The sequence below is a fragment of the Patiria miniata genome, unplaced genomic scaffold (assembly GCF_015706575.1).
Source record: "Patiria miniata isolate m_02_andy unplaced genomic scaffold, ASM1570657v1 HiC_scaffold_7, whole genome shotgun sequence".
NCBI lineage: Eukaryota > Metazoa > Echinodermata > Asteroidea > Valvatida > Asterinidae > Patiria > Patiria miniata.
In genome coordinates, this window is record NW_024037074.1 from 35,904,758 (window position 1) to 36,193,115 (window position 288,358).

Sequence of the window (288,358 nt, forward strand, 5' to 3'; positions counted from 1 at the left end):
CCCTAAGATCTCGGCCATCGAGTGACGAAAAATTTTGAAACTCAGCACATGCATAGAGCAACTCTTCCTAAACATGCCCAAGAAATTTCATGACTATATGTCAAAGGGTTTTGGAATTATGGCTAATTAATTATTCATATGTATGAATGGCAATTCTGCTCGGTGTACACGACGTATATGCGAAAATTCAGTTTTCACGGCGCGCAGCGCCGGAATTTTTTTTGCTAAGGGCCAACCCGTTGTCCGATTTTTATGTTTTTGGTATCAAAAGATGCGCAAAGCTCGAAGCTAAAAAGTCATAACAGCTCGGGTCGCGAAAATTTTTTTTTTAGAAGCTATCGCGGAAAATGTTGAGGGGGGGGGCGGATTCCGCCCCCCGGCCCCTTTAGGGTTAAGACTTACAAGCACTGGTATGAATACCTGTGTAGTTATATGACTAAACTGCCTAGAGCGTATTTTTTTTAGGTTTTTTTTCCCTTTTTTGGAAATTCAATACGCATATAGGGAGTAAAATCAGTTCCACTGCTGGGTTGCGGTGATGGGTGGGTTATAACTTGTCAACACATAGCGGGCCCATTAGATTGGTGATAACCGGAGAGCGGGAGTTTCAAAAAAAACTCATCCGGTGTTTAGGCGACGCAGGGACTGGTTTGTGTACATGTGGTTTTTGTTTCTAGTTCACTTAATGTTTTGATTTATACCGGTGATAATATGCCGTCCCACCTGTTTTTCTTTTTTGTGTGTCGGGGGAAACAGTGCATATTTTCTGTGCCCTTTTTACGCACTTCATCAGTCACCCTTTGTTTAATTCTTTTGTACGTATTTACTTTATTGCTAATGATGGTAAAGAATATTTTACGCGTTAGCTTTTCTTGTAATGGTCAGACTAAGTGGATTCCTTATTTTTTTTTTTATTTCGAAATCCATGCCTAAATGACCATTATGTTAGTTCTGTTCTTCAAGAAGTTCCAAAAGGATTTGAACGTTCTCCTCATCCAAGTTTTTTTCTTGGTTGGATGGTGGAGATGGGTTAATCCTTGATCGGACCAGGCCATCTTTTATGTTTTTTTGTCGTTTGTATGCCAGGATGGGTTGGGTTGCAAAGAGTGCACTGAGAAAATCATTATCGCTGATCAGATTCCAGTGTTTCAGAAGGGCCTGCTTAAGAGCTGGGTGTTTAATTTGTGGGTTGTAGGGTAAAACAAAGACCAGCGGGATATTCTTTTCGGTTTTTACACGCTTTTTAGATTCACGCGAGTTTCGCCTTTTTGGGGAAGAAGGGCTAAATCTTCTTGGTTGTATCCGCGTTTTTGTAGTTTGTCTTTGAAGAATTCATCCTTCTCCTCAAATTCTTTTGAGTGTGTGCATATACGGTCATATCTCATTATTTCTCCCTTAATCAAACCGCCAAACACTGACTCAGGGTGGGCTGAATCTCGAGCAAGATACTGAAAGGTATCAGTTTTTTTGGTTGCTACTCGAGTATCCAGTTTCCCTTCTTTTTTGAACCATTCGCCTTTGTAGATGACGAGGTCGAGGAAGGTGACTTGACTGTTTGAAATCTCTGACGTGAACTTGAGCGTGGGATGAATTTGGTTTAGAGTTTGGACGAGGTCACCGGCTTGGTCTTCGTTACCGTTAAATATTATTAAGACGTCGTCCCTGTATCTCATGTAACTCACAATTGAAGGATTGTGTGGGAGAATAATTTCTTGTTCATATTTGAACAGGGTTATATCGCATATTTCTGGACTGCATTCGCTTCCCATAGCCACGCCAATTTTCTGTCTGAAGAACTTTCCATTGAATTCAAATATGTTTCGATGCATGATAAGTTCCAGGAGACAGCGAGCGTGTTCTCTTGTAGGTTTGGGTATTGCGTACAGACTGTTATCGGCAACTTCAAGTGCATCGCAGACTGATTCAATTGCCTCATCTTGTGGGCAATTCGTATACATGGACACAATATCCAATGTTATCAATAGGCTATCCTGCTTCAATGTCACGTTGTTTAGTTTTTCAAGCACATGCCCGGAATCGCGTGTATATGTGCTTTGTTGTTTGAAAATCGGAAGCAGAAAATAGTCTATGTATTTTGAAATTGCCTTGATTGAGTCGGACCTCCGCAACCACTAATAATAGGCCTCCCCACAAACCGCGTTTCTTTGGGTGATTCTTTTAATTTGTGAACTTTCGGTAAGAGGTAGAGGCAAGGAGTTTTGATCTCGTGGTTGTCATGGTTGAGAAACTCAAATGTTTTTTTGGATATATCTACACGGGTGGTGTATAATGTGCAAATGGATCCGAAAGCGGGCAAACAATGCACGCCTACATGCACTGAAGTAAAATGGATGCGTGTACTGTAAAATTATGGCGCTGCAATAGCGCGTTATAACGCGATAAATTACGGCGTTATAACGCGATAATAGCGCGTTATAACGCGATAATAGCGCGTTATAACGCGATAAATTAGGGCGTTATAACGCGATAATAGCGCGTTATAACGCGATAAATTAGGGCGTTATAACGCGGTAAATTAGGGCGTTATAACGCTATATAGCGCGTTATATCGCGATAATAGCGCGTTATAATGCGATAATAGCGCGTTATAACGCGATAATACGGCGTTATAACGCGATAATTTATGGCGTTATAACGCCGTAATAAATAAAAAAATGTATTCTTGGCGGAAATCAGCCACCGTAGCAATCTATAGTAACCAAAAAAGTAATATAGTAACCAAAAAAGTAATATAGATATATAAAAACTACATGCATGCCATGTGCAGCTAATGTAGCTATGACGCGATAATAGCGCGTTATAACGCGATAAATTAGGGCGTTATAACGCGGTAAATTAGGGCGTTATAACGCTATATAGCGCGTTATATCGCGATAATAGCGCGTTATAATGCGATAATAGCGCGTTATATCGCGATAATACGGCGTTATAACGCGATAATTTATGGCGTTATAACGCCGTAATAAATAAAAAAAATGTATTCTTGGCGGAAATCAGCCACCGTACATTTTACTTCAGTGCATGTAGGCATTCATTGTTTGCCCGCTTTCGGATCCATTTCTCAACCATGACAACCACGAGATCAAAACTCCTTGCCTCTACCTCTTACCGAAAGTTCACAAAGAAGCACCCAAAGAAACGCGGTTTGTGGGGAGGCCTATTATTAGCATGTGCTTGAAAAACTAAACAACGTGACATTGAAGCAGGATAGCCTATTGATCACATTGGATATTGTGTCCATGTATACGAATTGCCCACAAGATGAGGCAATTGAATCAGTCTGCGATGCACTTGAAGTTGCCGATAACAGTCTGTACGCAATACCCAAACCTACAAGAGAACACGCTCGCTGTCTCCTGGAACTTATCATGCATCGAAACATATTTGAATTCAATGGAAAGTTCTTCAGACAGAAAATTGGCGTGGCTATGGGAAGCGAATGCAGTCCAGAAATATGCGATATAACCCTGTTCAAATATGAACAAGAAATTATTCTCCCACACAATCCTTCAATTGTGAGTTACATGAGATACAGGGACGACGTCTTAATAATATTTAACGGTAACGAAGACCAAACCGGTGACCTCGTCCAAACTCTAAACCAAATTCATCCCACGCTCAAGTTCACGTCAGAGATTTCAAACAGTCAAGTCACCTTCCTCGACCTCGTCATCTACAAATGCGAACGGTTCAAAAAAGAAGGGAAACTGGATACTCGAGTAGCAACCAAAAAAACTGATACCTTTCAGTATCTTGCTCGAGATTCAGCCCACCCTGAGTCAGTGTTTGGCGGTTTGATTAAGGGAGAAATAATGAGATATGACCGTATATGCACACACTCAAAAGAATTTGAGGAGAAGGTTGAATTCTTCAAAGACAAACTACAAAAACGCGGATACAACCAAGAAGATTTAGCCCTTCTTCCCCAAAAAGGCGAAACTCGCGTGAACTCTAAAAAGCGTGTAAAAACCGAAAAGAATATCCCGCTGGTCTTTGTTTTACCCTACAACCCACAAATTAAACACCCAGCTCTTAAGCAGGCCCTTCTGAAACACTGGAATCTGATCAGCGATAATGATTTTCTCAAAGCACTCTTTGCGACCCAACCCATCCTGGCATACAAACGACAAAAAAAACATAAAAGATGGCCTGGTCCGAGCAAGAAATAACCCATCTCCACCATCCAACCAAGAAAAAAACTTGGATGAGGAGAACGTTCAAATCCTTTTGGAACTTCTTGAAGAACAGAACTAACATAATGGTCATTTAGGCATGGATTTCGAAATAAAAATAAAAAATAAGGAATCCACTTAGTCTGATCATTACAAGAAAAGCTAACGCGTAAAATATTCTTTACCATCATTAGCAATAAAGAAAAACAGGTGGGACGGCATATTATCACCGGTATAAATCAAAACATTAAGTGAACTAGAAACAAAAACCACATGTACACAAACCAGTCACTGCGTCGCCTAAACACCGGATGAGTTTTTTTTTTTAACTCCCGCTCTCCGGTTATCACCAATCTAATGGGCCCGCTATGTGTTGACAAGTTATAACCCACCCATCACCGCAACCCAGCAGTGGAACTGATTTTACTCCCTATATGCGTATTGAATTTCCACAAAAGGGAAAAAAACCTTAACAAATACGCTCTAGGCAGTTTAGTCATATAACTACACAGGTATTCATACCAGTGCTTGTAAGTCTTAAATAAACGAAAATCTTCCCTAGCTGGTTGCAAACACAATGTTTTCAAAAAAAGATTCATCAGCTCGCAGAGCCCCTCGTACTCCAATGTTATCATACATCCCATAAAAAGAAAAGAATGAGGAACGGCCCTGCTGATGCTGATAGCAAATCCCATCCCCCTCCCATGTTTTAAACCCTAATTCACGGCGGCAACTTTCTTGGAATGACCTTGGAACTTTCCAACAAGTTATTAATATCAACAGATTATTCCCTGAATTTTGCTTGCACAAAACCGGTTCTTCCTTGCTATTTTACTAGCCAGAAAACCACTTCTTTTTAAGAAAACACAAGTCTGATAAAAACTTAAATGCATGGTGGCGGCCAAACTCCATTCCATTTAACTTAAAATGTAGTGGCGACATGTATGATTACGCCCCTTCCTACTAAACTCAAAATACGAGGTTCCCGTTTCAAAATCACTTATACAGTACAATGTAAGGACGATAATAGCGCGTTATAACGCGATAAATTAGGGCGTTATAACGCGATAAATTAGGGCGTTATAACGCGATAAATTAGGGCGTTATAACGCGATAAATTAGGGCGTTATAACGCGATAAATTAGGGCGTTATAACGCGATATACTAGGGCGTTATAACGCGATAAATTAGGGCGTTATAACGCGATAAATTAGGGCGTTATAACGCGATAAATTAGCGCGTTATAACGCGATAATAGCGCGTTATAACGCGATAATACGACGTTATAACGCGATAAATTAGGGCGTTATAACGCGATAAATTAGGGCGTTATAACGCGATAAATTAGGGCGTTATAACGCGATAAATTAGCGCGTTATAACGCGATAATAGCGCGTTATAACGCGATAATACGGCGTTGTAACGCGATAAAATTATTTATCGCGTTATAACGCCGTAATAAAAAAAAAATGTATTCTTGGCGGAAATCAGCCACCGTACATTGTCGTTTTTGTTTTTGTTGTATTAATTTTTGTCTTAAACGGTGTTAAACGAATTTCGAATACATGGTCATGTATATCACAGTCAATTATGGGACGCAATCTCAAATCAGTGCAATGTGTTTTCTGGAGTTATCGTCTCCACAAAGAGTGCTTTATTTTTGTTCCATTAAAATTGACTCGGAATTCGGATTGAATTTTTCGCGATTAGTACACTGTATTTCCTTACATTATATTAAATTTATTCTTGAATGGTTCCCGTCGATTTTCAAAAGATTTGTGTCCTATACCCCAAACAATTATTGAACGAAATTTCAATTCAGTGCACTGTGTTGTTCTTGAGTTTTCGTCTCCACAAAGTCCATCACTTGTGCCAACTTCGTTTTGGCAGATCGTATCCACTTTGACAGAAGTCTTTGCGGTGTGTATGTGGTGACCAGTATTTGTGTAGCGCGCCCTCTGTTGAAAGAATTTGATGTTGGTAAAATGATTTTGCATATCCGACGTCCTTGCGATGCGCAGGGTGACCGTTTCAGCCGATTTTCGGCTAACTTTGACAGATTTTTTGTTTAAAAAAATGAGTTTGACAGAATGGATTTTTTGGCAGATTTCTGGCAGAATTCTACAAAAATGGGAACTGGATTTCGTCGCGATGCAACCGCGTTTTGCCTGAAATTTACGCAATAATTTCATAACATATTTATGTGACAGGCCCTATACATGGTTTATCATGTAATTTGAACCTTATTAAGGCAATACTACAACATCAGCATGTGATTTTAAGTGTCTATAGTGTATTTCGAGTAATTATGGGGAGTTTGGCAGATTTTTGATCAATCTGAGAGATATTTGAAGCACATTTAGCAGAATTTAGTCATGACATTACGGTCACCATGCATAGTCATTGCGACGCAACATCTGATACCGGCCGGCAGCCACGCACGTGGGCTGTGTTGTGGGTGAATTTTCCGTAAAGCCAAGGTAGGATAGGACTAATACTATAGTCCCTTAATTGAATTAATTATGAATTTATTAATTACGTTTGACCATGGTTTGACTGTAAGTTCTTTCTGAATGATAAGTAAGCCTATTGTGGGAATGGGGATACGATTTTCGAAGGTGGTTGCTGGATAGTGGATGCAATTTGTGCAGGTGTTGTGCCCATTCTTGAAAATCACGCATTCTCGAGAATGGGCATGCACATTCTTGAGAATGTGCAACTGGATCCTTGCTCAATCTTGGCAAAAAATAACTCTTCCAGATTGAGCGCACATTCTTGAGAATGCGCGACAAGATAACGGTCTTGTCGATGCCGAGCACCGGCTGCGCTTGGCAAGTCTAGCTAAATCCTCGTTCACTGATTCTCAATAATTATACTGTTGCAACGCAAGGCGCTGAAAAGTAGAGTGGATATGATAAGTAAAGGCGTATCTTGATATGGGGGGGGGGGACCGGGAAAATATAAGAGACATAATAATACTAGTGCAAAGAATTCTGATTTTTGGGATAATAAAAGCGGGGGGGGGGGGGGGGGGGGGGGACGTAAGAATGAAGAATGTGAAGAATGAGAATGAATACTGCGACATCCCATAGTGCTAATGCTATTTCCCATTTAAATTGCCACCAATTTATTGTTCACATCCCACCATAACGTCGCAGAGCTGGATTCTATCTAGTCAAAAGAGTAATTTTGGCAGCTTCTGGACATCGGGTTTTTTTCGTGGCACGCATATGATACATGCAGGGACTTGTAACTTGTCTAGCCTAAATAAAGCACTTCCCAGACTAGTTCCCAGTCCTCCGTTATTACAAAACTTCCCATAGTGGACAGAAAAAAGCAATAATAACAGGTTTAATTTGATTCAAATTATCGTAGTTATACGAGTACAGAAGCATAGCACATTTTCTTTCCTCTTTATATGAATTGTTTCCCTTTTAACCGCTATACAATTCATTTAACATAATTATGTCGTGCAATGTTTGTTAAGATTGGGCAAAATTCATAAATTGTGCACGTGATATTCCCACCCAATCTTAAGAATGAGCGCTCATTCTTAAGAACGCGTACTCGTTCTTAAGAATGGGCGCTCATTCTTAAGAATGCGCGCCCATTCTCGAGAATGTGCATGCCCATTCTCGAGAATGCGTGATTTTCAAGAATGGGCACAACACAGGCATGGAGGTAGAGGTAGTTTCCTACCTCCATGGTGCAGGTGAACCCGGTGTCACGGTCTCACTTCTCCGGCGTGCTAGCTTCTCCGGGTTGATTCGGCGGATAATTGAGCACGTTACAGTGCACGTTACATGAGCACGATTCATGCTCATGTGTCCGCTGTGCTTACTTTTCCTCGGGCTGTTTTCTGAAGTCTACCAAGCCCATTAATAACACAGTGAGGGATACCCAAGAATGTATTATGTAACACTTCCTGTGGGTCAAGTCATTCCATGGTCTTGCAAGCATTCTGATTTGTGTTCCCAGCGTCATGCATGTGTGTGTTCATGGAGGAATAATTAAGAACGAACTCCTTGGTCCGTGTTCCTTGCTCGTTCGTGGTCCATTTTGTCCTGATTTTTGCAACCACGGCTTAAAATAAATGTGCATTTTCAACTCTTTAATATTGGGAGTTAATAGTGCGCGCCACGAAAATTCTATGCATACAAATATCTTAAAGGGAAAATACAACATTGGCAAACATCGAAAAATAAAACTACTAAGTTTTTACAATTTACCTTACTAGGATGTTGGTAAATGACAGTCTAAAGCATCCTGTAAAATTATGGCACCTGGTTTGAAGTCATTTTCAAGAAAATGGTATTTTTGTATACATTTCCAACAATGGTCGGCCGACCACCGTTGGAAAAACCTAACTATTTTCAACTAATGCTCCAATTTACCATTGTTTTCAGTCCAAATTTGGTTTGCTATTGGTTATACATGTTCATGAACGGGTGCAGGCCAGCTAGACTGGTTCCCTTACCTTACAATTTTCCGGCATCAATACATTGATCCATTTCATCTTTAGTGGAGTCAGGGAACCAGACTACTTGCACATTTTTGTTTTTCTTGTTTTTTCCAGCATTTTCAAACAAAAAACTTCAAACATGTCAGTGTAACAATATTTGATCTATTATATTAAACCCTCAAAATAGTTCATTTCTGAAAATTACAGCAAAAGCCAATGATGTACATTCCCGTTAAGATCTAACGTACACAAACTTGTACAGCTCCGAAGAACTCCGCACACTAATACAGTGACGAAAATGTACACTACTGCGCAATTTTGTGCATGCGTGTTGAAGCGAAATTTCCCTTTTGGAGAAGCTAGCACATTGGAGAAGTGAGACCGTGACACCGGCATTTGCCCGGTAACACGAGCACTACAGCATGTACAGTCGAGTCTAGTCACTAGTCTAGTCAGTGCTGTTGTTGTGCGCTTTCTTGTGATTTGCGCAATCTTAATATCTGCCATGCTCTCTGTTAATTTGGTGAGTTTAGCCTTCAAGTTGGCTGGCTCTTCCTATGGAGGTCGCTGGTGTTGAAACGGGAAACGAGTCATGGGCCCTCTCACTCAAGGATGTTATTATTATTATTATTTTATTCATGCCAATTCTTTTTCATCGCATACAAGATGGGCATAGGAGAGGCATAGGAGAGGCAAAAGCGATAACAATCACTGTGGCCAAAGACCTGCCACTCCTTATCAAGTTGTGTACAGAGTAAATAAATATAAATAAAAATACTAATATAAAAAGTATTTGAAGCCAAACGTTAGAACTAAAAATATTTAAATATACAAAGAAAAGGAATTACTGGAAATGAATAAAGATAATGTACGCAATTGAATATGAACTTTAAAATAAGTTACATGAATAAGCAATTAATGATAAAGACACATTAAATAAGGACATAATAAACACAAATTAACACATGTGTAAGAGAACAGTAGGTAAGTGTACAATAAATGTAATGCACATCTAAAGGGTGATTGGCAAACAGGAGGCTGAAATAGTACTTAAAATGAGAAGAGACCTGCTGCTCCTCATCGAGGTATGAGTAAAGTAAATAAATAAATAAATAAATATAAATAAGAATATATAAAAATAAAAATATTGGGACATGTGAACATTTCGATATAAAAGAAATAAAAAGAAATGACTCACTAGAAATGAATAAAAGTGGAAATAAAAGTGGAAAGGGGTAAAAATGATGTAGGAAATTGAATGAATTAAGTAAATAAGGAGTTAGCAATAAAGACACAATAAATACAAAAAACACATGTGTAAGAGAAGAGGCGTATATAAATATATACAACAAATCTGATAAAAAGTAATTGATAATTGGCAGAGAGGAGGCTCAATTATTAATCTTACTTAAAAGAACATGTACATGCAACATAAATATGGGGTTGGGATTTATGAAAGAGAACACTGTTTCGAAGAGTGGGAAGAAACGTTGATGTTGTCAAATGACTTGGAGTCGAGTATCATTTGGATGAGTGCTTGAGTATCCGTTCTGTCTGGACATGATGTGGCTGTCTAGGGACTTCTGGTTGAAGTCAAATCCAAATCATCATACGGATTGGACAGTAACTGTCCAGTGCCGATGATCTTGCTGTGCCTATTTATTGTAGCGGACGGACGTAAGCTTCCCACGACTTACATGTACATTTTCTGGAAAAGAACAGGGTACTGGGAGTGGGAGTTATAACATATAAAAATTAAATAGATAAAACATACAAAATACAATATTAAAACATGTAAAATTAGATAGATAAACAACAATATTATTTATTTTATGTCAGTAATGAATGGATAATTAATCCAAATCAAACCACAAACCATTGCCTACCTTTGTAGGTTCTGTTCAGCATCTCCATCTGCATGATCTGGAGGTCCATCGCAATATTCCGGCCAGCGCATCCAGATGGATTGCAGTCCCATTCCAGACCAGTGTTTTCGCAATTCTGTCAGAGAAGGCCCCATTATTTACTCTCATGAGTAATCGGTGAGCCAGTGCCATATTTGTTGTGAGTTGTGAGTTCCCGTGAGGAACGTAACCAGATCTACCTTCCAGTGCACGATCATTCTGTTGCCGTCGTTGTGGCGAATTGCGTCTCTTCGAACGAGGAAGTCAAGGCCTTGGAAAATCACACTCTTATTGTACTCGCACACGTGGTCGACTGTTGCTTGTTTGATTGTCTTTGCCTATGAGATAAATTTTAAAAAACGATATTATCTAGAGATCCATTTTGTTGGCTCTTTAAAAAAATATTAAACATGAATGTCAATATAGATCGCATTTTAGGTTTTATTTACCTCTTTTTACAACTTTTCTTCTTCTTATGTGAAGATGCTCGGCGACAATTGGTGGAACAATACCACTTGCTCTTTGGGACTCTGTCCTCAGGAATTCCTACACACTGTAGATGAAACCAGGATCCTTCCTGGCAATTTGTATTGTCACAGCAGATCATTGCAGTGTCTGTAAAATAATCAGCATGGTTAATTAATTACATAATGAATTGGATTTGTAAAAAAAATAAGAAGTAGGTGTGCTAAAGAATATTTCAATTCTGATTCAATGTACTTTATTGTCAAATGTAATTACATGTATTCCAATGAATCTCAAAGGGGAAACTGAATAATTTATACTAAAACATTTTTTTTGCTTGAAGTTGAGTTTTGAATCTTACCATCTACGTAGTCTTTGCAAACACAGTAGGGGGAGTGGAGGATGTTTGCTGCCTGGCTGGGCAGGAACACATCGTTGACTATTCGACGGGATAGGGACATTACTTACTCGAGTTGGTCTTCTTTTGAGGAAGGGATGTCCAGAGGCTGTTGAATATGTTGCGATCCCAGCAGATGAAGGGCGTACGCTGCAATAAATCCGTGAGTGGCGAATTCCAAAAACTCGGCGTTGAAATTATAACTGTTTTGACCGTTGCAGTTACACTGTGATGACCAAACACATTTCCGAGGTGGAACAATGTCACCTTATCTTTGCCACTGGATGAGCTGTATAGCTGGTTGTAAATGTCCTATGATAAAAAAAAATATCAAAATTACATTGAAATAATTATTTTGAGTTGCAAAATCACAAGTTTAGGAGATTGTTTTTTATAAATACATAGATTTATCAATAAGTTACCTGTAAAATGATGACCTGCTTGTGCCACTCCTGCACACACGGTTCCAAACCCTGAGTTGGCTCCGTTCAGTCGCCCCATTTGATGCGAGCATTTTGTGCATCCTTGACTCTCTCGCAGCTCAGCCCGTCTCCGTGGAGGAATCAGGGTGCCTGGCCCATCACGCTCGTTGTGTGGCACATACTTGTGCAGAGTGTCCAGAATTTCGATCCTCTCGTCATTTTTACTTTCATCCTTCTCGATTACTCCGAGGGGTACCTGAATGATTGAAAGTTGGAAACGAAGAATACCCTTATTTTTATGTATATATTTAGAAGTATATAAACGTTGCTATTCCATTTTATAACCAACCATCAGCAGGTTAAATACGAATTTAAATTGTTGGTATTACCTAAAAGTTTGCACGTGACCATGTGGCTTTGTTTGGATGACTCCTCGCTATATTGATGTGAGATATCCCACTCGTGCTTGAGGTGCTGTAGAGGGGTGAGTTCCTGGCAAATGATTGACCATGTTATGATCACCATTTCATCTCTCAGCATGCTCTCTTCTTGTGAACTCGGTAGGATGAGTGAAACGGGAATACGTCTGATGGTGTCACTGTCGGGGTTGTCATTTCAAAGGTTGGTGGTGGATGTCCTGTCCTTGCTCGCATATATTTGGGTGAGACTGAGCTGCTGGTCTTGGTGCTGTTTGGGTTGGTGGCGAGCTGTGATGAAATGGTTCACATTGTCAAAACATCGCTAGTATCCCAGGGGTTCTATGAAGACAATTGAAAATGAAAAATATTCACAATTATTCATGATCTCTGCTGACTTCCATGCACCTTATTTTTCACAGCCTCATCAAGTTCTTGTCATGCATGCCCTTTTCTGTTCAAAAGTCTCCTCCGTCGAATCTTGACAAGACATCTTTCCAACCTTGGACTTTCTCGTCATGATGCTGTGTAATGCTGTCGATTGCTTTTCTCGCTCTCGTTACACCAATGCACCAGCTCAAGTGGATAAAGCGAGTAAAAACCTGTAAAGATACAGAGTGAAAACCTGTAAATATATATGGTTGAAATTTCATAATTATTCAATTAAGTGACTTTGTCATCGTTCGTCCATCCCTCCGTGTCCGATCGAGCCGTCAGTCAGTCCATATTGATTGATTGATCGATTGATTGTGTTACTTTTAGCAATTCTAATTTATAAAAATAAATCGCGCATATGTTTGACCGTTCTTTTGCAACCCGCCATCCACATTGGATGCCATTTAGGGTCTGCAACTGGCAGCACTTGTGTGGTCTACGGAAGTCGCGGAGTATGCTGGCAATGGTTCCAACCATGGCTGTTCTCTTCTTCTGTGTTTTCTTCTTCGTCTTCATGACAGATCCTTGCAGAGCAGCAAGGAGAGCCGGACATTCTGTTTTTGGGTCATGCGCAATCTCCTCAAAAATTATATTCTTTCAGGTTGGAAAGATTAAGGCTGGTGTCACACAACGCAGAACATTTCATGGTTAATCCCAAAAAATACAACGTCCTAAGACAGTCACTCCAGAAAGCACTTGGCTACTCTAATGCACAAATGACAAACAACTTCTAGGTCAGAAACATTACTGTGACGAAATTCTACGATACATCCACATTTAGGGACTAAGTTATATTATAAATATTTACCCTAAATTAATATCTGGAGTCTGCGTTCTAAACTTGCAGCGGCTTCTTCTGGACTCCTGGTTGTTGTCAAACTTCTCTTGGTTTGGTAGATGATATTTATTTACAGGCGTATATACAAAAACTAGTGTGTCCTTCCACGGGAACAGTCACTGTAAGGAGCAAACCCTACCTAATGGTTCCTATTCCCGTATCCGGACACATATGGCATAAAAACGGCGACTGGAACTGTAGAGTAGACGACTATAATACTGCTAAGTCTCTACACAGCGAAGGAGTGGGTGGTGAAAGCATGTGCTCCTGGTTTATATACCGACGCGTAGAATGGAATGCCCTGCCCTGCCCAGTCCAAAGAACTGAACACAATGGGCAATAGAACACAAAAATGTCTTGGCCACTACGGCAGAACTCAGAACAAAAAAGGACTTAACTGACTTTTTATTTCTTCGGCCAGGACTGCACATAATATATACAGCTGCTGTAGGAATTTCACTACACACATATGCAACATTAACATCTAATTGTTTTGTCACGCCTCCATTATAACTCTAATCTATTCTGCTTAGCCACACCTCCTTGATATTGTAGATATTGCGCATGTGCGGGAGAGGGGAGCGTCGATGGTTGGCTGGACACAGTGTTGCCCTCATCACCTGAAGGCGTTGCGGACCTGCGACGAACCCGGCGGGGCCCGGGCCCTTAAATTGCATGGTGAACGGTCCGGCCTTGCAGGGCACCAGCAACACTGCATGTTCGGCGGATCATTGGCGCTCCCCCCACTCCTGCCTCCATGCTTTACCGAACTGCCACTGCTTAGTTTTTTTTGGCATTTCTTTCCTTTTTGTCTCTCGCAGATCTCACGAAGTGTCTTTGTTTGTCCTTTCGTACGTCATTTTTTTTGCTGATTAGCCTACTGTTCTGTAACGCAGAAGTATTGCTTATGGCACAAAGGGCACTAGGTTGCCGAACGTGCCATTACATCACATCAACAACAACAACGCAGAACCACCTTCATTTAAAACAAACTGGAAAGTGTTGTGGACGTCATCTCTGATTAGTCGCAAAAAATCAGACTTTGCTCTATTTCTGCTGCTGATAAGTTCTCTAAAGCCAGAATAATATCTAGACCTTTGAATAGGCCTCACAGCTTTTGTCTTGGCAGACATTCAACGAGAAGTCTGTAGTGATCTAAATGATAAACACATTGAATAATTAAACACTGCATAATTATTCAATACGAGCCAATAGGATTTCATTAGCTTTTAAACTTCGTGCTTTATTTAAAACATTTGAATTAAATTAAAAACGCATTTAAATTCCACGGTGTCTTAGTCCTCAACATGGCCACCATCTCGTTTAATGCACAGCTGGGCTCGGCGCAGCATTCCTGCAACAGCACGGCGAATCACCTCCCTGTCTTGTCTGAGAATGTCAATTTCACGAGTTATCCTTTCCTGGAGGTCATCCAGATTTGCCTACTGAAACTCTTGCAAGCGAGATCCACAAATCTGAACTGATTATGCATTCCATGACCAGAACCAAGACAATGGTTGTGTTCTTTTAAATTGTCTCATTCTTATCTAGCCCTGACCAGTTGGCGCAAGTCAGATTTCACCCGACCCCTTTAATTGTCTCCTGTGCAGTCATGCATGAAACTAATCCAGTAAAATTGACACCAAAAGAAGCAGGAAGAGTTACTCTAAAAGTACATATGAAAATATCTTATCTATATTGCTACAGAATAAAACTATGGCCAATTTTAAAAGTGTATAGTTGGTTTTTTTTACTCACACTGTATAGTAAATACAGATAAAGTCCAGTATGTCTGAGGCGATTATCATGTACGATACATTCAAGGACCTCATCATGTTCTTACATTGCCAAAACATGGAGCTTTTGGGAAAGACTTGCATATCTGGCCATTACTAATTCCCTTCAGTGACCTATCAGCCATCAGAAAGAATAGGCTATGTCATAAAAGGTCAAATTTGGCAGGGAAATTATTGGAGTATTTACTGAGAAAACACTTACAAATTTTCAGACCAGTCTCAGGGGGTTTGTGCACAGGATGACAAGTGATGGCCAGATATGGGAATCTTTCCAGCTTTCGTTATAGACGTTAAAACTGGAGAACCATCATAAATTTGTTGTGTACTACAAAACCTCTGTCAAGTAGTAACTGTAAATATAAATAATGGAGAAAAATATTATCAAGGTGATTATAATTTATAGTACTAGTTGTATAGAATACATTTATGTTTTCCCAAAGAATATAATTTTTCCCAAAAATTTGAGAGAAAACATTACAGGATATATTTGCCTTACTTCAATCTTGCATATTCTTTAACCCTAACCACCCCAACTCCATCAAAATCCATTTTCCCATTTTGGTGGATTTTGAGGGACTTGGTCCAGGATGCCTGGCGTGACTAAATATTGATGGAGTATGATGGACTTGGGCCTGAAGGCCTGAAGCAGTGCTACGGGTATCCGATTGATTTTGCCTAGCTTCCTGTACTGCTATTGTGATAAAAGCCATGTATAGCAAGTCCATGAATGTCAACCAGTGCGTCAATGGTGGATTCCATTATGTCATATACAGTTCTGTATTGGACGCACAGTGATTGATGGATTTTGATGGACTTAGTCCAGTTCCTAGTAAAAGACGCTAGGAAGTTAGGGTTAAGCAAATATGTTTTGTAATCAAACAGTCTTTTATTTTTTACATGTGAAACATTGCAGCAGCAGATTTTCAAGCATCAGAGGCAGTATGGCACCTCCTCCAACAAAGTCTAGTTCCCCGCCCCTCAAGAGGGCCAAGCTGAGTAAAGGGGCGCTGTACAAACCACCAACAAGTGAGGAACTGAACACACTGAAGGAAACAGACAACGTATACCAGTCCAATCTGTTCCGTATGCAGGTATGTTGGTAGTCATGGTCCAACTCTGGATTTGGATTTAGTCCCCTCATATAGCCTGTTCTTGACCTATCAGCTATCAGAAAGTGATAACATGTCCTAAACAGTCCAGTTTAGCCAGGAAAATATTGAAGCATTTACTGAGAAAACACTTAGAATTTTTCAGACCAGTCTCGTAGGGTTTGTGCACAGGGTGTCGAGATGTCCAGGTATGGAACTCTTTCCGGAATTTCTATTTGATACCTCTCTAAGCAAATTTTCCTGAGGAAAGTATGCCTCAAAAAAAAACTTTCTGAACTATATGTATGTACGGTTATTGTGATGGATGTAGTTAATTTTTTGCCTTTTTCTTGTATATTATGAAACCTTGATGTATATCATTTTGTCAGATGGGAGAGTTGATTGGTGAAGTTCAAGTGAAAGAGACAAGGAAGCAGCTCATCACAAAGACACTGCAGGAGCTGAATGACGTACTGATGAATCTGCCATCCCAGGATGTAGATGAGGTAGCTTTATGTGTGCTGGGCTGTGTTTCACAAAGCATGGCCATCCTTCGTTATTTAAGTTTCAGTGGTTTGATAGTGAAACTTACATCAGCTGCTACAAAACAATTCTGAAATTTTTTGACATGGTAGGGATTGGTAGTTGTATGTGTACTACGACCCGTTGTATTTCAAGTTTGGGTGGATAAACTTGAAAGTTACATCAGCTGCTGCAAAACGATTCCAAGACACTTTGGATGTGGTAGCTGTATGTGCACTTGGACCCACCGTAATTTAAATATCAGTGGATAACATTGAAGCTTACATTGACAAGACACTTCTGATGGGTCAACTATATCATAAATACAGTATGTCCATTTTAGCGTCATTCCATTACCAACCTCATTATTATTTGTAACTCGTAATATAACAGAAGTTCTTCAAAAAGTGAATGTGGGAATAAAAGGTGGTGGTTATAGTAAAAGAAAGAGACATTGTTTTGATCCTGTGAAAAAGGTATTTGTAGCACACATGCTTTGAAGTTGAAAAAAAAAGCCTGAATGTCATTCCATTACCATGGAATTGTCAAAATTCTACTAAAACTCATAGCGTAACTCAGTAAGTAACAATTGTTTTTGTTAAAATTGAACTCTGCACTCAAAATACCTACCAGACAGCTTGACCAAGACAAGACTATACCACACTTGATCTACCTTAAAACTGACAAGATTTAGCAAGATTTTGCTGATTACAAGTTCCATTTTGCCTCATATTTTTGCACAGGTAACAGATTCAGCGTGGTGTCAGGAGGATGTCAAATGCCCAACCAGCTGGGAACGATCACAGGTCAAAGGTCAGATGTCGTTCCACAAGCCGGCCTCGGTGAAGGTGGTCGGGAGTTTCCTGCTGGACATCCTGACCCAGCCTGACCTCGGCATTGACCTGGCAGTGGAAATGCCTCAAGTAAAGAAACATCAATTATTATTTTATTGTTTTTACTAAGTCCATTCACAAGTAAAAACCCTCCAATGCAAACATACATTCTATGTCAGGTTGTCCTTGCAGTCAATATCAATCAAGTGACTGTTTTCAACAGTTAAGAGCTCCCAGTCTACATAAAACAGGATTGACTGGCTGTGACTATTTATGTAACTTGATACAGCTATGGTTTGACTGTAGGTGATTGATAAGCCAGCTGTGCCTACAACTTGCCTTTTTTGTCTGTTGACTGAATTTGACTAGTCACCGTGCATGCTTAAAATATGATATGACTGTTGGTGACTAGTGTGTGTAGAAGGTATGGAAGGAAGACCACGTATATGACCACGAAACAGAACCTGAGATCAAAAGTGTCTTATTGTGCCTTATATTTGTGCATTTGCGAAACTGTACATGTCTTGTTTCATGGTGAGGGGGTGCTATCAGAAGTCACTGACTTGAACATGTACATACTCTGAAGATATGGAGCATTTCCTAAGATCAGTTGAACAGGATGCTTCTTCTTTTTAAATTAGAAAGTATTCATAAACTTGTTTCGCTGTGTATCCCTAACATCCACCCATACAGCTAAAATAATAATTATTCTCTGAAGACGATTACTTATTTTGTTAATTTCATTGTTGACAAATGCCTTTCCCTACCTTAACTGTTGCAGGCTTGCCGACAACCCAAAGACTACCTGAACTTTCGATATCACCACAAGAGGGCGCTGTACTGTGCTTACCTGGCCAATCAGCTGAGAGGCCACAACCTCGTCGAAGAGGTCAAGTACTGCTGGAAGGATGCCAACCACATGAGACCCCTGGTAGTGCTTAAACTCGCTGGTGAGGATACTCACTTTCTTATCAGATGTCTTCTAATTTGTCTTAAATACACACACCCACTCAAGACACGTTTATTTATGGTGTAAATCGAGGATGTTCTATTGTTCCTCTTCCCTTTTCCTTTGTTTATACTCAGCAACACAGCTCATTGGTTTTGTAATCGAGGAGTCCTCGATTTGGTTTCTGTCCTCAATTCATCGATTATGTTGCACGTGTGGGTCCTCGATTTACACCATAAACAAACGCCACATGTGGAGCATCTCTCTTGTCAAGTTTGTGCTTTTGGTCGTGGGTGTCACCCTTTTATATCCATTGACCTTATTTTTTGTCTTCTGTGTTGTGAAGGAAATGAATGTGTACATTCGTTCTGCAGAAATTTGATGATGGGACACATTTGAAATCTAATTACTCTGTAAATTTGCCACTACCATTGCCCTTGGGTAGCAATGTCTGTGCTCCATGATCTCGGGATTTTTCCTGTTTTCAGGAATTCGTTTTGAAATCTGGAGTCCCTGAGTTTTTACCGTAAAAGTGTTTTTACCTATGAAAGACTTTATAGAACAAAAGAAATTGGTATTGTAAATGGTACCTTTAGGCAAACTCAAACGTATACCATACGTGTAGACTCTATTTTACTCTGGCGCCCTCCAACCCGCTGCCGATTATTTCTTGAATTTTTCATTTTCCCCAATATAGTGGTGAATCTGGTTGTTGGGGTTGGGGGAAAATTTCACTAATAAAAAAAATCTTGAACAAATCAATCAAGGGAAGGCAGAAAATGTTAAAGCTACTCCTTATTCAGCTACAGTTATAAGCGCATTCAAACAGGATTTTGCAACAGAAAATTTCTTTCGTTCCTTGACCTCACAACACCCTCAGCTGCTTGTACTTTGTTAATTCATATTATTATGAAGAAAGGGCAATTTCATTAATGATTTTTCCCGATCTACAGGCAAGACTATCAAACACGTTCAAGTGAATCTCTATCCATGCCTGCCGGAGGGCAACTTCAAGAAGTCGAGACTGCTACCCAGTAAAAGCAATATCCGCAGGCAATGGTACACAGGGAATAAGGAAGTGGAAGGTGAGTTCAAACAGTTACTTAATGTATATAATAGCCATGTATCGACTGTTGTATAATTGATATGCCAGCTGTTACGTAGTTGCCTTTTTTCCATGGTGATAGAATTTAAATAGCCACATGCTTACTGCATGTGTGATCTGACTGTTGGTGAGTAGCCTGTGTATTGGGCAAAGTAGGGGAATTTTGACTTTGTTCAGACAGAAGGAGGCTTTTTAGTTTGTAATGCTTATCCGTGTAAGCAGGGGTTAAGATGACTCATTATGTGCCTCAACGTCGGATTTCTATTTTGATGAAAATCTTCTTTTCTTCAGAGACTTTTCCATCAACACCGCATTACAACAGCTCCATTCTAGCCGATATGTCTATGGAGAGTCACCTTCACTGTCTGTACAATGCCGCCATGGATTTCCCTGGCTTCAAAGATGGCATACTGCTGCTTAAAGTCTGGCTACGTCAACGGCAACTGGATAAGGTCTGCTTCCCAGTTACGCTTGATTCTTTGAACATTTTGAAGTGGTGAAATTTAGAATTATAATAATGCAAATAAACTCAGCATTACGGTGGATATATTGTGATAGTTTTTATGGTTGAGTTGAAGGTTCTTGTTGCACAAGCTCCTTGGGTGGTATAATGTCATATTCTGTAAGATGTCCATAGCTGGAAATATTCCTCTTTCGTGGACATCAAACTACAACTTGCTCCTGAATAGCTAACAGCAACTGATGCAGCGATTTGCACTGAAGTACACGGAAGCAAAGATTGGTTTTATAATGATACCTATATTTATTGCTGCTCAACAATGGTGGCATGTTTTGCAAGTAACTGCAAACATACATGGGAACTTCGTACTCGTAGTTCAAATGAAGCAAATTTCAAAATTAGGGAAGAAAACCACAGTCCAGTGTGACTGGCTGCTGTACAGTTTCTGCTGTTGGGTGGTCCTGTTACTGTGCACATGCTATTGTGCATCAGTAGTGAATACATGGCCTTTTATTTGTGGAGTGATGTGGCCTCGAGGTCTTGAGCATTAACTTTGCGGTCTGCAGGTAATTCTGCGGGTTGTGGGTTCGAGTCCAGCCTGCCTCTACGGTGCGTGTGCCCTTGGACATTGCACTTTGTCACGTATTGTTTCTCTCCACCCAGGAGTCAATGGGTACCTGTGAGGGCAGAGATGGTTATTGTGATTGATTCTAGCTTCCTTGCGCCTAACAGGCAGCATCGAGCTGTATACTCCCAGGGAGCTGAGATGGTATTTGAAATTTTTCATTGGTCTGATGAGCAGGGGTAATAATAAGCGCCTTGTATCCTTTGGCAATTTGGCGCTCTATAAGTCCAGTTATTATTATTGTTATTATTTTGTTTTTAGGGAGGGCATGCGTTCAGTGGGTTCATCATGTCCATGCTGGTTGCATACCTTCTGTCCAAGCGAGTACTCAACAAGCTGATGAGTGGCTACCAAGTATTCAGGAATGTCGTCCACTATCTAGGTAAGCTAGAAAGTTTAATAGTTCATTCGACTAGAGCACAGGCCCAAGTCAGCCAGGGTTTATTTCACACAACTGCAATGGATCTCTCTCAAAGGATGCGATCTTCTTGGGAAATTACAACTGCGTATTCAACGCAATCAGGTGCGTGTGTGCGCAGTGTCCAAAATGATATAAACACGTGTGCGTGTTGCTCGAAATTTCAGCCGATGCACGTCATGAAAATTTGACGCCCAAAATTCCGATGCATGTGACAATCTGTAGGAATGACGTCATTTGAGAGAGACCTATGAACAGAAATTTGTTTAGTCCAGACAAGTTGTACTTAACAACATTAGTTTACTGGACAAAAAGCTGTGTGAAGTATTGGATTCATGAGCGGTTCTCAACTGCTTTTTTTCTGAACCAAAAAAAATTATCAAAATTTCTCCCAATCAGTTCTAGAGATAATAATCCTTTTTTGGAGGGGGAGGGGGTTTGATAAGGATTTACTTTCCATGTTATCGTACCAATAATAATTTTTCACGAACTATTTGATTACCAAGGAATATTCTGTTCACAAATTTCTGAAAATGAAGATATCGTCACCTTGCCCAGTTTATACATAGCATAGATCATGCTTTCATGAATAACCCTCCATTGCCCATAGGTCTTGTGATTTACTTGTTACCATGTGACTACAACTCTCCAATGTTGTAGTCGAGGTACTTGTGATGGTTCACAAGTCATAGCAAGTCATCTACAACCGAGTCGAGTCAAGTCACAAGCTGTTAAAATGAGCTTTGACAAAGGCATTCCTTTGTTATTGTTCATCCACTGTTACTTGGGACTGGACTTGTGAATTGACTTGTGACCGGACTTGTGATGCATCACAAGCACCTTGAGTACAACTGTTCTATTCTCTGTCCTCAGCTGGTTGTGACTGGACCACCGATGGCATCACTCTCTGCAGAGACACCTCAGACAAAGACCTCCCAACCATCAAGGAGTTTCATCAATACTTTGATGTTGTCTTCCTGGATTCCTCTGGTTACCTGAATCTCTGCACCAACATGACCAAGGCTACTTTCCAACAGGTAGCATGAACTTTCCGAACCCCAACCCCCAAACAACTCTCATATTAGGAACAGAAATCAAACATAAACTAACCTTCCTCAGTATTTTGGCCAGAGTCTGAGGTCGTCAACTTCAGCAGGATACAACTGTGGCATTGTTCAGTGGTGTTAGCTCCCATTCTCTGGTATCACATTTATAGTGTACTTCTTGTGTTCCTAAAAGCAAGTATCTTTGCAGCAATTGTACCCCTCAACTCAGAGATATAAGCAGATATATTATGGGTGCAGCCCATTTTTGTTTGCCAAGAAGCGGTAATAAATATTCTGTGGACATGTGTCGAATGTGCATTATAAATTTTGTCATAATTGAAATGATTACTATTGTTTTTCCGTCAAGGTTCGTCATGAGGCTAACCTTGCCAAGGTCTACCTCGATGCTCCAACTCTTGATGGATTTGATTGTCTCTTCATGACACCGGTGCCTTTTGCAAGGAAATTCGATCACATCTTTCAGTAAGTTCTTTCTGTAAAGTATGACGCAAAAAAATTACATATTCCACACGGTTTTCTACCAATTTGTAAATGTTGCCTACTGCGCAGTATGCTGCTTTCCATTACCACTTTCTGTTATAGCGATTCCTTGTAAATAGATCCTTACTTATTCCAAATTTCACACAAATCAACAATGCAGCTTGGATGATTTGAGTCAACTGAAGGAGTCCAGCAAACGCTTCAAGCAACTAGAGGACAGTCTGATGGACCATGGAGGGGACCACGTCAGGACATGTCTGCCAAGACTGATAGAATTGCTGCATCGAGGCCTAGGCAGCAGGGTCAGCATGATTGCAGTACATCTCCAGGAAGACAAACAGGTTGGAAGAAAAAATTACCTTCTCATTCAATAAAAACTTCAACTTGCAAGTACATGCCTTTAATCAAAGCAACTGAAACCACTTACAATAGATGAGTAAGTTACTACTGACTGAAAGGGATTTCGACAAAGCTCGAATTGCATGTGTGTTGTAAAATTAGAACAACCATTTCATGTACCATTTTCAAGCTGGCATTATTGTTGACAGTTACAGCTACATGTATTGACTGTGGCAGGGCAATGGCAGAAACAAGCCGTAGCTACCAAAATATCCCATTCAGACGCAGGTTATGGCTTAGTGGGAGCAGAAAGACCAGTCCGTTTCAATAACGTTAGTGTTATGGATTTCTTGTGCCTTCTGGCATAAGGCAACAACAGCATATTGAGGGTCTCAGCACTGTTTTGTACTTTTTAAAGTAGACGGTCGTACATTGTAAGCTTGCATTTCAATGATGTGATTACAATCAATGATTCAGTTTCCATGTTTCAATTTTCTGCCTGCCTGGATAGTGGAGTATTTCAGATACGCCTCCGAAGCCAGAGGACCTGGGACCTCTGACCTTTGGTCTGCTTCTCAACCCAGAGTTTGCCGGCAGCGTGTTGGAGAGAGGACCTGAGGCAAATACACCAGAGGTGAGTGGACTAATCCAATGGAGAGATCAAAGTAGGTTTTGCCCTTCACCGACGTATAAACACTGTATACTCAGTGTGTTACCTCCCGAGTGAAAGTTGGAAAAAATCACTCGGTGGGACTCGAATCCACGACCTCCTGCCTTCTAGTGCAGATGTCTTACCACTCGACCACCGAGCTAACGGGATCGGTTGGCTGGTTCGAATCTGATGTACAAAGCAGCGGGTACCGTATTAACTATTCATAAGATGGAATTTTTACGTTGGGGCAGTGTGATGTAAATAAGACTAGGCTTTGCCCTTCACCGACGTATAAACACTGTATACTCAGTGTGTTACCTCCCGAGTGAAAGTTGGAGAGATGGAGAGTGAAAGTTGGAAAGATGTTATTTCCTTATTGGCTTTAATGACACTGTTTAGATCTTGGAAGAAGTTTGTGAGTTGTGAGTTGACTATTTCTGAAGAGAGGTGGCTTAGGGAAGAACCAGAGAGTGTTAATCCGCCTCTGACAGTCATAAATAATGAAAGACTATGAGAATGGTTCTGAAAAGAACCAGAGGTATAAACTCTGGTATAAACTCTTCAGAACCATTCTCTCTTAGTTGAGAAATTATTCGCACATGGTGTTTCCGCAAACCTTTCATTATTCAGTATCTCCACCATGCAAAGCCTAAAATCTTACTGACAGTCATAAGGAGCATAATTCCTGATGGTGGTCAGAGCATTTAGACTGACTGACGAGCCAACATCTCCAATCCTTCTCACAACCATGTCTTTTTTAAAGTAAATGCCAGTTTATGCAGCATGCAAATTTGTTGGGGTAACAGCATAAGTCACAATGAAACTTTAATTGTTGACGTCATAAAGTAGCAAACTTTTCCTAAGTAGTACTCGCTGTACAACTCATTAACATGCAAAGCCTTAAAATACATTTCAAGAGGTTTTGCAGAAAGCTTGCTTTTAAACAAAAAGACAAAGCGAAATATTAAAGGTGTGGTTTTTCTGCATTTTTCTGTTATTAAATGAAGTAAAAAAATTATTTGTATCAGGATATAGTTTTCATTTTAACTGTCTTGATTTTGCGTAATTACTACTATTTGGTTGCTTTTTTTCTGTCAGGCGGAGGAGTTTCAGAGGTTTTGGGGTGAGCGTTCTGAGCTTCGTCGATTCCAGGACGGTTCCATCTGTGAGGCCGTGGTGTGGCCAGGGCAGACGGCCGCTGAGAAACGTCTCATCTGCAGTCATGTCATCAAACATCTTCTCAAACTGTGAGTGTTCTCCAACCAATGTGACAAGAAAATCTTAACTACTTTTCATTTACAAGCCCTTAAACAAAGCTTGCACAATAGAATAATAAAAAAAAATGTCTTATTTTTACTGACATAATTATGGTCAAAATTCAGATATCCTGCATCTTTTGTGGTGCAGACAATCATATCTCCTGAATTTTCATGTGTTAACACACAAGCTACAATGCAATAGAAACCTAATGAATAGAAACCATTAAATATCAACCAAAACTGTTTTGGTTTAAATTTTAAAACGGGGAAAAAACATCAAAGCCAGTCCTGATACAGAGTTACTGATCTTGTTTTTCAAATTGGCATTTATCCTTTTTTTTGAATTTGTCCATGAGTGGATTTTAGAGCTTCTCCAAATTTGTTCCTTTTTGAACACAATAATTGAAACAACTATTTTTTTTTAAATTTACATTATGTTGTCTTGTTTGGATTTTCCTATAGTCATGCCGGAATCTCACCGGATACACTCACCTACGTTGGCGGACAACTAGACCCTATTCTCTCTTTGTCTGGCATGAGCACACCCCACCCTACACCAGACAGCAAACCCCAGGACACACACCAGGACCCCCACCCTGGCACCGGGGAGGAGGAGAACGTGACCGTGCTGCAGGTCTACAATGAGCTGAGCAAGGATCTGAGAGGGTTGAAGGGCTTCCCGTTGGTCATGACATCTGTGCAGGGAATCTCCCCAACACTCAGATACACTGAGGTTAGTAATAAATATAAACAGCATTTTTAATAAGCCAGTTTGGTGTTCCAACTAAGCGTGGGCAAACCAACATTTCACAATTTTTTTTTTTTGAGGATAAATAATATGCTGTTTGTATGCAAAAGTATAGAGGGTATCAGTGAAATTCCGGGAAAGTTTTTTTCTGCATCAAATGAAAATTTACAAAACCTTTGGACGACATAATATTTTAGAGTATTTAAATATCTCCAACTTTTGTGCAAACAGTATTTCATTCTGGTTTTTGATTGCATGAAAAAGAGTCATTGGCTTGTGTACATTACGTTATCTCCTGCTTTTATCCAAAAGTCAAAATCGGCCAATCTTGATATGCGTATGCGCAGTTTGAATGCCGTAGTGACTTATTTGTCTTAATCATTAGCAAACTGGGCAAAGAGATCATTAAATTGGATATAAAGATAGTGATTGCCTGGGCAGAGAACATTAGAAGTTGAATAGACTTCAGTTGTCAATTTTATTCTCTTAGCATGAATATTCCATCATGAAGATTTTAATTTTTTTTCTCTGGTTTTGTTCTCCCATAAACATTCAGGTATTTCCACCCACCCCAGTTCACGCGCGACGATCTGGAGGCAGAGCCCGTCTCCATGGTTATGTCCAGGTTCCCGTCTCTCACCAGCCGTGCCCAGAATGGGTACCAGCGATAAAAGGTTAGCCGGTAACATGCAGCAGTTGCTTCAACCTTGCCAATAAAACCCTATAGGGGTCCAGCTATCAAAGATTAGCTGGAGAAACACAGAATACACGTTCAAACCTTGTCAATAAAACCAGAGTGGGTGCCAGCTAACAAAGATTAGCTGATAATATGTATAATTCACATTCAAATATTGTGAGTATAACTAGAGCAAGTACAAGTTATAAGATGTTCAGCTGGTAATATGCAAAATTCATATCAAATATGATTTGAGTAAAAGATCTTGACCTGGTCATTTTAACCCCTTATCTTCCTCCACCTAATAATTTTGTTGTTTGTTTCATCTTTCAGTGATCTGCCAACTTGAAGGGAGTGGCAAGTGGCCGGATGACGTACCTGCCATACAGCGGATCAAAGCTGCGTTCCATATCCGACTAGCTGACATGCTGCATAAACAGTGCCGACTGGTCACGTTTGCCACGCCTTCATATGTCGATGTTCTCAAGGTACGAAAAGCTCCATTTTTTGTTTACATTTTCTTAGACTGTTTAGATCATGTCATTGTAAGGATGATTAAACCTCAATTAGGAGAACTGGTTAAAAGATCTCAACTTACCATACACAACCTTTCCACCTGGTTACACTAACCCTGCCAAATCTGCCAATATCTAAGGCCTGGTTTTGTTTGATTTTTATTTATTTATTTTATTTCTTTCTGGTAATGAAACCAAGGATCCCTCAAAAGTGCCCTAGGCACTGTAGCTCGAAAGCCTGAAGAAACCTGTAGAGAGAAGAGAATGAGAAGAAAGTACAGTTTTAGAGGTGGGAGGAAAACCCAGAAGAATATTCTGAGGAAAACCCACGGAATCAGGTAGGGGCTGAAAACCCAATCCACATATTGGCCCAGGCGGGATTCGAACCCGGGTCACAGCGGTGGAAGGCGAGGAAAGTACCACTACGCCAACCTGACTCCCCGACGTTTGATTTTGATGGATTTGGATGGAAATTTTGTTTAAATTATAAGAAATGTGCTGTTGGATTGCTGCAGTGTTGAGCAGACATTTTGTCCAGTTCAGGAAGGTTCTTAGAAAAAAATTGCTGAGGGTTTGAGGGTAAATAATATTTTTGCTAAATTCTTGAAGTTGTTTTTTTCAAAACAGCATCCTAAAATGAATTAAAGCCTCAATCTGACCCGTACAGCATGTTCCAGAGAATCGAAAATAAGTGCTGAATCCCTTAAAAATTTTGGCAGACTTTCACTTGAACATTAACCCACTGCTCATTTTTTTTTCTTGACTTGCTTTTTTTTCTCATCATGGCAGGAGGGTTATGTGTTCCGTGTCGAGGTAGCCCACAGGCGAGAGATTGGCCTTCTGAAAGAGACCTACACACCTGATGGCATGAAGGTTCTGCGTGACAACCAGCAGTCTCTGGAACTGGAGAGAAGAACGGTCATGCTGCCAAGACTTACCAGCACACTGCACGGGTGAGATTCCTTCAAATTACATCCATGGAGAGTTTATGAAACCGAGGCTTGTCTTCAGCTCTTGCTCCATCTATAGCCCAAGATTTGCAAGAATTCTGCCATTCATAAACACATTGAATAAACACCAACCATTGGCCTTGTGTGACAGGTTTTGGTGTCTCTGCAGTGAAAACAAAATATGAACCAATGTTTTACTGGAGTCTGTCAAATAGAGGAGCTAGAAACACAAAACTGGAGCATGAAGCCAGTGGCAGAGGCAAAGCCACGATTTCGTAAACTATCATAATCACTCTCACAAACTTGTACTGTATAAACCATTTCTCTAGGGAAGTCAAATTACAAATTATCGATGGACCAAGATGGAGAGTAATATGACTAGATATAATTCTCATGACATTTACCAGCCATCACCATGTACTATCAAGCAGTCTGATGCTGCCACACAAGCAGTGATGGTCTTTGCATGATTTTGTGTTCGTTTGCACAGCAAATGGCGTGTATTGAAATCAATGATGAAATCATTCATCACAAATCATCAATTGCAGTAATCACTGTTACCAGATGTGATTCTGTGAGCTCTCAGACAGCATGGAGTATACAGTGCTTTGTCATGTTAAGATTAAAACCCAATGTTGAAATTATTGAACTCTAAATTCTGTTTCAGGATTCAGCAGCAGCATGCGTCCTTCTCTGGAACCGTTCGTCTAGCCAAGCGCTGGGTGTGTGCTCAGCTTCTCTCCAATCATGTACCTGAGGAGACCATTGATCTCTTGGTAGCTTACCTGTTCCTCCAGCCTGCTCCGCACATAGTACCTGGGTAAGTACTAAGGTTTCCAAAAGAGTACTATATCCTCACAATAAGTATTAAGTCCTCACATTAAGTACTAAGTGTTTACAAAAGTACTACCATCTTGCAATAAGCACCAACTCCTCAAAATATGCAACAAGTCTGCACAACAAGTACATGTACGAGGACGTCATAAGGAGCTAGAAGGCCACACTATAAACACAACGTTCTCAGTATTCACAATAATTACAATGCTGTCATGAAAATAACTTAGTTCTAACAATAAGTTGTATGTCCAGGAGTTTTCAAACTATGTAATTAGCCATGATATGTGCATGTACCAAGTCCTCAGAGTTAGGGTTTTTTATTACTCTGTTACAAGACTTTTGTTCCACAAAAGCATGATTGTACTAATTCCTTGATTTGATGATTTGGTTTTTCAGCTTGGCATAAGAATGGATGAAATCTTAAAAGTTTCAATTGTTAAATTATCCTTTGTGTAGTCATTTTAATTAATGCAAGTTTTAGAGATTTTTGTATTATTCCAGAAATATTTTCAATAAAACCTTGGTTATACTATTATCATTGATATCATGATTTGTTGTGTACAGTTCTCCGTTGGTTGGTTTCCTACGGTTCCTTCATCTGTTAAGCAGTCATGACTGGCAGTCTGCTCCTGTCATCATCAATCTCAACAACGAATTGCAAGGTTGGTTTGATGTTTTTATTTCAATTTATTTGGATATCAAGAACTCTTTTTTTTTATTGGGGGGAGGGTTATTTAAAGGGTTTTTGTCAACTTTTTTTTTTCATAAATAGATAAATAAGGCCAAACAAAAAAATGGTGTGTTTACAGTAAGCCGACCGACCTGGAATTTTTTCAGCCAAATTGCCGACCTCAAATTTTGATATTGATCATTTTAAATGAACAAATTTCAAAAATTTCAAGTAGGCCCTACTTTTAATTATTTTCTGACAGTATACTTTACCCGTCATCAGGAGACTGAGGGATTCCAACGATGAAGGGTGGTTATGTAAAGGATGTGACACTGGACACCAAGCTGGGGCAGGGGATGCAACCGCAAACTAAATCTTCATCAAGCAAACCTGAAATCTATCAGATTCTTAGCACCAAACCTCAATCCAAACTGATCACTTAACCCGTAGTTATTTTGTTCTTGATTCAATATTCCAGATTCAGACTATGATGAAATCCGCCAGCATTTCAGCGAGCACAGGAGTCAACTCCCACCCATGTTTTTAGCCACGCCCACCGACAAGCTCAACTCAGTATGGTCACAGAAGCAGCCTGCAGCTCAGGTATGTCTATGGGGACAAAATATCAAAATCTATTGGCTCCTTTCATTTTCACATTAAGGCCATGTCAGTATTACGGCTGGAAGTAACACGTGTGTCTATTGTATGTAGCTGCAGCAGTTTGCATACACGTATGTGTAATTGCGAACCCTAGCCAAATACTTTGGAAGCGGTCTAATAGCCTTCCAGGTGATGTGTGGAGCATACTGTTTCATCAAGGGCAAACCAAGAGAAAATAGACTGTGCATATAAGCACCCCTCATCAATGGGCAAGTTTGATCAAGGACCAATGGTTAACCAGTGGTTGGTTGTGCGTACTTCATGCCATACATACATGAACCAGTGCGTGCCCACGGTTGGTTCCAGACCCTAGAGCTGTTACCCTTGTAACACAGTAACATCTGCTGTTCTGGCACAGAATCCATTATTATGTCAATGGATGTGTTTTACAACCTAGGTGCTGTACAGTCTATGAGATAAATGAAGCAAAGTTCATTTTGTAAGAAATTCTCTTTTAGGTTTTCATGCTTTTCAAAGTCGCTGAGCGAATTTGAGCTGAAAATCAGTCCAGAGTTTAGTCAAACTCTGGACTGATTTTTCATCTTGTGTTTGAGCTGATTTCATGTGCGTGACCTGAAATTTGGAATGGAAAGCCTGTAATACTGATTAGCAGAACCTCTCTGCTCCTAGTAAAATCCAAGTGTTTAAAAGCAATTTTGGTGAGTATATCTCTGATTAATATTTGACAATGTTTAAATTTGTGTTGTACCCCTTTGCAGATTCTACGGCGGTTGCTGGAGTTGGCTAAGGAGTCACTGCGAGTCCTGACATCACAGATGATGGGCCTAGATACAAACACAGACTTCAAGGTGAGAACTAGAACCAAGATAAGAATGTCACATTGAATGCTTCAACGAAAGGTTGCAATTCATTCAAACATGGTAACTGTCGAAACTGCTTACGATCATCATTCTGTGCTTACAGCGCTAGTGTAGAAATGCTGTTCTAACCCTGTAAGCTACGAATCCCTCAGTTATGGGATGGGCACGTGCGCACAAGCCAAACTTCTTGGCTAATTCTTGAAATGCACGAACTGTTAGCTCAGGAGAGCTGTGATATTGGGCCCCATTATTTGTGGTTTGTATAAAACAGCACAATATCAGTGAACGACATCTGATTTATTTTCCAGCAAATTTTCCGACCTCCCCTTGACCTGTATGACGTCGTCATCCACTTACGACCCAAGCTGGTTCCCAGGAGAGGGGAGGTGGTGGACGGTAGCGGGGCACCGGTTCAGAGGTCAACCACCGATGGGAGTCTGACAGAGAAGAGTTCCCAGCTTCCCGTTGTTGACTTTGATCCTGTCTCATTGTACCTTCAGGAACTACAGGTGTGCATTATGTTTACTTTTTCAATGAGATTTTTTTTTTAAAGATTTTATCAACTTTGATGGTCCGCTCAAGTTGTTAACAAGCTGTTACACTTCAAAATTGTTCATAATTAGGTGTCAAACACAGATTTGAATAATTCACTTGAAACCATGAAACATGTTGGTGTAATTTTTTTTAAGTGAAGGAAAATGTTACCCTCCAATGACAGTTTCATTATTAGTTGAGGCTTTCATTTCATTGGTTGTCTTTTCTTTTACATTGCACTTTCATCTTTCTGAATTGATAATATTGATTTGGTTACAGAGTTGCTATGGCGACCTAGCCTTGTTCTTCTATGATCGTCATGGAGGTACATTCATCACCTTGTTGTGGAACCCATCGGCCTTTCAATCTCAGCCATTCAAGGTATGCAGAGACTTCCCTTTTCACTGTAATAAAACAGCCGTTTTAAATTTTTATAGGATTTATGTTTCATCTTCGTTGGGTTGGAAAATTTAAAAGTAAATTACAGTTAAGGTACAGTAATTTAGAAACAGGAGCTTTGGATGCATAGTATTAATTATATTCCGTTTGAAAATTCCTCAGGTTCTTCAAGCCAAGAGCATGATGCCACAGCCAGGCACGTCGTCTTCCAAGCAGCCCATGATGACGCCCAATGTGGAGGCCATAGTAGAGGACTTCAAGATACTGGGACAGGGGCTTGTGCAGTCAGTGGAAATACGGACAGAGAAATGGGTTATATGAAGGAGTGAGAAGGACTTGGACTTGTAAACTTTGTGGAATTATGGAAGAGAAATGGGTTTAACTGAGAGGAATTCAACGTAAAATACTTGGACATGTCCCTGTAAAGTTGCTGGCAGATGGATTGACAGTGCCGTGTTAAAGCTACGTAGGAACACTTGCAATTACCCGAAAAGTTAGCGATTTTAAGAACAGAAACCTTGGTCAAAGTGAAGACAGGACTGGTATCAAATAACCTTCGAGATTATTCCGCCTAAAATGGTATCGTTTGGGAGAAAACTAAGATAGAAGGTGGTTTAAAATGAGTGCCCGCAGACACACTTTCTTACATTCATTAGCAACGGAATCCAGTTTTCTTAAAACGTACATGTTTTTGTAAATTATCCACTGAGCTGAAACTTCAAATAGATTAGTTGTTATGCTCCCAATATCCTCCTACCTTCAGCTTTCCTGATAAATATTTCTCTTTTCCTCATATTTTTCTTTTTTGTAGCCCTTTGCCAAGAGTGGCTTTCAAAACCTTGCTTGGGGCGATATTCCATAATTTAAGGCAAACCCTTACATTTTTTAAGTTTTTCACAAAAATCAAATTTTGCCCAATTTTGATCAAAATGAAAGGTTAACCCCTTACAATTTTTAATTTTAGAGAAACATCAAATTTTGCCCAATTTGGTCAAAACGCAAGGCTAACCCCTTACAATTTTTAATTTGAGAGAAACATCAAACTTTGCCCAATTTTGATCATAATCCAAGGTTAACCCCTTACAATTTTTAAGTTTTTCACAAAAACAAATTTTGCCCAATTTTCATCAAAATGCAAGGTTAACCCCTTACAATTTTTAATGTAAGAGATAAATCACATTTTGCCAAAGTTTGATCAAAATACAAGGTTAACCCCTTACAATTTTTAATTTTAGAGCAAAATCAAATTTTGCCCAATTTGGTCAAAATGCAAGGCTAACCCCTTACAATTTTTAATTTGAGAGAAACATCAAACTTTGCCCAATTTTGATCAAAATCCAAGGTTAACCCCTTACAATTTTTACGTTTTTCACAAAAAATCAAATTTTGCCCAATTTTGATCAAAATGCAAGGTTAACCCCATACAATTTTTAATTTAAGAGAAAAATCTAATTTTGCCCTATTTTGATCGAAATACAAGGTTAACCCCTTACAATTTTGAACTTTTTCACAAAATCAAATTTCGCCCAATTTTGATCAAAATACAAGGTTAACCCCTTAAAATGTTTAATTTGAGAGAAAAATCAAATTTGCCCAATTTTGATCAAAGTTTTAGAGCAAAATCAAAATTTTCCCTAATTTGGTACTGTGTATCAAGAAGCACGGAAAAAAACCTACTTCAAGATGTCGAGCAATTTTGTTATTACCAAAAAAAACTGCGCAAAAATAAACCATCCCACGTGCCTTTAAACGTGCCCAAAAAAATTGTGCAGCAGTGACTATAAGCCGTTGATCCTCTTGTTTTTTCCAAACATTTTATTATTCAAGAACATGTATAAATGATCAGCCTTCAATATGAAAATATTTTCAATTTTTAGTATTTTACAATGTTTACATAATTGCACTTAATCTGTCTAAATTACTAAAACAAATTGTATGTACCTGAAGTAAAACTGGCAATAAAGAGTATTTTTGGCCCCACAAATTGTAAGAGTTGCTTTACTGACCTATTATAAATTACAATTTGTCAAAAAAATGGAAATGTTTAACGTTCATTCCCTACTTCCCCAAAAAATATATTTATACAGAGAGCATATGTACAGCTGAATTGTCCTGCAAAAACTTTGAAAGGATCTACAAACGAATGCAAGTTTACAGCACATGTTTATAAACTTCAAGGCTTACCTCTTTGCAACTGCATAAAAATCAGGCTCTTGTCATGTTTTTTTTACAGTGTACATGTATTACTTAAACATTCAATAAGGAATTTATTGATAAAGATTACTCTTTACATCTAATACTGTTTGAAAGCTGAGCGTAATTGGTCCTTAAAGGAATGTTGTCATTTTTCCCAATACAGTCGAATCTCGTTATAACAAACTCGTTCGGACCTAGCCAAATTGTTATATCAGAATTTTGTATTAAGAGGAACATCAGTCCCATTCATTGTGCACATAAATGCACAGTCGGGACCAAGGCTTTATGTTTGTTACAACCAGAATTTTGTATTAACAGAGTTTGTACTAACGAGAGTCGACTGTATATACCTTGACATAATGCCCCGACATAATGCCCCTTGAATCTTTAATAAAATTGCATGCAGCATTAGGTCAATTTCATTCGTATAAATTTGCATAGGAATGTATCTGATTATTTACTCCTCACCTCGACTCCCCATTGTAAAACTGTACTGGCCAATTAGAGATTATACACTATGAAAACCCATATGTGGTCCGAATATTTTGGCAACATTTGAAAGACAGTACATGTGTGTACAAAAATTTCTTGGAGTCTTATCTGAATTATTTTCTAAAAAGTTCCAAATAACGTAGGACCTTTTCCCAGCACTCTTTATATGAACAGTCACAGACAGTAAAAAAATCAATCCTCGCCCTTCGCATAGTCAATGCCTGCTAAAAGTGCACTACTTCTTTCAAGCAGTTCCAAGATTCACTTTCAATGGACTCCATGCAAAAACATTAGATGACGCTCTTTAGACTATTATCATGTTGCAGCCATCTTGATTTTTGTCCCATTCAAATCAACGAAACCAAAGTGAGGCTGAAAGGAAAAATAGTCTGGTTCCTTTTTGCACAAAAAACATTGTCATTCAGTACTGTCATTGGATACAGGGAACATGACTGAAATGGTGGCAGCATGATAAAGGTCTATAGCCACTTTGGAGAGCTCTATGGGGAAGACACATCTCGTGTGTGAACACACTGGTGTACGCACAATAAATGTTATTCTGAATGTACACAAGCCCATACTGTCTGCCTGTGACGCTGTCTGCGTGTGATGCCGGCAGCACAGCGGTGACGTGTTGGAGTCCCACTCAACTCTGACTTTGTAACCAATTTAGGGGATACTTTTGCAGAGAGTCCATAGGCGCAAGGCAACATCTTTGACCCTTTGTTTCCTGCAAAAGCCATGTGATTTATACTGCTTTAAAATGTACTGAGCAATGTTAATTTTCGCTCAGCAGCTTTATGCCTCAAGCAACATCTTTCAGGTAGGCCCCGGCGTCACTCTCCAGCAAGCTCAAGGCAATGTCTTGGAAGCTCAACTCGGTAGCAATCTTGTAAGCTGTGAGCACGTCGTCACAGTAACCCAGCAGTTTCTTCATGTTGGAGGTTGGTTGGTACGTTCTGCTGCCGCCTTGGCGATACCTGACCAATTAAACATGGGGATGAATCTGAAATTATTTCATGGGGCACCCAAAAACAAAAACAAAAAACCTTCCAACATTCAAAATCAAGAAACGTTTACAGGGCTCGACATATACATGTATCATTGAAATATATTGATTTCCCTTGTTTCAGCCATTATTGGGTGATAATCGTGCTGTAATATCTAAAAGCAATCATGACCAAAATTCCATCAAATGGCCTGAAAGGATACATGGCCTTCTGGAAGTCTCAACACGTTGAATTTTTTTACCCGAGTTTCACGACGCTTAGTTTGCAAACTTTCCATATGCAAACAAGCTATTGTAAAATTTAATCATTATTTTTACCCTATAACCTCTCAGCTATAGTCCTTGGAATAATGATCTCTATGCAGTAACCAAAGCCAAGTTTTTATAGACTATACGGTCTCTTACTTGTTGGCAACATCCCTGAACAGCGCGTCATTGAGTGGTATGCATTTACTGTAGTCCTCCAGGTACTTGAAGTCGCCCTGTATGACCACATTGTGATAGATGGCATCCGGCCAATGGGTGTGTGACCCATAAGCATCGGAAACAATCAGGGCCTGGCAAGAAAATAACAAACCAGTAGTCATAATACAAAAACATGACCTAAAAATATCCATTAGCCAGAAAAATAATTTAGAATATAGACCGATCAGCAGTGTTGTAGTCAAGTCAGGACTCCATTCCGAGTCCAGTCTCAAGTCCGAGTCCAGACTCAAGTCCGAGTCCAGACTCAAGTCATGCAACACTGCTTATCACAACTACATGATCAACTACTTGATCAGCTTACAACCAGTAAACATATCTGACTAATCCTACTTAACCCTTTTTCAATTCCACTTTGCGACTTCACACCACAGCCATCTTACTTGATCAGCCCAGCATTCCATTTTAAACCAACTTTGATTAGTTGTCTTAGTTGTCGACCCACTTTACCCACCTAATCAACCCAGTTACTCAGCTAGACACATCCCAGTTTTGCTCACTTGACCGACCACGAGTAGACCACTTGCACACACAGTAAGGCCACTTGATTAACCCAATCAACCCACTACCAGACAAAGTTTGCCTAACTTAAATCCACTTGCAAAGTCAGTTATACCACTCACTAAACCAGTTAACCCACGTTAGGACCTGGGGCCGACTACACGAAACTCATCTTATCTTGCGACTCATCTTAAGACTTAAGAAGAGTCCCTGCTCTAAGATCGATCTTAGCTAAGATGCATCCTAAGACCGATTTTACTAAACCCATCTCAAGCAAGATGCATCAAAACTTTGATGGACGTTTCATGTTTGCTTTTACCGCTTGACGAAACAGTAGTTGAAAAGAAATGTGCATAACCAACTTTACCAACCCTGTTAATTAACCTAGTTAATTAACCTAGCTAATTAACCAAGAAAAGGTATTAATTAACCAAGTTAATAACACTCTTTACCATCTGTTATGCCACTAACTACCCATCAATTTCAAGTTTAGCCAAGTCGCAAATGTGCTAACTGCAGCCACAGCTTCAGCTTTTGGCACTGATGTTTTCCCCTAGCCACAGCCCAAAAAACACGGTCTAAATTTTAATAGCTCAACCCAGCAGCCAAAGTCAAAATTGATTTTAAGCTGCAAAGCCCTTTCACTGACCTCGTGAAATCTTTGATGTTTCATCATGAACGTTCCCAGGGCTTTGGAGTCTAGGTTCATGACCTGAGTCTTGGTTGGCAGAAGGTGGAGCTGCAATGCTACAAGACGCGCTTGCTTGATGCACTGCTCAGCGTGGCGTAGGCAGTTGTCCTGCGTACCAGAAAGAAAAGAGGAAACAAGGTATATCTAATTGGTGTAATCATGATGTCATGGAACTGTAAAATAAAGCAGAGATGTACATGTAATCAAGTCAACTGCAAGTCAAGCACAAGTCAGATCAGACTGAAGTCAGATCAGAGCTGACAGTTGATGAGCAATGAGAGGGGAATGTAATAGCTCACTTGACTTGCAGTCACTCTTGACTTGACTCTGGTGATCAATTTCAATCAAAAAAACCACACAAAAACCCGAGCACCATTATCAATACTGAACAAATAAACTTCAGTCAGTTTACCTTGGCATAGCTCTGTGCAGCCTTTGTGAAGTCCTGCAAGATGACTTGGAGACTATTCTGCAGCTCAATGTTTGCATCTGACATGGTATAACAAGCAAAAAATCACAAATGATGTCAGTGAGCAAATACATGTAGTGTAAGCAGAGATTCTTTCGTTGTTTTTTTTTCTTCACAAGATTCAATAGCCAAGGCTGACTTGTGACAGCACATAGAATTTTCAGCTATATTCTCAAATAAAATAGCAATCTGTAATTTAATTTACTAAACCTGTTTAACTTCAGTCTTTCTCTGGACAAAATGTCAATAAGAAAGAACTTAAAGAGATCATTTCCAAACAATTTTTGTCCTGGCCTTTGGAACATTTCCAAAATGACTTTTGGATTTGCTGTGACAGCAAAATTTTGTTTCAAACACTTTATCTTCAAAACCCTTATTTGACAGAGACATTAAACCTCAGGGGATTCGCAAAAGTGTAGACAATCAAGAATTTGCCTCAACCAGGAAACCTCTCAACTGCACTGAATACTGTTCAGCAATGTCTAGGAAAGGCTGTTGACCTTTTAATCATGAAGCACTCAGGTAAAACAGGATTGACATCACAAACAGCAGCTTTTTCTATATTAAACCATCCTACCCATCGTTTTCTTGCTCATGCCCTTCAGCTGCTCGTGCGCGTCTCTCTCCAACAGCTCAGCAATCTCACGATTCATCTCAAACTTGACTGCCACAAAGTTATAGGCCTCAGTGTCAGGAGGGTCGCAACGCTTCAGGTAGTCCAACAAGGCAACCTTCAGATTATCGTCCTGCGGTGGTTAAAAATATAGAATATTAGCTGGCTTTTGGTTCATATTTCTAACGTTCTTCAAATTTACAGCGGAGTGAAAGAGGAATGCCTTTGTCGGATCGCAGTTCATTTTAAGAGCTCATGACTTGACTCAAGACTGAAGGAATTAAGCTTGGCTTGTGAGGCCTCTGTTTCAAGGGCCAATATCTTACCTTGCCTCCTCTCTTCAAGAGCAACTCAATCTGCTGGTTAGATCTGAGGACATCCAAGATGTAGGACATCTCACAGTACCTGCCTACACCGGTCAGTAAACGCACCTGTTGGTAATAGAAACAATGTGCAAATTTTTTAACATGTTAACCCATTATCACATGTACTACAAAAATGTAATACATTGTATATATTCCCTCATGATGACTTCACAAGACCAGTGCTAAGGAAGTTTGGCATGGTACATGGAGCATGGGGCTAAAAGTTTAAGGCTGAACCCCCAAAAAAATGAATGAAGAACAAAATGCACATAGAAATTGAACCCGCAACCTTTGGAACACAACACCAGCACTCTATGTTATCTGAAACATCATGCCTGTTATATAAGTGTCTTTTTTTCCGTTTTTTTTTCACTGCAATAACAACATTTGTAATAAATGCAGACAAAATAGATCAGTTTACTTTTTTCTGGTGAAGTCAGCAGTAATTGAGCACAACACTAACTTATTAAAAACGATTTTGAGAGTAACGTAGTCTCATCAAATAATCCATGAAAGCACAGTGTACGGTGGTTCAAATGGCATTCAATAAATGTCTTTGTTCAACTTTAGGTTGTGACACAGTCTCTTAATTAAAGTCAGATTGTGTCAAAATTAAAGTAAGCTTCATTCTTCTCACCAGAAGTCCGTACTCCTCAGCAAACGCCAGGGCGTTGCTGCACTCGCGACACTTTCTGAGCACGTTGGATATACCTTCCATGTTACAGCACACGGTGTGGCAGTCATGGGCTCTGATGATTAGCTCCACCTCCATGGTGTACACTGTAACACAAGACAGATCATACAAGATGCTGTCAGTTGATTTTGGGTTTTTTACTTATGGGCTCCATGCACAAGTACCCCCTCAACGGTAAGAAAGGGACAGTTGGGGGAGACCACTGGGAGAGACATTGCACACATTGCTAACAACGCCTGATGCACACGCGAAGATGCTTTGGCTTTGTGCACATTCAAAATAAATTAGTAGTTCATACTTTGTGCTATACGCTCACGAACCATTACATGTATGCGGTATGTCCTATCCACTGGGTTCTAGAAAATGGTCAAACAGCGCCCTCTCTTGTTCCGCAATATGCTTAGCTATTGAGATTTTTACCAATGGCAGCCTCCCATGAAAGCCTTGTCAGCTAATCTTGCTTTGAAACACAGAAGTGTTCAACAATTCATCCTCTTTCAATCAAAACATACACGATTAATTAAATTAACACAGAAAAAGTTGGATATTGACAATTTCTACACATTTCGCACTAACACATAGGGAACGATATCAATCCCTACTGAGTACATGCGTAGCAGGTAGCAAGCCGCACGTGATGTCACAAGACCACAAAAGCTGATGGCATACACAGTGTTCTAATACCGTAATCATTCTCATACCACTATGACCCAGAATGTCTGACACACTTTTGTTCCGGACAAAATGTCTGAAATTTGAACAATGGTGATCACTGTCCAGTTTCAGACATTTTGTCCGGAATTAAAGCATTTCAGACATGTCTGGTTCCTAGTGCACGAAAGCTCTAACTATCCCACTGACCTGATTTGGTGTTGGCAATGTCTGAGCTGACCAATGAGGTAGCCTCTTGTAGCAGTCTGTTGCCCAGGATGGCCGGGTTGCGACACAGCTGGATGACCTGGCTGAACTCCTCTCTATCCCCAAGCTCCTGACCCATGTAGGAGGACAGAGAGGCGGAGGAGAGACGGGAGGACAAACCACCTGAGTTTGGAAAAAACATATGCAAAGCAAATTATTGGGGATTGGTTTTAGGGGAGGGGATACTAGGGTTACTTTTTTCTTTTTTCCCCCCTTTTTGTTCTTTGAGTGATCCCTGTCCCCTATTTCCCAGGTTTGTAAAATTGCTTGTGTTGCTAGCGTCGTGACTTTGGGTGTGATCCCTGGCTGCATGGCATTGATGGGTTTATGGCTTCTGAATAGCACCCCTTGAACAAATTGGGGAACCGCCAACATAGGGCTGGATAGCTCAGTTGGTAGAGCACCCATACAGCAATCCGGAGGTAGCACGTTCAAATCTCGCTCCAGTGAAGGGTTTCTTTTGGTTCAACTTTATAATTATGACAAAATTTAGCATTAACTGCATTAATGCTACTGTGTAATCAACAGTGCTTGACAGTGTTGTCATGAGCTGAAATGACTGGGGTCTTAAAATTGAATAAGTAAATTTATTTTAATAATAATAATTACTTAAAAATTGCTCTGCTTGTAAAAATCATATCTCAAAGTACTGTTCACTTTATGTTAAAGTAAAAAACAAACCTGAGAAGTTAAATATGATAAAGTTAATGAAATGCATGAAACTATGATATTGCAACCTTGGCATGACCACTGTTACTTAAGGCGAGCCATCAGATAACAGACCGTTCGGGTACCGGGTCCGGTATGCTAATTTCTTTCACCCCAATCGGTACGAAGCCAGAAGCCACCCGGTCACTGAAGCGTGACGCCCCAATCGGTCCAAACTGGTGACTCAGGGTTTGACAATAGGCAACATAAATTGAAGTCTGGCCATTGTTGGAGGATTATTCGGCCCACTGGGATTACCAGCGGCAACTTCTATGAAGCTCATCACAGTCATTATTGCCTACTGGAGGATTAGCGCGTCGCAAATTGGTTCCTTTGTGATGAGCCAGAGCCATGGTGCAGAAGCCTGGTGGAGTTAATCCAGGCCGATCGGTTCCATGCAAGGTCCCAATCCCTTCAACATACTGGGCGGGCTCAACCCCGAACGGTCTGGGGAGGGATTCTAATTTGAGGGCTCGCCTAACTCATAAAGTAGATCACAGATAAAAAAACGCCCAAACAAATGACAAACATCTTGCTCTATTTGAAGCTTACCTTCTCTCCTTCGCGGTTGGGGCTGGCGGGTCTTCAGGCTGGTGATCACTGCCTCGCATAGAAAGCCTGCAACCTACAAAAGAAAAAAAAAAAAGAAGCTGTATCTAGCAGTATTTGTTGTCTTCAGGCAAACTGTCTTTATGAAAATGCACCAAAAGACCACAGAAATATGGGCTTATGATCACCATTTTGAGCCTGATCTGCTAGTATGGAAATTCTGCACTGACCATGTAGGCACAGGATCCTTCGTTTGGGGATGAATACATGAGCAAAACCAAAAGTTCTCTCTTACATGTGAACTATGCCAACTATTAGTGCAAAATTGTCTGCCGTTGCTATCAGGGACTTTTTATTACAGAATGCAAACCCTGGTCATGTGCACTGAATATCGTTTCTCAGCTGGTACACCATTTTTGCTTCAATTTTGGTTTTACGCATCCTGCAAAAAGTGTGTGCTTTTAATAGCTTATTGAAACTACCTTCAATCTTGATTCTGGCAAAATTCCAGGGAAAAAAAAGAACATTTGCAAGCACTTGCCTGGGCATCAGTCATTTCGTTGGCAAGAATGAAAGTCTTGGCTAATGCAAAACGCTGTGGGTGACGGCACCGTAGTATGGATCTCAGGCTATCGAACGGTGCTTGGACAACCACAGATCTGTAGGAGCTACTCAGGACCTGAAACAAAGAACAATCACAGGTTATTATGAACTGTTCAGTTGATTGTAAAATCAAACCTAAACAATTACCAATGTATACAGTTGTAAGGCCCGTTCTAGATGCCGAGCTACTGCTGCGCTGAACTTATTTGAAATGAGTGCGGCAATAGCTCGTCTACAGCACACAGGTGCTCTAAATGCTGAACTTAAAAGTCACACCTTAATGCATCTGGAGAAACTGGCCTGGTTAAAGCAGTTCAAGCAGTTCAATGAATTTTCAGCGCGATCAAAATATTTGCGCCGGTTTCAGTCCCCGTGATGCGGACGCGAGAGAGGATATTGTGAGGATGCGCATTCCTAAAATGTTTGCCCCAACTTCGAACTGAATTGAGTTCGGCAAGGCAGTGGCACGGCGTTTAGAACAGTGCCGTGCCACTGCCATTCAGAACGACGAGTACCATCCCCCCCCCCTCGCTACGCCCATGTCTATCTAGGGGTAACCTACCTGAGCTATCCTGTATGCATTGATGATCCTGTCACAGCACTGCCTAGCCTGGGATGAGCAGTTACCACACAGGGCTTCAATAGTTGTAAGGATCTCGTCCAATTCCTCTGGGTCTTCAGTCGGGTCCAGGCTAGCTAAGCTGCTGACACTCACGGCTGAAAGGTGACACATGGTATTAAAATGGTCAAAAGTATGTACAGCTACCAAATATTGCTGGGCCACTGATTTTCTTCACAGAAATGCCTGTTTTCCTTTATATAGGAAATTGTAAATTCCATTTCAACCGCAAAACTGTGCAAGAAAAATCAGTGTCTTGCTTCATCATGCGTGTCATGTTGTGGATGCTAACGGGAAAAAAACGAACATAGTTTTCTATCAAAACAATTTTGCCAGCAGAATTTAAACTGAATGGCACTCAAATGCCATTGTCGACGTGCACTTGGAAACCATGCATGAGTGAGCAGACACTATGTGTTTGGTCACATTGAGATTAAAAGAAGTGTTGGCACTAAGTGTGTAACTGGAGCTCTTGTGGGTAGCCACGCAGCATAATCTACTGCTCCTGTGCCGAGTCCAAAGAGTGCTTATCTACATTCATCCTTATCAGGTGGATATAAACACACCTGGTCACTTAACAATGCGACATAATGGCAGAGCATATACCGGGTACATGTACAGTCCAAATTAACGTTGAAGTTTCTATCGTTTCTTCTGAGAACAAAACTCACAAATGGGACTTCATTTCACATGGTGCAACTGCAAACTCACTCTTATTGCTGCCTTCACCATGCAGACTTTCAATCATATCTGACTTATTTTTGATGAGATTGCAAAACCAGCACCTGTACTACATTGTATTACATTGTGCGTAATCACTGAAGAATCATTGAAACCATAGAGTGCTCGGGCAGTTTCTGGCGCTACAGTGATTGAAGGGTTAAGGTACTTACTACTTGCAGATCTTGTCAGCATGCCCTTGGACATCATTCCCCTCCAAGCTTCACTCGTCTTCCTGGTTCTTCCTCTTCCAACCCCACCACCAATCCCTCCAGCCCCCAGACCTGATCCCGCTGCTGCCACCACCAACCGCCTCATCTCCGGTTCTAGCTCCGATGGCCCCATTGGCGCCGAGGCCAGCTGGATGCTGGTCAGTATGATGGCCAAGTCTTGATGGGGATGGTTGAACTGCTTGGCCAGGCGATGGGCCTGCCGGATGCAGCACTTGTCCAGGAGCTGGCCGAGGATCAGATTTAAGGCACGCACCTCCTGCAAACAAAACAAATAAATGTAAGGTTCACTAACAGCTGCAGTACCCACTGCTATATCAAACCTACCAGCCCACTGTGCCAAGCTCAGTGGATGACTTTTCAGTTGTCTGCATAGTAAGCAGGAGGTCATGAATTTGAGCCATAGAAGAACAAACCTATGACATTTTTTCTCGCTAGCCCTGGGACAGTGCTTATGACACAAGGTTGGTGAAGGGCATAAACCAAGATTGAATTTACAATGTAAGACTGAATAAATAAATTGGCTGTGGTAGCATTTGTGCCCGTGACCCCTGAAACATGGCACTGTTACCCTACCAATGGTGTCCTGGTGGTTGAAGGTTCAAACCCCACTCCTGTCCATGTCTTACTTCAACATGAGCCCAGTACAGAAGAATGCCACAAATAACGAACAATTCTTTCTTGAACACATTGGTGCGATTAACACTATTTTTGGCCTAACCTAAGATGACTTTGATAATGATACCTACTGTAACAACAGCAAAAACTAGGCTTGCAGCCTTCCTCAGACCACACATATGAAAAGTAACTACAGTGAAATCTTGATAAGTCAAACTCTGAAAACTCAAAACAACTGTTAAGTCAAACAAAGAATCCATTGCCTTCAGTAGCATAACAATGATATACAACCCTGCTTAACTCAAAACTCTGCTTAAGTCAAATTTTGAACCTGTTCCCTTGAGGTTTGACTTATAGAGATTTCACTGTAAACTTACGTCCTGCATCAAGCCCAGACCTCAGCTTGGACTCTAGAATACTGGTTTCAGGGCTTAACCCGTTAGTCACTGTAGCCTAAAACTGCCAGACCACTCTATGGTTTTACTATTAAGTTTCAGTGAATAAACACAATGTAATACAATGTAGTACATGTGCTAATGGGTTAATGGGCTTATTCACTCATATTTAGCCCTTGTCTATCCCCTATAATGTTGCGAATTTTAACCTTAACGTCAAGCCCTGTAAGTACACTAAATCTTCCCCTGTTTGTCTCCCACCTTTTCGTCTTTCAGGATCGGAGGAACGTATGCGTCTACTTCCACATTGGCAATGTACAGCAGCTCCTCTGACAAGCGACGCTTGAAGTCCATCTCGTCAAACCACTCGGTGCGGTCTGCGTTGAAAGCGCCCTCTAGCAGTGAAGGTGGGACAGGTGTAGCATCCATCTAAGTATTTGAAACAGGTGTTTAGCAAGCGTTCCCTCTAGTTTATTCTAACGACTACTTTTTATGGTAGGTAACACAGGATGAAGAGACAGAATGGACAAAACTCTTGAAATCTAATCCGGGAAATTCTGTATTATGTATGCAGAATTACCTCCAGACCACGAGGCCACGGCACTTCAAATATTTATGTGCCGATGAGCAATTGATTTGTTTCGCTGGCAGACACGACAGGACCAGCTGTGTTTTCATCAGCTGGCATTACAGGAATGTATACTTTTTATCAATCGATTACTTGAGTCCAAATCAAGATGATACTTATCGTCTCCTATTTAATTTTTAGCATTAATGAGGGAATCATCTGGTATCTAATCTATGATTTTCATGAAATTGATTGTATAACTTTTATCGGACATATATTTTATTTTGTGCTTCGTAAGGCAACCGTTAAAACCCACTTGAACATGTCTTTTACGGAATCTTTGCTATTTTAATCAATCAATTATTTTGTGTGTACTTTGGATACTTCATTTATATCATTTATAAACCATAATAAATAGTAGACTATAAAAGGATTCAAAAGCTCATCATTGGACCTTCTCACCAAGACAGACATACACTTTCTAATGAAATTTTGCATTCAAATGAAATCAAATCGACACAGGTGCCCTACCTTCTCAACTTCAGCTGTTAGTCTCCACCTCCAGGCTTCCTGTTGTAAGCCCTCTACGATAGCCTTATGCTCAGGGGACGTGGTAGTCTCCTTCACCAGCCACCTGTGGGCCAGACTCAGCAGGCTAGCCTTCTCTCTGGCCTGCAAGTCTCTCTGCTCTTTGACTTGGCTCTGCAAAAAAAAGTTGACAAACTTGAAACGTTTCCATTGAAATTGTTAAATAACTGTTTGGGCACAACAAGCTTATAAAATGGCTCCTAGTAAAGACAATGACCCCATATAGAGACTGAAATATAATAACCCATGTTTTTAATGAATGTAATTAATACAATTATAATTCCATTAAAAAAGATTTAAAGAAGATACTTTTTCGAACTTTTTCAAGAATAACTGTAATCAGGCCCTAACCTAAAGGCTTATAATGAATGCAAATGCGAAGCGATTTTGGTGGGAAACATTCGCTGAGAAATTCGCTGCAGTTGAAGTGTGTTCAACTTTTGCAAGTTCGCAGTGCAAAAACTTGTCCTGACAGCACAAGTTCGCGTTCGCTTTCACACCGAATATGAACAGGCCATTACCTTGAAGAACTTTGACACAGCCCTGCCGGACACGCTGTTGGCTTTGAAGGAATTGTGGCAAGATTTCCAGAAGATCATCCGCCCGGCCTCTGTGAACCACACTTTGGATTTCTGGAGTCTGGCAAGTTTGCAAAGCAGCTGGACAAGAAATGAGATAAAACAGACTGTTCACAGATATGCATCTCCACGTTTACTAACTTTTTCCCTTTCTGATATAGACCAAGGAGAGCTCAAACGAGGACATTGGCCACTGTAGTTCACAAGCCTGTTTTTAATCTAATGTTTTAAATCTTTGTTTGCAAATCATCAATTTTCCATCATGGCAAAACAAGTATTTCATTACCCTGTGAATTCATTTTTCCAATCTTGATGTCTGGCCTGTGACCAGCTTAACAACCATCATATTTACTTTGTGATCTTGGATCCTATAATTTCAATATTCTAGAAGGGTAACTTCAAGTTTGTACATACTTCACATCATTTGCATCCTTATGGGCTACCTGCACGAGTATCCCTTCAACGGCCAGAAAGGGAGAGTTGGGGGAGACCTAGACTGGTTCCCGGTCCATCCACTGCGTATTTCGAATGATCCAAAGTTATTGGGGACGGTAATTAGTCTCAGAGACCATCACAAGCTAAATTTGAACGTATTCGCAACGAATGACGCTGTGGCTAATAGCTTTGGCACATTCAGGAAGTCGTGCGTACTTCGCGCGCAAACCAGTAAAGTACAGTACGCACACGCTGTGCGTCCCGTCCACGGGGCTCTCAAAAGTGGTAAAAACGCGCCCTCTTTTGTTGGCGCACGGAGCCCATAGGGCATCTGCATATGTGCAAAAAAACTTTATATCTGACATGAAAGCTAACAAAAATATAAGCTTACTGGACAATGACGTTCACTCCATGCAGAATCAGCTGCAACCTTTATCGTTTCACTTATTCTTGATATAGCAAAACAACTGTTTCCTGATGTGAAATATTTTTGTTTACATCCTCACAATGCACATGTACCCGGTATTTTAACAATACCTGTTCTACAATGACTTGATCTACAGGCAGACCGGCGACACTGGCAAATTCCTTGGCTTTCTGAAGCAGCTTGGCCTCCTTCAGGCTCTCCAGCACCCTGTGGCATTCATCCATGTACTCTGTGCCTTCCAGCAGGCAGGTTATGTTGGCGTGTATGGGGGTGTCTGTCAGGGCTTGTGTCATCTTGTATAGCTTGTTGTAATCCGGCACTGTACAAAAAAAGGACAATTGAATATGAAAACATTGCAGCCCTTTACATCACAGGAACGATTAACACAAAATGTGAATAAAGGGAATTTGCAACATGTGCAAACATCAAAAACAAAAACTACCAAAATATTTTAAAATACCTTACTGTCTAAAGCAACCTGTAAAATCATGGCACCTGGTGTGCTGTCATTTGTGCTGAAATCTTGAGAAAAAAAAAAGTTAATGGTATGAATACCCAAAACACTAGGATCCTTAAATTGAATTTTCTTCTGAGCCAGAAGTACTGACCTTGTCTAGACACAATCCTGGAGAAGTTAGCGTGAGCCAAGACCTCAAGCAGACAGAACGTATCCCAGTAGCTTGAGCAGCCAGCCACCATAGAGTAGACTACAGAGCTGGCTGTGTCCTCATACCAACGCAGATCGCCAATCTTGAAAGCGGGGACGGGCCTCGGGCTGTGGGTCCCTGATCCCACAATGCCTTTTCTCCGACACTGATAATTGAAATGAAGACAAACCGACTCAATTCGGAACATCATCATCATTAGCCTAATTCAATCCACTGCTGGATGAAGGCCTCTCCACTAACTTTCCATGCTTTTCGATCCCTTGCCAGTTGTTTCCATTTCTTCCCTATGAAATCAGAGATTTCATCTCGCCATCTCTTAGGCTGTCTTCCTCTTCGCCTCTTCAGTGATAATGGCGTCCAATCCGTTACTTTCAGGGTCCATCTGTGGTTGTCTCTTCTCATGACATGTCCTGCCCAACTCCACCTTTCTTTTTGATCTCAACTATTATGTCTTGCACCCCTGTCTTTCTTCTAAGATCTTCGTTCCTTATTCTGTCTCTCTTTGTGACCCCAACCATTATTCTTTCCATTGCCCGTTCGGAACACCAACATGCTAAATAAAACCCTGTATCAAAGCTTTGGAAAATAAAAGACTTCCGAAGGACAATTTTCAATGATACTTTCAATAAGAAACCACAGACGTGTACTCTAATGTACATTGAATTTCATGAGCCATACACATTATCTCTTGAACTTGGTTTTGTTCATTTTTTCTTGTCTTCCCAATAAAAAAAACGCTTGGAAAAAAAGATGGGTCATTCCATAAATTTGGGGTCCAACTGTGATTGTGTCCCATATAACCATAGACTGTTCAGGCTATTTCGGGCGCTACAGAGAGTATTAGGCACGGTGGTTTGGGGCGGTACAGTAACTTAAGCGCTAAATGCCCAATTGTGACAATGACTAACTACATTTTCCAACACAAAAAGGAACTCTTGCGTGAAATACAAGCAAAACAAGCACACTTATGTAGTGTGAACCATCCATTCTCACCTTCAAGATGGCCGTGTGGAAATCTTGAAGGCACGTTTTTGCCTGAGACGTGTCGCATTTGACCAGCATCGCTTCACAGAAATTCAGGAACGGATTCATGGCACAGTCCTGCAGAAACAGACGACAATAATCACATAGTAAGTCCTGAGTCCTGACTAAGCAAACATGTGATTATTGACTATGGATGCAATGCTATAAAAGTAATCACAGCAAAATATCTTGCTCAAGGACACGACTATCAAGATAAGTGGTTTCAAACCCAAATGGCGACATAAAACAAGGTCTAAAGCTGAAAACAAGACCAACAAAATTATCATCACATATTCTTCATTTTCCTCATCATGCTGTTTTCTCGATAAACCACAAAATTTACCTTATCAAAAATGTAGAAGCCCTTGGCGAGGAGTGTCACCAGACCAGTTGTCATGGCAACCTCAACGATGGTCGCCAGCTCATCCAGAGTCCAACTATGCCACTGAACAGATGCCATGGACTCAGTGACCTTTTCCACTGAGGTCGGGTCATCAAGTGAGGTCAAGAGCCATGTACAGAGACAGTCTAATGTCACACAATCCTAGCCAAAAAAAGTCAAGGGAAAGGTTAACGTTCAAATGCCAAGTTCTTTGTCAAGAAAACTTTCAAAATGGTGTATCACTCTACTAAACGTACCTTGTAGCAGGCAGCGATGACAGCAAGTATTGGTTCCCTGAGTGCTACAGCGTGCGCTAACAGTGACTTCCAAGGGATCGGCGTGGTGTTACAGTCAAACAAGACACCAAACAGGTCCTTGGGAACTCGGTTGATGTCGAGTTCTGTACAAAACAAAAAACAAAATGACATGAGCAGAAAATTACTTCAAACCATATGGACGAACCAGTGTGCATAAACTCCACAGTGGTCACAATAGACCCCTCTCACAGACAGCCATTTTCGTAGGAAAATTACAACTGCGTATTCAACGCCATCAGGTATGTGCGTGCGCTGTGTGCAAAATGTTCTAAATACACGCGCATGTTGTTCGAAATTTCTTTGAATTACGGCGCTGATGCATGTCACGAAAATTTGTCGCGTGACAATCTGTAGGCAGTGACGTCATTTGAGAGTACTCATCTATAGAGTACCAAAGTCTGACGTCGGCTATCTTTGTTCTGGTTCACGCGCTGCTTCACGCGCTGATGTCTTCACACGCTTTAAATAAGCTATGCATCTGAACCAGAATATGCGGCACACTTCGGTACTCTATTTTGTTCCCTCTTCGTAGTCCATTTATTTTGTGTGTGTTTATGCGTACTGCACTGAACGGGCCTCCACGCATGATAACAAGACACAAAACACATACATCCATGTGCAAAGGTTCTTTTCTGCAAGAAGCTGTGTTAAAAACCAGGTTTGGTTTAGCCTTGTTGCTTTGAAATTTTCAGGTAATTGTTGCCATCTGGAATACCTTCCGGTACAACAATTTGTGGGACGCCTTCATCTGGAGACATAGCATCCTCACTGCCGCATGTAGTGTCATCTTCAGAGCTCATGTCCGTGTCTGTAGGAATAGAAATAGAATGGAATTATTCATCATCCCACATGAAATCCAGGAGTTGAGTATGCTCTCTCTAATGCACATGGACAAGTAACAAATGCAAAAAAAAGGTCCTTAAGATTTTCTTTAAGGGATCTTGTTTCATCTGCACAAAAAAACATAGTTGTCAACTTGACTTACTTTGTCGTCGTAGAAACCCCACTCTCTGGTAGTAATGTGCCTTGATGTCTCGGCTGCGTTGGCCAGACTGTGTGACTGGCCGACTGACCGAGCTCGGCTGGTCATCCCTGAGGATGGCCGGCCCCCGGTGGAGATTGCGGAAGGCGTCCTGAAGATGCTCCCTGATGGTGGTACTCCTAAACCTTGGCAGCAAATCAAGTACCTATTGGGGAATGGAATCCAGAATGCTGTAGAGATTTTGTAGGTCCATGGACAGAAGGATTCACTGAGTTTCCGGGACCCAATCTCAGGGAGAAAAATGCCGGTAAGCACATCATAATTTTTTAAGATTAGCGGAAAATCAGCTGAGATTATCCATGCTTGCACAAATGCTGGGATAGTTGAGGATGTGAAAAAAATGCTAATTATTCAAGGTATCACAGTTTTTTCTGCTTTAGTTGGCATCACTATTTGGTTGTTAACCAGTGCAATGAAATTGGGACTGGGCTTTACTAGTTGAAAATCTTGGGTCATTTTTAACAACAGCTGCAAATCCAAAATTTCAGTTTCTAATCCGTTTTTGCCTAAGGTAGGAAAATCTGACTTTCCATAGTTTTCCTCGGCCCGGAAGTCCAAAGCACACTTTATATTTTATTTTTTCTGTGGTTTCAGTTATCACCGAGTTCATTGCAAGAAGCTTCCATCCTAGGAACTTCCCTATGAAATTCCGTATTCGTCCAAGTTAAGTAGAGGGAAGTCCCTACCTGTTGCTTTGGATACTGGTGCCCCTGCACAAAACAGGTGAAGTGTAACCACTGGTTGTCTGATGCGCACTGCGCGGGGTAGACAGCACTGAGGGGCAGTTTATGACGTCGACAGAAGTGAATAGCCAAGGACCACTCCTCTGATGCTTCCCATGAGGATCTGACACAGCCAAAAGATGAAGACAAGAATAATAAAAAATAACAGCGTTGCTGTTGAAACCCCTCAGCCAGAGTCAAGTTATCATCCGGAAACCATTAACCTTTAACTCAACGTGGTGACCTTGACCTTTGGCCTTTGACCCCAGAACCAGTCCCAACATGCCTGTACCAATGGGAAACCCCCTACCGAAGTTAGACACCAACATTTCATTTCTAACTCAAGGTATCATTCGGAACCATTTACATTGAACTCACCACGGTGACCTTGACCTTTGACCTTTTGACCCCAAAACTAATCCCAACTTGCCTGTACCCAAGGGCAAACCCCTACCTCAGTCAGACACCAAAATCTCATTTCTAACTCAAGTTATCATCCGGAAACCATTTACCTTTAACTCACCATGCTGACCTTGACCTTTGACCTTTTGACCCCAAAACCAATCCCAACTTGCCTTCTCCCAAGGGGAACCCTCTTCCAAAGTTAGACACCAAAATCGCATTTCTAACTCAAGTTATCATCCGGAAACCATTTACCTTTAACTCACAATGGTGACCTTGACCTTTGACCTTTTGACCCCAAAACCAATCCCAACTTGCCTACTCCCAAGGGCAACCCTCTACCAAAGTTAGACACCAAAATCGCATTTCTAACTCAAGTTATCATCCCGAAACCATTTACATTTAACTCACCACAGTGACCTTGACCTTTGACCTTTTGACCCCAAAACCAATCCCAACTTGCCTACTCCCAAGGGCAACCCCCTATCAAAGTTAGACACCAAAATCTCATTTCTAACTCAAGTTATCATCCGGAAACCATTTAACTTTATCTCACCATGCTGACCTTGACCTTTGACCTTTTGACCCCAAAACCAATCCCAACTTGCCTTCTCCCAAGGGGAACCCTCTTCCAAAGTTAGACACCAAAATCGCATTTCTAACTCAAGTTATCATCTGGAAACCATTTACCTTTAACTCACAATGGTGACCTTGACCTTTGACCTTTTGACCCCAAAACCAATCCCAACTTGCCTACTCCCAAGGGCAACCCTCTACCAAAGTTAGACACCAAAATCTCATTTCTAACTCAAGTTATCATCCTGAAACCATTTACATTTAACTCACCACGGTGACCTTGACCTTTGACCTTTTGACCCCAAAACCAATCCCAACTTGCCTTCTCCCAAGGGCAACCCCCTATCAAAGTTAGACACCAAAATCTCATTTCTAACTCAAGTTATCATCCGGAAACTATTTACCTTTATCTCACCATGCTGACCTTGACCTTTGACCTTTTGACCCCAAAACCAATCCCAACTTGCCTACTCCCAAGGGAAACCCTCTACCAAAGTTAGACACCAAAATCTCATTTCTAACTGAAGTTATCATCCGGAAACCATTTACATTTAACTCACCACGGTGACCTTGACCTTTGACCTTTTGACCTCAAAACCAATCCCAACTTGCCTACTCCCAAGGGCAACCCCCTACCGAAGTTACAACCCCAAACAACATTTCTAACTCAAGTTATCATCCGGAAACTAAGCTGCCCGGACGGACGGACAGACACACATACATCCGGACGGACGGACGCCCTAGGCGATGACAATACCCCTCGAGCCTCTCGGCTGAGGGGTAAAAAGAGAAAAATTGTGTTATTTCTCAAACCTCCTCTTCAGATTCAGGCTCCAGCTTTCTGATTACAGGTCCTGATATTCGGAATCCTGGCTCAATAAAACATTTTTTAAAAAGGTCCGAGTCATGTGTGGGACTAGTGTCTGGCTCGCACCACCTAACAGCCCGACGGTAACAACTACTGATGAATGGCATTGATGCTGCTTGAAACGTCAAGGAGAACCAGTAAGTTTGATTGTGTACAAATAACATATCTCCCTTCAATTATACATCATTCACCATCAGATGAACCGAAATCAAGGATTTACTGAAGATTACGGCCAGAGCCACGTGGAAAACTCAGACAAATTGAAAATCCATTGAATCAAGAAAATTGCACAACATCAGGATCACCGAGTGCTCATCAAAAACCTATACCTCATCATAATAGAAACTAAAATTCACATGATTTATTAGGACAACAGCAAAGTCTTAGACGGAAAAACAGTACGATTTACAAGATGGTTGAAAGAAGCAATCTTGATTAAGAAAACTGAGAACATGAACAGGGACGAGGGGGCTAAATGTGCGGGAGCATTATTGGGCTCGCGCCACCTAATGACCAGATGCTAACAACTTCTGATGAATGGCAACGATGTTGCTTGAAATGTCTTCAAAAATTGTCTGAGTTTTTAACTTCAACATGATTATTCGGTGAAAAAAACGAAAGCAGACAACAATCCACAGCGTTTGAATAAATAAAGTAAGTTTGTTCATGCACTGACTCTGGTAGGGAATCTCGTCACGAAAACACAACAACCAGACAAAAAGGCAATGGATTTTGTTAAGAAAATCTCCACTTTCTTCTCTCATCTTTGACACAGAGGATAAAGAGAAAAGTACACACTTACAAGTCTACTTTGATGAGATTGAGCTTGCTTGTGATGGCAACCTCCAACAATCTCAGGACTTCTTCAGCATTGCTCTTTGAGCCTTGAAGACATGCAAGCAGCCTCTTCACTGAGATACACACACAAAAATGTAGGGGAAAAAATCATTTTCAAACTGCAGACAAAACTTTAAATTTTGACTTACCATCGCAAGATGAGGCTTTCTAAGTACATTTTGGGGCAAGTTTGGCAGGATTGGATATTAACTATTCAGGTCAAATGATTTCTTACCATGGGAAGGATTGTGTCAAAAGAAAAAAAACCATTTCAAAACTGGAGGTTGCTGGGAATAGTGTTATCAGTCTCAGGAATTGTAGTTGGAATGCACAAATGTAATAGAAAAAAGTCTAGATACCAGACTTCTCAAATTGCTCATTTACCCAGATTTTGTTCCAGTTGCTCCTTGTCCTTCCTGGTCTTGGCCCCGCCTCCCCCTCTGGATTCCGTGTGCTCCAGTATGGTCAGGGCAGCCTGGAGGTCAATACGTATTGACAAGCTATCCTGGCCCAGCATCTCCACGAATGCAACACAGGCCGCAGCGACGGTACGATTGGAGAAATGCTTGATGGCCGTGCAGTAGGCCTTCAGGTGTGCGGCTAGGAGCCTAGTGGTACAAGAATGGACATTTCTGTCAATGTACTATGGGTGGAAAAAGGACATATCCTCCCAGTCTCCCCAGCCCAACAAAATGATTCCAAAGTCACATTTTAGTAAAACCTAAAAAGTCTTGGACAACATAAATTGGTAGGAAATGCCACAATTTTCTCCCACTTTAACATTTTGTTGCAATATCAATATAAAAAGCTGACAATCCATGGCATTTCAAATTAACAAAAAAAGTGAAAACAAGTCCATGAAATTCATTTTGTAAAATTCTCTCTAAGTGCTCAATTTTTTGTCTTTCCGAGGTTAAAACATTCTAACTTCTAAATGAAATTCTGCTAGGGTCTACCACGCGAAACTCTTAAAATTCCTTACAGCAATATTTACAAGAAATACAACCAATAAAAACAATGTATACATCATTATGTCTGACATATTTTTCTTCCGGAATACAAAACCAACAAGACACCACAGACAATACAAAGATATCACGATGGAAATTCAACAGAAATGAGTACAGCCAATTCTAAAATATGACCATCATCTATATTTTCCATCTCAAACTATCCTTGATAGGACTCCAACAGGATCGCAGACATAACAAGATAGAAAGATTCTAATGAAACCTTTACTTTTTCTTCGTTGGCGTTCCTCCTCCCTGTAGCTGGCTGGCCAGGAATGCTAGGTAGGCAAAGGAGGGTCTGCCTTGGTACAGGTAGTAGGTGAAGCGGAAGGTCTCGGAGTAGGCGTAACGACCTGTGAGATACTGCTGGGAGAAGTGGGGCATCTCGGTACGATCTGAAAGAAAAACCAAGCAGGCAGTGATGAAATTGAAATACTTGTGTTGAACCACAAGTCTGTTACAAGTCACCAGCCCCAAGTTGACTAAAAAGCTATTTTACTGAACTGTAACAAAGACATTCTTTCGTTGCTGCTATACCTGTTACTTGTGACTGAACTTGTGATCCATTACAAGTACCCTCAAATACTACGCTGGTTTGGAGCCATCGTTTTTGTCAGATTTGGATTCAAGCTCGAAACCAAAACATTTACTTAGTAGACTGAAGGTGCACTTGAGCACAAAACTTCCAGAACAAGCTCAGGTCCAGACTTGACTTGAACCCTGGCTGAAACGTACACTTGATTCTGGGCACATCTACTGTCGCTGTTTTGGCCTAGCAGGTGGAAATCAAAGCCTATTTTTTTGTGGCAAAATTGTTGGAGACAAGCTGTTTATGGGTTACAACCAAAATCGCTAAACTCACCTCGTTTGTTCACCATAGGGTTAGTAGTCTGCCATTTGAACAGCCTGGCTGGATCGTAGGGACAGTTGCCCTGCAATGGGCGAATGACAAAAACAATCAATTTTAAATATCAACATAATCATTTGACTTTTCTGAAGTATATCAGAGCTAGATCCAATGTGGTAAAGAACATATAATGACGTGACATCATTAAATGTGACAAACAGAACATCAGATACAACAACTTTCAACAATTGTTTTTTGGGGCATTTTGGGCGAATGCTACATCTGATTTTCATAAATTCGGTGTCCAAACGTCTGCAAGGCATCAGTCTTCAAGCAACTGAAAGCTTGGCACAAAAATCAAAAACATGCTGGCAATTCAGATAAAAATGCACAGGAAAAACACTGATCTAAAGCCCTTACTTGCAGCAGCTGGTAGACGGTAATGTCCTGCTGACTAACTCCATCTACATCAATGGGAGGGAAGACTGCTGTCTGTAGCTTAGGGTAAGCCTTCAGGGCTGTCTCTAGCACCTCAGCATCTACCTTCCACAGTCTCTCCTCGACCGTAGTCGCTGGCGTCATAGCCTGTGAAGACAACACACAAAATTACCTCATGCCGCTGTAAACTATGTACAGGAGGGTATTAGCCTACATACTTCCGGGCTCAATTTAATGGCCCTGCTAACCCAGTATTCTGTAATGGGAGACTTTTGAGACGTTGGTGGCAGCGAACACACCGGTCCTGTTCAATTCTTTACGTCGTGTTAAAGCTAAAGCATGCATGCTCAATATGACCACCAACGTCTGAACAGTCTATTATGATTGAATCAATTGCTGTGATTGCAGTGCTAGCGAAGAAATCCTGTGCTAAACCTGAAAACATTGTTCATCTTTACTTACAGGAAAATGACAAGAAATACGCCAACCGTAAATGCAGAATCTTCTGCAACATTTCACGGGGATTTTTCCTTTACAATAAGCAAGGCCATGAAACTGGGCCCAGATTTGAAGAAAATTGGGTACGATTGGACTTAGATTCAATTCACACTATGTGGACTTATAGGCGCTGACTCAACCGACTGAACAAAAATTTGGACTTCATGTTTGTGCCATGAAATGCATAACAAGCACTGTCTTAAATTACTTCAAAGTTTTAAGAATTATGCTACAAATATTACTTATGTGTTACATATTGACAAAATCAAACATCTTTAAAAACAGTGTTTCAATATTTCAATATCTGAAGAAATATATGAGTATGCGATTTGAAGGCAACAGGGCCATGAAAGGGGGAAGGGCAGCAGTTTGGAGGGGTACATAAATATGTAAAAAAAATATTGTATTGAGAACTACAAAAAGAAGGGGAGGAAACTGAGGCGAAAAAAGTGGTCAGGACGGCACCTTCTTTAAATATAGATTATTTGGTAAATTAGGAAGATGGTCAAGGAAAAATGTATTCACAACTTGGTGGCAATGCAAATGAAATTGAAATACCTCTGAGAAAGTTCCTGGAGCAAAGATGAGGGTTGCCAGGGCAACTAGGGGATAACTGGCTACAAGCTGTGAGACGGTTGGCTGGCTGTTGCCTAGCAACAGTTGGGAGTTGGAGAGGCTGGCTTGGAACATCAGTGAAGGATCTGGGGGGAATTGGTTTAAGATGCAGATTACACATTGACAATCCTTGTTGAACATTTTGGGATCGATCCTTTTGATGACAAAACTCATCATCTGTAAAATACTTACAGGTGAAGATAGAGTAAAGGATTGCTTTTTGGGGGGGTTTTGTGGGGGGGGGGGATCAATTATCTCCTGTATTCTTAGTCCTTTATATTTTCCTTGTTGAAACATCCACAATGACCCACAGACACAACTCGAAAATCCACAATTCTTTCAATAACTACTTGAAAAAGATCACTTGGATGAACAAAAAATAATGACTTCAGTGGGATTCTAACCTGCGAAACTGGATAACAGGGCTTCTGACTAACACCCAAAAGCAAACACATTGACTAAATTAGGTCTGCATGGCTATTTTGCATGGATAATTGTTATGGTCACTGTTTCAAATCTCCCTTCGATTCTTTTCTTCGCTCAACCCAAAATTTAGAATATCTAAATTACCTGTGGTTTGTCTTCCCACCCATCGGAAGTGAAGCAGCATCTCTAGCCAGCTACAGTCACTCAATGGTGGTTGCATTGATATCACCTCATTCTCAGACAAATACAACCTTAGAACAAAAATAAAATAGTTACATGTAAAAACCGTCTACAAAAGTTAGGCCAAAGTTTATGGTGCTGCTGGGAAGAAAATAGTGCCCAGAAAACATAAGTTCTGAACAAAAGTCACAGATCAATACATGTGCCCAATATGTGCACAACAATTGTGTGCAAGCTACTCAAGTTGTTCAAGTTGTAAAGTCTACAAACAAGTAAAAATATACAACTCGATCACAAGAAATCAGTCACGTGTTTGCAAGAACCCAATCAATAATTTGAATAGTGGGGAACGTTAGCAGTCTTTTCCTGCAAACTTGATATCAAAGCGATATTTTGTAGTTAATATGATATTTTTGTATAGGCTTCTAACACTAATTTAAAGGCCTGGCTCACTTTCCTTGTTCAGATTTTGATGTGATAACTTAAAAGACAAGAAAAGAACGAAAGTGTACCCGTAGAAGTCAAAGTAGAGGTACAAGACGTTGGGCAGTTCCTCTTTGAGACACATTTCAATGAACCACTGGTTGAATCTCTCCCTCATGTCTCCATCTCCGTGCAGTGATGATGGGTCAGCATATAGCTGTAAGGTACGACCGAGTCGCGTCAAGAGGAAGTCAAATTTGGAGAGTTCAGTGGATGAGAAGATTCCTCGACTGTTGACAAAAAAAATTGACAATATTTAATTTCACTGCGCAGTCCAATGGTGAAGTTCATGCAACACAAAATTATGTGTGCTTAATCTTTAGTAGCATTAAACCCTGCCCTGCCAGATGCAACACATTGTATCATGTATAAAAGTCTGTGGGACTTTGCTGCATCAAGTCACCAATACAAGTGCATAAATTGCCAATTCTGAGACAAATGAACTCCCATTGAATAATGCCACAATTCTATCCTCCTGCAGTTGGCAACCACAGACTCTGAGGCAGTTTGGCCTAGGGATTTCTGACCAGTTGGATCTTGTTACACTGGGCAGGCTGGTAGCTTTGGCATGTGTTTCATGTTGTTGCATGGGTATCTCTAGAGACAAAATAGCCCATGTAGAACGCCATGGTCCAGTGGCTATGGTGTTTGACTCGTGTACAATGGCGCGTGGGTTCGAACCCTGCCAGGAACATGGTATTTGTGCCCATGGGTAAGACAGTTAACTACAATTGCCTCTCTCCATCCAGGAGTATAAATGGGTACCTGTGCGGGTAGAGAACTGAATATGTGCTGATATTGGCTGCCGCGTGGTGTCATGGCCTGATTAATTCAAACAATCACAACTAATAGAATTTAACAAACCTTGCAAGTTCATCCAGGATCTTTTCTCTCACATAGCCTGGGCGCCCCTCCAAGTCATCAGCCCCGTCTGCAAACAGTGGTTGGGCCAGGACTGGGCTGAGATGCTCAGGCTTAGTGGTACGGCTGCCTGCTCGGGGCAGGCTTGCTGTGATCCAATCAACTAGGTGCTTGCTGTCAGCATGGGCAGTCAGGTAACGCCAGGTGGATTTAGGATTGATGTGTGGCCGAAATGAGGTATCTGGAATAGGAATTTACATTTGCACTGATTTGTAAAACTCACAATACTCGCTGTTATTCAAATTAAACCTTGCAAGTGGCTTCTTTTTATTAAATCCTCACCTTTAGAGTTCAGAAGCACGTCAAGCAAGACTCGCTCTCTCAACTCTTGGTCCCAGGTTCGAACCCACTCCAGTACAATGTGAGCATAGTGGAAGTTCTCACAGTTGGGCGGTTCACAGTTGACGAGCTCTCCCCGCTGCAGTCTGGTTTCCATGAAGTTCTGGGCCCAAAAGTTCAGGGACTGTTTTGGCGGGACTATGCCAGCCCAAGTTCTATGGGAAATACAAGCCAATATGACACACTACGTGTAACTTCCCCCTGCAAAGCCCGCTGCACACTTTTCTGATTTTACCGGTTCGACGGATCACATTTTCACAATATTTCAAAATGCAGTTGATCAGCATAAGTACGTGTCTTCTTTCAACTCTAGCATTTGAAAGAAAGAGGGAGTTTATCTCCCACAAAAAGAGGGAGTTTATCAAGGCACTACCAGCGCCTTGAGTACCTAATTGTTGGTAGATACGTGCGTTAAATAAGACTCCGGTATTATTATTATTATATATCATATGGAAAAGCATCTCTCTTGACCACAAACATCATTGCACTTTTTTCGTTCACAGAAAAAAATCCTAAATATTTGTAAAATTGACAGTGTCCACTGGAATTGAAGCATCCTTTGGTGTTGTCGTGATACCAGTTCTGCACTTAGAGCCTTTGAAGTTATCAATCTGTTCTAGAATTTACGGAATATTCCATTTCACTTACCTTTTCCCACTTTCCAGGGCCAGTGCTTTTGCCCTCTCAAATGACTGGCAGGTGTACAAGTGTTCCAATTGGTGGATGAAGGTAATCATGCCCTCCTCCTCTGGTGTAAACTGCCCTGATTGGCTGAGGTGGTCAATCTGGAATGAATATTCATTATTTTTTTAATATATTAATCATGACCCCACTCTGTGAAAGGCTACAGCCTGAGACTCTATCCACTTTTAAATTCTAATGCACATAAATTGGCATGACTATTATGCTTTAGTTGACTTCAGATTCAAGTCAAGGCTAACATCCTGCCTGATTCTCATGCAAACACGCTACGAGTTGGTGTATATTCCGAAAGAAAATGTCAGGCATTTTTCCATGAATTTTCATGCTCTGTTGATTTTTAATAGGTTTATAATGCATTTTCACAAGCTGGGGAGGACAGCACAACTCACCAAGAAGTTTCTGAGGTTGTGATTTGCCGTGTACAGACACATCTTCTTCAATTGCGCATTCACATCATAACCCTGAGGCAAAAACAAGATTAGTGCACAAGTTTCAGAAACCTGCACAAGCAAGTTTTATAGAGAAAGGTTTTCGCAGGTACCAATACAATTTGTGAACAAAGAAAAAAATGATGAAAGCCACGAAGCAAGCCTTTGCTTTGCATATAATCTGTGCATTTTTCTCAAAATGAACAGCCATGGAAGTGTTTGCAATTTAAGGAAATATTTAGTCTTGCTTTCCAGACACATACCATGTGTTGCAGCATCTTGGTCGCCGTTTTGAGGTCAGCATTGAGCAAAGAATTTAGCATAAGATGAAGCCCCTGCTCAATCAAATCCGACATCTGAACTTTGACCCCTGACCCTCCATGGCAACTACACAGGTATGCCTGCGCCAGTGGCAGACAGCGTTTCAAGATGGCATCTTTGATCACTTCCTGTTACCAGAAGGAAAGGTGTCAACAGTAAAGCAAAAGAAGGCAAACTCCCATTTTAAAAGTTGACTTTTGCAAACGAGTCTACAGAAATCCCAAACAGCACTTATTAGAAGCCCTTGTTTAATTTGACATAAAGCTTCACAGCATTTTTTCTCATGTTATCATAAGGGTGAAAATATGTGACCTGCCACAAAAAAACAGGTATTATGTCGCAAAAAAATTGAGTTACCTACATGGTTGGAAAGGCCCACAACGTAAGCTTTCATTCGGTATATAATAGAGCTCCATAGCCCCTCCCGTTCTGGAGATACAATGTATTACTTCCTTGGAGCTCGAATTACACAACTGAGAAAACAGGCCTTGAAATAGTTGGCTCTGTTGTAGATTTGGGCACGATGCACTCCAAATTGTAGATTTTCCCCCACTTTATACATCGAAATCAACATTTCTGTGAATGAACCCTGAAACTTTAGGTAAAAAAATGTGACTCATGACATGACAACATTTTCACCTTCGGGCCATTACACCATAATGTACAGCGCGACTCGATACCCTTTTTGTGGAGCAGGTCACATATGGGACCTGTTCTGTCAAAAGCAGACGCTTCTGGGCAGAGGTTGAAATTGAGATAGGGCCAAAAAACGCTGTGGGGTGATTTTTATCGATTTTCTAATTTTTGCATATTTGTAATCCTGAACATGTCTAAAATATATTATAAAAGTTTGAAACCCTAATTTGAACTCTACATATACTATTTTTGATGATTTTGATAAGGTATATCACTCCGTTTTCTACTTTTTGACACAATGAACTTCAAAATAGCATAACTCTGCCCAGGAATGACCGGTTTCAAAAATTCAACCACCTATTAAAAGGGAAAATAACATATGTTAACAATATGTAAAAATATCGTTTTCGACCTTATGCCCAGAAAAGTCTGATTTTGACAGAACCGGTCACATATATGCATACGACATAACCCAACCGATCACCGAGGATAAGAAAGGTTGTGACAATGTACTGCAAAGAGTAATTGCTATAAATACTTTGCATTCAAATGATTCAAGCATCACGTAAGCAAGTAACGACCAAGCATCTGAAAAAAACCACCACCATTGCGGCAATCTGTTGTACCACAAAGTGCAGTCAGAAACAATGTTAAGACAACATGCTCCAAAAGAAATGATGAAAATAGTGGGGGGGGTTAATGCATGAAGGACAAAAATAAATACAAACATGATTACAGTTGGGTAATTTAAGACAATATGGGTTAGCTAAAGAAAGGTGTATTGAAGTTCTCCAATACCTCTTGTTTTCTGGCATGTGGAATGTAAATGCATTAATTTTCTATCAAAACTGATTTAGAGGTGGGCACTAAGTACCACAGCTCATGCTTATGAGTGCACAGTGAGATGCCATTCTTTCCAATAACCATACATTTACCGCACATTAATTTGCATTTGTTTTTTCTGACGACTAGAATATTTAAAACCAACTGCAACGTTGATCATTCGACATTTCCTGTTCGATGCTGCTTCTATAATAGTTTATATTTTCAAACTTTCAGTGAAATTAGTTTCAATCTTGAGAGTACTAAGGAATGACTCAGGAATAACAGTCGGAACTGGGAAGGGCTCACCTCTTGTTGCATTTTTCGCCACTTCTTGATTTGTTTCTCAGCTATTTGTCCCTCCAGTAGAAATAAATCTCTCGGCCCAGAGTCAACCTCATCTGCAAATGAAGTCATCAAATGTTTAACCAAGATTTCACTGATTAATACTGAAACTGCAGTGATGAAAAGCTATGCTGGATTTATTACTCAGTCTTCACTTCAAAACCGATGCAAATTCTATTATTGGCTACCAAGGTCAGGAATCGCTGAAATGCTACTAGTTTGTGCACATTCAATCGATAACTATACGCACTGTGCCATTTACACAATATAACCCCCGCATGAAGCGCCATGTTCCAATGGTTATGGTATTTGACTCATTTGCCGTGGTACGTGGGTTCCACCCCTGATAGGGAATATGGTGCTTGTGTTCTTGGGCAAGACACTTTACTGCAATTGCCTCTCTCCACCCAGGAGTATAAATGGGTACCCGTGAAGGTAGAGACCAGAATGCACTGATCTCAAGCTGCTGCAGAAAAACTGGTCTCATTGCCTGATGAACAGGGGTAATAATTGTGAAGCGCTTTGAGACCTTTGGTATAAAGCGCTATATAAGCACCACATTATAATGAACACGTGTGCCTTTCACTGGCTTTCATGAGCTAGCTTTACAGCAAAGTTTTAGTTGAATTCGATCAAAAGTAAATCATAAGTTCATTCACAAGTCTGGTCACAGGCAACGGGGATGAACAATAACAAAGGAATGCCTTTGTCACTCTTCAATTCAATAACTTGTAACTTGACAGGTCTGGAGGACTTGTGATTGTCTTTTGATGGACTTGTGAGGACTTGTAATGGACTCAAATACAACACTATTATTATTATTATTATTATTTATTCGACCATCACAAAACAAAACAAAACAAAATTGAGTAAAACGTGCATAAAACAATGAACAACAAGTACAATAAGACTGCAACACTACCTACACGTACAGTTCCTACATGGAGGAATGACATCCACTAATTAGCCCTAACCCCTAGGCCCTTTTTGCTGGGAACCATCCTCAATCCTCCAAAATCCTCCACCATGTTGCACTTGATGTTCAAATGAAGGATACCCAGCACCTCAATCCTTCAAAAATCGTAAGACAGTCCTGCATCTCAAAATACATTCATCCTCAATCTTCTAAAATCCTCCTCTTCAAACACCTTTCATCCTCAATCCTCCAAAATCCTCATGTGCTTCAACACCATTCATCCCCATTCATCCAAAATCCTCATGTTTCTCAAACACCATTTCTCCTCAATCCTCCAAAATCCACCACAACCGCCAAGAGGATTTTGGAGGATTGAGGTGGGTTAGAGTTAGTTAATATCCACCTATTTATTACCTTTATTCACTGGGACTTCCTTCTCCTGTTTCGCGCCGATCCACTTGGGGCATCCTTTCAGGTACACCCACATGTCCCGGACGTAACCCTGAAGCCTCTGGAGGGCTCCCTCCAGCACCTCCTCTGTCAGGTTCAGTCCCTCCATGATGCCCAGCTCATCCTCCCCCCGGCTTCGCAGCAACGCGGCCGTCTCGCTGGCATTCTGCACCAGCCGGTTGACGTAGGCCAGCGTCAGGTTCAAGAGCTGCAGGGCGTACTGACGGGACTGGTGCTCACGGGCGTGGGCCCTGATGGAGGCCATCAGGAGGTCCAGGGCCGGCCAGAGCTGGGTCTGGTCAGCCGTGGGAGGGGACGGGGTGCGGGGACTGCCCATTCGAGCTGGTGAGCTGGGCGATGGACAGTACCTGAAAACTACACAGGAAAACAATGCTATGTTCACTGGGTGGGAAGTGGTGCCCCGTAGTGTCTCAATTCAGTGTTTTATTAACACTGTTTATTCCCTTACAGCCAACATTGAGAGTATACAGATCGGTGTTGTGCAAGGGCATATTGCAAAGGTGAAACATCCGCACAAAAGTATACTTCTGAAAATTGCTGACATGGGATTTAAATGATCTGTGCACTACAAGCCTCACGGAGCAAAAGAGTTCAACTTCTGCCTCTTTTGAACTTTGTTGAATTTACTTAATTATAAATAAGACCCAAAAAATTGCAGTTGAAACAAGAAGAATAGCAGTTCTCTTACCATTCTCTCTGCTCTTGAGGAAGAAGGCTACTGTATCTAACTGCCGTTGCTTAAGGCCGATCTCCAGGGCATGTATGGGAATGGAGTAATGATCCCAGTGGTTCAAATGACACACCGTCTCAGCCAGACTGGCACTGCTGTAAATCATCAGCTACAAATTCATCACATCAAAAAAACAAGACTTTACAATTTTGGATATTGTAGGAACAACCGTACAAGTGAACTTCAAACACTAGGGGTGAGGTTGGGAGGAGAATGAAACATCCACAAACAATCGGCAGAAGATTGGGAGCAGATGGCCACAAAGCAACGTAGGGTCTACAGTATATGTTTGTATTTGCCTAATTAAAGGCATCCCTTAAATAACCATTTATTTTGTTCTGAATATTTTTTTGTTGTTTTAAAAACACCTTTACAGATAAATCTCAGGGATTCCAGATTTCAGAAGGGATTCTTAACAAATCTTGAAATCAGGGAAAATCCTGACAAAAAAATCCTGAAATCAGGAAAAATCATGACAAATCTCACCTTTGAAACACAGAGAAAACACTGCACATTGTGGATAACATAGGAAAAGCAGTGTGAATGCACGAAAATAATGTATTCTGAAGGAAATTCACACAACCTGTAAAACTGAATGTTGATCCATTGGTTGTTCAGCAGTTAAAAAAAGTCTTGTATTTAAAAAGTCTGTCATCTAAGACCTTTTAGAGACTCTGCAGCCGATTTCATGAACAGTGCATGCGTAGGACTTGCGAAACAAATTTGTTACGCAGCTGCACAAAAAACTTCCAATTATAAACAATATAAAAGGTGAACAAGTACATATTATTGGCAACAGATGACCCCCTTATTTATGGTCATCAAAAAAGTGATGATTTATAAATCAAAAGTTGCTGACGAATAGTGTCAAAGATAAGGGCACGACTTTTGCTGGTACGTGTTTACTGATTATCTTTTGAGGAGGTTCATGTATAAGTAGGCAGACTGATTATATTAGATTGAATTTCAAACTTTTTTTCTCTCTCTTTTTTTTTTTTTTGGGGGGGGGAAATGTGGTTAATGCATTTAAAAGCCCAAAACTGCTTATTCCAATTAATAGGGTTCCTTTAAGTGTAGCATACAAGTACTATCTATACCTTATTGACAAGTGTCTCTTGATCCACTCCATAGGCTAGGGCTTCAATACTACCATTAGACAGGAGGAGATGTGGGTGGCTGGAGTTAGGGGAAAAGCTGACGACAACAGGCTCTGCAAAGCTGTAAAATTAGGAAACAAATAAACCAAACTCAAATCATGAAGCAAGAGTTTTCAGACAGGAACCGGAACCAAGCACCAGTGGAGTAGCGGTGGGGCCTGACAACAAAAAAGAGGGGGGGGGGGTAAAAGAGATCTTACTGCCAGGAAGGGGCCTAACCCTTCTGAATCCAACAGGATCCAACTATGTCACATACCCGATGGAGCCTGTTGGATTGAGCAGTTAACCCCTTGTGTACATTCCTCATGTAAAATGTTGGATTCAGCAGGCAACTGAACCGCATTATAACGCATTGTTGGACTCCGTTGGATTCAGCAGACAACTGAAAATGAGGCACAGTGGATTGAACAGGAAAGTCCGGTTGGACTCTGTTGGATTTTCAGGGTAGTCCTGAGGAAGTACCAGGGGGTTAGGGTTAAAAACAGCTAGGTACACATGAATTAAACATATTTGTATCATAACAAGTCTTTTCCGCACTGCAATCTAAATGTGTCAAACTTAAATGTTCTTCTCTGTACTAGTAATAAGGTTTGTGGGGTAATCAACGTACATGTACCAAGCTTTCACCTTTAAAAACTGATCATATTTTAGCAAAGACCAAAAAAGGTGATTAAAAACAATATAATTTACATTACATAAAATGTGATAAGAGAAATCTGACCTTTTTTTTATAGACTAGCTAACATATTAAATTTCAAAAAAGATTCTTTGGGAATTTTAGTAATGGACTGTTAAACCAATTTAGCAATCCAGAAATTTACATCTCCCTCACTAAAAAAATTACATCAAACGGCTGTTGAGATGATTTTTGCCATGGATAACTAAACCTCACCTGAAGTAATCCATGTCATTTGTTCTGAGGTCCACCAGACACACCCCGCCATACCGCCCCCTGTTCACCTCCAGCTTGGCATTGCCCCGGTACCATATCACAGCTGAGGTCCTGGTCACAAACATGCCGGCTACCTCCAGGTCCCGGAAGGCTTTCGTGGCTCTAATGGCAGCGGAGGGACTTAAGGCTAAGTCGGCTTCATCCTCACGCTTCTTGATGACGAGTTTCGGTCGGTAGGAGCCCACAGATTCATGCCTATGTCTCGGCTTGCCAAAACCAGAGATCTTCTCCTGTTTATTCCCTGAGTCGCCGGGCTCCCGATGAACAGTTCCTGATTTGGAAGACATCAGTTCAGTCAGGCCAACACGCTCAAACCAGTTAGCTGTGGCTCCCGATACTGAATCAGGTGACAACTGAGAGAAATCAGCCTGATGAGGTGGAGTCTTACCACTCCTTGATAACAGCCTCGATGCCGATGCAAGGACATTCAACCAGCTTTGATTACCGCCTTCCCCTTCCCTTTGAACTTTAACCCCACCGTGCATGAAAGCAATCTCATCTTCGTCGCCATCCCTCCGGCTCCCCGCTCCTTGAGACAATGACCTACCCGACCTCTGAACTTTGACATGGTAGGGGTAGACTGCAAAGTACTCATTCAGGCTGATTTTGTAGATGTTGAACTTGGCCTGTCGCTGGGTGAGTATGAGATGCCGCAGGTCGGGGCTGACGTCTAGGCATTCAGGGTGGAGAGGTTTGAGTACTTCCATGCTGGCATTCGGGTACAGGTGATGGAGAAACTTGTGGAAGTGGATGCTGGCTACCGCCATCTTTCTGCTCAGTGAATGCACGGCTGGAGTTAGACTTGAGTTAAGATAATAACTACTGCGACAGAAGATTTTGCACTATAATAACGATGACTTGCACAGAATACCCAAAGTAAATGCGCAATTAACCAAATGCATAGACCTCTCAATGGCACTCCCACATATAAACTGCATGAAAAAGGCCTCAGAGAGTAGACAGAACATTATCATAATAAATTTAACTGCTGAATTTTTTGCAGGTACAGTTTACAATCTTCCTTAATTGACCTGTTCACTTAGATAAAAATGTGCTCCTGCATCAAATTCATATTGAACTGCTTTATCAGAACAAATACATAAATTCTTAAAATTACGACAAAAAAAAGACAGCAAGGACAAAGCAACTCTTTTGTATTTGTTCACTATATGAAGTCAGTTATCTTTGAGATAACTAAAGATTCACAAAGGACGTGTTTAATCTTCTTAATTCAGTGTCAGGATTAAACATATTTGGCTATGACTAAGGCTTTTGTAACTCACATGCATGTATTGCTGTGACTAGCCCTAGCCGTAGACAACAGACGTCTACTTAGGAAATTCTGTCTTCATCACTGACTGCCGTTTAGGCTCCATTTTCATGATTTAAGATCCTTGACATGGGAGACACAGATTCATTATCAAGTCTATTTTTCTGCTAGTGAACTTCAATTCACAATTAGTATGTGCTCACATTTTAGAGTAAGTGGGATACCACTTAGGTCTCTGCTTTTTTTTTCTTGAGCTGAAGCCACGGCCAAAGCTGGAGAAGAAGTTGATACTGATATTGAAAAGGATACTGATATTGCCAGACTGGTGCAGTAGGAACACCAACCCGTGCAGCATCTTGCATTGGACTATGCTGCCCACTTTAGGGTCCCAGACCAAAGCCGAGCACTCTTTGGCTTCTGGCTCTTTGTCCTCCCACAGAGATAACTCCAAGAGGATGCTGCCACAGAGGATGGTTGCCGTTGACAATGATGGCGATGATGAGGACGATGACTCAAATGCAAGAAGATGGATGTGTGACACATCAGGTAGATCTGTTGATAACATGTCAGTGAATTACACAAAGGAAAAAACACAATACGGGAAAGACAATTCCAATTTTTGGTTTAATTTTATGACCAAAACGGAAATACGTGTACATGTAGAAGGATTCACTTGCCTGATTTTGAGTGTTTGTGTAATATCTTTCCCAGCTGTTCTGTGGTACACATTGCCACACGCGACGAAACGACTGACTGTGATCCCGTTTCCAAGGAAACATTGTATACGCTGACAACAGGACCATGCTGGAGAGCAAGGAATGACACCAATGTGTAGGTGGAATCTCTGGTCCTTCTGCCTGAGAGTAACCTGTTATTCGTAAGACAAAACAAAAGTTTGTGGAAAAGCAATTTTTCTACATTTCTTTTTAAAGGGAATGTACAACATTTGCTTTTGCTGCAATGTTCAGAATAAATGGATTTGGAGGATGAGAATGTTATAGCAAATATTGTTAAACTGACTTGTTTCACGTTTTGGTCTTGTAGATGCTGGAAAAAAAACAAGAAAACCATTCATGTTCTTGAAGTCTGGTTCTCTGGCCCCACTTATGATGAAAAAGAGCAATTTGTAGACTTTGGGGAATTGTAAGGTCAGAGAATCAGTCTGGCAGGCTTGTACCTCTTCACAGGTGTGTGATCAATTGCAAAGAAAATGCGGAATACTTAAATATGAATAACTAGGAGCAGTTTTTGAAAATAAGCCAGTTTTCTCCAACGCTGGTCGGCCGACCAGCGCTGGAAAAATACACTTTTTCTTGAAAATGTCAGCACACCACACCAGGAGCCACAATTTTACAGGATGCTTTAGACTGTCATTCTAAACAATTTAGTCAGGTATTTCGTGATAATTTGATCATTTTGTTTTTTGATGTTTGCAAATGTTGTATCTTCCCTTTAAAGATAAGCAATTTAGTTGAGGTGTTTGATTTTTTTTTAAAGGGATCAGACACACTTGTGTCAATCTTGAATTGAGCACTTAAATTTGCCACACGCATGTTCCAGTTCAGGGTGCCAACACAAGTGTGACTGATCAAAAGGAAAAGGGTGATTAAATAGATAGTCCAATATTTGAAGGGGTCAAATGGAAAAGGTTGAATATTAAATTGCAGCAGACACGCATTTCTCTTGATACCTTTTTTTCATTTGGAGGAAACAAATCAGCTTTAAGGGTCTGGTAAACAAATAGAAACACTAAAGCTCATACTCTTCATACAGACTGCACACTACATCTAGTTTGTAAAATTAACACCGCTCCAATGGACCAGCGTGACAGTCAAACTTTTACTAGTTTACTTTTTCATTTTTACTCTTACTTAATATTTTGCTTTATCTTATAACTTTCCTTATTAAGAAACGACACCTTTTGGACATGTTAGAAATGAAATTGCGAAAAAGTCACACTTCTGGAAAATGGGCAGATTCTTGCGCACATTTGAATTTTCAAATTTGCAAATTGACATGCTTAAGTTGAAAAGATGTACTCATGTAGGCCTACATAGTACAGTCGTTTTCCTAGTTCCAGATAGCAAACATCATTCAGGCTGCTTTCAGCTGATCTACTCCACGAATTCAAGTGACATTGGTTCAGTAGTTTACCTCGAGTGATGGAGATACTACATAATAATTTTCCAAAATTAAGCTCTTTTTATTTTGACTTTACGATATCAAAAGTACCGATGTCACTTTTCCTAGTTCCGGATCGGTTCAATCGGTTCCGAATCGATCAAAAACTGCTTCGCGCAAAAAAAGAATCACACGAGAAAATTAAAAAAAATTAGCCAGAACTTTTCTGATAAAGTATTATTTCATTTTCCCAAAATAGTTAATTCAAGAGAATTCCACCAAATTTAAAAAAGAGAAAAACGTAAATGATTTTGAAACGTTTGTCTGCACCGACCGAAAACATTTGACACAGCACACAGAATACGTCACACAAAATCGATTAACGGTCGTGTAGTTGGGTCGTAAGGGACGAATAAGTACATGCGCTATCCGGAACTGGGCAAATACATACGGTCATTCGTTGGTGAGTTTTCAAAAATTAGAGACTCTACAACTAATTTTGATTCAACAAACATTCAATGGAAGAGTTTATATGACTGTAGTGTATAAACAAAATATTCAAAATCACACGGTACGAGTGATACACCGAGGAGAAAATTTCTTGTTGATTGCAGCTCCCACGATTTTCTACAAGCTGTCCCAAACATGTCAAAGTGCGAGTCGGAAATTTGGCCCAAATTCCTCTTCTAAAGATTTTATCGAAAAGATCTTCATGAATCAAGAAGCTTACATTTTCATTTTCAAAATGCACTTCGTCAGAAAAAAAATATATTGGAGACTAATCCAAAAGAGGTTGGTTTTTATTTGAAGCTATCCGGAACTGGGAAAAATCCGGAACTAGGAAAACGACTGTAAATGCATATAATTTATACACAGATATATTTTTACTATTTTAGGCCTAGGCTAATATTTGTATGCTCCATTGTATAAAAAATGATGAACTGTTCATCATGATCTAAGCTGTCAAAGGTATCAATTCATCATCTAGTCAGTTGCATAAAACAGCTACATGCCTGTCTATCAGTCTATGGTTGGTAATGTTTAAAGGAGCCTGGGTACCGCACCAAAGTACCGCTGCCAGCCGCCCACCATGCACCATTTGCCCACCTACCGAAATTGCAGCACGTCTTGAGCAATAATAGTGCTATTTTCCAGATCATCTCCGACATTTATAACAACAACATCACCATTTTTACGATGTACGACAAAAACTCGTTCGGATGACACATAGTGGAAGTTAATAATTTGTTCGGGTTTAATTGAATTTGTAACTTTTTGTAACGAAACACTAAAACTCGGTGTGGACACTGCCATCTTCATGTAAGCGAAACATGCAACAGTCGTAGGTATTTACTTTCCCTCAACGTCACGTGAACTTTTGACTGAAATCCAGACTTCTGTTGTGCTAACTTAAACACGAAGGTAATTAGTCAGTGCCCCGTCAGGTGCACACATTGATCTCCATATCATTGATCTCCATATACACTGTGTATACGGAGATCAATGGGTGCACACATGGTCGACCATACTAAATCTTTCCTATCAAATTACAAGACGAGACCACTGGGCACCATACACAATGTGACAATTACAGTCACGTCAACCTCGTCCCCAGGGTGTCGAACAGTACGCGCCCATCACTACCTGCTCTCTTGGAAACCAGGTTGGAAATAAAGTAAGCACTGGGGACGAGGTTGCAGTCGCGTGGATTTTTCACAACAGCCAGGCTAGGCACGAATGAAATAAAATTGTTATTATTATTATTATTATTTACTCATGCCAATTATTTTTCATCACATACAAGATGCGCATAGGAGAGGCAAAAGCGATAACAATCACTGTGGCCAAAGACCTGCCACTCCTCATCAAGTTGTGTACAGAGTAAATAAATATAAGTAAAAAATACTAATATAAAAAGTATTTGAAGCCAAGTTAGAACTAAAAATATTTAAATATAAAAAGAAAAGGATGTGTTTAGTTTCAGGATTTGTTAACACTTCTTACATAGCTCCCAGTATCCCGCTTATGTGATTTGTTTACAAGTTAAAATCACATACACACAAAGACCAATCATAAGCTGAGATACTTCGTATAAAGAGTGGGAAATTTCTATTTTCTAGGCGAGCTTGAGTGGACATTATTTAAATAAAAAAATGTTGTCTTTACGTAAGTAAGGAAGTCATAAACAAAATGTTCAAATGCTATGGCCATTAACAGACGTCTTACGGTGCAGGTATTAGTGTTGAGCAGGTAGACCGTTTAGCCGATTATCGGGTAACTCTGACAGTTTTTTCTTTTTGTGAAAAAAACGAGTTTGACAGAAAATTTGACCTGATGGATTTTTTTGGCAGATTTCTGGCAAAATTCTTGGGGGAAATGGTTATTTGACAGAAAAACAAAGTAAATTTGAAAAAATGGTACACTTTTTTTTGTTTAAAAAAAATTCAATAGTCTCTTCAAACAAACCTTGCATAATGGACAGGTTAGCTGGTCGTCGAGGTGCTCGGAGTTTCAGAACTTTGTGGTGACGCAACCGCCTTTTGCCTGAAATGTACGCAATCTTATAACAAGGCTTTATGTGGCTATAGATTGTTTATAATGTAATTTAAACCTTAATTAAGGCAATACTACAACATCTGCATGTGATTTTAAGTGTTTATACAAGTGTATTTCGAGTAATTCTGGGGAATTTGGCCGATTTTTGATAAATCTGACATATTTTTGAAGTGAATTCAGCAGAATTTGGCCACAGGACCTTACGGTCACCCTGGTGTTTAGGGCGGGGTGATTTGAATAGAATGAATTGTCACGTGCACGGCTCAGTTCGATGGCGTTGTTTGTTGAGCCATAACAAACATTAGTTTCAGTGGTTACGACCAAAAGATTCTGACTATTCCTGATGAATCTTAGTTCAGGTAGCCTTCGGTAATACATTGTCCGAAGTTTGTTGAATTCGTTTCGTCGACAATCGGATACTGCAGTGCCCGAGTATTTCCGAGTATAAATATAGGTTTTTTTAACTGCTAATTGCTTATCAAAAGCTTTAAAAACTAGTTGATAATTAATATCCATTGCTTTATTTTAGAAAACTTGAAATTCAACGACGATTTTGTACTCGGATCGTATACGAGGGGCGAACTTTTTGCTGCGTCATGTACTAATTTGAATTTGACGACCGTTACCGGCATTTTCCAAAACTGGGCGTGGTCTTCTTCGGCTCCGCCTGCTAACACTAGTAACAGTGCTACTTGGGTGCAGGCGCGTACGCAGGGGGGGTGTTTTGGCTGTTAAACACCCCCCTTTGGTATGTAAAAATATGGAGGGAAAAGAGAGTTATGTGACCGAGCGCGGAACAATTACAAATTATGTGCATGTTCTCAACTTTAAGCTTTGAATACAGAAGACACTTTATAAGAGCAAGAATACATAGTCCTATATGTATTTGAAACAAATGAAACAAAATATCCCCTCAATTTTAAAAACTTCTGCTAAAAAAATCAGGGGAAAAGTGGCCAGGAAACGCCTCAGATTGCACCACAGAGCATCTACGATCCAAAATTTCCCGGGGCCCTTAACCCTAAAGGGGCCGGGGGGGCGGAATCTGCCCGCCCCCCCCCCCCCCTCAACATTTTCCGTGATAGCCTCTAAAAAAAAAATTCGCGACCCGAGCTGTTATGACTTTTTAGCCTCGAGCTTTGCGCATCTTTTGATACCAAATGCATAAAAATCGGACCACGGGTTGCCGCGTAGCGAAAAAAATTTCCGGCGCTACGCGCCGTGAAAACTGAATTTTCGCATAAACGTCGTGTACACAGAGCAGAATTGCCATTCGTACATATGAATAATTAATTAGCCATAATTCCAAAACCCTTTGGCCTATAGTCATGAAATTTCTTGGGTATGTTTAGGAAGAGTTGTTCTATGCATGTGCCGAGTTTCAAAAAATTTCGTCACTCGATGGCCGAGATCTTAGGGGGGCGGAATCCGCGGCGCCCCCCCCCCCCCCCCCCGGCTGAGAAATGGTCAAAATAACCCGGCCCCTTTAGGGTTAAGCGGGCCCCGGACCCCACGCCGTAAGTGCTTCGCGCTCCGCGCTCGCATTAGTCCTCCGGCCAAATTCCCTCTATGCTAATTTCACCCTAGCGGTGCCCCCACCTTATTTGTACCTCATTCAGCGAATGGCTGAGGCTCGGACTACAAGGGGCCTAAATCCCTTTCCAAAATAGAAAATTGTGAAAAAATACGGAGATGGAACATGGTTCTCAACTTTGAGTACATAACAAACTTAATGAAGAACAAAAAAAAATAACAAATTTTAATGGAATTTTCGATGTTTAAAACGTTTTCTAAACGGTGGAAGTGGCCAGGAATCGCCTCAGATTGCACCACAGAGCATCTAAAATCCAATTTTTTCCCGGGGCCCTTAAGCGGGCCCCGGACCCCACGCCGTAGGGGCTTCGCGCTGCGCGCTCGCAGGTCCTGGACCCTTCACTACAATTCTAGCCCACCCCGGCAAATGGCAGTCTGAATCCGCCCCTGTGACCAGAGCGCGTTTGTATCCTGTATCTGGAGTTTGGCCTTAGGGGTGGGGGCGGTTTACACAAAGAATTAGATTCCCAACGGATGAGAATCATGAGATCCAGGGGACGAAGCTGAGTAAATTTAGCCAATTACAAGAACAGATCCTAGCACTTCCGCAGCCTGTGTCACTTTTTTTCTTGAATTTCTTCTTTTTTTTGTTTAAATGCTGTTTGTTGAGGGAGGGGACTGCCCACATTGACCCCTTTACTCATATGTTCATCATAAGACACAGAACATGTTTTGTTTTTTTTCGATTTACTATGTTTGGCGCCAACACAAACTCCAGACTTTTATTTTAGCGTTAAGTTTAGCCCACTGATACTATTTTTATTTCGGGCGCCAACACAATTTACCATCTTCATTTCTAGCGTCATAAATGATGACATCCAATTTTGAAACACCCCCCTTGAAAAAATCCTGCGTACGCCACTGCTTGGGTGCCTAACTTTGAAGATTCCATGTCAACATTAGTCAATGTTTTCTTACAGAAATATCCAACTGTTTTAACATAATAACTGTATGATATTATGAAGCAAGTGATTTATTTAAAAAATTTGATCAGAACATTAAATGCTATAAGTGATAAAGCGAGTTCGGAAACGAAGCCGAGTTTTTAATAAGGCCAGTCGATGTCGTCGTGTTTATTTTTAGCCACGGAGGCTGCCTGACCTACAATTTAGACGTAAGCGTCGGGAATAATTGTCAGGTCTGGGAACCAGACGAAACAAACATTTCCTGGCCCCAACAATTATATCAGAAGTTTCAAGTAGTTAAAAATAAACATAAAAAGGAAAGTTGAAATTCATGCACAAACGACCCCTTTAATTTAATAGATTGGACGCGAGTTTGTTTTGCCAGTTGTCACGTATCAAGGAAGGACCTTTGAAATAAAAACTGTATTAACACTAATATTTGTGGTAAGATATATTTATGATTGAAATATGCCTATGGAAAGACTAACAGCTTTTTCTTTATTTACGTCACTTTCATATGTGGAAGCAGACTGTTTGGGTTTCAAATGGGGGGAATCCCGAAATGGGGGGAATTTTAAAGGGATGTCTGTTTATATCTGTTTATATCACAAATGCGGCTTACTCTGTGAAAGGCTTTTTAAAACTTTGATGTCTGGAAGTACTTGATCTATGCATAGAAATGAGAGCAAGAATGCATCTATTTTGCATATACATGTATATTGGGTCACTCTGGGGGCATATGGATATTTTTTTTCTCGTGAAAAATTGTCTTTGTTTTATTTGTACAACTTGTTAAAGGGAATATACATTTTGCAAACAAAAAACTGAACTGCCAAACTATTATTATGTAATACTTTACTGGCCCGTTAGTGGTCAAAGCATCCTGTAAAATCATGGTACCTGTAGGTGTATAGCCTAGTCATTTTCAGAGTTTCCTTCTTTTGTCTGTTGACTGAATTTGACTATTCAGAGTGCTTACTTGAAAAATGATCTAAAATATATGTTATTGACTAGCCTGTGTAAAAGCCATGGAAGGGGAAGTGGATGGATTTTTTTACTGTCTGTGACTGTTTAAACAGTAGGAGGATTACAGTATAACAAAACACACATTTTCTCAGTACCCCGTCACCACTAATTTATTCCGACCATCCAGAATATAATATAGTCACTAGCTATTACATTTCCAGCTGGTTTTACGTTAAACAGAGACTAAATATTGTAATTGTTCTGCGCCCCTCTGGGTGGCCTATTTATTGATCTGCGGGTCGCAAAATTTATTTCTGGACATTGTCGAGTACGTATTTTGTCAAACGACCAATACATAAACAGTCCACACAATTCTCATGCTGAAGTGACATTGAAATGAAGATAGTGATCGATTCTACAAATAGAAATCAATCAATGTCGTAATAGATTAGTGTTGTTTATATTTGGATGCAATATTCCATTGTAATATCAGATCATGTGACCTTCAGATCGTGTGACAATTTTTATGATTTTGAAACTCTGGCCTTTGTCTCCAGCTTGGGCTACACATATGGCTTCAGAAGCTTTAATGCTGAAACCAGCTGAGACAATGCCGCAGTTTCGAAACTCTCTTTTATTTACTGTTCTTAAAGGTACTTTTGAAAATGTAGGGAAAAAAACAGAAAACAATGATACGTAAGTACAAATTAAAGAAATAGTACTTGAAGGGCCTACTGTTATTTCCCAAATGAAAAAAGAAAAACTAAAATAAGATTAATCACAAGATAAAGGTTTAGTTACTTTTCTTTTAAACTAAAACGTTTCAAAACAAAGAACATGGTTTATATTTCGTATATGCGAGTCAAGCATCACTAATTAAAATTTTCTTTTGGCCTCTGAAGAAGAAATTGTTAGGTTTGCAACGTCAGGCCGCACTAATTTTTTTTAGATTGAATGAATTTTAAATTTAATTAAACAGTTATAACTTAATTCTTACATTATATTACATTTTGAACTAAACTCTTCAATTATATTTGTTTTATATTTTATTTTCACATCACCAATATAGACCATTCAACATTTTATTTAAGCTGCTTTAACATTTAAGTTCAATTACACACTTATTTTTACATCACCCAATAAAACCCAGCATGCCAAAATCATGATTATGCAATTTAAATTCACTTTGAACCTCAAAACAGTACATGCTAACACTATAAGTCTTACATTTTAGGAGTTATATTAGAATGCTAAATCAATCTTCTTCTTTCACAATAGCACTCGGCATTAATGACATCACTTTTGCTCCGCTCCTTTTTTTTTCTAAACATCGCTTTTTTTCCCTAAACAAGTGCCCTTTTTTGTGCCATCGGCCATTCCTGGTGCCTTTTTTTAAATTTCACACATGTATCGCCCTGAAAAGCACCATATTGTCCGTTAGTGTGCATAATCGTCGGTTTTGAACAGCGCCCCCACCGACAGATTGCACCAGCCCCCCCCCCCCCCTCCCCTCCCCAACACTATTTGATTTTACGGAGGCCAAGTGTTTGGAGAAAAAAACGTGTCTACATTTCACCATGGATGTGCAAGTGCCCTCTTCAAAACAAATTTACCCCCTCCAATAAAAATGACCTTGCTACGCCACTGCGTCATTCCCCGGATGTCAGATAAACTTTCGAACAATCATGCACGCGCTTGCATGCACACCTGGCCGCATATTCACATAGAAACTGTGCTGCAAGCGTGTGTGTAATCTTCACACGAGAAGTTCATAAAGGATGTTTACAACAAAAAAGGATGGATCTGCAATTTATTTTCGGTAACCACGTCACAGGCCCACGGACATGCATGATCATTTCTAAACCTGGCGTATGCATAATTCTGGACACAAGGAATAGTGCGGAGTGCTATTGTTCCTATGTATTTGTAAAAATAAAACCCTGTTACCTTGACAATGAAATTTACATGGGTTAAGCTCCTTTAAAGAGTAATATGCTTAGCCATAGATTTCTGCTTAGCGTCCAGCAATGGCAACACACTTGCTGTTTCAATTATGTTTGATGCTGGTTTAGTGATTTGCTTAAAACATTGCCAAGCTGTAAAGCAGTTATTTTAGGACTGAGATGTGTGTTGAGCATTATTGCTCCGACGTTTTGTGCTGATGGTCGGAGGTTGCCTAGGCAACACCGTGGCACTCAAAGTTGTACAGCTGGGATGATGATAAAGCTGTAAAAAAAAAAAAAGGAAAAAAATTAATGCGTTTGAAAATTACAGATATTGAAATCAAAATAAGCAACAAACTCTGCATAATTACAGCCTCTGTGGTACATACTGTTGAACACAATGTTAACAAATTAAAAAACTTTTTTTTCAAAGTTAAACAAAATATTGACTGGAGCGGGGTTTGAACCTGCAACCTCCAGATTGCCATTCCAGTGCTCTACCAACTGAGCCATCCAGCCCTATGTTGGCAGTTCCCCAATTTGTCAATGTACTTGTTCAAGCGGTGCTAGCCACATGCCATAAACCCGTGAACATATTAAAAGCGACACTATTTATAGCACCATTTGCCTATCTCTCGTATCGTGCAAAGATGCTGCAACTATTTTTGTGTTTTTGGAGAAAGGAATGTTTTACAATTCCTCTTACCTTTCTCGTAATAGTCAAAGACGGTGATGACTCCATCACGAGGAGCCTTCACAAAGATGTCTCGTCTGGCGAGAAAGTCCACACAGGTTTCCTCATGACCAAGCTGTAGAAGCAAAATAAGATGGATTATGTCACTGAAGATGGCTAGAAGTTCCTGTAGTATGTCAAATCCATAGAGCTATATTAAATTACTAGAGCGCTAACTTCGTGTACAAAGTAATGCCTGCTGGGTGCATCCATGTTTGTGCACAAACCTATGGAGACCTAGAAATTGTGTACGGCTTTTGTACGGCTATTTGCATATCTGCGTTTTTGTATTCCAAACCGGTGCGTTATCGAAGCCAATACGCCCAAAACCGAAACGCACGATCAGCAAATGAGCGTGTCATTTTGCACTACGCAAACAGCGCAACGTGTACGCGTATTCGATGCAGATGCTTTTTGCCGTCATGTTTTTTTTTTTTAACATTCATGACGCGCTTAAGTTGTTTGCGTATCTTCTACTCGCACGTTGCATGTAGAATACACTTTCATAATTCAATCCATCTAATTTAATTATGTTCCACAAACACGCACATGAATTCAAAATGTCTGCGCCCAGGGCGGCTTCAAAGCGTCTCCGCGCGCAGAATGACGAGTTAGCGCTCTAGTAATTTAATTAAGCTCTATGGTCAAATCAAGCCTTTCATGACGCTACAGAACTACCATCATCATCATCATCATTGAGGAGTCTTCACACCATGACCATGATTGCCACAATCTTATCGTCTTAGCGACAACATATCAGCTCTTCACCAAAACCATCAAAGTTACGGGCTCTTCACCAATACCATCACTACCTCCTTATTATAACAAAAGTCACCACTGTGACCATATCACAGCAACTACCACACTCGCCTTCAACCATAACTAACAATTATCCCTATCACCACTGCGATCAATATAAGCACAGTCACTAAAATCTCACTCTAAAAAACTATGACCACTACCACACCACTACATTATTGCCATCAACCCCACCGTCATCACCCTCACCAGTACATCAAAAATGTAATGTGAGTAACCGTGGAATTGCCCCTCTGGTTTTCCTCCCTCCGGAAAAATCAAACACTTTGGATCTCTGGCTGTGCTCCGTGGTCATATATGGGTCGATGTGGCTGGCTGCTAGGGGAGCCTTTACATGACAGCGGCTCCACCACTTATAGCCGCGTCCTTCGCAATTCAGCGTCTCAGCTGCCAGTAAGGATGATTAGCTTCCCAAACTACCATTTTTATCACCATCTTGAGCTTCTCAATTACCTGATCAAAGTAGAAGAAGACATCTTTTCCCTCTTCCTCGACCCTCTTAAGGTTTGGCGGAGGCAGCGACCTCAGCATACGGATGGCGTTAGCGTCCGCCTCAAAGCCCGACACCATGCGCACCTGCAGGACGGCCATGTTGGAAAACTCGTCCTCGCCGTTGTACCTACATTTGAGAGAGGTTCGGAACAAAAGGTGAGATGGAATTATCGCCTAATTTGGCCATCTGTACTGGTGCAACTGCCATATTGTTTTCTTGAGATTTAACACACAAAAATTTACCAAGAACTGCCAACTTAAGGCTAGATAGATCAGTTGGTTAGAGCACCAGAATGGTAATCCAGTAGTTGCAGGTTCAAACCCCACTCCAGTGAATTTCTTTGTTCAATTTGAAGAAAAAAAATTCAAATACAATTATTTTGTTGTATCTTACCTTTATGCATTATTCAAATTAAATTCTGAGTAGATCCTTTCAAATCAGCTTTCAGGGCAATTTGTTTGAAATGTTGAATAAGTTTACAAATTTTAAAAATATATGGTTTCCCCTATTCCTATGAACAGAGGGAATGAATTGACAATTTCTGTGGAGATGATTTTTTTTTGGGGGGGGGGTTTGACAAAGACAACAGGAGCAATAATTGCCAACTTCAGTTACTTGCTCTAGGCTTAAAGGTATAGTCCATCATTTGCAGCTATCCCAAAAGTAACTGACAAAATTATTGTTGAAAAGCAAACTTGGTTTAAAGATAGTAATGGCACTAAACTCCCTGTAAAATTATTCTTTCTGGCATGCTGTCATTTTGAAGAAAACAAAAAAATAAGGTCATTTCCAAAGATGTGTCTAAGGCCCAAAAAAAAAGTCTCCGGTTTCTGGTATGCGCGCGCGTCGCCGTAGCCATGGGCGTCAGCAAAGTGAAAAAAATTTTTTTATCAATGTAAGATGATGTCTCAAAACCGCCAAACTCACTGGTTTAACTGGAATCCTGCTGCTGCACAATTTAACATGTTTTTAGATGGGGTTACGATCAAGAATAAGCTTTATGTGGCCTCTCTGGACTCCCATATATTTGCACTAAGTTTACTTCGGCACCATTTGCAGTCATCAGCCGACATTTGAAGAAGGAAAAAAACATTTAAAAAAAAAAAGCCGCGTCGCTGCACCACTTTTTGGGCAAGCTCCATACCAGAAACCGGAGACTTTTTATTTTTGGCCTAAAGACACATTTTTGGAAGTTTCTGTTTGCTCGTTATTAACTTGGCGAAGCTGTGAATGGGTACGTGCAAGTACATGACACGACGCACATGTGAGCACAGTTGCTATAATTCGTCGGTTCTGTGTGCGACATCACATAGCTGCAATCGGCTAAATGTGAATGTGTCCCATCACTGATTTTGGGCGCAATTCAAAACATGACTCAACAACTTTTGAATGACATCAAGATCCTAGAACACTGTTTTCTTGGAATGTTGCAGCATTTAGCAGCATTTACTGAGTTAGTTGTTCAGCAGCCTTCTTTAGATTTTGAGCACTTTTGTTGCTTCAAACGCAACAAATGCACAAATGGCAAATGATCTAACGTAACTTTGACAGATTATTATCTCCATACAAAGACACCACAAATGATTACAAAAAGCATTGTCTGCTTGATTCATTGGTTCTATTTGTCAAAGTGGTCAACAGAGCTTCAACTGTTTGAGCAGAAAGTGCAAACCTATTTATTCTTTGAATAGATGATGGATTCTGTTTTCTCCAAAGGACGACATTTGGTTTTGTCCACCCAAAAGATTACATCAAACAGGCATCACCTTGTCATACATCGTTTCGTTGAAAACAACATCCATATATCTATTACGGCTTTGTTAATTTATAGCCGTAATTAGAAGTGGAGGCATTCGGACACCAAAAGGCCATTTTGTTCTTTAAAAATGTATACAAAATTTTAATTTTCACTTAAGCAAGATTAATTGACATTTAAGTGCTTTTGGCACTTACTGTGGCTTTTGCATGAACACTTGTCCATACAATAAGTGAACTATCACAAGTCCTGCGGCATTTGCATCCATCGTGTTGGTCAGTGAATACTTTTGACATAGTACACAGTTAAACAATTACGGCACCTTCTTTGTATTTATTCAATTTTCCTAAATTTGCTGAAAGAGGCACTGTCATCAATTATGAAGCTCATATATTAATTTGTTCTGACCCTGCTTGCCATCAGTATACACAGAGCTGGTACAGCCGACACTAGGCTATTTTAGTGTGTAATTCCACTTGCACAGATGCACATCCCAGCACCCAAACATTTTGAATTTGGCAATCACACACCCTGGGCAGACATTTGGCATCGCTTCACTGCAAACTAAAGATCTGACAATTGAAAGCTTCTAAGCGTTGTCTGTAACATCCTGAACTTGTCCAACATATCTGACAGTCTAGAATCATGCATTGTGTACAAATTCTGCTCTGCGGTTTCTTCGTTTGGGTGTGTGGTTCTCTGCTCTGCAATGGATCAACGGAATCTGATGACTGTAGGTGTTCTAAAGGATGGGCCGAGCATGACAAATCTTGCTACAAAATATTCACCGATGGCCAGTATACCTGGTCCCAGGCGAGAGAGATGTGCTCAGAAGGCGGTGGGTGGCTGGCGGAATGTACCTCTGCGACAGAAACCTGCTTCATCACGAGCATGGCGAGGGATGCCAACGTCTCCGTGTGGTATGCAGTCAGTGAAGACGGGTGCTCGACGGATCATAATCAGAAGGCTTTGAAACTGGGCTCTGACAACTGCACCGTCATGGTTGTCACTGACAGCGGGGTAGGCAGCGAGCTCAAAAGTTGTTCCAGCAACTACTACGCAATCTGCGAGCGCAACGTTAACCAACCCATGGCTTATCTCCACTGCTTTGCTGTGGCGGGCGTCGCGGATACGGGGAACGGTCCGAACGGCACCGACGGTTTCCCCTGCCTGATGAACCACACCATCATGGAAACCGGCGTGGCCCACCCCTTGCAGTGCTGCAAAGCTTGCTCCAAGGAGCCCGCCTGCCGTTCCTTCAACCTCCTGGAGGATCTTGGGATGCTGAAGTGTCATCTTAACAACGCGACCATATCTCAAGCCAGCAGTGAGGACTTCACCGCACGGCCCGACTGCCAGAACTACGAGTACAACTATGAAATAAAATCCTGAATTGGTATGACTTTGGATTTCTTCTCTTTATTCTCAAAAGATTTTGGATGCGTAACAAACGTTTAAATGGATTTGAACCCGGACCTCTCAAATAGGGCTCCAGTGACTTGACCAACTGTACGTCGTCTTTATTGGATAAGGATTCAGAACATGGCCACATGCCAGCAAATAATTGTGAAACTTGTTGCAAATCGGAAACCACAGATATTACAGGATGTGAACCTGAGATTTCAAGATCACAGTACCCATGCTCTATCAACAAGAAACTCTGATAAGGTGCGTAATTAATTTTTACATTACACGCACAAATAATGACTATCCCTCAGTCATGATCGAGAGCCAAATTCTCACTGGTCCAATCGCCATCAGCGTCAGAGGCTAGTTTTGCTGTTTACTAAGAGCGCACGCGCAGATTCACGAACACGGAAATATGCATGCATTTTACTACGCGCGAGTTTTACAAAGCAATCATGGAACTATCACACAAGGGTAGTGCGCACATGCGAACATCGCCTTCCAAAATATACCTCGCGGAGCTAATATCGACTGTCCACCCTCAAACCATGTTATATTTGTATACCAGGACATGATTGAAACTCTTGAATGCTATGCCAGTGCTCTCAAAACAATAGAAGAGCTATTTAGGAGACCCCCAAACTGTCAATATCATAATTTGTTGAGCCGTCTTCAGATATTGTTTAGTCCATACATGCCAATAGTTAGTCCAATAGTTAAGTCAAATAGTCCAATAGTTTATGTTCAAACAGGGGAAAACAGTCAAGCTGCTATTTTACTGGTCTTTTTTTTCCCGTATCTGTACATGCTATGGTATCATGAAAATACCTCCAAGCTAAATTCTCATTCTATTTCCAATGGTTGATTATGAGATATTTTACTCATTTGCTTAGTGATTAATATGTGTCAAGTTATGTACATTTAAATATACATTTGTGAGAAAAGATTGCTCACTGACTTACTGCCATGAACTGACATTACAAGGAATCACCAAAGAAAAGAATTATGCCAACTTTTGGTGCTGCAGTAGCTGTAACATTGAGGTTTCTGCCTGAAATGACATCACACTTTTGCTCATCATGGACATTTTCACTAGCATAAAAACCCAAAAGGCACCAAAGCACCCTTGAAAATGGCAAAACGATAATTCAAAATAAGTTTCAATGGAACACAAAGTTACATGTTCAAGAACTGCATTAAAAATACATCGCATGGGCCCTTTAACAAAAGCTATCAATCATAAGAATTCGGGACTAGTATATCATCAAATAAAAACGTGATGCTAACTACTCATAACTTCTTAGTGATTTATTTCATGCTCACTGCTCCACGAAATTGAGCAAAGGAATTCCATCATTTTTTTTTATAGAAAAAAAAAGGTTTTGCACAGTTTCTTCAATCTATCTGTCACATCAATATCCACTTAACATCAACTACGTGATTTTGTTTAACTTACCGTGCACACACATTAACACTGAAGGTGGAACACGGAGCCGGATTGTTGTCTCTGCTCTCCGAGTACTCGAATCTAATCGCAAACGGCGGTACTTTGGGTTCTTCCGGATACACATTGTAGGTAACTATCACCTATAGGAGGTAAAGAAATAATTAAAAAGAAAAAACATTGGCAATTTCTGAAATCAACTTTTTAAATGCCGGACACTTTTTGGCATGACACCAGGCCCTGGTGCTCGTCGTGCAGGCGCGCATGCGCGGCCCCTGGATATAATTTTTGCGCCGCGCCCTTTTTTTTGTCTATGGAGTAAAAAAGAATGCTACGTTCGTCGTACAAATACGTAACGCTATGTTTTTTCTTTTGAGGAAAATACTTGACTTGAGACACGAGTCACCAAGCTTGAGTTCGAGTCACCGTGGTCGAGTCCAAGTCCAAGTCCGAGTCATTTTTCAGTATTTGAAAAAAAGTTGTTGGAAATCGATACAAAACTTTGGAACTAAAAGTAATTCAATTTTTTGACATTACAGCAACTTTTAATACTGCATTTTTTTTTTTTTTTTTTTTAAGTTGATCACTTTTTGACTTGGTGAATTTTACTACAATTTTTCTTGATGTCAAATTGGCTTTACATAACATATGTGTTAAACAGGCATGCAACTGGGAATTTAGAAAAAAACGAGGAAACTCCAAACCACACAAGACTTTGTACAGTATTTTTCAATTTGTTATGTCATTCATGAGAAGTAAAAAAATAAGGAAATCAGCAGATCCAAGGAAAAGTTGCATGCCTGGTTAAAGGTGCATAGTTTGATTTGCTTTTTGTGCGTTTGTTTTTGTTTAAAATCTTAAGAAGGGTGCATTACAACTAACTTGTAAATTTCATCTCCATGGACTCGATACCATACATTATTTTAGAAAACAGAGAAACCGTATGCACAGTTGTTGGGGTCTCGTGCATAACTGGATTCCATTGCTAACACACGTAACTAAACTATATACTAGGCCCATCTAGTGAAAGGGCAAAATTAAAGCGCACGGATGATTGAATTTACCGTGTTAACAAGTCACTGCATTCATCTTCGTTATTTGGAGGGCTAAGCTCAACGATTGTCCGTCTTCGGTGTGCACAATCCATACAACGTAGCCTTGCTATATAGTGGCGACCACGTGAACGCAATGCATGTGTACGTGTGCAGTTGGGTCATTCTATAAATTTGGGATCCAAAGTGTGACATTTTTCCCGTCCCTGTTACGTTGGTACTTTGTAATTTGCCATTCAAGCATCATTAAGAATGACTTCAAATGATTGTTTATTTGTTGGGTAGGTAGTTTGTTATTCACAATCACTCTTGGAGGATGACTGCATTAAGGAGTGCATCAGAATTATACAATCATAGATGTCAGATGTAACAGGGACGGGAAAAAAGTGGACCCCAAATTTATAGAATGACCCATTTACGAATTAAATGTTACTGGTATTGCTCATGATGTATTGCTCAGTATTGCATGTATTGGTGGAACCACTTTTTGATTGTGCGCGCTGTGGTGGCATGTATTTTGTTACCGCAACCGTAGTGCAAGAAGTCGATGCCAATGAGTGATTTTCTAAACGCCGATTTACACAAAGGATTTAGTTGTGCTTTTTGTAGGGGACTGAGAGTAACACGCCGTCTTGAGCGAAAATGGCGACTTGTAAAAGCCGACTTACAGCGCGATCCGGCCAACGTACATGTATGTACATATGCTTTCCAATGTACATCGCACATGTATTTCCAAATCCGAACCGAACCAATGTTTGAAGAAAAAAATGTTTGAACCGAACCGAGCCTGGAGGAAAAGTTTTAGCACCTATCAGAAAACGAATTGATTAACCGTACCAACCTGCGTCATGGCACATCCAGGACCCGTGGCGTTCATCTTAATCTGGACAGGCACCTGAGGTACCGGCAACGTCTGCAGCAAGAGACGATTGTGATCACGGACGTACTTCCAGTGAGTGTGTGGCTCGCAGGAGAACTTGATTTGCAGTTTGACGTTTTGATGGCTGCCTACGTAAGCCATCATGCCATACTCGGCAAGAGCTTGAAGAGCCATTACTGTGTCCTGAAAATAAAAGCCCCCCAAAAATAACAAACACCTTAATAAAGATAGAGGGAGCTTTGTAAAAAGGACACAGGGTCTTTAAGTTAAGTTGAAATGAAGTTGTTTTGAAGTGAGTCTTTCCATAAATTTAGGGTCCAAAGTGTGACATTTTTCCTGTCCCTGTTAGGCCAACAACAAAAATATTTGGTCTCTGGTCAGACCAAAGTTCCGGAATTGACACGGCGACGCGGCTTTTTTTTTTTTTTTTTTCCTTTTTTTTTTTTTTAAAGCTTGGATTGTACAGACAAGGTGGGGTACTATTTTGCTTTTTTTTTGGTGTCCTCATGTACATTGGTGTCCTCCATAATTTGCCTTGGTGCCCTCGATCATTTGCCTTGGTGCAATTTCCCATTCCTTGGTGCTCTTTGGTAAAACAATTTGAGGAGGTGCGGCAATAGAGGGTGCTGTTGGAGCTACCGCGGAACATTTTGGAAAAAAAAAAGGTTGACGCGCATGATTAACATCGACGCACGCGCTGACCAGAGACCGACTATTTTTTTTTTTTTGCCTTTCCTTGGTACTTTTTAATTTGCCATTCAAAGTGTCGTTAGAATTGAATTCAAACTATTCTCAATTGTTGGGTAGGTAGTTTGCTTTACATGAACACTCTCGGAAGGAAAAAAACATTAAGGACTGCATGGAGAATTTACAAAATCGAACAGGGCAGATGTAACAGGGACAGGAAAAAAATGGGCCCCAAATTTCATTATAAATCATCACAAGCGCATGGATCGCAAGGCCAGTTTAAAATGAAACGACAGGCAATTCAAATGTTTATCCCTTTAATTGTTAATTATTATTTGACTTGTAATTTAAATTGTGATGGACTTGTTGTGATGGACTTGTGATTGACTTGCGATTAGAGGTGTGATTGACTTGTGATAATGACTTGTGATTGACTTGTGACTGGACTTATGATTGGCATGTATTTGACTTGCAACTGTCTTTTGATGGACCTGTGATTTAACTTGTGATTGACTTGTGATCGACTTGTAAATGGCTTGTGGTTGACTTGCGATTGACTTGTGATTGACTTGCAACTGACTTGAGCTTTGACTTGCGATAGACTTGCGACAGACTTGTGATCGACTTGTGATCGACTTGTGAATGGCTTGTGAATGATTTGTAAATGACTAACAGTTGACTTTTGATCGACTTGCGAATGACTTATGAACGGCTTGTGGTCGACTGGTGATTTGACGTTCAAATGTCTTGATAACAATTCCGACAAATTTGATCGCAAAAACTAAAGTCTCAATCTTAAGGAACAAACCTGTGTGGATGCAAATCCTCCATTGGCGTTGCGCTGCCCGACAATCCACCGCGCTACGGGGTTACCATACACCAAAGCCTGTGTCTTGGCATAGGCCCTGATGTAAGTGAGTAAGACGTAGGACGTAATCTCGATGTGTTGGGAGGAGGCTTGATGATGGAGGTATGGGGGACGTTCGCCCTCTGGCACCGGCTCGGGACGACCTTCCCAGTGTCTCACCCCGTCATCTGAATCTGAGACGGCCAAAGAAGAGAGAATGGGGGGCAGAATATGAGTTAAAGAAATAGATTTAGTCACTGCAAGCTTTCCTGCTGGACAGGAGACTGAGTGGTTGCATTCTCAGTCCTGAGACATACAGGGGTAATTTATATGCAATGCAGTGTATATGAGATAATTTATATGCAGAGCAGTGTATCCGTTCACAAGTACCCCCTCACTGGCAAAGAGAGTACAGTTGGGGGTGAGCGACCGATGCCATCTTGCCCAACTGCAATTCATTTGCCGCGAAGCGCAGCCACTGCGTGTACATAGTACAAATCCCCTGGTGTACGTGCGTCACACACAAGGAACGGTGCGCGTCAACCAACGAAATGTCCAACCCATGGGACGTCGTTGCTAGGTAAAAGGGTGCCCTCTTTCGTCGGCGCACAGAGCTCATATACAAATTTGGTACGTTACTTTCGGGGTAAATGCAAATGTTCCTTTAATGCCTTTAAAGGTCATATACACCGAGGCATGGTAACTGAAAACAAACGGAAAAGCACTGTATAGACAAACCAGCGGCAGCCATTTTCTGGGTGGCACCAGGCTCGCGTGAGTCGCGCTCAGGCGGTACACACGCACGCCGGGCTCCTTGGACCAATAGGAAAACCAAAATGCGCATGCGCCTTGTCTTTCACTATGCGTGCAGTACACCACCGCAGTAAAAGCTTCTAATTCTGGTTGCCAGATTCCACTACATTTCATGGCTTTGTACATTGACTTTTTGTCACAGACTCATCCACATAGCTAGCCTAGCCACAACGTCGTCTTTATGGGGATAGCTGGACAGAATGAACGCATAACTGGCTATGGCTAACAAGTACATGACACAAACTCACCCACAGCCAGCATAGCTAGCCTAGCCACAACGTCGTCTTTATGGGGATAGCTGGACAGAATGAACGCATAACTGGCTATGGCTAACAAGTACATGACACAGACTCACCCACAGCCAGCATAGGCCAAGTTCGGGCAAGGACCATAGTCGACTAGTGGTTGATTTGTGACGTACCTTACGCCTGCGCACTGATAGCAAAGTGCGAACGTCTTTAGTCAAATGCTGGTCAAAATGTCATTGCAAAACGTCTGGATCCTGGCTCCCTGCTGTACGTTATGAACGCGCGCGGCTATGGTTACCAGCGAAGCAACCAACCCCAGTAGGTTGGTTCCAAATAGTCGACTAGCGTAGTTAACCATCGTCGACTAGACAGAGTTCGGGCAAGCGTTAGTCGACCAATGGTTAACTATAGTCCTTGCGCGAACTTGCCCATAGCTAGGCGCCACAACGTCATCTTTATGGGGATAGCCGGACAGAATGAACGCATAACTGGCTATGGCTAACAAGTACATGACACAAACTCACCCACAGCCAGCATAGCTAGCCTAGCCAGAATGTCGTCTTTATGAGGATAGCCGGACAGAATGAACGCATAACTGGCTATGGCTAACAAGTACATGACACAAACTCACCCACAGCCAGCATGGCTAGCCTAGCCACAACGTCGTCTTTATGAGGATAGCTGGACAGAATGAACGCATAACTGGCTATGGCTAACAAGTACATGACACAAACTCACCCACAGCCAGCATGGCTAGCCTAGCCACAACGTCGTCTTTATGAGGATAGCTGGACAGAATGAACGCATAACTGGCTATGGCTAACAAGTACATGACACAGACTCACCCACAGCCAGCATAGCTAGCCTAGCCACAACGTCGTCTTTATGAGGATAGCCGGACAGAATGAATGCATAACTGGCTATGGCTAACAAGTACATGACACAGACTCACCCACAGCCAGCATAGCTAGCCTAGCCACAACGTCGTCTTTATGAGGATTGCCGGACAGAATGAATGCATAACTGGCTATGGCTAACAAGTACATGACACAAACTCACCCACAGCCAGCATAGCTAGCCTAGCCAGAATGTCGTCTTTATGAGGATAGCCGGACAGAATGAATGCATAACTGGCTATGGCTAACAAGTACAGGACACAGACTCACCCACAGCCAGCATAGCTAGCCTAGCCACAACGTCGTCTTTATGAGGATAGCCGGACAGAATGAACGCATAACTGGCTATGGCTATTACAAGTACATGACACAGACTCACCCACAGCCAGCATAGCTAGCCTAGCCAGAATGTCGTCTTTATGAGGATAGCCGGACAGAATGAACGCATAACTGGCTATGGCTAACAAGTACATGACACAGACTCACCCACAGCCAGCATAGCTAGCCTAGCCAGAATGTCGTCTTTATGAGGATAGCCGGACAGAATGAACGCATAACTGGCTATGGCTAACAAGTACATGACACAGACTCACCCACAGCCAGCATAGCTAGCCTAGCCAGAATGTCGTCTTTATGAGGATGGCCGGACAGAATGAACGCATAACTGGCTATGGCTAACGTGTACATGTCGGCAGAATTGATGTCAATCTTTGACTCCAGGCAGCCAATAGCTTTTTTAATCTGTGCGTCCTGCAAAAGAGTGGAAAATGAAAAACAAATTCCAATCTAAATTTAACTGAAAAAAAAAGCCTTTCTAAATATTGGTCTTTTGAATATTCCAGTCTAAGTGAAGCAGCTGTTTCCTGAAAAACAAATTCTGTTCTTTTTGATTTGAAGGATTACTTGGAATTACAAAAATAATAATAAAACAAGTACATATACTTAGAAACACAAAACCATTGGCTTCAGCTAAAAGCAAATTTTTTTTTTTAAAGTTCCTCTTTTCAAGCACACTAGGAAAGACCAATGATGACGGTTATAAAATGTGGCTTATTTGGTCTACGGGAATGCACTTACATTGTAAGCCACTTCTGCCTCTATAAGGGAGATCACTACATATGCGGTCAGTGTTACCTCGTCATTCACACTCCCCTGGAAAACAAAAATGACAACTCTTCTTAAAAAATCTTTGTACAAAATTAACAACGCCAATCCCTTTATGATTTTAAAATACACTTAATACCACAAATACCAACACAGAAATATCACAACTTGGTAAAGCGCTTGGGAGAATTGGTATGGACTAAAGTTATCAGCTTTGGTATTAAAATTTCAAACTAAGAAAGAAGTCCGTAAAGTATCTTTTCAACAACTAATAAGCCTCTTACAGTTAGGCCAAAAAAAAGTAAAATATACGGTAAATCTTCAAAACTTATTTCTGTAGTTGATATTTCATTTTCAGTTTAACTTATGTGTATTCACCTTTCTGATACCATTGAAATTAATCCATTAAAAGTAAAAAGTCAGAGAATTCACAAAGAGCATGGTATGATGACATTTAACAACTTTTAACTGGAAGAGCACCAACGGGTTTTTAATGATGGATTTTCAGTTTCACAAATGCAAAGGAACAAACAGCAAATCCAAAAAAGGCCACAAGAGTGTAAAAGACTTGAAGGAGCCGTGAAACCCACCATCATATCTTTGTGAATGACTTGGCCGTGCGACTCAAAGCACCCGTCCGCCCTCTGCTGTCGCCGTAGCCAACCCATGCTCTTATCCAAATCGCGCTGATCCACGTAGATGTAATGCTTGGCCTGCAAGAAAGAGCGCACAACAAACGCTGTCAGCCAGGTGCTGCCTGAGGGGTCCCTGTCGCCGAAGGCCGAGTAGGACCCGTCGGAGTGTTGATAGTTCAGCTCACGCTGGTAGCCGATCTCCATGTTCTCCTTGGCTTTTGCTTCGACGTCTTTGGGTAGCTTGTTGATGCCTGGAAACAGAGACAATGAAAATCTTTATAATAATGTTAATATAATAATATGGTGCTTATATGGCATTTTACTTTTGTAGGGGCTTTGATGTATTTTTATATAAAGCGCCATATAAATACCTGTATTATTATGGGGGGGGGGCCTGGTACTATCTTCCAACATAGGGGGCGCTCTTCACAACCAAGCATTATAATATAATGCTTGGTTGTGAAGAGCGCCCCATATTATGGTCATTACGGGAAGCGTGGCATCCCGCCAGTACATTTTCAAAAAAGTCTCTTTTTTCTTTTTCACTCTGGACTTAGCTATGATACATCAAAAGAAACTTGAAATCAGCTTCAGCCTCTAAAAAATATGAGTTCACTGCATCTTCTTTACAGATCCAAGTTCCAAATTTTAAGATCGTACCTTTGAGATAGTGTAAGACGAAGATATTGGGCACAAAACCTATCATGTTCTGTTCGCCACAACCGGTCGGGATTCGCAGGAGATGGTCCAAGTTATCGATAGTAGGCCCCAGCATGTCTCCTGAAACCAGAAAGGACGACAATCAACATTTTTTTTTTTACCGCCGAGAGCATAGTTATGATAAAGGTAGTCCATAGTGAAATATCTTACCTGTGACTGTTACTATACCCCTCTCTGAGGTAGTCAATAGTGAAATATCTTACCTGTGACTGTTACTATTCCCCTCTCTGAGGTAGTCAATAGTGAAATATCTTACCTGTGACTGTTACTATACCCCTCTCTGAGGTAGTCAATAGTGAAATATCTTACCTGTGACTGTTACTATACCCCTCTCTGAGCCACTCACGTAGTTGTCTGGTAGATCTTGGAGGGAAATAACTTCTTCATATCTGCCTCCCTCATAATCTGAATCAAGGAACAAATATAGAAAAAACTTCAAGGAATAAACATTGAAGGACAAACCATTGAAAAACATTACGTAGTTTTAGTCTTTCTCGATTACATTTCAGTTGCAGATTTTTTGTTGTTGGTGTTTCCTAACATTTCTAAATACCTAAGACAGTTTACCCATTCCTATTGGTCGAGAGCCCGTAACGTTGGTGGTTATTTAAACGATTGATAAGTGGCTTTTCCATTTAGTTTTCCATTATTTTATCCTTGTGGTTGTTGCATTTGTTTGGTCATTTTCTGAGCGCTTTGTAACCCCAGGAAAACGCGCTTTACAATTGTTGTTGTTGTTCTTATTCTTATTATTATTTCCTGAAAAAACTTTTAAAATATCTATCAAAGAGTACAAACTTACCATCTGGACAGAAGTAGGCACTGAAAACCTGTTCAGTCTCAACCCCTTCCGGCTAAAAAAATGATAAAAGTATTAGAATAAACTACCGATTTTCTAGAATCCCAAATGACATCGTCACATAACTAGCCTGAAGAAATCCTTAGATTGAAAACAATTCACAGAATATTACAAACACACACATTTAGTATTAAGTTGGAAAAAATGCAGATTTCTCACATTTTCAAATGTTTCTAATGAAACAGGTTAACTTCAAAATAAATGTTGCAAATTTGAAAAAAAACGAAACAAAATTTTGGGTTGTCTAAAGCATAAGTTGCATTTGAGTAAGCTGTACTGTGATGTGTTTCTTCAATTATAAAAAAAATTTAACTTTTTTCCCCAGACTGTTGCAGCAAAAAATAGAATGAGCTATATATTTGGCGACATTCTTTCTCTTGTTTCATTCTAAAACAGTTGACAAGACTTGATTTCTTATGATTTTAAACTTAGATTTTTTTCAAAAGTCTATCCAGCCCTTCTCTAGCTCTTTTTCTGCATATCCGCTCCGTTCACAAGTACTCCCTCACCGGCAAAGAGAGTACAGTTGGGGGTGAAGCGTGGCCACTGCGTGTACATAGTACAAATCCCCTGGTGTACGTGCGTCACACACAAGGAACGGTGCGCGTTTACCAGTGACATGTCCCGCCCATGGGACGTCGTTGCTAGGTAAAAGGGCGCCCTCTTTTGTCGGCGCAAGGAGCCCATAGCGATTGTGGGAATCTAGTACACACCTTGACCAGCAGGGGTTTTCGGATGGCGTCAGAGAACCCGTCTTCACTGGTGTCCATCTCCTGTCCTTGGCACCAGTCGTCGCTATCAACCACCGATACCGCACGGACTGCATTGAAACAGTTGGTTAGTTAGTTCGTTTACATTGTTTAAAATCATTTTAGCTAAAAATACATCCGAAAATTATCGGTTACCACGTGTTAGTTATGAACTTAACCAATGCCAGTGTGAATGCATCATTACAGGTAGATCATCAGCTGTACCCTACTTTCATGGACAATAGACCACCACTGACCCAATGAAAATAACAATTAATAATAATAATTTTGAGAAGGCTAATCATCCTTACTTGCAGCTGGTATGCTGAATTGCGAAGGACCGCGGCTAATAACGTGGTCGGGCCGCTGGCACGTAAAGGCGCCTATGGCTGCCGGCCACATCGACCCATATCAGACCATGGAGCACAGCCTGAGATCGAAAGTGTTTGATTTTTCCGGAGGGAGGAAAACCAGAGGGCCCGGAGAAAAACCCTTGTGGCACAGGAGAGAACCAACGCACAACTGTACTCACATGTGATCCGCGGCTGGGATTCGAACCGTGATTTGAAGACAAAAATATAACTGCACTTTTTTTGTCAGAATAGCAAAACACAGTCGAAGCTTAATACAGGGCGAGTCAAAAAACAGCGGAACCCAAAACCCAAAAATTATATTTCATATTTAAAAAATATGTAGCACCAAAAATAATGACTGGAAAGCCAATTTTATCAGCTACTTTTAGATGGAAAAATTACTGAAATTGCTCAATCCGTTCAAAGAATATCACCATCTAAACATAATGACCCTAAAACCTCTTTCGTCCAAAAATGGGATTTTATGAATCGTCGTCACAGTTGTCTTCAAACTTCACCAGCGATAAAACCTCAGTTTGAAAGTTAAAAGTCCTTTTGAAGGCCCATCTTTTCAAAAAAGGGGATAACACAAATTATATTGTTTGCCTAACTAGGGTTGTTAATAAAGATATTGTGTACTACAGTTGTTGACAGTTGTTGAAACAAGTATTCTTTGTCATTTTCTTTGTTTTTCCAAACAGTCAGAATACACAATAAATTGGGGGGTTTTTGGACGAAATAGGTTTTAGGGTCATTGCGTTTAAATGGTGATATTCTTTGAACGGATCGCGCAATTTCAGTATTTTTTTATTTAAAAGTAGCATTTGAAATTGGTTTTTCAGTCATTATTTTTTTGGTGCTACTTATTTTTGTATAATATATTTTTGGGGGTTTGGGTTCCACTTGTTTTTACTCACCCTGTATAATGTTCATGCACAGAATCATGTTGGCTTATCTACCTTCAATTGGAACGGTGCCTATGGTGACAGCTTTGATGTAGAAAGAGGATGGCCCAGACTGGCCGCCACAGACACAGATGTGGGCCTTGCGATTCTGCTCATCAATTTCAAAATGGCTGGACGGTTGTAGAGTCAGCTCCACCTGTACGATGGACAAGTGATGTGTTCAAATATAGTAGAGTCCAGTTTCTTCCCATACAGGGTGCGTCAAGTAAAACAAAACCCAAATGTCGGTACTGTTGTTTTAGTCAAGTTCTGCATGTAGCACTTTCAAAATCTAGGATATACAAAAGCCCAATTCATAAGCTTTCTTTTAGTACAAGAATCAGTCAAATCACTCACGTACCTTTCAAGTTACGTAATTTTAAACACAAACCATTAAAGTTCTGGCCACGGATCACAAAAAAAGGTGTGCGTTCTTTCAGCAAATCAAACACAATTCACACACATCCCTGTGTGATTTGTGTTCATTTTGCTGAAAGAACACTTTACCATTTTATGATCCGTGGACAGAAAAACCATGTTTGCGTTTAAAATTCTGTAACTTGAAAATTACACAAGTGATTTGATTGATTCTTGTACTAAGAGAAAGCTTATGAATTGGGCTTTCATATCCTAGATTTTGAAAGTGCTACATGCAGAACTGTACTAAAACATGGGACAAAACATTTGGGTTTTTTTTTTCTCACCCTGTAGAATAACTCCATAGTTATTCTATGGGCACACAGTAAAAGTTGCCATTTAAAAGAAAAGTATGGAAATCGAATTTGAATTTCAATATAGGGAACACAAAATAACTAAATCTTTCTGGGATTAGACAAATGACATTTTTCTGGCGGTTCTCTATATGTCAGAAAATTTCTAATTTCTAAAATCGTAAAAAAAAGAATTCAACACTCAAATATGTAACAACTCTAAATCGATATGGTATTTTGTTCTAGATGAGCAGTTTTGTACCTAAATTTGCCCTCTGTTGTTTCTTTTACGTCTTGAAATTTTTAATTACATCTCTGAGCATGAATTCAATTTCTAACTTGAAGAAAACTATGAAAATAAAATTTGAATGCTGACATTGGGGACACAAAAACATACGTCTTAGGTCAAATTTATGGCCGTCAATTTATGATATTGTGTATGGCAAATTTATAGCGTGCGTATATTTTCTACAAATAAATCAATCCCCTCCACTTCCTCACGAGATAATAACTGAAAAAAAAAAAATTCCTCGACGATGAGTTTTTCAGTCTTACCACTAAGCATTTGGCGACATAGTTGAAGACCAACACCGTCACGGGCACGTACTCGTTGCGGATGACAGAGTACGGCAGCGTCATGTCCACGAAGAACGGCTGGAATGCCGTGAGCCTGGTCAGGTCCGAGACCCCGGCGCCGAATCGCGTCGAGGTGCAGAAACCGTGGCCGACCCACTCAGTGATGGTGTGGGGGAGTTGGATGGATATTTGGGCCTCACCGTCCGAGCTGTGACAGAAGGAAAATGTGTAAGAGGAACAGTTTTGTTCCTTGCCCAAATTCATGGTTCTGCCTACGGTGAGCAAAGAATGCTTGGTTATTTTGTCCGGTCAGTTCATGTACTGCCAATGGATGGGCTAGAGATTCATTAGAGAATAACTTTGTTGGAATAAAATGCTATACAAGTTCTAATGAGTTGCCAGGGAACCGGAAAGGAAGACATATCCATGTTATATGTGGTGAAAGCAGTGGCTGCAGGGTACTTGCCGTACATGGATCCTTAACTCTGCAATGCCACAGTTGAAACAATTAATGAAAATGATGCAAGGGCTAAAACAAGAAATTCCCTTACTTGACTCGTTTAATGTTGTACAACCAAGTCTCTGGGAAGTAGGAACGGACGTCTGGTGCCCCGCCCCCCTCCACGGCAGTAACTGCCATTGCAGCCTCTGCAATCATGGGTGATCCCTCAGCCATCGCTAACATTGGCATTGCCACGGGAACCGGCATCCCATCCTCCAGCATCGGTCCACGATAAACTGGAAATATTCACAAAATATAACACGTTTCATGCAGAATTTATTGATCGTGGTACACACTGATACAGATAAACAATTCTTTCAACTTTCAAATCAACCACAAAGGGAAACTGAGAAGGCCCATTATAATCATTTGTACAGCTTGAACAAAGAAATTGACTACAGTGGGATTTGAACCTGCCACCTCCAGATTGCCGTTTCGGTGCTCTACCAACTGAGCTATCCAGCCCCATGTTGTAGGTTCAAGTTCCACCCGAGCAAACTTGTGCATCGTTCGAGCCCTCAGACAGCAAATAGTTTAACGTGCTGATAAAAATAACGCAAAACGAGTTTCAAAATTACTTACAGACGGGAACTACTTCTGGGCAAGGTGCTGTTTCCACTTGAAGATTGGTAAGGTAAACCACACCAAGATCCTGATATTGGGATTTAATAAGAAAAGGTGAGCACGAAATATAGTGGTAAACTGAAATTGTGTGATCAGTTCAACAACACAAAATGCACAACCCGTCAATAATGGCATGCAACATTTAGGGATACTGAGTTCAGAAACAGAAAAAACAGACCACCAGCTAAATTGAAGTTCTAAAAGTACTTTTTGACAAAAGTTACTTTTCAAAATCCCGCTTTTAAGAGTGAATGAACAGTCAACTCTTAAAACTGGATGAAAAGTAGGTTTAACAATTTTTTTGGACGGAACAAAAACAACTGGGCAAGGTAGAACAGGACTTACAGATTAAAGTTCACTTGAAAACAAAACAAAAATCGACCACCTCTTCAAATTTTGGCTTTGCCGGCTGTACTGCACAGAAGCATTTTCGGACTTGAGGCACATTTTGTGGGGACAGATCACATATCATTGGAAAGTCTTTAGCTAGCTAGTCATTTAGAAATTTAATTGTAAAAATCAGCTTTTGCAGAGGAAAAGATTGTCAGAAAAATCAGACTTTTCGAAATAAAAAAATTTGAAAAATTTGGAAAGTTTGTTGTTTGTGCACGGAGCCCATAGTAAAATGAGTCCCTACCACCTAGTACTCACAAGAGGTCATGATCGAAGCGCCATCTATTGTTCTGCACGGAGTCAATAGGAAGATGACCTTGTTATTTACCTTGAATGACTGTGAGGCATCCATGAGGCTAGGACTTGGACCGGGAAAGCCTCCACCGCCTCCGAACATCGGCATGGCCCGGCCGTAGCCACCTCCACCGCTGCACCTCTTGCTGTGAGTCTCGGCGAAACCCCCCTCGGCCGACAACTGCAGGTCCTCAAGGGCCTTGAAAACCTGGGTGAATGGCAGGAGAGATACAATGAGCAATTGTGATCCGCTCTGTAAAAATGAGTCACAGGGCACCAGAGTCACTTTTTGAGTTTTACTCTGTACTAAATTGAGGAATTTGAGCTCTTTGTTTTGATGTGCCACTTAGTTTGGTTTGATGAAAATGGACATTGTGTAGAATTTAAAATGTTGAGGATTCCAATTGCTTAAACACTGTGCAACATTCTTTCAAAGACAATTAGCTCAAAAGTGGCTTTGGAGACATGTGACTCATTTTTGCAGAGCGGGTCACAATTATCAGTAAAGAATCAGCGGAACATCCAGAATTTGTTTAGGGTTGGAGGAGGCTAATGGACCAAACAAAAAACAACGACCCAGAAAAAGACCTTTTCTTTTGTGATCCGGTTGTCCCCTCCTAGCAGATGCACACTCTTGTCCACGACCCCGTAGGCGCAGAGAGAAGAGGGCTTGGCCAGGATGTTGAGGGTGGTGTTCTCGCCCGGCTGCTTCACATACTCGGCAAAGTTGATGTCAACCTGAGAGTTTGAAAGGAAATGAGGTCATTTTACAAAACACACATGTCCAGTCCTTCTGATTTGAGGCGTGCGATCAAATTGCCATGTTGCACCTATGACCCAAGTTTGGTGCAATTGGACTTCAACTTTTTGAGATCAATTTTTAACATGTTCAGCCTATTTTACAACTTGACCTCAGATGACCCTCGACCTTGGTAAGTAACCTTTGACTTCATTATCATATGAAGGTTGCCGTGTTCCATCTATGACCCAAGTTTGGTTCCAACTGGACTTGAACTTTTCAAATGAGACAAATTTTACATGTTCATCCTATTTTACAACTTGACCCCAGATGACCTTTGACCTCAGTATGTGACCTTTGACTTCATTATAATATAAAGGTTCCCGTGTTGCATCTATGATTCAAGTTAGGTTCCAATTGGACTTCAACTTTGGAAATTAAGCCAATTTTACGAAATTTTCACCAAAATACCACATGCATACATACATACACATAATACTTTACGTACTAAATACAGCTAGACAACTAAGTTCAGGCGCGACAATAAAAGGAAACATTTCTACCCACCTGATTTTGGAAGACCTCCTCGACGGGTATGGTCACAGTATCAGCCACGACTTCCCCGTTGTTCCTGACGTAATACGCCATGACGGTGACGGAGGGCGACATGTCGTAGGAAACCTTGAAGCGGCGGCGCGTGGTCTTCACCTTGTCCTTCTGCAGGATGTGGATGGGAACGTCGCTGGCAATCATGTGCATGCTGTAGACGTATTCTGATCAAAGGGAGTGATCGAAGTGAACACTTGTCCAACTTCATTCTACTAACATCTTAGATTTAGATTTTTTTTAGATTTTTTTATTTTCACACCAATCGTGGCCCTGAGGCCAAATTAAAAGTGTGGTACATGCAATAAAAGAAAATACAATTAACACTGGTGGTAAATAAAAATACGAGTATATGAAATGAAACAGTGGATATTAAAACATTTAAGACAAAAACGATAAGAACGATAAACGCCTTTATACACACAATGAAGAAGTAACAAAAACTATTGATACATTTAGTGGAGGCCAAAAAAAAAAATATTCGGTCTCTGGTCAGACCAAAGTTCCGGAATTGACGCGGCGATGCGGCTTTTTTTTTTTTTTTTGCTTTTTTTTTTCTTCTTCAAGCTTGGATTGTACAGACAAGGTGGGGTACTATTTGGCTTTTTTGGTGTCCTCATGTACATTGGTGTCCTCCATAATTTGCCTTGGTGCTTTCGATCATTTTCCTTGGTGCAATTTCCCTCTCCTTGGTGCTCTTTGGTAAAACAAATTGAGGAGGTGCGGAAATAGAGGGCGCTGTTGGAGCTACCGCGGAACATTTTGGATAAAAAAAGATCGACGCGCATGATTAAAATCGACGCGCGCGCTGACCAAAGACCGACTCATTTTTTTTTTTTGGCCTAACCTAATTATTTCAATTGTTGATAAAATGGGAACTGGGCTTTTTTGAAACCTATAAGTTCTTGCTGGTAACAGCGAAATGTTTTTGTTTGACCTTAGACATCGGCCATGACTCTCTAACCGTGTTGGGGGAACTAGGGAGCTAGTGCGGGGATTGATTTTTAGCCCTAAAGAGAAATTATAGCAATGCTGCAACCTCCTATCGGATAGGGAATCCAGATTACAACGTTGCAAGTCATCTTCATAATTCTCAGACATATCATCCGGTACGATTCTACAAGCCCGTCTTGCATACTTTTTATTAGTGGAATATATAGACTTTTTGGCCAATTCGTGGTTGGCACTTTTTGCCGACCACGGGATGGCAAACTATGGAAGGTCTATGTCACACCCAAAAAAAACAATTGTTATAAATGTTTCCAAACATATCATTTGGTTGTTAGAGAGGAAAGTTTTTTGACCAAGATTGCAAAAGTTGTAGTCAACTCTATCACAAATGTGAATTATGAGTCCTTTCACAAGTCCAGTGATAAGCAACAGTGGATGAACAATTACAAAGAACTGCTTTTGTTGCAGTTCATTTGAACATATAGCTTGTGACTTGACTTGTGATGGACTTGTGAGGAGTAGTTATTGACTCAAGTCTCTTTACCTTTCATGCCCATATCGTCTGTGTTAACGGGATAGATCCCGTACTGTCCAGGCCGGCGGAAAGCGTCAATCTCCTCAGGCGGAATAATGGACTCCACGTCTAGGAGAATATTGCCTCGGGCCATCATCTGGTCGGGGAAGGAAAAAGAAAACATGATGCATCATTCTGAACATTTCTGCTTGGCCTCTCATCTTTAACAAAAAAAATAGAAATAGATAATGCCCAACCGTACGCTTATCCACGCCACAAAATCATGCTTAAGGTTGGCACAATTTTCTGCTATGTTTTTTTTTTGCTTACTGTTAAGCAGTGCTAGAAATTGGCCTGTGAAGTTGTGGAGGGCCGTGGCCTCGTGGTCTGGGGCATTGAATTCATGGTCCGCAGGTAATTCTGCGGGTTGTGGGTTCGAGTCCAGCCGGCAGCTATGGTGCGTGTGACCTTGGGCAAGGTACTTTGTCACTCATTGCTTCTCTCCACCCAGGAGTAAATGGGTACCTGTGAGGGCAGAGATGGTTATTGTGATTGATTATAGCTTCCCTGCGCCTAACAGGCAGCATCGAGCTGTATATACCCCAGGGAGCTGAGACTGTATTTGGAATGTTTCATTGGCCCAAAGATTAAGGGGTAACAATAAGTAAAGCGCTTTGATCATACTTAAAAAGCGCTACATAAAAATCTGTTGTTATTATTATTATTATTAGTTTTGAAATAAGCAGGCAAGTGGATACAGGGTTCCAGACTGACCACAGTGTGGAGGTAGACCCCGTTGTATTCAGGCTCCTGGCTGGTCATGTGGATGGTCAGTGTCTGGTAGGAATTGACCTCTGCCCTCTCGTTGACCGGGTCAATGTGGAGGAAGCTCTTGGAGGGGGAGTACTGGGGCTTGACATGACTGTTGGCCCTGGATTTCTTATCGGGGGTCAAGCCGTCTGACACAGCCTAGGGTCAAGAATTTAAAAGGGAATATACAACATTTGCAAACATCAAAAAACAAAACTACCAAATTATTATGAAATGCCTTACCGGACTGTTAGTGAATGATAGTCTAAAGCATCCAGTAAAATGAAGGCACCTAGTGTGCTGTCATTTTCAAGAAAAGTCGTATTTTTGTTTCAATTTCCAACGCTGGTCGGCCAACCAGCGTTAGGATCGTTACCGTGAGAGAGATGTATTCGACATCAAGTGGCACATCCTCGATGGTGAAGAAAGCTATTCCTCTGTCGTTACTAATGACAATCTCATTCAGCAGATCCTCGGGCTTGCCTGCCGTGGCCACAATCAGGCTGGTTTCTCCGGCCAACGGATTACCAACTGGATCATTAAACAGAAGCTGGGGAACAACAGAAAAAGAATCGACCAGTAAGAAAAAGACCAACAGCAAAACACAAATCTGCTGAAATATTGCATTGACACTATTCACCGTGAAATTTTTCAAAATCTGCACAGAAATACAAAAGTGCGGAGAAATTTTAGATTGGATAGGGTGGATTTTTTGGATGGGAGACAACAATTTTAAAAATTGGTTTTTCTCCTAGTTTCCATGACAATTTTTTTTTTTTTCAAAAATTTAAACTTTAAACTAGGTGCTATCCAAGATCTTGTGAGAAAAAAATCCACAAGCTTGCTCTGGTAGGACTCGAACCCACAACCTCTTGCTTACTAGTGCAGACATTTTAACCACTTTACAACTATAAACCTTGCTGAATTACTGATTTAAGGTCAGTTTTCTTGCAGACTATATGGACATTTTAACATTTTTTTTACCAACGATCACAGGCAATTAAAAATGGAACCCAAAAATAAATTAAAAAACAGGTGTTGTGAAATGTACATAATAAAGACAAACAAGTTGAAGAAAAGTAGTCCTCTAATGTTCTTTAGGTCAGAATAAAATTGTCTTGGTCAAAATAATCAAACTAAATAAAGTGTACTTGAAGAGTTATAGGTGCAATTGTTTTTTTTTTATATTTTAGATTTAAAATCTTATTTATTTTCCGTGTGAGATATCTCAATTGTGTACTGACCATTCCTGAGAATGGAAGACCAGGTTTGAAGGTCGACGGAACGGAGAACTTCAGTTCAAGTGGAATCTCTGTAATCATGATATCGTCAACAGTTTTCTCAATCACAGTACCTGTTGACAACCAAAACAAAAACAATTCTTCGTTTTGCTGAAATTTCCATTTTAAGACAACAATTTCAACTGTTAAGCACAAAGCACCAAAAAAAGTAAACCTCATTTTGGCTATCAATGCTCTGTGTCCTCAGTTCTACAAATTTCCTTTCAACAACTTAAAGGGAATACACAACATTTGCTTTTGCTGTCATTTTCAGAAATGGGTGGTAGATCTGAGGGGTTAGCATTTTATAGCAAATATTGTTACACTGACTTGTTTGAAGTTTTGTGTTCGTACATGCTGGAAAAACCAAGAAAAACAATCATATTCCTGTAGTTGAGTTCCCTGGCTCCACGTAAGATAAAACAGAGCAATTTACAGATGTCTGGGAATTGTAAGGTCAGGAACCAGTCTGGCTTGTACCCGTTCATTGGTGTGAAATCGATTACAAATAAAATGCGGACTAACTACATATTGGGGGTAGTATTTGAAAAAAAGTCAGTTTTTTCCAATGCTGGTCAGCCGACCAGCGTTGGAAATTGACAGCACACCCGGTGCTATGATTTTACAGAATGCTTTAGACTGTCATTCACCAACAGTCAAGTAAGGTATTACATAATAACTTGGTATTTTTTTTTTTGATGTTTGCGAATGTTGTACATTCCCTTGAAACTTCAGAATAAAAAGTAAAGTCTAGAAAGTTATCATCAACTAAACCCCATTTTTATAAATATATTTTGTTTTTTTTTGTTTTTTAATTTACACTAAAACGAGAGAGTTATTGGGGATTTTGGGCTCTTTTTGGGGCTACTTTTTCTTACGTGTTGCAGCTTCTTCAAATTCGGCTTTGATGACCAGTTTGGTATAGCTGGGGTTGATGTAGCCAACTATGTCCCAAGGAATATCTCTCAAGTTGACCTCAAAGATGTGACAGCCATACATATCAGTGTCCTGAATGAAAGGCAAAAGAACGCAATAATTTGTTAAATAGTATAGACCATTCCAGGCACGCTCTCAATTCTATCAAAGGCCCCCATCAATGGAGAGAGCATTGTGCTAGCTATTGTTCAGATAATCTGTCACGGGGTATTTGCTTTGTACAATAGCATGCACAATGGTTTCTCCATTGAAGGGGGCCTCGTGAGTGTACAAGTGATTGCATGCCCGGATTCTTAGAACAGTAGAATGTCGTTATAACGAACATCGCTATGCTGAACATTTGGTCTTAGCAAACATACCCTTTGACTCCCAAATGTTACTTACTATTGGTCATTGGTAAGTTAAAGTCGGGGAGTCAGTCAGTCATTTTGTCAGTTGGGGAGTCAGTCAGGCATTTCGTCAGCTACTCAGTCAGCCAGGGGGTCAAGCTAAAAAGATATCAGCTTGAAAATGAATATAAACTCATTTGAAAAAATAAGGCGTCATTCATAACCGTTAGTGTTGGGTCTTAGAATTTGCATTTTCTTTCGTAATTTAACTCATGTTCAGAGAATAACAAATAACATGGTGCATCTTACCGCAGACTGTTCAAGTTTTGCATTCTGATTGGACGACACAGAGACATGCAATTTGATGGAGCCACGCACAGGCTGGCCATGAGTGTATCTAGCAAAAGAAATATCAAGATACAAACAAGTAGATTTTTTTAGAGCAACAACTGAGGTACCAAATCAACTGGCACTTCTTGGACTAGGTAACTTCCAACTTTTTTGTTGTGGTGTTTCTCGATTTTTATCTGATAAAATGTATCTGACAATCTTGTCTTCCCCTCACATACAGTAAAAAAAAAATTGAAAATATGAAATTCCAATCAATCCTTTACCCAAAGTTGTGTGGGATTTTAGAACATTTGTTGGTGATATACAAGATTTTGTTAATGACTTGGCCTTACTTGCCACAAACCATGATGTCTTCCTCTCCACCAGGGGCAAGCACATAGTCTGGTCCCTTGATCATGACTTCAAACTTGGGTAGTACTGAATGTAGTAACACAAAGGGAAAGAAACAGAAACAAGACCAATTTTTTTTTTTTTTAAGTTACACTGCTACAATTATGTTAAAGTTCGGGTTTGTGCTAAAAATAATAACATGGTGACAGTTAAGAAAACAATTTAAGCAAAGCCATTCAAACTACATGTATTTCAAGATGTTCGGATAATGACAACAATTTTTTTTTCTGTCTAACTTAATGAAAAGTGCTCTATAAAAGGCATCTTATCTATTTTAAACCAATGCAAGATGTAAAAAGCCAATCCGAAACAAAAAATCCACACGGGCAATTTCAAGAAAAAGTTGACACGGCTGAAAAAGTGGGAAATCCGTGACAATTTTCAGAACTGCAAGCATCACAACCTTTCATTTGAGTGGTGTGCCAGTGAGATGGAATATGGTCAAATGTATTATTTTTGTCCAAAAAAAAAAAATGTTATGGGGCTAAAATTATGGACTTTAGTTAGTCATTTCGGCATCTTGTTTTCACATGCAAAATTCAAATTTTATTTTGACTTTTTGTTTCAAATGCATAGAGAAAGGTTCATAATTTATGCTTTCTTTTTAATTTTGTTTTAACTTGTATCAAAGATGGGCAAACAAAACGTAACGTGAGTTACCATAACATGAGTTCCCAAAATATATCCCTCGAGAGATTTCCCGATTGATTATATTTTTTAATATTTTGACATGGTAGCATATGACCTACACCCTAATGATGTAAGGGCACTTAAAAAGATTTTTCCAACACAGCACAGTATGAGGACATTTTAAAATGCAAGGTTTTTTAATTTTTGGCCGTGTCCTTTTTTGTAATGTCAGTTACCAATAATAATTGTATTGCCAAACCTACCGAAAAATGTGTTTTGTTGGTTTCTTTTGTATTGTAGTTTAGTCATTTAAAGCCAGAGTCCATCATTTGCAGCTATCCAAAAAGTAACTGGCGTGATTATTGTTGAAAAACATACTTAGTTGAAAGATAGTAAGGGGACTAAACTCCCTGTGAAATTATTCTTTTTGGCAAGCTGTCATTTTGAAGAAATCAACGAAAGAAAGCCTTTCCAATGGTGCGTCTTAAGAAGCGCCGTTGGAAATTTCCGATAGTAGTTCGTTTTTTAATTGGCGAAGCACGCGCAAACGTTCACACAACGCACACGCGCGCGCGGTTGCTATAATTCATCGGATCGGTGCGCGACATCGCATAGCTGCAATCGGCTAGTGAGAACGTGTCTCGGACGCTGAATTCAGGCCAAATTCAAAACAAGATTCAGCAACTTTTGATATAAAATCGAGATCCTAGAATGTTGTTTTTCTCGAAATATACAGCTGAAGCTGAGCTGAAACTTCATCAGGTTAGTTATTCAGCACCCTACTTTAGATTTTGAGCACTTTTGTTGCTTCAAACGAACAAAATGCACAAATAACAAATGATGGACTATACCTTTTACTTCAAATTTTGACCTTGAAACAAATTTGATAACTACAATAGCGATGTATTCTATATTGAAAGTTAGATTGAAAGCATACCAAAACAATACTTGGAACAGCACTTTTTATACTTTTATACGCGAACTCATTTTCAGAGATAAAATACAAAAGACAAATAAGAAGTTGTGGAATTGTTTCTTGTAAAATTCCAACACTCCACTTAACACTCCTGAGAATAAGTGGAATAAGGGAAATCACATTGTACCCTGGTCAAGCAGCCAAACGTGTGTTCACCGTCACTCGTGGACGTCCTATTGCCCCTCTTTTGTTTGTACATTAACTTTTTAGGAAGACTCCCATAGGTTTTGTACACGACCCCAATCGCGGACGTATGCTGGGAATCGTGGACGATATTGTTCTCTTTTGTTCTCTGGTGTTTTTCGTCCATGGTTTGAAAAGATGAACACGTACTTCCCAACAGCCAGGATATCGACCCCCGAGTGCAACCAGAGTGTGAAATGTTTAAATACATAATGTATTATTTTGTTAAAGGTTATGTCAGTTGTGTTTTCCTATTCCGGCGGAATGTACGTGTCTCTTTATGAAGATTTATTTAAAGGTCTTATTTATTATAGAATAATACAGGTGTTGATTACCGCAAAGAATGTAAATTGTTTTCAAATGAACTTAAATTTATATATTTACACATTGTTTTGTTAAAATCCATATTAATTGTGTTTTGATGGAATGTAAGTGCCACTTTCTTAAAGTTATTAGGTCATATTTAATATAGAATAACACAGCTGTGTATTTTGTTGCAATCTAAAGTGGAATTAAAACAAAAACTATTTCAAAAAAAAAAAAAAAAATTCCAAGGGATATTCTGTGAGAAAAATCTGCCCTAAATGCTTTGAATTTATCGAATAACAGCACAGAGTTTGACAGAGGACGCCCACCCATTCAAATGTAATGCAAGTTACCATAGTGATTGCCCATACCATATTCTCCGACCGTGAAGGTCTGCGTGAATTCTCGGTCGTGATGGCGGACTTTGATCTTCCATTCCCCCATTGGTGGATCCGTAGACATCGGCATGGATAGGTCAATCAGACCGTCCACAGTCTTGACCGATAGCCACTGAGCCATGTGGATACCCGCAGGAGCCTCGATCCAAATCTTGGACACCTTTAAGGGTAAAGAAATATTCAAACTCTCTTAAGTTCTGTGTAGCCATTTCTGTTAAAGGTAGGGTAGATCATTTATCGTTTGTCATTTTTTTTTTCGTTTGAAGCAACAAAAGTGCTCAAAATCTAAAGACATGTGCCTAAAAACTATCCTGATGACATTTAGCTCTATGAATGCTGCATATTCCGAGAAAACAATATTCTAGGATCTCGGTTTCAATTCAAAAGTTGCCGAGTTGTTTTGAATTGCATCTGAAATCAGCGTCCGGGACACGTTCTCATTCAGCCAACTGCAGCTACGCGAAGTCTTGCACTGAACTGACCGATAGCAGCCACCAAACGTATGCGTCATGTCAACGCTTGCACGCACCCATTTATGGATTCGCTGAATTGCAAACCAACTACCAACGGAAAATTCCAAAAATGCGACTGCATTTATTGTTTTCTTCAAAAGGACAGCATGCCAGAAAGAATAATTTCACAGGGAGTTTAGTGCCATTACTATCTTCAAACCAAGTAAGATTTTCAACCATAATTTTGTCACTTACTTTTTGGAAAGCTGCAAATGATAAACTCTACCTTTAAAAGCACAATGTTTAGTTGTATACAAATTCATAATTTACTTTTTCATATTTCTAACCATTATTTTTTCCAAGTTAAATGCATTTAAAGCTACAGTCAATCATTTGCAGCTATCCAAAAAGTAACTGACATAATTTTGTTGAAAAACATACTTGGTTGAGAGATAGTAAGGGGACTAAACTCCCTGTGAAATTATTCTTTCTGGCAAGCTGTCATTTTGAAGAAATCAGCGAAAGAAGGCCTTTCCATTTAGACGCACCATTGGAAATTTCCTCTACACCACCTGATCACATCACATGACTTACCTCAGTCAGGTCAGGCCTCAGGTCAGACAGCAACGTCAGGACTCGGAATTGTACTGAAATATATCAGGATAAATTAAAAACAGTAAAAAAAAGGTATCAAGCTGTGAATTGAGGATTCGAACCTTGACCCTACATCTTACTATGAAACTTGTTTCCATGTCAGACCTGGGACCAATCACATGGTGCTGCTAAGCACATGATTTTCTGCTAACAGAGCCTCCGTCGATTTCATGGAGACCGTAAGCAGTAAGCAGTAAGCACACAAAAGGCATGCTGACTTCAGAGGAAAACAGTGCTCAACCCTTTAGTCACTATAGCGCCCCAAACTGCCCGAGCACTTTATGGTTTTACTGATTCTTCAATGAATAAATACAATTGTAATACAATGTAGTACAAGTGCTAATGGGCTAAATTAGTGACGTAACAATGTACATCTACATGCGTGGGAAACCGTCAGCACAGCCACGCCATGAAATAGTGCTTAAGGTTAGCACAACTAACTTTTCTGCTAACTGTTAAGCAGCGCCATGAAACTGGCCCGTGTGCTGTTACATATGCTGCGCTAAGCAAAAAATCTGCCACATACCAGTCACAAGCAATACACATTGCATGACATTTTGGCTGGTTACCTGTTTCTGCTAAGCAAATATTTTCTGTGCTTAGCATATGTCTGTACTGTTGTTTTTTTGTCTGTTTGTTTTTGTTTTGTTTTTTTTGTTACCCTTTTGTCCCGGTTTGTACATAGGCTTGTCTGTCTCGATGAAGGTCTCCGAGTTGCAGGCGTCCAGGTAGACCTTGATGCTGTCCACGATCTCAAACTCCTCGCACTGCATCATGGTCCGCTTGGCGTACATGATGAGTGAGACGACCATCCTGGGCTTGTCAATGACTGGGAGCTGTGAGGTGGAAAAAGAGGCAAAAACATGATAGTGAGAGACAAAATGATGGAATTACGAGAAGACCAGATCCTACTGACGGATTTTATAAATTCAGCTTCGTCAGTTTTGTTTTGAGCATCATAAGCCTTTTTGGTGTTTTGCACATCAGATTCATTGATTTATTTTCGAGAGATCAACAAAGAAGATGAATGTTCACAAGTCTTTGGGGGACATTATAACCGGATTCACATTTTCCAATATTCATCTAATCAAAAAGAAGATGGAAACTTCTGTTTACACAAAAGTAGGAGCATACAAAACAACTTAAACCATGGTGCCATAAAAAATTTTAAAAATAAAAATTTCGCATTTACTTCAAAACAAGAACTTCTGTTAGATTTCGTTGGTATCCACTATGATTCTGCACGTGTGACAAACTGTTTCTTCCGAAACAAAATCGTTGAATCTGATGTTCGCACGCACAGTCGAAATAGTGGAAATAAGGCTTATTGAAACCTTCTGTATATTAATATATTCCCCACTTCTCAGAAACGAAATAGGCAGCTTTACTATCAAACTATAAAGAACAATTTTCTTACATTTCATCACATTGGAACACAAACTTGCACACACAAAAACTGACAATATATAGTCTATAGGAAAGTCCTCTTCTCAAACTTGGAGAAAATAACATTAACCTTTAAACAACAAAAGGATGTTTTGTTAAGCTTTTAAAATAAAAAAAAAGGGGTTTACACAATTACAGCGTGCTAAAAGATACGAAGTTGCGCGATGGACTTGTGATCGACTTGTGATTTGCTTGTGATTGCCTTGTGATCACCTTGAGACTGATTTTAGACTGACTTGTAATTAATTTGTGGTTGGCTTGTGATTGAATTGTGATTGGCTTGTGATTGGTTGTGATTGGCTTGTGATTGGTTGTGATTGGCTTGTGATCGGTTGTGATTGGCTTGTGATTGGTTGTGATTGGCTTGTGATTGGTTGTGATTGGTTGTGATTGGCTGTGATTGGTTGTGATTAGCGCTTGTGATTGATAGTGATTGGTTTATATTTTTGGTGTGATTGGTTGTGATTGGCTTGTAATTGATTTCTGATCCGCTTGTGATTGTTGTGAATTGTGATTAGTTGTGAGATTGGTTGTGATTGGCTTGTTGTAGACATGTCATGGAATTGTGATGGACTTGACTTCAACAAATGCAGAGAACTTACATCGATCTCCACACATCCGCAGGGCGTTTTGAAGACCTTCAGCGGAGTGACAACCAGGGATGTCTCCTCATTCTCCATGACGGCAAACATGACGTCCACCGGCTGTGAGAAGTTGACGAATGTGATGAAGACTTTCTCCTGGCTGCCAGCGCACAAGATCTTGGGCGCCATGGCAAGGTATCCCGCACCAAAGGCACTGATGGGAAAGAGGCAAGATGAAATAAAAGTGTGACTTTAAATAAGTACAAGTTTGTTACAATTTGTAAAAAAAAAAAAGGAATACAATGACCAATGTCAAGAAAATTTGTTGAGTATTGTTGATATGCTAACGTGGCGCACTTTAATTTTTCGCCTGTAGCGCCTAGCTAGAGCAAAAGTTTTAGCATCACGTTCCTAAATCCGAGTTTATCTACCTATTTCAAAGTTAGAAGAACACTTTATTTTGGCGTGATTTTCCAATTTTATTTCGGAGTGCACAGTGAACCCTTTGCAAATGTCCCCCCAAAATAAGAAATAATTTTCTGCCACACTTCTATTTGGGTATGCAAGTATCGAGATAATCATGGTTTATCAGCATTTATCAACTTTACAGAAAGTCTTAAATGTTTATTTTGGAAATTTCCGAGATTTGTTCAAGATTTATCCAAGTTAGGGAACGCTCTGCTGATTTTGTGCTCAATTTTCGGACTCCACCATTTTTTAATTTCGGATTAAATTTAATGACACCGAAATGCAAGCTTTAATAAGGTAAAAGTACCAGTATTTCACTGCATGAATTTGAAGTTTCTCAACAAAGAAGTTTGGCAACACTACATGACGAAAGTCGGGGTAAATGTTGAAAGTGTGCCACGTTAGGGAACACCACTTTATAAAAGTTAATTTCCTAAAGTAACAAAATTGGAAATATCAGTCTCAGATTCATATCTTATCATCATTTTTGCAATGACTGACCTTCTTTGAGATGATATATGAGAAGAAAATATGGCGTCAGGCATTGTCAGGTGGCAAATTCTTTCCGTTAAATCATTCGAGGGTTGAAACATGGGCCTCCACCAAACCCAACTCCCAGAGTTAAAGACCCCCCCCCCCCCCCCCCCCCGAACATGCCGAATAGCTTACGGCCAGCTGACACTGGCAAAGGCCTAACAAGATTAAAACTAAAACAATTTCACAATCATTGATATGTTCAGAAAAGGTTTACCATTTTTACAGTAAGACTTTGTCCTCATCCTTTGTCTCCAACCGTTTAATCAATTGAAAGAGACTCAACAAGTTATTGAAGCTCGTTTTGCTCGCAATCGCAAGAACATCAAAAATCCCGCACCATCTTTTGTGTACTGAGTATATTTTAAAACAAAAGAGGGCGCTATGAAGCTTTTGTGGTGATGATCACACTATCATGCATCAATGCTCGCACATGACACACGATCAAAATTGCGGCGGCTCCTGCTATTTTCGAAAAACAACCCTAAAATGTACACAGATATTTGTATATTTTGCCGTTTTTCAAGCGCTACATGAGACATCGAACGAAAAATATCCCCCTGCGATTACCTATTGAGTAAAAAGGGCAAGGGAAAAACAAACGATTTTGCAGACGTCCCTGGAATTTAAAAAAAAATGTTTTCTTGTCAAAGTAAAGCATTTAAATTGAATGTTTGTTAGGAATATTGAAAAATAATAAGTAAATAAATGTGTTGAAGAGAATGGGAGCAACTTTCATTTAAATGTAGAATTGGTGCGTGACCCTGAAGTGTTGACAAATCCTATACAATCGATGTAATCAGAGTCTGGGAAGAACAGGGTAATAAGTCAAAAAGAAAGTGATCTGCATTAATGATTTCTTTCATTAATTGTTTACTTGATACACCAATGAAACATGTAGGCCTATCAAACGAGCATCTTCCACTTATGTGGGTGGGGGGGGGGGGAGAGAATTACCGAATTTGATCCGTGCTATCAGAAGTTATGCATGTTTTATTTTAAAAAAAAATAAATAAATAAAATATTTGCTTGTAACTGGATGCTAAAATGCTATATTTCAGCTGAGTGAGAACATAACACACCTCCTCTAAGCATCCAAATACAAATGAGATTTTAATAATGGAGTTCAGACTGAAACACTATTTTTAATATCAGATTGTGTGTTTTGTATATGAGGAACAAATCCAATCTTTTTCTGAAATGATTTTTGTCCGTTTTCCTTTGCAAGTTTTCGTGTATTCATGATGGCCCCCATGGTTCATCAGAGTGCATCAAAGAATGATCAGTGGTGGACAGCTGAATTTTGTAGTAGGCCTGATTTCTATTAAATAACTTGTGAATAGAGTACGCAAATTAAGTGAAATTTTAACAGCAACTAGTCAATAACATATACTTTATTCCTGTGCTAATTTTATTAAATGGAGCGAGCCACATATAGTTTAAATATTTGTTTTCTAACTCGTCCCTGTCTTTTCTGACTCACCCTGTATTATAATCTTCCATATTTTTTTTTTGGGGGGGGGCCTAGATATCTAGTCTGTACTCAAAGGGATTTGTCAACACCGAGTATATTATGTTAATTTACAAAACAAAATTAACTAAAACAATTATGTTTTCGGTAAGTTCGTCAGTAAGATGGGCGTCGCCAGTTTTTTTTCGGGGGGGGGGGAAGCACATTTTCCCCAAAAAATCTTTGTACTTTCGCTGACATATTCTCAATTGATAATTTTTCGAAGGTGGGCGGGGGACATTTGCCCAGCCCACCCCCATTGACACCCCTGCAGACGCCCATTTTCTTAAATGTGTATTAAATTAATAGCAAATATGACTTCACACCTCTTTTTCCTTTTTTTTCTATTTCCCTCCCCCCCTTTTTTTTGAGGGGGGATCGCCCCCCCCCCCCCCCCCTTGCCATGCTCATGGTCTGTAGGTAACTAATGAAAACTATCGCTCACAACGATTAATCTTGAAATCGGACACAAACATCTACCGGTTGCCTCTGAAGATGCCCGTGCCATCGCTTCGAATCTCCCATAAAATGAATTAATGAAGAAACAAACATCACAAACGAAAAGTAAGGATAGACGAATAAAAATAACTGACCGATTTCGGATTTCCTTCAGTTTTTCCTGCGCCACTTCCTCGTCCACTAGCTGATCTTCGACTTTCTGGATTTCTGGTGGTGGCTTGCGAGCAGCAAACGGTTCGTCCACCACAGGTGGCGGTGGTGCCACACTTAGTGGCAAAACTCCGAGAATCACGGCAAGCGCCGCCACGGCGACGCGAAAACGCACCGGGACCACGCCCGGGCCCTTCCTCATGGCGTCTCGGTGAGATGGACTTGCGGCCCGATGGGGAAAATATCTCAAAAAATTACTTTATTTCCGTCAAAATTTGGCTCTTTGGCGAACTAAGGGCGCAACTCGCAGAAAAATGTACAATCTGACGTTCCACGTCAGATGACACAATTTCGTTGTATTGTTCTGTGCGGACGGTGTTTTGCATGATAAAAAAATGTTTTGATGGGATTTGAAAAAGCATCGATTTTTTTTCGTTGGCATTGGAATCATTGTTCATATTACAATAGCTTGGATCCAATCAATTGTTTCCCCATTTGCGAACTTAACACCTTTTATGAGAAGACCCTAATTATGCATAATGTAGCCTCTAACATTTCCAGCATAAAAATCAAAGTTTTAAGGAGAATGTCGTTGGTTTTGGATAGTAAATTGAGGCCTACAAAGAACGTTGGGTATAACAAAAAAATGATCATTTCCCATTTTTTTTCCATTTCCGTTCCCAAATATTCGACATCTATCATTTGTCCCACGATAAAATGACGTGTCTATTGTTCCGCTTGGGCATGAATAAACAGGTGTTCGAGGGCCTGCGAACCTCAAAACAAAATCGATCACGGACATAACGCAATATTGATTATGCTCGGCATGATATAGGCGCATTGCATGGAGACTCCATCACACATAATTGTTTGCGCATGTTTTTGGATTACCCTCAATACTTATAACGTGGGTCGTCGTTTCAAGGCGACACGTAGGGTCTATGCATAATTATTTTGGGGCTTCGTGATTGGTTGAGAGTTTCTGAAAACGTGACTGAGCCATCCAATCCTGTACCTTCGTCATTCATTCTTCCTTTAACTTAACCATATATACCTTATCCCTCATTGTTAGTTGGCACTTTCATTTCTCATTTTAAACAGTCTACTTAGCCGGCCACTCAAATTGGCGTTCTTAATCCCACTTTTCAGGGCTGATAATATATGGAGGAACCACAACACATAAACAACACAAAAATGAACATGTTTCCTTGTGTTCTGTTGTATTGATGCCCATGTGAACAAAAGACAAAAATAAACGATAGTTTAATTGTGTAGTATTCTTAAGAAATATTATTTTGTTCTTTAAATCATACTATACGATGAAAATATACAAGTGAATATTATCAACTGAGAGTTTGACAAGTTTTAAATGCAACAATATCTTTTCCAAGTCGTATCGTTTTTTTAAACCAAACTTCTTAATTTCTTTTCTTTTTTAGTACTCCTGAACTGTTTTGATGATCTTTTTGTACCCACTACCCACCAAACCTTTATTTGAAACATCAAAGGAACGAAAACAATTCTAAACAAATGTATACTGATATCAATAGACCTGTATATATTCCTGACAGGGATGCCGAAGTGGGTGGGCGGGTCTTCCTCCCCCATAAAGTAAAAGTATCCCATCAATTTTAACAACTCAAACTTTTGATTTGTCTTTATAATTCTTTATAATTAGAATTCTCAGTTCAACTTTCTCCTCTCCCAACCAAGGTAAATAAATAAAATACACTATATGGTTAAAATAAAATAACACTTTGTGGATATTTTTAAAGGATACTTTTTTATATGTTTTAATATTAATTTTGTATGTACTTCTGAAACCCTCCTCTCAATGCACACACTTTTTAAATTTTAAGCCAAAAGCATCATCGTCCGTTTATCGAAATATCCACTTATTTTCATTACCAAAAGTAAACCTTACTCATGGTAAAAGCCACACTGTTGCTGTTAAAGGAAAGATACAACAGTTGTAAACATCAAACAAAATGATCAAATTGTAACGAAATGCACTACTGGACTGTTAGGGAATGACAGTCTAAAGCATTCTGTAAAATCATGGCTCCTGGTGTGCTGATATTTTCAAGTAAAGTGGTATTTTGTTATCAATTTCCAACGCTGGTTGGCCAACCAGCGTTGGAGAAAACTGGCTTTAAAAAAAACAAACCTCCTAATGGTTCATATTTAGATATTCCGCATTTTCTTTGCAATTGATTACACACCTGTGAAGAGGTACAAGCCAGCTAGACTGATTCTCTGACCTCACAATTCCCCTAGGTTTTTAAGTGGCTCCATTTTATATGAAGTGGGGTCAGGGAACCAGACTACAAGAACATGATTGGTTTTCTTCTTTTTTCCCCCAGCATCTACGAACCCAAAACGTGAAAAAGTCAGTGTAACAATATTTGCTATAACATAATAATCCTGCAAATCCACTATTACGATTATTTATCTGTTCAGTGTGTGACATCAGGTAACTACAATTGACTGAATGAGAATCACATCCAGAATGCTGATATCGGGATTGTGTCGCGAGAGGGCGCAATTCGAAAATGACTTGGGAACTTTTGAAGGGAAGTCGAGATCCAGAATTTGTTTTCTTACAATATACAGCATTCACAGAGCTATAACTTAATCAGGTTATTTATTAAACACCCGCCTTTAGATTTTGAGCACTTTTGTTGCTTCAAATTTAAAAGAAAAAAATGCACAAATGACAAAATGGTCCATTCTAACTTTAACCATAGTTTATTTCACAGATAGCAAGGAAATGTGGCTTACGTGCTTCTAAACATCCAAATACTAAGGCGTTCCCGGTTTTATAAGAGGCTTTTTGCGTTCGGAAGCAGTAGGCACAGTGAGGTAAACATAAATGCAAATTTTTGGTGGTTGACAGAAGCATGAAATTGGGTACCATTCATTCATTCACTCACATACTGCATACATTTTGTCTCAGTTATCCTTGATTGTTTTTGTGTGTGCACCAAATTTGCAGGAGTACGGTTTGATCACCTTGATCAAAGGAATGGTATAACCCATATGTGCGCTGTTCTGCGTGGCAAGATACTCCTAGCACCTGTTCTATTGCACATCAGAGGGGTGAGATTAGTGGCGAGGGGAGGGGGGGATTGGTGTTAGTGGTCCTTGGGTTTCCGGAGACCCTTCTTTGCTGCCTTTAGAATTTGCCCGTCCATTTTCCCTGTAAAATGCAAACAAAATGAACACAAAATGTAATCATATGCTTTGGTTAATGAATTATGAATTACAAAACTATTTGATTGAATGGAGCACAATGGGTTACAGCGTCTGACTCGTGTAGGTTACATGAGTTTGAATCTTGATGGGGACATGGTGGTTGTGTTCTTGGGCAAGAGAGTTTACAACAATTGCCTGTTTCTGCCCAGGAGTACAAATGGGTACCGGTGATGGTAGCGACCAGAATGCGCTGATCTCGAGCTGCTGCAGAAAACTGGTCTCATGGGTGGCCATGGAGTGCAGTATTTAGTGTGTGTTTTGTTTTAACAATAAATAAATAAATATATTTCACATATACTTACAGATTTTATGTTTGCCTTTTATTGGAAATCTGACCACAAGTTCTTGTGGGTTCTCACATATAAATACATAGGGTGATGAGCTGTCGCCACGGGGATACTGGAAACAAGATCAAAATATAAGATTTGTTGTCGAGGCAAATCTCTTGAAAACTTGAGAAAATGTTTAAAATCTGCTCTTGAGTAGACCAACCCCAGCACAATATTGCGTACACTCCCCAAGTCACCTGTCGTGGAGAAAGCATTTTGTTAAACAAAGCATTTGCTTCATGATGGTTAATCTAAAGAATAGCTGGTACAATGCTTCAGCCATTACTGGGGCCTATGGAAGAGTATGCTGTGGTTTGTGCACATTTAGATGAGAACCAGTCATTTGTACTCTGTGCAAAACAGGGCGAGTCAAAAAATACGAAACCCAAATGTCGGGACCATTGTTTCAGTGAAGTTCTGCATGTAGTACTTTCAAAATCTAGGATATGAAAGCCCAATTCATAAGCTTTCTTTTAGTACAAAAATCATTCAAATCACTCATGTAATGTTCAAATTACAGAATTTTAATTACAGTTTTAAAGTTCTGTCCACGTATCACCAAAAGGTAAGTGTTCTTTCGGCAAAAACGAAAACAACTCACATTGGGATGTGTGTGATTTCTTTTCGTTTTGCTGAAAGGATGCACACCATTTTTGTGATCTGTGGACAGAGCTTTAAAACGGTGGTTGTGTTTAAAATTCCATAACTTGAAAAGTACATTTGTGATTTGAATGATTCTTGTACTAAAAGAAAGCTTATCAATTGGGCTTTCATATCCTAGATTTTCAAAGTGCTACATGCAGAACTTCAGGAAAACAATTGTCCCGACATTTGGGTTTCATTTTATTTGACTCACCCTGTACTTGTGGAAACCAGTTCATGTATGCAGTGTGCCCCGCACAACGGAGTTCTTATGAGTGATCATGAAGTGCCATTTACTTTTCCAGCTCAGAGTCAATAGACTCTGGGCACAAGCACATTCCCAAGGTTTATAAAGTGAGAGTCAGGCAGGACTCTGCATTGCTGACGTATGCCTGGTGCTCACGCCATGGAGCAAGGAACAGAAGGAGGCAGAACTCCCCTACTTCAAAGTGATTACGATCGTCACCTCCCTCGAAAGCAACAATAGAAAGCACCTGGCGGCCAACTTGCTCATTGCTCACTACCCTATTGAGATCCGTGCTCACTAATGCTAGAAGAAAGAGTTTGCATTGCTTTGTGGATAGCACCATGGTAATACATGCACACAGGTGCAGCTGTCATACATCGCCAAAAATTAATGATTTTGAAAGCGTTTGTTCGGAGTTGGCTAATAATGGCTCACAATGTGGTCAACATCACTGAAACAATCATTTCATGACAAACAAATATGCTCCATACCTTCCGTAGGAAACCTTAGGAAATGTCCCAAAATGTCATATTTCATAAATGACGTATTGCCAATAAAACATTTCGAAAAGACATGATAACTTATCGGAAAACAAATTAATTGATCTTCAAATGACAGGAACAGATAGCGCTTTCAAGGACCAACCACTGCACATCGATAACTTGATTTCATAACTCACATCTAACAACTGCGCAGTTGTTAAAACCTAAAATATTTTTTCGAAAAAGAGCAACGACGTGACATGACTATAGGGAGATTGTTGGTTACCAACTCAAAAGGCAGTGACGATCATCGTGTTCAAATGCCACTTGCATGCACGCTTTCAATGGCAAGGCTTGCGGTCACAGTGCTTTACCTATAGACATGCCCGAGGGATTGGAATGTTAATGGTTAATGTAAATCGCCAAAGAGTTCTGACTCCTTCTGTTCCTTGCTCCATGCTCACGCAAAGGCGCGGTTGTGAAGATTCAGATGAAATGAAATTGTTCATGCTTTGCACCACGTGTGGCAATGTTTGCATTCATCTCACAGTTAGTCATGAAGTGCTATCTACTGTCTTTTGTACACATGTACATCAACTAACAACTACGGATTCTGCAGCTGGTTCTCACCTGTTCCTGGTACTGGTCCTGTGAAAGGCAGTCCACCATGTCCACACAGCCTAGCAGGCAGGACGTGGGATACTCCCTGGGGAAAAATATCTCCTCCTCTGCGTCATCCGCTGTGAGGAAGCATTGTACAAGAAGTAGGGTCAAAACTTGAGAAGACGCATTACACATAAGGATATCATAAGGATATAATCACAAGTCAATCACAAGTCAGTCACAAGTCAATCACAAGTCAGTCACAAGTCAATCACAAGTCAGTCACAAGTCAATCACAAGTTCAATTACAAGTTAAATCACGAGTTAAAAACGAGTCAATCACGAGTGCAATCACAAGCTAATCGCAAGTCTATCACAAGTCTAATCACAAACCAATCACATTCCTATCATAAGTCCAATCACAAGCCAATCACAAGCCAAAAAGTACTGAGGGATGAGCAATGGAAATGAATGCCGTTCGACAAAGTTCAGCCAAAAGTTCAGTTGAATAGCATGTCACGCGACTTGTAACAGGAGAACTTTTGATTGACTCAGTGCTTCTGATTTGAGGCGTGCGATCACACCCCCACACCATCGCACGCCTAAAAGCTTCCTGAGAAGTGTGAATAATTGCACGCCTGAATTTCCCTGGACCACAGATCACACACCTAGAAAACCACACACCTAGAAAAAACACACGCCTAGAAAAAGTCCAGGTGTGCCTTTTTCCACCCGCCTGTGATTTTCAAATCAGAAGGACTGTTGACTTTCAAGGACTTGTAAGGAGTTGCTGACATCTCCTGAGGAATTTTTGTTTAATTTATAAATTCTTAATTTATTGGGTTTTTTTTTTTGCGGGGACAGAGCTTGACTGACCTTGATGCGTTGCTAGATGAGCGTTCTCTACTTGTGCTATTTCTTCAGCAGTTGCTTGATGTGAGGCAGCGGCAATCCATAGCCTGCCTCTATGTGATGAATACCACGTTCTGCCTTCATGTCTAAAAAAAATAACACACACAAAAAATAAAAAACACCCAAAATATCACACAAGTTAGGCCATGTCCAAATGACTTTGATAAGGCCGACAGTGATGCTCAGGTGTAATAGCAAGCTGTAGCTAAGAGTAACTCAGATCAGATACGTGGGTAATTCTGTAGGTTGTGGGTTCAGGTCCAGCCCGAGGGGATGAGTTGCCTGTGCCCTTGGGCAAGGCACTTTGTCACTCATTGCTTCTCTCCACCCAGGAGTAAAAATGTCCCTCTCATAGACCACAGAATAATTACTAAAATCAAGTTTTATACTCAATTAAGTTTACATATTTAGAAAGCCCACTTTATTTTGTAGTTCCTGTGAAAATTTCAAAGGTCTCGCTTCATTGGTTTTGAATACACAGGCTTTTATTTAACAGCAGTGCTTTCTGGCCCATTCCAAGTTTGATAAAAAGAAATGCACACTAGAGACATACCATACCTTATTCCATGCTACACTTTTAATTCAACAACTGTGTTGTTGTTCTTGTTATTGAGTAACTAAAGTCAAGTTCATTTACTTTTTTAAATGAAAACTAATCAAAGTTCAGTTCCACTGGTCATGTTTGCTTTCACAGGGTGTGTTCCACTTATGGTTTGTTCTTCAATGTCCAGCTTGTAAACCTTTTTTCCCCCCTGCATGTCCTTCCACCTGCAAACTTGGAATGGGCAGAAAAGCACTGCTGTTACATAATAGACTGTGTATTCAAAACCAATGAAGCGAGACCAATGAAATTTTCACAAAAGTTACAAAATTAAATGGGCTTTCTAAATCTGAACACTAAATTGAGAATAATACTTGATTTTGGAATTAATTAAGCAGTCTATCAGAGGGACATTTTTTTGGGGACACGCTGTATATTCATTATAGGCAATGTGCACAAGTACTCCTTCAACGGTAGCAAAAGGAGAGTTGGGGGAGACCACTGGGAGGGATATTCAAAGGCATTGACGCTATTGGTTAGTGCACAATCTGAATAAAATCTCGTACTGCGCGGGAGTCCCTCTCACTGAGAATCTCGTTATAGTGGTTCACACAGCGCCCCCTACTGCCCACGCATTATTACCGACTCACTTCTTCACGCCGGTAACCAGCAGTGAGGCCCACGGCTGATGCATACTCAGGCAGTATCCCTCATCAGACATCTCCATCAGCTCTCGGTCCTGGATGCGCAGGGCACCGGTCTTGCTGCTCAGTGACAGCTTCTCCGACTTGTGCATTGTGGCTGGGTCGGATAGCCGATACCGGTCCTCTTTGCTTTGGACAAACTGTCTCACACACAAACATTGAAATTAATAAAATACGAGAGAAACGTTGAGCCTTCTCCATACATTGGGTTGCTTTGCTTTGGACAAACTGTCTCACACACAAACATTGAAATTAATGAAATACGAGAGAAACGTTAAACCTTCTCCATATGTCGGGTTGCTTTCATTCGTATTCTCAGTTGTCTACGAAGAGACATTCCTGGACATGTGGGTCTCTATAAAAAATGCAACTTGAAATTGTCATCACGTGGCACATGATGCCGTCCTCATGACGTAACTTGTCTGTGCACATCTTTGCTATGTGGTTTTTGTCTCTGCCAAGTTTGGAGCGATCTCATTACAAATAATGTCAAATTTTGTAATTACGATTTTTTTTTTTTAAATTTTAAAAATTCTTAAAAATTCAACCGATGACATAAGATGTCACTTCATAATTTGCATCTTATTAACTTAATATAAGTATCCACCAAGTTTCAACACAATCGGAAATTCCCTTATATGCGTTAAAAAAAATTTCACATTTTTGAAGATGCCAAGAGGACGTCACACATTAAAAAAATGTGTGTGTAAAACAATTTGTGTTTACCAACTTAAAGGGAATGTACATCATTGGTTTTTGATGTAATTTTCAGAAATGAACTATTTGAGGGGTTAGTATATATAGATCAAATATTGTTACACTGACATTTTTGAAGTTTTGTGTTCGAAAAGGTTGGAAAAACCAAGAAAAACAAAAATGTTTAGTCTGGTTCCCTGACTCCACAAAAGATAAAATGGATCAATTTATAGATGATGGAAAATTGTAAGGCACGGGAACCAGTCTAGCTGGCCTGCACCCGTTCATGAAACTTGTAACCAATAGCAAACAAAATTTGGACTGAAAAAATGGTTAATTTGGAGCAGTAGTTGAAAAATAGTTAGGTTTTTCCAACGCTGGTCGGCCGACCACCGTTGGAAATGTATACAAAAATACCATTTTCTTGAAAACGACTTCACACCAGGTGCCATAATTTTACAAAATGTTTGAGACTATCATTTACCAACATCCTAGTAAGGTATTTCGTAAAAACTTGGTAGTTTTATTTTTCGATGTTTGCAAATGTTGTATATTCCCTTTAACCTATTAGAAAAAGAATTTTGATTTTATCATGTTCTGTTCGTGAGATATTTCAATAATCTTCAAAAATCCATATAAAATCCCACGGTGACATCATCATGAAGTCACCTCAATTTGTATCTATAACACATCCCGGTATACCTACATACCAGGTTTCAAGCCAATCAGACTTACAGCTCTCTAGATATAGGACCTCAAAAATATGCACCATTAAGATGATATCACGTGACCCGTGATGACATCATGATGATGTGTATCTTCTATGACCCTCTTTGCTATGTGGTCTATGCCTATGTTAAGTTTGAAAGCCATATGACTATATTTTATGCCAAAAGTGCCGCAGAGAATAACACATGTACAAAGTCTATGGGATTTGGGATAGAAAAACAAGATTAAGAAGTAAAAAAAAATCTTCACAAAAACAAAGGAAAAGCCAAAAACATCAAGGTCACTGGCATTTCTCAGAGCCACAGGCAACTCACAGAGCTGTCGTCAAACCGCTTTGCTTACATTTTACTCATTATGACTATACACTCATATAATTATCTTACATGGGGTGCGTCCTGAGTTATATTTGGATTGATGATGTCGCTGTCCCCGACCGGTCCTCTGTGACCTTTGACCTGACCCGACTTGCCAAAGTTCACGGCCTGGACGACCTCATCCTGCCCATCGTACATGTTGACTTGGTCCGTGTCTTCGACAACTTTGCGGCCGGCAAAGTCTAGAGTGAAGGTTTTCTTGAGGCGGGAGCCGTGTTTCAGTTCCCGGAGTTCTTGTTTTCTCTTTTCGAGTTTGGCTCGGTCGTCCTTGGTCAGCCATTGGTTGGAGTCCGTGGAGAAATAGTCGGACTCGTCATCGATGACTTTGGTGCGACGGACACTAAGTAGAGAAGTGAAGGAGTCTCAATGAGACAAATTTAACCGGCTGATATAAATGTTCTACAATCCACTGAAATCTTAAAATGAATTTCCACGACTTTTCCAGGACAAAATAAGGGCTTTTCAAGACCAATGCCTGGATGCTGTTTTGGCATATTCGGAAAAGATGCTCAGAGTTTTCTTTTTCAAAGACTTACACAAACAAACATCTGGGTCCAATTTCATGTAGCGGTTAAGCAGAAAATACTGCTTGGCAAATTTATGCGCTAAGCAAAAACCAGCCCAGTACCAACCACAAGCAATATACATTGCATGACATTTTGGCTGGTAATCTTTTCTTTTTTTCTTAGGAAGCAGCTATTTTCTGGGCTTAGCAAATGTCTGTGCTTAAAAGGTTCATGAAGTTAGCACCTGATCTATGGCCTACATTAAAAAAAAATGTAAACCTCTTTACTCATTTTTAACCCGAGTCCATCAACGTTTTTGTTGAGAAACTTTATTAATCCTCGAAAACCCTCCACAATGACGGAAATCAATGAGACACTCCTTCAACTTTCTAAGTTCCTTAATCCTGCAAAATCTCCCAAAACATTTCCGTGGTCTGAAGGATCTGCGAAAAAGTTAGGATTAACAGTGAGTTGGCTTCTCGAAGATGCTCATAAAATTGAAAGAGCAATTTTAAATTTGTCAGGAGAACAAAAAAATTTGAACAAAGAAATTGACTGGAGCAGGTGTTTGAACCTGCGACCTTCGGTTTGCCTTTCTGGTGCTCTACCATCTAAGCTATCCAGCCCTATGTTGGCGGTTCCCCAATTCGTCAATGTCTTTGTTCAAGGGGTGCTAATCAGAAGTCATGCCATGTACCGGTAGATTGGATCACACCCAAAGTCACAATGATAGCAACATTTATAGCAATCCTGCAAATCTGCGAAATAGCCACCAAAACAATTGTCGAAGAGCTTGGGAAGCGCACCTAAAAGACTTGACCCACTCTCACCTGGTTTTGTCGTACTCAATCAGCCTGTCCTTGTGCTGGAGTGCCTTGTCCAGACCAGACTGCAGCCTGGCTGCGACGTGAGGTAACGATATGTCCCCGTTATTGGCCACCTTTGCCCCCGGTTCCTCCTTCTTCCCTTCACCCATCAACTTTCGGCGGAGTTTCTCGCTGGTCTTGGAGTTCCTCGCCAGAATTTCTTGCTCTTCCCTTGTGCACACCTAAAACAGAGAGGTCACATTTTTTTTAATTATAATTTTATGATTCCCAACAACTAAATTTATTGACTGATGTAAAGCTCTTCAACCCATTATCTCCTGAACTGCCCGAACCTTTCTTGTCTATTACTCCCTACACAGCCCAAAACTTCCCCAACACCGCATGGTTTTCGGGACTTATCACGAAATAAATACAATGTAATGCACTATAACACAAGTGCTAATTGGTTAACATGACGGGGAAACTCCATTTACCCTAACCCTTGACCCTCTGATCATAAGTCATGAACCGTAACCACTACGCCACACTCCTCGAATAGCAACAGCAGTGTAAATTACAGTAGCAGTGTGAAGGTTTAAGGCTTCAAAATGAATCAGAGATGAACTGACACCAGAGACAAGCTGGGGTTCAAAAAAAAAATTAGATTCTGTAGCAACAGTGACTTACGCTTCAAATTTAATACTGACTGACTATTGACAAGATCTTGGGCAAATAATTAAAAAGCAAATTACCAGTGTTCCGCAGAATAGGCAGGGACCAGACCCTTCCTGATGGCACACCACTCGGCCACACTTGAGGCAGTTGGCTACCAGACTGTGCTTCTGGGCCTGACATTCGCACCAGTGCCTCCCCGCTAGGTGCACCACGCTCCGCGCCTCTCCTTCCTTGCTGTACAGCGCGACGTACTTCTGCTTGCGTTTGGCTCCTTGCCTGTTGGCCTGGGCCTCTGCGATGGGTTGATGAGGGGCAGCGGTGGGTGGGACTGTTGCTGGAGGGGGTGGCTGTCATAAAAAAGGCTTTCTGTGTGATTATTTTGTTGCTGCAAATAGTTTCAGTGCTGTAGTACATGTAATTGCACTCAACCCAAAACCATAGAGTGCTGACACAGTTAAGGATAGTATAGGAAGTATTACAGGTACATGTAAGGTGGTTTGGGGCAGTCTTGGGGCATATGGGTTAAAGGCAAAAGGATGTTGCTTTTCACGCATTTTGTTCGTTTCCAATAATAACACCACTCAAAATCCAAAGAAGAATGCTCAAAACATAAACCTGTTGAAGTTTCAGCTCAGTGGATATTACAACCTTTTGATCACGAAACACGATTTTTGTCATTATTACACTTTATTTCCAAACATCAGTCAATTGACTGATTGTTGGCAATCACTTACATTTTTGTTATTTCTTCTAAATGACAGCAATCCAAGTACGCTTTTTGATAATAGCTTGGTAGGTTACTTTTGGGATAAATGCAGATGATCCTATACATGTATGCCATTAAGCCAGAGTTGTAATGACTCCAGTCAATGACTCGACTTGAGTCTGACATGAGTCACAATTTTTGGTGACTCGACTGGACTCGAGTCCCTCATTAGAATGACTCTACTCTACTTGAGGAAGGCTAATAAGACTCGAGAGACCCCCGAAAAAAAGTAGAACTTTACGAAAAATATTTGCAATGACTTACACCGGTGCTGGTTTTTATTCATGTCACGTTAGAATGTTTGCGAATAATGTATACATATACATACATTTGTACGTGGTTTGATTTAATAGTGTCCCCATTAGTTGAATGGCGATCAGCTGGCACCCCCTTTTTATTTTCATTAAGAGTCAAATGTGGTGTCGCCACATGTAGTAGCCCGAATGTAAAATTAAGAAAGGCAAAAAATGACTTTCTCTCTTGTGTTTATTTATTGTATAGTGTTCAAATATTTGTCACTCGAATTGACTCGAGCTAAAATACTTGACTCAACTCGACTCGACTACACACTGTGACTCGACTCGACTCAACCTTCTTGACCTAATGACTCGACTCGACTCGAGTCACTTCTTTAAAATGACTCGACTCGACTCAAGTCACAAAAATCAGTGACTCTTACAACTCTGCATCAAGGTAAAGTAATAGTGGCTGGACTATTAGGGTTAATAACAACTGTGATAAATGTAAAATATGATGTTGATTACTAATTATATTACTTACATCTCCAGGCATTCGAATTTCACTCTTCAAAGCCGACAAGTCGACCTTGATGAAGCCTCCCGGCTTCTTTTCCTTGACTTTGGACTTGGCTTGTGTCTTGGTGGTCTTTGGAGCATAGTCGTTGTCTTCAACTGGCTTCTTATACACCTGCAAATCAATAGATGAATGTCAAAATGAGTGCCACTCATTTTCAGCTTCTCCGAAAATGAAATAAGAACTGAATTCATTTTTGAAATGGTATTGTGTGTGCACACACACAAAACAGATACAAAACATTGAAAAACCCTCCCTCTCTGGCTGACAAATTCAGCTACGCCATCACAGTAGTGACTGTTTTTAACAGTTCAGAATTCCCTTGTTAATTTGATATAGCCAAGCTTTGACTGGAGGTGATTGATATGCCAGCTGTACCTACCAGTTACCTCTTTTGTCTGCTGATGGAATTCGACTAGTCACAGCCTAAACACAAATGTGATCTGTCTGGTTTTTTTATATTAGTCTGTATACAAACGCATGGCAGGGGAAGTGGAAGAAACGTTTGACTGTCTGTGACTGATCAAACAATAAGAGGGTTTAAAATACCTTCTGTGACTATTTTCAATACAAACAGACACTTTTGAAATTGAACATAAGTGGCACCAAAATGGATGAATATCTGACTTCAAAGTGTGAAAGTGTAAAAAAAAGTTGGATTGATAATTCAAAGAGCATTTACTAAAACAGACCTACCATGAAAGTTTTGAGAAGCTGACCAACAGTATAGTAGGGATATCTTGGTTCGAGAATGAACAGTCACAGACAGTCAAAAACTTCCATCCACTTCCCCTGCCATGCCTTTTATACAGGCTAGTCACCAACAGTCAGATCATATTTCAAGCAAGCACTGTGAATAGTCAAATTCAGTCAACAGACAAAAGCAGGCAAGTGGTAGGCACAGCTGTCTTATCAATCACCTACAGTCAACGCACAGCTGCATCAAGCTACATAAACAGTCACAGCCAGTCAATCCTGCTTTAGGTAGGCTGGGAGCTCTTAATTGTTAAAAACAGTCACTTGATTGATTTTGACTGAAAGGACAACTTGGCACAGAATGTATGTTTGCATAGGAGGGTTAATGAAAGGAAACAATCTACAGAACTCACAGTCATATTGTCTGGTGGGGCGGAACAGTGCTTCTTACGCAGCAGTTCCTGAATGAATGCCTGGGCCTTTGGGTCAGCGATGTCCAGCAACTCCTGCAGATAGTCCTCCAGGTCTTTCACATTGTCTATTTCTAAGAGGTACCTGTGAAAGACAAAAACCCAGAAACATTAATCATCATTGGTTTTAAAGCACTGAGTTATCTTTTTTAGGTTTATATTCTTCAGCGGAAAAATCACTGACTTACTGTATACCCAAACTTTGATTAATTTGGCACTTTTACAGACAACATCAATATTTTTTTTTTCTCAGAAAAACAATATGTGTCAGATAGATTTGGTATAGTTCTTTGGTAAAAACTTCTTCAAACAAATATTTAATTTAACTTACCAAAAAGAAAAAAGAAGGGAAAAAAAGAAGATATTTCTGAAAGAAATTAAACTATATACACATGTATAGATTAGATATAATTACCAAAGATGTTTGCAGACTCGAATTGTACTACTGAAGTTTGACAATCTTCCCTCAAAGTTCTCATATTAAGAAATTCTAGTCAGCTCTAATTGCCCTATCCATAAATCCTGTCATGCCTGTGTTTATCAACCAGCTTTTACAAGGATATGAGAAATATGCAATCGTTCACTTTTTTATTTTGGAGTGTGTAGTGAACCCTTCTGAAATTTTATAAAATTGTTCCTAAAAATTAAGAAAATAATTTTCTCACAAAAGTAACAAGCATATAGGCCTAGACCCAATCGGAAATGTATACTGACTTTGGGGGTAATTATGGCTTGTCATAATTTATCAACAAGTTAATTGTTGATCGTGGCATTTCTGAGACTTCATGTTATGTACACGTACATGATGTATTAACCCCCCCCCCCCCAATTTTGGGGAAAAAACGTTGCAACCTGGCACCACTTCAGCGGTTGTCTAAGTTTTAAGTATTCTCTAAATTGAAAATGTTTCTCAGTCTCAGATTCACGTCTTATCATTTTTACAATGACTGACCTTCATTGAGATGATAATGAACAGGGTTCGAAATTAGCAGAAGCCCGCAAGCCAAATGCTAGTCAAAACAAGCGGCGGGCTAGTCAAACTATTCCTTAAGTAGCCCGGCTGGTGAGTCAAAATTATTGGGCTACGGCTAGCCCCATAAATGTGGCCAATTTACTGGACTCCCTCTGTAAATAAAGGCCACACTTTGACATGTACAAAACATGTACAACTTTGTCAAATTTTGATTTTCACATTTAGGCTTAGTTTGTAGTTTATTTTTGCTTTAGAAGCATAGCCTACTCACCCTCTTTATACATGTAGGCTAATCAGAAAGTGCTGCCTTTTTCAGATGTCTATTTTTCGTGAAATTTCCAGATTCGTTGCACACGTTTTCGTATCAAAATTTCAACATGAAATTTCACAAAAAATAGACATCTGAAAAAGGCAGCACTTTCTGATTAGCCTATAAAGAGGGTGAGTATGCTTTTAAAGCAAAAATAATCTACAAACTAAGCCTAAATGTGAAAATCAAAATTTGACAAAGTTCTACATTTTGTACATGTCAAAGTAAGGCCTTTATTTACGGAGGTAGTCCAGTAAATTGGCCACATTTATGGAGCTAGGCTACGGCAAAGATGAACATGATGAAAGAAGAAATAAATAATTTAATTCAGAAAGCAAACCTGTATCAATTTGTATCTAATTTTATCAACTGTTTTAAAGGGTTAATCTGTTTATTAAAAACACAGACAAAAATGCCTCAGAATTGAGCCTGAAAATGAAATTACGGCCTTTTGTATTTGAGCTAAAAAAAAAACACACCCACCAATAGTCCGAGTAACTTGGACCCAACTTATCGCCTTTTTTTAACATTTGGACATGGTCTGGCGATCGCCAGACCATGTCCAAATGTTAAAAAAGGCGATAAGTTGGGTCCAAGTTACTCGGACTAACCCACCAACATGACCAACAACATGCGGGAAAATGCCCGCCGCAGGCTAGTTTAGAGTCAGTAGCCCGGCTGGCTAGTGAAAAAAAAGTCAAGGTCGAATCCTGTATATGAAGAAAAAAAGTGGCGTCAGGTTGCAACATTTTTCCGAACCGGGGAAAAGTTGAACACGACAAAGTGCGCCACCACACATGACCGTGGCCACGCCCACGTCACTACCACTGGGAATCACAAGGGTGCATACCTGCAAATAAACTCCCATAGACACTAGTGCTAAATGCCCGTACTTCAAAATTCTTTTAAAAATACTCAAAACTCTCACAGGTATTCAAGCTGCACAGAAAAATGATGATCAATGTGTCATCTTTCATTTTCTTTTCAATTTATGGTGGGTTGACCATTGACTTTTCGAGATATTTTCACGCAAAGAAGACGACCCCTGTTTTCCCCAAAGCGGAAAAGTAGCCATCTTGAAAAACGATCCCTCCACAACATGGCAAAATAGCGCCACTTTCGAGCCCAATAGCATCCAAAATGCTCAGAATTGGAAGCCCCAAATCCGGGCCAGAGGTTCACTACCATATCTCTTCAATTCCCCAATTTTACGGCGCTCAGAACTCTCTAATATAGAATATTTTGAGGGTATAACTTTTATTCATGAGCTTGGCGGATCGATTTACCGGTGTGTACCCACAATGCCTATCGCGTTTGCGTCTTTCATTTTCTTACTTGGCAAAGTCCTCCGACGCATCTCCTCCTAGCAGAGCTGAGAGTTCACTACTACACCACTGAATCAATGGTCCGATTGAGGTTGCCATCTTGAGCCTTTAATTTACAGTAAAACACCAAAGAGTCAACACAAGCGCTGCGGTGCTCGCATTGCACAACGTGGGGAAATCCAAACACATGGGAGCTGCCATATTGTTTCCGATATGAAACGAAGTCTTCCGAAATATTCCGGACTGATATGACTGGTATGCCATATCTATTCGTAACAGTTAATGTGGTTACCAGCTAATGACCAGCTAATGACCTTTGGCGCGCCAATTCTAAATTTGGCGCGATCATCACAAGCCGTGTAGCGAGTGGTGTGTGCACGCATATCGTAAACTTCCCGAATTGAACAGTTTTGCTGATCGACTGTCCCTTAATTAAGAGCTCAAAAATGGTTAGAACAAAGGCAGATAACTGTGCAAGAAAGGGTAAGTCCCACAGCAATTGTCTTAACTATAATTTCGAAAGGTGTTTCAGTTCAGGTGATTTTTTTTGCGTAACAAATCCTGTGCCTCATTGCCTGGCTGTTCATTTTTGTGAATGTTTTTGCGACTCACTGAATTAAAAAACTTACGTTATTTGGGCCCTTTAATTTAAATTTCCCTACCTACATCTACCTAACCTATTTTCAAATGCCATGTAATCGGAAGCAGAACTATTTTTGTTGGCCTAGGGCTAGGCCTACTAGTTTTAATAACTTTTGTGTCGTGAGTAATTGACATGAATGAGCCTGGTTACTTTCTTTTGTCTTCAAAAAATAGCTGTCGCAGCCAAGGCACCACGAAAAAATCTGGGTGCGAGTAGCACGGCGATGAAAGCTGGAAACTCCATGAAATCTCCTGGTAAGCACCAAGCACTTCATATTCAATAACTTTACAAATAGCATTAATTAATACACTGTTAACTACGGCCTAATTACCTCATCAAAATCAACATTCCTATTGGAAAGAATGTAGTAATATGCCACTTGTTTTGTTGTTTACAAAGTCTGTGGAGAGTCGAGTACATTTCAAAGTATTTTCCAACAAAGTTGGAAACGTTTCTCACTCTCAGTCCCAGATTCATCTCTTTTCAACATTTTTGCAATGACTGACCTTCATGGAGATAATATGTGACAAAAAAAAGTGACGTCAGGATGCAACGTTCTTACCCGTTTATTTACCGTCATGGTTTTTGTGTGCAAATTCTGGCCAAAAAGAAGAGGTCATTATGAAGTTGTTTTTGTTTTATAATCAGCCGGCAAGAAGGGCAAGTACGGAGGAGGTAATCCCGTCTGTCCGAGACCGACGCCAGAGTGGCAGAAAGAAATCACCAATTTCATGATCCGATCTCCAAGAAGCACAACGAAGCAAAAGGAAAACGTGAACCCTGATGATGAGGAAACCACAGGAGCAGGATGCAGCAAGGAAGACAGGTGAGGCCGAGAAAACAATTGTGTGTTTACCTTAACGCCCTAAAAATTATCAGGGTAGGAAGGTAGGACAATTTTATTTATACTTACCTATAAGAACCTATATAATTACCTAATAATTACCAATAAGAAAGTTACATGAAAGGAAAATAAATCAGCATGTTAATCTAGGGTAAGAATGCAGAAGCCAGATTTTATTTTTTATTTTTTATTTTTTTTGCACTTGGTTGGATTTATCTCATGCGCATGATGTTGTAGCTTTATATTAGACATGGTTACGTGCAAACCATTGTGAAGTCGTAATGTGCTCTTGCTGTTTGAAGTTGTGCACACAACACCATGATGTACAGTATGTGTACGTGACCGCATTGGAAATGCGCGCCTGGCTTTTGAGTTAGCCTGATCGCTACCGCTGGCCCAGCTAGCTGAAGCTTGCATGATAGCGCCCCCTCTGTCAATCAAACAGGACCCGTCATGTGATCGCACATCTGAAAACCCGAGCCTGGTGATGCGTCACGCGATCTCACTAGACTAGACTAGACATCGACAAATCAAAAAGAAGGAAAGTTAGCCAAATAACGTGTTCATTTCATAGCCAGACGTCATAGCGAGTTATGGTGAAAGCCATCCATGTACATTCATATGTATGCGATTGTAAAAAATATGGATCTTTTCCTAACTCGAACTTCGGATATTGCCAATTTTATATCCATTCCTTGAGATTTGACGTATCAAGATTTCACTGTAGTCCAAGCCTACTACAGAGACAGTTAATTGAGAAAATTGTTCCAATCCAAACAGGACTGAGGAAGCCCAAAGCAGCAGCTCCAGCAGAACAGAAGAAATATCTCAAGGAATGGAGGAAGAGAACGAGGATGAAGACGTCAACGAGGAAGAGGAGGAAACGGAAGAATCCTCATCAGCCACGTCCTCCAAAAGGAAATTTAAAAAGAACAATTGCATCAGCGACAGCGAAGATGATGATTAAGATTCATATCAAATATGTTTATTACTGTATATAAATTTGTCATAATGTCAAATATTTTTTCCTCTTTGTAGTGCTCAAATATTCCAATTTGAATTTGTGTTTTACACAAAGACAACTTAATTATTTTGTTTTTCTTTGAGTGTCAGAGCCATACCTCAACCGAGCCGCTTTGTTACAATATTCATGTACATTTTTGTGCTTTTAATAGAAAAAAAACAGGGCCCGCCACCCAATTTTTGGACCAAAGCGCTTAGACAATTGGCATTGCCTGCAATGTTTCCTCAGATTATTTCGGAACTTTGCCACTACTATACATGAATGAAACACCGTAATAATGGTTGATTCAAAGGCGCACGTGAAGAGTTCAATTTAAACTATTAGCCCTTCAACATAATTTGTCAAAACCTAACTAGATTGATTAATTCTTCATGTGGTCAGCAGCAGTGTTTTACATGGGAAAGATTTCCATATACGAAGTTCACTAATTTTCCTCTGTATTGACTATTAACAAGCCCCCAGATAGCAATTTCATGTCATCAAAGTCAATTTGAGCAGTGAGAAAATACAAGCATTTTCTTAGAAAACACTTAGAATTTTTCAATCCAATCTCATAGGGTTTGTACACAGGGTGTTGAGTGAACTTCGTATATGGAAATCTTTCCTTTACATGTAGGTGAATCCACAGCAAGTCCATCACTAGTCCTTTCATTAATAAATCACAAGTCTAGTCACCAGTAACAGGGGCTGAACAATAACAAAGGAATGGCTTTGTTATAATTCATTTGAATAGCTTGCGACTTAAGTAGAGACTGAAGGTCTTAAGATGGACTTGTGATGGACTCGACTTGTAGTTGTAACACTAGTCTGCAGAGAGCAAGGACCATTAGCTAAACCCTCCAACTATTTAAGAGGTCACAAACGGTCAATCTTCCTCTCCCCCTGGCATACTGTGTACAAACCAATGGGAGTCTTGACCAATATTGACCCAAGTAATAACAAGTCTCACAATGCATGTTTCCATAGGAGGGTTAGCTAAATTAGTCGACTAGTGGTTGATTTGTGACTTAATGCCTGCACACTGACAACATGCGAACGGCTCTTGTCAAATGGTCAAATGTCCTAGCTCGCTGTTGTAGCCAGCAATGCAACTGTGCCCCATGCTCCGGTTCCAAGGAGTCGACTACAGAGTAGCCCAACCATCCTTCGTTCAAGCAAAGTTAGTCAAAGTATGGTTGACTATAGTTGGCGCCCGAACGTGCTCAGATATATGGGCTTGCAATGGAGCCCTCTAGAAATGAGCTGATGTTACCGACTTGACGTTACTTGTGGATTGCTTTGAGCCCATCTTAAGGCAATCAATTCTATTAACCAAGTTAAAGACAGAAATGAAATATTTATTTGACAATGGCATGGTTTTCAGATATCCCCGTTTTGAAATACCTGTTGGTCTTCGCTAAAAATACAGCTTTTTTCCAACATGGAAGGCTAAATGACAGGCTTATGTTGCAAACCTTGACTTGTGTCTTTCAAGAAATGATGGGGATATTTAAATTGTCTCTGTACTTATCAGGTTCAAGTTACGTTTATCAAGAAACTGATTAAATTAATATTGTAAGGAAAACATTTCATTAATTATAGCAAAAAGAGGGGCAACTGAACTTTTTTCACAGAGTAAGTCTTATTCAATAGTTCTCGTCGGTTGAGATATTTACAAATTATTAAAAAGAAGTTCCATTGGACTAGTTTTAGGATGACGTAGGAATAGATTTGTAGTTTTTGTTCCTTTGTAAGTCTGCTTGTTCTAAGACTCAGGATAAGTGTATCTTTTGTTGTTTATTATTATTTTTTTACGATTGATTATTTCATATTAAAATAAATCTCAAAGTTGTAAATCAATTGATCTTTATTGGCTTTGGCAATATTCAGGCTGGATAAAAATGGTGTCGGAAACATGAAATTCAATGCACTTAATTGGCATATTGGGTATAGGGATTTTAGATTTGTAGTGTACATAGTTTCAGTTGTGTTTACTTGTGTTCAATAAAAAAATTGGTACACCACATTTGTCTTTCTGTGGCCGAGTTTACTGGTTGTCAAGATCGGAACAATTTTAATAAATTATTTAGAATGAGATTGGAAGAAACTTGAGGATTCACATAAAGTGGCGAACTTTAAACCACAAGTTTGATTCTGTAATCCAAGTATTGTTTACAAACTCCACCACGACACACTTGCCATATTCAATTCACTTGCATCATTTTTATTAAAACATCCACAAAGTTTCAATAATTAATCATTGTTACTTTTTAAATAAACCACAGATTGTTGTCATTAATTTGTCAGGTTTTTTTTTTATCGCTATAAACAGGATTTTAATCATGAGACAATTTGTGGAAATATAAGACATCATTTCTCTATACACCAGGTTAAAAATATAGCATTGATTAAGAAAAAAACGGATAGTTTGCAATTTGGGGGAAAAATACAAAGCGCTATGCTAATTAATGCAAATTTGACCGCAGAAATAAAGACTGGGATCAATTAAATCAATCAGAATTAAAGAGGTTGTGGAATGCTCGAAGACATTTCCGTCATTTTTCGGGTATATGTAGCCTAAGGTGTGATGAAATAAAAACGATTATTGTGTCTGTCCTGAAATGAGTACAAAAGGTACTTTTGAGAGCTGTTTTTCAGGTCCTGTTTCGACCCGAATGTGCAATTTGTGTAAAAGTCGTCCTTGGGGGCAGCAAACAAAACATAGTAAATTGTGACGTAATAAACAGGACTCCCGATGCAGCGTATTATAAACGAGTCCTGTTTATTACGTCACTATTTACTATGTTTTGTTTGCTGCCCCCAACGACGCCTTTTACACAAATTGCACGTTCGGGTCGAAACAGGACCTGAAAAACAGCTCTCAAAAGTACCTTTTGTACTTATTTCATGACAGACACAATAGTCGTTTTTATTTCATCACACCTTAGGCTACATATACCCGAAAAATGACGGAAATGTCTTCAAGCATTCCACAACCTCTTTAATGATATTCTTCATCAAAGCAATAAGACAATCTGAATAACTGAACGAGAAGTTCATAAAATCAACTGACAGGAAAAGAGTATTAGATGCTATATTTTTAACCTTGTATTCGACAACTAACCTGCAAAATCTACGTTTTGTAAGATGGAATCTTTACGTTATTTTCTGTGTCCAATTTTTAAAAATGTATTTATTGATGATTTTCAACTTCAGGGCACTGTCACTGCACACTATAGTACGAATCTCCGCACCAACTCGTAGTCATCATTTCATGCGCCAGGATTACGAAGTAATCCAGAACATTATTTGGATCAACACGTTCTCTGAGCCACATGTTTACCTCAAGAAGTACAAAATATCAACCCCCCCCCCATTAAATTTACAGATTTTTAATACCGCAAATGAACTTGGAAAATAACGTGTTTTAATTACAGCCGAACTTAAAAAAAAAAAAGATTTGAAATTCTCAGGAAGCTTAAAAATTCAACTGTAATACAGGAACATCCAAGCAACTTGTTATCTTAGGAACCCTGAAAATTTACCACAAATTATCAAACATGACTTATTTTTATCGAAAACTCCGATGCCGATGCCCCATTTTCACAATTTCCCACCCCCCTTTAGATATCCCTGGATCTGCCTCGGGTTTTGACCATTTGCGAGAACAAATAAAAATCTATTAAATTACAGCAGTGTACAGCAATTTTTGCCGACTATTATGCCCAGAAACTACAAAAAAAACCTTCAAACCTGTTGTCATTTTTAATCTATCAGTAAAACTTATTTCCCTTTAAGAGGTACCAATGTGGCAATGTTATCATATTACAATCTGTTTTTGTAACCAGGTTCTTACACCTTTGGAAGTAATATTTACAAGTAGAAAGATTTTTTTTATTTATTTATCAACAAAGTGAGCAATTTGCAGAGAAATTTGCCCCCGCTATGTTTTTAACTTACAGCTATTTATACAGTCAACAACGAACCAAAAAATCATGACTTAATCTCTTGCTTTTTTCTTAAACAAAAATTCGCTTTTCTTTACAGATTTTTTTTTCTTACCAAATTAATCATCATGGACACAATTATTTTTTCGTAAAGCACAGATAGGGTGCAATTATGAATATTTTTTTTTTCAGTAAAAATACTCTCTAAAGCCGATGTGAAATGGAGAAGTGAGTGATGAATAGGTGCAACAAGTCGGCAAAACACATGACATGTATAACACTAAAAAAACAATAACCTAGAATGCACTACAGAAATGTGTTTTTTTTCATCAACAACAAAAAATGTACATGGGTAATTGCTGTCAACATTTCAACTATTTCATACTGGACATTTCTTCAAGTTCAAGTAAACTGTGCTACAACAAACAAAAGTAAAACAAAGATGAGGATATTCTTGGTCAATGGACAATGCAAAAAAAACCACCCCACCATTTTTAAGCAAAGCTGCCACATTTTCAAGACTGTGGTGTGCCCTGTGTATATTACTTTCATGTATATTCATTTATGCATGATATGATATTCACACCGGATAGAAAATCAACCAAACATATGCACATCATGTGAATATCCGACCAGAATATATTACAAAGTGTTTGCCCACATTTATCATTACTTTTTCATCGTTATGTTTCACTGAAAGCCATTAAAATGTTCCTACACTTACTTTGCCCCTTTATAAATTGACACCACTTTCTACTGCTGCAATATTGTGGGTTCCCATATACAGTAGAAAACAACGTCCAGATTTGATCTTATTTACTACTATGAAGTACAACATTACATGTAAAACATCCTTTTTCTTTCTTTTCTTCTACAGTGTATAAAAAACATTCTTCATTCCATTCCACCAGTTTCAGTAGAAAAATTCATGCAAATTAGACAAGGTCAAGGGTCAGGTGGGTGGGGCTTAGGTGAGGTAGATCATTGTAATGTGCTTTTTTCAAATGAATAGAATCTGATGCATATTCAAGTATTTTAGGGGAGGGGGAGGAGTGTGCTGCAATTTAGATTTTGCATACATGTATTTATTCAGACTTCATTTGATTTCTGAATGCGACCTCTGATAAATTAAACACTTAAATAATAAAATTTAACACAAAATAATATTGAACCATACTTGCCGTGTGCAAATGCAATTTACATAAGCTATAAAGGGGCAGGCCAATATTAATTGCATTTAGGTAATTGTGTTGGGGTTGTGGTTTTAGATTTTTTTTGGGGGGGGGGGTGGGGGATGGGGTAGGTGTTTGAGTCTGAGGGTTGGAGTTTTAGGTTTAGGGGTTGGGTTTTTGGTGGTTGGGGCATTAGGTTTTTTTTTTGGGGGGGGGTTAGGTTTAGGGGTTGGGCTTTAGGTTTTTTGGGGGTTGGGCTTTAGGTTTTTTGGGGGTTGGGCTTTAGGTTTTTTGGGGTTGGGCTTTAGGTTTTTTGGGGTTGGGCTTTAGGTTTTTTGGGGGTTGGGCTTTAGGTGTTTTGGGGTTGGGCTTTAGGTTTTTTGGGGGTTGGGCTTTAGGTTTGTTTGGGTTGGGTGTTAGGTTTTGGAGGTAGAGGTTTGGGTGTTGGGGTTTAGAGGTGTTGGGTTTTAGGTTTTGGGGTAGGGGTTTCAGGTTTTTGGGGTTGGGTTGTAAGGGTTAGGAGCGGGCGTAACGGGTGTCAAGGGAGTAGCACTATCACCAATTCTAGTCTTTCTGTGATCTTATTGAATCAATGCATGTGACTTTTAAAAATTGCTGGGAGTTACAAGTGATATGTCTATTAAGGGAACCTTTGACCCAATTCATTTATATCTATCAAAAATCTTTCTGGAGCAATGCTTATCTTCTATTACATCCAAACAAGTTCATGTCAAATTAACAGTGATTTGTCAAAACAGAAAATAGCAATAACTTTAATACGGGCTGCGAGCAGCGCAACCATCCAGAAAAAAAGAAGAAATAATCAATGTGTCTGCACAGAATGATAAACAAACACATGTCTGACCTGTGCCTAAAGTGCATTGTGGTAATGTTATTTTGTTTGCAGTGATGACACACAGATTGCCATTATACATGTACTCTTGCAAATAGTGCAGTATGTACAGGTTTGTTGAGGACAAAAATCGATTATGTGCGTTTGTTTTGTAATGCCAACCAGGTGCATATGACATAAATGGAAAACAATGATGTCATATATTACAGGGGTAAGTACATTGTAAAATTAACAACAAGAAAGTGGAAAAATAAAAGGTTTTTATTCAGGGAACGAAACTAACTAACCTAAATCGAGAATGCCAACATCTTTAATTGACATTTTTGGGAAAACAATACAGTCACTGTGAATTTGTGACTCCCCCCCCCCCCTCCCCCCCCCCCCAAAAAAAAATTTGGTCAAACTTTCACTGTCCAACTTCAAAGCAGGCGTGCTCAGTGTCCATGCACACTTAGTGCAAGCTACCGGTTACCAGTCACAATTACCCCACAGTGCCAGTACAACATTTGGCTGGTACCCGATCCAGTGCAGCTGGGCAATGTGAAACTCAAAGCAGCAGTGCATTCTGGACACAGTAAGCAGCAATAAAAAGAAATCATCAACAGAACACAGAACTAGGGATACGCCGACTGGAGAAGTGAACAGAAAAAAAAAACCAGGGGAAAATGTTTCTAGTAGATATTGAAGAAAGAGATCCGACGATGAACAAGTATGCAGGCTTCTGCTGGGCGGTCCAGGAGCACCATTGATGACACCACACGTGAGACAGTGAAGCTAAAGATACGAAGTAGATAGAGAAACTGGGTGGGGTCACGGGCGTGGCAGCAGGGCGGGGCGCTATTTGCGACACGTTGGCCTCTTCTTCTTTTTCCTCCTGAAGAAACAGCAACACCTGCGGGAAGAAACAAAAAAAAATTGAAGTTCTGAACAGGGCTGAGTTTCCATGACCTTTATTGATTCAGCTCAGCGGATACTTTTTGAGAAAAGCAAGAAAACGCTTGCACACTTTTTGGCGTCTCACCACGGGCATACTTTCTCAAACCAATATTCAATGATTGTTTTCTTCCGAATGACAACATTTCAGGCGGAACAATTTCACAGGGTATTTGGTACCAGGCCTATCTTTGCTTTGACAAAAGATTTTCTTGTTAAATCGGTAGGCATATTTCCGGGTTATTACAAACGTTCGTACGTAAAGTCAAGTCTGTCACGAGCCCATGTGGCCCATCAGGCCGGTGTTTATCTCCCTTTCAGTAGCACGAAACGACTGAGAATATTTCTACTCCCCCTGGATGGGATGCTAGTCCATCGCAGGTTACTCCCCAGCTAATGCTGGTACCCATTTACACTCCTGGGTGGACAGAGGCAAGTGGGAGTGAAGTAGCTTGCCCATGGACGCAACAAATGACCAGCAGCTGGATTCGAACCCCTGACCCTCTGATCATGAGTCACAGTCACGAACCCTAACCACTAGGCCACACTCCCCACACACTACATGTTCACACACGCCTTTAAAATTGACATTCTAAAAACTGATCGTATTCACTTTGTCTGGGCCAATTTTGTGTCTAAATTTCTACCCCTCATTTACATTGAAGGTTGGACTTACTTTGTGTCGTCTGGCGAGTCGATTTCAGGCTGCGGTGCGATGGGCACCTCCGACCGACGATCCTCGGGCCCCAGCTCCCCATTGGTGGAGCTCATGACCTGAACAGACCCCCGCTGGTCAGCCAGCATGGGCGGGGCTAGCTTGGCGGTTGCTTCGGGCCAGGCACGTGCGGTTGGTGGTTGCTGCTCAAAAACAGACGGGAAAAAACAAATGATTTTCATTATATTCTTGCTAATGAGGACATTATGTCGTTCCCCAACCTAGTACAGCATGAAGACTGGGTCGGCATTCTGTTTTTGCAGGCGAAAGGTTTTGGTTTTCTTTCCCACTTCAACACTGACAGCTCCTACATTGACTTCTTGGTTGGTTCTCCTCCTAAATACTCCGGGAGGTGTTTTAACAGGAGGCCAGAAACACTGGGGCAAACCCCTTTTCTTGGCGATTAGTGTCACTTGCTTCTTTTACGTGTATTGGATTACACAACACACGGGACCTATGGCTTTATGTCCCATCCGAAGGACGAAGCAATAATGGTTAAGTGCCTTGCTTACGGGCACCAGTGTCTACCCAGGCTCGAACCCATGCCACTGTTGCCTCTGAAGCACCAGAGCATGAGTCTAGTGCTCTTAATCGTTAGGCCAAGACACCCAAACAATTTCCAGCCGACAAGTGTAGCTCACCAGTGTAGAGACTGACAAAGTATAAACAAAAAATGCTCAAAACTATATTTGAATGTCTTGTACCTTTTGAGCGTAGCGTGCTTTGTCTCGATCCCTCCCCTGAGGATTGGCATCTTTAGACTGTGACACTTCACTTGACGTTGTGGTGACATGGGATGTCTGAAAGCGAAGAGGGAAGAAAAACATATTTGAATAAAGCTGTAAGAACGAGAAGAAATTGTCCCCCAGTGTGATTAGAAAGGGTTCCGACTATGGTTTTGTTTGGCATACCGGAGATTGGCACATTTGAATTATTTCTGCTCTCGCTGCTAACTTGACAAATCTGACTGGAAAATACTTAAACAACCTCAGAAGAGGGCGCTGCCAAAAAGATTGGTCAACTCCAGTCTTCGGAACTTTGGCGCATTGAACCGAAAAAAATCCACGCATACCTCACGTGCACAATATTCAAGCTAATGTATGCACACGTGTGTGATACCCTCGGAATTCCATCAATATCACCAGTGTGGTTTATCCACTGTCTCGGACAGACTTGAGCAGCTTTTTACTAACTTTGAACCAAGACTACCCACGGGGTCAAGCCTCTTGGAGGACAACCTAAAGCGTCGCTCACTCACCAGCTGTTTGCCTGTCCAGTCAAACTCGGTCTCCTGGCCGAAGCCTTTCCTGTCGTACAGGTCCTGGAAGAGCTTCCTTAAGTAGTTGTAGTCGGGCGTCTCGAAGAAGTCCAGTCGACGGACATAGCGTAAGTATGTCGCCATCTCGTCTGAACCAAGAGCAGAGAAAGGATTTGCAGTTGACTTTATGAGTGAATTTGCAATGAGGGAGATTTGAACTTACAAAGGTGCAATTTTGTCTGGAGATGGCCGTAACTTCTTTCTTCAATAATGTGTAACAGCCATATTTCAAAAGAGTAGGTCATAGAAAATCCACATTACATCTTACGATGTACATTTACAGACAGTAGCGTTGCTAGACCACTTTGGATTCGGGGGGGGGGGGGGGGGGGGGTTGACAATAAGTTTGACGACTGTCCATCCACGCTAAAAGTAGACAGAATTGTTTTCCAGGTCAACACAATTTTGCCGACACGAGGATGATTTTGCTGACAAAAACGATTAAAAAAAGGGGGGGGGGGGGGAAGAGGGCATCTCACACCCCCAAATTCCATTGTGAAGCCCATGTTTACAGAGAAAATGTTGAAAACCCCAATTGGTTTATAATTGCCTTGCCTATAGAACCATTGAATTTCAAACCGAACTGGCAACGTAACACTGGCCCCACATAACATGCATATCACATTTAAGTGACAATTTACTGTGTGATTTGAAGGTCCGATGCTATCTTCAAACACACATGGTGCAGCGATCCTAGTGCGCATTGCTTTGAGGCTTTCATGCTCAAAGAAGTGCCCAGCCAGAAAAAAAAGCAGCAGCAGAAGCAGTAGAGTATTGAAGCACAGAATAGCAATCATCAGCATGAAATGCCATTCTTGGCAGAGCTAAATGACCTCTGCATAGCCAAGACCTTGAAAATTCAACCTCGTCATATCACTGTCAGTTCTAAAAAGTACATGCAAGCCCAACATGCATTCCACTTGACATCAAAGACGATAATGCTGAAATCGGACAAGATTGCCATGTGCGGATGACAATGACCTACCGACATAGTCTTCACATAGCACTTCGATGGGCGTTGCCCGCTTTGTGTCCCCAATCTTCTGGTATCTCTCCTTGAGTGTGTCGGCCTGTAACCAAAGAAACGAGAAAGAACAAAAAATAAATACTCCAGGCTGATTAGCTTTTCACTGTCACTGATATCTGTCACATTTGGACTTTGTGACAGGAAAAGTGCAACCTTGGAAAAAAGAATCTCAAATTATCAGTGATCCTGCGTAATAGTGGAAAATCATGCTCAGATTTTTTTGTTTTTACTTAACAAAAAGATATCGGTCACTTTTGAATTTCGTGGGAAAAGTACAGCCCTGGAAATTAAAGAGACAATGTGGCAAATTCTCCTTGGGTTAAACGGAATGTACATCATTGGCTTTTGCTGTTATTTTCAGAAATGAAATATTTGAGGGGTTAGTATAATAAATCACATATTGTTACACTGACATGTTTGAATTTTTTTGTTCGAAAATGCTGTAAAAACCAAGAACAACAAAAATGTTCAAGTAGTCTGGTTCCCTGACTCCTCTAAATATAAAATGGGTCAATTTACAGATGCCGGAAATTGTAAGGTAAGGGAACCAGTCTAACTGGCCTGCACCCGTTCATGAACATGTAACCAATAGCAAACAAAATTTGGACTGAAAAAAAATAGTAAATTTAGAGCAGTAGTTGAAAAACAGTTTTTTTTCCAACGGTGATCGGCCGACCACCGTTGGAAATTTTTACAAAAATAACATTTTCTTGAAAATGACTTCACACCAGGTGCCACATTTTTACAAGATGCTTTAGACTGTCATTTACCAACATCCTAGTAAGGTATTTCGTAAAAACTTGGTAGTTTTATTTTTCGATGTTTGCAAATGTTGTATATTCCCTTTAAGGACATTTTTTTTTTATCAAAAAAAATATTGTTTAACAAATTTGCCGACAGTATCCAAAAAATAGCAGGGAGCCAGTCCCAATTTATATGCATCATATAATTATCATTTAGCTGGTGATCATTATCATTTTTTTCTGCAGACCAGTTGTCCCTTTTGTTGACTTTGGGTCTTTGCCTGCGGTGCCCCTTTAAAATGTTTCTATAAACACAGTGACTGTCCTCAGTTAAATATCCACCTTTTTTTCTACAGCCACTAATATGCATCTTGAAAGATGAACATCTGCCCTCATAATACAAACTGCAGCATGTGCTGAATGCACACTGATCCAGCTCATTAAACGGCAAAGCCAGTTCGAGTTCGCACGTCTGTATACAGTGGTTTGGTAATGATAGGGTTATCACATTCAGCTCCTTAGGGTAAAGCACTTTCTTTCTTTCTTCAAATCCGGGCTAATTTAAAGAGGTACTCATCCTCACGAGTTTCAACACTTGAGAAGACAAATCACAGAGCCTCTTCTCAGAAAGTCCTTTTAAAAAAAAAATGTCTACACGAACACCTTCCTCATGCTGTTTAAATTTAAGTGTTTAGAAATCTCATTAGGGCTGCGCCGAAGATACCGAATATTTGAAAATTCAATCATCAACAGAACACCAAACCAAAATTGTTTTGATTCAAAATATTAAAAAAATGTTAGCCGTCTCAAATCTCAAATGCCACACTTTTTGTTGGAAGCCGCTTTGGTGCATGATTTTAGAGCTTCCAGGAAGAAAATTAGCTCAAAATTTTCTTAAATCAATCAAATATGAGCAATTCCTGTTCTTTATTATTATTATTATTATTTATTCGGCCAACAAATGAACAAAAGTACAATGACAAAGCAAATACATATCATAAAGTAAACGAAAATTGGAAATTGAAAAAGTATGACCAGACAAGACTGAAGGATGCGAGAAGGAATGGGTCGAGGGGGAGGGAAGGGAGGGTGGACAGTTTGACAGGGGAGAGGAGATAGAGGGACAGAAAACAAAAACAATATAACATTCCAAACCGGCCAGGGTAAACAAAAGTGTACTTAAACACTGTAGCCCTAAGGCCTGCCTACCCATAATATATTATATTATTTTATCAAGCTTTTCATCCATTTTTGACAAGCCCAGGTGCATGCAAATCCCCATCGGCGCCAACTTTAAGGCTGCTGCATGTTTAACTTCATCAGAGCATTTTGAAATCAAACTTTGAATATTTGATCGTGTCCAAGTTGGAATAATCGAAGACTAAATTATTACAAACTGCACATCCCTAAAACTCTGCCAGGAACCAGCAATAACAATTTTACATGACCTTTTAGCTGGTAACCTGTTTTTGTGCTAAGCTGATATCTTCTGTGCTTAGTAAAATGCTGTACCTGGCTCTAAGAAATCAGTCCAAAAGTCAGAAATTCAGCTTCCACATACTCTGGGATGATACAACTCTTAACCATAACTCCCTACGCATTTTTGCTACCTAGATGCAACCTCAATCCTGCAATATCCTCCAACTGCCTCCATGTAAAAATTGCATACAGCCGCAACCTTCCAAAATCATTCGTAATTTCTTGAATGTTGTCCTTGGAGGGGTGACCACTGCCTCAATCCTGCAAAATCCTCCGGCAATCACTGTCAATATGTTGAGGCAGAGCCAGTGACATCCTGGAGCAGTGTGGAGGATATCGAGTATAATATAGGCCTAAATTTATGCACGGCTGAGCATACATGTACATGTACATGAATAAACAACACAAGGTCCGGCCTAAGACAGTGACACAATGCATCCTCGAAAATGTTTGTCATATATAGCCTCAATCCTGCAAAATCCTCCATTTTGCAAAGAGGATTTTGGAGGATTTGGGAAGGTTAGGGTTAACGATAGTACCTGTCACATTGAGAATGCTTGGCTACACGGTATCAGATTTAACAGCTTCAGATTTTCATAACTGTATACTTTTTGGAATGAAAATGGTTCAGTCAAATTTCTGTTCAGGAAAGTTGTCATGTAATGAAGGTCGCAGGTTCAAACCCAGTCCAGTCAATTCTTTGTTCAGTTTAAAAATTTAAATGAAATATGTATATTTCAGGACAGTTACAAATCTCCATGAATTGAAATCCTACACTCTATACTCTGCCCCTGGAGCAGAATGGCCCCCCTCCAAAAAAGAAAAAAAAAGTTTCTTTAAATTAAATAAAATCAGTTAAAAAAACAAGGAATTGCAATCTAACATCGACAGCACAGACTTTATGTCTGGCTTTCAAGAGCATCACACACATCAAAAATAAACCATTCATTTTCAATACAAAATAGTCTCATCATGGGTTCAAGGTACATTGTATATACGGGTACGTACATGTGCATGCAGAAATGTATTATTAGTCATACATGTTCATACAATTGAAACGAATAATTTGTTTTCATGTGTTAGTTCCGGTTAAGTTAAGTACCGGTACATGTATGTACTTTGCTACAGATTAAATTAATGCAGATATTTAATGTACATGACTTATGTCTCGACACCAATATAAACATTTTACATGCAATTTATCATAACTTTTTATGCACGTACATGTACATGTACATGAATGGGATGAAGCATTACTGTTTTTGTATGAAGTACTGTGCGGTATGCTGCTCATTAATGCATACAAATAATACATGCACATACATGGATGTGTCAAATGCCGTAGGCTTGGTTTTTAATGCAAACATCTGGTAATAGACTTTTTAGCAAGTACTGTCTGTGTTGTTCAATATGTTCAAGTTTTTTACCTATCCAATTTTCAATTTGTATGATTTGTTTCAACTCTTCCCCCCCCCCCTATTTTTGGCATCTGCAACCATGTTTGGATGTTTTGCGCAACAAACAGACCCATTCTGCGGGTAGACTGGTTCCCGGTCCATACATTATTGATCCTGATAGGGGGCAGGCACCAGTCCACTATGTGAAAATTCAATCATTGTCAGGTTTGATTTGAAGATTGTGAGGTAATCATTCCGTTACTAAACGTGAGCGCACATTTTTCGTTCAATGTCTCATTCAAAGTGAATCACGTATTGCTAATGCAACAGCAACAGAAAAAAAAGGTATAATTTGGGATGAAACTTAAAAAATAATATCATAGACAGCACATCTTTAAACAAAATGGTTACGTGGGAATTGTATAATATTGGATGGCTTTGACGGGGATACAAGAATATATTGCATGAGCTATATTAATATTGCATTCAGTCGAAGACAAGTTCAATATTGTTATAGCGCCAAGTGCAATATATTCTTGTATCCCTCGAAAAAAAAAGCCATCCAATATAATTATTATTTAAATCAGGCTGACTGGATCCGCAAGATATAACTTTCAGGAATCAGGACGCTGTCTTTATTTCTCTAATTTCGTTGAATATTCCTCCCTTACTGAAGCAAATTTCGCACCACTGAAGCTGCTATTGTGGTTGTTGAGAACAGTACTTGCTGCACGCTGCATCCGCATGCGATGGTACCGCGCGCTATGCTCTGTTGATTGGTTGACTCCCAGCTTCTACGCTCTTGAAGTTTGTTAAAATCCCTGGATGAGGACGATATTAAAAACCAACTAATATTGTCCTCATCTGGGTACTTTCACCATAGAGCAAGGACCTACTTCAGTCGTCCGGGTCCTTTTTATGAAAAAAAAAAAGGCGCTGATTTATTTTTACCACTGGAGCCTGATGTAAATAATAACACTTATTAACTTGGCGAAAACATCATATTTGTCCAGTATCGGCCAAGCTATTGATAGTTCACTCATTAAAATATGCAATTCGCTGGGGCTTTGTCCAATCTGGGCGCAAAATACGCCGAATTTGGGTCAAAACACTCAGGTCTTGTGAGCACAACCTAGATTGTCAAAAAAAGAAGAAGAAGAGGATTGTACTTTGGCATAGATGTTTGACTTGGCTCCGCTGCAAAACACTTGTTAGTAAAGCGATGCAAAGTGCAAAACTGCCACAGGAAAAAGGGTGTCCGTTCTCCAAGTGAACGTGATAAAAATCCCCCCCAAAAAAAGGTTAAAACCAATGGAAAATGCATTGTTTGCATAACATGAACATGCACAACATGTAAAGGTGTACGTACATTTACATGTCCACAACATGTACTTGTACATGTACATGCACACAGTCAACATGTTTGACGCTCTGTACTTCGGAAAGCCAAACAAACACTCGAGATGCAATATGGCTCCCGCCGGATGTAAGCTGATACAATAATCAATGGATGTTGATTCCTTGCGGGAAGAAGAAGGATTCGTATGCGCGAGGGGCGGTGTGCGTAGCACGGAAAACGATAGGATACAAATACCCCGTAGACGTGAACATCGGTTGAGTGTTTTATTAGGACAATATGGCTCCATCCGTCAATTGATGTATTTGATCTATCAGCGGATGATATTTACGTCATTGGAAAAAAAGGGGGGGGGGGGAGAAACAGGTAAAATGGTTACGAACCTATTTAAATGGAAATGAAAAGTAGATCACCAAGTGAAAGTATGTGCATGCATGTGTACGTTATAGGCCCAAGTGGGTCTATCAGATAAATACATTTTGAATGGCAAAAAGAAATTGTGTACGTGCGCATACATGTTGCCTACTTATTAAGTTGGAAGTGTTCCATTAAAACGTCCCTTCTATGGTTCTCATGTTTTTTGCCTCTGAAGTACGGTTGGTCGGTCGAAAAAATAATAAAACTCTGACGAGTTTTGTTTATTTTGGCAGTTGCAACTGTATACATGTTAGATGGCTAAACGAAATGATGCCAAGTGCGTGTTGTCTCTAGTTTTGTTTATTGCAATGAGTTTATCATGAGTTGATATCACTGAATAAAATAATAAAACTATGGAGCACGATGTGACTATATCTGCACCAAGCAGCTCACTTACGTGAAATGTTTTGGCTGTAGTGACAGCCAGTAAACCATGGGCACCTAATATAATGAGAGGCAATGCCCTCTCATCGTCTGGGATTCCACTGACTATACGCCGTTCACGAAAAAAAAAAATCTGGTATTTATTTTCAATAGCTTTTCAAATAACAAGGATCCTGATTGCCCAAATTTTGCATTTAAAATTTTTTTTAATTTGTTTTTTTTTTCTTTATAAGTGGCGTTCCAGACACGATCAGTTGCAATAAACTGTTGTTTTTTTAGTTTTTTTTTTTTAGTCGGGAGCTCAAAATAGGGTCGGTCGGAAATGAGAACCAAACAAATTAAAATGGACGCCCTTATAAAAATTAAACAAAAATTCCCTTGAAACAACTTTTTATAAATAAACAGCAATACAGGTTGAAAGTACATCCACATGTCTGTAGACAACTCCCTCTTGTGTCAAAGAAAACACACAGACAGTGATGAATAATAAAAATTATACATGTAACAACAATTCTCGCAAATATGACAGACGAGCGGAGTCTTCTTTCTTATTAGCTTCGTGTATGCAGTATCCCCCAAAGCCCCTCACTCGTTACAAAAACATCAAACACGGGTGACCCTCTTAGACTATGTACTGACCCTAAGTTCCTTGCAAAAACACCGGTGCGCGGACTACTGGGAACTGGCAGATTGAACAAATGTTTTAAGAGGGGGTGACCGGGGAGACAGGGCGGCGACGACTGACTGACTGTTTCAACACATCGCCGGTTTGTGAGTGATAGATCTCTTCGGTGCCTTGCAATGTTGATCATGGTGACAGATGGGGTGATAATGACACACCTGATTTCACTGAGGGGGGAGGGGGAGGGGGGGGGGGCCTCATTTATTATCCAGAGATACATTTTCATCTAGATACCATCAGACATCATCCTCGACAAGATCAGGTGTTAAGCATTTAGATCATTATTTTCGCTGTCAGGTTTGATAAACGAGTCCACAGTGGAAATATGCTAACGTTGCCACCAATGTTAAAAGGAATGTACATCATTGGCTTTTGCTGTAATTTTCAGAAATGAACTATTTGAGGGGTTAGTATAATAGATCAAATATTGTTACACTGACGTGTTTGAAGTTTTGTGTTCGAAAATGCTGGAAAAACCAAGAAAAACAAAAATGTTCAAGTAGTCTGGTTCCTTGACTCCACTAAAGATAAAATGGATCAATTTATAATTGCCGGAAAATTGTAAGGTAAGGGAACCAGTCTAGCTGGCCTGCACCCGTTCATGAACATGTAACCAATAGCAAACAAAATTTGGACTGAAAATAGTGTAAAGTTGGAGCAGTAGTTGAAAAATAGTTAGGTTTTTCCAACGGTGGTCGGCCGACACCGTTGGAAATGTATACAAAAATACAATTTTCTTGAAAATGACTTCACACCAGGTGCCATAATTTTACAGGATGCTTTAGACTGTCATTTACCAACATCCTAGTAAGGTATTTCGTAAAAACTTGGTAGTTTTATTTTTCGATGTTTGCAAATGTTGTATATTTCCTTTAAAACGTCTTGCGATTCCAGAAACTCTGATTTCAAAATCAAATCCTTCCATCACATAGACATGGTGGATACAATTGAACAAGAAATTTTACAAGAAAACCTTATCAGTGAGAGTGTATCAAAACGTATGCCAACAGTCTTCAAACTTCTTGTTCTGAGCTTGTTGGTTGCTAATAACAAAAAGACAAATTCAACCTTCTATTCATTTATACAATTTAAGTTCCTTGGTCCAAAAAAGGCTTTGCTGAATTCTTCCATCACAACTGCATTGGCATTATCCTCCAATTTTTGGCTAATCGACTGCCTCAATTAAGAAAATGTTTTTGCAGACAATTTTTGAACTTTCAAGTTGTGTTTAGGGTAGGTTAAGTCCCAGGAAACGTCCCCATTTTGTCCCATACGTAACGCCATGTTTTCTGTATTACATAATCATTGCAAAGACTAAAAACAGAAAACGTTATTGTGGGTATTCTCCTTGCAGGTGCTCAACGGTAGAATAAAACCCCCCACTAAATCCATGAATATCTTAGAGGGTTAAACTTTTGTTACGTATGGGACATATTGTGCGCGAATTCTTGGACTAGCCCTTTAATCATAACAAGATAGATTCAATGCATAGAATGCATTAACCACATAAATGCCTCACAAATTGCATGTCTCATATACATGTATTTGGCTAAGGTTGTAAATTAAACCCCCATCCCCAACCCTGCAAAAAAGGGAAAACAACAACAAAACAGCACATGCCTGCCAAACTCCCCTCTTGACAACTACCCCTCCCCCCCACCCCTGAGCTGAACCTAGATCCGCCCCTGTCATGCCTATGACCGCCCCACACATTACTGTCAATCAGACCGTAATGAAACACCAAATCGCAGACAGTACCCTGCAATCATATGGTCATACCCCTATTGCCCTTTATCAGAGCGAGAGGTGTTTATTTCCCGACCCAATTGCCCGAGGCCGAGTAATGTTCACCGTGCGTGCTTGGCACTCCATTCGATACGGGTTCTGGCAATCCGCTTAACATCCATGTGTTCTAATGTCTACATTTTCCCCTGAGGCTCGGGGAAACAGCACCTGCCGCAGAGCATACTGTGTAACATTTCGACGCACATGTCAATAACTTGGGGGGGGGGGGGGTTGTGTACACCCTTGCGCCCCATCCCCGTTTGAAATTTGGAGGGAAAAAAAAAAGCTTTTTATAATTTGAACAACATGCCCAACCAAACCTATCGACAAACATGACGCACTACTTAGGCCATTATTTCCAATTTAGTCCCTGGTCTGCTCCAAATGTCATACATTGTACTCATGTCACATGCAAACAACTAACAAATGTTCACAAGACCTTTCTTCAGTAGTGGTTTTAAGATTTGAGTTTCTAGCAACCTGCTAGTCCATACTGCTTAAAGGGAATGTACATCATTGGCTTTTGCTGTAATTTTCAGAAATGAACTATTTGAGAGGTTTGTATAATAGATCAAATACTGTTACACTGACATTTTTGAAGTTTTGTGTTCGAAAAGGTTGGAAAAACCAATAAAAACAAAAATGTTCAAGTAGTCTGGTTCCCTGACTCCACAAAAGATAAAATGGATCAATTTATAGATGATGGAAAATTGTAAGGCAAGGGAATCAGTCTAGCTGGCCTGCACCCGTTCATGAACATGTAACCAATAGCAAATAAAATTTGGACTGAAAAAATGGTAAATTTGGAGCAGTAGTTGAAAAATAGTTAGGTTTTCCAACGCTGGTCGGCCGACCACCGTTGGAAATGTTCACAAAAATACCATTTTCTTGAAAATGACTTCACACCAGGTGCCATAATTTTACAAGATGCTTGAGACTAACATTTACCAACATCCTAGTAAGGTATTTCGTAAAAAAATGGTAGTTTTATTTTTCGATGTTTGCAAATGTTGTATATTCCCTTTAAGACGCGAAATGGTGACGTCACGTCAAGTTTTGGCACATGTTCCATGGATGGAAAATGAAGTAGCTCCGAATAAACATGCATAGGGTACAATAAAGGCCGGTGGGTGGGGGTTGAGTTTACACCCCAGATAATTCTGAGCTCAAATAAATGCAAAGTAGGCCTGTGCTTTTTAAAAATAATTTAGAATTTAAATATTCTAACACGGATCTGTTCAAATATTCAAAACAGTCCGATCAAGTTTTACATCCCCCACATAAATTGCATAGGCCAGGACATTCATTGAGATTTGCATCCACCTGTGCCTGTCGAAAATCGACAATGAGCTTCGTAGAATATTAAGAACATCATGCATAGTATCAATGCATTTTAAGAAGTAGCTGACCAGCTGATACATATATTTGAGGGATTTTAAAGTTGCAAATTATAATTGATATCCCTCACAGACGCTCTCAAATCATGCTTAAAACATGGCTGTCGACACAAATGTGGCATTTGACAAACAATAAAAGCACGCAACTTACATGTACACGATTAAAATGACATCACAGACGTTTTCTCTTCAATTTCTTGCCACCACTCAGATTTTTTTAATATTGTAATTGGACAATATCGGATATTCGAATATTTGGATATTTTGATATTCGGATATTTGAATATTCAGTATATTTGGCACAGCCCTAATGCAAAACAGTCCTTCCAGTGGAGAACCAATTCGTATCCCTGCCCACGGCATTCTACATGTAATGTAATGAGAAAAATCACAAATATTTGAGAGTCTTACCTTGAGGCCTTGCCAAGGTAAACTGCCTCTGAGGAAGTACATGAACATGTGACCCATGGCCTCCAGATCATCTCGCCGACTTTGCTCTGAAATAATAATTAAAAAAAAAAGCAACATTTCAAGTTTAAAATGGCTGCCATCATTGTAACATAAGCAGTCCACAGGAACCAATGAAAAAAGGCCAAGTGCCAAGCTGATGAAAGCCCAGCCTGATTAAATTAGCCACAAGAGCCCTCTATTGACAATGAAGAAATATGATCTTTAGGTCCCCTTCTTCAGTTGGACCTTAAACAGAAGTACTAAATAGAATCTAATTGACCTTTATCATGCTGCCACCATTTCAGTCATGTTCCCTGTATCTAATAACAGTACTGAATGACAATTGTGTTTTGTGCAAACAGGAACCAGACTATTTTTCCTTCCAGCCTCGCTGTGGGTACGTTGATTTGAATGGGAAACAATCAAGATGGCCGCAACATGATAAAGGTCTATTCTGAGATAGAAATTATATTTTGGCAGTAGCTTCAAATTAATATTCAGCTTTACCACCCTGTTTGATACACCGTTTGGACTTTCTTTGGAAAAAGCCATCACAATAACGTTAAATATAAAATTTATACCAAAACATTGCCATTTCCCAGTTACACGTACATGTACCGGTACGACAGGTCACTACAAAGATTTGACAATAGGCAAGGAGAGCAAAACATAAGAGCCCCCCCCCAAAAAAACCTGTCCAAGTCTCCTCCCATAACAAACTTCACATTCCTGAAATTCCTCACAGCTAAAAAAAAATTCCTGATAGCACATGCAGCGTAAAAACAGGTGTTATAAAAATCATAACTCTTCCTATCTGTTGAAACATTTCATTGCCCCATGCCTCTGGGTGGCGTGTTGTTTGTCAAATTGTCGCCCGTGCATGCAACATCTCTGCCCGTCCTAAATTGTTTTTCCCAAACACGCGTACAAGATACGCATGCCAGCACATCCTTCGGACTCTAAGTGAAATTGCAGCGACACAATGGCACGACAGAAACCCGATCCAAAAAGCTGCATTTGTGGTGCGGATCTCCACCTATACGACAAAAACCTCGCGGCAGCACTGAGTGCTCCACGTACTGTAATACCCAACGGACTGACAATGGCATTTCATTCCTCCCCCCCCCCCCCCGACGCATCTGATCAAATTATACCGACAGGAACTTGGAGCTATATGATCAGATAATCTTCCCCTTGGTGATCTCAAAACCCGGCCAAATAAAAGAGAGAGAGAGAGAAAACAGAGGCATTACGTCTCGGGCCTCAAATTGTTCTTATCGTCATTGAAATTGAGACAGCTAGTCTTTTTACGTTGATTGGAATGCTCTCGAGGGTTTCTCCAGATGATTGAAAAAAAAAGAATAGAAACAAATTGACATAGATACAATACGGGTTACATGTTCAGGGACATACTCTTTCGAGCTGCTTACAGGGAGTATGTGAAATTCGCTTAGCGCAGAAAACATTTGCTTAGCAAAAAGAGTTCCCAAAATGTCATGGTGTGTACATATCCTTAAGGCTAGTCCTTGACTTGGCAGAGATATTAGCTATTGGCTAATATTTGCTAAGCACTATTTTTTTGGCTGCTTAGCAGGTCAATAAAATTGGAACCTGTTCATCAAGCACATTTGTATCCTCAGAAATTTACATGTACAATGAGAATTACAACATTTGTGGCAATAAACTCAAGTTATCTCTCTTCAATTTCTATACCTAACATTTAAGGAACGAAGTTCAATTTTTCAACATTTTTTTTTGATAGCCATCTTGAGAAACTGGCTATAGAACATGTGTAGCAGATGTTTCATTAAAGATATCTACTTGAGAACATAAAAACTGACAGTGGCATCTGCACAGCTGACATAAAATCCGATTACCTTGGTCAAACCCCCAAGATAACGCGACCTCAAAAAATTTAAGCCAATTGACACAGCTGCGTGGATAAATTTGCAAACGGCATCTTCGAAGAAATAGGCGTGCACGGTTGCAAGGAAAAATGAGGTCAACCTCCCTAATACATGTACAGGCTCTTTTACACTATCGTCTTGCCTGCCCGTGTTGAAGTCAACACGGGTACGCTGTGTAAGTGGAACAGAGTCTCATCAAACAAGGGCAGGCAAGGTATACTGTTCACCATTTCATCGGTGTGTACACGGGTCAGCTGTGGATTTTGGATGCTCTATCCATTTTGGATGCTCTATCCAGGCCTAGGACCAGGGTTGGATTTTACCCGTGAAAACGTGTCAGATTCTTGCTAGAGTGAAAGGGGCTCACGTTCACGAAATCTCCTAGTTGAACCCAGCTCTAACATGGAGATTTTGGATAGTGAGGAAAAAACTCTGTCTTAGTACTTGTAACAATGTACAACTCCTCCTGTTTTCCTTAAAGGTTGACTGGCTGTTGTCATGACAATACCGCATCCTTCCATCCTCAGTGCTTCATATCTCGAAGCCCTTATCCATCACAGTTCATATTTTGTTTTTGTAAAACACAGGTTGAACAGAACCTGCAGATACAGTAATCTGGGGCATGTGTCAACACCGACTCAAAACAAAAAACCTGTTTTTTTTTTCCAAAATGGCCTTAAAGGTCCTTGTTATTTCTTCTTCAAGGCTCAGACATACAAAACAAACTTGACTTAGTTTCTCCTTGGGTGCCATTTACTCCCCTTCGGCATACAAATTGATTGTGAATGTTTACTCTCATGCTTGTCATGGAAGGGGTGTAGGGGACGGTGAGGGGTAAGGGAGGGGTGGAGGAGGGGTGGAGGAACTAACACCCATTTAAGACTTGTTTCGTAGAGTCGCACTGATTCAAAAGTATTTGAAGGAACTCAGGTCGCTCAGGTACGACAAATGTACCACAAATTTTGGTTTCAAAAAGTTTTTTATGTAATCGTTTTCCATCGACTAGACACTGCAGTCATTCAGTCTGACTGCAATTTATAGTTGATCTTTTATAGTTGACTTTGTCACTCATCACGGTTTCAAAAATCATACCTTTAAAATGAACTTTATTTTCAAATGTTTTGAATTATAATTTGGTTCAGCCAGACTATGGGATGCCCTTTGGGATGCCTGTTTTATGCGGTTGTGCACCGAGGTTTTAACCAATTCGTCCTGTTCCAGCCCAAAGCACCCTGCCAGTTACCCCATATTCACCAATCCCGGCATGCTGAAATTCTATCACAAAGGCCCCCTCCAATGGCCATAATCCTTCACGTGCAGTTGCTTTATACAGTAGCATGCATAATGGCTTCTCCATTGAAGGGGGCCTCGTGAAAGTACATTGATAACGTGATCACAGACTCAGCTATACTGTCCCAAACTGCCTCTGCACTCTTTGATTTTATTGATTCACCAAGGGGTATATACAAAGTAATACAATGTAATACAATGAGCCAATGGGGTTTGATCATATCTGACCTTTTCCCAGGTGGGTGTTGATGCTCATGTAGCGCGCCGTGCCGGTCAGGCTCTTGTGCTCCCGGTAGGGAATGTGTTTGTTGGTCTCCGGGTCGATGTACTCCTTGGCCAGACCGAAATCGATGATGTGGATGACGTTCTGGTTCTTGCTGGACTGCCGGCCGATCAGAAAGTTCTCCGGTTTGATGTCGCGGTAGATCAAGTGCTTACTATGTACATATTCTATTCTGTGAAGCTGGGAAAGTGAAATGAGGAGGGGGAATAAGTTTTAATTAATTGACTTTCAAAGACTTCTCAATTAAAAAAAGTGAACAAGTTTTCAGGTTCCTTTTTTTCTACAACATGTACATGTACTTAGGCAGGTTCATACTCCACACAGAGTTCAGCGCAAAGCAAATTCATTAACCCTAACATCCCCAACTCCATCAAAATCCACCCCCCCCCCCTTTTTGGTGGATTTTGGGGGACTTGGTCCTGCAGGCCTGGTTTGAATTCACATTGATGGAGTATGATGGACTTGGACCTGGAGGCCTAAAGCAATGCAAGCATTGGAGGCAGTGCGATTGATGGATTTTGGTGGACTTGGTCCAGTACTTAAGACAGTAGGGTGTCAGGGTCAAGATAACGGTAGACACAATGAAACAGTTTAATTGTTGTGGTCAGGAAATTTGTTTTGCTTACCCTTTTGAGTGAAGTACAAACCAACCCAAACACTTCTACTACACAAGTTTATCTTGTTTTTGGCATTAATTAAACAATAATGGTTGGAAACTGAGAGAAAAAACCCGAAGAGTTTGAGGGGGGAGGTCAATGGTTACATCAACCATGATAAGACATCCTTTTTGAACTGTCCCTCACAAGTGTACTACCCTTCCAATCGCTTTGTGCACATTTATGTAGATGGAACATAGTTGTACAAGGTCTGATCCAAGGGGGGTGGGAGGGGTGGTTTGGGATGGCTAACCCCCCCCCCCCACCCCCAATGATTTACCAATGTTTATTATTTACATTTTACATAATGGAAACGAATCCTAAATTTCCTTAAGTTCCATAAAAGTCGTCATCAATCAATATTGCTAATCTGGAGGCATTGCTTCATGCCCTTTCTCTTTTTATGCATCGACTACAACATGAACACCTCCCCCCCCCCTTGAAAAATGTTGGACTTGATCATCTCAGCCACTCCTTTGGAAAATACTGGATCCGCCCCCTGATACAATGTACACACCTGAACCAGCTAAGAATTGGATTGTATTATCTCTGTTTATTTAATGTCACAGATCAATTCCAGTAAACGTGTTTCATTTTTCAGACAACCTGGTTACAGACATCAAGGCCAGTATTTGATTGGGTTTAAATGCTGTCTGTGTGTATTTGCACTGAGTCACAGGTGTGTGATGGCTGTTGACCATTCCATAGAATAATTTGCTCAGGTTTGTCTGGTCAGGTAGCACATTACACCTATTTCTGCTGAATAGGGCTCGTTCAAAGACGGCCATTTCTGTAGGAGAAGTGCAACTGCGCATTTTACGCAATCTAGCACGCATTGCGCAGTGTTGAAAATGTTCCAAACACGCGCGTTTGTTCCTCGAAATGTGTTCTAAATACGAGGCAGCTGATGCGCATTATGCAAGTTGATGCTCAAAATGCCGATGCACGTGGATGGTCTGTAGGAAATGACGTCATTTGAACGAGACCTATTAGTAACCTAAAACTGATAAACTGATATACATGGATGTGCTAAACTAAGTTCAGAACATAGAGCTATATTAAATTACTAGAGCGCTAACTCTTCATTCTTGCGCGCGGAGACGCTTTGAAGCTGCTCTGGGCGCAGACATTTTGAATTTATGTGCGTGTTTGTAGAACACAATCAAAATAGATGGATTGAATTTTAAAAGTGTACTCTACATGCAACGCGCAAGTAGAACATACGCAGACAACTTCAGCGCGTCATGACGGTTAAAAAAAAACGTCACTGCGAAAAGCATCTGCAGCGGAGGGCCCAGGGACGCGCACACGTTGCGCTGTTTGCGTAGAGCAAAATGAAATGCTCATTTGCTGATTGTGCGTTTCGGTTTTGGGCGTATCGGCTTCGATGACGCACCGGTATGGAATACAAACGCAGATATGCAAATACAAAAGCCGTACAAAATTTCGAGTTTTCCAAAGGTTTGTGCACACACATGGATGCGCCCATCAGGCATTACTTTGTACATGTACATCGAGTTAGCGCTCTAGTAATTTAATATAGCTCTATGGTTCAGAATCAAAGTTTGCATGTGGCAATTACTGGTACTTGATTCAGTGAGTGGGCACATTGAGGACATTTGGTTATAATGTATTTCTGTTTTTAAATGAAAATTTAAAGGAAGTGCACTATTTGCACTTTTCTATTCAAAAAGATATAAACAAATGTACCGGTACATGTACCGGTATGTATGTATGTAAATATGCACACATGTAAACCACACGTACACATTCAGCAAATGTGCGGATTGGCAACCACGTTACCATGGGTACAATCGTCCTTGCCATGTTGGTTCCCATCATACCTTGCGCAATCTTAACCCCTGGAATGGTATAATTCAAATGTGCCACTATTTGGGACATTTAAGTTAGGACTGCAGTTGATGTGCTTAACGCGGTGCAATACTTAAAAGTTTAATTGTTTTTTTTTGGTGGAATCGATCCTTTAAAACATGAGATTTTGACATTGCGTTATAGAGCAAGGATTTATGTAAAATGTACGTACATGTACGTGTACCGGGTACCTTAGTCGTCCCTTCACAACACAAGATACATGGGCTTTTTGGGGGGCGAAAAACGAGGCTTCCAGAATCCATCGTACAGGCATCGCACAGTCTTGAAAAAAAAATGTGTACATGACGTGACGCACAGGTGATAAGGCGTGTGCATAAAGGGCGTGACGTGTACTCAAAATACATGCGCAGTATGCTCTGAATAGTCAACCAGGGTCGTTTGCGTATTCCTCACTGCCAGGGGTTAGTGAAGGATCGCGCACGCACCCATGCAGCTGAGGCTGGCGGATCAGTACTATGCATGCTTAAAAAACATTCTCCATGAGAGATTTAGCCATGTAGAGTCGAAAGCTGACCAATATAGAGGTACATGCTTGGACGATCAGAACATACCGACCGGAACGTCGAGTTTATACCTCTGGTTCTTTTCAGAACCATTCTCTTAGTTGAGAAATTATTCGCACATGGTGTTTCCGCAAACCTTTCATTATTTAGTATCTCCACCATGCAAAGCCTCAAAGGTACATGGTTGTTGTGCAATGATATGGAAATGAAACATGTCTAATGTACATGAACATGTATATGGGTACACATATGTATGGGGATGAAAGAACAGAAAATATTTGATCAGACAAAAAAAAATTACCAGCCAATACATGTACATCATCCGAATTACACATGTACACTGCTTGTTCCTGGATCTCTGCTGATTTTAACTTAGCGCTAATATTTTCTGCTTATAGCATCCTCCATCAAATTTGAACCCAGATTTGATAGTTTTTGTTCCACTACATAAAGCAAAGCATGTAGCAAAGCAAGCAAAATACATGTAGTCTGCACATCAAGAGTTATTCTCTTCCATCCCTGTAGTACTATTATGATTGCAGATGCAGCCTCGCGGATATGATTTGTGCCACTTCAATAGTCACACCATCCATCATGTCATTTCTCTTTCCCTTGAACGAGCTGCCCGCAGATCGGATTTGCCCAGAACAAAAAAATCAAAAACAAAACAGAGAACCGTCCTGTGTCCAGCAGACACGCTCAATTTAGTAAATGGAATAGGAATATTGCTTAAAATGTCAGCGAGGGGAATACTGTTTTTTTCCTATTCACAGGACATTTTGGTTTTTTTCATTTTGTATTGAAAGTGTAATTCACGTTAACTGTTGAATGATTCGAAACAGGAAACTTGTGTCATTTCTGTTTGATAGATGGGGTATTGTCACAAATTACAGACCTGACTGGATGAAAATTTATGTTTTTCAAATGTACATGTACAGCCTTACATTTTCTGAGAGTGAGACCTTATCACAAATTCAGAGCTTTTCTACAAGCTACATGTGTACATGTAAATGTGCATGTATACTTCTTAGCTGAATAAAAACTCTGTTGACATTGTAAGTACACGTGTAAATTTTAAGTGCAAAATGGATTGTCCGATTACCAGTCACAAGCAATATACATGTAAATCAAGTGACATTTTGGTTGGTAACCCATTTTCACTTAGCAATGTCATTCTACATACAACGTACCGGTAGCACTGAAGAAAATTGCGGTGCTCGCAGATTTTTGTGAAATTTTTGAAAAATGCCCAAAAAAATATATTAATAGTCGATTTTGGCAAATTTAGAACGGACAGATTTGTGTGTTCGAAAAAAAAAAGAAACTATTTGGAGCCGGGCTGGATTGCGGTTTATTTATAGAGGGATGAAAATTGCATCTTAGAATGATGCACGAACACCTTTTTCCACAATAATGGAACCCCAAAACTATCTAAATGTAAAGATGGTCCCTCATACATTTTTTTATAAATGGGTCATTATATAAATTTAGTGTCCCCTTTTTTTCCTGTCTGTTACATCTGACATCTAAAATTGTGTATTTCCAGTTGCACACCTTAATGCAGTTGTCCTCTAAGAGTGATTACGAATAGCAAACTATGAGTACCTAGATGTACCCAACAAATAAAAAAATCTTTTGAAGTAATTTCTAACGATACTCGAATGGCAAATTACAAAGTTCAGAGGTAACACGGACAGGAAAATGTCACACTTTGGACCCTACTTTGTAGAGAATGACCCTATGTGTGTGAGCACAGATAACTTTCCAGTTGATTAAAACAAAATTTAAAAAAAAAAAACCAAAAAAAAACCCCTGATAACTTTAAAAGAACAACTGAAGGGAACAAAGAGGTGGGGCACAGTTCTACAGCTGAGTACCAACCGTTTTGCCTGGTAACCAATTTGTTGGTTTCCTTCTTTGTCTTATATAAGATTTGAGGCTTTGCATGGTGGGGTATCGGTATCATTTCAGTTTGCGGTAACACCATGTGGTAATAACTACTGCTTAGAAGATATTTAGTTCTGAAAAGAACTTGTCCTGCTTATTATCAACTTTCGCTAAGTACTTTTTTCCTGATAAGAACAGTCCTGCTTTAAGTTCTGCTTTAAGTTCTAGAGACCAAAGACAAGTTTTTTTACTGCAAACCGAAACGATACTTCTTTGTCTTGATATTATTTGTTATGTCTGCAGATCTCCAAAGTTCTCAGGCAACATTCATACTCACCAACTGGATTGCTATAAGAAGGACTGTCTTTAATGAGAATTGCCTATCACAGATATCAAACAGGTCCTCCAGACTCGGCCCCATCAACTCCATGACCATTGCATTGTATTTACCGCAGGGACCAAAGTAGTAAACCTGCGGTACGCCCTCTATAAAAAAAAGAGAAAAGAAATACAAAAAAAGCGAAAGGTGAATAACTTTACATCACTTTAAAATTGGAGTCTTGTATGGGGTGCTAAAGATGCGTACCCTTGCTCTTAAACAAATTCTCCTGATGAATTTTAATTAGTAGGCTACGCTTTGTTTTAACAAAAAAAATTACTTTTGCTCCAATTTCGGGCGTCTGCAACAGGAATTTTGTTGTGCACACTTGTACAGGTTTTCGGATGCTGTCATGGTTTATTCTATTTTGTAAACCTGTGATACTCAATCTGTGTAATTATGAATCAATTCTAAATGCAAATGAACATATGTTCAACTTTTCAAGTCGGCATATTATTAAAAATGCAAACAAATGTACATGTATACATACATGCATTCATGTGTAATAACACAGAATTTTGTAAACAAAATAACAGAACCCAAATCAACACCCTTTTTAAAATTACGAAAAATGAAAACTGGAAAGTAATGTTTGTACAAAATGTGTATCTGTCAAAAAAATTCACATAGTGCACATACTTGAGCAGTACACGTAATATTTCTGTTGGGAAATATTCAAAAATTCATGGCTACGGTGAAGAGGAGAGAGAAACTCGAGCCGACTTAGTGATGTACATATTTCGAGTGCCGACAGCGTCTCGCTCATAGATATGCTAATTGGATGCCAGATGAGAATGGGTATTCAAAATATTCTGTCATTTGTCAAACCAACGAGGTTAGATCGAATTTACGGGTCAAAGAGGGGATAATATGAAAGACATCAAAATAAAGTCAGGGTAAAATTGTCATGAACATTCGTAAGTATTCACACACAGTGCCAATTTTGGCAAAGGATTAAGAGACAAATAAAATGACCCAAAAAAACCCAATTGGTGACGAAAGAAATCTCCCGATCATTACATGTGCATAAACATTTGTTGTTCGCCCCCACAAAATGTACCCCACAAAAAAAAAAAACCGAAAACATACACGCACTTGCATGTAAAATATTAAGAATTTTGTGAACATGAAGTACGGTACTTTAACTGCATAAAATGGTTCAAAATCAAATGTTGTCTGACAAAATAACAATTATTTTTCTTGATAAGACTGGGCAAGTCTAGTAAAGCTGGTCCCAGTCTTTTCATGCCTCTGGTCTCCACAATACCGGTAGGCCGTATTTAGAGTAATCCTAGACTCCCTTCACCAGTCTGGAATCGGTCTTAGTCACAAGTGACAGTCAGTCAGTCAGTCAGCTAAATAGTAATTCAGCCTGTCAGTGAGATATGTACAAAAAACACACTAGACTAGGCAGAAAAAACCTTAAAAAAACACAACAAGAAAATTGACAATGGGAAAAAAAACTCACTTAATCTTATGCATAAATACGTTGGTCTTGAGTGCCCAGATTTTCTTGCATTCACGACTCATTACTACCTAGCATCGCACAGGGAGTCCTGTGAGCTGATTCAGTAAGGGATGGCAATAACAGACGTTGGCTGCCACATCAACAACGTTCAATGCCCTTCTCCATTTGGCAAATTAACTGGGAATCTTTCTCCTGTGTAATTCATGCACTGCCAATCCACCAGAAACAAAATCCCAAGATCAAACAAGCGTGGTGTATACTGATTTACACAGAGCCGGTAAAGCGCTGAAACTTGCTAAGCGCCAAAAAAAGCTGCTAAGGAAAATAAGGTTACCAGTTAAAATTCTACATGATTTAATATCTATTGGACTGGTGCTCTGCTCAGCATTTTTTTTTCTAATAAACCGCAAAGAGAAACTGAGGTGCATTATCAGTTTTTAATTTTTTATAGTGAACAAAGAAATTGACTGGAGCGGGGTTTGAACCTGCAACCTCCGGACTACCTTTCCGGTGCTCTACCAACTGAGCTATCCAGCCAAATGTATGGAATTGGGCCAAGGTACGGTACAAAAGCACATGTATCAATGTAAAAGTACGGCATACGATTTACAGATGTGATGACGTAAAGGTTCTCCTCAAATTTCCGTAGCTCAGAGAAAACGCATCCAAGCTCATCTGATGTAATGCACATGTGCTGAGAGAACAGATAAAATCCTGCTCTCAGTGCACTTCAAGAACCATTTCAAGCTACGGTACAAGTATGTTTGCAAGAACCTTTATCTGTACAGTTTGTACATAACTCCTGTTCATAGTCAGCGCGAAAGTGAATTTGCAAAAGGGCAATTCCACGGTTACTCACGTTACATTTTTGATGTACTTCTGAGTTTCCTTGGGCTGTAATTACCTTACTGAAAAGGTTTAATAACTGTTATCCCCATGGTAGATAGAGTAGACCTAGACCTACCTAAGCACCAAAGATGACATCCAGAAAAATGTGTTATGTATGATAAACAAGACGCACAAAATCGGTTACTCACCGTCACGTTACATTTTCGTAACGTGAGTAACCGTGGAATTGCCCAAAAGTTTAACACAATTCGCTTCACATTCGCATGAAGTACGAACCTGCATGCTAAGCTTTGTATAAATTATATATACATGTACATGTTATGAAAACTGAATACTACATGTAAACATACATGTATGACCATCCAAAAAACTAATTACCCCTTTTCTTACAAGGAAACCAAATTAAGATGAGAATTAGCCAAAACCTAAAATCGTGAAAAACCAAAGTGCTTTAGATTTTGATCCTAGCCAAAGCTTTCTAAAAGGCATATCAAAATTTTGATGAACCGAAATGGTTCAAATCAATTAAAGGGAACATACAACATTTGCAAATATCGAAAAACAAAACTACCAAGTTTTTACGAAATACCTTACTAGGATGTTGGTAAATGACAGTCTAAAGCATCCTGTAAAATTATGGCACCATGTGTGAAGTCCTTTTCAAGAAAAGTGGTATTTTGTATAAATTTCCAACGGTGGTCGGCCGACCACCATTGGAAAAACCTAACTATTTTCAACTACTGCTCCAAATTTCCCTTTTTTTCAGTCCAAATTTTGTTTGCTATTGGTTACATGTTCTTGAACGGGTGCAGGCCAGTTAGACTGATTCCATTACCTTACAATTTTCCGGCATCTATAAATTGATCCATTTCATCTTTAGTGGAGTCAGGGAACCAGACTACTTGAACATTTTTGGTTTTCTTGGTTTTTTAAAGTATTTTTAAACAAAAAACTTCAAACATGTCAGTGTAACAATATTTGATCTGTTATACTAACCCATCAAAATAGTTCATTTCCGAAAATTACAGCAAAAGCCAATGATGTACATTCCCTTTAAACACTAAAGGTAGTCTTGGAAATGCTTCTAAATTCAAGGAAGAATTTAAAGGAATTGTTCACAAAGAGATTCATAAAATGTACTGCAAATTTAGAAATTTATAGGCTTTGGTTAACTAGTATACATGTCCATGCAAGAAACATGAAAAACAACATGCATATCAGCTCTTTAATCCCAACAAGCGGCGAAGCCGGTTTGAACCAGATGTTTTGCCCAGGGGACTCAGAACGGTGGCACCGAATATCAAAACAAAAACAACACCACCGACATTCACATCGTCATTTTGTTCGCACAAAATGGAAACACACAATTTCAGACCCACAAGATTTACTGCGAAAATTCTCAGAGATGTTTTTTTTTGCACGACAATGCGATTTATTGCATTCACATTATTTACGGTTGCCAAGTTTTGGGTGGTTCATTTTCACCGAGCTATCGACACTGACTGACCTCTTTTACACATGAACCTGTTCTGTTCGCTGGGTTTTAATAGACGGCAGGCTTAACACAAAACAAAATGGCTACATGCTGGGCCTACCTCCATGCTGAAAACCACTGCTGGAGTTGCTACACTGTATGACATACATGGATTGCACATATCGACTGTATGCATTTTCATCCAACTGCCAATTCGAGGATTTAGATAACCACCTACATACATGTACATCTACCCGGCATGTTTAAATTTTATCACCAAGAGTTAAAATGTTATTAATCCTTCTGCCATCTGAACAGTCACAGACAGTAAAAAAATCCATCCACTTCTCCTGCTATGCCTTAATACACAGGCTAGTCACCAACAGTCAGATAATATACAAGCAAGCACTGTGACTAGTCAAATTCAGTCAACAGACAAAAAAACACAGGCAACTAGCAGAGCTGGCTTATCAATCACCTACAGACAAAGCGTAGCTGTATCAAGTTACATAAACAGTCACAGCCAGTCAATCCTGCTTTGCGTAGGCTGGGAGCTCTTAACTGTTAAAACAGTCACTTGATTGATTTTGACTGAAAGGACACCAATTAGCACAGAATATACATACATGTACATATATGTTTTGGGGGGGGGGGATTCTGCCCCCTAAGATCTCGGCCATCGAGTGACGAAAAATTTTGAAACTCGGTTCATGCATAGAGCAACTCATCATGAACATACCCAAGAAATTTCATGACTATAGGTCAAAGGGTTTTGGAATTATGGCTAATTAATTATTCATATGTACTAATGGTAATTGTGCTCTGTGTACACGACGTACATGGGAAAGTTCAGTTTTCACGGCGCGTTGCTAGAGGGTCGGATGATTTGCCATTTTCAGAATTCATTTTGATTTGTCATTCCTGAGTTGTGTTTTCAACTATTTTGGAAAAAAGGTTTATACTTTGATGCTACTGAGGAAAAAAAACCCATAACTATTCACTCATTCAGCTACAAATAATGAACTTTTTTTCATTCAAATACTTTTTGTGGAAAAACAAAACCAGTTAAACTGATAGGCATACATGTACATTTCCAACAGGAAATTTTAATAAGATGTTGTGTGATGGTTTTCAATGACACTTTCATCAGGAAAATTATTCCTGAGAGAAAATTCACCTGTGACTTCAAGTACACTATTTTTGGACTAGATTCCCCAAAATGGCTTCATATTTTAAGGACGTTTTGCAAATTATCCTTCCATAGAGCACGGAAAAGACTAATAGGATGAATGACCTTAAAGGTACACATGTACATTGCAAATATCAGCAGGACTATTTTTTTGATTATTAATGCCCCTTCTACCCACTATGCTAACAATCCATTATGGTTGAGTACGATGTTGTTGAATACGGAACAGTAGAGCCTAATCATTATATTTCGTATTAGAACTCTCCAAATCAGGGTGTTTTTTTTTGCGGTCAGATTTTTTATTTTTATTTTGGAAGGTTCCCAGAAAAAAAAAATCAGCAACTGATGAAGAATGATTTTCTTGTCCATTTATTTACTGCATTTGGCACTTTAACCGGTACATGTCTCTGGACAAAAAGGAACTTTGTTTTTAAAGTTTTGAATAGTATCGGAACACTCTTGTATTTACAGGCAAATCTGTCTTCATTTTAAATATTTTTGTTTTGTTTTGGCGGGGCTGTATTGGTTTGTTTGTTTTTAATTCTTCTTTTTTAGTTCAGTCAATATCAAATTTTCTGTTGACCAAGTTTTAAATCCAGTTTAAAACTTAATTGGTCTCTTCCATACAGTTACACACAAGTGTCCGACCTAGACTAAATGTTTAAAGAATTTTTTTTTTCAAGTTTTTGAAAGGGATGTTTGCAATTTCATGCTTCAGTATATCATGATATAGCCAGATGTTTCCATCCTTCTACACTTGCTTAAGTTTCATGCGCATTTCAATGTTATGCCCATTGTATCGGACAGTGAAACCGACACGCGCATTTCACCCGCTCGAACCCTCTGCGCCGAAATCCGAGACAGACTTCGGTACAGATTAATTTGTCCCGTATGATTGGTCTTCCAAGACACGGATACCCAAAGGCTTTCTTAGATTGTATACATGAACTGGGGAAAAAACAATACAAAAAAGAGCGAGCGAAATGTCTGGAAAGCCAAAAAAAACCACATGCTAACAGCAAGACGTCTTTGGAGATTGTCTGAGCCAGGGAATTGAAAAAAAAAAAATAATTTCACCAATGAAAGATCAAGCTTTCCGGCGGGATAATACGGTATCATATGATCCCCCGGGAGGGGGTATTCCTCCTGATCGGATAACTGCATCAGGTTACTAAGGCAACATGTTTAGCCAACATGACCACACGACTCGGTTGTTGATGTTCACAACATTGTTTCACACGTTGGATCAACTTCCGTTGCAATCCAAAACTATTCAAGGAATCTGTGTTTTGCTATGCTGAATGCATTGTTGCTATCAAAACAGCAGTAGCTACTCTTTTTTATTAAATATGCGCATAAATGTTTTACCCTCTAGAATTGAGGCACATGTACGCAGTTAAAACAGATATGAGGAAATTCTTTCAGAATTGTATTTCAGAGTTGCACTTAACAAAATAGTACAGTCGCCCGAACAAGTTCTGGTTGAAAAAAGGCCACTTTCAATCAACTAGACCATGGAATCATTTTGAAATACATGTACTTCAACAGTCAATCTTTTTACAACAACAAACATTTGACAAACTGTAAGAAAATGAAATGTGCACAAAGGTGCTTTCGTCTGAAACAACACTGCCAAACATCTAATGTATAGAGTACCGTAGTATGACTTCAGCTGTCTGAGTCACGTGCTGGTCTGCGTGCTGATGTCTTCACACACTTAAGCCATAGCGATGCGTGTGAACCAAAAGACGCGGCACACTAGTACTCTATAGTAGTTGTTATTTTTGTGCAAAGGATGAATTTAACTAGTCAGGTCATTTGATATTACTAATCTTACGCCAAGCAATTCCGTTTAGATAACTCAATCAAGATTGTTTTTATTTTCAGGTAATTATGACCCAGTGTAAACTCCCTTTAATTATGCGTGGCTGGAGGTTGGATTACACTGATGACATCATCAAGACCCACTCAAGCGTGCAGCTGAAGTTGACGATGAGAGACGCAGAGGGAACTTGGGCCAACGTCCATTTCCTTGGCTACGGCTAGTACCACCGGTAGTAGCAATAACACACACATATCAATGGGAAGTGGGTTTAGCTGCTCCCTTATAACTGATGTGTAATGCAAGCCGTAGCCAATTAATAACGATGCAGTCATAGCCATTCATGTTAGATTAAATTAATGAGTGCAGCAGGTACATTGTACTCAGTTAGACTGGAGTCTTTGGCATACATGTACAGCTTTGGTATTTGAACTTATAATTGTCCATGATGATTTTACCTTCCCTAGAATGATTGGCCTACCGTACATGTAGTATTTATCGAGTTGTGGCACATATTTGTACATATGTACATGTAATGCCGTTTTTTGCATACATTTGTGTGTGAATATTACTAAGGGAATAAATGTGTGCTCCGGAGGTTTTTATCACTCTTTTTAAGACCGCTTAGAGTCTGGGTGCTGATAATTACCCGAGCCGAAGCGAGGGTAATTATCAGCACCCAGACTCTAAGCGGTCTTAAACAGAGTGATAAATACCGACCGAGCACATATTTATTCCCATTCATAAATACCTTTTCGGTAAAAAAAATCAAATAATTCGTTCAAAAAATCCCGATTTTGTTCAACAAGTTCACTTCATGCTTTTTGAAACATCCTTCTAGCAAAATAATGGAGTGTTCAGCTGGCGAGTAAGATGTAAACAACCCTTTTATGGAGATTGACGCGCGCGTAGCATGTTCTGCGCGATGTCGCGCAGAACGCACCTGGGGTGTTGCGTTTTGAATTTAGAACTATAAAATTCTGACTCGCTGGTAGTGTTGCGCACGCCTATGTGAGGATTGTGAACGTTCAACCAATAAAACGGTAAGAGGCACTGGATTTTTAGGAGTCCACATTTTATTGTGACACTGGAAAAGTGTTTAAGACCAGCTAGCCATGTCTTTATCATCCGTTTAAGACCGGCCACGTGATGGGCTCTCGACCAATAGGAATAGCTAAACTGTCTGAGGTATTTATGAATGCAAATTAACATCAGAGGTCATAAGGATAATTATGCTCAGGTTGTTTTCAGACTCTATATATCCGAATGTTTGAACAAAAACTCAATAATGTGAAATTTGAACTGTGTAACTTGATCTTCCAATTAAGTTCAGGAAACAAGCAAGCAACCTTGGCCTGGTTTCAGTGTGTTTCTAGTCATCAGCAAAGGCAAAGTGTGAACTCTCTATACTAACTACCTCCTCAACAGTCAAAAAGCCATCAAAGACACTAGAGTGCTTTTGCCGCTGGGCACTCACCTTTTTGTGTCAGGCATGTACATGTATTTCACACTATGACACCACGAATTTGTTCACATTTAGATGAAATTGTAGTTATTATACATTCCTCAAATGCACCATATGCGAGTGAACCAATGCATACATGCATGCATGCAACATGTCTTGAATCACTAGTTCGGATGAGTATTATTGTTTGTTTATTGATTAAAATTCAGGCTACAGGACTCGAGACTCGGATCCCGGTTTGGACTGGGAAGACTTGGACTCTTCAAGAGTCCTCAAGAGTCTTCAAGACTTATGCCTAGAATAGGACTACAATGACCTGGACTCATAGTCAGGTTCCCGGACCAACAGATTCTGACTGTTTTGACAAATCTTAGGTCAGATAGCCGTCACATTTACAAATAGAACATGACGCAGCAAAGCCCGCCACTTGTACAAATGCATACGTGAAGCATAGCGTCACTGAAATTTAAAATGCGAACAATGAATTGAAATGCAAGAACTCACAATTTTCAAAAGTGGTAACAAGCACGACAGGTACTTTGTTGGTACATGTACATACATGTAAATAAAATCAGTCTCGAATGTATCCGAGTGTCAACGCAATGTTTTCTGACAGGATCCTGTCAGTTTTAATCATGTTTATTTTTAGCTGTCTTGACTACCTGACCTGAGATTTGTCAAAATAGTCAGAATATTTTGGTCTGGGACCAAGACTACTCGACTCAGGCTTGTGTGATTGAACAATACATTGTCAACTGGTACTGAGATTGGCCCTTTAATACCAAAAATATTATAATGTCCCTTAAATGTTAATAACAAAAACGTGTCCGTTCAATGACATCTGTGACCACTACAAGAGAAGGCATCTCCACTGAAGACAAAGCTGTCACCGAGTGACAAATGTACGCTCCTCGTTATCGTGAATGATTACTGAGCACTCGCGCTGCGGCTTTATTTGTCAACTGATGGGACGTTGATTTTTTTAAAAATATTTTGTTCTCCCTGCTCTGTAAATCATAACGCAGGGCTGGGGCGATTTGTGGCTAATGCGGCGGGACTGAATTCAGCGCACGTTCCATGTCACATTTTTTTTGCTCCCTTCGCGACGGGCCTTCCAGCCAAACGGGGGGAAGGGATGACGTGCGTGATGGATGTCAAGCTGGACAATAAATTGTCAACGGAGGTGATGGTTTGACAAAAATGCGACAGTTACGGAAACATGCCGTTTTATATTAGGGTGGAGGGAACTGTAGATCATGGGGAGATTATAGCGCCCGAAAACTGCCCTGCCTTTTACTCACTGTAAATGCCCCAAACCACCCGAGCTCTCTGCGGTTTTACTGATTCTTCAGTGATTAGATACAATGTAAAACAATGTACATGTACGGAAGTGCAGGTGCTAAAATGTTTAACCCGAACCCATTTTTGCATGGACATTTCTAGAATCCTCCAAATATACCACTGTGTGGAAAAGCAGCGGCAGATTCTTTGTATTGACTTGAATGAGTCTGTGTAAATAACACCTTGCCTCTACCTTCCTCAATCCTACAAATTCTTCAAAAACCACTTTGGTCAATGGATTTTGAGGGATTTAGAAGGATTAGGGTTGAGAATGAAGTATCGATGTGTCAATCTGTGACCACATGACAATTTATTCATGTCACACATGTACATGTACATAAATAAATAAAAATTACACTAAAATTCAGCAAAAAAAACCCAATAAAATAAGGGGGAAAAATACAACACAAAAAAAACAAGCACACACACAATTTTAAGAAAAATAATCTGAAATAAAAGTGTGCTTCCTTTGTGACATTTTACCTGTCCCTGTTACCTTAGTATTTTGTAATTTGCCATTCAAGTACATGTATCATTAAGAATGACTTCAAACAATTTCTTATTTGTTGGGTAGGTAGTTTGCTAACATTCGTAATCACTCTTGGATGACGACTACATCTAGGAGTGCATCAGAATTACAACATCATACATATGTATAACAGGGACAGGCAAAAAAGTGGACCCCAAATTTATAGAATGACCCATATATGGTACTACATACATGTACATACAGGTACATGTACATGTACATGACATGTACTTGTACAACTTGGGTACAGTATCCTTTAACACACGCTGAGGCCATAACGAGTAATCCCTATACAAGCACAATTAACACTTGAAAAGTCCAGTCTGTTGTTTTTATCATCATCTCCCTTGTTTTACTTTGAACCTGAGTTTGTTTAGGCTCCGTGTGGGCAACAGGAAATAATACAGGGCTAAGTGGAAGTCTCGCTTCCCAGGGTGATCAGTAAATGTCAAAGAGCCACACTAATAAACACCTGTGATAAATAAACACTTGCACACGTGATTAAAGGTTTCGTCATTCAATTTCGATTTGATGTACATGTTCATGAACATGTCCCAGTACATTTGACCGATCTACAATGTAGTTAGGTTGCAGTACAAACATGTAGGCCTAAATATGTGCTTGGCCAGTACAAATTACGTTATAACTAGCTAGCGGCCCGGACGCGGATGAAGGCTCTCGCCTTCGGCCCGGGCCATTATCGCTGGCAACCAGGACCCAGCCATACTTTTGGTCACAAAGTCAAAGCAAGTCAAAAATTAGAAATTTCCAACAATTCTGTTCAACAATTTTACTTCATGTTTTGTGAAACACCCCTCTACCAGTAGCTATGTTCACGGTGCCTTGCGTGAGTAGTACTAAAATCTCCTTTTAAAACAGAGATTGGCGCGCATGTGGCACGTACCGGTACTTTACGATGTGGTGCAGAATGCAGCGGTGCCAGTGTAGTGTGCATTTAGGACTATGAAATACAGACACATGGGTAGTATTGTGCATGCATGCCTACCGGTAAGTGAAGATAGTGTGGAGAGTGAACGGTCACGTGTGAGGTTTCAACCAATGAAAGAGTAATAGGGACCAAATTCATAGGAGTCCAAATTTCATGCGACACCCGAAAAAAGTGTTTAAAACCAGTCCGTGTTTTTTCAACCGCTGAAAACCACCCACGTGACATTTCTTGACCAATAGGAATGGGTAAGCTGTCTTAGATACAACTGTATTGATGAGTTGCCCTCCAAGGTTATAATCTTTTCGACATGTGACTAATTTAATTTTGGGGTATGTTAGGAATCAATTCATGTGTTTTATTTTAAAGGCACGTACATGTACAAATGTAGGAACATGTGTAAGTAACCAGAAATGGATCTTCCTACCGTATTTCATGACTAAAACCTTGCTTAAAGTAACGACGGGTACAAGGTCTGAAATTATTCTGCCTGAAACGGTATAATTCCAAAGAAAACAATCATTGAACAATCATTGCTGCTGCATGTATGTACATCAGATTCGAACCAGCCAACCGATCCCGTTAGCTCAGTGGTCAAGTGGTAAGACATCTGTACTGGAAAGCAGGAGGTTGTGGGTTCGAGTGATTTTTTTCCAACTTTCACTTGGGAGGTAACACACTGAGTACAGTGTTTATACGTCGGTGAAGGGCAAAACCTAATTTGAATATTGAAGGTGTGTTTTTTTTTTAAGTGTGCCTGCGTTTTCTGTGCGTTAGCAACAGAATCCAGTTACGAGACCAACAACTTCTCAATGACCTTTCTGAAAATTTGATTAGGACTCGGAGAATTTTTTTTTAACAAAGGGCCACATAATAATGTATTCTCTGCCTTGTTTAATTCAGAAAGGGCCCGAGAAAAAAAAGATAATTGATGGGGCGATCTTGAAATACTAATAAACTTACAATAATAAAAATCATTTGATAAATAAATATACTCATGCACGTGATGTTTATCTCTTCATACACAGTGAAACTGTATACATTGTTTTTTGTGAAATCACATGATGCATGAAATCACATGATGAAATCACCCGATGCATTGTACATGTACAAACAGATACATGTACTATTTCCATTAAAAGTACACTGACAATGATGTGTTTCATTCCCAATCATCAATTTTAAATACGGTACTTTCAGTTTCAAGGAGGTTTTATGTTTTTTGAAAAAGAAATTTCAAAACAACGCACAATTAAATATAAACGTACATGTACAGGTACATACACATGTACACTGAATGTATCCTCATGCTATTATGCATTATGTCCACAAGCTACTTACGTGTAAGGTAAAAAAAAAAGTTCTGCTTCAGGTTTCCCTACTACATTTATGTACCCTATTCTGACAGCCCCTACCCTATTTTTTTAATGGGAAAAATGAGGGGAAAACACCCAAAACAATCAATTGCTACCTTTTACCCTTGACTACACACAGACGCCACCACATGATCGTACACACACAAAAATTGCACCCCCCCCCCCAAAAAAAATCCCTACCTACCTACCCTATTTTGGAATGGCATGTAATCAGAAGCGGAACTATTTCTTTTGGCCTAAATTTCACCAACATTTTTAAGTTCCGACATGTACATGTACCGGTACATTACATTGTATCACGCGGATTATAGTTTGAAATACATACACAAGTCAAGTCATTGTTATGTATTTTCTCCCTCGCACTTCCGGAAATGACAATGTTTGTTTCTTTTCTTGTCAGCTTTTTTTCTAATATGATGTACATGTACTTATAAAAATTTTACACAGTGTGTCACGACCAAACAAGTTTCAAGTAGAAAAAATCCTACACGTGTAAAAATGTGGGCACAATTTTACTTTTTCATATCACTGTCAGGACTTATTGTGTCCCGGCGATGAAATGAATTAATCAAAATTCCATCCACACAAATTGCTGATTTATTTGCAGCCTGCGCCCTGCAATATTTATGATTTCCGCCGAGAGACTTGTAATACTCGGGGCACTGTCTGACACTTGGCATGTCTTGCCACGCACTAAATAAGATATGTGCACTGAGAAAGTGACATGGGCACATGGCGTCGTCACCAGGGCACACAGCGTCACCGCACAGTGTTTAACGATCGAAACCTACGTGTATAGGCAAGGCCAAAAGGGAAAACTGCCCATTACAGGAGCTTTGGCAAATACTGCACAATGACTGAATAACTCAAAAAGGGAATTACTCAGAAAAAAGTATGCTTAATTTTAACGCTAGCCCCCCAAGGCCCTTATGGCTAGGAAGCATCCTCAATCCTGCAGAATCCTCCAATTGCCAGCATGTAAAAATTGGATTCAGCCTCAATCGCCCAAAATCATCCGTTATTTCTTGAATTTGTTCAGTGGAGGTGACCATTGCCTCAATCCTCCAACAATCACTGTTATTTGGGTTGAGGCAGTGCCGGGTGACATTCAGAAGCAGTGCGGATGATGTCGAGCATAATGAAGGCCTCATTTATGCAAGACTGTTCAAACATAAACAATGTCAGGTACAGCCTACCGGTGCACACCGGTAAATAGGCCTAAATCCGTCCGCCGAGCTCATGAATAAAAGTTATACCCTCAAAATATTCTATATTAGAGAGTTCTGAGCGCCGTAAACTTGGGGAATTGAAGAGATATGGTAATGAACCTCTGGCCCGGACTTGGGGCTTCCAATTCTGAGCATTTTGGATGCTATTGGGCTCAAAAGTGGCGCTATTTTGCCATGTTGTGGAGGGATCGTTTTTCAAGATGGCTACTTTTCCACTTTGGGGAAAATAGAGGTCGTCTTCTTTGGGTGAGAATATCTCGAAAAGTCAATGGTCAACCCACCAAAAAATGAAAAGAAAACGAAAGATGAAATGTTGATCATCATTTTTCTGTGCAGCTTGAATACCTGTGAGAGTTCTGAGTATTTTTAAAAGAATTTTGAAGTATGGGTATTTAGCACTAGTGTCTATGGGAATTTATTTGCAAGGTTGCATCCCTACGAACTTGACATAATGCATCCTCCAAAATCAACCGACGTTTTTTGCCATTCAGCCTCAATCCTCCAAAATCCTCCACAATCCGCCTTGAGGATTTTGGAGGATTAAGGAGGGTTAGGGTTAAAGTTGCATTTCCCTGCGCTCTTCAACAAATATGATTTGATTTGGTAAATTTGTGTTTGTGCCCAGCATGATGTGCCAGCCAGCCATACCAGGGTAACTGATATGATGGCATGAGTCTGGGGGTTTGAAACTGGGCCATCAATATGTAGCTTAATGTTTTCACTTGGGGGTGAATATTCAATGAAGAACTGACAACCTGCCGAGAGCAACCTTGTGTAGGACAATGGACTTGCAGAACCATGGAATTTCTTTTGTTTCCCCCAACAAATAGAACTCCCATTTTTCAACACCAACCCACATTAAAAACTTAAGCATTATCCTTCATGTAACAAAAGATACAAACAACAGGTCCTCAGAAATTCATCATTTAACTTTCTTTTGGGGAAAAAATTGAGTCATAATAAGACAAGACGAAATACAAAATGTATAAAAGGCCCTTCAGAAAAAAAAAAGATTATTTTTGAAATGAAGAAAGTAGACATGCACCAACCTGCTTGTCCCAGCATCTTGTAAAATCTGTATTCTAGATGAAGCTGGGGTGCTCTGGATTTCATGGGTTCCTGCAGTCAAAAGAAAAATACCAAGAGTTAAGAAAAAAAGCTGAAAATATTAATGAAAAAAAAAATTGAAATTTGACTTAATTAATGGTGTGCATGTATGTATTGGGTAAAACGCCTTGATGTCCAAATGTACATTACACTGTCCAAATGTTGTACAGTGGTATGTACATGTACAATTGCCAACATTAAAAAATGAAACTACCAAATAAGTATCAAATACCTTACTGGAATGTACGTACATGTAACTAATAGTCTATAGTGTGAAATCACTGCGCCTGGTATGCGGTCATTTAAAAAAAAAGTGGACTTTTGCATCATCTTCCAACAATGGTTCAGTCAAACATCGTTGGAAAAAAACGGCCTTTTTTTCAACTACTACCCCAATTGACCAAATTTAGTAAGTCCACATTTTGTTTGCATAACATACCTATAAATGGGCATTTTAATAGCCAACTACCGGTAGTCTGGTTCCCTGACCCCACAATTCCCTGACGTCTATAAATTGTCCCGTTTCGTCTGCAGCATAGGGTCAGGAAACCAGACAACAAGAACATCATGACAAATCTGGATACACATGTTAAAAGAGAACATCTGTACAATTGTGTGACATGTTTTGAAAATTGTACCAGAACAGCATTGAGCCAATCAATTTCATATTTTGACATAGCCTAAGCTGTACTGCCCTCTTCTGGCAGCGAAGTGTGCTCAGCATCAGAACGAAGGCAAATGAAACGATGCCTGCTATTCCTGGCAAGTCCCTATGGGTCCCTGCATTATTATCATTATTCCTGGATGCATGACATCGTTGGGATGTGATGCATTACGCATAACCTTGGGCTGACTTCATTTTTTAAAGAAGCGTTGTATTCAATGTGCACAGGCGATGTGGAGCCCTAACAGCTTTCTAAAATGCATTGTAAAAATATAATCAGATTTATTTTTGACAAAGTGTTTTTTATTCATTTTTCTTATTCACATGTAAAGCCTTTTACAATACTTAAGAGAGGAATCCTCTGTAAAACTGTCAGCAAAAAAAAGCACATGACAAAGCAGCAAAAATATAATATCATCCAACATATTGTGCAATTTATCCAATGTACATGCATTGTGGATTGAACAAAAACAGGCTACACTTATGTACGTGTCTAGTAGTCCCAAATCGGTGCTTAATGCTACTAAAAAAGTCCATCTTTTTTTTTCGTTTGAAGCAACAAAATTGCTCAAAATCTTAAGAAAGATGCATCAAATAATATACTGGATATTCGATCATCAACGGAATATTCGAATAGTTTTTTGCCAGTTTGAATATTTGAAAAGCAAAAACCATGTATGCGTACATGACTGTGGTGTCATTTTAATCGTAAATTTGCGTTTGTATTGTCGGATGCTACTTTTTTGTCGACGGCAACTTTTTTGTCAATGCTTGTTTATCGGTCCCATTCTCATAGATGGTAAACTCCCTTGACAGTTAAATGGAGTCTTTACTGCAAAACACTCCAGGGGCCAATAATATCCGTCCCCGCATGCAAATTTTAACTGGCGCGCTTTGTATGCAATGTTTGACCAACAAGAAAGGCAGCTGCGGCTGGCGTGTGTTAAACTTGATCGGCGAGTTTCGAATATTCAAATATTTGGTCAGTTTCAAACAATCAAATACTAAATTATTCGAAAATAAACAGCCCTAGAAAATAGAGAAAACACAATTTAGTAACTGGATTCCATTGCTAAAGCATGCAAAAAACTATATATAAAAAAAAATCCAGGGTATTTGGTACTAGTCTTATATTCACTTTGAGCAAGAATTTTCTCATAAAACTTAAAATAGGAAGGTATGTTTTCAAGTATTCCAGCACTGATCCTATTTTGTCTTATTTAAGCGACCTTGAGTGACCTTTCAGATCAGTCGCGACCCATCATTAAAAAGAGTTATCAGACAACGAAACGCACAATTAACTGGTCCTAATGATCAATTGATGTTACATATGTTAGGCCCTTGATGAACAGAAGACCGGCTAGTACCGTCGCATCATTTAATTGACGACAGCTGCAGATTTCTGACGTTGCGTGACGAACACGCTGTACAGATGTACAACTTCTTGCATGGTCGAGCATTAGATTATTAGTTCATGTCTGGGGTAGAACAAAAGAGGGTGTGTGGTTGAAGATTTTACAATGTACATGTACATGTACAACCATTTTCTCCATGGTACAACACACATGAACAAAACTTGTACCAGTATGGATTCTACATGTACGTGTATATATATGTGTACGTGTACATTCCTGTTTTTTTTTTACCCAAAGCATTTCAGACAGATAAAATGTGCAGGCAAATTTCAAATTAAAACATCAAAACCAATTAAAGGGCTGCTAATTTGAAATTTGTGTTAACTGTAAGCATGTAATGAAGTATGAAATATTAAATTGAAAAAAAAACTCTACATTGTATAAACTGCAGAGTTTTAAAAAATGTAGCAAGTGTATACATGTACATACATTTACGTGTATAGTGTGATAACATGTACATGTACATTTTTACATGTACATGTATGTGACTATTCCTGCAAATTACTTTGTACACATTATATAAATGAATGTACAATGTACATTGAAAAGAGTCTGAGAAACTTACAAACTCTACAAATAAGTTTTTGACCAAGTTTACTGTGAATGTTGCATTATATATCTTAAGAATCAAATTTAAGGGGACATTACGGATTCATATAATTTTTTACATGCATGTACATGTATTGTTTTTGGCATGGTAACGTGATGTTGTGACCGACATGTAAACATGCATAACATGTCCAGTAACCATACCAAGCACACGTGAATGTAAAACCACTTGTGCTTGTGTACACTGCATCACTCAAGAGCCAGACTAGAAATTAAGACCCATTGAAATCAGTGACCTTATGAAAATCAATAACATAATTGGAGAGCTCTTCAAGAACGTACATGTGCACTGTACATGTAATTGTAAACCAGTACCTGTAGTCACTTACAAGTTACATGTACCGTAAGTGCCAAAGATCTATTTTCAACATGGCCTGTTTACATGTACATTAGTACTGTAAATGTTGGATAAAATTGACACGGTTTTTGTGTCTACAGCAACTTGCACGTCAGTTATGAGTTGATGATTTTAACACACCTCATTTTGACACCTGAGGGGCTAGAACGTACTACACAGTAAAATTTGAATTTAAGTACATGTGGAGAAAAACAATCAAATCACCCATTACACAATCCATACAAGAGCTATTTAGTATTTTTGTAATACTTAACTTATATGCACACTTACATACAACAGTACATCATTGCTTATTTTTTTTTAATTAAAAGATGACCGACTGGAATTTTTTTCTGAAATTTTTCATATTGTCGGCTTTTTTTTAAAAGGCTCTCTGAATAAGGGTGAATATTTTCCACTGCAGAAATAAATAACTAAAATGCAAAAAATATGTAGACAATTTTTTCATTATATTTTTTTGGCCTCAAAACTATAATATAAACTTCAACAAACTTGCTTGCATCACATGCAATTCACAAACAGAAGTAATTTTATGAGTTCATATACATGTATACTGGTAAATATAGACCACTAAAAGTTTAGTTCTAAATTCAAAGATCTATACAATAAATGATTGTACACACACTATCTATATGATATAAATCAATCTTTGTATGTCAATACAAAGCAGACAGACTTGAAATACAGTACACAAAAGCCTTATTCCACTCAAATAGAAACCCCAAATCAATAGTAAGATCATTGGCCATACAAGCACCGAATGTAAACTGGTGACAATGAATGGGGAGATTTCTATTATGGAAACCAGTCGGCCTACAGGTTCCCCGCCTGCCTTAGATACACACTGTCAACACATCCAGGAAAAGAGCAGCATATATACATAGACTGGATTTAGTCCTTCCAACATTATTGATACTCTCACTTTGAGGCACATGTGCAGACCATAGACTAACGTGAATACACTCAACACTACATGTAGTACCTGTTCATGTAATTTCAGAAGTTTCAAGTTTAGAGAGAGAGGGAGAGAGAGAGAGAGGGGGGGGGGGGGGGGACAAAAATGAACCAAAGATGATCATTATTATGGTATCAATTCTAGGCTAAAACTTGGTCATCACTATAGGGTGTGCATCGGAACCGGGTACCCAAGCACCCAAACGCTGATGTCAGGAATCGGTTCCAGATTATGGGATCAGGCACCTGTAACCAACTTTACCAATTACTAAGTAACTTATCAGACAATGAATAAGAAAGGTTTTGAACTCCACTTACAGGAAATGATTGAAATGAAAAATGGGCATTTTAAAGCGAGACAGATGATGCCTCGCAAATATAGGTTTACACAGTACAAGGTAAAGGCGTTAAAGCCCTTCAGACAACTTCCCGGATTTGAATTTTGGGGAGCTGTGGGTGTTTTTTTTATGGGTACCAGGTACTCGTGTTTTAGTTTAGTAGGGTACCCAGTTCCAGTTCTAACCATAAATACATACCACTAGTCATCACCTCACCAAATACAAAATAAATGTTGGCAAAACCCAACCTCTAAATGTGTGTATTTCAGCCATGATTTCAGTTAAACTCTGTCTAAAAATTTCAAGAAAAGGAACCAAAAGAAACCTTCTTACACCAAAGACCACAAGAATCTTATAAATTAATCCATTACCCCCTGTACCACCAAAAAGTGTCCCAAAAAAACCACCCTGCCTATATCCTGCCCCAAACTAGCCACTACATTCTTTTGTTTTAGGTAGTACATTGTACTAAAAGTGCTCGTGGGGTAATTCACCGATTTGACATTGTTGACTTGTGTGAAGTCTAGGCAGCCACAATTACTACACTTCCTTTCCCTTTACTTTCGGTAATGTGGTTCTTTGGAAAGGACCACATGCTAATGACTATGGATACCTGGCGACTCACAACAACCACAGTCATCCAACACAACACAGAAACCCAAAACCACACATTATGAATACAATATCTAGATCAGGGGGATTCCTTTGTCTGGCTACTGTATGTTTGGGTAGTCTGGAGAACTGCAGGAGATCTTACATTTCTTCAAGATAGGTGAAAGTCTAGCTCTATTTATAATGGAGCAAACACACACAAAAGCCTTGGCTGTGGTTAAAAAAAAAAAGTGGAGGCCACTTTGGCACTAAATTGTTTGGAGGCCTTTTACGCCTTGTCTGATATCACAGATTCCCTTTCATTAAGGTTACTGCAGCATAAACAAAACAGTAACATTGGCAATGCTTTTGGATTGGGCAAATCTGAATAATATGTTTTCATTAATTAACCCTCCTTTGTTTGATCAGTCACAGACAGTCAAAAATTCAATCCTGTTCCCCTGCCATGCCTTTTATACAGGCTATAGTCACCAACAGTCAGATCATATTTCTTGTAGGCACTGCAACAGTCAAATTCCATCAACAGACAAAAGCAGGTAACTGGTAGGTACCGGTACAGCTGGCTTATCACAATCTTCTAAATTGTCAAAGCCTAGTTACCGGTACATGTCATATCAGGTTTCATAACAATCACAGCCAGTCAATTCAGGTATAACCGTTATTCAGTTTGAAAAAAAAAATAGGATGATAAAGCCAAAAAAAAAAAATAATCGGTCTCTGGTCAAACCAAAGTTCCGGAATTGACGCGGCCACGCGGCTTTTTTTTTTTTTTTTCGCTTTTTTTTTTTTCTTCAAGCTTGGATTGTACAGACAAGGTGGGGTACTATTTTGCTTTTTTGGTGTCCTCATGTACATTGGTGTCCTCCATAATTTGCCTTGGTGCTTTCGATCATTTGCCTTGGAGCAATTTCACATTCCTTGGTGCTCTTTGGTAAAAAAAAATTGAGGAGGTGCGGAAATAGAGGGCGCTGTTGGAGCTACCGCGGAACATTTTGAGAAAAAAAAAAGATCGACGCGCATGATTAAAATCGACGCGCGCGCTGACCAGAGACCAACTTATTTTTTTTTTTGGCCTAACCAGATTTTGAAATCTCCTATTTCTCCCACCATTAAGCCCACATGCTCATTACAAAGTGCATGTACAGTGTACATGTACATGTACATTAAAAAAATCACAACCACTGTACTACATGAACACATCGTTGTGAAAGTGATTAGATTAATTTCCCACGGGAAACACGGCAATCCGGATAATTGGGGCTGGGAGCAAATTCCTGGTAGTACTGCAGTGTAAGTACGCAAACGTATGACAGTGAAAAAGAGTCACGACATAAGAAAGGCGACACAACAATTTGTCCAGAAAACTGCATGCGCGCTTCTTGTCCTATCGATTACAATTTTGCGTTGGCCTCTTGCCTGTTAACATGGAGGTTTCCTGAGGGGACAAATTGTGCAGCCTGACTCTCTGGCTGAGCAAGAACAGGAATAAAATGACCCGATAAACTCATAAATTGGGCCAGTTAATATCCCTGTCAGCTGTATAATCGCAGCACTGAATAATGTCCCTCTTAATTTAGGTGATTGATGTTTTAATGATACTGGCTTGTGTGTGTGTGTGTGTGTGTATTAAACCAAGGCACTGTCTATTCATGACCTGTCACTCCTGAACTCTCACGATTTATCAAATAAACAAGGAAACTCGGCTGATAAACTGAATGTGAAAAATGTGCCAGTGAAAGGGAAAATAAATGGAACGTGTTGATTCTGCGGAAAAAGGGGGAAATGAGATTAGGGAAATTGGGGAAGCACGAGTATAAATCCAAGGAAACAAAAGTACAAAAACATACCGGTATGTATAATAATAATTTCTTATTTTTTAGATTAACAAATAAGTATTTTTTTTATATAAGTGAAGTAGCTTAAATCAAAATGGATACTATGCCTGCAAGTACATTTGAGTACTAATATTAAAATTTTCACACCAAAAAAAAAAACTAAATGAAATGTTCAATGAAATGTTTTAATATTAAACTTCAATATTATCTCTACGACACAATGTTTGATCTCACAATCTTGAAAGTTGGCAAAATACCGGTAGATAAAGAAATTTTAAAGAAAATCAGATTTTGAGTGGAGCATAATAAAATTGATAAAAAAGGAATTTGAAATTTGAAACTATTTAGAATTTTTTCCCCATCTGTATTGGAAGACCATAGTCAGCAACATCCCACAGTTTTCCCAGACAGATTTCCCAGAATTGTGCATTCCTATATTAGTTTTTTGACACACTTGATGGCGTTAATTGTAATAATTTATGAGTGAAATAGACCAGGAACCTCGAGGTCACATACTAGGCTATTACAGTCTACACGTACCGGTACCCGGTACAGTGATCATCCTTTAACACTACAGTCATTCCCTGCAGCACACAATGCCAAGCAAATCCCTCAAGTTTATAAATAAAATGTCAAGGCTTTCTTAATCCCATTCAGCAGGGGGTGATAATGACCAGCATTGTAACCCCTTGCGGCAGGGAGCCTTGACTTCTCTCATGGGGTTTGCCATGTACACTTCACCGCCTTTAATGGGCGACCGACCTCAATGAGCACACTGCGGGGTATCCTTGGAGACATTTATTTTTTCTTTTTCTTTTCAAGGCTGTTCATGAGAAGATCAATAGATGTGACCCTTAACATTTATGACTAATTCAAATTAAAAGAAGAAATCAACTCGTAAGGGACAATAAACCTCACTGCATACGAATACTGTATAAATGTAAGACTTTAAATAGACATGTACATGAATATTTTTTTTACTCTTTCAAAATACACTCTTAGGTTAATACTTTGAGGAAAAGCAACCAAGAATACAAGATAAAAGTATTTTGTTATTTAAAAAATAGTTTAACAAAATTGCGTCCCAAACAGCAACTCTGAATAAAATAATACACACTGTAGGTAACCATTCAAAATGCCATGCAATTTATTTTGCATTTCACTGGTTCTCCTCATGTACATGTATTTGGGCGTAGCAGAAAAAAAATATTGGCTAAATATTGGGACTTTAGGCTTACGTGTTCTCTTTTGATTGAGTCTTTAAGAGTGTTTTTATCATTCCAAAATGACTGCGACTGCAACCTCTAAAAATCAGTCTTTTTTTCATTCATTCTATATTTGATCCAATATTTTTTATAATTTTAAACTTTATATCTTAGTAGAAAGTGCAATTTTCTTACGCATTTTCTTGTTGATGCTCTACAAATCACATGGTTTTGTGCATTCACAGTACACCGCGGTGAAGGCCATCTTTATTTTCATTTTGTGTTTTTTAATCTTTGTCATTGGTGAACTCCAAAATTTCCCTAAAAATGTCAAAACCTTGCCCTCTTTCCATGACAGTCCTGTTGGTTTTAAACATTGCTAACTAGTTAGGTGATTCCAATAACCTAAAAGTGGATATTCATTCTCTCAAGTCTTAGGAACACTGAAACAGGGCCCATAACTTCACAATCACCCACTTAAAGTTACGTTCCCTGTGCTATTTTCGAGTTTCATCACAAAAACTGGATTTCTTTTCCTAAAAATTGCTATTTTTCCAGCAAAACAAATGTAATTCACTTTTGAATGGAACATCGACCGTAAAAAAAAAATCAGCCCAAGTTTAATTACTGAGTTATTACTTTACAATTTCGAATTATCAGATGCCAGACAATAACTTTGTTCTCACTGGCCCCACAATCAGTATCAATAGTGTACGGACTGGGAACCAGTCTGCTCGCAAAGCAGATCTGTTTTGTACCTATATCAAAAGCCTTTTCTTCAGAAGGTTGCAAATGTCCAAAAAAGAAGGGAAAAAAGAAGGGAAAAAAGGTTGGGGTTTTTTTTGGTTGGAATAAATGTTATTAATAGAAACAAAAATTGAATTTAGAGCACGGTGAATGACATTTTAATGTGCTATGCCTGGATTCTAATTACATTTGCAAGAGTTCATTATGGCCTACAATCTCAGCAACAAAAGACACAGCTGTACACTGTACGCAGCAAGAACGCGTACAAATGTACATGTTGTGCAGCTTCAATACTGCAGATTTCAATCCCAGCTAGTAATCTGACCTTCACGTGACCTTCGATAGAAAAATCCATGGTGCTGAGACACAACGGCTGTAATCAATACTCACTCTTATTATTGTGAAAGCGTGTGTGTGCCACTGTGGTTGTTACAGCTTGAGTATGACACAGATATTTGTTATTGTTCAAATTATTAAGATTATTGCAATATTTTTATAGCTTAAACGTTAACTTCGAGTATATTTTTTCTTTAATGCTGAAATTTAAACAATACCGGTAAGGCCAAAAAAAAAAGTCTCTGGTTTCTGGTATGGAGCTTGCCCAAAAAGTGGTGCGGCGACGCGGCTTCTTTTTTTTTTTACCTGTTTTTTTTGCTTCAAATGTCGGCTGATGAATGCTAATGGTGCCCGACTAAACTTAATGCAAATATATGGGAGTCCAGAGACGCCACATAAAGCTTATTCTCGATCATAACCCCATCTAAAAACATGTTAAAATTGTGCAGCAGCAGGATTCCAGTCAAACCAGTGAGTTTGGCAGTTTTGAGACATCATCTTTCATTGAAAAAAAAAAGTTTTCATTTTGCCGACGCGCATGGCTACGGCGACGCGCGCGCATACCAGAAACCGGAGACTTTTTTTTTTGGCCTAAGCTAATCCACAAATGTGTATGCACTGTACATGTTTATTTGTTCAAATCATTCAGTATAATTTGTATTGGGTTCGAAAACTGGAAATTTCTAAACTTTAAACAGGCTTCCCCACCCCAATTTTTTTTTGTGTAATAATTTACAAATGTCATTGTATTTGCAAATATTTTCATTTATCCAGTACTCTCCTTTTTCCATGTTTATCGTAATTGTATAGAGAAATGACTTAGGGGAGACAATGAACCAGTTATTATGACTTATTACCTATAAAAAAAATTAAATCAAAGAAACAAGACAGAAATTGCTTTCCTTTGGAATCCTTTCTTAAATCTCAAGTCTGCAGTTATGGCGTGAATATTATCAAATGATAATACGTTCAAGATTTGGCCCCCTTACTTTTATGGTTGGTATTTCAGGTCAACCCAGTCAGTATAAAGCAGATGCAGCAGTTTTATTCTTTCTTTTTTTTATTATTCAACAATTATTAACAATGCCCATTTGAGATCTAAGTGTTCAATGTGTAGATACAGACAAGAAAAACCGAGGGAGAACGGGCATGGGGGGAAAAAAAGGGAGAAAAGGAGCATGTTTTTCAAGTTGAACGCTTCGGGCGAACGTTGGCCTTTCCCAGGCAAGATAATACGCCTCTGGCTGGCAACTTCACAACACTGTTAAAATGTCATTGCGAGTTTATTCTTGGTGAAAAGTACCCATCATTGATCATGAGTTGCGCTGTGAATATAAACTACAGGTAACGGGCCACCTGATAGGGATGTGAAAAGGTGAAGCAAAGGCCCACTTACACTCCATGCATGCATGATGGAGTACGTCATTATTTGAGGAACGGTCCCGAACGATGTGCGATAACGTTTACTGCAACGTGCTCAGTGCTTCAGGTCGTAACTACATCTACATGTACAGTGTACATGTATGCATAAATGGGCTATTAATTTTGCATAGTATGTAATTGGGGTTTCAAATACATACATGTAGACAAGTTGAAGTAGGCCTGTGCGACTAGTCGACTAGTCACCAATACTAAAAAGTATTGGTAGTCGCGACTATCAATTTCTAAATAGTCAACTAGTCGTTTTGCCGTGATTAGTCGCAAGTGACCGGTATTGACATTTAGTCGTAACTATTGACATTAGTCCTGACTAGTATTGAAATTCGTTAGTCATCCACGCCTGAAAATTCGTAGTCCAAGTAATTAAAAATGGCCCTAAAAAGATGTTTTAAGGATTTAATAATAACAATGACGGAATATGAATGCCAATTTCTGAGGCAAAAGTGTATTTTCTAATACAATGGGGTTATACAATGAACGATATGTAGACACATACCGTTATGATTCGTCATTACTTTGAAGCACACCAAAGGCTTAATGCTTTGTAGTACCCAGACATTATTCATGTGCAGGGCCCTGTTCCAATTGAACCTGGAAAGTACATGCATGGGGAATGCTTCTGAATCTCACGGGAAAGTATGCATGTACGGGTATGTGAAATGAAAGATGATATTTGCTTATATACTAACTCCATAATATACTCATTGATCAAGTCATGTTTATTCATTACAATCTGCCTACTTTACATTACACAATATAATTATAATCAATTCTGTCAAATTACCGCTAAATAATATGGAAATTTGATCATGGCAACTTGACCTGCCAGTTGTTTTGGGGTTTTTTTTCTGCACCAAATGCTTATTACACATGCGTGGTATTACTGGATAAATAATGTGTTACTTAGTCGCGACTTGTCAACTAATCGCAAATACTGTATTTATCCCAACGCGACTATTGAAATTCACTAGTCGCCCAGGCCTAGCCTACACAAGTGGATTTTGCAGGTCCCAGAGGGCCAGCGTAGCGTCTGCTTTATACGTACATAAATCTCACTGACTGATTCACTGACTGCCCGACTGTCACAGTGACTTTAAACTGGTTACCTATCTCACTGACTGACTGTTACTTGTGACTTATAAGCCCGTCACACACCTTTCCCATTTCACCGGTTCACCGTATCACCGGTACGGTTTTTCAACGTTGCGGAGACTGTAACGTTAACTCGCACACATACATGTACCCGATTCTGTTCTGTAATCGGTCACACAATGATCAGTCACATGATGAGAAAGGAAACATCATAAACGATTTTGCCCCAAAATGAATTGTAAATCAATAGAGCAATTTTACAATTGGCAATATAGGTATTTGACACAAGCAACACACGTGTTTGCCTGAAATGTGAAATTAGCTACCGGTATTCCGGGGCGGTGTGCGGTCTGTCTTCCCCGGCCCCACGCGTGGGATAGTTTTCCCTGCGCGTGGAGCCACGCGTGGGACAAAGCGCCAAATCTGTTCCCGCATATTTTTCCCGCGCGTGATTATCGCGTGGAGCCGGTCTCCGTCTTTCTGTCACAGTGTCAGTGCCCATGTGAAAAACACTGCGGCGTACACGCGATAACCACGCGTGATTAGCGCGATAAACACGCGCTAAACCTAGCTAGTGATAAAATGTAAATAGCTTGGTATGCGTGTTATCGCGTGAGTCTAAATTCTTTCGCTCCCAGCCGTACATGTATGTATGTAGCTGACATTTGTAAATGTGCATACTGTATGTTACATGTAAAAATGAAAAACTACCTGTGCCGGTATCTGTGCCCATGTACACTAATGATAATGTGCGTACATACCGGTACTTCAAGGGCCATGGTAACTACATGTACATGTACATGTATAATTCACCACTGTAAAAATAACCCTCCAAAGAAAATAACCCCCCAAAACAAATAATATTCACAGATATAGCACCTGTGGTCTAATTGGCAGGAAACAGCACATCATACAGTCTTCCCTTCATTTACATGGCAAAGTACAGGGCACTGTTACGCCACAGGAAACCACAGAGAATGTATCGCAACTCTAAACGCGGTCTTCCTCCTCCTAACCCTGCCAATTCACATGGCAATTATTGGTCACACCAGACAGTGTTTTGAACCTAGTCATATGTTGATTGTCACCCCGGTTTTTATAATGGTATTCCTTCTGTACTTGGAGGTATGGGGTACTTGGGGGGAAAAATCCAGCCCTGTCCCAACACAACATGTACATACACTCAACCAAAAAAGAAAGTCCCCCTCTTCCAATACTTTGTCTAACTCAAAAACTACTGAGCACCTCTCGCTCAAATAACGACTAATCAGTACAAACAATTCCTTAGCAATCCAGCCATACTCTTTATTTGGCCCAAAACAGTGATAATGTGTAGGGGCCTACGAATGTATGCAATTGATGACAAATGGTACCAAGAACAGTTGCACTTCTGTATACGTGCAAGTTGTGGTTCACACTCACCTTGCACGTATACAAAAGTGCAACTTTTTGTCGGTACCATTTGTCATAAATTGCATAATTTTGTACACATTATCACTGTTTTGGGCCAAACAAAGAGTATGCTGGATTGCTAAGGAATTTCTGTACTGAACAGTCGTAATTTGACCAAGATGTGCCCAGTAGTTTTAGACAAAAAAGTAATGGAAGAGGGGGACTTTCTTTTTTTGGTTGAGTGTAGTACATGGTTCATTCTACACATTTAGGGTCCGAAATGTGATACTTTTTCCTTCCCTGTTACCTTGGTACTTTGTAATTTGCCATTCAAGTACCATTAAGAATGACTTCAAACGATTTCTTTTCATCTGTCGGGTAGGTAGTTTGCTATTCATAATCACTCTTGGATGACAACTGCATTAAAGGAGTGCATCACAATCATAAAACCACAGATGTAGGCTAGACAGGGGAAAAAGTGGACCACAAATTCATTGAATGACCCACATACATACAGTGTACATTTATTTATAGCCACAATGTGATCTGATAATATACCGGTACATGTGAATGGTGAAAAGAACTTGGTAAAAGTTTGTGAATACTCTTCCTGAAGTGAGTTTTAGAGGAATAGTTAATGAGAAAAATAAAATGTCTCTATCTTCATTCCTAACTGGTCAGCAAATTACTGGCTTTGGGCCTCTTTTTAACCCTAACTCCCTAGGCTTTTCTGCTCTAGAGGATGCAGCCTCAATCCTGCAAAATCCTCCAATTGGCCTCATGGAAAAAATAGCCTCAATCCTGCAAATTCCTCCATTATTTCTTGAATATTGTCAATGGAGGAGTGACCACTGCCTGAATCCTGCAAAATCCTGCGGCAGTGACTGTCATTACGTTGAGGCTTGGCCAGTGACATCCTGGAGCAGTACGGAGGATTTCAAGCATAATCCAGGAAAAAAATGTATGCATGACTGAGCAAAAACAGCACAAGGTCCGGCCCAAAACCTCAACAAAGTGCATCCCACGAAAACAGTAACACACTTTTGCCATGGAACCTCAATCCTCCAAATTCCTCCACTTTGGCAAAGAGGATTTTGAAGGATTCAGGGCGGTTAGGGTTAAATTAATGAATTTTGGGAGGCTGGGGTGAAATATAGGAAAAGGGAAACAAACAAAGTGGGGATAATTGTTTGTTTCTCCCCACATACCAAAAGCAAATGAGGATTCTGATATGCTTGTGTACCTGTATGTTTGTATAATGTGTAAGAATGTTTGGGTACGTTTTGTTCTGAGCAATTCACTTCAACTTGTAGGAAGCTGTCCGCAAACATTTAGGCACCGGTACAATACAACAAAATTAAAATATAACTTGAAATACTCACCAATTTGATGGCCACATGTTCATTGTTGTATAAATTTTTACCTGTTGAAAAAAATATATATTCAAAAGTTAATTTTAGTTTCAATTTTAAATCTTCAAAGCCATCTTTTTGCTTTTTAAAAATTTTTTTTTTTTTTTATTTACTTTTTTTAACCATCATAAACTACATTTTGACTGTACACATGGTACAAACTACATGTACAGGTATATGTACGGTAACATAATTTGGAAACTGTTTTCAAATTAGGTGTCACCGTTATACCGGTAAGGTTAGCAATTTCCAAAGATTATAATAAAAAAAACTTTCATTGGTATCAATAAAATTGTTATTCTGTGTTATTCTGGCAGCGTCATGGGTGTGTACCTTTTTTTTGTGAGTGCCTGGTGTGCCCATTGTTAATGCCAGACAGTGATAAAGCACATGTAGCCATTGTTAGCCACATGAGGTGATTCATGGTACTGGTTACAATAAGAAAAACCACACCATGTTGATGTATACAAGTACAGTACATGTGGATATAGCTACATGTACCACATAGGTAAATGTACACTATGGACACTTGTTTACCTTACATGTAAATTCTAATAGAAATCGTATACATACTGTACATGTATGAGTTTTTGTCATGTACGGTACTCTGTACGTATTTATGCTTTTAAAAAAATGGAAGTTTTGCATGTTTAGTAACTTATTCAGCTATCACTCTTTTTTTTATCAAACATAAGGATGTGAATTTGTGTTTTAATTTTGGAAACGTTTAGCAAATATTTTTAGAATCATTTAAACGTTTAGCCATTCACAACGACTGATGCATGCTCATTATGTCTGCAGACCAGTGTGATTGACATGATAAATCATTGGCAGTCATTGAAAATGTGAAAACTTAACTACATGTGCTCTGAATTTTACTCAAGTATTGAAGAGCTTCAAAGGTTTTGTAAATTAAAGGTATAGTCCATCATTTGTAATTTGTGCATTTTGTTCGTTTGAAGCAACAAAAGTGCTTAATATCTGAAGGATGCTGAACAACCAATCTGATGAACTTTCAGCTCAGCTTCAGCTGCATTTTTTGAGAAAACCAACATTCTAGGATCTCGATTTCAAATCAAAAGTTGCTGAATCATGTTTTGAATTGGGCCTGAATCCAGCGTCCGAGACACGTTCTCACTAGCCGATTGCAGCTATGCGATGTCGCGCACTGATCCAATGAATTATAGCAACAGCTCGCGCGTGTGCGTCGTGCCAATGCTTGCGCGTGCTTTGCCGAATAACAAAACAAACTACTAATTTGAATTTCCTACGGTGCTACTTAAGAAGCACCGTTGGAAAGGCCTTCTTTCGTTGATTTCTTCAAAATGACAACTTGCCAGAAAGAATAATTTCACAGGGAGTTTAGTCCCCTTACTATCTTCCAACCAAGTATGTTTTTCAACAATAATTACGCCAGTTACTTTTTGGATAGCTGCAAATGATGGACTCTGGCTTTAAATAGGTTTGAAAACATTGTTAATTATTTGTGCTGTGTAGATTTAACTCAAAGGAAGACTGTATGAACGGTGAACGTAGGTCCCTTTTTCGTAATTCGGGTTTTGTTTAAACATTTGTGGAAAATTTGTGAATGGAAATTTAGAATTGTTTTTTGCTTTAACGTGTAAACGTTTAAACGTGCAAACATCACATCCTTAATCAAATATTCAAATATATCTCTGTACAGCACCTGGTAGTTGCGCAACTGCTGGCTTCATGATTAGATGAAGTTTTGAAGGAATCACATGTACATGTTTGCTCTAGACCACATAAAATATATTACAAATAAAATAAACCATTTTACAATTAATTCTGAAAACATCTGTCTTCCTTGGTTGAAAAAGAATTGTGTGTTTACTGTAACCCAACCTACATGTACCTCGATATTTATGCGGCCAAATTGCCGACTTCAAACTTTTTATTGCCACATATGGCTAACAGTAACAGTTTAATGTATACAATTTTAAAAATAATTAAAAGTCTTCCCAAAAGGAGTTTTTGGTATGTTATTGGTTAAATAATAAAACAGGATAATGCAACACAATATCATTAAATGTATCCTAAAATAAACAAAGTAAGTATAAAGGCATAAAAAGGTTACAAAATAAACTTAAATTTTCTTACCCATATACCTCTCTGAATAATTTTTAGGGCATTACCATAAGCGCACATTTCTTTTTTCGCCTCAAAATACTTTGTATAACGTACCCAATGCACGAATATTGAACTTTTAAAACACCATTTTGTGCTCATGGTTTCTACACATAAAAGTGGGTATACTGTACAAAAAAAATTCAGACAAACACTCCTAATTAAAGTTCATGGTTTCCGGGTTTTTTTGGTTTTTTTTTGGTCAACGCCTTCAATGTTTATTGTCTTTCGATTCTCTTTTCCAATGAACATGACCTGTACTTGCATAACGGGTCAGCTGTTGTGGTTTTGAATAGCAAATTACAAATTCACATAATGAATAGGCTTGCAGACACACGGCCCGCCTGCCCCATCAAAGGGTTTCGATGTGAATAGCGAGCCAGGTGCTTTAGAAATCTGAGTGCGCTACATGCGAGGGAGAACATGTACAATACGTCGAAACCCAGTTACAAAACAGCAATATTAATCATCAAGATAAATGTCTACATTTAACGACCATTGTTGTCCGTGTACAATCAAGGTATGACTGTATGCGGAATAAAAGGCCCATTCAGATTTCGATACGGACGAGCCCAGCCAACCAGACGAGGATTTCTTATCTGATTATCAACCTGGCAACACCCAGACAAAGTTCACCGAGAACGATGATACTAGCAACGCAAAACACACACACCGGGACTGATTAGATGAATGGGTCAATTTGATTCCTTGACAATAAAAAAATATATATAAAAATGGTGGGAAAAAACAATGAAACTAGTAAAATAAAAATAGAGCTTTGAGGTTTTTATTGATGGAGTGTACATTTACTTAATAATATATTTGGTGGGATTTATAAATGTCATGGAATTCAAAATCATGGCTTCCCTGTCGCCGTTTTGAAGAATCACACGAGATACATATCGAGCACGTACATGTACTTAACCATGTACATGTACATGGATGTACAAATGTAGATAAAACATGTACATGTTCATGTATCTCCATTGTATTGAACCAAATGTTGTCAAAGGCTTTAACATATATTAAATTATCAAACTGACATAAATAGCGTATAATATTTTTAATCTTTTGCAAACTGTCTAACTTCCGAGAACTCATTAATTATGCACTTCCAGATGAACCCTGTGTTTCACATGATCTTTACTATTCATCATCATCCGTAATGACACCTGACATTTAGATAAAACTTTTATAATATATTGGGTAAATATTCATAGACTTTTACACATGTACATGTACATGCATGGTTGTAATGTACATGCAGGCTGTAATGTACCGGTACATGTACATGTACATGTATACAAACAAACCTTCTTAAATTTGAGAATTAACTTCTGCTTGATTTTTTTATCAGAACAGGGGGAATAAAGCTGTCCTCCCAAATGTTTGATTCTGTTGGTTTCAGTAGGTTTCATATTTGTTGCTGTTAGATTTTGTTAGACTCAGCAAAGTTCCAATGGAAAACAGAACACTGAGGGGCCAGGCTTGGGGTAATTCCTCAAGCTGGTTGGGCAATTTCAAGAAGAACATTTGCACAGGTACGATTATCCAAAACCCTTGTGTCCTAAATCCTTCAAAATCCACCAGGGGCAATCCGAAAGTTTGGGACTCTCAATACTGTGCATGAGAGTCCCAAACTGCATCAATCAATTGTGTCAAAAGAAACATCTGGTACCTAATCTCCATTCCTACACATTCTCTCCATAGTCATGCCACCAGATTAGTAGCATCAGAATAGGCTTCAAATTTTAATTACTTTGTATCACTCTCTGGTGCAAATTGTTGAAGAAACGTCTCCTTTAAAAATTGAATTGAGACCTCAAACGTGGCTGGTAAAATACTTAGGTCCTCGTCTTTGCCTCATGCAAATTTTGGAGAATTTTGTCGGCTGAAAGGTGAGTAAAATAGGCCAGATTTTGTTTTGCATGTTGTTCTCAACTTAAAGTCTCAGTCTGGAAATGGATGGGCACTGAGAATTTCTATTGTTACGTCAATAAATGTAGTAAGTATTTTCGTCAGAGGTTCGTAGAAAATCTCGTCATGAAAATCTGGCCTAGCTTTTGAAAGATTTGGAAAGATTTTAGAAGGTACCAGTAGAGGCCCACATAATAATGTTTTACATGGAGCTTGATGCTCCTTGGAATTTGAAGGATTCAAAAGGGTTCCTGTAAACATGTCAGGGGAGTTAATGTTAAATTATTTCAGAAAAATGACCCAAACAATTCTCACTCACCTAGTCTCAGCTCACCAAAGTTGCCACACCCAATCTTCTTTCCGACTCTAAAATTGGGCCCGACCATGAGCACGCCAGTGTTGGCGGGGTTACCAGACCGGGTCTGGTGGGACCCCCGACTACTCGTCTTGGACTTGCGCTTGGGGTCATTGTCCATTTTATCTCCCCTGTTAGGCTGCATATTGGGGTAGGTCCGTTCGCTTCCAGTCTAACTCGAAAATCACAAGAACAAAATCGTTCCAGCTACAGCTGGCTTGAGGACTGGGAAAGGATTAACAGAAACGTGTCCAACCGTCCGTCCTGTGTTGATGAGTTCCAATGCAGACCATTTTCCAGGGTGTTCGTCAAAATAATCCAAGCGATGATTTATCTTCACTTATAGTATCCTATCGTTCACTACATAGCTGTAAAAAGGTATATCCGAGTTTGAGAGACCTCATATGTACTCCCGAGGTGAAACGCTATAATATATCCATGGGTAGAAACACGCAGCTACATCAGACGGAGGGACCTAAACATTTAAAAGAAAAGACAAAACAATTTAATGAGGTCACATCAATCAATTTTTTTTTTACTTAGCTCACTAAGGTGTTTTTCATCAACAAAAAAATCAAGTGCTTCTGTAGGGGTTCCCGTTTCTTGATATTTTGCACAGCGGGCGTCTTCAACGGCACTTGTGGTTTTACAGATTTAAGCATGATGTATGCGCGGACCAACAGTGCTTAAAGGGAATATACATCATTTGCTTTTGCTGTAATTTTCAGAAATGGATGGAATTGGGGGGTTGGAAATATAAAGCAAATATAGTTACACTGACTTTTTGGAGGTTTTGGGTTCGAAAATGCTATAAAAACCTAGAAAAACGATCATTTTCCTGTAGTCTGGTTCCCTGACTCCATATAAGAAGAAACAGAGCAGTTTAGTTACATTGGGGAATTGTAAGGTCAGGGAACCAGTCTAGCTGGCTCGTACCCGTTCATAGGTTTGTAATCGATTGCAAACAAGTGCAATGGTCAATTGGGTCCAGTATTTGAAAAAAAAGCCAGTTGTTTCCAACGCTGATTGGCCGATCAGCGTTGGAAATTGATACAAAAATACCACTTTTCTTGAAAATGACAGTATACCAGGTGCCATAATTTTACAGGATGCTTTAGACTGTCATTTACCAACATCCTATTAAGGTATTTCGCAAAAACTTGGTAGTTTTATTTTTCGATGTTTGCAAATGTTGTATATTCCCTTTAAAGAACGTCTCTTAACTGTTCGCTCCAATTTGTCTTCAAGCTTTCTGATGCTTACTTTTTCTGTGTGCTGCTGTAAAGTCGAAGCAAAGTCATACGGTTCATTTTAGTATTTTCATTCTCATGATTATAATAACATCGTCTGATGATTTTTTAAATCAGATACCAGGTTGTGCAACGTTTGTGCACATTCAATGAATTCATATCATATTTTATTGTATTGTTTGATTGTTTTGTTAATTTCAACTTAAACAAAGTCATCCCAACTGTTAGTTGTGTGTTATTGACAAGCATTATTTAGCACAGCCACGGAAGAAAACTTTTTATGACTCTTTATGATGTCTTAGTCATTCATCACCAATAAACATGTCATCATGATTCTATTTTTACAGAGTTTGAAGTGAGTTGACGAAAACACACTAATGCCAATGTGTCACTGACGAATACTGACGCTGGCTACATGAGTTTAAAGCCAATAATGCCAGCTTCGAGTCAAGTTGGCTCAGGCCGAGTAAAAAAAAAATTGTTTCTGGTCCGGGCGTTTTTCAAATGAAGGAGGCGGCCCCCCTTTTTCCCCCAATATGGCGGATTTTCCGAAGATGGCGGATGGATTCTTCTATTTTCTTGACTCCTTTGCTGATACAAATATGTGTTTGAAGGAGTCGTCACCATTTCTAAAATAGCTACAATTTTGGTGGAAACAAATAAAAAGATCGTGATATATTGAAAATATGTTTGCAAAATTACAAATCTATGTATGAATAATAAAAATTTTAAAAATTAAAAGAGGCAGGTGGGGAAAAGGAAGCGGGCGAGAATGAGAAACAGATTAATTTTTTTAACTGGCCTAATGCTGACACCATGACTACATGCACATGCTCAGTTGGACTTGCTTGCTTAATTGGTCACATGTATATTTTAGTCTTATTTTAGCCGACACATAAGTAAGAACCATTTACAGCAGAAAACATGGTGGGCTTACCTTAAACAACTGTACGTATACATGTAATTCAAACGCACTTCGACATTTATGTGTCCCCATACGTGTGTTTCACTCGTAAAATAAGGTTGCATGATTACAAAATGTACCACATGCAGAGAGAAACAATGATATGGAAGGTTCAAATAGCCACAATGTCCGGTACCTCATTATAATGGTCTCAGTTGCGTGTTTTCTGAAACATGTCAATACCTTGTTAGTCATAAGTAGAGGACAATTTTAGTAGAGTTGTCATTAACAGACAAGCATTGACTCACTATAATCGAGAATGTCTGAGAAATACTTGAGTGAAAAATGCAAGATGTTTTTTCTGTTTATCAAAGTTTACTCTAAAAATTAATAGTTAGTCTTTTACCTTGTTGCAAGGCCTAAACTTGCTGTTGTTTTTTTTTCAAGAATGCAGAGTGATCAAAATTATTTTCATAGCGACTGCCAATCTGCCATGCCAAAAGATTTCCGGGGGAACGGACGAACGATCAGATTAATGTGTGATTGGCCCACTGAATTTTCCGTGTTATTATTGTGCTTGTTAAAAATTTAATTGGTAGAATATTAATTTTGATCATATTGAAAGCTGAAGATCCTACATAATTCTTTTACTTGTTTTTACGTTTTTTTATTTAGTGTTCAGAGTAACTTAAGTCTAAGCTAAGGTCTCCCAATAGTGTGATTCAAAGTCTGAATCGTGAGCGCAAAATATGCTATAGGAATCACTTCCGTATGGCACATTTTGCAGGTGGAAGGTATTGTGAAATTGTTGAATGACGTTGTTGAACTGACTGAGTCTTCGTGTGGAACTTGACTGTCACACATATAATCTGACAAGGCATAATGGCCAAGTCCTTTTTGGAAACACGAAAATGAATAAAACTGCTGCAAACTGCTTGCTGACTGGATTGACCTGAAATGTAAAAATTTTAAAAAGTCAAAGAGGGCTTTACGCTTTGGTCCTAGCACTAGTATTGGTCAAAGGCAAAAACAATTTTGTCTTGCAACAATTTCGTCTTGAGTTGAAACTCGATGACACTCTATACACCAATACATCCTGAAATAAACATTAGCACTGATTAGAGAGAAGAAAAATAAAACATGTGAAATGAGCAAATTAACATTCATAATTTAAGTTTACCTTTCTGGCCCCAGAAAAAAACCCCAAATACAATAAACAATGCGAAACATCACACTGACTGATTTAAACAATTATAAACTGTTGAAAAGGGATAAAAAAAAATTAAAAAAAACCCCCATATTTCTGGCAATATTAAAAATTACAAAAAGATGAATTCACTTCAATTCAGTGACAAAAGACACTGTATGTTTTATGAAGTTAATACAGAAGTTACTACTTGCGTGATAAAGAACAGCTAGCGAAGGATTTTGTCACAACAAATGATGCTCAACTCAATTCTCAAGCGTCATGAACATGATGAATGTTGATTGGCACTGACCGCTGCACTGTGCATGCACAGCAAACGGTCAATACAAATCAAGCATGACGGCACTTCCTGTTGCCATGGGCGGACATCCTCTGTAACGAACCCAGATCTTCTTAATTTCACAACCAAATGTGCACTCGATATCTCCATTATCACTCACCCCAATTGGAATAATTTGTTTGTTTATTAATGTGTAAAAATCACCAATTCTCGAGCCTACCTTTTCCGTTTCCTTGCGTTAGTTAAAAATTGCACTCCCAAATCGGGCGAGATGACGTCATGTCCCATCGCGGGTCACAAACAAAGGTCATCGAGCATGCGCCAACCACCGATCAAACATGGCGGCTGTTTTCAAATTTACCGGAAACTTGTTTCAGCGCATATATCGCGGCATTTAAGACCGATAAAAGTATCTTATGGTATTACAGTATGGTGACGAGGGAAAAGTTTCTCATTGTCGTCTCGATTCTGGAAGGTAAAAAATAGAATAACGTCGCCTTCATTGTTAAAATGGAAACAAATATAGAAATGAAAGTGCTGGCCGGTTTTGGTTTTGCAGTGTCAACATTGAGGGCGCTATTTCTTGGGAATTTGCTGTATACTTTACTTGTTTTAACTTTGAAGTACTGAGTAGGCCTAAGTTGTTGTTTTTTCTTTTTGGGGGAAAGAATGTATCCCTGACACATGTTTTTTCATCATATATTATCTCAGTGAAGGTCAGTCATTGAAAAATGTTGAAAAGACATGAATTTGGTAGGGGGCAAACATTTTCAATTTTGTTAAAAAAAAGTTTGAAAATGCACTCAGCTCTTGATCCATAGATTTTGTACACAACCACACATGTGGCGTCAGGATACTACATCTGTTTCTTTTTTCTTTTGAGTAACAGCTCATTAAACAACACTTAAACTTTGTTTAAGCATGACTTTAATTTGAAAAAAAAATCCTGCAAAATTAGGGTTTCTATTTTTTTTTCTTTTCATTTTTTTTTATCATGCGTAGGCCGCCTATGAGGCATTCATTCATCATTGAAATTGCCTTGACCACAAATGGAATGTTGTAGTAACTTACCAAATGACCAATGACAATCTGCCGGGCTGATATTTCCAATTGTTAAGTTACGGGCCCTACTTTCATTTGAAGCTCGCGAGTGTTTTTATCATTCCTAAATGATGTTTGCATTTAAACTTTAAATCGTCTTCTTTTAATTTTTAACAATCCTGTTTTTAATCATTCTGAATAGTATTTTTTTGCTAAAAAATGAAAATTTCTTTTCAATTTTGCAATTAATGCCATGTGAATCAACACAGTTTTGTGCATTCACGGTGCATCGCAGTGATCACCATTTCTATTTTCGCGTTGCTTGTTGGTTGTGGTCTTTGTCAAGGTTTTTACCACAGAATTTCCCTAAAAGAAATCAAAATACTGCAAAAATTTCCACAAAATTCCTGAATTTCCTGTTGGTTTTGCTCAATAGTAATTAGTAGGAGAGTCCAATAACCTAATGATGTATAATGTTCGTTCTATAGGAACAGTGCTGTAACTTCATAATTACCCTGATTTAATGACATGAAATGTAGCATAACTTACTTTTCCTTCATTCTTCACCCACACACTAGGGAGAAAGTTCCCCAAACGGTCTCGCCACCAGCTACTGATAGAGACACGCTTTGATGGGGAGCACCTGGCCACTGACCCTGTGGCGCACACTGAAACACCTGAACTATGTACTGAGTTAGCTTGGGAGGTAAATTACGATAAGTAATATACCAGACGATATCAAATGAAAAAGGATTTTTCACACTAGAGCCTCTCAACCCAGGTTGAACTCAACCCTGGGCAAACCCACTGCAACCCCGGGTTGAATTTTTTTATTTATCAACCCTGTGTTCAACCCCGCATCGTTTCACACATGTTTCATGCAAACTGAGCGTATTTCACTCGGCTACTACTGTTTTGAACCCTGGCGAGAGTTGCAGCCCGGATTGAAAATCTCAACCCTGGTCTGGAGCAGCCAAGAAATGTCATATTTGTTCAACCCGGGGCGAAGTCAATCGCAGGGTTGACACAGGGTTGGCTCAGGGTTGGAAATTGTCAATTGTCAAGTGTGAAACACTGCATGTTTTCAACCCTGTGTCAACCCAGCGTCAACCCTTAGATTTGGAGGACTAATAAAAGGTTACTAGGTTTTGCAAAGTTGTGGGTTTAGCAGCTCTTAAATTTGAGATCTACTTTTACGAGTTACTCAATTTGTGACTGGATTTGTTTTTTGTAACAAGAGTAACATAATTAGATTTAACAATTGTTTTATTTATTTGTGAAGTGTCCATGAGTATTTGAGATAACGATCTCCGAACCATGCACAATGGGTAAAAAAAAAAGCTAATTATTTGACTTTTACAATTTGCCATAGTTTCTGCATAGGTCTGTCAAACAGTTGTCAAATAGATTTCTTGGATCTTTAATCTTTTTATTTTTCATTTGTGGTGACACCATCTTTGTGGTGTTTCTGTTCCCCGAGCAGGTTAGCAAGAAGGCCTTACACCAGCATCGCTTGCAGCGCACCCCCATCAAGCTGGTGTGCTTTGCCCTGGACCCGGCCACTAACGCCAAGGAGAATGTGGGCTACGTTATGCTGGACCTCAGGACGGCCATAATGCAGGAAGCCTCACCGGCTAAAGTCCCTGTGGTATGTCATCGTAAAGGTTGCCATGTAACCCATCACCGCTTTCACCAACATTATCTTATAACTTAAAGCCGGAGTCCATCATTTGCAGCTATCCAAAAAGTAACTGACGTAATTATTGTTGAAAAACACACTTGTTTAAGGGGACTAAACTCCCTGTGAAATTATTCTTTCTGGCAAGCTGTCATTTTGAAGAAATCAGCAAAAGAAGGCCTTTCCAACGGTGCATCTTAAGAAGTACCGTTGGAAATTTCCGTTATAATAAAGGTGTTTTTTTTAATTTGGCGAAGTGCGCGCAAGCGTAAGATGCACACGAGCTCGTGGTTGCTATAATTCGTCGGATCGATGCGCGACATCGCGTAGCTGCAATCAGCTCAATAAGAATGTGTCTCGGACGCTGAATTCAGGCCCAATTCAAAACATGATTCAGCAACTTTTGATTTGAAATCGAGATCCTAGAATGTTGTTTTTCTCCAAATATACAGCTTAAGCTGAGCTGAAACTTCATCAGGTTCGTTGTGCAGCACCCTTTTTTTAGATTTTGAGCACTTTTGTTGCTTCAAACGAACAAAATGCACAAATTACAAATGATGGACTATACCTTTAAGCACTGAATATATATATGTCTGACAGGATGTGAGAAAAGATGCAAATGCTTGCACATGTGGGACTCGAACCCATGACCTCCTGCTAAACACTGTCTTCTCAGTGCCATCTTAGAGCTTGTGAGCAAAAAAAAAACCAACTAATTGTCGTGTTGGGCTAGATTCGAACCCAGAACTTCTGGCTTACGAAGACGTGGAGATGTCTTAACCACTCAACCAACAAGCTTTTTAAGAGTAGGCATTCTGTGTGAAATTTGATTTGGACCAGCCACAGTGAGAGCCTTATCTCCTGCACTGACAAGTTATGGCTGTTCAAATTTCACATTAATCGACATCAACAAAGTAAATACTGAGAAAAATGCCTTCAAAGTACCAATTTTTTTTATTCGTGAAAATGAAAGATGCCAGTTGTTTTTCCTTCAACAAAATTTGTCCACGATTTTTATACTATTTCTTTAAAATATGTCTAGTAGACATGTCAAAGATTACAAATATCAATAAATCCTAAAATCAAAAACAAATCACCTGAATTTGGTTTTTGCATTTTTCTCCACTAAGACCTGTCCCCAGTTCTGTCTCATTTTTGCCAGAATGCCAGAACGCCATTTTTGCCAGAATTAACAATGAGTTTGTTTCCCTTCCTCCAGACAAGCAAGTGGTATCCCTTGTTGAACACCAAGTACAACCGGCACAAGCCCCAGCTGAAGGTGGGCGTGTCCCTAGAGGCGGACACACAGGCCAAAGAGGACAGTTTCAGGGCAAAGGCTGCCCCTCCGAGGAGGGCCCCAGGTATGGCATAATTATTGTCAAATTTTATTTTCAATCACCTCACGGCTAACAGTAACACCCGTGTCTATGACAAGTGGATTCAGTCGCTTCCATAGGTGCTTGTGTAAATGCCAGCCATAGCCAAGTTATTTGGACACAGCCGTAGATTCTTGTGAGCTTGAAAGCCATTTGGATCGCATGTTTTTGGTAAATCCACAGTTCAGCAGTTTCAAGTCCAGCATAGACAGGTATGGCTTTTTTTCCTATGGAAAGTATAACTAATTCCTCAGCCCGTCTAGACGTATGCAGTTTTCCCTTCTGGACTTCCCTGTCACACATCTGTTTCTTGGGTTTTGTTCAATAGGGCTCTCTTTCTGACCCATGTGACACGGCCTAATAGGGTACCAGAAAGTCAGTTTCGACATTGTAGTAGGCAAAGATCATGTAGCGCCGCGCACAGTAGGTAGTAGGCAGGCCTTCAAAGCTGTGATGGAGGGCAAAAATTGTGAAAAACATGTGGAGCCAACACCCAGCGCTGGGTTGGCACAATTATGACAACTGTATACTGCACAGGTAGTGACCATATAATTTTATGCCATTGATAAAGAATTCATTTTTTTAAATGTGAAAGTCAGCCCTTTCGTCCTGTTTACAAAGCACGGTAGTGGCAGACCACGGGGAAACCAGATGGTCACGTGGTACTTGGACGTCATACGATCGGAACCTATATCATTTTTAACCCTTCAGCAATTTTGACTCGGTACCTGTTTTCGTTTGGTCACTCAGTAGCAATGTAGCAAAAAAGCAAACACTCAAGTAGCAGTGTTCTAGTCAAGTCTGTCACAAGTCAGTCACAAGTCCCCCAGTCCCAAGTCAACTCACAAGCTGTTCAAATGAACTTTGACAAAATTAGCCTTTTGTAGTTATTCATCCCCTGTTGCTTGTGACTGAACTTGTGATATACTTGTGATGTTCATGTACCCGAGTACAACACTCCAGTACAGTCCAGAAGTTTTCAGATTCTTTCCTTACCTCATTCAAGGAATTTCAAACTTTCTTCATCAACAGGCATGCCGGATGAAGACTCCTCCGATGTGGAGATAGACCCAAGTTTTCTCAAGCCCATTCTGAATGACACGGATGGCTTTTACCAGATCGGGCCTACTGACCAATGCACCGAAAGTTTCGTGTTGTCTGTCACCATTGCCTATGCTGCAAATCTAGCACAGGTACCCACTTCAATTTCCAAATCTAGCGCAGGTACCCACTTCAAAGTTCCCATTACTTTAATATTCTCAACTGTGTATGCAGTATATGTTATTTTATCTTCAAGCAAACTTGAATCGTGAAGCCTGATTGGTTGATCTATGGCAACAACAGTGTGATATGATCCCATATACAGCGGCGTAGCCAAAGGGAGGGGGGGGATGGGGGGCGCACGCCACCCTTTAAAAAACATTTTTCGCCGCCCAGTAGCGCCCCCCCCCTGGAAATTTGTTAGTCTTATAAGTGACCATGGTTGGGTTAATAACAGAAATTGGGCATCCTCCCCTAACATCCAGCCCCCCCCCCCCTCGCCCCTCTGTGGTGAAAACCATGGCTATGCCGCTGCCCATATACCACCATCCATACTGCACTCCATGTATCGAGCTATTCCTACTGCACGCGCTTGTGATAGGATAACCGCTGAAAAGTCCCTACAGCGTGCACATTCTGTCTTTAATGTGCATCAAGTTTGATTGAAGATAAAAGTTGTTATCCCAAAATGTAGTGTGTCTGTGTTCCATATGCCACTTTTCTTCCGGCCTCGTGGCATGTGGGACACAAATGGACTACATTACTCCCGTGTTCCACTCGCACTCCTGGGATAACTAATATCACAGTGTTCAATATCATCTGTGCTGGAAATCATTTTATTGAAGCTAGTCCAATAAATATCTTTTATTACTTTTTTGTTTCAATTACCTTTGCATGCATAAACTTGTCATAAGCAAAGCTTTGAGTATTATTTTTGTTGCATCAACAAAACGTGTCGCACGATCCTAGCACGAAGTATGAAGGGTTTTCTATCTAAATTCTATCCAACACTGTTTTGTTCACCCAAGGCTGTGATATAAATATAAAATTGATGAAGGGGCTTTAATAAAAAGCACATTGAAAACACTGACACGGGCATAAAAAAAAGTAAAACAAAAAAATCATTACAAACAAGTGGACAAAACTAATAATGTAAACTCTGCCAGACTCAAATAACAAATGTCGCCACTTTCAAGCTTTTTACTACATTTATTTCAGCTTGTACCTTCCAACATCCCCCTTCCGTCGAGAGACAAAGGTTTCTTCTTCTACTACTCCCTCTTTGGTAACGATGTCACCAACGAGCCGTTCCACGACCTGCTGAATGCCAGCTTCCCAGCCGAGAGGGCATCGGTCCGACTCCGCAGCAGCGTGGCAGTGCTCAGGATGATGCTTGCACGGGAACCGGCACTCACGGTGGGTACCGCTCAAGAGACATCTTCATTTGCATCGTTCAGCACATATGTTGGGCACGATCGGTCGATCTGCACGATCGGTCGATCTCGCTGCGCTTTTGGTCAAATGTGCCACCATCGGTCAATCTCACCGCCATCAGTCGATCATCTTTCTTATTCATGGCTCTGGAGGATTGTTTTGAAAACGGAAAGTAAAGTCTGAGATTTCCTACAGGATCGACTGATCGCACAAGTGCATTTCTTCTTGATCAAGTGATAGCTCAGATCCACTGATCATGCCCAACACGTAAATGTCATCCATTTAAGTTGTTTTTTTTGTAACCACAGTCCAAACCACACTCGGACTTTGGTCATTGGTCATTGGTTGAATGTTGCAGTTGTACTTAGTTGCTAAGGTTGCCTTCAACTATTTTTAAAGGATGTTACCGTCATAGAAGTCACCAGCAACTTTTGATGATTTCAGGTTTTGTAAATTGTTCACACCCGTGTTATTTTTTGTAAGGATTCATCAAATTAAGACAAATAACGGGATGAAATGTTTGCAGTAGGCGCAAACAAAAACTCACAATACCAACATTGTCCTCTGATATGCTCATAGAATGATGTTTTACCAAATTAAAGGAAAACTGTGTGACGTGAAATCAATTTCCAGTTCAGCGCTTGGACTGAGACGGGTATGGTCCAGCCACTACAGGTATATAGGCCTGTCGACCTTTGAAAGTTTTGACCATGATGTTAGATACCTGCATATTGAATTTTGGAGAATCCAGAAGGGCAATTCCACGGTTACTCACGTTACATTTTTGATGTACTTTTGAGTTTCCTTGGGCTGTAATTACCTTACTGAAAACGTTTAATAACTGTTATCCCCATGGTAGATGGAGTAGACCTAGACCTACCTAAGCACCAAAGATGACATCCAGAAAAATGTGTTATGTATGATAAATAAGACGCACAAAATCAGTTACTCACGTTACGAAAATGTAATGTGAGTAACCGATTTTGTGCATCTTGTTTATCATACATACATACGTTTTTCTGGATGTCATCTTTGGTGCTTAGGTAGGTCTAGGTCTACTCTATCTACCATGGGGATAACAGTTATTAAACCTTTTCAGTAAGGTAATTACAGCCCAAGGAAACTCAAAAGTACTTCAAAAATGTAACGTGAGTAACCGTGGAATTGCCCAGAAGGTCTTTTTAAAAAATGCTTCAGCAGCTGCAGCAGCTGAATGTGTTATTTCAAGTCATAGCCAAGTAATTCAGAGTTTCGGACGCATCCTATATTCTGTACTTGAGGAGTTAACGATAATCCCATCTCTCACAGTTGCATCTGTGCTGCGGCGAGCAATCCCTGGGCAGTGCCGAGATCCCCTTGAATTCTCTCCTGCGGCCCCACAGCGACGCCATCAACAAACAGCCCCTCATCCTAGAAGGGTCCTTCCGTCTTGCCCCTCCCCCACTCTCCCAGCCGGCGATACCCCGGGGGATGGTAGCAGCACTGCGTGCGTCGGGGTGTCTGTCGCTCTACGGAGGGAGGAGATACCACTACAGCCCGTCCTACCAAAGGTAAGAACTTGTCAGCAAGTTCAAAATTTGAAAACTGTGATGTGAGGAAAAAAATTGAAATTGGTTTTGAAAATGTTTGGTTAAGCATTTTACTGATGTGATCTCTTTATAAGCACTAAATGCTGCACGCTGTCTGAGAGGGCGTAAAAATAAATTTATAAGTTTGCGTAGGTGGGGCTCGAACCCACAACCCTTTATTGAGTAGTGCAGATTTAATGTTGAACTCAAGCAGAGAGCTTGTCAAGATAAATGGCCATTTTAAATCTGATACTGTTTCTTTTCTGTTGTTAAATTTCTGCTCGGAGATTTGCTCATTTGAAACCTCAAAAATAACACAGTGAATTGGAGAATGGCATTATAAATAATATTTGAACAATGATATTCAACATTACTCATAATTTGTATGATGACTGTTGACGGCTTATTATTTGTTTATTTGCTGATCATGAACTTTTCTTGGATTGAATTCGAGAAAATAAGTCAGTTAGGTATTCCTAAATAGTCTGGTGCACAACAATTCCATGATTTTTTTCCAGGATAAACGCGGCAGATAAATAAATGCACACAAGGCTATGGGGGATGTGGTAACCAAATCTGCATTGTGTAATTTTTCTTGCAATCGAAAAGAGATGTAAACTTTTGTTCGCACAAAAGTTTGGACACACCAGACATCTAAAAACATTTCGTTGTCCAAACATTTTTGTGTGGGCAAAATGTTACTTGAGAACACAACGATCTCTTCAATTTTGCTGGTACCCCACTATGCTTTTACTATGAAAGAAAAATCGTCAAATCTTGATGTGCACATGCGCAGTTGGAATACCGAACTGGCTTATTGTACGATAAAAAGCAGTCTGTGGAATATTACAGTTCATCTTTTTATCATACTGTTCATTCTAATGGTAAGTAATTTACCTCTCTACCTCAGGTGCCCTCCTCTCAACCCACCTCAGCCCCATCTAGGATTCCTCCACCTACTCCCCCTCACCTCACCCCTCCAAAGCCCCCCGGCGATGGGCAGGGTAGACCCCCACAGCAGCCCGCCAAAGAAGGGCCCAAGTGTCTGAACTCACCAGCCGGTGGGAGTCAGGATAGTTACACAGAGCCTACGGATACCAGCAGGACGGATGCCGATGCAGGCAGTATTCCTGAGGAGGAGGTCAAGAGAGGTGACAGGAAAGGTGAGTTGATGAGATGACGATGAGGATGATGACAAATGGTGAAGGTGGTGATAATGGTTGGTGATCTTAATAGTGATGATGGTGAAGATGATGATGGTGATAATGATGATTAGGCCCCCCAAAAAAATATATTCGGTCTCTGGTCAGACCAAAGTTCCGGAATTGATGCGGGGACGCGGCCTTTTTTGTTTTGTTTTGTTTTTTTCTTTTTTTCTTCAAGCTTGGATTGTACAGACAAGGTGGGGTACTATTTTGCGTTTTTGGTGTCCTCATGTACATTGGTGTCCTCCATAATTTGCCTTGGTGCTCTCGATCACTTGCCTTGGTGCAATTTCCCATTCCTTGGTGCTCTTTGGTAAAAAAAAATTGAGGAGGTGCGGCAATGGGAGACTTTCCAATCTCCGCGAGTCACCGAGAGAGGGCGCTCATTACCGGGTAAACTACACGAAAAAAATCGTCTGAAGTTTACTTGCATAACTTGTGTACATTGCGTATCGACGTCGGCGCGGTTTTCGACTTAGCTTGCTGTAGAAAATCACCCGCTTCTCATACATAATTATGCCAAATACTCCATGTGCTGTGCCGACGTGTTCAGGAAGAGGTGGACATGAATTTCCAAAGGAAAGAAAGAGGTGTAATGCTTGGCGAGTGGCCATACGACGGGTGAAAGATGACACAGGCCGGTCATGGTGGCCGTCTCTAAGTGATGTTGTCTGCTCGGAACACTTCATAACATCTGACTATCAACAGTTCGGAAAGTCTGGTAAGTTACTTTTTGTCGAGATTTAGGCCTTAACGGGCCTCCCATACTCTAAATCAACCATTTATGATTATTAAACCCATGGACTTTGGCAACGTTAAAGTTTACTAAACGTTGACGTTTAACTTTGACCTGATTTACGTACATGTATGATGTAGAGTAGTAGTTAGTAGTAATAGTGGGGTTTCAATCCAACTCTGGGAAAGATTCCCATATCTGGCCACCTCTCATTTTAACCTTCAGTGACCTATTAGCCATCAGAAAGTGATAATATGTCCTAAAGAGTCAAATTTAGCAGAGAAAATATTGAAGTATTTATTGAGAAAACACTTAAAAATGTCCAGACCAGTCTCATAGGGTTTGTGCACAGGGTGTTCAGTGATGGCCAGATATGGGAATCTTTCCCTGACGGATTACCAACTCCGACCCAACCATGACCAACTCGGGACCAACTCGGAACCAACCATGACCAACTCGGACGCATTGTGAGGACATGTTTTCAGTCATTCGATTGGAAAATGTTTGACCAAAATCATTGACAATGACAATGATCCTGCATAAAGACGCACTCAAGATACAACCTGAATCACCTAGATTGGGAGACCAGACAGTTTAATAGCTCAATGGATGAGCCAGTTGCACATTATCAAAGTATGAGCAACTTAGTATTCTTGGATGGGAAACAGTTTCATGTATAGTCCTTGGTTGGATGGCCGACTGAGATCAATGTGGCATTAATCTGAGGCATATAGAAGGCTTCCTGTGTGTCATCTGTAGGGTCGCGTCCTGTGGATGGGACGTTAAGCTTGAGGTCCCATGTACTAAGCCTTATGCATGTAAAAGAACCCAGGATACTTATCGTGAATTAGCAGGGGGGATGGCAGCCCCAATTAACGTGAGTGTATCATCCGCTTCCCTTCATCAGCGCCTTATTTTGGCTATACCAGACATTGCTGCACTATATAAATACTGTGTGATTAGTATTGGAGTAAAACTAAAAGGCAGCAGAACGATTTTCAAAGTGGGGGGGGGGGGGGGGAGTTGTGAGACCATCTACCATTTTAGTGATGCTCACTGTGTAGGACCTGTCAAAAGTGAGGGGCATGTCCCCCAGTCGAAAAAGTGGAGGGGGGGATGCCCCCTGGCCCCGCTGCCGTTGATTAGAGTTGGGTCTCCCAAGCTGTGAAACACCCATCGTGAGACTACATTTTGCATATTTACCCCTCAAAAAGTCTACCAAACATACATACATAAAATGTTCATCATTACATATTTCTTTTTTTATTTTTGCAGGTGTCAAACTGCAACGAAGAAAGTTGAAACCAGATGCTGTTCCAAGCCAGTTCTCATGGACAAAGCAACCAACTTCTGCAGTTGTCTCAAGGACGAACCGCTATACAGAACGCTGTGCAAAGAGAGAGGGTACCTGTGATAGGAATTCTGATGAGCTGTCTCTGGATGTTGATGTTGACCTTGATCTGGACATTGCAATGGTGGTAAATGTGAACAGCGAAGAACAAGAAGTACATGACCAGGCCATCCAAACGGACCTGCCAGAAACCCTACCAGCATCAGTATCTGCACATACACAGACAGACTCTGGGACTAAGGTACAGGGATTTACAATTCATGATTTCAAGAACGACCCCAAAGGAGTACACTACTACACAGGGCTTCAAGACTATCTCAACTTCATGGATGTACTTGCTTCGCTAGGACCATGTGCCTTTGAGTTAACATATGTTAATGGAAAAAGGCCATCCTTATCTGTACCAGATCAACTATTTTTGACTATAATTAAATGCAGGAGATATACAGTCAATTTTGAATTGAGTCGAATGTTTAAGATCAGTAAATCGGAGGTATACAGTATCTTTGCAACCTGGATTAGATTCATGCATCTTCAGTGGAGAGAGATAGATATTTGGCCAGATAGTGACTTGGTCAGCTTTTATGCTCCGTCTGATTTCAAGGCCAAGTTTCCAAGCACTCGAACTATCCTAGATGGCTTTGAATTCCCAGTCAAGAAGCCTAAGGCACCTGCTGCCCAGCAGGTAACATTTTCAACTTACAAAAACCGTAACACTGCTAAAGCACTGGTTGGTATAACACCAGGAGGTTTGATGTCCCACATGTCCGGTGCATATGGTGGTTCGACCAGTGACAGACAGATGATCGAGAGGAGTGGATTAATTAATAAAGTCAACAAAGGTGATTCAATAATGGCTGATAAAGGTTTTGATGTACAGGACTTGTTTGCACCAGTGGATGTGACAGTGAACATTCCTACTTTCTTCAAGAACAAGAACAGAATGACAGGTGAATCTGTTGCAAGAGATAGAAAAATATCTAGCAAAAGAGTTCATGTTGAAAGGATTATTGGACTTGGGAAAACATATAAAATATTGACACAGCCACTGAATCACACAGAGACAATTCTGTCTTCAGACATTGCATTTATTTGTTTTATGCTTGTTAACTTCAGGAAATGTATCATTTCAAGATAGTCACATACCATGGGCCTTATTCATGAGGAAGCCATTTTGGTCGTGTTCCCTGAATGTATTTTATAAATTGTGGACTGTTGAATGGGATGGTGCTAGACTATTTGTTTACTATAGCCTCACTTTCATTTTTTTTTTAATTTGGCTTCAAACGTTAGGGCATGGTTCATCACAAATTCTAAATTATTCATCAGAGCTGACTGGTATAAATTTTTTATTAACTTTATGTCATTGCTTTCATTTCTCTTGGCAAGTTCCAAAAATGAAGATTTAACCTCACTTTCAATTTAATATGGCCGATTCATGAATGAAGCCCATAACTCATAGGGTGAGGACAAAACAAATTTAATACATTTTTATTAAGGATCAAAATAAATCTGAAATAGCTTTTCACTACAAATTTGTGAGGCTTAACTTTTTTATTGCTGGCAAGAAGTAAATGCAGTATTTAAATAAGGCCAAACAAAATATTTCTGTTTCCGATTTCATGGCATTTGAAATAGGCTAGGTAGGTAGGGAATTATTTTTTTGCAATTAGTTTGTTTTGATCACATATAGGTGTCTGCCTGTAGCCGACTGAGGGTAAAAGGTAGTAATGGATGGTTTTGGAGTTTTTTTCGTTTTTTTTCCAAAACAAAATTAGGGTCGGACTGTCAAAATAGGGTAGGTAGGGTAACTGGACGCAGAATTATTATTTTTGTTTGGCCTATATATATGTCATACACGAGGTCACACTTCTCACAAAGAAAACAGAGTATACTTGTATAACATGGTGTGAGGGTTGGAAGGCGATATTAGTTCCCCTCGGTATTGGAAATTGAGAAAATATATTGGAGGCTATTTCCACATATATGTACAATACTTGGTCACTAAAGTGTGCCGTGCATCTAAAAAAAAGTACAACAAATAGTAATATTTCTCTGTTTATATAACTTTAAAGTGTGGAGATAGTTTCTCATCCCCAAGGACAGTTTTCATAGTTATTTATTTTCAAAAATAAATGAAATAAATAAAGGTTTATCAGGAAATGGAAGAGTTGTAACTCCTTATGTTGGTGTCCTTATTTTTTTTACTCAAATTAATTTATAAAAATTAATTCCTGTGTCCAGTGGTCATAAATTATCTCTGTTGTCTCTTACCATGTAAATACACATGAGAAACAATGAAAACATCAAAGGTATTAAATAAGAAGCTTATTCAATCATCCAATTTTCTCAGGAATCATGGTTGATTCAGGAAGGTTTCAAAGATAAATGCTTAGGGAGTTGGGTTTAGAGACAAAATATGAAGCAATACTAATACTAGCAATAATAGCTCTACAAAAGTATGGTTTGAACTTAAGTGTACATGAGATCTACATTGTACACGTACATGTATATTTGTGATGTATATTTACATGTACATGTAGATATCAGGAATAAAAGATGATTTTCAGTAATATCAGTGTTATTTATTCCTCCATCTGTGTAGAGCAAAATGTGTACTTGTCAGTTTCCCTGTAAAAATACTTGTCTAATACTGCTTTCCTAAAGTGATGATCAAAGAAGTACTGTAATTTTGTTGTTGCTTCTTCGATGAATTTATTATTGCGTTGAATTCGCATTATTCTCACATCTTTAAATGTCCACACTATAAAATCACACCATTGTCTGTCGGTACAGAGCATGTTCCCCTGAACTTGATAATAGTAGTTATGATTCTCCTTCAGAGCCAATTCACCCAAAACATCATATTTCAAGTAAGGAACATCTGCTGGAGATATTTCAAGATCTTTACAAGTGTATGGACATTTGACCTCAATAATGCCCTCCCTGCCTACAAGACCATCTGGGGAACAACCCAAGAATGGGTGCTCTGCACATACGTGTATGCCACAACTGTCAACCTTGTTACCTGTTTCAGTGCAATAGTCTTTTACTGCAATAGACTCATATTTTTTCCCATGTTCGGTGTATTTACTAGTGAAAGTCTCAGTTTTGGTGAGTGACTGTGCCATTTTAGTCAAATCTGTTCTGGGTCCTGCCTTACAAATTCTGCCGAAGTTGGAGGCATGTAGACGCTTTGTTCTCTCTTCTGTCCACACTTTATTTGCACTCTGCCCTCGTGTAGCCTCTTCGGTCATTGCACAGGTTTCCTCACTGATGGTAATCACATCCAATTCATCAAGAAAGTACTCTTCAAGAGTTTTCTCTAGATAATCATGGTCATTATTGATGGCCATGATGTTTGCTGGTGCATATACTTGCCGGATTGGTAGATCTTCTGTTTGAGAGTTGAGCCAGACGCTTCTGAATGAATCTGGATATCCAGGCCTATTTCTGAATTCAACCGGCCTGGGATCAAAGTCCTTAAGATCATGTAGGTTGTTTTTTTTGCGTAGCTTCAAATCCTTCATCAAAACTGGTGTGCCAGTATATTTCTTTTGATGATGAAATGTTTGCAGCTTTGCAGTACATGTGTCCTTGGTTATGATGCCCTCCTTTCTTTTAGAAAGAGCAAAGAGTACTACAGCTACATGCTTGCAGTGGGCCTCCGGTCCCAAGCCAACAGCACATTCACATTGGGACTCTTCAACCACTCCATGTTTGTTTATCTTTATATCGACCTTATATATCACCTTTGTTTTCATTTCCGCGGAAACTCTGCCAATGAAGTACACAGTTTCATCTTGGTTGCAGTAGCGTACTGACTGCAGAAATTTCCCGTAGTAGAGTGCCTCTGTCTTCTCTTTCAAATTTTGCCCATGAAGCTCGTGAAAGGTTGTGATGCTATCTGCTGTTACCACTGGAATCTGAAATTTGACAAGATGACAGTTGTGTAAAAACCAAAACAATTCAGCAGAACTCAAAGGAAATTAAAAAACAAATATGATAAGCCATTGTTTTGCAATCCATACGAGGAAAGAACCACAGCGCAAACCCGAGTGCGACCAGTAGACCTGAATCTTACCACGTCAAGGCAATGAACACATGCCAAGCCACTCTTTTGTCAGATATCCATGCCAGCAGATAACAAAATGGAGAGGCTGTTTTGATTTAAATGATGACAATGTTTACTTTTTGACTATTTACAATTTGCATGCTTTATCACAACACACGAGGGCGCTGCTATGATTGCATTAATAAAACACCTCCAGATTTGCATTTAAGAACTGATGGTATCAGTAGAATTTAAAAATCCTATTTCCAGGTGTAATATACACACATACCTTACTGTCGGTGTTGATGTCCTTGTAATCTGTTGGTTTAGGTGTGGTCATCTGAAAACCCCTCTCATCTTCACACTGGATACACGTATGGCCGAAGTTGAAATTCCTGTCATAACTTTCCAGTCTGAAATCAAAGCATTTGGAAATTTAGATAACTTGAAAAATTTTGATTTTCGTATGATTCGATCCCAACACATCAATTTTCAATTGAGATGTCTAAAGAAAAAAAAAATACATCAACAAACATATTTGAGGAGTAGGCCTTTCGGTCAAGGTCTGAGGTTAAACTTAGGGCCTGGGATTAAGCCTAATTTTATGTCACAAATATTTTTGTTGTGCTCCACACAAAAATTCCTTTTTAAAATTAGGCCTAGCCAACAGACCAGTTTAGATCTGTCACTATAAATTGAAATAGCTGCTGCTAGGCTACTAAAACTTTAAGTAGCAGCAACTATTTAATGTGCTAGACATCACTTGACACCCTGCATGCCCTGTGGCTGTGCACAAACATGACAAACCTTGAGCCTGAGGCTAGGCTACATGATCATGCATGTACAACAGTACATGTGCATGAATGATGATCATGATGAGACTGGTCTGAAAATTTGTGTTTTCTCAGTAAATGCTTCAATATTTTCCCTGCTTTTCCCTAAATTTTTAGGACATTTCTGATGGCTGCTATTAAAGTCATTGAAGGGACAAATTAGTGATGGCCAGATATGGGAATCTTTCCGATTGAGTTTATAAAATACAGATGATCGGCCATCAGTCATGTCAGTGGCCATGCTCCCATGCAGTATTGTTGATGTATGCCCCTAGGCGCGGCCCCTACCATGGCGCGGCCCCTACCATGGCGCGGCCCCTACCATGGCGCGGCCCCTACCATGGCGCGGCCCCTACCATGGCGCGGCCCCTGCCATGGCGCGGCCCCTGCCATGGCGCGGCCCCTGCCATGGCGCGGCCCCTGCCATGGCGCGGCCCCTGCCATGGCGCGGCCCCTACCATGGCGCGGCCCCTACCATGGCGCGGCCCCTACCATGGCGCGGCCCCTACCATGGCGCGGCCCCTACCATGGCGCGGCCCCTACCATGGCGCGGCCCCTAACATGGCGCACTTTGATTTTTCGCCTCTAGCGCCTTGGTAACGTTAGAGCAAAAGTATTAACTGAAATTTCACAGAAAGTGAAATTTTATCAAGTTCTAAACACTCCCATCTACCTGTTACAAAGTTAGAAGAAAAATGTATTTCGGCGTGATTTTTCCGATTTTATATCGAAGTGCACAGTGAGTGAACCATTTGAAAATGTCCCCCAAAAATGAGAAAATAATTTTCTGACAAACTTCTAGTTGGGCACGTGGAGCCTCATAATTCTGAGGAGAGAAAATAATGGTTTAGCCTATTAGTATTACAATTTATCAACTTTACCGAAATTCTTAAATATTATTTTGGAAATTTTCCGAGAGTTATTGAAGTGCACCACGTAGCCTACGTTCGGGAACACTCAGCCGATTTGTGCCCAATTTCCGGCCCAATTCAGATTTTGAATTTCGGATTGAAAATTTCATGACACCGAAATTGTTCACAGACGTTCAATAGAAAGCATTGTGCCAGTAAAAACAGTACCAGTATTTCAGTTATTGAATTTGAAGTTGTCAACAAAGAAGTTTGGCAACAGTGATGTGGAAAGTCGGGGTAAACGTCGAGAGAGAACATGACGAGTCTATATCACAACTTGTACAGTTGTAGGCCTAGGCCTACTCGTACTACTATTACTAGTGTTGAGGAACCAAATAAACCCACCTTGTGACAAGTTCATGTTTTCTTCCTGACTGTTTCGCGTTTCGTTTTCTCAGCTCTGCCCTCAGATCTTTCAAGGTCATTGAACCATAATCAGGATTAGGCCTAGCAGACATCATGATGATGATAGTCGATACGAGCAGATGGCAGATGTCGATGCGATGGCAGACGATCCGACGCACTCACGCAGCGACGTACAAATTTGCCAAAACTTATACTAGTAATAGTTCCCGCGCGAAAAATTTACCCGGTAGGTCTGCTGCCCTCTATTGACGGAGATCTCAGAAAGTCTCCCATAGAGGGTGCTGTTGGAGCTACCGCGGAACATTTTGGGAAAAAAAAAAGATTGACGCGCATGATTAAAATCGACGCGCGCGCTGACCAGAGACCGACTTATTATTTTTTTTGGCCTTACATCAGTGGAGTTGGTGGCGATAGTGTGGAGTGCTGTGGTCCAATGGTTACGGTGTTCGACTGAGATGCAGGAGTACGTGGGTTCGAACCCTGACGGGGAGCATGGTGCTTGTGCTCTTGGGCAAGACACTTTAGTTCAATTGCCTCTCTCCACCCAGGAGCATAAATAGGTACCTGTGAGGGTAGAGACCAGAATGCGCTGATTCGAGCTGCTGCAAACTCTGGTCTCACGACCTGACGAACAGGGGTAATTATTGTAAAGTGCTTGGAGACCTTTGATATAAAGCGCTATATAAGCACCACATTATTATTATTATCATTGTGACAATAACGATGGCAGTGGCTATGAAAGTGACAGCTACAGTTATAGTGATGATGGGAGTTACAGTAGCGGTGACAGTACCAGTGACTACAGAAGCGACAGTGACATTGACAATGGTGCAGAAAGTGACCGTTCCTGTGACTACAGTGACAGTCACAGTGACAATTGGGGTGACAATAACAATGATGGTGACTGTGACAATGGAAGTGACAATGACACTGAGAGTGACAAGGGTGATGAAAGTGACCGTGACATATTGATGACAACAATAATGGTGACTAAGATAATAACAGTGACAATGTCAGTGGTGATTACAGTGATAATCAAGATGATGATGATCATTTTTAGTGCTGGTGGTGTTGACAGTGGTATTGGTCATAATGACAATCACATGGACAATAATAACCAAAGTTATGTCGATGGGAGTGACATCAGTTATAGAGTACCAAAGTCTGACATCAGCTGTCTTTGTTCTGGTTCACACGCTGGTTCAGGCGATGAAGTCTTCTCACACTTAAGCTATGCGTGTGAAACAGAATACGTGGCACACTTCAGCACTCTGTAAGTGATTGGGATGATGGTGATAAAAAGGACAAAGACAACAACAGTGAACAATTTTTTCAAACTTTGTTTTATCTAAAAGATTTACCTGTTTCAGCGAATTACAGGGATTTAAAGGGAATATACAACATTTGCAAACATCGAAAAATAAAACTACCAAGTTTTTACAAAATACCTTACTAGGATGTTGGTTAATGACAGTCTCAAGCATCTTGTAAAATTATGGCACCTGGTGTGAAGTAATTTTCAAGAAAATGGTATTTTTGTATACATTTCCAACGGTGGTCGGCCGATCAGCGTTGGACAAACCTAACTATTTTTCAACTACTGCTCCAAATTGACAATTTTTTCAGTCCAAATTTTGTTTGCTATTGGTTACATGTTCATGAACGGGTGCAGGCCAGCTAGACTGGTTCCATTGCCTTACAATTTTCCATCATCTATAAATTGATCCATTTTATCTTTTGTGGTGTCAGGGAACCAGACTACTTGAACATTTTTGTTTTTCTTGGTTTTTCCAACCTTTTCGAACACAAAACTTCAAAAATGTCAGTGTAACAATATTTGATCTATTATACTAACCCCTCAAATAGTTCATTTCTGAAAATTACAGCAAAAGCCAATGATGTACATTCCCTTTAACAACTTCTTTTTGTTGTTTCCTTTCACCCAGTTGATTCCAGGCAACCAACAGCAACGACGAATATGCACCCAGTGCCAGAGCCCACAGCACAACCCCCGACACAACCAGTGAGAGACGACGCCTCTATCTCCACCAGCCAACCACATGTCATGATAGATGCCCCAGCGCATCACTTCTCAATCTCTATCGATCTCCGCAGCATTAAAAATGTTGAAACCACCACAAATTTGAATATTTATTTAAGGTGAGATTAAATTCATTTACTCTGTTCTAGTCATGTGAGCTTGGGATTGGCTTTGCAGTAAAGCTATTCACCCAATAAAGATTCACTTAGGCCTAAAACGAATTCTATTTATTTTCACAAAACTCTTTCCTCCTGTTTATTCTGTCTGTTGTAGTTGGTGTGTATTGTTTTTATTGTCTATGTATTTAAAAAAAATTAATTTATACTTATTTTTCTGGGTTCCTGGCAGTTAAATTGCTTTACATGCCTATTTGTTTCTCTTTTCTGTTTCTGTTTTTCACTTTTCCGGTAATGTTCTTCGTGCAACAGGTTGTCGATTGTCATGTCTATCTGCCTTTGTCATTTTTTGTTCTGCTATAAAACTCTCATTAACTTGAAACTCTGTATATTTCGAAGTAATACTCCATTCCCCTCATGTGAATAGGATATTTTGTACATGAATACCCCGGTTACTCAAAATGCCCTCACGGTTGATCTTGAACTGTTGTTCGGCCAGTCTATAGAAAACACTACCAAAACAGTCGCAAAGAAGCGTAAAAAAGATTGCGATACTTTTTTCATGAGTCATTACTGCTCAACGCACTTTGTCTTTTCGTGTGGGGATACAGCGTGCATGCTGCATTGTGATTGGACTCCAGCCCATTACTGCAACAAATCTTGGCTTTGACTTGACAAGAGTTTACTGTATTTGTTTTGGGTCTTTGTCTAAATCACTTTATATATTTGTATTTCCTTGCAGGTACCTGTATCCCTTTTTCGGGAGTGTGTCTCCCATCCTGACCCACCCACCCATCGAGGTGCGACGTCACACCGAGGTCCTCCTACCCCACTCCTACTGCTCCTTCAACCTGGCTGCCACCGTGCAGCAGCTCCAGGAAACGCTGCTCAGGTTAGTGGCCGGAAAACAAACAAATTGTTTTACTTCCTTTGAAAAATGAAATCCTTTTGGCACCCATTCAAAGCAATGTTAAAAAAAAAGCAATTGGCAGAGGTACTTGTTCACATAGTAACACAATGACAGTGTACCATAGTTTGTTCTGTGCTACTACCAAACTCTACATTTTTTTTACAAATTTATATATACAGTTACTGCTAGATCCTTTTTCCCATGAACTCTGCATTACCAGGTGCAGTGACCAAGATTATTTTAGGCCAAGTAAAAAAAATAAACAAGTTTTTTGTCCCGGCCCACTTCCTTTTTTCTCGCCCGCCGCCTCTTTTTTTTTAATATTGTTTTTTTCAATTCATACATTTGCTATATTTTGTAATATATTGTCAATATATTGTCTTTTTAGTTGTTTCCAACAGAATTGTAGCAATGTAGAAAGGGTTATGGCTCCATTAGAAACAATTTTGTATCAGCAAAAGAGTTGAGAAAATGGAAGAATGTATCCGCCATCTTGGAAAATCCTCCATTTTTGAAAAAAAAAAAAAAAAATACCCTCCTCCTTTATTTGTTCAAAAAGCCCAGACGACAAACTATCTTATTTTTGTTCAGCCTTAGAAATTTGCCCTTCACATACATAGTTTTGTATCCTCAGAGTGGATGGGGAGCGTGTGGGGAAAATATCCATTCATATTGAACCCAGCAATATATACTTAAAAATTGACATTTCTTTGTGCGAAGTATAATCCCTAATCCCTAACTTAGATTATATGTTTAGCTAGGCACAGACGAGGGCCTGCAACTACATGTAGCTACAAAACAAATACTGCTTGGCATGTATATTTGCTGTGCACAAAAATCTGCAACCTAAATCCAATGACAAATCAGCTGGTAACACTTTCTTGCTCCAAAAATATTTTGTTTGCTCTACAAATTCCTGTGTTTGGCAGATCCATAAAATTGGCCGCCAGCCCCTAAGGACTCTCTTGTGTGAAAGATATGTCAGCAGCGTATTGATTTCTATGGACTGATATTTGTCCAGGGTTCCTTTGCTGGTGGAAGTATGGCACAGAGACAGGATGACCAAGGACCAACTACTGGGAGTGGCCAGGGTGCCTCTAGCTGGCGTACTGAGGGCTGAGAAGGCTAGAATAGCCGTGAGTATTACTGACATATCGAGTAAGAATCTGGCTAGTTTGGTCATTGTCCCTTTTACCTTTTGCCGTGTAAAGTAAGTAATGTAAAGTCTGTCAAGAACCAATTATGATGACATTCATAGTAAGTTGACTAGAGACGCTCACGTGTTTACAATTAGGTATGCAAGCATACATTCTGTGCCAAGTAGTCATTTCAGTCGCAATCAATCAAGTGACTGTTTTCAACAGTTAAAAATTCCCAGCCCACATAAAGCAGGATTGACTGGCTGGGACTGTTTATGTACCTCAATGCAGCTTTGCTTTGGCTGTGGGTAATTGATAAGCCAGCTGTGCCCACAACTTGCCTGCTTTGTCTGTTTATGGTCTGTTGACTGGGTTTGACTAGTCACAGTGCTTGCCTAACATGTGATCTGGCTGCTGGTGACTAGCCTGTGTTAAAAGTGTAGCAGGGGAAGTGGATGGACATTTTGACTGTCTGTGACTGTTTAAATAGCAGGAGGGTTAGTGGCGCAAATAGGCCTGTTGCAACCCTAAGTTTGTTTCACAGATGTGTTCGTGGTCATTATTCCCCTAGTCTATCCAACCTGTGTCCTGTCTTTCCGTCTGCTTTCATACATATGCTGTTGCTAATTACCTAGATGTAGAACAAAAGGCTATTCCCATCACTTTTTCCCACGTGCTGCATCTGTTTGGAATTTCTTGCCTGGTGCTTGTTTCCCTCCAACATGTGATCTGTTCTGTTTCAACAGGAACTTCAGTTTTCCTGAATACATAATCTTTCTATTTCTCTACCTTGATTGGCTTCTAGCCTCGTTAAGGGAAAATAAACATACAACAGTTGTTATGTCACAAATTAACCACTAGTCAACAATTTATTTTATTTTATTTCTTTCTGGTAATGAAACCAAGGATTCCTCAAAAGTACCCTAAGCACTGTAGCTCGAAAGCCTGAAGAAACCTGTAGAGAGAAGACAATGAGAAGAAGTTACAGTTTTAGAGGTGGGAGGAAAAGCCCAGAGGACTAATCTGAGGAAAGCCCACGGAATCAGGTAGGGACTGAAAACCCAATCCACATATTGGCCCAGGTGGGATTCGAACCCGGGTCACAGTGGTGGAAGGCAGGGAAAGAACCGCTACGCCAACAATGATCCTCAGTCCAACTGGTTCCATATTTGCGGGTCAGGTCTTCAGTCAAATACATATCCGTCAAGTTTTAGGATGAGAGTGTGTGTTGATTATCAGAGTTGGGCAGATTCCAAGGTAGTTAGCACAACACAAAATTAAGTACTTTGTGTTCTCTGTTATTTTTTTTATTTGATATTTATTTAAAACCAGACTCCAAGTTCCGGTGGGGCAGAGGGCACGAGACAAATCCACAGTGAGAGAGTGACAGTCGAGACTGCATCAGACGGACAGCCAACCAGACTGGCTGAGATGCACGTTGTGTTGGGATTGGAAGATTATGGACCAATCAGAGCTCAGCAGGTCCTCATGGGGTCAGAGGTCAGAGATTGAAATAATTCCTCAGCTGCACCAAATTTGATCTGTTTTTGTTATTTGCTGGTTTTTTTTGGTTTCAATTTCTATATCCATTATTAAACAATCCAACAGCGATATCATTGCCAATTACAGCATAGGTATTTATTCGCTCTTTTCACACTCTCGCCATGGGCATGCAGAGCCTCGATCTGGCAACTTGTCACAATAAATACAGCCGGTTCAGTGATTCCCGTGTCGGGGTTCAGATCACTGAACTGGCTATTTTTATTGTGTAAAGTTGCCAGATCGAGGCTGTGCATGCCCATGGCGGAGCGTGAAAAGAGCGAAACGAGAAACATATTGACACAAAACAAAAACTCACAAACGAACAATTACGTTTCAAAGAGAAAATTGAATAAAGAGACTTAAGGTGCCAGGTTCAGAAATTGAGAAAGCTGACATCCTTATCACTGAGTGCCAGGTGACGGGATCTCCATCTGAGATAGGGACTGTTTAGGCATTCTTGAAATAGTTCACTGTTCCAAGTATACACTTTCGATTTTCGTGCAAAAAAAGCTTTGCCATCAAACTGTAGGTCAGCCATATTATGGCAACTGTAATTCCTCATTCATTTGGATTGGAATTCCTCTCCGTGTCATCTCTTGCAGATGACATCGAGTAGTTCCATGGCCCCACCTCCCCAGCATCGTCGGGCTCCTCCCCCTGGCCCGCCCCCAGCCCAGCAGGCCCCGCCCCCAGACCCAAGGGAGACGGCCGAATACAAGGCAGCCTTGGAGCTGGAGATGTGGAAAGAACAGCATGTACGAGACTTTGAGAACCAGGTAAATAAAAGTCACAGAGATTCTCAACGCTGCAACCAAAACAAAACAATTTTCAGATCTCTAATCCTTAACTCCTCGGGCACATTCCCGCTGGAAATTCTCCTGAATCCACTCAGATTTGGTGCTGGGATGGGGGCTTTCAGCCAGTTTAGTAGTTCAGTGCATCGAAAGATCTTCAGAAGTCCAGACACAAGTATGTCACAAGTCACTTAACAACTTTGGTCAAAGGTAACAAGGCCATGAACAATAACAAAGAAATGCCAGGTCGGTTGAATATTTTGTGACTGGATTTGGAACTGGGAGGACTCGTGATGGACTTGTGAAGACTTGTGATGGACTGGACTTCTACGCTACTTTAAAGGAAATGTACATCATTGGCTTTTGCTGTAATTTTCAGAAATGAACTATTTGAGGGGTTACTATGATAGATCAAATATTGTTACACTGACATGTTTGAAGTTTTGTGTTCGGAAATGCTGGAAAAACCAAGGAAAACACAAATGGTGGAGTAGTTTGGTTCCCTGACTCCACTAAAGATAAAATGGATCAATTTATAGATGCCAGAAAATTGTAAGGTAAGGGAACCAGTCTAGCTGGCCTGCACCCGCTCATGAACATGTAACCAATAGCAAACAAAATTTGGAATGAAAAAAAAGGTGAATTTGGAGCAATAGTTGAAAAATAGTTAGGTTTTTCCAACGGTAGTCGGCCGACCACCGTTGGAAATTTATACAAAAATACCATTTTCTTGATAATGACTGCACACCAGGTGCCATAATTTTACAAGATGCTTTAGACTGTCATTTACCAACATCCTAGTAGGGTATTTCGTAAAAACTTGGTAGTTTTATTTTTCGATGTTTGCAAATGTTGTATATTTCCTTTAAGTACCAACTAAGGTATCCTGACATTTTCCATTGCGCTTGGCAGTATCAGAAGGAAGAGTTAAGATTATTTTGCATTTTTCCGTTCTGATACATTATCTTAGAATCTTTCTCTCAGGAGAACGCCACTGTTCCACATCCTTAATTTTGTGGCCATTTTGTCATGAGATTTTATTGGAGTTTGGATTGGAATTTTGACGGAATGATATCTTTCTGTGTCTTAGCTCAAAGAGAAGGAACTGCAGCACCTGAAATCCCTGACAGAGGAGTGGAAGCGGAAAGACAGGGAGAGGGAAGCACTCATTGAGAAAAAGGTAACTTTCTCTTGAAACTGGATCGTTTCAAGTGCCATCGTGTTTCTGATATCTTTTTACACCATAAAGCAGGTTGCGTTAACTGGACTAGGACAGACACGTCGCTAAAAAAAACGTGTAGTGGTGGTTTTACAGCACAGTTTACAAAAGTCATTCGCTGCTTCACAATTCCATCAGCTGTTGGAAATCTGAGCAATTTTTTCTCTAATCCCGCAAAGGTACCTACTTATACACCTTGGTAGTGAGAGGCACTTGTGGTAAAGTGTCTTGCCCAAGAACACAAGTAGTATGAAGTTTGTTGTGGTTTGAACTTACATACTACTGCATGTTAGTCGTACGGCATGACTGTTGAACCATGGTGTATTGGACCAAAGTACTCGTCCATGAAAAAAGGAGCCTCATGCATGAAGTTAATAGTGTCAGCAAAAAAGTCTGTGAAATGAGACCTTAATCTTTCTCCTTTTTTCCCCCTCAAAGCTGAAGGAGCACACACACTTGGAGACCCAGCTGCGCAGCGCCTTCGCTGACATTGAGAAACGTGAACGCCAGCTGGCTGCCAACGAGGCGGAGGTGATGCGTCTCCGTGGCGACATGCAACGAGAGCAAGAGAGGCAGATGACGGAGATGAGGGAGGTGTCTCGGAGGATAAAGGAGGACCACATCGCTCAGATGGAGATTGAAAAGTGGGTGATGTTTTCTTGGGTTTTTTTTTTCACTGTACTTTTAAGCCATCAGCACCTGTACTACATTGTGTTACATTGTATTACGTTGTATTACATTGTCCATAAAACCATAGAATGCTGCGGTTTGGGTTAGAAATGAGGAGTAACAGGCAGTGCAGTTTGGGATGATGCATGAAGTTTATTTGGTTATTAAGCACTAGCATTGGCCAGGGTTGTGAAATTTAGCTCATGTCATGGTTGGCAGATGGGGAAGTTTGAGATTTCTCTTGTTCATCACTTTCTTTAGTAAACTCTTCATCTGATGTTGGAATGCTCTTTGCTGTGCTAACGGTCTCTGTGAAATTGACAAAGGCTCTTTTTGCAGAAAATTGTGTGCTGAGCAGCACCACGAAATCGGCCCGATGTTGCGTTACAATCAGAATCATAGTCAAGTTCATTACAAGCCAAATCACAAATCCTCAAAGTCACATTTACAAGTCCAATTATTTTCTTGAGATTGACTTTTGAGCATCGTTAGGCCTAGACCACAGCTTGGTACATAAGACACACCAACACCCTTCCTTCATGAAATGGTTCAATTAAAGAATGCCCTCCTGTCCGTCGTTTCTCAGGTCCAAGGTTCGATTGCTGGAGGAGGAGAAGCATCACCTGTCTCAGCTGCTGAGCCAGGCCCAGGCTCAGCTACAGGAGAAGGACAGGGAGTTCCAGGCCTACAAAGACCAGATAGCCACCAAGCCGGAGGTCAGACTGCAATCCGATCTCAGTCTGCTCAAACTGGAGAAGGTAACTTGCAATTTTTGTATTTATTATTTTTGTTTGTCTGTGGAATTTATTTCTGAGTTTAGGTATCTTTTTGGGATCATCTATTTTATGTTCACAATGGGTTCAAAAAGAGAGTGCCGTGCTATTGAATGGTTTTAAAGGGCTCGTGGCGTTAGTTCCCCTCCTGTAGTCAATGGGCAAATAGTTACAATGTCTCATGGTGCTTGTGTTCTTGGGCAAGACACTTTACTACAATTGCCTCTCTTCACAGGTGTAAGAATAATATTGTTGAACTGCTGCATAAAGTCGATATGGCCTGATCAGTACGGACAGTGAATCTGAAGTTTATTTGGGCGTAATGTCTGTCTGAAGCCAATATTTAGTATTCATCATCGCCAGGCATGTGTTTATGACCAGTTTTTGTAGGACAAAAAGACAGAACATATGTGATGCAATCAAGCTACATGCGTCGTTGGTCGACCCTGGTCAAAAAATTTTTTTATTACAGATTTGAAAAGAGCACAATCTCAGCATTACTGCTATCAAACCGCATGCGGATACCATCCTTAGTTAAAAAATTATGAGAGTTGGAACACCCAGAGATGCAATGAAGTGATGTGATGAAGTGACCCTATTTTGGCCTGTATCTCTAAATAAGAATTCCCGACAAACGACTCATTTAGCTTGATCGCATCACATATTTCGTTTCCCATCAGATGAGATACCAGTCCATTCCAGATTACTCCCCAGCTAATGCCAGTACCCATGTATACTCCTGGATGGAGAGAAGCAAGTTGGGTCAAGTGCCCTGCCCAAGGACACAACAGATTACCAGCAGCCGGATTCGAACCCCCGACCCTCTGATCTTAACTCAAAAACCCTTACAACTAAGGTCACTCAACCCGATAAATAAAGTCACAATTTGTTTTCCAACAGGTCGAGCTGGAGCGAAAACTGGAATCAGTGACCAAATCCAAGCTGCACTACAAGCAGCAGTGGGGGCGGGCCCTGAAGGAACTGGCCCGCCTCAAGCAGCGAGAGCAGACGGAGGCCAAGGCGCGGCTGAAGAGAGAACAGCAGGAGCTGGAGCACATGAGGCTGAGATATCTGGCTGCCGAGGAGAAGGAAGTGGTGAAATCGGAGAGGCAGCAACTGGACGAGATCAAGGGAGAGCTCAATAGGTACAATTGGAAGAAAACATATTCACCCCACAGATTGTTTTTATTTTCAAATCAAACCACAAAGTGAAACTGACAAGGTGCGTTTTGTTTTAAAGTCGAAAAAAGGAATTGACTTGAGTGGGGTTTGAACCTGCAACCTCCGGATTACCGTTCCGGCGCTCTACCAACTGAACTATCCCCACTTTGTCAATGTCTTTGTTCAAGCGGCGCTTGTTAGAAGCCAAACCCATATATGCCATGTAGCCAGGGATCACGCCCAAAGTCATGATGCTGCTGGCAACTTTTTTTTTCATTCTTGGCATTGATTTGAGTCAGAAATTATTATCTTAAAACTTCCACCCTTCTCTTTGCAGATTGACAAATGAAATCCTACTCTTGACTTTTGAAATATTTCTCTAATTGTCAGATTGAAGCAGCAAGAACTTGACAAGGAGCAAAAAGCACAGCATCGACAGACCTCACCAGCTCAACCACCAGCCCCTCAACCCCAAGATCACAAGGAGAATGTGCAACCCCCAGGGGTGGGGACGATGGACCCAGGGGTAGAGGCCCATGTGGCTAGGCTCATCGAGGAGCGAGATACCTTGCTAAGGACCGGGGTGTACACCCACCAGGACCGGATCATCAGTGAACTGGACAGGCAGATCAGAGAGTCCATAGCGAGGGGCCAGGCTGTTTAGGGTCCCTTGATTGCCGATAGTGGAGAATGGTGGCGGAGTGATTAGGGTACCAGAACCAGTTGTGTTCTTGGGCAAGGTACTTGACTCTAACTGTGTCTGTCCACCCAGAGGCAAATGGGAGTAAATGCAGATCAGAGAGTCAAGAAACAGGGGCCAGGCTGTACGGTCCACTGCTTGCTGAATGCAGAGGAGCAGTGTGGAATGGATAGGGTACCAGACTTACATCTGTGTCCCCAAGCAAGGTACTTGACTGTAACTTTGAAGCAAGTGTTTGCAAATGCAGATCAGAGAGTCCAGAGCCAGGGGGCAGGCTGTGATTTGTCCCCTGCTTGCTGAATGCAGTGAAGCATTTTGGTGGAGTGCTCTTGGTACCAGACTTGCATCAGTGTCCCCTAGCAAGATACTTGACTGTAACAAATTCCATCCACCATTGAGGGGGTTAGGAATCAGACCCCCTTGTTTTCCATGAGCAAGATACTTGACTGTAACTGCATCTGTCTACTGATTTAGTGGATAGGGTACCGGACCAGCTTGTGTCCTTGAGCAACGTACTTGACTGTAATTGCCCTCTCTTTCCATTTAAAGAGAATGGAAACAAGCTAGTTTTGCCTTTTTAAATCTGGTTTTCACATATTAAACAAACTGAAATAGCTTGTTTTCTTTTTGCAACATGCAAATTTGACCTGTTACTTTCACAAAAGTTTGAACCGTTTGCAGATTTGTTTTCAACTTCTCAGACTTCACTTCTCATGTCCTCAATTTTTGAGCAAGGGTTGAAGAGACTGAGACTTCACTTTAGGAAATGTTGGCTTTTGTTAAGCTGACCAGGGGTGTAAAAGCCCCCAAACGGGGAAAACATTGTACAGTTTTACTATTTATCATATAATTTGCAGTAGAATGCAGACTATGTGGGTGAATTTCGTGCATCTAAAATATTGATTATTATTATTATTAAAAATAATCATTTTTGTAGAGAGGAGACAATGAGAAGAAAGTACAGTTTTAGAGGTGGGAGAAAAACACCAGAAGAATATTCTGGGGGAAAACCCACGGAATCAGGCAGGGACTAAATAGCCAATCCACATATTGGCCCAGGCAGGATTCGAACCCAGGTCACAGCGGTGGAAAACGAGGAAAGTACCACTATGCCAACCTGACTCCCCCAGTGAACGTGTAACGTTGGAAGTGAAAGTGTATGAAACATTGAATGAATTATTACACATTCTGGCCAGTTCATACAAAATATATATATATGCAGATTGTTATGAGGACAACATTTTCCATTTGTGATGTGCTCTTCACGTTTTGATTTTTTCTTGAAGTATGAATGCAACATTTCAAACTTTGAATGTTTATAACAAATGTATCAACAGATGAATTCAAGGTTCGTTGCCCATAAAAGCATTTATGTGTCAACAAACATTTTGAATAGCTATTTTTGTAGTTTTAACTGCATTTTTCTGCAGAAGGTCTGAAAATAAAATGTTTAACTAAAATGTTGCAGGAATGTAAATAAAGCTAATGGCTAGAATTGAGAACCTTCATTGCTGTGTGATGTAGTTTTGTGTGGTTTTGGTCTTTACTCATGGGGCAAGAAATTACCCTTTTTAAGTATTTTGAAGATTTCTTTTTCCCATTTCCAGATTCAACCAAAAGCCTTAAAAGCAATTTAAAGATATATGAATTATTATTACGCTCTGGCCAGTTCACACAAAATATATGCAGATTGTTATGATGACAACATATTCCACTTGTGATGTGCTCTTAACTATTTGATTTTTCTTGAAGTATGAATGCAATATTTCAAACTTTGAATGTTATAACAAATATATCAACGGATGAATCCAATTTTTGCTTGTCCAGTGCCAGTGGGATTGCTGTAACATGATTCCCCTCCCCCCCCCCCCCCAAAAAAAAAGACAAAGATTATGTGGGCAAATTGAAATAGCAGTCCTGATCTTTCATTCACTAAAATTGCTCCGTTATCAAAATAAACAAGTAGAACAGTAAAAAAAGTCGCTAAATTTAAGTGTCCTTGAAAATGCCAGAAGTACGTGATGCACCCCCCCCCCGCCCATTTCCAAACAGCCGAGTGGCGTTCGAATTGAGCCCTCTATCGTCAGCTCAGAGCAATGGATGGGATCGTGTGAGCCGAGTGAGAATGATCAAACTTCGAAGGATTTTAGCTTTTGTCTGATGGCAATTCGGTAAGATTTCATAAGTTTCGTGCTGTTTATTTTGCAGATTTAGGACAAGGCTTTCCATCAATCTATATGGTTTCAAAAGTCAGGTTTTGAAACGGCGGGAAAGGATGTAAAATGAACTTGTTTTGATTGGAAAAAGGTCGCAAACCGGACCACGGACATAATTTTTTAGTGAGGGCGCTATTCAGATTGCCTGTAATTTTTTGTGAAAAATGCAGCGTGCATTTAAAATTTTAAAAGGAAAAACTTGTTATTGTTTGCTCCCGCCTTTGTTTACCCAGAAAAAATTCCGTACTCGGACGTCACTTTTTCAATTAATTTTCTAGCGCCAAAAGTTACATCTTTTACGGTTATTCCTCCACTTTCCCTCCTCTACTCTCACCCTCTCCTTTCCTTAATTTAATCAGTCAGTTACTTCATCGGGATTCGAACCTCTGACGCTTGCTTGATACACGAGACTCTTAACCGCTAGGCCGCGCACGATCGCTGTTGCAATAATCAATATTTGGACGTATTTGAAGGATCCATTGAAATAAACTAAATATTCATGAGAAAATAAATATTCATAATGACGTATTGCACTATCATTGGCAGGCTCATGCGACGTCATGGTTGTTGATGTCACGTGTATCCGTACCGCTGTCTTTCAGCCACTACAATCAGTTTTGACCGGCTGCTTCAAGTTAGTTCTGCACGACGTATGCATCCAAAATGTGCTCTAAAAACACATTTTGAGTAAATTTTTTCCACCTTAACACAGCTTCCTGGATTTCTCTTGGTTCAAATGACAAGGTGAGGTGACAATTAATATGTTTGGCAGCAGATAAATTGACGTCCGAGTATGGAACTTTTCCCGTTTACCCACTTCTCTGCTAGGAAAGATATCCATTCACCCTGTGCACAAACCATGAGGCTGGGCTGAAAATGTCTGATCCACCTTAATCCTGCAGTGCAGGCCTGGCAAGAGCATAGCTTTTAAAAACTTGTAAAATAATGATAGTGGATGTATTGCATGCCTGCAGTGCCGGCGGCAACCCCCATCAACAGAGGGTGCTGTATTCTCTAAGATAGGGCTGAATTATAAGATATAGGCCTAGGCCTATTAAATTACCGCCAACAATTGTGTAGCACCTGTGGCCTAGTTAGTAGTAGTAGTGGATAAGCAACGGATCTCATGAGTGGGAAGATCTGGGTTTGATCCCCGCTGGCGAAATTTTTAAGGTTTTTTTTACCCCATCCCCAAAAATAAGAATATTCTTCTTTTATTATTTTAACAAGTCTCAAACATTTTATTGCAGAGTATTACATTTTCTTTTTCAGATTTGTGGCTCTGGAGGATTTGTTTAAAAGGGAAATAAAGTCCGAAATTGTAAAATGGTCTGATTCCCATCTTGTGAATCTTGTGAAGTTACCACGATAATGTTGGCATGGAGCCAGACTAAATTTGTCACCGGAAAATGTCTAAGTACAAAAAACAGTAGGCCTAACTAACATGTTCAGTGCATACCTGGCAAGCTAGCGTTTACTAAAGGTTTGCCGTCTCCGGCTAAATATCTACTGCCTAAAATAATAGTATCTCCCGCACTCAAGGTGAATATTAAACCGATTTCACTTGAATTCGTGAATTAGTTGAGCTGAAAGCAGCCTGAATGATGTTCGCTATCAGGAACTAGGAAAATGACTGTATGTGTACCGTACCTTCACTACACAATGGGCTCCATGCGTGAACAAGAGAGGGTGTTTTTTTGCCTCTTTTGAGGTCCCATTTTGAGAGTTTTGGCCTATTGGTTCGTGCGTGTATAGCGCAAAGTACTAGGCCTACAAAGTAGGCACGCCTAATATTCTGAATGTGCACAAAGCCATATCGTCAGGTGTCGTCAGCAATGTCAATTTGAATGTTTCTTCGACTCGCTCGGTGGTCTTCCCCAAATCTCCCTTTCTTACCATTGAGGGGGCTACTTATGCATGGAAACCATTCTGATCTGGTAGATATCTGTAAAGGGATCCAGTAGATATTAATTAATGAAATAATTTCTGACTATACAGGTTGAGTCAAAAAAACCGAAACCCAAATGTCGGAACTATTGTTTTAGTGAAGTTCTGCATGTAGCACTTTCAAAATTAAGGATATGAAAGCCCAATTCATAAACTTTGTTGTAGTACAAGAATCATTCAAATCACTCATGTACTTTTTAAGTTACGGAATTTTAAACACAACCACCGTTTTAAGGTTCTGTCCACGTATCTCAAAATAAGTTCAGTGTTCTTTCAGCAAAACGAAAACAAATCACATAGGGATGTGTGTGAATTGTTTTCGTTTTGCTGATAGAATGCACACCTTTTTGTGATCCGTGGACAGAGCTTTAAAATTGTGGTTGTGTTTAAAATTCCATAACTTGAAAAGTACTTGAGTGATTTGAATGATTCTTGTACTAAAAGAAAGTTTATGAATTGGGCTTTCATATCCTAGATTTTCAAAGTGCTACATGAAGAACTTCACTAATACAATAGTCCCGACATTTGGGTTTCGTTTTCTTTTACTCACCCTGTATAGACGCGTCATCTATAGGTCTTTCATCCGAGCTTTGTGACTCAGTATTCGCTAGTCATTGATGAAAATTTTCAATTTTAGTTGTTTGTTTTGTCAGGACAATTGCCTCATGAAATTCACTCCATTTTATTAAATACCTTCTTTCCTGCTGATCTGCATAATGAACAAATTTTCTGTGATTATGTGAGATATTTTATCAATAATGATAATTGTTTTCAACTTCTTGTTTTGTTCATTTAGCTTTTAGTCCAATCCAAAGGATTTTTTTCAAAATTAAATCAAGTATTCAAAGAAAATTATGTTTGTGTTGTAAATGTAACCTCATAACATCGTCATAAGCATGTGAAAACATTTATCCTGATTTTGGAAAATAATTAAAGCCACAATATTTTCCAAAAGTTTGATGAGTAAGTCTTTGGGTTTTTTTAGTAGGCTTGTAAAAAAATAAGACAAGTTGCTCTTGCATTGAATTCATACCTTGTACCAAGGTTTTATCACGGGATTTGCTCCATTGTTTCATGAAAGTGAGACATAATTAAGAAATGGTTTCATTAAAAAAATGATATCACTTAATAATTATGGTGGAAAAGATTCATTGTAAAAAACTGAGATTAATAAATAATTATGTTAGAAAAATCATTGACAAAGGAAAATAAAAAAAGTTCCTCGAGTGATATATGATGTCCAATTTTCAACAGATATTCTCTGCCGTTATTATTCATTCAAGTGCGACTGCCAGCTGCTGTGTAAGATTTTGGTCAACGGAAACAATCTGTGTGAAGGTCTGCATATATATGCATACAATACACTACACACATAGTTTTTTCTTTACGCCGTATGCTCCACATGCGGTATTTCATTCAGATGAGTCAGCGCAACGCCTCCCGGTTCCCAACCCTCCCCCCCCCCTCCCCTTTTAATTATAATGATATCTGCCCTTGCCGGGGTCTCCACACACAGAGTGAGATGAGTTCACTAATTAAATGGGTGATGATCTCACAGACGCAGGAGCCGGGATTTATAAATTGCCAAAGCAGGCACGGTGTCTGTTTAGCTGCCAGATCTTATTATCCGGGCTCGTCCAGCCATGTACGTTTATCTGGCGCTCACACCAGTTCGTAGGAAGAATCGTGTGGGATTTGCATGATCAGACGAGTGTGCTGATGATTGTGTTGGGGAGGGGGGGGGGGGGGGAGGGATTGGACTGATAATCTTACAAGTTACAGCATGTGTGTTCATTCTTTGTCAAGATTTACTGCTTGCCAGGAAATGCGAGATAAGCAGATCGTCATGTCATAATTGAAGGCTCTCGCCAGGCCTGCAGGTTTTAATGGTGGCCAGTTATTAAGGCATAACTTCACTGTCCAGCAGAAGCGATACTTGCATATTGTTCATAAGATTTTATTTATGAGAAGGGTCCTGGGCCCAATATCATGGCTCTGCTAACCACAAAACTCTGTGCTAATGCTCACCATTCTGTGCTAACTGCTAACAGAAAATTCCAACCCTGTAGGCACAGAATAAAAAGGTAAAGGGGACGAGCCTGTGTTCACAGGAACAGAGTGCCCATCTCTCTTCGTTAACGATTGGGCCAGACTCATATGCTGCTGTTGGGGGATCACCACACCTCCTCCACAGCGAGTCTTTCCTTCCCAGCATTGAATAATGCCGGTACCCATTTATTACCTGGGTTGAGAGGAGTAATTGAGGTAAAGCGCCTTACTCAAGGGCACAACACGCATGGCCACGGCGGGGCTCGAACCCACAACCTCGCGATCATGAATCCTGTGCTCCACCGCTAGACCACACGTGCACAGAATCCAGTTTATGAAATGTACGATATACATGTTTATGCGCAAAAGCCAAAATGCTTCGCTAAACTGTGAAAAATGCTAACCGTAAGCAAGTCGTGTTCTGCTTTTTTAAGCAGGAACATTTTTTTGCCTTAAAGCTATAGTCCATCATTTGTAATCAGTGCATTTTGTTCGTTTGAAGCAACAAAAGTGTTCAAAATCTAATGAAGGATACTGAACAACTTACTTGATGAAGTTTCAGCTCAGCTTCAGCTTCATATTCCGAGAAAAACAGCATTCTAGGATCTCAATTTAAAATCAAAAGTTGCTAAATCTTGTTTTGAATTGCAGCTTTGCGCGATGTCGCGCACTGATCCGACGAATTATAGCAACCGCGCGCGCCTGTGCGTCGTTCCAATGCTTATGCGCGCTGCGCCGAATAACAAAACAACAACTAATTTAAATTTTCCTACGGTGCTTCTTAAGAAGCACCGTTGGAAATATGCCTTCTTTCGTTGATTTCTTCAAAATGAGAGCTTGCCAGAAAGTATTATTTCACAGGGAGTTTAGTCCCCTTACTATCTTTCAACCAGTATGTTTTTCAACAATAATTACGCCAGTTACTTTTTTTGGATAGCTGCAAATGATGGACTCTGGCTTTAAGGTAAGCAGAGACATGAAATTGGGCCCTGCTTAAAAATAGAGTTCCTCACTCAAACTCCTTTCAAAAATGTTCAATTTTTCCAGCTTCACTCTGATCCCACATCACAGTTTATTATTTTTTTATCAGAAACCACAAAAATGCTGCTGAAAGTGCTGTCATCCCAACATTTTGTTACACCCCAAGTATAGCAATGGTCCCATTACAGTTGGAACAGTCCCAGCTATAGTTGGGACAGTCCAAACTTTAGTTGGGGTGTAGCAAGTTCGTTCGGAATTTGCCATAGCCTTACTTAACTCTCAGTTAACTCTTTGTTCTAAAAAAAAAAGGTTTTGCTACTGATGTCAGATAATGTGCATGGTAGGCCTAACCCCTTGAAACTAGACATGTACTTTATTACGTATCAGAAGGTACATGTACATGTACTTGTACTGCTAAGGAAAAAATGAGTAATTTCTTTGCAAATTTCCACTTTTTCCTCTCGGAAATTGGTCTTACAGCCTTGTTATGGGATAGGTTTCCTCCCAGGGGCTTTTTGTAGTACCCAGATTAAAAAATATATAGGCCTACATGTACGTGTACAAAACTGCATGGTACAGATTTCTGAATTCAAATGCACACGGAGAAAGAAATTGGGGCAACGACGGTGTGTCCAAAGAAGTTTAGACAAGAGGCCCTGATGTTCCTGGTTGAAGTCTCAACTCGTGCCTGCCTGCTTCTGATTTCCTGTTTGAAAACTGGCCTTTCCTGTCCTGATATTCCCCCAATCCTAACTTCTTTTTCCCTCCCCCAGTCCTTCACATACCCCCCCCCCTCCAGCACGCTTGTGTTGTACACATGGGAAATGGATGGCTAACGCTAATTGGGCTCCAGACACCTGGCTACAGGAACTCTATGAGTTGAGGGCACATGTTGACATTTAGTCCGTCCCTCCAGGCTTTCTGTTTTCCCCCTCGAGGTCCCCCCAGGCAACCAGATACCTAGCCACCTCTTTCCCTCCTTTTTTTACCCCCTTCCTTTTAGTTACAATTTCAAAATAAATGTAACTGTGCATAATAACTCCAGTTTATTCAATTTAATTGAATGATTGATGGTGATTGAGTCAATATGTCAACTTGTAAAAATTGACGCCTAGGTTGGTGATTTTCTTTTTGAAGGAGCCGATTTCCCTTTTCCAATTGCTGATTACAAAAAAAATTGGTCAAATTTGTTCATTCTAATAGCAATAGTGGAAGCATTTTCAGTGGGATTTTTTCCCTCTGTCATTCAACATGCATCTGATGGAGTCTGTTTCTTTGTATAGAATGTGTGCGAGGAGCACAACTCACAAAAGAAACTTTATAGTGATGCCTTGTTACCTCAGAAAAAAAATGAACCAAGGGCTTTGCAATGAAGTGAAGCCATAATATAAAGCCAGTGCTCATTAACAGGTATACGATGACATACATGTACTGTATAAGGTTTTTGAGTTTTCACAAAAGAAACTTTACAGTAAGGCCAAAAAAAAAAATATTCGGTCTCTGGTCAGACCAAAGTTCCAGAATTGACGCGGCGATGCGGCTTTTTTTTTTTTTTTTTTTTTCCTTCAAGCTTGGATTGTACAGACAAGGTGGGGTACTATTTTGCTTTTTTGGTGTCCTCATGTACATTGGTGTCCTCCATAATTTGCCTTGGTGCTTTCGATCATTTGCCTTGGTGCAATTTCCCATTCCTTGGTGCTCTTTGGTAAAGACAACAAAAGAAACTTTACAGTAAGGCCAAAAAAAAAAATATTCGGTCTCTGGTCAGACCAAAGTTCCAGAATTGACGCGGCGATGCGGCTTTTTTTTTTTTTTTTTTTTTCCTTCAAGCTTGGATTGTACAGACAAGGTGGGGTACTATTTTGCTTTTTTGGTGTCCTCATGTACATTGGTGTCCTCCATAATTTGCCTTGGTGCTTTCGATCATTTGCCTTGGTGCAATTTCCCATTCCTTGGTGCTCTTTGGTAAAAAAAAATTGAGGAGGTGCGGCAATAGAGGGCGCTGTTGGAGCTACCGTGGAACATTTTGGAAAAAAAAAAAGATTGACGCGCATGATTAAAATCGACGCGCGCGCTGACCAGAGACCGACTTATTTTTTTTTTGGCCTAATGCCTTGTTACCTCAGAAAAATGAACCAAGGGCTTTGCATTAAAGCATTGTAAAGTGAAGCCATAATATAAAGCCAGTGCTCATTAACAGGTGGAAGATGACATACATGTACTATAAGTTTTTTGAGTTTTCACAAAAGAAACTTTATAGTAATGCCTTGTTACCTCTGAAAAAAATGAATCAAGGGCTTTGCATTGAAGTGAAGCCATAATATAAAGCCAGTGCTCATTAGCGGGTGGATGATGACGTACATGTACTTACATTGTACACGTAAAGGTTTTCAAAGTTGTGTGGACTCCGTTTATCTTTCTGACTTATCCCCTTGCAAGCTGCACAGTGCATATATCCGCAGCGTCAGTCACAAACAACCATCACACACACGACTTTGAGCTTTTTTGTACTCTTTCATTCATGGGTGAAATTAAAATGTTAGCTTTTGAAAAGGGGTGTTTGACTGGAAAATATCAAAAGAAAACTGTGAACAAGACGGAAGAACTTTAATACTCATTCAGCCATTGTAAAGAGGAGACTTTGACAAAAGAAATATATGCCCCTACAATTTTCAGAGAAACGAGAAGTATTTGCCTTGTGAAGATGTAAGAGATTGCTTTTCTGTGAACTTTGTTCTTGGTTTAATAAATATGTGTTTGTATACTGTTAATTACATAGTAGACACAAGACACTTATACCTCCTTTTGTTTGATCAGTCACAGACAGTCATAAATGCACTTCCCCTGCCATGCATTGGTATACAGACTAGTAAAAAACAGTCCGATCACATTCGTGTAAACACTGTGACTAGTCAAATTCCATCAGCAGACAAAAGAGGTAACTAGTAGGTACAGCTGGCATATCAATCACCTCCAGTCAAAGCATTGCTGTATCAAATTAACAAGGGAATTCTTAACTGTTGAAAACCGTCACTTGGTTGATTTTGACTGCTGTGATAGTCATGGGCGTCGCCAGGATTGGGCATGGGGGGCACTTGCCCCCCTCCTCCCAATGGGGTTGGGGTGGGCAACTGTCCCCCTGCCCACCCTCGAAAAAAATGATAAATTGAGAATATGCTAGAGTGCCCGGGAGAATTTTATTTAAATGGATTTTGCGCTATATGTATTTTATTATTATTATTAGAGAAAGTACAAGGATTTTCTGGGAAAATGTGCTTCATCCCCCCCCCCCCTCCCCCAGACATAATCCTGGCGACGCCCATGGTGATAGCGTAGCTGAGTTTGTCAGCCAGAGAGGGCGGGTTTTTAAATTAATTAATTTTAATTATGGTAATGTAGCTTCCCCTTTCAGCATTACTGTAACAACAAATACCATCGCTTACAAGAGATGTGTTCAAGTTATTGTTTAGGCTAGCATGGATACATTCCAGCCCGAGCTCACGAAGTGCGCCCTCTCTAGTCTTGAGTGGTACTTTAATTGCTATGCCGTCTAGTAGGAACTTGCGGATGTGGATCACTCATTGCCCCAGACTGTGATGGCCAAAACAGATGGCTTGAAAGTTATCACACAGTGTCTCTGCAGTGTGCGTGATACATTTGACAAGTTTATTAAATTTTTATGTTTTATGAAAACATGTCCTTAACATAAAGGGATAAAATAATTAGTATCTAGTATAAGAAATGCCATCCTCACAAATAATAAAATGAGAATCTTTTAAGGCCGTGATCATTCTGAGGCTTTTTACTTTGTACATTCGTAACCTGTCTTTTAATGGTCATGCCCTTAAATAAATTTGGGGGGCTAATCATCCTTACTTGCAGCCAAAGCAGAAGTGCAATGGACGCAGCTACGGTTGTGCCGCAGTCATGTTAGACCCTAGTCTTATGGCAAAAGAACACATGGTATATTTGTTTTCCCAGTTGAAACTCAGTGCATAAATCGCAGTTTCATGCCCAGTGTCTTTTGTTTCAAACCTACAGGAATGAACTGACTTTAGTATGTTGGTCTATCAAGTACCGTTATCATTGATGAAAAGAAGCCAGAACTGAAGCCTTACAAAACAAGGAACTCCGAGGTAAGTTAGTCATAGTGGTTTAACTTTAAAGGAGGATGGTGTTGTGGCTTGTCCATGATGGGATGGACATTTTCCATTTCACCAGTAAATATGCCAAAGAATGAATTGTCCAGTTTTCTCTTCACCCTAATCCTCCTCAATCTTCCAACATCCTCCAGGTATTTTGGGGGATTTAGCTAAATGGCAAAAAGTTGTCGGTTGATTTTGGAGGATGCTTTGTGGCGAGTTCGTAGGCTGTACCCTGCATTGTTTATGTTCACCCATGCATAATTGAGCCCAGACTAATGCTCGGTGTCATCTGCACTGCTTCTGAATGTCATTGGCACTGCCTCAACCCATTAACAGTGATTGTTGGAGGAGTTGGAAGGATTGAGGCAATGGTCACCCCTCCACTGAACAAATTCAAGAAGTAACGGATGATTTTGGAGGATTGAGGCTGAATCCAATTTTTACACAGTGGCAATTGGAGCATTTTGTAGGACTGAGGATGGTTCCTAGCAAAAAGGGCCTAGGGGTTAGGGTAAATAGAGAGTTTTTGTAGCCCCTGTACTTCAAGTTTTAAAAGGGTCCCAACTCTGAACTAGCCTATAGATGTATCTGAGAAATTTGGGATAAAATGGGACCTGAAAATTGCCCTCTTTTTTGGCAATGGAGGGATCATAATTCAAACTGGTGATGGGCTTCAAGACTGCTTTTAGGTTATCATCTTTGGAGTGCAAGAATCACCCAAACATTAACCTCCCCCCAAAAAATTTGAACAGAAAGTGAAAGAGGTTGAATCATGCTTTAATTTGATGTATGGCATGAACACCTGTGAGAGACTTTTCCTATTTTGTTTGTTAAGTGGGGGCATTTATCATTGGCGTCTGTGGGAATTTATTGACTGGTCTGCACCCACAAGTGTATCTATGTACATGCCCTAGAGGTGTCAGAAACCCATAACAGATGGCATTTTGTGCTTGTAAGAAAGGTGTCAGTATTGTCAAGTGAGTGTTGTTAAAAAATACATGAACAATGAGTTGTGAGTTACATTTTTCAGGCCTGCAACTTTTCCTCGGATGTGCTGATTTCCTCATTGACTTCTCATGAATGCCATTACAAATTGGAAAACACTGTACAAAGTCTTGTGTGGTTTGGAGTTTCCTCGTTTTTTCTAAATTCCCAGTTGCATACTCTCTCTTGCCCAGGGGATCAGCCAAATATTTTTCGTGGATTTGTTATTTATTCTCCCCAAATCTCACCCATGCATTGTACACATAAAATTGTACATCACGATGCAAATGGACAATACACAACATTTCAAAACACACTTAATAAAGACATCAATTAAGAAGATGGAACCCAATTTGGCATTCAAGTCGCACCCAATGAAACAATTTTCAATTAATTAGGATTAAAGATACATTGTCAATAAAAATATGCGGGGTCAAGGAGATGAAATGACCATGTCGACGATTCAATTTGGTCAAGCTCCATGTAATTGGGTTTGTCAGCTTTTGCCACAAAGGGACGAACAAGCAGAGTTTTATAGCGCACAAAATTGAGTTGCAGCTGTGTGGGACACCCACAAATTAGTCTGATCAGCCCCGTCATCTTCACACACGGCTGTTTTTGCGGTCGACTGCCCCTAATCTGCCCTTTCCTGTTTTTTTTTTTTTTGGAGGGGGGGTGTTTTGGTTTTGGGTTTTTTTTTTATAGCCTTGGCCATCACAAATGAGGTTGCTTTTATGAACCAATCACAGACTCTGAACATTGAGATGTCAAGTGTGACAGCTAAAGCACCATTTCCTGAAAATTAGTGCCAGACTGACTTGAACATAAGGGGTATTGTTTACAAAATGTCTACATTGTATTTTGTATTGGTCTTTGCTGTGTCAGTTGCCTAGGCTTATTCCCCATTGTAGTTACAGTCAAGTGAAAATGTTATACCCTTCCAGAGCAACTTGTTGAGAAGTGAGAACCAATGTCTATACCTCTGGTTCTTTTCAGAACCATTCTCTTAGTTGAGAAATTATTCGCACATGGTGTTTCTGCAAACCTTTCATTATTTAGTATCTCCACCATGCAAAGCCTCAAATCTTACTCAATGTTAATATCTCAGGTACATTACACGATCTGTCCTATGTATAGTTTACACATTGTATCCAATATACAACATATCTTCTGGCTGACAACTTCAGTTACGCCATCACAGCAGTCAAAATCAATCAAGATGACTGTTTTTAACAGTTACGAATTCCCTTGCTTATCATGTAGCCATGCTTTGACTGCTTTAGCCATGCTTTGACTGCTTTAGCCATGCTTTGACTGGAGGTCTGGAGGTGATTGATATGCCAGCTATACATGTACCTACCAGTTACCTCTTTTGTCTGTTGGTTGATGGAACTTGACCAGTCACAGTGTTGACATGAATGAGATCTGACTGTTTTTTGCTGGTGTGTATACAAATGCATGGCAGAGGAAGTGGAAGAAATTGTTTTGACTGTCTGTGACTGATCAAACAATAGGAGGGTTTCAATTATTAATGTACACATGGCATTTCCTGTTAAGTCAATATTGGCCAGTTTCCATTTTTCTTGTTTACAGTAAACCTAAAGTTGTACGACAAACACTAAACATGCAGTAGAAGTTATTCTTGTGTCCCTTACATGTACTTCTCAATTGCTTCAGTCTCACAGTGCAGTCGTTTCCCCTCGCGTTCCAGTCTTATTTGTTCATTCCGTTTGCCTGCATTAATCACAGGAATTTAAGCAAACCTTGTCTTGCCCGCGCACCTTGCCGTCGAAATGAAACCCATTTCCTGAGGCGTTCTTTCTTGTTCTCATCAACACTCCTCACATGCTCCATTTGCTTGCAGCCGCAAAGATCACCGTGACGATAAATATCAAGAACTGAGCTTGGGAAGAGCGCACTCAGGGCAGGCGACACTGCTTGTTTGCGTTGGATCGATAAATAAGTCATTTTAATGAATGAATGCTTGAAACTTCAGCCATAGGGGAAAAAAAACATAATTAATGTGCATTTAAATTGAGTACAATGTACATGTAAATTCCAATGTTTAACAATTTATGTAGAGGCTTTGAACAGATAAACATACTGAACAAATTGTGAAAGTTTGTAATTTGTTGTTCCTTCAAGAATTGTTTATGATCGTGTGGCGGGAAATCTGTTCTGTACAGTTCTTCAAGGAATACTTTCGATAGGAATGCACCTTTCGGGCATCTAAAGCATGTTTCTAACAAATGTTGGAAGGGTCATTAAAATGTACAAAATAAATGTTCACCAGAACGATCGACAAGGATACCTTGAAAATGAACATTTGGGTCCCTGAAAATCGTGCTGTTAGAGCGCTATTCTTTTTGAAAAGTTGCTTCAATGTATGTGTTTGAAGGGTTCATGAAATGAGTTTTACATTGGTGCATATTTGTAAAAAAATTTCCAGCCCTCTGAAATGTACAAAAAACTGTGAGACATCCCTTTATTTAGGGGTAAAAAATCACAATTTAAGCATTAAAAATGTTTCATGCTTTTCCTGACAACTGAGGGCGCTGTTGCTGTGATGTCACTTTAGCAAAAGAATCTTTGGATTAGGGTTGTAAACCCGAGATTTGCTTATTGAAAACATTTGGGCATGAAGTTTTCTCATATAATCTTACTGAAACAGCAATGAGTCACCACAAGCAGGGAGGTAGCCACATCAAACCCCCAATGTTGACTAGTGAAGCAGATGTGAAACTGAAGTTTCTGCCTTGAATGACATCACAGTTTTGCTCATAAATATGGAAATTTGCATTAGCATAAAAATAAAAAAGGCACTAGCCCTTGAAATGCCAATATGATTATAAATAAAGTAAAATATAGGACAGGTATATTTCAGGGATCGCATTTTTATAAAGTCCATAACATGGGCCCTTTGATAAGCTTGTGGCAGTTAAATCTGTGCAGTTCCTATTTGTTATCAGCGCATAGCAGCAATTTTCTAATGAGTATTTTTCTTCCATTTTAAGGATCTGCCTCTCTATAAGTAACACATGTACCGTATATGTTGTAAATCCACAAATTCAAATTCACCAGACGAGTTGGTTCAGTAAAAAAAAAAAAACTGCTTGCGGCAATTCATGAATATTCATTCCATGGAATCTAGGGCCTCTTTCACGCATCAGTTTCACTACAAGGCGCCTTTCGCTCTTTTTTAGTGGTTTTTTTTTTTTTTATCCAGAAACTGGAATGATCCCCAGGAGGCATTGAAGCAGCGCACACATGCACAAGTAACATCATTTCCATATTGGTCGGAAAAGCTTCGCCGTCAATACACGCACATGTCCAATCTCTTTTTTTTTTTTTTTTTCTCCCACTCTCTTCAGTCTCTTCCCTCTCCATTTCTAGATCCTACTCTCGATTTTAACCCCCCCCCCCCCCTTTCAATAATCGTGTATTTTGATAAGAGGAAACAAGATCAGCTCCCGCTGATAAAATATTATTAAAAGCATATCTGGGTGCCAGGGCTGTATCTCGCCCGGAACACACTCGGCGGAGGAACGAACGAACGTGACATGATTGCATGCAAATTGATTGCAGGGCCCTTAACTCTGGCTTGCCGAGTCGGTGCCATGCGCGCGGTGTTTACTCAATGTAATATTGATTGCTATTTTAATAGGCTAGTTTGCCGTACAGCTGCTAGTTGGTCATACAGCATCGCGGAGATACACCCGGATATGGGCAACAACCAAAATAAAAGAAAAACGGCGGGAAGGCGGGGGATAGGGTGGGGAGATGTATAATTGATACAAACAGCTTCATTTCTGTTACTCTGCCCAACCCATTGTTTATTCATATGAGGGAAACCCATTGTGAGAAAGCGCCTTTGTTTATAAAACAATACTCTTGTCAGGAGGGGGGAGGGTGTTCTGCTAATGATGTGAACACGAACATCGGTTACACTAACTATAATGTCATTTTGCTTTGTAGTCGAGGATTGAAATACGTGTGACTAATTCCACACGTTGTCTGTAATTACTCTCTCGGCTTCCTTTCTACTTATGAACAGTGTAAATCATTCTGTCTGTCTGTCTGTCTGTGGGTGTTTGCTTTAGCGTCTATATTATTGTGCACTCATGCACACATTGAATTGTGCGATAACTCTGTTTATTAAAGGGAAAATACAACGTTTGCAAACATCAAAAAATAAAACTACCAAATCATTTTGAAATACCTTGCTGGACTGTTAGTGAATGACAGTGTAAAGCATCCTGTAAAATCATGGCACCTGGTATACTGTCATTTTCAAGAAAAGTGGTATTTTTGTATCAATTTCCAACGCTGATCGGCCGATCAGCGTTGGAAAAAACTGGCTTTTTTTCAAATACTGGCCCCAATTGACCATCGCACTTGTTTGCGATCGATTACAATCCTATGAACGGGTACGAGCCAGCTAGACTGGTTCCCTGACCTTACAATTCCCCAATGTAAGTAAACTGCTCTGTTTCTTTTTATATGGAGTCAGGGAACCAGACTACAGGAAAATGATTGTTTTTATAGCATTTTCAAACCCAAAACCTCAAAAAAGTCAGTGTAACTATATTTGCTATATATTTCCAACCCCCCAATTCCATCCATTTCTGAAAATTACAGCAAAAGCAAATGATATATATTCCCTTTAAGAAAGTAAATGCACATTAGTTATAGCATAACCGTGTCTTGCTTTGACGGCCTGTGTACTTATACAGTATACATATGTAAGCCCTTCCAGCCAATTTGTGAATATTCCTAGCAATCAGAATTTATGTTTGCTGAGAAATCCTTTTTTTTTCAATCTTAAATAAAAAAAAATAAACTGTGTGTCAAAAACAACCAAAACCAAAAACAGTGTCATTAAGTCCTAATAAAAATATGTTTGCGTGCACATGTTTGAACACGTGCGGGTATTTGCGGCCATACCAATTAATTTCGCTTTTAGCCTCGCAGCAATTGTTTACTGTGTGCAATTACTCAAAGTACATGTACATGTACTTTTGAGATGATTTTTGTAGTCCCAAGGTCCATTCTTTTAAAAAAAAATCATCTTTCAATATATAATTGATTACTGGATGTTATTTTTTAGCTGTGGATAGCAACTTACTCATGTCTCTCTGTTAGTCCGTAGGTTACAGTGTAGTTAGTTAGTTAGTAACAAACGTTCACATTGTCTATTGCTCCTACATATTTTGACCGATTTCAACCAAAATTTGTCAAAGGTAGCAGAAGCCCAGCCCCAACATTTTACATGACCAAATTAGGATCAAAGGTCATCGTGGGGTCAAGGTCAAAATAATGTCAAATTTCAAGTAAGGCTCAAATAAGCTCAAATAAGCTCAAATGACAAAAGTAGCCCTTGGTTGAACGTTCACAATCCTTAGACATGTGCAATACTACCAGTGAATCAGTACTTCATAGTCCTAAATTCACAATACACTGCCACTGCTGCGTTCTACGCCACATTGTGCAGTTTGCGCGATGTGCGGGCCAATCTCCATATGAGGAGTTGTTTACGAATTCACGCGAGAAGGACATAATATCACTAGAGGGGTGTTTCGAAAAACAAGTAAAATTGTTGAACACGAGCATTGGAAATTTATGATTTTTGACTTGTTTTGACTTTTGGATTTTAATTTTTTTTTTAACCTAAAAGGTCTTTATGAATGGGAATAAATATGTTGCACTCCTTATGCAGTCGTCCTCCAAGTGAAATTAGCAAACTACCTACCCAACAACTAAAGAAAATACTGTGAAGTTTATTCATTCTTACCGATACTTGAATGCTAAGGAAACAGAGACAGAAAAATGATCACCCTAAATTTCAGCCCCTAAATTAATAGAATTACTCATATGTGCAACCACTTACCAGCACAGAATTCACCCTGCGTAACCATCTCATTAATAACACCATTGTTCCCAATTCACGCCCTTTAATCACATCCTAAAGGACGCAGATTTCCCCCTTTTTTTTTTACCCTGAGAGTAGGTAAGGAAGCCCTACCCCTCCCCTTCCATCTCCCCGGAGCTGTAACGTGCTTCCTACCCTCCGTCAAGACAATATTAATTATTTCCCTAGCCGTGGGGGCCTTGATTCAAGAGGTTTGGCAAACGCCCTTTTGCTGGCAACCTGCCCAAATCAATTTGGGGGTTTCTTATTTTCAGTTTTGTCCTTCTGAAGTCGGCTTTTTATTGGCGAAACTCTTTTGTTATGTGACATCCTGTGGAGTCTTGGTGAACCACCAAGGAAGTATGAGTATACTATATTTGTAACAGTCAGAAATCAAAGTTATAAATAGAGGGAAGAGGGTTGACGTACGGTAAAAACTTGGTTAGTTTTCATGTTTTGTAACACAGATTTATGCTGGATACAAAAATACGGACTGAAATTGAAAGTCCTCGCAAAGTATTATTTGTTTTTTGCTTTGGCATGAATTTACCAGCTTGTACAGTGAATGGTTGAATGATTCAAAAATACTGTTTGGTTTTTGGGGGTCTTTTTTGAAAGAGAAGTTTGAGCAAACTCATTTTTTTAAACAATATTTCTATTCTTGTTTTTCTTATATGTTTTATCTTGTACCAAAGATGGGTGGACAAACTGTAACGTGAGGTTACCGTAACATGAGTTTCCGAAATATATCCCTCTAGAGATTTTATTATTAGTTTTTGTTAAATAATTGTTATGGTAGCATATGACTTAATGTGCACCCTAATAATGTAACGGAACTAAACAGATTTTTCCAACAGTTCTCATTATGAGGAAACTTTTATGCAAGGTGCTTATTATTTTTTATTTCATGTGTCATTTTTTTATAATATGAGTTACCAGTAAAAAAATTATTGCCAAACCAACAGAACTTTATTTGTTTGAAACATTTTTTTATAGGTTAGTCACTTAATTTCAAGGGATTTTCTGTGAACAAAAATGAATTCTAAATACTTTGACTATAGAATAACAGTATAAAATTGATGGAATACCCATCTACATGTAAATGTAACCTTAGCGATTTACCATGGAATTACCCATAGAACAAACAACTGACTGCTGTTATACACCTACTTCAATTTGATGACAATGTTAAAAAAAAAATGTCCCTAGTCACATTATTGATGTTATTGATGTCCGTTCTGCATGACCGCTCGTCGAGCATGTCTAGCGCCCAGACGGACCGTTATCCTTCCTGAATGAGTCTGAGAAAATGATGGCTTTTGAAAGCCTGTTGATGTTTTGTCAATCGATTAGTTCCACGTTAATAATTCCGGGAAGGCGATTCGATTTTACACAAGTTCCCAAAGCTTTCTAGATTTTTGAGTGGATGTGAAAAAAATCTAATCAAAATGATTTGTGATTGATTTTTTTGTTAACCAGGCTGCTTGATATGCATGCAGAATATCATTTCCAAGGGAGTTTTTGAAGCTCCTATCTGCGTTGTCAGTATAAAAGTAATATACAACATTTGCTTTTGCTGTAATTTTCAGAAATGGATGGATTTGGGGGTTAGTATTTTATAGTAAATATTGTTACACTGACCTTTTTTTAAGTTTTGTGTTCATAGATGCTGGACAAACCAAGGACAAAAGTTCTGTTCCTGTAGTCTGGTTCCCTGAATTTACTTCAGACGAAACGGACAAACATATAGACCTCGGGAATTGTCAGGTCAAGGAATTAGACCAGCCGGCTTGCACCCGTTCACAGTATGTACCCGTTTGCAACTAAAATGTGGTCTAACTAAATTTGGTAAATTGGGGGCAGTACTGGTATTTCAAAAAAGGCAGTTTTATTCCGATGGTCGGCCGAACATCTTTTGAAATTGATACAAAAATTCCACTTTTCCTGAAAATGACAGCACACCAGGGGCCATTGTTTCACAGGATGTTTGAGAGTATTATTCACTTACAGTCAAGTAAGGTATTTCATAATAATTTGATAGTTTTGTTTTCTGATGTTTGCAAATATTGTATATTACCTTTAACTTGAGTTTGAAAACACAGGCCAACAAATAGTGCACGATAAGACTTGCAACCCAGATTGCTGTATAATTTATCAAATCTTGTACCCGGACTCGAAATCTTGCCGTCTCTGTGTAAGTACATGTAGCTTGAGGGCGAGCCTGTGCAATCTGCACTTTAGCCTGACAGGTGAGCGGTTCGGGTTCGCCTAGCCTCGGTAATCAGGCATCGTGTGAGCTTTTCAGAAGGGGAATCAAGTACATGCCAAAGTGAACAATCTCCCGTGAACCTAGCCTGGACGCCCAAACCTTAAGCCATGGGTTTTTGATAATGTGTAGTGTCTACAGTGTGCTATGCGGGAGGGCTTCCTTCAATAGGTGACTGGCATACCAGGCTTGCTCTGGGTCTTATAATACAGTATTTGGGACAACAGATAACATCATCATCAGCGAGGGAGCTGCACAGTGCAAAGCCAATCTCCCGGTGAAAATATTTGACTTGCTTAAAGTGGCAGCCGCTCTTGTTTGGTTAAAGATGCTCTCAGTATGATAAAAACATAATGCGGGTATCTCGCATAGATTCTTTCTCCAAATAAACAAAAAAATAGGTTTCATCTTTAATTTAGTGGGTTTTTTTCTGCAACAAACTCTCACAGGCACTTTTGCCAGGATCCTTCCTGCATACTCTGAAAATCCATTGTGAAGGTACCAAATCAATGTTTATGAAACTCGAGGTTCATCAAGATCTACATTACTTTCCTAAATCCTGCAATACCCTTTAAGGTACGGTAATATAAAACATTTGCACACATCAAAAAAAAATACCTTACTATCATGACTATGTAAGTGAATAATAGTCTCAAGCATCCTGTGAAATCATGGCACTTGGTGGGCTGTCATTTTTAAGAAAATTTGAATTTTTGTATCAATTTCCAACGATGGTCAGCTGACCATCGTTGGAAAAAAAACTGATTTTTTTTTTCCCTTCAAATATTGCCCTCAATGTACCAAATTTAAGTCCACATTTTGTTTGCAATCGCTTACACATCCGTGAACGAGTGCAAGCCAGCTATTCTGGTTTCCTGACCTGACCATTCCCTGACTCTATAAATTGCTCCGTTTTGTCTAAAGTAGGGTTAAGGGAACCAGACTACAAGAACAGCCTTTTTTTCTTGGTTTTTCCAGCATCTATGAACACAAAATTTTAAACAGGTCAGTGTAACACTATAAACCTATTAAATACTAACCCCCAAATCCATCCCTGAAAATTACAGCAAAAGCAAATGTTGTATATTACCTTTAAAGTATTAATCTGGAAAAAAGTAAACAACTCTTATATTCCCTTTAAAAACTTTTGGGTGACTTGGAAAGCTGTGGGAGGGTCAGAGTATGTGATCATACATACGAAAAGGGTCCTACATTATCAATGTACATGTACGTGTTACGTGTGTACTGGTATGGATTTTGAAGATTTTACAGTAAGGCCGAATTAAAAAAACCATGTTTCTAGTCCAGGTTTTTGAAAAAAAGGAGGAAGAGGGGCTTTTTATTTTTTATTTTTGCTAGCAGGGGTATAGACGCTCACGAAGACTTGTTTAGCGATCGCGCGTCGATTTATGTGGTGTACAAATTGACCAACAGAGTCTACTGAAAACTTTTACTCACATATTTCGCAAGTATTTATTTTCCAATGAATTTGTGGACTCTTTCGATGTTTTTTACTGCATTTTTCAAAAATAAAAAATAATAAAAAAAATCCAGGCAGCCTTCAAAAAGGAAGCTGGCGGGGACGAGAAACATGTGTTTTTTTACTTCGCCTAATTCCAACTTGTGATTATACACGTAGTGTGCTCATATTCATAACACATATGTACATGTATGAAGGTTGGTCCCTATTGAATTTTTCATTTGCCCTTTCAAACAAGACAAATAACCCTCCCATAATTGGCCATCCTTTTCACATTTTAACTTCTCCGACCATGAATAATACGATGGAAATGAGAACCAAATGGTAGCCGGGGCCACACTTGGTGCCACGGGCAGTGATATTTGCCGCAGTATGTACACGAAGCGTACGTCATTATAGACTGTTTCGTGGAGGTACTCGCTTTGAGTCAACAATCTCTGCCGATGACAAATACACTGTAGACGTCTACTACATCTTGAGTGGTTAATTAAAATGCACATTCTTTGTTTCTAATGGGAAGGCGTACAACAAGCGCACAGACAGGCTTTGCACACATAGCAGTGCAGGCATGTGCTACATAGTTAGCCAGGGGTTGTTTTCTTAAAGCATTTTTTTTTTTTTTTTTCAATGACACTGTAGAGGTTTACGTAAAACTGTCACCCACCAAAAACTTAAGCTGCATGTAGTTCACACATTTGAGGCAGAATACCTGAAACATGCAGTTAAAATAACTTTCAGGTGGGGGGAGCTGGGTAGGGCTGTTCATTTCGTGTTTGTTTATTCAAAACTGCATTTGATCGAATATTCAAAATTTGCTGATCGAGTTTTACATTTACAGCTGCAACAGCATGCTACGCCGTTCAAATTCGCTTACCAGTTATAATTGTGGACTGTGTTTTGCAGTAGGCATAAGTATGTTATAACTGTCAAGGGCTTTAACCTGCTAGTAAAAGGAACCGGCATTGACAACAACAAAAAGCCACAAAAGTGGCATCTGACAATAAAGCGTCGCAAATTTATGATTAAAATAACATAACATTCGTGTGTTTCTACGTGCATAGTTGTTTTTTTTCTCCCCAAATATTCAAACCAGCAAAATCCTATTCGAATGTTCAGTTGATGATCAAATATTTCAATATTCGGGGAAAGCCCTAAAACTGTGGAATATTTGCATAGTGTACATGTAATTATTAGTAGACTGAAAATTGTGGAAAATTCTTTAAAAAATAAATCTAGTACAATTTAGATCAAACAAATAGCTGAGATTTGGCTTGGATATTTTTCTTTTGACCTGCTAAAGTTTATATCGGTAACCACAGACAGTCTATTGTAGACTCAGCCAAGGCCAAGTTCGGGCAAGGACCATTAGTCGACTAGTGGTTGATTTGTGACGTACCTTACGCCTGCACACTAATAGCAAAGTGCGAACGTCTCTAGTCAAACGCTGGTCAAAAAGTCATTGCAAAACGTCTGGATCCTGGCTCCCTGCTGTATTTTATGAACGCGTGCGGCTATGGTTACCAGCCAAGCAACCAACCCCAGTAGGTTGGTTCCAAATAGTCGACTAGCGTAGTTAACCATCGTCGACTAGACAGAGTTCGGGCAATCGTTAGTCGACCAATGGTTAACTATAGTCCTTGCGCGAACTTGCCCCCAGTCACCCGTTCTTTGTCTAGCCTTTGTTATTCTTAGACTTTTTTATTACATCCCTTGATAAGTAAAACATTAAGCCATACTAAATTAAATCCATATGAATCAATTGATTTAAAAGCACTTGAAGGAAATGCAATATATGTACGACATTTGCTTTTGTGGTTATTTTCAGAAATGGATGGATTTGGGGGTTAGTATTTTATAGCAAATATTGTTACACTGACCTGTTTAAAGTTTTGTGTTCAAAGGTGCTGGAAAAAAAACAAGAAAACAATGCTGCTCTTTCAGTCTTGTACCCTGATCCCACGTCAGACGAAATGGAGCTATTTACAGGTGTATGGGAATTATCAGGTCAGGGAACCAGACTACATGTAGTTGGCTTGACATGTGGATCCAATTGCAAACAAGATATGGACTAACCAAATTTGGTGAATTGGGGGCAGTATTTGAAAAAAAGTCAGTTTTTTCCTACGATGGTTGGCCAACCATTGTTGGAAATGGAAAGTCCTTTTTTCTTGAAAATACTAACCAAATTTGGTAAATTGGGGGCAGTATTTGAAAAAAAGTCAGTTTTTTTCCTACGATGGTTGGCCAACCATTGTTGGAAATGGAAATTCCTTTTTTCTTGAAAATGACGGCACACCAGGTGCCATGATTCCACAGGAGGCTTGAGACTATTATTCACTTACAATCAAGTAAGGTATTTAATAATAATTTGGAAGTTTTGTTTAGATGTTTCCAAATGTTGTACATGTATATTACCTTTAACGAAATGAAAAACATAAACAGAGAAAACAATGTTGAGTTTGCAATGGAATAAATTACACGTATACCGGTAAATATTAATTATTACAAATGAACCAAAATTTTCAATTCCATGGCTGTCGATCTGCACATGCCAAACAACACGCTTTTAAACAATGTATCCACGGTGAATTTAAGCAACAGAGCATAAAAGCCAATCGCCCCAAAAAAGACACACAAAAAAACCCCGGAGTACTACAAACGCTGGCCGGCGTAGTCCAGAGCATTTACTTGCCGCAGCTGTTCCCCCACTCCATTATTCCTCTCACTATTAGCCTTTTCCCCCCGCGCTGTTGACACAGCATGCACAGAGCTAGCTGGGGAGATACGGGAAACCGGTTAGATATCTCCAGCACGGATGCTGCCTGGGTATTGTGTGTGGGTAATTGAGCCGGTTCCCAGCATCTTCACACTGTGTGCAACTGTTTTTTGCTTGGCGCAAAATTGTGTTCATGCACAAGGGGTGTATCTATTTTATCTTAAAAATTTTGTTTGAAGGATGCTAGAAGAAGTACATGTACTTAAGATAAAATACGACTAGAAATAAATGTTTAAACTATGCAACACTGTTGTCATTTTTGCTTTAAATGAATGTATTTTTTTTTAATTACACATCATCTGACTGAAATATTAAAACATAATATTAAAGTGAAACAACCTATACAGATATTTGTCTGTTTTTACTTATTTTGTGTAAATACTAGATTCTAAATTCAAGCATAATTATGAAAGTACCTCAAGATATATTTTATTGAACAATGGAGCTAATGAACTAAACAGAATATTTGTCCAACCTAAAATCAACAGAGGCATTCTTAAAGTTGGCAAATTAGTTTTCCAAAAAAAATATATTATGGAGAGATTCCAAGAAACCAGTTTCTTTTACATTCATTTACGATGCGCATGTAATACAGTACATGTTTATTTATGGTTTTATTAATTGTTTTTGCGCTATACGTATGCATCATACAAATGGACATATATGCATCGTGCCTCGCAGAAGTATCATTAGGTAATTATCAAGTCATTATCTAATGGTGTCCAATCATTTCTTTTTGACAAAGAGAAGGAAAAAAATCCCTCTGTGTAAATTGTATCATAAGCCTAGCGCTAAGACCTCATCACGGTGTGCCCAGCAGTAGTGCAGTTGCACTAGGAAGCATCCATCAGGCTTGGATTTAATCAAAGCAGGAGGCCCTATTGTGAAGTTAATGGCAGCTCGACGGCTTAAAGCAGTCCGCGAGGGTTTTATTATTATTTTTTTCTGTCTCCCGTCTCTCTCTCTTGGAGTAGCACGCTGATCACAGTAAACAGTAATTGCTTTATTTATGACAGAGCGCGGAGCTCGCCGGATAATGCATTATGTACGGGCTGGTGGGCTGAATTAGTTGGGGTCCTGTTGATCCGCGATGGCTCGTACCGCTAATGCAACTGTGTCAGTGTGTTTGGATAGCAAGGGCCGGGAATTGATCAGTCGGGGGGGGGGGGGGGGGGGGCAGAAACGGGACCGTCTGGAAGAAACAATGATGTGAATGTGTTAGTAGATGGAAACATTTGAGTTTTGTATCAGTTTCTTCAAAGTTTTGAGGCAAGGCCTAAAAAAAATATTGTGTTTCCTACTGCATTGGAAAGCAGGGTGGTTGGGGGGATGGTAAAATGTTGTTTGTTTGTTTTTTTGGCTTTTAATTTTATGGCCAGAACAAAAATAGGTTGGGATGATGAGAGATTAATATTTCATTTATTTATTAATTTTTTACATGCATTTCTAGCAGTTAACTTGTGAATCAGTGTTTATTGTGCGAAATAAAAAAAAATCAAACAAATGCAGGATGATGTCTGCAAGAACTAGGTTAGGGGCGACGCCATAACTTTTTTTTTTTCGAATGAAAAGATGGGATCTGCATGACGCTTTGGGTTGTATCGGTAACCGGAAACACTAGCATTTTTTGTCTTCGCCTAAAAGGAATAACGCTGTTCAGTGGTGCTATATGAAACCAGACATGTACAAATGTACGTAATTAACTTGCATGTTTTTGCATGTGTGAAACATTTTCTTGCCAGCCTTCTTGAACAATGTTTTCTAGTTTTAGGGGGGGGGGGACTCCAAGACACTTTTTGCTGCATGTGATTAAACATACTGAAATAGAAATAATTTCTCAAAATACTGACTAAAGTAAGTAAATGACAAAGTCATAGTGAAAAGTGAATTTTTAGTTTTAAATAAAAATTGAACATTCGATTCTTGCAGTATTCCTTGGTATTCCCCAAGTAAAAAAAAATGAACTAGTTTGTAGTACCTGCCTGCTATCTTTATCCATGCCACCTTCTTTAAAAAAATTTTTTATTCATACATTTGTGGTATAATTTGTACATTGTCACTTTATTGTCTTTTTATTGTTTCCAACAAATTTGTAGCTATAGGCTGCTTTAGACACAATTTTTTTATCAGCAAAATAGTTGAGGAAACTGAAGAATTCATCCACTATCTGGGAAAATCCGCCATCTTGGAACAAACAGATGAGGGAAAAAAGCACTCGCCTCCTTCATTTTTTGAAAACGGCCCAAGTATGGTAAATAGTAAAATTGTTAAAGAAATCTAAACAATAAAATAAATTGGTGTTAGAAACAAGTAAAAATGTAAGTACTTAGTGTGATTGCATTGAATCCTAATTAAACCGTCAAAGCATCGTCTGTTGCTAATTTCTCTTTAAAGGGAATATACATCATTTGCTTTTGCTGTGATTTTCAGAAATGGATGGAATTGGGGGGTTGGAAATATAAAGCAAATATAGTTACACTGACTTTTTGGAGGTTTTGGGTTCGAAAATGCTATAAAAACCAAGAAAAACGATCATTTTCCTGTAGTCTGGTTCCCTGACTCCATATAAGAAGAAACAGAGCAGTTTACATACATTGGGGAATTGTAAGGTCAGGGAACCAGTCTAGCTGGCTCGTACCCGTTCATAGATTTGTAATCGATTGCAAACAAGTGCAATGGTCAATTGGGGCCAGTATTTGAAAAAAAGCCAGTTGTTTCCAACGCTGATCGGCCGATCAGCATTGGAAATTGATACAAAAATACCACTTTTCTTGAAAATGACAGTATACCAGGTGCCATAATTTTACAGGATGCTTTAGACTGTCATTTACCAACATCCTATTAAGGTATTTCGTAAAAACTTGGTAATTTTATTTTTCGATGTTTGCAAATGTTGTATATTCCCTTTAAACAGGAGAAATATGTACTGGTAATTCCAAATTATCTCCTGCGAGGACCAGCATGTGTTCAGATACTATATTTTGTCATTAAGCTGTCCTTCCTCATTAATCTTCCCACTATGCTTTGTCCCTGGGGAACACAGCCTGGTTCTGCCATGTAGAATGCTTCTGCCGTTATCAGTAATTGTATAGACTGATCGGGTGACAACAATTAGTTAGTCATGACTGAGGTGGTATTGTCAATGCTTGTGTGTAGGGCATTTTAGTGCTCGCCGAGTGCTCATTGGCCATGGACCCCGTGCTTTAAAGGGAATATACATCATTTGCTTTTGCTGTAATTTCCAGAAATGGATGGAATTGGGGGGTTGGAAATATAAAGCAAATATAGTTACACTGACTTTTTGGAGGTTTTGGGTTCGAAAATGCTATAAAAACCAAGAAAAACGATCATTTTCCTGTAGTCTGGTTCCCTGACTCCATATAAGAAGAAACAGAGCAGTTTGCATACATTGGGGAATTGTAAGGTCAGGGAACCAGTCTAGCTGGCTCGTACCCGTTCATAGGTTTGTAATCGATTGCAAACAAGTGCAATGGTCAATTGGGGCCAGTGTTTGAAAAAAAAGCCAGTTGTTTCCAACGCTGATCGGCCGATCAGCGTTGGAAATTGATACAAAAATACAACTTTTCTTGAAAATGACAGTACACCAGGTGCCATAATTTTACAGGATGCTTTAGACTGTCATTTACCAACATCCTATTAAGGTATTTCGCAAAAACTTGGTAGTTTTATTTTTCGATGTTTGCAAATGTTGTATATTCCCTTTAACAGTAGATGTTTTGTGACCACTTTCGAGAGTCTAGTGGACAGGACTCGCTGTGCACGCGGATTGGTTCGCACGACTGCAAGTTATTTTATTTATGGGTGCAGAAACCAGTGGCATCTTTTTGTGTGAATTGGGTGCCTATGGTAATGCGTTTTCGAACGTCCATCCCAGTTGTCTTCTCCCATTCCCAACTCTCCCTTTGTAATCATTCGGGGGAGGGGGGGGGGGGGGGAGAGGGGATGGGAGGGGAGGGGGAGGGGGGGTTGCTTCTGTGCATTGCAGGTATACTTGTACATATACGTATATATATCTCATATGGTGGGCTTTGTTATTTCAAATTTAGTTACAATGAGTGCACGAAAGGTTCTCCCATGCCTCTCCCCGGTGATGCAAAACCACTGTGCTCTGACTCTGCCTGAACGCATTGAAGGTCTATGGGCTCCGTGCGCGAACAAGAGGGGGCCTTTATTGACTGCCTTCCAGAGCCCCATGGATGGAACACTCACGTGCATGTTCTCGTTTTATTCCGAATGTGCATAAGCATCAGGCATCGTCGGCGATGCATTCAAATGTCACTCCAAGTGGTCTCCCCCTACTCTCCCTTCATTACCATTGAGGGGTACTTGTGCACGGAACAAGGGCTGCCAAAATGCACCTTGAACTTTTAAAATGTATTTAAGATGGCCTCAAGTGAGGTGCCACCTCTCTTTTGTCCTCAAATTCTGATTAATTACTTAATTAAATTTTTTTGTGGCAGTTCACAGCTTTTTACTATTTTTTTTAATGCACTTTTATTTAAATGTTACTTTGGTTGTGAGGCTTATGTACTTGGATAGAAATTTTTTTAAATACAAAATCAGATATTTTTGTACATGATTGAGAAATCAGTGTAATTGACAAATAACTGATGAATTTGTTTCATTGGGTTGATCATAACTCCGCTGAATTTAACAAAATCCCACAGTTATTTCTGCTGAATTCTGCTATCCAGAGAACAAAAGACTGTTTATTCCAACCATTGGAGTCTTATTGATGGATGTGGTTTATTTTTGAAAATTTTGGAAAATTCTCTAGCAGTGGACCGACCATGAAGTGAATTTTCTTAGGAACATATTTTGTGTAACTTTCTACTCCTCTTAAATGTATGAACAATATTTGACATCCTTTTTTTGGTAAATTTTATTGAAAATTGCACTTCTTTAAACATTAAAAATTTTCCGTGCTTTTCCGGATAACTGACGGTGCTGCTGCTGTAATGTCATTTCAGTTACACTGTTCAGTTTAGGGGTTTTCTGTTCCAATTGTGAACCCAAATTTGCTAATTAAAAATATTTGTGAGAAATGATTTGCTCATTAGCTTACTGCCGTGTGCCGACACAACGAACCGCCAAAGAAAGAAAATTAGACAGCGAAATATCCAAAATTCTTGCAACTTTAGGTGTTGAAATAGCTGTATCATTGAGGTTTCTGCCTGAAATTACACCGCACTTTTCTCATAATATGGACATTTTCATTAGCATAAAAACTAATAAGACACCAAAATACCCTTGAAAGTGGCAAAGCGAAAATTTAAAATAGGGTTAAATGGAACACAAAGAAAATTAGAAAGCGAAATATCCAAAATTCTTGCAACTTTAGGTGTTGAAATAGCTGTATGATTGAGGTTTCTGCCTGAAATAACCCCACACTTTTGCTCATGAATATGGAAATTTTCATTAGCATAAAAACTAATAAGACACCAAAGTACCCTTGAAAGTGGCAACAGGAAAATTGAAAAAAAGGGTTAAATGAGACACAAAGGTGTATTTCCAGGGATTGCATTTAAAGAGGTTGTGGAATGCTCGAAGATATTTCCGTCATTTTTCGGGTATATTTAGCCTAAGGTGTGATGAAATAAAAACGACTATTGTGTCTGTCATGAAATGAGTACAAAAGGTACTTTTGAGAGCAACTTAGGCTACATAAACCCGAAAAATGACGGAAATGTCTTCGAGCATTCCACAACCTCTTTAAAAAATTACATTGCATGGGCCCTGTAATATATCTCGTGAATCAGTAGCCTTTAGCTTTAGTGTACATGTACATGTATATTCTACTGAAAACATTGTGAGAGATTCCATGAGCTCCGTAGATGCATGTACCATTTTTGTTGGCCAAACGTTTTGGACTGTTTCTAATTATCACACAGAAAGTACATGTAGGATCACCGGCCATCATGCATGAAACTGAATTGGATATTGAAGAGATATTTCCTTGCAGAGACAAAGCTTTCACTGTCTGTTTGTCCACTTATGCCATACATCATTTCCATGCCGACTTGCAATTAATTCCATAAATTGGCTTACTCCAGGGACAATGATCCATGGAGCTCTGTAACAGACGGACAGCTTGATTAGCAAAGTCATCAGGACTTAGGCTTTTTAATAGGAAATGTAGCTGAATTGTTAAATACGTAATCTAACCAGCACCCCCCCCCTCAAAAAAAATTGAAACAAAACAAAAATGAAATGAAGCAAAAACCAAAAAAAAAACACAAACAAAAACAAAACTCACACCCCCCCCCCTGAAAAACCCCAAAACAAAACAAAATTCCAGCAGCAAAGAGTCAGGATTTTCTCACCTTCAACATCTATTGCCCAGGTTTGATTCCTGCCCTGGTGCCCTGGTCCACATGCGGATTTGGGTTTTCAGTCCCTACCTGATTCCGTGGGTTTTCCCCAGAACATTCTTCTGGGGTTTTCCTCCCACCTCTAAAACTGTAATTTCTTCTCATTGTCTCCTCTCTACAGGTTTGTTCAGGCTTGCGGGCTACAGTGCCTAGGGCGCTTTTGAGGAATCCTTGGTTCATTACCAGAAATACTTTGTACTTATCACTAATTATAATAACATGTATACCAGCACTTTTGGTTAACATCCATATTTAATCCAAAGTGCCTTTTTTTTCAGTTCGGTTGGATGTAAATGGTGGTCCTATACCAGTAGATGTATTTATTAATTCAATCCATGGATGGAGAGCTGTCAAGCGACAGCATCAATAATGATTTATCACCTGTGTGTGCGACCCGACCGAAACCAGCCCTCCCGATTGGCTGGCCGAGGGGCCTACTGGACCCCGCGATTGGCCGATTGTAATCCTAGAAGCTTCTAATGGCACAATAGTCTCAAGTGTCTGCAAAGAGCAGAGCCCGGCTGCCGCGCTGTGCGCTGCACCGTGCCTCACCGCACGCTGCACACTCCTATTTTTTTTTTAATGAATAATGCAATCCCAAATAGCAGGGTGACGAACACAGTGGGTAGTTATGGACGGCTGTTAACGGAAGCCGGCCAGGAGCCTACAGGGCATTTTCCAGGTTTTTTTTTTTTTTTTTTCTTTCTCTTTCTGGGAGAGTGAGCGAGGACTTTGTTGGTTTATTAGGCACTGCCGGGGATGATTTCATTGTTAATCAGCGTGTAGGTTAGTAATTGAACCGAAGGGTTTTTAGCATTTAAACGGCTGCATGGCGTCACGGCTGATAAGGTCAAAAGAAGAAGAAAATAAATGGAAAGGTTGGGCATTATTATTAGTAACTGCTCATTGGTTTCATGTGGCCTGTGAAGGCAAGTGATTACATTCGTTCAAGTGCCTTTGTGGAAAATTCAACTTCTCATGCTTGCTGTCTGCTACGAATGTTTGTGTTTGATGAATGCTGGCTAGCATTAACATGGTACAATGTACAAGTACTTAAACATGACATTTACAGTGTATTAGTAATACATTTTGAGAAATTTCCGTGTCTGTTGCAAAATGATTGTTTAGACTGTACCAAAATAAATTTTTCAGTTCAAATTTATTTTAGACAGTATTTTTTTTTATCCTAATTACCACTGTGCATGTACGTGAATGTTTGGTTTAAAAAAAAAAAAAACTTCGGAATTGACATGTTGAATTGAAATGCTAAGAAATTATATAAAAATTAAAAACAAAAACATAAAGTAAAAAAAAATAATAATAATCATCGTTTGGAAATGATCACTGTCAGCACAGTGAAACATCTGGCAAAGTATTTTATATTTTATTTATTTTTTACATGATCTCACATCGTGCACCAGAAAACTGTTCTTCATTTGTACTCTTTTCTGACAGGGATACCCCTAAAATATAACCGGTACACAGAGCCGAAGGCCTTGGGCATGCACACTGAAACGGTCCAGAACAAAAATTAAATATGGAATAACTCATGGAATGGCCCTCATAAAATGGACAGGATATCCAGAGATAATGACCCAGTTGATATGGGTTTGATTGCAAACAAATCATCCCCTCAACCCAGCTGTTTTTTTTTTTTTTATTTCAGCCACCATCATTCCTAATTGCATTAGCTATTTAGCCAGCCAAGGAGTTACCCATCTATTATGTTATGATGTGTGTGTATAAATCATCTTGCCAGAGATAACCTACTTTCAAGGCTGTCTCTAATTTTTTTTTGATCTCACTGCCCACAGAGTGGATCTAGTCTTGATCCAAGACTGAATTTGTTTTTGTTTCGCCTAATGCAGCCAGCCCAATAAGCTTTATTCACGAGTCGGCCATATTAAATTCAAAGCGAGGTAAAATGTTCATTTTTTTTACTTGCGAATAGAAATGAATGTGATGATATAAAGTTAATTGGAAATTAATACCAGTCTGCTCTGGTTAATAATTTAACATTTGTGATTAATTATACGCTAATGTTTCAGGCAACATTTTTGAAAACAAATTGAAAGTGAGGCTGGGAACGCATAAATAGTCTGGCACCATCCCATTCAACTGTTTACAAGCCTTTTTCATCATCATCATCATCATTGGGCGGCCGCAGCCGAGATGGATGCAACCACACTCTTCCAGACTCTCTTGTCCGCCATGGCCGTGGTGACGTCATCAATGTGCTGGCTTACATCATTGCACATACCGGTACGTGATCTACCAAGCCTATTTACACCTACATGATTTTGTCACAACGACTATGTCGCGCAGCAGTGTTTCACACGCGCGTGTGTGAACGAATAAATATACGATATGTTGCCCATTTTTTTTAAATAGGTACTCAAGGATATCAAAACGTGCCAAATTCCTCCATATGTCATCTATTCTTTTGATGTCTTTGTAGTGTTATTAGATGTGTCGTACAATTCCAATATTTCTGCACCTCGGTAATTATTTTTTTCGTCCAATTTATACAACCAATCAGTTCAGGCACTTGTGACATACGTATGCGACATTTTTTGTCGAGCGATAAAATCAAATCGAATTTGATTTTACAAAAATCACACTAAAAGTCGCACGACTTTGTCGCGTAAACATAAAACACGCTCATTGATTTGTGCGTAAAAACGTGAGACATTATCACGCGGCAAAATCACGTACATGCTTAAATAAAATTCAGGGAACACGATCAGAAATGGCTTCCTCTTGAATAAGGTCTATCCCTGGCAAGGAAAGTGCGTTCAGGGCGCTGTCAACACGATGAATTGAATCCGATGTTGGGAACTTTGGCAACAAGACCCAAGAAATTGTGATTGATTCATCCTGTCAAATTGCAGCTCTTCTACTGCCATGGTGGCGTGTCCATGCTTGCCAAAGATCCAGACCGGCTGCATATTAGGGGAAACAAAATTCCAAACCCAGCCTGGAGCAAAGACTAGCATGGATCCCACGGTCCGTCAGCCCCATAACATGAATCACATGTTTAGTGATTCATTTTTTTTTTATTACATGTATGACTTCACACAAGATTTGCCCCGTTAGGTTTTATTCTCCAAGGCATAGACAAATTTGTGAAATTTATCCCGATCATGTCCCCCTGCCCCTCCCGTGCCCTCAAGAAAATGTGATCTGTTGTCTCAGAATGAGTCAGTTGGGCGTTTTGATAGTTAAGAAGATTTTTTCCTTCAACAACATGCACCACTCACACACGTATTGAACATGATGTTTGTCCAATACAATACAATTCTTTCATTTTAAGATTTCCACACACAATTCCTTGTTTTGGAGTTCTGTGTTTTATTTGACTCCCACAACAAATTATTAGAATCATGTTTTTTTTTCATTAGTTGTAAGAAACGTACTTTATTATTCTACTGCTAGGCACTGAAAACTGTGTGTTGTTCTGTAATACGCACAGCAAGGAACTTTCATGTTACAAACTAAATTGGAAATGTTCTATTTGGGCCTGCACCATTTAAACATTGTTTTGATAATTCACGTACATACATTTATGGCTTCAGGGCACGAGGGACACACCAAGAATTAACATTTATGTTGTCAGTATTTGCCGAATTTGGCAAACATTCAGCTTGTTTCATCATGAAAACGAGAGGAAAAAAAGTCAACATATGGATGCTTTTAAATCATCGTCCGAGCCTCTAATTTGTGCCGGGTCCATTTGCCTCCCGAATGAGCCCGAGAAATGTTGATGCAAATTTACGCTCGTTGAGACAGCTTGTTTGAGGACCGTCTTACGGCTATACAGACACGCTGGCAGACGGTTGAGGTGAGTGTGTGTTTTATCGTTCATGCATTATTGCCTGCTGGAGTGCAACTGCCAGATTTGCTGGGTGATAATTCTTTCTTTTTTTTGGGCCAGGTTGTCATGTTTTGAAGCACCGTCTGTATCTGTCATGCTTGAATTTGCTGGCAGTTAGTCGGTACAATCTGAGTTTATATGACTGAGCATTCAGGGAGGATTATTTTGTGAGGTGTTTAACCGCCTTTTGTGTTTTGTACTGTATGCATGTTTTGCGGTCGAAAGAATGTTGCAACCTGACGCCACATTTTTCATTTCAATAAAGGTCAGTCATTGCAAAAATGTTGAAAAGACATGAATCTGGGACTGAGAAACATTTCCAATTTTGTAAGGAAATACTTAAAAAATGTTCTTGACTCTCCATAGACTTTTGCTGAAGTGGCGTCTGGATACTACATTCTTTCCTTTTTCGACTTTGTTGCCTAGTTCAGCCCACAGTTTAGAAAAGGCGCAAAATACGTAACGGACACAAAATGAACTTAAAACGTGAAAATGAAGAGGCAGTTTTAAGTGAGACTTTGTTTTTAATCTGTGATTTTTTTTTTTTTGAAGATGAAAAATTCTTTGTGCAATGCCAGTTGCATTGATGCAATGAAAGGAAACATTGAAGAACACGGCATGAAATACAAATTTGATAAAAACTCATTTTGATGTTTGATATGTAATTTGGGTGACTCTCTGGGTGATAAAACTTTGTGTAATTTTTGAGAATAAAAACTGCAGTGGAAAAAAAATCAGCAGAAAAATTATTTCATTATACGTACCGGTACTTATGGGAGTTTGTCGTTAATCTGTGGGTCCCCTTTTTAGGTGATGAAATTTTATGTTAGACAATTTGTTTGGTACTGATATGTAGTTACTCAGACTTTGTTTTCAGTCCATAGACAACTGAATAATAACATTAATGGACTTTTTTAGTCCATAAAACTATATTTTTGACCAGATACATAAATAAACTTCTATTGGGGTGTGCATTTACTGGTAGTACAAGGTATGCGATTGAAAAAAACATAAGTACTCGGATAACCGTTCAAGAAACCCAACCCAACATTTCAATCTCGGGAGTTGCTGTCCAGATTGTTCATAAAGGTCCACACGATAACACTACCGCATCGGTGCGTAAAGTGAGCTTTAAAGTATAAAGTGAGCTTTTCATAGCTTTACAGTGTAAATGCCAACTTCCGCTAGCGTCTTAAACGTTAAAATATGTTTTGTTTACCCATGTAGCCTGGCTTTCATTTTGAAACTTCCCCACACAAAAAAATGACATTCAAAACCTTTCTTTTTCTGTGTCTTAAGAAGTTGCTAAGTAATTTGTAAAGTTGGTTACGGGTACCCGATCCCATAATCTGGAACCGGTTCCTGACATCAACGGTCGAGTACTCGGGCACCTGGTTCCGATGCACAGCCCTTTAAGCTTCGCATGTGTACATCTTGTGTTCCGCACATAAACACGTACATTGCACTTAAAATTTCAATACAAATGTGCATCATGTGTTGTATTCCAACACATCAACAGACCCCACAGAAAATGATGCCTAAATTGACAGTGGGAATTACAGGGCATGGATACAAGTGATAAAAGCTGTTTCTTTTAGAATGTGACCTTTGGAGTTGGATCATAGCGACATCAATCAGTGTGCACTTACATAGACACATACAGGATGGGAGCAGATGTGGGGAAGAAGTGTGCGTGATGTGTAGGTAGATTTCAGGATTACTTGCTTTCGAGAATTCAGGGTCTCTCTTTCTTTAAACGTGTACTTATTTTCATTCAGAGTTGCATGTGTTATTCTTTTTCCCTCCAGACCTAATTTTTTTAGGTAGATTGTTTCCTCCTGGAATGTGAAAACTGAAAAGTCAATTTTTAATAATAACAATAATAATGTGGTGTTTGTATAGCGCTTTAGGCCAAAAAAAAAGTCTCCGGTTTCTGGTATGGAGCTTGCCCAAAAAGTGTTGCGGCGACGCGGCTTTTTTTTTTTTTTACCTGTTTTTTTTTCTTCAAATGTCGGCTGATGACTGTAAATGGTGCCCGACTAAACTTAGTGCAAATATTATGGGAGACCAGAGAGGCCACATAAAGCTTATTCTCGATCATAACCCCATCTAAAAACACGTTAAAATTAAAAGGATTCTAGTCAAACCAGTGAGTTTGGCGGTTTTGAGACATCATCTTTCATTGAAAAAAAACCTTTTTCATTTTGCCGACGTGCATGGCTACGGCGACGCGCGCGCATACCAGAAACCGGAGACTTTTTTTTTTCGGCCTTATACCAAAGGTCTCAGAGTGCTTCACAATTATTACCCCTGTTCATCAGGTCATGAGACCAGTTTTTGCAGCATCTCGAGATCAGCGCATTCTGGTCTCTACCTTCACTTCCATTTATACTTGTGGGTGGAGAGAGGCAATTGTGGTAAAGTGTCTTGCCCAAGAACACAAGTACCATGTTTCCCATCAAGGTTCAAACCCACATACCACAGCACTTGAGTGTTTCACTTATTTTTTTCAAATACGAAATTGTCTACCCAAAGAAACAGGTATCTTTTAGTGACCCAAAGTACATGTGGATATGTACATGTTGGTGCTAATAATAAGTTGGTACATTTTTCAAAATCAACCATTAAGAGATTTAGTTGAAAAGCAAACGAGTAGCAAAGCGCAATCCATTAAAAGCAATTAAAAAAAAAATTAAAAACAAAAAAAGGTTGATGTAAAACATTTCTGACTCTTCCATTGACACATTGAAAAACTTACTTTCAGAATAATTTTTTACAAAATAGAAATAACGTACATTTATTAAAGAAGTCAAGCAAAAAAAGCCGGATAACAAACTGCAGCTTTAGATAATCTCACAAAGAGATCTGAATTTCTTAAGATTTGAAAAAAGACTTCAATTACAATTGTAAAAAGGCACCTGGATCATTCTATAAAAATTGAGGGTCCAAAGTGTGACATTTACCTGTCCCTTTAATTTGCCATACAAGTATCATTAAGAATAACTTCAAACAATTTTTTTATTTATTGGGTAGATACATGTACATGTAGTTAAGTATTCGTAATCGCTCTTGGAGGACTACTGCATTAAGGAGTACATCAGAATTATAAAATCATAGATGTCAGATGTAACAGGGACAGGACAAAAAAGTGGACCCCAAATTTATAAAAATGACCCACCTGGAGATGATAAAAAAAGAACTTGGGTTATAGTACACCTACATGAATTCATTTTGAGACATTGGAAGACAATGGAACAAAGTCATGTCTTAAGGGTTTCATATCCCAACCCGGTCATGACGTGGCTTATGCCGACCCGTCTCAATGGTCTTTCGTAGGGTTGACATAACAGGAAGGATCCACGGTCCCCTGCTCACTGGCCCCTAACTCTGTCGGGATGTGGGATCATCCTCAGCATTATTATCATCAGATGTTTTGTTTCATTGTCTCGGCGATCTGTGCTTGGTGAAACGTGCCCCCTAGTGGTCGTCGGGTACAGCAGCTGTACAGGAAACCGGTCGTTGCCTGTTTGTAACGGTGCTGGCCTCTTCAACTCACCACACCCTTGTCTCTGTTTGCAGGCTTTGTTCTCGATAAACCGATTACTGAAATCTGAACTTGTTTTACAAAAGGTTCAGGCCATAAATAAAGGGTCCAAAAATTTGAACTTTTTGCGTCCCTGTTAATACACCTGACCTGTGTAACTTGCCATGCAAGTATCATTAACATTGACTTCAAACAGTGTTTTATTGTTTGAAAGGTACTTTGCTTTACACTTATAATCACTCTTGGAGATAGGAGGCATTGAAGAATATGTCCCGAAGCTACAAAATCTTATCAGATGTGACAGGGACATGCACAAAAATTAGACCCCAAATTTACAGACTTACCCAAAAGAGAATTATTCAAATCGAATGTTACGGTAAAGGCCTGTTTGCTTGCGAGCTGATACTATTAAGGTATTTACATATCACCCATTTTATTGGTATTTGAGTCACGCCGAACCGACTACAACTTAGAGGGACTCTAGTCGATTCAAATAGACGACAGACAGAGTATACTGTCTGAAACGTTGAGTTTCCCCGGTTCTTTTCAGAACCCCACTTTCTCACAAAAAAGATTTGTTACATGGTGCTACCGTAAACGTAATCTTATTCCTATCTGCACCAAGCAAACCTTCAAATCTTATCAAATAGATGGACTGTGTACATGTATGTATCGGTAAATTCACTTGACTCTGGAGTCATTCCGAATGACTGCAACAATTGATCTCTCTAAAAGCAGTCACTCTTATTCATTTCACATGCCAAACAGTTCAGGGTAATTTGGTTCCTTGCAATTCTGGAATGCCATTCTCAAATGGATGTACTTGCAAGTATAGGCCAGCATACCAATATAAATATACAATGTAGTTCAAGTTTGCTGCACTTTCTGAAGGCAGTGGATATTTATGTGGCCGGCGCCAGTTTTCTTTTTATAGTAAAACCATATTTTCTAGGAAGCTTTTCTCTGATTGGTTCATATACAGGGCAACCCCCCACCCCCCAACAAATGCAACACTAAAACATTTGCTTTTTTCAAAAACATGATCTGTGAATTTTCATGTTTTGGATATCAGATTGGAGCTGAGAGTTTTTTCTTTCAAATACTGAAAAAAACATCATGAGCACAGCACATTGGGTTGCTGAAAAAAATGCCGATTATGCCTTTTATCTGCCTTGAATGACGTCACAGTTTTGCTCATGAATATGGAAATTTTCATCAGCATCAAAACCAAAGAGGCACCGAAATGCCCTTAAAATGGCAATTTGAATGTTACAAAAAAAGACACAGGGAAGATACAACATTTGCAAACATCAAAAAACGAAATGCTCAGATTATCACAAAATTTACTGGGTTGTTAGGGAATGACAGTCTGAAGCATCCTGTAAAATCCTGGCTGCTGGTACGCTGACATTTTCAAGAAACGTATTTTTCCAAGGCTGATCGGCTGACCTGAGCGTTGGAGAAACTGGCTTTTTTCCAAAAACCGCTCCTCAATTTTCATATTGAGTTGTTCCGCATTTTCTTTGCAATTGATCACACACCTGTGAAGAGGTACAAGCCTGCTAGACCATGGAGCTGTGTTCCTAGCTTCATGGCTAGACTGATTCTTTGACCTTACAATTTCCCCAAAGTCTATAAATTTGATCCGTTTCATCTTAAGAGGGGTCAGGGAACCAGACTACAAGAACATGATTGGTTTTCTTGGTTTTTCCAGGATCTACAAGCCAAAACGTGAAACAAGTTACTTGCCATAACATACTAATCCTTCAAATCAAGTTATTTCTGAAAATTGTAGCAAAAGCAAATGTTGTACATTCCCTTTAAATGGAACACAAAGGTATATACTAAGAGAAAGAACAGAGTTTTGGAGGAAATGCATACATGTAGTCCATTGTTTGTATTTGGGAAGCTGTTTTTGCCAAAGGTACATTTCTTGTTCAGTGCACACTAAACCGGAAAAGCAAAACAAACAAAAAAAGGAAGAAAAAAAAGAAAGAAAGGTGCAAAGTCATAGTGGTGTAAATTTAATGGGGGGGGGGCAAAATGTCCCTGCCCCCTCTAAAACTGATAAATCGAAAATATGTTGAGAAATACAGGAATTTTTTTGGGAAAATATGTTTTGCCCCCCTCTAGAAAAAATCGCCCATAAAAACATGTTTTCTGCACATCTTATATTCCCCCAAGTTTTCTCTTTTGTTAAAAAAACAAGAAACTTTAATTACAACTATATGACTGTATAGATTTCATTGAAGGCATATGGCATTATGAATCAGATTTCCTTACTTCAGGTGCATTAAGAAGAAGGGGAAAAAAATCAAACCTGTCAGTTACTTTTGTTAGAGCCTCCGTCACAGAAGATGGATGACAGGAAACATTCATGTACTCATTGCCCCTCGTATAATAGACCCTTCCGGAAACTCTCTTCACATTTTTTTTTCCATCTTAATGATGAGTGAGCGCAACATCTGTGAGACATTTCCTTTTAACATGAGCGGGAGGTGGAGTTTCCCCTACTCACGGAACTTGTCAAAACATAATCACTGTTGTGCAAAGACTATGAAAACTCTCTGTTTGTAGGGTTCTCTTGGGGTTCGTGGGAGGGGGGAGATTTTTCTTGACTAGCCGGTTTCTTCTTTTTTTTTTCTTTTTTTTTTCTTACTTTTCTTCTGTTTTTTTTTTTAGAAATTGAAGTTTGAAACGTACTGGACATCCTTCATTATAGGTGTTTTTTTATTTTATTTTTTTGTTTTTGCGGAAAAGCCTTTGTTTTTGTTCTGATTTTTTTCTTCTTCTTTTTTCTTTTCTTTTTGTTCTATTCCGATTCCCATAGACTTTGTACACGATTTTTATAGCCTGGACTTTTGCCACTAGCTTTTTATAGGCCTTTACACACAGGTCCACCCTCAGCGGAACAGGGTCCCAATAAAAACGGGTCTGCAAGGTACACTGTTCACACTTATACTGGATTGTACCATTGAGCTGGGTCCTAGCTCTGTGGTTGCACATGGGTCAGCTGTAGATTTTAGATTTTCTAGCTGGGAGCCTTGCAACCCTGGTCCCGACCAGGGTTGGAATTTGCCCGTGTAAAGCACTTGACCCCTGTAGAAGGAAGCCATGTTGGATTTTTGCTAGTGTAAAAGGGGTTCCTGAAATCTCCTTATTGGAGAGGTCCAACTCAAAGATTTTGGATAGCGTGAAAGGCCCTAACAGATAGTGAACTTGGCTCAGGTACATGAACCATGTTCTGTGATGTTTTTGTGAAGATTTGTCAATCCTTCCTGTCACATTGAGCATGCTTATCCTGTCATGATTTCTGCTTCCGAAACCATTATACGTGTATTGTCAGCACACTCAGTTCTCTGTTAGTAAATGAATCTCTCGGAGGAAACACATTGTTAAAAGTTCAAAGCTGCGGTTTCCATGAAAAGAGGGATGTTATGTACACAACCGTGGTCGTACCAAATTTATATTTTGGGTGAAAAAAGGTGATGTACATGTATGTGAACATTTGTAAAAATGTGGGGACAACATTTTTTTTGATTTTCAAGTTGAACACAGAAACTGACTGTATTGGGGTTTGAACCTGTGACCTCCGGATTACCGTTCGCGCTACCAGAAACGGTAATCTGGAGGTCGCAGGTTCAAATCCTGCTCCAGTAAATTCTTCATTCAACTTTTTAAACTAACTATTATGCACACAGTCAGTTTCCCTGTGTGGTTTATTTAAAAACTTTGGTAGATTTTTCGTGACTGTGCTGATGCAAAATGTCATCTTATACCGAAGTTGTTGGTTCTGTTTCAAGAGGTTTTTTTTTTAGGTCAGAAATGTGGTCCTTGTCACAAACAGCCGAATCCATCCCTCTCACTAGGTTCCTGAGGTTGAGGGAAAAATATCCTGGCAAAATTTAATTGAATTTCCATGACCTGGGAGTGATTGTTGGCGCAGGAAAGATAATGCAGAATCAGAGCAGAGGAGATAATTGGATGGTAGAAATTTGAACAGAAAACGTAATTGCGCATGAGTTATTTACATGCACTTTGATGAAGTTTTCTGGTAATTTTAGATTTCTTTACAGGTGAATCATTGATTGAAGTAAATAGAAAGTGACTAGCATTAGTTGATACATGTATCTCAATATTGATAAATTTAGGAGGGATGATGGATTTGTCCTGAAATTCAAGATTGTTTTGTGAGAATTTTTCCTAATCTCAGGATTTTTAAAGAATCCGTTTTTAAAGGTGGAGCATATCATTTGTCAACCAACAAAAGTGCTCAAAATCTAAGGAAGGGTGCTTTAACAACTAACCTGAAGAAGTTTTAGCTCAGTGAATGCTGTATATTCCAAGAAAACAGTATTCTAAGATCTCGATTTCAATTCAAAAGTTGCCGAGTCGTGTGTTGAATTGCCCCCAAAGTCAGCGTCGAGTGCACATGCTCATTCAGTCGATTGCAGCTATGCAATGTCGCCTGCTGAACCGACGAATTATAGGAACCGAGCACGTGTGCGTCCTGTCAACGCTTGCGCGCACCCATTCACGGCTTCACCGAATCGAAAACGAACTACATGTACTAACGGAAATTTCCAAAAATGCGTCTATCTTTGGAAATCACCTTTTTTAGTTGTTTTCTTCAAAATGACAGTTTGCCAGAAAGAATAATTTCACAGGGAGTTTAGTGCCATTATTACCTTTAAACCAAGTATGTAAAAGCAGGGGAGTCAGGTTGGCATAGTGGTACTTTCCTCGCCTTCCACCACTGTGACCCGGGTTCGAATCCCACCTGGGCCAATATGTGGATTGGGTTTTCAGTCCCTGCCTGATTCCGTGGGTTTTCCTCAGAATACTCTTCTGGGCTTTTCCTCCCACCTCTTAAACTGTAATTTCTTCACATTGTCTTCTCTTTACTGGGCCCCATGGGAGATCAGTGGATTCTACTGAATGGGCTACCCAGTTAAAATAAGAAATAAATTAAAATGTATTTCAACAATAATTGGTTCGTTACTTTTGGGATAGCTGCAACTGATATACTCTACCTTTAAATCTGTGCTTCCTGAGTTTTTACCATAAACTTACAGGTGTTTTTAACTATGTATTTATATTGAACAAAAGCAGTGGGGTACCTTTAGGCAAATACAAACATATCGCAGACCCTGCATTGCTTTGGGTATCTTTACGACCCTCAGAACCCCAGTCTCACCCGTAATTTAACCTGAGTGCTATTTCTTCAATAAATCATACATTCAAGCTCGAGCACTTTGGGCAAACATTGTTTCACCCTCTACTCTCTGAACAGTAGTTCATTGTACGGCAGCGAATACATTTCTCAAATAAATTGATACCCATATATGTAAATTATAGTAACATGCAGAGATACATTGTGTAACTGATTTATTGACACTGCGATTTTGGTAAAATCCATAGTGATTTACTGACACTGCGATTTTGGTATGTAAAGCGCTGCATGTACATATGTAGATGTATGTGAGTGAAACATTTTTATCAGTTGCTCAAGTGCACAGCATAAAAAAACCTGTATCGGTTTGGATTATGTTCTCTCTTGCAAAAAAGAAAATAATAATATCCTTTCTATCCAATCTTTCCGCCCGATCTGACTGCAGGGTGCACGTGTCTGATAACGTTACCATTAACGATAAGCCGACTAAGAAAGCAAAGCAGCACAGGACGTAATCTCGCCACCCGTATTGCATTTCAGACCCGCGCTGCTGGCCGGATCGCGGGAGAACACACTGACGGCCAATCTTTTGTTCTCATCACCGGGACTTGGAGAGCCGGGTTTTTTTTTTATCTTCACACGGAGTGACATCTTGGAAGGTAAGGGGGCGATGTACATGTACAGATCGTTTTTTGATTTCTCTTGAGAGTTGTTGGTTAATGGGAATATGTCATATCATCACACATGGGGCACCTGAGCAAAAGAAAGAGAGAGAGAGAAAAGGGACCTTGTATTATCCACCTGTCACCTTTATATTGTGGCAATTAGGCACCCGTCTATTGAAGAGGAGACACCGGTTCCATTGAAATGCGCAATAATTAAGTTTGCGCAACTGCGGCCAGTCAATTTTTGAGTGATACTAGTAGACTGGTTAAAATTATGTTCTTGGGAAAACAGACCGTAAAGCATGCACATTAGATTATTATCAAATTGTTCTGACGGTATTAGTTTACGTTTGTTTGGTTTTTACTCTGCAGTCGAATTCTAATGACATGACAGTTTGTCCCAAAAGGAGGGTCACATTATGAGAAGCTTTTGGTTCAGTTACATGTAGATCTTTGTTTAATTTGTAAGGGTAAAATATCAAATTGAAGTCAAAACCATAAGGTCACATCAAAACTGAAAAATAAAAAAGCTTGACAATTTGTATTACTTTGAAAGCCTTGTGACTACTGATAGTGGCTTGGTCGTGTTATCAAATTTCTTCGGAATTTTTTGTCCTTGACTGCGAATCAGTGGTCATCCGTTTGGAGTCATGTTTCATCAGGAGGCCTAATCAACTTACATGGACATGTTGTTTAGTTCGGGCAGTAATTTGTAGTGATCCATTTTGACGTTAGACTTGGCCCAAGTAGGGTGTTTCGCTTGGTCTGTGCAGTATGCGTACACGTATCACACCGCACGGGCCAGATACAGTGTCTTTATAAAGCATCCCCTTAAACCGGTATTTTCATTCTGCACCAAAATTTTCAAAATGTACTTGTATGTTACTTTCATGTTAGTTCAGAAACCCCGACTTGGTCAATTTGCCAAGCGTTTTGTAAACGTTCAGTGACCTCATCTACCGATTTGGGTAGCAGCCAATCACAACATAGTATTTAAGAGAGATTCATTCTAAGGGGCCAATCACAACACAGTATTGGAGAGGATCGGCATATTCATTCAATATTCATTCAAAGGGGTCAATCACAACACAGTATTTGAGAGAATCAGCTTAAACTCAAAATTTGTTCAAAGAGCCAATCACAACGCAGTATTTGAGAGAATCAGCATATTCACTCAAAATTCATTCAAAGGGGCCAATCACAACACAGTATTTGAGAGAATCAGCATATTCATTCAAAATACATTCAAAGGGGCCAATCACAACACAGTATTTGAGAGAATCGGCATATTCACTCAAAATTTATTCAAAGGGGCCAATCACAACACAGTATTTGAGAGAATCAGCATATTCAAAAGTCATTCAAAGGGGCCAATCACAACACAGTATTCGAGAGAGTCAGCATATTCATTCATAATTCATTCAAAGGGGCCAATCACAACACAGTATTTGAGAGAATTCGCAGTTTCATTTGAAATGCATGTAATTGTGGAGATTACTTTGAGCCAAATGCATACATTCATTTTTAACACCCAATCAGCATTGTTTGCGTCTTCGAATATTCGTACAGCCAGAGTTTCGTGAAGGAATTAATGCTCATGCAACTGATGGTGAGGGTACGATGAGAAACACACGTGCATTGTATTTTACAGTCGCGACTTCTCAGGAGTGACTCTCAACGCAGTCAGTTTTGCTTCCTTCCTAATTGTAATTCAAATATTGCTGGGTAAGCGGAGCTTAGCCCGAAGAATAACCCGAGAGGAAAATCCTGTTTGGCAACTTGAGGAAGCTGTGATGATGGACTTGGGTTTTGGCTCATTGGACACAACGTGTATCAGATAGACCAGACCATACACCTGAAAATATGTCGGGATGGGGGTTAATTGTGACCGCTCCCTTGCCTACTTCCTCAACTCAAGTCTGGCTAGTGTGTAATACATGTACATGGATTATGCATACATCATGATCTTGGCAGATCCTTGAACATCCACCTGGTGGTTTTGAAGGATTTGCAGGGTTGAAGAAGGTAGAGTCTAATGCCAGTAATCCTGTACGTGAGCTTGATGCCCTTAATACTCGATCCATCGAAATCCACAAAAAGGTTTTGAAGTATTTTGTAAGATTTAGGATGGTAGAGTCCAGTGTTGTCCAGAAGCGCCGGCTGCCGCACGACGATGTCACCAGCCACTCTGTAACTTGCCGCCGGCTACTTTTTAATTAATTAAAAGATTTGGTTTTGGTTGTATCCTGTTGTCTTTTTGTCTTCACAAAACGCCTCTCATCAACTTTTTTACTTCAAAAACGCTTGTATTTATGTGTTCGCCTACCTACATTTGCTATTTTCGAAAAGAAACTACGGTTGTTTTGAAAAGTTCCCTTCGCTAGTATCGCAGTGACAAAAACATTTGATGCTCAATGCAACAATGCTGTTCTGGTTCCTGCTGCACCGCACACTAAAAGGGCCAAAGAAGGCATGATGGAAAGGCGGCGACCAGTCTATGAATATGGCAGATTTACAGAGCGCACTACAGTCGCAGGTTTTAAAAAGTGCCAAGTAAACATCGAATGTGAATGTATTTTCTGTAAGGAGTTATCCCTTGCTCAGTGCTACAACCATAAAAAGCAGAACCATAAAACTTGGAGGTGGTAAAAAATCCTCACTGATATTTGCAAAGTGTAATCACAGAGGCCAGTGTTGTCTTCATAATTGCGCTGGGATCATTATACCGAATTATAAATAGCGCCGAGCCACTAAATCAAAATGGTACAACCCTCTGGTTTATAATTGCCCCAACATCAGTCAGAGTAACTAACCCTAATTCAATTGCCGTGGCCCACCGCGATTGATGAGGCAGCGTGATCCTAGCAATGCTGAACCAATCTTTGGCTACTGGATGAAGGCTAGTCAAGCCGGGAGGGCCGAGCTACATAAAGCAGGGGGGGGATGAAGGGGGGGGGGGCTGTAAGTCAAAGGAGAAGCAGGTGGCACCCTGGGGGCTGTTTTCATCAAGAGGAGCAGCCGGTGTATTGAGACGCTATAAGTAGCAGAGCTTCATCATCTGTAATATTGGACAGCACCACATTTATAATTACACTGTGTAGGCGAAGTACATAATAGTAATCGACATTTGAAGACGTTGAGGCCCCAAAATAAAAATGTCGTGTTTACGGTAATCCGAGCTACCTTGATTTTCTGTTGGCGAAAGAGTCGACCTCAAACCTTTTATTGACACATTTGGCCAAACATTTTAAAATAAAGTATATTTTGAAGAAAAATTTTTTTTAAACAGAATACCGTTGAAGGTAACCTAAAGCAAACCATTTAAGTTTTTTTTTAAAACACGATGGACAAACATTTTTAAAAAAATTTAATAAAAATATTTTCCGACCTACCTACCTGGATATTTTTTTTTCTCTGCCTAATATATTTGTAAAACTAGAATCTCACAACTTACAAAGACTTGTACATGAACATTATTCGATTGGTTTAAATATATTTAAAATATTACATTACTAAATAACTCAATAATTGAAATATTAAAATGAACAAATAAAGGGAAATGATTATATTTACAAAAGAATGGTTTTGGTGAATTTTTGTTTAATTGCTCACATATGTTTGTAATTGTAATGGAAAAATAGGTAGATCATGCGACTACATTGCTGCCATGACTGTGGGCATTCGGTTACCATGTTTTATAGCTCCATGGTTTGTCTAATGGTTCAATGGGCTGTTTGTGTTGTAGTCTGTATTTTTGAAAACCCCAGCCTTCCTGTAGTCTATGGAATATCCCTTGCACACAAGAGTCTATGATATGTGAGCAGATTCGGCAATTAATTGACATAATGACAAGACTGTGTCTTGACCTCCAGATTCTGACCATTCAGCGGGCGCCTTCTATCGGGTCCTCCGTAACCCGTTGTTGTATCACAAAAGCATGGCAGCTAAATTGACCAATCAACAGCTTAGTCCACAAATCTGATCAAAATGACGTTGCAATTTCTAAAGTCGACTCTGATTGGCTGATTTTTTTTCGCAGTCGATGTCTTACTCAAAAGTGAATAACTTTTTACATGAAAAAGCTCAGTTTAGAAAAAAAAATTTTTTTTGGATGAAACTTGAAAAAAGTACAAAGAACACAACTTAAAAAAAATTATTTCCATTCTCAGGACATATCTCACTTGCTGTATCACACAAACACAAAAGCTAATGAAATAAATAAAACCAACACTGAACTATCCAATCTCTATTTTGTCTTAAAACCTTGAATTGGATGCATATCAGGAGTAATTCCCTTGTGTGCAGATTGTATGGTCGATCCACCGAAGTGGACGATGATGACGATGAATTCCTCCCCCCTCCCCCCCTTAGTCTGGTTCCGTGAGTCAACCATGACAGTCAGTCATGCTTGCCCTACCATGGCCAGACTCCGCCCTGGATCACCGACACGAAATGAACGTGCACTGTGAAGTGTGAGATTAATTTGTCAGACCGCTTCCTCCAAATTTCTCTTCTTTTTTTTACAATTCTTTCCCAAAGCATGTCCAATTGAAAAAAAAAAAAATCAGTCTTGTTTGGGGAAAATAGACTCCTTAAATATCTCTTCTTCTTTTTTTCCCATTGTAATTTATTTTAAGTCGTGTTCTGAGCAAGGAATCGTAAATCAACTCTGAAAAATGATAAATGTATGTTGCTACGAAGACTCAGTAACTATCTGTTCTATATTATCTGGCTAACTACCCAGCTGCCCACAATTGTGTTGAAATTTAACGTTTTTTAAATGTATGGCTTCATATTTTGCAAAAGAACTATCTATTGTAACCATAGAGCTGGATATAATAAAGATTGTAACCAACTCTATGATTGTAACAGAAAATATTGAATAAAAAGATGTAAGATTTAAATGACTTGAAAACATGTTTTATTGTTACTTTATAATTTATTTTCACTAAAAAGGCTTTGCTCAGTATGGAGCCTCACGTGTTTTATGTAAACTTCAACCTTTAAACATTCACATCGCCAATACCAAGTGTATCCATTTAAGGCCAAAGACATGAATAAATCACGCTCTTCTCTATCAAGTGTGATCAACGCTACAATTGGTGACATCTGACTCGCAGAACGAGTTGCATTCGTCCAAAAAAACGCAGTATGATCAGCTACTCTGAGCAATGTCAGTTGTAAATGTCACATCCCTCAGTTGAAGTCAGTGGAAATTTACATGTGCATCGGCGCACGTGTGGGCACGATTTTTGTCCTTTAGAAATTTTGCAGACTAACCCCACGTACTTATCGGCGCGTAAACCTTTTCTGAGTCGCCACTTCCCCACTGGGAGAAACAACATCATCGAGAGAGTTTAAGATTGACACCGAATAGTGCATTGCCGATTTCCCCGGCGGAAAGCCCACAGATCAAACCAAATAATCCCCCCTCTGTCAACCCGTAACCGTACTCCTAATAACAGACAGAGCAGGTCGTCCATACCCGTGGCTTAACTAAAGGGGGGGAAGGGGGGGGGTTGAAAAACATCTAACGCTCCATTCCACTAACCAACGGAAACAGGCTCAATGTGGCGCCATCCGAAATCCAACCATTTGGATTTCGGGGTTATGACGTTTGTTGTTGGCCCGTCTCAAGCTTTAAAAGTCAACACGAATCAGCAGCCCACGTTGTAAATTCCCATACTTGTTTTTTCCCCGGTTATGTGTTTATTTCTTCGCGGGTCTGCCTGTCGTCTCTATTTCCCCCGCATGCAGGGCTGTGCGGCTTCTTTTTTTCCCCACCCGGAGTTGCGCTGAGCGTAAGTGACAGCTTGAAGTGACGCGATATGAGGTGAATGCTGTGCTGTAAGATGAATAAACGAGATAAATTTGCACTTAACTGGCATGTAGGCACTGCTGGCAGGGTAGCTGGAAGTAAAGATTGGGTTTTTTATTGATGACGCTTTTCCAGTGAATGGCCTTTTATGTAGGGAACTGGACACAGATAAGGGATGCTGGCTGGAAAAGTGAACTACAAGACAAAATGAATGTGAGAGGAGCAAAGATAACCAAGAACAAAAATGCTAGTGCAATGCCCTCCAGAGAGATTGTCAGAGATTTCTTTTGAGCAGAAGCATGTTGCTCAAAATTATTTAATCACAGTAACATTGCCATTTGGTTATTCTTGAGTGATCATCATCATTCATTATACTAGTCTGAGGATCAAACATTCACGTGTGCAGAGCCACAAGAACAAACGTCTGATAAATCCTAGCGTGCAAATTTCATGGGATCCCGTGTGCCAGCTAATCGGATTTAACTTTAGAAGCTGTGACGTCATGTCGATCACAAATGTGGACTAAGCTGTTGATTGGTAAATTTGGCTGCCGTATTTTTGTAAAACAACAATAGGGCTCGTTCAATGATGGCCATTTCTGTAGGAGAACTGCAACTGCGTATTTTACGCAATCCAGCACGCATTGCGCAGTGTTGGAAATGTTCCAAACACGCGCGCTTGTTGCTCGAAATGTGTTCGAAATACTACGCAGCTAATGCGCGTTATGCAAGTTGACGCTCAAAATGCCGATGCACGTGGATGGTCTGTAGGAAATGACGTCATTTGAACGAGACCTATGGGTTACGGAAGACCCAATAGAAGGTGCCCCCCGAATGGTCAGAATCTGGAGGTCAAGATGCAGTCTTGTTTTGCATAATTAATCGCCGAATCCACTCGCATATATCATAGACCCTTAGACTGGGTTTGAACCTGCGAGCTCCAGATTGCTGTTATGGTGCTCTACCAACTGACCTATCCAGCCCTGTGTTGGCGGTTCCCCAAAATTATTACAACGCTTGTAGTCAGTTTGTCTTTGTGGTTTATTTGAAATTATGAGATTATTTTTCTTAATAATTTTACAAACTCTTTACATGTTCTGTGAAATCAAAGCTTTTTTACACATAGTCTTGATTTTAATCGAGCAACTCAACAATTCCATTCAAAGCCACAAAAAAAAATACACATAATTCTGTCGAATTTTTTTCCCTTTTTCCACTTATTTCCCAAACCCATAATTGACCAGAGTTTCTCAATTTGAATTCACTTCCTCTCTTCTCACAAACCTACCCATTGTACCAGTCAGGCTCCGTGTCGCTAGGGGCCCCATGTCCACCTGTTATTAATGAACACACTAACGAGACGTGGCAGGAAGGAACCCGACTATTACGAAGGCTCAGGCTCGATCATAAAGCCAGATCATCACAATCATGCCCAAACGGAAGTCCGTACTAAAGACGTCCTTTCCTCCTTTGAAATTCTCCCCAGATCCTTGTCATTTTTTTGTCCTTCTATCCCCGGCCTTTTATATTATAATGAGACACCTGTCGTTTGTTTCCCTTCTTAATGTCAATTCTCAGTGTCTTAGGAGAAAAGGGGGGGGGGAGTAATACCCCCCCCCCCTTTCAAGACGGTGATATAAACCAACTGCTGTAGTTATGAAATAGACACCATAAATCCATGCTCCAACTTGACTCAGTTACAATGGCTGCCTTGTACTGTGAATAACCTCAGGCCAGCGTATGATGACTGAGTGATTTTTTATTTTTTTTTTAAGTTCAAGGTGTGTTGCTTTTGCCCCACTTGAAAAATATGTGGCAGATTTTGAAAGCGGAGAGGTCTGAAAGGTTTCAAGTTCATGTTGGATATGATCTCAGTGACAGGTGTGCATTGGCAGGAAATTCTAGTCTGAGGTTGGCATGGCGAAAGAATATTATTTTAGATGTAATGTAATGGCTCTGTCGATTGTTGATACATTTTAAGATCATATGATCTTAACTATGACAGGAATGGCCTGCACGTTTAAAGCTACAGTCCATCATTTTCAGCTATCCAAAAAGTAACTGGCGTAATTATTGTAGAAAAACATACTTGGTTGAAAGATAGTACGGGGACTAAATTCCCTGTGAAATTATTCTTTCTGGCAAGCTGTCATTTTGAAGAAATCAACGAAAGAAGGCCTTTCCAACGTTGCGTCTTAACAAGACGCACTGTTGGAAATTTCCGTTAGTATAGTTCGATTTTGTTTATTCGGCGAAGTGCGCACAAGCGTTGACACGACGCACACATGCATAATTCGTCGGATCAGTGCGCGACATCGCGTAGCTGCAATCGGCTCAGTGAGAACGTGTCTCGGACGCTGAATTCAGGCCCAATTCAAAACATGATTCAGCAACTTTTGATTTGAAATCGAGATCCTAGAATGCTGTTTTTCTCGGAATATACAGCTGAAGCTGAGATGAAACTTCATTAGGTTAGTTGTTCAGCACCCTTCTTTAGATTTTGAGCACTTTTGTTGCTTCAAACGAACAAAATGCACAAATTACAAATGATGGACTATACCTTTAACCTTCCTTTTTATTATGCGAAGAGAATGTGCATTTGTGTTACTGTTACTGTACATCTACATGTACGTAGGCCTAAATACATAGCCATTTTGAAAAGCTTGAATAGTGCATGAAGTCTACTTACTGTCAAACTTGAACATGAGCATTATTTGTGTAATCATCCTGTAGTTTTGATTCCATTTTTTGGGATGTATGTGTGTTGCCATGGCATATTATTACTTTCACATAAAATTTGTTTTACCTTCTGAGGTCTGTTATCTTAGGCCAAAAAAAAAAACACTTCTGCTTCCAATTACATGGCATTCGAAAATAGGGTAGGTAGGTAGGGAAAAAATTTTTTTTTGCCAATTTTGTTTGTGTACAATCATATGGAGGCGTCTGCGTGTAGTCAAGGGCAAAAAGTAAAAATTGATGGTTTTGGGTAATTTTTCCTCATTTTTCCAATAAAAAAAATTAGGGTAGGGGCTGTCATAATAGGTAGGGAAACCGGAAGCAGAACTATTATTTTTTTTGGCCTTATCTAAATTACAGCTGTCTTTGTTGGCTGATTGCTCTATATTGATTTGTTTTTTCCCCCCATGGAAAATTCTCACTTAATCGCCTTTTTCTAACAGTGAGTCACTACCTGTTCAAATTTTACTCAGCAACTTTTTTTGATAAATAGTACTGGTACAACAATGACAGATAGCAGTGCGTAGGAATCTGTTGCTATTTAAAGGGAAGATAGAACATTTGCAAACATCAAGAAACGAAATGATCAAATTATCACAAAATACCTTACTGGATTGTAAGGGAATGACAGTCTAAAGCATCCTGTAAAATTGTGGCTCCTGGTGTGCTGACATTTTCAAGAAAATTTGTATCTTTCCAACGCTGGTCGGCCTACCAGCGTTGGAGAAAACTGGTTTTTTTTATTCAAAAACCGCTCCGAGTTTTTCATTACAGTTGTTCTGCATTTTCTTTGCAATTGATTACCCACCTCTGAAGGGGTACAAGCCTGCCAGACTGATTCTCTGACTTTACAATTCCCCAAAGTCTATGTCTATACATTTCTCTGTTTCATCTTAAGTGGGTAAGGGAACCAGACTACAAGAACATGATTGGTTTTCTTGGTTTTTCCAGCATCTACAAGCCCAAAACGTGAAACAAGTCAGTTTAACAATATTTGCTATAACATACTAATCCTCCAAATCCATCCATTTCTGAAAATTGCAGCAAAAGCAAATGTTGTACATTCCCTTTAATACTACCTCCAAAAATGGTTTATTCATCATATCCTACATTATTAAGATGACAAGAAAAACAAGGGGGTGGGAATCCAACAGAAAAAAAACATTCCAGTTTTCACTTAAACATTCCAGAAAAGATTGCTTATCACATCACCTACACAGATTAATATCAATAGTGAATGTCTAGTGTTTAGTTTCAAGAAGATTGACCCCAAAACTGATCCAAACAAAGACAAATTTCAGATGTGATTTTAAAAAAATAAGGTCCTCATCGTTGTACTAAGCTGGGTGGGTGGGGGGATAAGGAAAGTGACTCAATCCAGGATTAGGTATACATGACCAGCATGGAGTACTCCCCCCCCCCCCCCCCACTCTCCTCCCCCCCCCCCCCCCCCCCCTTCACTGATCACAACGAGCTCTATACAAATACAGCCTGGGCTTGGTTACATGGGGTTCCTCGGCTAGTGTTGGAGACGGGAAATGAACGCGATCCAGTAGGTTTGTTGGATGGTGCCGTGGCTGGGCGATGTTGTCAAGCTATTATCGATTAAGAATCAACATAATGATAACACATAATGTTTGAAGTATCAGGTTATTATTAACATTTTGGGGCAGGCAGTTTCAGAAGGAAATGTGAGGACAAAAGAAAAAATGTCCTTGACAAGTAGTTAACATAAAAACAATTGTTTCATAATTTTACACAACTCTGAAACAGAAATTGAAAGTTATATATTTTTGAACAAAGATCTTTCCTTTTGAAAATCCATTGTTTTTGAATAATAGGGCCTAAGCTCTCATTAAACACAGAATGCCTAACCTGTGGTATGTAGATATCATGACAAATAACCCCATGCTGCCAACTTTGAGTAAGAGCTGAGAGTGAGAATTTGGCGATGGAGCTTGATCAGAATTAATCATACTAATGTGAGCGTGCATGGGTTGACAAATTTTGGATTCTAGGTGCTCTTTGGTGCGATCTGAGGCAATTTCTGACCACTTTCACCATTTTTTTTTTTTGCTAAAGATCATTTAAACATAATTTTCTAGTTTTATATGTTTGATTTTTTTTGCGTGTGAAATCCCATGTGCGCTTGAGAGTGTGAGAACAACTTGAAATGCGCAAGTGTCACGCTCAACGCGTAAGAGCTGGCAGCCCTGCAAAACACGAAGAAGAAAGGAGCAGAGACTTCTGATCAAAGGTATCCATTTGGCCTGAAACAGGCGAAATGTTTTCATTTTAGCAAATTTTTGTGCTAGTAACTCCTAATAGTGCTTTTAGAATAAACTTTGTCATGATTGTCTTATCAGTGCTTATTGCAACAAACATCATTTTAGACTTTGAAATCTGTAACACAATATCACAGTGAAAGAGTTTACATGCACACAATACGAATCATCCAAATCATACAATAACAATCAAATAGAAACCCAAAAGCGGCTGAAGTCCAAATGTTGTCCCGAATCCTGTTACATTCAAAAATGCAACACAATCCCTTGGTCTGATACAAAACCTTTGAATGTACTCAAGATCACACATTATACTAACTCAAAAACACCTTTATCATGTACACGTACATGAAGGTATCCTGTAATTCAGACTCGGAGTACTAACGTCACTTCACTTCACATCAAAACCCTTTGCATGGCGCCGCAGTGATTTCCATCATTACCGCTGATGCGCCAACCCAAGCTACAGTCACACTCATCCTCATGTAACCATAGAACCCTGCCAATATAATCGCCAGGATAGGGAATCCGTATCAAATTTTCTTTTTTTTTTCAGGTCGCTCATATTTTTTTTGTTCCCGATTCAGGATATGAATAGTGCTTTCACGGTCGGGCATACGTGCATATTGTGTGGCAAACAGGATACTGGCGGATGGTTTTGTGAATGCAATCGTTTTAAATGGGATAGGGTTGGACAGTAATACAAGTATTAAAAAAAACTTAAAAAGGACAATGTTGGTACTTGCATAGGCTCCTTGCGCGTACGACAGAGGGAGCTCTTTTCACCATTTTCAAGAGTGCTGTGGACACTGCATCTAATAATAATAATAATAATACTGAACATTTATATAATTTTAATGTTGCTAGTGAGCTAGAGTGGCGGATGATGTAGGGTAAATTGTTCCAGAGTTTTGGGGCAGCAGCGTGGAAGCTTTTCTCTCCAGTGGAAGTGCGAGTTTTTGGTACATGGAGTAATCTGGTGTCAGTAGATGATCGGAGGCTTCTGGTTGGCTTGTAAAGCTGAATGAGTTCGGTTAAGTATGATGGTGCAGAGTCAGTGTTAAGACATTGGTAAACGAGGGTCAGAAGTTTGAAGTTGATTCGGTTGGGGATTGTCAGCCAGTGAAGATCGTGGAGGATAGGAGTGACGTTGTCATATTTTCCAGCCTGATAAATCTGGTACTGGTTCGTGCATGTATGGCACGCATGTTGCACGAAATACACACAACTATTTTTTTCTGAATGTTGGCGTACATATGGCGTTAAGTATGCACGACTCATTTTATTAAGAATGTGCACAAAGCAATAAATAGCTCTGTTTTTTACGTCGTCGGCAATGCGATCGAATGTCTCTCCCAGTGGTCTCCCCCAACTCTCCCCTTCTTACCGTTGAGGGGGTACTTGAGCATGGAGCCCGTCTTAGAAACTGCCTCAGTGTTTTTTTTCTTTCTCCATGTTCCATTTTAAAAAAAATAATTACATGTGTATAAGTCACATGGACTTGTTTGTGTATCTGATGGTTAAGTTGACACTTCTTTAAATTTTGTTGAAGAATATGATTGTGGCAAAAAACAAACAAACATATGGGTACTGTGTGACAATGTCTTTATGTTTTTGCCATCTTTTGCCATCTAATTACATCTTTTTGCCATTGTTTGTGTAAATTCGTACATATCCGAACAGAGATTCTTGTTTTTGTTTAACTTCTAAAATGAGAAACTGTTGTATTTGTAAATGAGAAACGTTGTCGTCTTGTAAAGGATTCTTGGCTGAACAGATTAAAAAAAACCTGAAATTTAACATTCAGCATTTAAAGTAAGAGTATGCATTTGCAAATTAAAAAATGAAACATGGAACACACTCCTTTTGCCTTCAATTTCCAACTGTTTTATCAAAATCTTGCAGATACTTTAGCATATAAAGCACAATGATATTTTTTTCTAATGGCAGCACAAACAAAAGCGGAAAAAAAAGTACTCTTTATTTCAGCGCCAGAAAAGCAGGAAGGGCCAGTTCTTGTAATGCAAGTCTCTGATTAATGGAAAAGCCCGCTAGTCATCTATTGGCTATGAGGTTTAGCAGTGCCACCTTATTTATCACTCCACTATTTGGAGACTGGAATGAAGACCAATCTCGGGTTACGCGGCGCTTGATGCCAGAGAAGATCTTACCGTCCGCAAGATCTGCCAAATCGAAATGACTCTCTCTCTGTCTTCCTGAGTCTCTAGCGCGCTCGCGCTGGCCGGCGCTGGCTTGAAATACGAAGATTGAGCTTTATTCCCCCGGACTGGAATTTCTTTGTAAGGAAATACAGACATGATGTATTGGAGGAGATATAAATATAAGGGATGGTTTTTTTTAAAGCTGCGTGGATGATTTGAAGACTGCTGAAAACACACGTGTTTCATCATGGCATTATGAACTGTTTCAAATAGCTCTCCCATGTCAAAGAGGTAGACCCGTTAACCGTAAAATCTTGTGGGAAGAAGATGTTTTGGTCATATTGAAAGAGTTGTTTTTATGTTTATAACAAATTTGTCTTTGATGTAAAATAAAACGTTCACATCAGTTTTGTTCTTAAGCTGTATAGGCCTATGTGTACCGTACTTATATGTATACATGTATATACATTATATGCTAGCTTACCATATTTGGCTTTTCAGCAAAACCTGCCAATCAGCATTTGTTTTCATTAAGATTTCTTTTCGCCCTCCCTATTTTTTTCTGTTTTCCTCTTTTCCCTATACGATTTGTACACGTTTTTGTTCTTAACACCCCCTCCCCCACTTTAGGGACATTTGTAAATTGTAGTCATTTATTTATTAAACACATGTAGTTTCATCTCTTTAGCTGGGGGGGGGGGGGAATACAAACATTCTTCATCAGGATTCTTCTCCAAATCTTGTAATTTACGGTTCACAGAGCCAGTCGGACAGTTACCTCAATTACTATTCTGTCACCGTCGTCTCGCATCTCATTTTGCCATTTCCCAGCTGTAATTATTGAGTGCCTTGTCTTGTGCAAGCCTGTCTATTATTATTTTTGTATTAATAACCTTTTTCCATGTGTAAAACTGTTTTGTGTAAATATGATGCTCGGTAGCTAAAGATTATCAGACGTTGAGGCATTGAATTATATTTTCCAAAAACTAAATGTATTTCCCATTTGAGTTATATGTGTACCTTCTATTAATCTGTGCCAACATATATAGTCCCTATATGTATATTTTTATAAGTATTCCCGAAGATTCCAGATAAATCGATATTTGTGTTAGGTAACATTCGTACATCAAAAGAAAAGTTGATATTTGGATTGAGTGACATACATACATTGAAGATTGCAATTTCAACAAAATTGGAAGTGAATCCCACATGTACCCAAAAACCACTCCATTAAGTTGCGTGCTCATCACCCAACACCCCCCCCCCCTTCCCCGACACGTTCATGAGAAACTCAGAGTTATGATTGGGCCAGGCAAGACCGCGCCATTCCGCCTCCGGCCTCTCCGTCCTGTTGGAGTGGCATCTGGGGACTTCGCCCCACCATCGCCCGGCAGCCACACACTCTCTCTCTCTCTCTCTCTGCAATCACTTGGTACTCTGGGATACATACAGGGGGCTTTTGAATTTCTAGTGACGACGACGACACAACGCTGAGCGCTGAAGTGCCCCGATCTTCACTTCTTGTCCGTACGCTGTGCATAAATGTTTTTTCAAAGGGATATAAAATGTTAATATCAAGCTTTTAGTACGGCCCTTGGTAGACAATTTTTCGATGATGATTCACGTATAGATTTTTTGTTGTTGTCCCAGCAGACCATTCTGAAGAAAATAATCTGTACCTCCTGGAAAGTGAAGAATAATTTTGTTCATCTCTGAAATACATAAATAAATTACAAAGGCAAATATATAAAGCTGCAAATATTTACACACTGCAGTCGGAATGAAATTTCAAGAAAAATATATTACATGTG

General features: G+C 39.7%; 10 protein-coding genes across 10 annotated transcripts; 5 read left to right on the forward strand and 5 right to left on the reverse strand.

Annotated features, from left to right (window-relative positions):
* The first annotated feature begins 6,565 nt into the window (after positions 1-6,565).
* On the forward strand, positions 6,566-32,681 carry LOC119745669 (nucleolar protein 6-like). The gene is made up of 24 exons (XM_038222196.1): positions 6,566-6,673; positions 16,242-16,419; positions 16,806-16,922; positions 17,682-17,861; positions 18,553-18,721; positions 19,674-19,805; positions 20,117-20,277; positions 21,172-21,292; positions 22,202-22,365; positions 22,742-22,857; positions 23,036-23,216; positions 23,726-23,848; positions 24,965-25,113; positions 25,588-25,858; positions 26,430-26,547; positions 26,883-27,037; positions 27,854-28,017; positions 28,682-28,834; positions 29,416-29,513; positions 30,000-30,124; positions 30,901-30,990; positions 31,311-31,511; positions 31,816-31,917; positions 32,098-32,681. Exons 2-24 carry the CDS (start codon positions 16,270-16,272, stop codon positions 32,254-32,256), a joined length of 3,399 nt encoding a protein of 1,132 aa, XP_038078124.1. The 5' UTR covers positions 6,566-6,673; positions 16,242-16,269; the 3' UTR covers positions 32,257-32,681.
* A 2,339-nt stretch (positions 32,682-35,020) lies between these two features.
* On the reverse strand, positions 35,021-72,201 carry LOC119744708 (spatacsin-like). Its single transcript, XM_038220780.1, has 44 exons — positions 71,981-72,201; positions 69,426-69,616; positions 69,058-69,300; positions 67,419-68,268; positions 66,467-66,587; positions 65,328-65,478; positions 64,583-64,993; positions 63,217-63,308; positions 61,392-61,577; positions 61,090-61,161; positions 60,647-60,783; positions 59,942-60,153; positions 59,603-59,840; positions 58,768-58,968; positions 58,220-58,326; positions 57,593-57,735; positions 56,519-56,683; positions 56,114-56,183; positions 55,481-55,646; positions 54,626-54,849; positions 54,207-54,315; positions 51,523-51,682; positions 50,780-50,981; positions 50,510-50,602; positions 49,735-49,877; positions 49,439-49,639; positions 49,066-49,173; positions 48,013-48,217; positions 47,515-47,723; positions 46,486-46,623; positions 45,908-46,078; positions 45,070-45,237; positions 43,739-44,054; positions 42,789-42,943; positions 42,165-42,302; positions 41,627-41,699; positions 40,310-40,489; positions 39,392-39,534; positions 38,716-38,820; positions 38,354-38,522; positions 37,720-37,796; positions 37,266-37,415; positions 36,038-36,189; positions 35,021-35,603 (listed from the first exon to the last, which is right to left on the reverse strand). Exons 1-44 carry the CDS (start codon positions 72,187-72,189, stop codon positions 35,429-35,431), a joined length of 7,929 nt encoding a protein of 2,642 aa, XP_038076708.1. The 5' UTR covers positions 72,190-72,201; the 3' UTR covers positions 35,021-35,428.
* A 6,306-nt stretch (positions 72,202-78,507) lies between these two features.
* Positions 78,508-113,255, reverse strand: LOC119744709 (CD109 antigen-like). Its single transcript, XM_038220781.1, has 32 exons — positions 113,125-113,255; positions 111,924-112,119; positions 110,537-110,711; positions 109,816-109,868; positions 108,743-108,929; positions 106,219-106,303; positions 105,845-105,932; positions 105,149-105,278; positions 104,235-104,344; positions 103,367-103,540; positions 102,955-103,149; positions 102,211-102,337; positions 100,677-100,882; positions 99,959-100,108; positions 99,405-99,578; positions 98,642-98,711; positions 98,109-98,295; positions 97,537-97,765; positions 96,287-96,428; positions 94,939-95,045; positions 94,169-94,220; positions 93,676-93,771; positions 93,307-93,426; positions 92,602-92,897; positions 91,985-92,059; positions 91,501-91,657; positions 88,912-89,144; positions 87,378-87,599; positions 85,497-85,627; positions 80,838-81,003; positions 79,539-79,641; positions 78,508-79,115 (listed from the first exon to the last, which is right to left on the reverse strand). Exons 2-32 carry the CDS (start codon positions 112,092-112,094, stop codon positions 79,066-79,068), a joined length of 4,461 nt encoding a protein of 1,486 aa, XP_038076709.1. The 5' UTR covers positions 112,095-112,119; positions 113,125-113,255; the 3' UTR covers positions 78,508-79,065.
* Positions 113,256-117,386: 4,131 nt separating this feature from the next.
* LOC119745256 (activating signal cointegrator 1-like) lies at positions 117,387-132,107 on the reverse strand. Its single transcript, XM_038221490.1, has 11 exons — positions 131,891-132,107; positions 129,216-129,357; positions 128,074-128,220; positions 126,605-126,874; positions 125,877-126,094; positions 124,550-124,880; positions 122,688-122,881; positions 121,461-121,582; positions 120,612-120,721; positions 118,584-118,680; positions 117,387-118,225 (listed from the first exon to the last, which is right to left on the reverse strand). The coding sequence occupies exons 1-11, from the start codon at positions 131,977-131,979 to the stop codon at positions 118,161-118,163; spliced, it is 1,785 nt and encodes a 594-aa protein (XP_038077418.1). The 5' UTR covers positions 131,980-132,107; the 3' UTR covers positions 117,387-118,160.
* Positions 132,108-132,182: 75 nt separating this feature from the next.
* On the forward strand, positions 132,183-136,396 carry LOC119745257 (PCNA-associated factor-like). The gene is made up of 4 exons (XM_038221491.1): positions 132,183-132,363; positions 132,697-132,777; positions 133,172-133,349; positions 134,148-136,396. The coding sequence occupies exons 1-4, from the start codon at positions 132,327-132,329 to the stop codon at positions 134,332-134,334; spliced, it is 483 nt and encodes a 160-aa protein (XP_038077419.1). The 5' UTR covers positions 132,183-132,326; the 3' UTR covers positions 134,335-136,396.
* Positions 136,397-137,434: 1,038 nt separating this feature from the next.
* On the reverse strand, positions 137,435-200,833 carry LOC119746105 (casein kinase I-like). The gene is made up of 12 exons (XM_038222898.1): positions 200,710-200,833; positions 196,813-197,323; positions 192,399-192,439; positions 177,962-178,031; positions 163,183-163,331; positions 157,852-158,086; positions 154,388-154,473; positions 144,294-144,378; positions 143,249-143,397; positions 142,695-142,790; positions 141,952-142,133; positions 137,435-141,234 (listed from the first exon to the last, which is right to left on the reverse strand). Exons 2-12 carry the CDS (start codon positions 196,991-196,993, stop codon positions 141,180-141,182), a joined length of 1,329 nt encoding a protein of 442 aa, XP_038078826.1. The 5' UTR covers positions 196,994-197,323; positions 200,710-200,833; the 3' UTR covers positions 137,435-141,179.
* Positions 200,737-220,161, forward strand: LOC119746104 (centrosomal protein of 120 kDa-like). Its single transcript, XM_038222896.1, has 9 exons — positions 200,737-200,964; positions 202,109-202,236; positions 203,014-203,178; positions 204,428-204,569; positions 205,617-205,777; positions 206,844-207,041; positions 208,368-208,609; positions 209,538-209,790; positions 220,030-220,161. Exons 1-8 carry the CDS (start codon positions 200,769-200,771, stop codon positions 209,674-209,676), a joined length of 1,371 nt encoding a protein of 456 aa, XP_038078824.1. The 5' UTR covers positions 200,737-200,768; the 3' UTR covers positions 209,677-209,790; positions 220,030-220,161.
* Positions 210,180-214,087, forward strand: LOC119746103. The gene is made up of 2 exons (XM_038222895.1): positions 210,180-210,553; positions 211,844-214,087. Exons 1-2 carry the CDS (start codon positions 210,349-210,351, stop codon positions 213,055-213,057), a joined length of 1,419 nt encoding a protein of 472 aa, XP_038078823.1. The 5' UTR covers positions 210,180-210,348; the 3' UTR covers positions 213,058-214,087.
* Positions 214,485-218,345, reverse strand: LOC119746102. The gene is made up of 3 exons (XM_038222894.1): positions 218,063-218,345; positions 216,263-216,386; positions 214,485-215,845 (listed from the first exon to the last, which is right to left on the reverse strand). Exons 1-3 carry the CDS (start codon positions 218,176-218,178, stop codon positions 214,505-214,507), a joined length of 1,581 nt encoding a protein of 526 aa, XP_038078822.1. The 5' UTR covers positions 218,179-218,345; the 3' UTR covers positions 214,485-214,504.
* On the forward strand, positions 219,124-229,952 carry LOC119745150 (centrosomal protein of 120 kDa-like). The gene is made up of 11 exons (XM_038221374.1): positions 219,124-219,163; positions 220,030-220,243; positions 220,983-221,132; positions 222,172-222,286; positions 223,622-223,789; positions 224,434-224,607; positions 225,716-225,805; positions 226,283-226,488; positions 227,100-227,271; positions 228,187-228,431; positions 228,838-229,952. The coding sequence occupies exons 1-11, from the start codon at positions 219,124-219,126 to the stop codon at positions 229,109-229,111; spliced, it is 1,848 nt and encodes a 615-aa protein (XP_038077302.1). The 3' UTR covers positions 229,112-229,952.
* Positions 229,953-288,358: the final 58,406 nt, after the last annotated feature.

Excerpts from the sequence above, each read along its gene's own strand:
- LOC119745669 (XM_038222196.1), top strand. The coding sequence starts at position 16,270 with ATGGCACCTCCTCCAACAAAGTCTAGTTCCCCGCCCCTCAAGAGGGCC. Across the intron at positions 29,514-29,999 it reads TCTCAACAACGAATTGCAAG|ATTCAGACTATGATGAAATC; the intron begins GTTGGTTTGATG and ends TCAATATTCCAG. Across the intron at positions 30,125-30,900 it reads AGAAGCAGCCTGCAGCTCAG|ATTCTACGGCGGTTGCTGGA; the intron begins GTATGTCTATGG and ends ACCCCTTTGCAG.
- LOC119744708 (XM_038220780.1), bottom strand. The coding sequence starts at position 72,189 with ATGAAGATGGCAGTGTCCACACCGAGTTTTAGTGTTTCGTTACAAAAA. Across the intron at positions 49,640-49,734 it reads TCATCGCTGCCTGCTACAAG|GATTGTGTGACATTAGACTG; the intron begins GTACGTTTAGTA and ends TTTTTTGGCTAG. Across the intron at positions 39,535-40,309 it reads CATTGCCAACACCAAATCAG|TGTACACCATGGAGGTGGAG; the intron begins GTCAGTGGGATA and ends CTTGTGTTACAG.
- LOC119744709 (XM_038220781.1), bottom strand. The coding sequence starts at position 112,094 with ATGGCGCCCAAGATCTTGTGCGCTGGCAGCCAGGAGAAAGTCTTCATC. Across the intron at positions 98,296-98,641 it reads CCCAGAAGTAGTTCCCGTCT|TTTATCGTGGACCGATGCTG; the intron begins GTAAGTAATTTT and ends GAATATTTCCAG. Across the intron at positions 92,898-93,306 it reads CGTCTTACACTATCTCAAAG|GCATCAACAAGCTACCCAAA; the intron begins GTACGATCTTAA and ends CTCTGTTTCCAG.
- LOC119745256 (XM_038221490.1), bottom strand. The coding sequence starts at position 131,979 with ATGGCAACCTCAATCGGACCATTGATTCAGTGGTGTAGTAGTGAACTC. Across the intron at positions 126,875-128,073 it reads AAATTCGAATGCCTGGAGAT|CCACCCCCTCCAGCAACAGT; the intron begins GTAAGTAATATA and ends TTTTTATGACAG. Across the intron at positions 121,583-122,687 it reads CTGGTTACCGGCGTGAAGAA|ACATGAAGGCAGAACGTGGT; the intron begins GTGAGTCGGTAA and ends TATTTTTTTTAG.
- LOC119745257 (XM_038221491.1), top strand. The coding sequence starts at position 132,327 with ATGGTTAGAACAAAGGCAGATAACTGTGCAAGAAAGG. Across the intron at positions 132,364-132,696 it reads AGATAACTGTGCAAGAAAGG|CTGTCGCAGCCAAGGCACCA; the intron begins GTAAGTCCCACA and ends TTCAAAAAATAG. Across the intron at positions 133,350-134,147 it reads GGATGCAGCAAGGAAGACAG|GACTGAGGAAGCCCAAAGCA; the intron begins GTGAGGCCGAGA and ends CAATCCAAACAG.
- LOC119746105 (XM_038222898.1), bottom strand. The coding sequence starts at position 196,993 with ATGCAGCCTAACAGGGGAGATAAAATGGACAATGACCCCAAGCGCAAG. Across the intron at positions 154,474-157,851 it reads CAACACCCACCTGGGAAAAG|AGCAAAGTCGGCGAGATGAT; the intron begins GTCAGATATGAT and ends TTATTATTTCAG. Across the intron at positions 142,134-142,694 it reads AAGCACGCTACGCTCAAAAG|CAACCACCAACCGCACGTGC; the intron begins GTACAAGACATT and ends GTTTTTGAGCAG.
- LOC119746104 (XM_038222896.1), top strand. The coding sequence starts at position 200,769 with ATGTCCCATCGCGGGTCACAAACAAAGGTCATCGAGCATGCGCCAACC. Across the intron at positions 200,965-202,108 it reads TGTCGTCTCGATTCTGGAAG|GGAGAAAGTTCCCCAAACGG; the intron begins GTAAAAAATAGA and ends CCCACACACTAG. Across the intron at positions 208,610-209,537 it reads TACAGCCCGTCCTACCAAAG|GTGCCCTCCTCTCAACCCAC; the intron begins GTAAGAACTTGT and ends TCTCTACCTCAG.
- LOC119746103 (XM_038222895.1), top strand. The coding sequence starts at position 210,349 with ATGCCAAATACTCCATGTGCTGTGCCGACGTGTTCAGGAAGAGGTGGA. Across the intron at positions 210,554-211,843 it reads TCAACAGTTCGGAAAGTCTG|GTGTCAAACTGCAACGAAGA; the intron begins GTAAGTTACTTT and ends TTATTTTTGCAG.
- LOC119746102 (XM_038222894.1), bottom strand. The coding sequence starts at position 218,178 with ATGATGTCTGCTAGGCCTAATCCTGATTATGGTTCAATGACCTTGAAA. Across the intron at positions 216,387-218,062 it reads AAACATGAACTTGTCACAAG|ACTGGAAAGTTATGACAGGA; the intron begins GTGGGTTTATTT and ends CTTTGATTTCAG. Across the intron at positions 215,846-216,262 it reads ACATCAACACCGACAGTAAG|ATTCCAGTGGTAACAGCAGA; the intron begins GTATGTGTGTAT and ends GTCAAATTTCAG.
- LOC119745150 (XM_038221374.1), top strand. The coding sequence starts at position 219,124 with ATGATGATGATCATTTTTAGTGCTGGTGGTGTTGACAGTG. Across the intron at positions 219,164-220,029 it reads TGCTGGTGGTGTTGACAGTG|TTGATTCCAGGCAACCAACA; the intron begins GTATTGGTCATA and ends CCTTTCACCCAG. Across the intron at positions 226,489-227,099 it reads GCTCAGATGGAGATTGAAAA|GTCCAAGGTTCGATTGCTGG; the intron begins GTGGGTGATGTT and ends GTCGTTTCTCAG.